The sequence below is a fragment of the Lissotriton helveticus genome, chromosome 5_1 (genome assembly GCF_964261635.1).
Source record: "Lissotriton helveticus chromosome 5_1, aLisHel1.1, whole genome shotgun sequence".
In the NCBI taxonomy this organism is placed as follows: domain Eukaryota; kingdom Metazoa; phylum Chordata; class Amphibia; order Caudata; family Salamandridae; genus Lissotriton; species Lissotriton helveticus.
In genome coordinates, this window is record NC_136065.1 from 363,369,397 (window position 1) to 363,657,754 (window position 288,358).

The 288,358-nt window shown below is 46.0% G+C and overlaps 1 protein-coding gene across 1 annotated transcript; it reads right to left on the reverse strand.

Annotated features, from left to right (window-relative positions):
* Positions 1 to 21,175: 21,175 nt before the first annotated feature.
* HTR6 (5-hydroxytryptamine receptor 6) lies at positions 21,176 to 197,452 on the reverse strand. The gene is made up of 4 exons (XM_078642489.1): positions 196,430 to 197,452; positions 133,672 to 133,703; positions 36,782 to 36,896; positions 21,176 to 23,925 (listed from the first exon to the last, which is right to left on the reverse strand). The coding sequence occupies exons 1-4, from the start codon at positions 197,162 to 197,164 to the stop codon at positions 23,500 to 23,502; spliced, it is 1,308 nt and encodes a 435-aa protein (XP_078498615.1). The 5' UTR covers positions 197,165 to 197,452; the 3' UTR covers positions 21,176 to 23,499.
* Between the last annotated feature and the right edge of the window lie 90,906 nt (positions 197,453 to 288,358).

Below are 288,358 nucleotides of genomic sequence, written 5' to 3' on the forward strand. Positions count from 1 at the left end.
TTCTGTCTGTTCGCTTCTAAATCAGCCCCTTAGACAGTTACTGCTGGGCTCCACGGCTGAGAGTATCACCGCATGCATTTCCACGTCAGGGTGGCAGACATTCCTTCATCCTGAGAAATTTACTGCATGACTTTGAATCGGCATTAAACTTAAAACCGGTTTCTTTGATTCAAATGTGTCTGAGGTCCTTCTTCACTTTTCACCACTCAAATTCATTGCATTGCTTTATTTTACCAGGTTCTCCAAGATGTGGGAGGTCTCCCCATGGGCCTCCATGAATGCATTTACCTTCTCTCCTCACATGGCGTTGCAGTGGGCTGTTCTCTTCTGCCCTCTGCTGACAGAGCATGCGGTAATGAAGCGGTAGCTAGGTGGCCCTGTGACCTGCCACCCATGGCATTCTGAGGCATCTTGCTCGCCAGCAGGGCTCAAGGACCTAGAATGCAGTCTCTGCCAAGAGGTGTAGGCAGCTGCCAGATCGGGGAATAGGGTGGAGAGGCCTCTCACTGTCAAGTTGCCGGGTATCAGCTGACTACCAGGGAGTGCCACGGCTATCTTCCTCGTCCTCTGCCAGGGCACACATGCTCCAGCGTGCACCATCAGTGCAGCTGCGGGCAATCATTGGGCAGTCGGGCTCATAGCACGTGGTGAATAGCCACCAGTCTCATCGCCAGTGTCATGTCCACAGCCTGATGGACACAGGTCAGCACGCGCTGTGAGTGAATAATAGACACAAGCAGAGTATGTAGTATTTAGCAATGGCGACCACTCGCTCACACAGACGTTTTATGGCATGAGCAAAATGGGCTCTGGCCGAGGGCCCAGCATTTCAGGGGACCCCTGATAGAGCCAATCCTGTTCTACAGAGTTTCTCGCTGATGGCCTTGAATAATTCTTAAACTGAGTGTTTTAGATACCGTTTTCCTTATTTTTAGGTCTCGCCTAGCTAACGCGTAAGCAATGCTCTGCGAGATATTTAGTATGGGGCTTCTGAAAGTGCTGATGGGTAGTGACACCTAGGGTTCTGAAAGTGCGCCCAAAGGCTGCAGGCGGATCAGGTACAGTGCATGTGCGCAGGGCGCGCGCACCATTTGTCAGCCTGCGTGATCACTTTCGAGGCCGCTTTGATGTTCTCATTGAGCCGCGCGGCCATTGAGAACATCAAAGCGGCCGCGAAAGTGATCAGACACACCCTGTACTGCTTCCTTCCCAAGTGTTGCTTCCCACTACTCGCCTAAAAAAAATTACAAAAAAAACACTGTAGTATCTTTATTCTTTACCAATATACCTAAATTTCAGTCACTCCTTCACCGCACCAGCAGTCTACGGCAAATACATTCAAAACACTTCTAGTTTTTTTGTGTGCCGGATGCGGCATGTGACCGGCGCTTGTCTCCCAGTTTTCTCCGCTTCAAGCTCCGTTGCAGTATGTTGTTTGTTCCCCGGCGAGGCATTGTCTGTAACCAGAGTTTGTTTATTTTATTTTTAAATTGGCTACAAACACACTTTTATTGTCCTGAAGAAGAATTTGTCATTTCTTTTACCTGCTCCGCTTTGAGCTCCGTTTTGGTATGTTGTTTGTTACCCAGCGAGGCATTGCCTGTAACCAGAGTTTTAAATGCATTGCAAATACAATTTTTTTACTGTGCTTTAAATAAATACATAAAAGTTAAGCAAAATGCATTCAAAACCTGCACACAAATTGTATTATTAAAAGAAAATAAACCATGTTTAAAACGCTTCGGGGAGAGTGTGCGCTTTAGAAAAAAAAACAAATAGGTTTCTAAGCACACATATGCTTCCCGAAGCATTTGAACAAAGCTTTGTTTTCTAGTGATAATATAGAGTGTGTGTATGTTTAAAATGTTATTTCATTTAATTATTGAAATAAGCATTATGTTTGACTTTTTTTCTGTATTTATCTTAAGCTCGATAACATGCTACTCGCATTGCCTTGCCTCATGCCCACCTGTGCCTCTCCCTGCCCCACACATGCTTATAATGGTCGCCTTTGCCTCTTATGTTGACACTGCCTATAGCATCCGCTCTCTGGCTATGCCACCATGTGTGTGCCCTCTCCCAGCTCCCACAGCCGCATGCCCACTGTTCTCACTGCTTGCACCCCTCAGTGTGCACAAGCTCTGGAATGCCCACGTGCCCATTGCCCCTAACATCTGTGTCCCTTTGTTTGTCATTTCCCTCTGCTCCCCCTGCTTGCACCAGTGGTTGCGCCCCATGACCTCTCTGTGTGCAGCTCTACCCATACCACAGTCCGTTTCTGACTGAACCTCCCAATGCCAACGCTCTGCCCGAACCTCTCACTGTTCCCTTTCTGCCTGTTCCTCTCACAGTCTCCGTTCTGCCCGTGCCTCTCGCTGTCCCATTTCTGCCTCAACCTCTCATTGCCCCCTGCTCTGCCCAAATCTCACACTGCCACTTTTCTGCCTGAACCTGTCCCTTCCCCTTTCTGCTTGAACCTTTCACTGTCCCCGCTCTGCCCGAATCTCTCACTGTCCTATTTCTGCTCGAACTTCTCATTGCCCCAGTTCTGCTCGAATCTCACACTGTCCTCTTTCTGCCTGAACTCGTCACTTTCCCCTTTCTGTTTGAACCTCTCATTGTCCCCACTGTCCCCTAACCTGTCACTGTCCTATTTCTGCCCAAACCTCTGATTGCCCCCGTTCTGCCCGAACCTATCACTGACCCTTGTCTGCCTGAACCTGGCACTCCCCACTTCCGGCCTGAACTTCTTCCTGTCTCTGCTCTGCCCTAACCTGTTACTGTCCTGTTACATACAATTCTGCCTGCCTCATTTGTGCGCCAGTTAACTCGCATTGCCTCGCCTCCTAGTGTTTGGAATCCTCTCTTTGCCCCTCTCCCATGCCCGCCTGTGCCTTTCCCTGCTCCTCCAGGTGCTTATAATGGTCGCCTTTGCCTCTTATGTTCACACTGCCTATAGCATCCGCTCTCTGGCTATGCTGCTGTGTGTGTGCCCTCTCCCAGCTCCCACGGCTGCATGCCCACTGTTCTCACGGTTTGTACCCCTCACTGTGCACAAACTATGGAATGCCCACGTGCCCATTGCCCCTCACTGTCTGTGTCCCTCTGTTTGTCATTGCCCTCTGCTCCCCCTGCTTGCACCAGTGGTTGCGCCCCTTGACCCCACTGTGTCTTCGTTCTGCCCGTACCTCTCACTGTCCCATTTCTGCCTGAACTTCTCATTGCTCCCGATCTGCCCAAATCTCACACTGTCACTTTTCTGCCTGAACCTGTCACTTTCCCCTTTCTGTTTGAACCTCTCATTGTCCCAGCTGCCCCCCCAATACCCCAACGGTCCCAGGATAACAATTAATGAGAACTGAGTCGTATGATAAGCGTGACATGTAGAAGTAGTACAGACGTATGAATCAGACTCCCGCTACACACACATAAATTGTGTTAAATGTTGAACAATGTGTGTTTGTGCTTCGTTCGTAAGCATAGCCAAAAGGTATTGCCTTTGGGACCCTATGTGTGTTTAGAATAATTCTTGTCTGCCAGATCCCTTTGGTAGAGATACGTGTTTGAAAATAATTTTTTCAATAAGCATAATTTCACTCCATGCCATTCAATTCAACTCCACACATTCACAAAACACACCACATAATTCCACACAAAACCTCATAATTCAAATACACAACACAATTTTACAACACACCACATACCTCCAAAACACACCACAAATTTACACATCTTACCACAACTAATAATTCCAATACAACCCACATAATTTCACACCGTTCCACCAACATCCACTACACTCCAAACCAAAACAAATGGGAAAAAGACATTGTCATTTACGACAATAGCTCTAACACTCGCAAATGCGAGACCTATTGCATTGCAAATGCTTGTTTTTAATGTGGCTGATGTGTTAGAGTCTATTACAGACATTTTGCAGAGAAATGTTGTGTTTATGTGTTATGCTACATCCATAAAAACATTACCTCTCAATTGAGAAATAGAAGGGTGTCACAGAGATTATTTGCATTAATAGTAGCGAGCTGCTGCTGTGTTACAATATTGTCACTATCCCAGAATATTAGATGTAAACACATTTAGAATTTGCGCGAGTACGCATGTGCACTGTCAGTGCCCTGGCCAAAGAGGGTAAAAAGAGCTGAAATTGGATTCTAAATTCGAAGCTGTTCGGAACAGAATGCAGAAGCCCCTCAAATCCGTAAAATGTCCCTGCTCGCTCTTCTATTTATAACCTCGAGCCATGCCCGGTCCTCGGCGTGTGAACTGCAGCAATGTTTAGTAGCGGCCGTGTGGCACTCTACATTGGTGAATTGGTAAGAAATGTGAGGGTGCATATTAACTAGGTTTGTTTTTCGTTGAAGGCGGCTGGGAAGAAAGACCTGATAGCACCATGGGGTGTTGGAGCAGGCCTGGGTACCTAAGCAACTGATAGCCCAAAAACGATTAGCAGCCGAGGTAGTTGTAGTGGTTCTAGCATGGTGTCTGCCACAGAAAATATCTAAGTGCATTAAAAAGTCTCTAAAAGATGCGGATAAGGGACACCTGGGCAAGTAATTAGCGCAGCAGCGCCCGAGGTGTGCGGAAAGGCCATATCATGCGGCAGCTGAGTCTGTGCTTCCTATTAGTAGGACAGGGTCAGGTATCAGGGCAGTCGGGATGACATAATGCTTGTACCTATGGCACAAGTCCTAAAAAACAAGAAGTTCAGGGATTAACCAAGCCAGGCAGTATGCAATTGACATCACAGCGCATGACCTCACAGCGCGACATCACAACGCTGCATCACAGGAAGTGGCATCATACAACCCAGGACCTCACAGGAAGTGACACCACAAGGAGTGACATCAGGTCTTAACACCTCACAAATATGTTTTGCAGGTCTATCATTAGTACATTTGAGTGCATTACAAGATTTATCAAGTTTGCGTCAGGGTTGTGTCAAAAAAGTGATATGGGCCTCGATTTACACATTTTTTTTTGTAAAAACTCTGCCACAAAGAAATTGACAACAAGAAGTAATGTGGCAGTAAATATATTCTGTTTAATTTGTTGCAAAGTCTGCATTTTTAAATGCCATATGGGGTTAAGGCACCTGCTGAAGAGATCTTTGTGTGTCCAGTAAATCCCAAGGAACAATAATAATGGTAAGATAACTCTGGATGCTAATGCATCTGCTTGAGAGAGCTGGGTTTTCTCTAGTCCCAGTTTTGAATCAAAGTAGCGCAGAGGGTAAATGTGTCTCCTGCAAAGCACATCATCTAACATGCAGATGACATATTTTTATTTTATGTAGCTAGGTAAATGGATTACTGTTTTTAACATAGAGATACTTGTGTTCCTTGCAGTTCATACATTTGAATCCTTCTAATATAGCACAGTGAACTATGAAGGACATGTGACTCCTACGCCTTGTAAGCCTCACTGTCTTATATAACACATCATGTGCATTGATTTACAAATGTAGACGATTTATTGTCAATGTAGAATGTGCATGTGTGATATAAAGCGCTCTGACACCCTGCAATGGGATGATTAGTGCCTATAAAAAATAAAATAATGGTATTTAAGATGCTATCTGTGTAAATACTGGGACAGACCAGCACATTTGACATTCTTACAATGCATGCATAGCTCTTATATACAGGGATTAAACAAAGTGAAAAGCATGTCTCTCTTAAATATTTGTGAAGAGGTAACAAATTGTGTGCAGTTGTTTCCCCTCCCTTGTATCTAGGTGTGACACTCAGATTGCTCTCAACTAGGATAGTGGACCAAAAGGAGGCCTGATGGCTGCTTGAATTTGGCCTTTCTTATGGGCCCAGCTGGAGTCTGAAATATGATAACACCCTCACCGCCTGCACGTTGCTGCTCTGTAACAAAGCCGGCAAGATGCCGGTATGCTGATGAATGTCCTGGCGCCTAAAAATTACACCAGGTCAGGTTCAGCATATTTCAGTGAGGCCCACTTCTTGCAGGGTGGACAGCGTCCACCCTGTGAAAATAGTGGGTGGACGCCGTATACCAGTGTGTACCCCCAACTTGTGAGCTGCTGGTGCCTGTGGCAAACCGGGAGCATTCGGGAGCAGCAGTGAAAGCCCGTCCATGAGCTGCACCTGTGCACGGTGGCCAGCAGGTGTTGACTTTGTATCAGAGGTCAGGCACAACCTGAGGGCAAGGAAGGGGTGACCAGGTTGGAGCAGTGGTAGTACATGCCTGGAGGAAGATAGGGTACAGAGCTTAGCCAAAGGGTCCAGGTGTGATTTGAGTGTGAGACGGGAGGGCACTAAGCAAGATTGTGTTCCCAGTGAAGGCGATAAGGACAGAAGGAGGGGCATACATTTCCCTGCTGAATAGGGTTTGGTAGTGGGTATACAGGGCCTGGTAAGTTGGTGTGGTAGGGTTGGGAATTAAGTAGCTGGGACTGGGTCCTCTGGTGTGGCAGGAGTAATTGCAATCAGTAACATGGAGGTGGAGGACTGGTGCACCCAGGAGAGTCCAGTGTGGCTTGGCAACCTTGGTATGGTTCAGTATGGTTATTCTGAAGATGGCACATCAGGCACCAGTCAAAGTAGGTCTAGAGCGGCCATTCCAATGACGAAGGTGTGGCAGAAGCGTAGTGCACTTCATTTGGATGAAGTTGAAAACACAGAGGTGCCCAATATTGGTGGTTTGAGATGTGTGAAGAGCAGGAGTAAGCAGCATGGGGTACATGTCAGATTATGATGAGACGGAGTGTGATGACATTGAAGGAGAGATTGTGGAAATAAGAGATGATGATGTGAATAAACTTGAAAATTAGGAATGGCAATGGTGGAATGGGAATTTATGACCGCAAAGCAGAGTCTGTTCTTGCAGGCGCTATGTATATATAACAGACTCTCAGTGCCAAGATCATGATGTCTTTCCACACCGGCTATTTTGTATCCGGCAATACCAGAAAGGAATTTTTAATTAAAAAACTTTGACATTTGCAACACCTGTGTCATGGGCATTTGAAAAAGGCAGTTAAGCCGAAACATGTAATTGCGGTCTGATTAAAATTTGAAGCTCCACGAGCCCGTGTGTGCTGAGGAATTTTCCTGCAGGGAATGATCATGGATTGGTATATTTACGTGCAGCCATTAGTGCAGAGAGCACCCTTTCTTAAGAAGTTTGGCGGCAGCAGTGGGACATAAGGGGGTTTCTCCTAAGTTTTTGGAAGCGGCCAAGCGGCTGCAGCCCACAGTAATGGCCTGCCAACACGAGTTGGAATATGACTGCATAGAAAGGCAATGGTTACTAAAGCTGTGCTTTCAGGTACAACACCTGAAGGGGCAAAAGCCTGCAAGAACAGACTCGGAGGGCCAAGATCATGATGTCTTTCCACGCCGGCTATTTTGTAACCGGCAAATATGTGTGTATATATATATATTGGCTGGAATGATGGCTGCATTTTGTTTTACCTACCTGATTGATGGTTTGCCAGCAAGCTGCCAATAAAGAAATTGTTGCTGATATTTGGTGTCCGTATGGCTCAATCCAACTGTGGGTCTGCGATGTTTGGATTTGGTACGGCCTTCCCGGGTCGTGGAACGAGCCTGTCGCTTGCAAGAGCGGTTCCGTGGCGGTGCCACAGAGCGCTGCAGATCGCGGAACGGACCTGAACCGACACCTTTGCAGGATGGTGCCGGCTCACAGCTGATTTGGTGGCAACAAAGCAAGGCAAAGACTTCTACAGGAGGGTTGCCTCAGAGTTATGACATTTGGGCTCCGGTGAAAGCACCCACTGTGGTTTGAGCGGCGCGGACTACAGCTCCCACAATGCCAGTTGGGCCACGCCTATTGGGGCCGGAGTATGTTTTAATCCAAGTGCCGTAGGAACGCTTCCCGTCAGCCCTTCACAAAAGCCACTGATGAAGGGATACAACTCCTGAAAAGCGTTTGGCTGGAATGATGGCTGCATTTTGTTTTACCTACCTGATTGATGGTTTGCCAGCAAGCTGCCAATAAAGAAATTGTTGCTGATATTTGGTGTCCGTATGGCTCATTCCAACTGTGGGCCTGCGATGTTTGGATTTGGTACGGCCTTCCCGGGTCGTGGAACGAGCCTGTCGCTTGCAAGAGCGGTTCCGTGGCGGTGCCACAGAGCGCTGCGGATCGCGGAACGGACCTGAACCGACACCTTTGCAGGATGGTGCCGGCTCACAGCTGATTTGGTGGCAACAAAGCAAGGCAAAGACTTCTACAGGAGGGCTGCCGCAGAGTTATGACATTTGGGCTCCGGTGAAAGCACCCACTGTGGTTGGAGCGGCGCTGACTCCAGCTCCCACAATGCCAGTTGGGCCACGCCTTTTGGGGCTGGAGTATGTTTTAATCCAAGTGCCGTAAGAACGCTTCCCGTCAGCCCTTCACAAAAGCCACTGATGAAGGGATACAACTCTTGAAACGCGTTTGGCTGGAATGATGGCTGCATTTTGTTTTACCTACCTGAATGATGGTTTGCCAGCAAGCTGCCAATAAAGAAATTGTTGCTGATATTTGGTGTCCATATGGCTCAATCCAACTGTGATGTTTGGATATATATATATACATATATACGTACATACAAAATGGCAACTCCTGTTCGAGAAACCAAAAGGACACAGCGGGGATTCAACAGGAAGATCGGTTTATTGATGGATAATGCGGCATAATGCATTTCGACATTCCGTCTTCATCAGATGCCTTTCAATTTTGGAATGAGGTAACACCTTTACTTAAACCTACTTGACTCCTCCCATATCATTGAAGTACAACTGGCCCCAATTGAGAACTTATAGTCTCTTTTCCGTAGTCCGATGTGGGGGACTCCCACTCCCAGAAGTCATCAGGTTGGTAACTGTCTTCTGTGGGGCTCTTTAACATCTTTATACTGTTCATGCCTTTTTTGAGATGGGTATTGTTTACTCAATTAAATCCGTTACGATGGTAGATCGGTCCTCCTTGGGTCCCCAAACGCTCTGCCTTCAATGCTGCCCCCAGCAGGGTCACGGAACAGCAGCTCAGTGTCCTTGTTCCCCCGTCAGATCCGGGTTGCTTCCGGGCAAAAATCACTTGCTGGGATGGTTCGTGAGGCAGTCCGAGGTTCACACCAACTCCATTGGGAAAAACACAATTTTGACAGAAATCCCTCGGACCCTTCAGAGCGGGTCTTTTCGCACGTTACTGGCTTACGTGCTAAAGATACACAAAACGGCAACTCCTGTTCGAGAAACCAAAATGACACAGCGGGATTCAACAGGAAGATCGTTTTATTGATGGACAATGCAGCATAATGCATTTCGACATTCCATCTTCATCAGATGCCTTTCAATGTCGGAATGATTAACACCTTTACTTAAACCTACTTGACTCCTCCTATATCATTGGAGTACAACTGGCCCCAATTGAGAACCTATAGTCTCTTTTCCGTAGTCCGATGTGGGGGACTACCACTCCCAGAAGTCATCAGGCTGGTAACTGTCTGCTGTGGGGCTCTTTAAGATCTTTATACTGTTCGTGCCTTTTTCGAGGTGGGTGGTGTTTACTCAATTAAATCCGTTACGTGTGTGTGTGTGTGTGTGTGTCGCACACACACACACAAACACTTTTGGAGATTATAGCAGCCGTACCCGAGTACTTCACAGTTCTTTCAAAGACCATTGATATGGTAACGAGGCTTTGTTTATTTTTTCACCCCTTCATCTCCACATGGCAAAAGGAGACAAATCCTTTCAAGGACAACGGTCATCTTTGCCTACCTTTCTGCTGTGTGGATATTTCTTTTTCTATGCAGTGCAGGAGAAAAGAAGTTTGTTTATTCCTATTCACCTTTTCTGACCCTGCAGCTGCAGAAGTGCTTTTTTCGATGTCAATGGCACATCGTAAACGCTACGTTTTTCAACATTGCTACTTACATCAAAACAAGAAAAGGACTAGCGCTAACAAACTAACGTGGGCACCATTTTGTAACAGGATGATCCCTCTTTGTGAATGCATAAAACAATTCGCTAGTGAATTATTTCACTGTGCCATACTGGTCTCTGTATAAGAAGGTTTGCAATCATGTTTGCGCATTATTTCATAAGAGTCAAAATACATTTCATCATGATCACCCCTTCTTTTAGCACGTAAATACAATTGCTAAAGAGTGCTTTCGCTTGTATATCGATTGTACAGTATACCTTTTATGGTACATTAGATTTCATTAAGCCGTGGATCCCTGAAGACATTAAAAACAATTCAAAGCTTTTATATTATATTTTTTTGTCATCATTCATCTTGCATCGTGAGATATTAACCTATTTCATAATTCTTATCAATATTCAAAAAGCATTTTAACTTCTCTTAAATCCACTATTTTCAGTTACTATTTGAACCTGTTCTAGCAATTGGGCTCGCAACTTTCCCTATCCCCTGACCAATACCACCAGTTCAGATCTAGTTCCTCAGCCTATGTGCACAGATAATTCCTCTCCACTAATTAAACTACGTGGAAATTTAGTGAAATTTAGTGAAACTGTAGCTGATTACGATCACTTTGATGTTTCTCTGCAAAGTGCCGTGCCACAGGATAAGCTTGGTCAATTTTATCAATGGCCCTCAAGTGTTTCAATATTCTGATTCTTAGTTGGTGGACCATACTGCCTATATAACGTGGCCCACAGGGGCATACCAGGCAGTAAACTGCATAGGGCGTACTGCATGTGATAAATTTGGTGATTTTCTTTGTTTTCTCTATGTCTGGAATTGTGTATGATAGGACTCTCCTACTGTTGGTAAACGCTTTGCATTTACTGCAAGGATAGAAGCCCATCATTTGTTTTAGAGTGCTCACTCTTTGTGGTATTTTCTCTAAGGGACTTCTTACTAGTATATCACGAAGTGACCTAGCTTTCTTAAAACTCACTAACGGGAAAGGAGGAATATCATCAGATATGGTGCTATCTGTTTTTAGAATATGCCAATTCTTTTTTAGCATGTTTTTCAGATGATTGGCTTCCGCAGAGTAGGGGGTTACCATCCGGAATTTACCCTTCTCTACTGCAGATTTCTCTTTACTGATTAGCAATTGTGTGGAGGAGTGTGGCTCAATGGTTAGAGCGGCAGACCCTGATGCAGAGTTCTGGCCAGGGACCAGGGTTCGATTCCCGCCTCGGCGGTGTCTCGGGCTCAATTTCCTCAGACCTGTTCATTCTCGCCTCGGTGCCTATTCTAATCACGGGCCCCACGCTGCAACTCTGGGCAATAGCTTGCTTAGCCTCCACACCGGCCCCAACAGCGCTAAGGATGCCTGGCTTCACCCTGGGGGTGCCCAGGAGTGGACACTTCACAGGGAAAGGCAGGAGGGGTTCCACAGCGGTATGAGTATCAGCGCCAGGAAACCGCATAGGCGACACCGCAAGGTGACCGTCTGGTGACAGTGCGCTCTATAAGTACCATGACATTTACATTTACATTTACATTGGTTTCTCGGGATGCCTCTCACTCTCTGTAATGTGGCATTGAGTGCTGTGGGATTGTATCCCCTCTCAGTGAACCAGTGAGCAGCCGCTTGGAAATCTCCTTCCTCAGTGCTGTTTCTCTTCAGCCTAAGTAGTTCGCCATAAGGTATACTTTGAACAAGTTTAGGGGGGTGACTGCTAGTGGCAAATAGTATCGAATTACCCGCGTTGGATTTGTGGTACAGAGCTGTCTGAATTTTCCCTTCTTCCACATATATTCTCAGGTCCAGGTAGTCCACTGCCACCGGACTTACTATGCCTGAAAATCTCAAATTTACTTTGTTGTAGTTAAGGAAATCGATATATACAAGAGCCGAATCTGCTGTTCCCTGTCACACAATAAACAGGTCATCAATATATCGATACCACTCTATTACCCGGCCACTTGCGGTTTCGCCTTGGTAGGTTCTGGGCACCTGCTTCTCCCACCAGCCAACGAACAAGTTCGCTTAGCTGGGGGCAAAGCAGGTGCCCATCGCCGTGCCAGACAACTGTTTGTAATGATGTTCTTCAAACAGAAAAATGTTGTTTCTCAAACAGAAGTCCATAAATTCTATTAACATTTTGTTGTGCTCTGAGTACCGCAGTTGACGTTTTTCTAGATAGAACTTTGCTGCTTCCACCCCATCCTCACGGCTTATGCAGGTATAAAGACTGGTGATGTCTAAGACCATTAATTGGTACGTGGGATCCCATTCCACATGCATGATTCTATTCAGAAAATCTTTCGTATCCTTGACATACGAATCTAACTGTGCCACAAATGGAAATAAATAGTGATCAATAAACATAGATATATGTTCAGCCAGTCCATTTAGAGACAAAACAATGGGTCTACCAGGGGGATGTAGATTGTCCTTATGCAATTTTGGAATGTGTAGAAGGTAGGGATTAAGGGATTTGAACTGCGCAGAAACAAATGTTCTTCCGGTCCCAACATCTTCTTGTTGTACCATTTACTGATTAGGTCATCATAAGCTTTGATGCTACTTTGATACACATTACCCATTGTCTTTTAGTAGCAGTTTGTATCTGTTAATTGACGTAGTGCCTCTTTGCAATACTGATCCCTAGTTTGTAATACCACATTCCCCCCTTAGTCTGAGGGCTTTATAATGATGGATTGATCCTGTATTAAATCCTGTAATGCCTGTTATTCCATAATTGACAAATTTCTGGGAGACATTTTCTTTTTGTTCTTAAATCTGAATTTTAAAAGATCATTTATCATGGCTTCAGAAAAAACGTCTATGGCATCCAATGGCACTTGAGAATTGAATAACGATTTAGGCTTTAAAGGACTCTCCTCTCGTTTTTGCTCAATGCCCATGTTTGTAGCTCTTTCTGCCATATCTCCATTTGATGTCGGTGTTTCTCCAATTTCCAATCTAAGATTTTCCAAAAGTTCTAATGCAGGTAAGTCTTTTCCTGTTAGTGCTTCAGTGGCTGTCAACCTTGATGTTATCCCTCTAGAACCTCTCATGTTTGATCTGATTTTAAAATATTTATGAAGTTTTAATTTCCGCACAAAACTGAATAAGTCAATTTTGTTTTGCGTGTACTCCAAATGGTTGCTGGGACAGAATGTTAGTCCTAGACTGAGTACTTTCTCTTCAAGATCTGTGAGTGATTTATCAGTCAGGTTGACCACCGTAAGTTTTGACGTTTCTACTGCCTTTTCGTAGTTTTCTTGTGATTCACCCATCCTTGTGCCTTGCTTTTTCCTCTTCCTGCTGCCACCGGCTCTTCGTGTTTTTCTACACCTCCTTCCGGTGGCTTGTTCTTGGCTCCCCGTAGCCAGGATTGGCGAATGATTCGGAATTCGTCGTGAAAAGGGGTTAGAGTACTCCTCCCTTCCACTGATCTTCCCACTTCTTCATCACTGGACTCATTCTCTGTGACGTCAGATTCTGAACTGGTGGTATTGGTCAGGGGATAGGGAAAGTTGCGAGCCCAATTGCTAGAGCAGTTTCAATTAGTAACTGAAAATAGTGGATTTAAGAGAAGTTAAAATGTTTTTTAAATATTGATAAGAATTATGAAATAGGTTAATATCTCACGATGCAAGATGAATGATGACAAAAAAAATAATATAAAAGCTTTGAATTGTTTTTAATGTCTTCAAGGAATGGACATCAGCCGATCCACGGCTTAATGAAATCTAATGTACCATAAAAGGTATACTGTACAATCGATATATGAGCGAAAGCAATCATTAGCAATTGTATTTACGTGCTAAAAGAAGGGGTGAGCATAATGAAATGTATTTTGACGCTTATGAAATAATGCGCAAACATGATTGCAAACCTTCTTTTACAGATACCAGTATGGCACAGTGAAATAATTCACTAGCGAATTGTTTTATGTATTCACATAGAGGGATCAACCTGTTACAAAATGGTGCCCACGTTAGTTCGTTAGCGCTAGTCCTTTTCTTGTTTTCCATTGACATCGAAAAAGGCACTTCCGCCGAAACGCGTCTGTTGCTGGTCACTGAATAAAACTTTGTGAGCACCAGCCCCAGAAGTGCGATATCTTCTTTCGGAGTTCAAGAAGTGGAGCGAGGTATTTTTTGGGGAGTCCACATATATATATATATATATATATATATGAAGAAAGGCAATGGCGGTTAGAGCTGGAGCGCTCTTCAGCGGGTGCGTGGGACCAACCACAGGTCCAATAATCTTTTTCTCCCAAAGTTAAACGCCGCACTCAGGAACTGTAAATAACTGATTTATTAAGCAAACTCCACAGCAAGTCTGTCACACCGACGCGTTTCGGGCACACGCCCTTTCTCACAGTAGGTGGCACTACTTTTTCTCTGTTTATCAAGGCTTTGCAATTCAAACCCGTCCCATGGATTTCTGGGATTTGTAGTTTGTGTATATCCATATCATCAAATGACACCTTTTGTGACAGTAATTAATCATAATTTTGTAATAGCATTACAAGACACGTTTTTGTGATGCAACTGCACTTCGTTATGCATATTATCTGCTTTAAATTACAGGTATAGTACCAATTTAATCAACATTTTGTAACACATTAGTGCAGTTGTATTTCGGCCGATTTACCAAACATTGTTGTATACAATTCTATATATTGTGTTCGAATTTTCAAAATGCCCACTTATCCGGACACAAAAACTGAAATGTTTTTAGAATGGGGCGAAAACAATATGCAATGTAGCAAAAACATGATGCGGATTCTAATCAAATTTGCTGACAAAGATCTGGAAGAAATACACGATATAATAATAGAATTGGAAAGCAAAATCTCTTTGAAAGACAAAAAAGAAACAGAAAAAATGCGAAAGGATATGGAGGAACGCCTCGAAAAATACGAGGATGAAGTACAACAAAGAAAACATAGGAAGTTTCAAAAGGATGAAGCTGATTATAAACATGGACGCATTTTGACATTTGCAAAACGCTTTGATGCCCTGAAATCGAACGTCGCAACGAAAACGTATCATTCAATAAGTGGATCCGGTAGTGAATCCGATGTGAGTGGTGGCGAAGGGTCCACAACCACGGGATACAAACATCAAACAAACTTATCTTTTTTAGAGGAAATGCGCCTAGTGAACCTCGATCAAAATTTGTCAAGAACACAAGGCCAAGCGAGGGGAAGAGGCAGAGGCAGAGGCAGCGCATTTGGAAAAAATGTTACAAAGTCTTCAAAAGCCACCGAAGAACCAGGAGATCAAAAAACAACCGCAGCAGCCACAAGGAGACAATATCCGCTGAGGAACAGAAACAAGAATCAATAGAAAAGGAAAACCTAATAATAAATTTGTCAAACCACATATTAACACCAGTGAAAACCAAAGTTCTAAATAAAGGATTACGTTTTTGTCCACAAAAGCACTTTAATCACACGGCCACGAAAATTGACATTTATAAGTTTGTACGAAAAATCAAATTGGCAAAAATCTTTGCCAACAAAGATGAAAGAGAAGGACAACCAACAGAGGAAGGAGGAGAACCAACAACCACCACAGGCGAACAGACATCGGAACTAACAATTGAGTTAATACCGCACCTGAAAGTATTATATGATCTTGCCAATGAATATGAAAATAACGAAGTCTCAGAAATGACAATGCTACAGGAACTGGGATTGGACACTAAATTACATCAAAAAAGTAACGTACGATCAAAATCGAAATACTGTCCACAACTGTATCCAGGGAATAAAATAAACTTATTCTCAGAAGCCGTGATGACAGAACTGGAAAAATTGGAAAAACAGCGAAACAGAAGATCGGAAAACATCACAATAAAAGAAAACAGAGCCATACAAGCATTGGCAAAGAACAGTGAAATAATAATAAAGCCCGCGGATAAGGGCGGCAATATTGTTATTCAAAATACTCAAGACTATGTGAAAGAAGCGCATCGACAACTAGATGATGAGACTAAGTACAAGAAATGAACATGCAATCCAATAAATACAATGCAAAAAGATTTGAAATACATGTTGGACGAATGGCACAAACAAAAACTATTGGACCCTGAGGAACTAAAATACCTTTGGAAGGAAAATCCAACCATGCCAACAATTTACTTCTTGCCGAAGGTGCACAAGACCCTTATTGACCCACCAGGCAGACCAATAGTATCCTCATGTGATTCCATCTACGAAAACATCTCATCCTATGTCGATCAATATTTAGCTTCAATGGTGAAAAATTTAGCCTCATATGTACAAGACACTGGGGATTTTTTACGAATACTATCTGACATCACTTGGGAATCCTGCCTTCCTATTGGTCACAATAGATGTTGTATCCTTATACACATCAATTGAACATACAATAGGATTAAAAGCCTGTGCCTACTTTCTCAAACAAATGAACATATCACAATTGGAACACTCAGCCATGCTGCTGACCCTGATCAATACTTGCTTAAACAATAATGTCTTCCTCTTTAATCATAACATTTACCAACAACTATGCGGATGCGCAATGGGCGTCTCCTTCTCCCCAAACTATGCGAACCTTACTATGGGTTGCTGGGAGAAGGAGATAGCATGGGGACAGGACAATCATGAAGAACTAGAAAAAATAATGCCCTGGTCGAGATGTATTGACGACCTCTTTCTCATATGGAACGGGACAAAGAAAGAATTCATGCAATACTTCTCCAAACTAAACAACAATGAAGCAGGATTATCATTCACATGCAACACAAGCAAAAGTAGGATTGACTATTTGGACATCACAGTGTATATTGAGAATGACCAAATTAACACCACACTTTATAGGAAAAGTACGGCAACCAACAGTATCCTACATGCTGAAAGTTTCCATCCGAAATCAGTAATAAAGTATGTACCGTTCGGAGAATTTATAAGAATGAAAAGAAATTGTTCTAAAGAGGAAGAAGCGAATGTACAAATTGCCAAATGTGCATCTAGGCTAGAAGCAAGAGGATACAGAAAAAGAGATTTAAACAAAAATATGGAAAACATTAAGCAAAAAGCAAGATCAGAAATCTTAATGCAACAACCAAAAGTGGCAAAGAACATGCATGAAACACCAAGATTGATTCTAAACTATAGCAAAGAGGCACACAAAATACGAGGATGTATACAAAAATATTGGCCATTATTACATCAAGACGCTGATTTAAAGAAAATCTTAGGAAATGAGCCAAAATTATCGTTCAGAAAAGTACCTTCCTTGAAGGACATGCTCGTGAGAAGCCACTTTGAAAATCCAAGCAAAAAATCTACTAACTAGCTTGAAGAGCAGCAAAATGGATTCAATGAGTGTGGACGTTGCAAGGCGTGCAAAATTGGTAAAAATATAAAATCTTTCAGGGATCCAGAGGGACGACTAATTAAATCAAAACAAAAATAACTTGCACTACCCAATTTGTAGTGTACATAACTCAATGTGACTGTGCACAAATGTACATTGGAAGCACAATCTGTGCCCTGAAGAAGAGAATGCTTGAGCATATAAGAGCTGTAAAGAATAGAGACATGACATATGCTACAGCTAAACATATGCTCGAATGCCAAGGTGGGAATTGGGAGAAAATGTGCTTTTTTGGAATAGATAACATCGAACAAAATGAAAGACTGGGTGATCGAAAACTAAAATTACGCCAAATGGAATCAAAGTACATAATTCGCATGAAAACCAAGATCCCGAGAGGGATGAACCTTGATGAGGAACTCTTTGTACATTTGTAACAAGAACTTGAAATTAGACGCAGTATCAAAATCAATTATGTGACTGTCAGTAACACGCAAAAAATGTTTAACATCCTGTAAAATATAGTAATGAGTAAATGGTTTAGCATAGATAGGAGGACCGCCACGTGTAAAGATATTGCTGAGAATTGTAGGTACTATACCCAAATAGAACACAATATATAGAATTGTATACAACAATGTTTGGTAAATCGGCTGAAATACAACTGCACTAATGTGTTAACATTTTTTGGTTAAATAGGTACTATACCTGTAATTTAAAGCAGACAATATGCATAACGAAGTGCAGTTGCATCACAAAAACGTGTCTTGTAATGCTATTACAAAATTATGATTTATTACTGTCACAAAAGGTGTCATTTGATGATATGGATATACACAAACTACAAATCCCAGAAATCCATGGGACGGGTTTGAATTGCAAAGCCTTGATAAACAGAGAAAAAGTAGTGCCACCTACCGTTAGAAAGGGCGTGTGCCCGAAACGCGTCGGTGTGACAGACTTGCTGTGGAGTTTGCTTAATAAATCAGTTATTTACAGTTCCTGAGTGCGGCGTTTAACTTTGGGAGAAAAAAAAATATATATATATATTTTTTTTTCAAGGTACCTAATTGTGGAGTTAAGAATAGTAATTCTATACTTCCCTCTGTGAGCATATTTTTCGATATTTTGTGCCTTGATATTATTTGCCATCTTGCCGATGTACACATCAGAAGCAATAGGCTGCCCAAATGTACTAGTGGTGTACCGCTAGCGTGGGTCCGCATTGTTAAGAGGACGAACATCAGTGAAAGAGTACAACCAGATGTTTGGTGCTGCCCATGTATCTCATTTTACAACATGTGACACAGCAGTGTATTAGCGCAACTCTCCCCACAACTTCCTGTTTGTAGTTATGGAGGCACCAGTAGAATGACAGGCACTATGGCCGGAATCCATGTACACCTCCTCGTAATTTCCCATTACATTAAGCCTGAGCTGCACTCTTGGACCGAGATTGGTGATAACAAAAAGGCTGTTCCGAAAATCCTGCCATTCAGCCACAGCACTGTGGCTGGCCCCAACCATCCTCCCAGCAGCATAAGCTACTACTCAAAATCCCTCCCTTTTGAAATTAAGGGCTATTAGGTAATTTCATACATTAAGGGACACCATCATTGTAGCCCCAGATTTCCATCTAACAACCCAGTGCATGCAGGGTGTTGAAGCTCTGATTCACTCAAATCTAACCATTCACACGAAAGATATATAATGGTTTCCAGAATTAAACAATGGACTGGCACATGGCATTCTGGAGGACATGGAGCCTGCTGGTAACTTTATATGAAATAAATTGCCTACAAAATGGGCTATATTGAAATCAGGTAACTTCTCAACCTGCTAGTGCCTCGGAAATGCTGAGAGGGCAAGAGTCTGTTACATGTCAGGCAGTGGCGGCCGGCATGCACTGAGGATGCTGAGGCGGGTGGGACAAAAAGAAAAGTAAAATATAAATATAAGTAAAAAAATAATTACACTTACCTTCCTGGTGCAACGTCCTCCTCGCTTGGGCCTTCCCCAGGTAGGCAGGCTCCAACGCGGGACCCAGGAAACTGCAGTAACCAATCCTGGCACTGCTCTCATGCAGCATGAAAGAAGTGCCAGGAATGGAGGGAGCTGCCTCCTTCGGTGCTCCTGAAGACACTGGAGCCCTATTCTGTCTGTAACCCAGCTACCTTAGAGAGCTGTGTTAGAGGGGTGTAAAATGTGCATGTCTGGCTGCCCAGCTTACTTCATGCAATCCCTCACTTCTATTTGGAGGAGTGCAAGGATTTGGGGTTTCAAATCCTGCTCGGAATTCCTTTCAACGAGGTCATGCTCTGAGGAAAAGACTAAGGGCCATATGTATCAAGGCCAAATGGGTTCGCAAACGCCGTTTGCGAACCCATTTTCGCAAATTGGTATGTATCAAACAATTTGGGTGCAAAATAAGGAATCACAAAATTTGCCATTCCTTATTTTGCAATTGCATTTGAGGAATCGCAAATTTTGCGATTCCCTAAATGCAATGTATCAAGGAAAAAAAATCCAAAATGCCCTTAAGGAATCGCAAATTACCACCAACTTCTAGTTAGTGGTAAGTTGCGAATTCTTTTAAAAAAGCATTTTTTTGAAAATCCAATGGTGCCATGTGACGCTCATACATGCCCTTAGGGCATGTATGTGCGCCATATGTGCACACATGTCATTTTCAGGGGTGCAGCAGGGTGTTCTTGAGACACCCCTGCACCCTTGAAATTATTCTCAATTTGCGATTAACAAATTGCGAATCGCAAATTGAGAATAATTTCCTATTCATTCCTATGGGCCTCCTGGCCCATAGAAATGAATGGGAAATTATTCCTTAATTGCGATCTAATCGCAATTAAAGAAATTTTAAGGAATCGCTAACAAATAGCGAATTTCTTCATACATACCATTTAGCGATTTCTAAATAGCGATTCCTTAAAAATCGCTATTTAGGAATCGCAAAAGGGTATGTTGATACATATGGCCCTAGGACCCAGGAGCAAGCAGTCTTTCCAAGTTTACAGTATGAACATTGGACGAATTACAAGCGGCAAACATGTGAAATTCAAGTTGAAAAATGTTGCACATATGGAGGTGGAGTAGATTATGTACAACTCACAAAGAACAAAGAAAATCATGGCCAGCCATGGTAAAGCTAGAGACCAAGTAAGGTCTCAGCTCTGCAATGCTGAATAAATGTTGGCCTTGATCTTCTTTTCTTTTCTGGTGAACTATGGGTTATTCATTTTCCTGCATGCCACTCCACCTCAATCTACCACCAGTTTGTCCCAGAACCTTTACACAAACCATAGACGATTAGTAACATGTATGCCGACCAACGTTTTTGTTTTGGGACATTTATTTTACATGTGCACAAGGACTAGGGGATGCGGGGACCTGAAAGAAAGGCCAGATTGAGCATGGGTTTGTGCAGTCAGCAATAATTGCAGCTCTGATACAATCATGTTTTGAAGATACAAGTAACATTGCTTTTTTGCCACTTGTGCACCCTGCTTTTCAAGGCAACTAGGCGATTCTATGGTCATTTGCCAACCTTTATCAAACTGGCAACCTCACATGCTCTCTTCTGTTCACTTGGTAATGCGGCAACCTACAGTTGTCTTAATGTAGCGCTTGTTCTGTTTGGTTGCAGAATTCAGAAGAGGAGGAGAAGCTGCTTTTCATACCCTTTCTCTATGCTACACCCCTCCCCCCACTTTTGGTCAGACATGAAGAGTGTCTGTCAGGCTGAACAAAGATCAGCCTGACAGACACTCTTTATGTTCAGGGCAGGCAGCCAGGTACTATACATGGTTTAAAAATGCAGGGTGTCCGGCTGCCTGAGCTGTACTTTGCCGGGCTGAAGATGTCACAGCCAGGTGGTCATGACCTCCTCTCCTCAGCCCAGAAAAGCTCAGCAAGGTCCTCCCACTCTTGATGGGGGGGAGCATTACTGATAGACTTGGACCTCTGCACTTCAGTTATAAGTCCTGATGTGCCCGGGCTGAGTGTCAATCCGTGACACCTCGTCAGAGTGGGGCGGGATCTACAACTCTCACTGACCCCATCCCACTCTGTGATGAGTACGGGGCACAGCCAATGAGAGTAGACTGCAGTCCCAACCCTCCAGGAACCTCACAGGCTTCCCTGCAGCCATACGAGAACCCCACTGCAGCCAGTACGTTTTGTTTTGTTTTTTTTGTTTAGTGTGTGCGTGTGTGCATGTCGGTATGTATGAATGTATGTGTATTTGTGAATGCATGCTGTGTGTGGGTGTGTGTGCTTTTGAATGGTGGGTGTATGTGTGCACGCTTGTGAATGCATGGGTGTGAGTGAGAGTGTAGGTAGATGGATGAGAGGATGTTTGTGCGTGTGTTGCCCGCCCCCCTCCTGTGCAGATTATCAGGCACCACTGAGCCTGTGAAAGTTTCCCCAGTGCCACTATTGCTTCCTAACATTCTATATCCAGCACAATCCCATTGGCTGAGGTGCTGCGGAAACAGAAATGGTTCAGTCCATTTGTGTTCAGAGAAGCTTAGGCCCATGATTGAAAGCTTTCCAATGCCAAAAGTGGTTTAATCCATTTGTGTCCCAGGTTAGGAGTTTTAACTGAGACGACCCTGAGCCAGATATAATCCCACCCATTCCTAGTCCAGCTAAGGCGATTCACAAGAGGTGCCCGTGCCGGAAACTGTTCCATCCATTTACATTTTGTTCTGCCAAGGCTTCTTGTGGCAGGTGCTCGTCCATTGCTGAAAGTGGCTCCGGCCACTTGAAATCTATGCAGCCTTGATTGTCTGTGGGAGGTGCTATAGTGTCAGAAATAGTTGAGTCCTTTTGTGATTAGAATGGATTTGGCATGTTATGGGAGACGCTACAATGTGGGACGCGCCACAGTCCAAATATTGCCACAGCCCTACATAATTCAGTATTGACCGTGTAACAGAAATATGTTCCAGTGTCAGAAATAATTCAGCCTTTCCAGGTTCTGCTTTCCAAGACCTTGGAGGTATGTACTGTGTAATTACTGATTGTAGAAAGCTCATGTGAACACCACTACAAATTTTGAGCCAGTCTTGTTAGCAAAGGCATCATGATCACATATGTAATTATTTATAAACCTACATCGCAGTGCATAATGAAGGACCTCAGTCGTCAAGAAGCTTCAGAGTAAAGGTCTGATCCATGAATGTTACCCCCCGCCCAGTCCACAGGAGAGGGGTAAAAAAATACAAGAAAGTGTTCCATCCATGGATGGTATACTCAACCAAGTCCACAAAGAGGGGTTTGCATTATCGGAAATGGTCTAGTCTAGGGAGGGCAGGCCCAATTCGGTACACAAAAAGGCATTCACATTACCAGGAATGGGGCAGGCCATGGAGGGCAGCTACAATAAAGTCTACAAAAAGAGGTTTGCATTATCAGGAATTGTTCATTCTAGGAAGGGCAAACCTAACCTAGAATCCAAAAAAGGAGTTTGCGTTCCTAGGAATGGTACAGTCGAGGGAAGGTAGACCCACCCAGTCTACAAAAAAAGGGGTTCACATTACCGGGAATAGTTCAGTCTAGGGAAGACAGACCCAAACCACCAGTACTCAAAAAGGGTTTTACATTACTAGGAATTATTTAGTTTATGGCAGGCAGAAAAAAAAAATTGTACACAAAAAAAGGTGTTCATCTTAGCAGCAGTGGTTCATTTTGGGGAAGGTAGACACAACCACGTCCACAAAAAAAGGGTTCAAATTACCAGGAACGGTTCAGCCCACAGAGGGCAGACCGAACTCTGTACACAAAAAAGTTTCCTTTATCAGTAATAGGTCAGTCTAAGGAGGGGAGATCCTACTACACAGGAAGGGGGTTCACATTACAATCAATGGTTCAGTCAATGGAGGCCAGGCCTAACTCAAACCACAAAAATGGGTTCACAATTACCAGGAATGTTTCAGTTCCTGGTGGGTTTAGCCAGTACAGACCCAAAGACGATATTGGTTTCACATCACCAGGAATGGTCCAATCTACAGAGTGGAGCCACTGTCCCAAAGAGGGGAGTCTGTGTTACCCGCTTGGCTCAGTCCATGTGTGGTAAACCCCCGGGACATTACTAGGAATGATTTGATCCGTGCCTGAAACGCATTTAGAAGATTTCTTCTATAGCAAGCAGACTCAGTCCATATATTCTGATAGTTCCTGCTTGCTGTGTCAGTCCATAGGCGTGTTCAGATGGTGCACCTGCAGCTCCTGGTCAGTGTGCTCCAAGTCGAATAAGTTTACTGAATCAGCGCCCGTGACGGGGAGGATGTCCAGTCCGTGGTCTTTGCCGTGTGCTAGCAGCAGATGCTCGTTGGCCTGAGTGACTGAGTCCATGGAGTCCATATCCCCTCTCAGGGTGAGCACATTCTTGAGGGACAGTCCAAGCCGGTGAGCGCTGTTGGAGTTCCGCATTGATAGGGAGATGGCGCTGGCTCTGTGCTCCCAGGAGCGGCGGCAGCAGGGCAGGTACTTGGCCATGGCCCGCTTAAAATCGCGCATGAACAGTGGATAGATGATGGGATTCATGGTGCTATTGAAGTATCCCAGCCATGTGAAGACATCAAAGAGGCTGTCTGGGACACAGTTACACACAGCCTGTAGAAAAGACAAAGAGACAAGCAGCAGTGAGAGGAGTAAGCACATGGTCTGCAGCCAGTCATACAGTCACAAACCCATAGCTTCCTATGCCTTGTTTATATACCTTTAAAAAACCCTTTGACATCATACTGGCTTTCAAGGTGAAGTGTTGGTGCACGTGTGCATACACTGTGACATTACAGTAGATCACCTGGTTGTTTACAATAGTATTGAAACAATATTCAACACAGAGCCACACTATAGTACATATACATGACTGCCGAGTTGCCCTACATTGATGATTAAGGACCTGTGCAAGAATATTTGGATAAGCATTGGCTATTTGAACAATGGGGGAGGGGAGCATGCTCCCACTTGCCTTCACCTGTTCTCCAAATTGATATTTACCACTTGCTGTGCCAACATTGGGTGGCAAACAAAAGATTAATTAGGAGTGTGAACACTATTGAAGACTGCATCTACCAGAATGCACTGAGAAGCCTGGTGCTGATCGGGAGGCAGTGTGCTGCCTCCATCACAGTTTAAAGAACAATTGACTTACATAAATGATTTCCAATGAGGTTCATTGTATGCAAATTTATTGTATGAGGGTACCCCGGTAATCTGGCCCTTCAGGGCTATAGCGAATGCTTCTCCACTATGCACTATGATTTTTACACAGACTAATACATACATGGAACCACATTTAATATGCTTCACAACAAACAGGTACCAGCTCTATCATGGGGAAATGGGGATAGGATGCAACACCTCAATGCCACAGAGGGTAAAACACGTGTGCCTGGTGCTAGATGCACACGGCTCATAACTACACGTCTGGGAAGCCTGCAGGAGTATAGTAGATTACCAACTTTTCTGGTTGAACAGCTAGAGAAATACCCTGGAGAGTATCCAAGACTAATTTCTTTAGAAAAAGAAGTGGCCGCCCTTGGTGCATTAAAGAAAGACCTATTCTGATTGTGTTCCAGGAGGCTTGACTCCCAAATGGCTCATCCCTCCCCTAGAACTTGCTCAGGACTCTGGGATCCTGGAAGAGTCCCGTGGCCATATGTAACAAGAAGTGGCAGAGTGAGGCTTTAGCCGTCATGGCTTAACACCTCACTCCGCCACTTCAGAAAAGCATGGCTGCATCATATTTACAAGAACATGGTACAGCCTTGCGTTTCCCCCTGCGTTGGCGCTACACTTAGCAGCCTAGCGCTAACTCAGGCACCCTTGCACCATAGTGCAAGGGTGTCTGCGTGCAGGGGAAGATTGCTTATGTGCTGGAAGGTGTCCCTTCACTGCCATCACTCTCTGCAAACATTCAGCTGAGTCTGTGACTGTCGGATGTTCTCCAGTGTCATGGCCATGTCCAGTGTCATGGCCATGGGGCATACACATTGCATGATCATTTGTACAAAGTTCTTGACCCATTCGTCTGCAACCCATACCCTTACTTTGCGGACTTATGGTTGTTGGGATAGGAAATCCGACATGTCGTGGGCCCCTGGGCGATACACCACATCAAAGTTTTACATCTGCAACTGAACCGTCCATCATTCTATCCTCGGTGGCAGAAGTCGTGAGGTATACATGAACAGTGGGATCAGCGGTTTGTGATCAGTAATGATTTTGAACAGCCTTTCACAGAGGTAAAGGTGGAAGTGGCGATGACCCAATTGGCTTGCCAGTGCTTCCCTCTTTATGTGGCTGCGGTTACCGGTCTCCATGAGGGGTGCAGTCGACAGGGCTAGCATCACCCAACAGCAATGTGCAGCGATGAGGGTCCTACTACGCCATGCTAGCATCCTTTAACAAAATGTTCTTCACCCTCAGGAACGCCATGTCAGCTTTGGCATCCCATTCGTACACCGTGTCAGCTTAAATGAGGGGCCTCAAGCGTTCTAGAATGGTGGCCAGGTTTGGTATAAATTGACCACAGTAAGTGGGCATGGCTAGAAAACTCTGAACCACTGACACATTCTGTGGCCCTCGCACTTTCTGAATTGCTTCAGGTTTCTTTGGGTCAACCTGAAGGCCTTGTTTTGAAAAGATGTAGCCGAAGACTGTGATCAGCAAGGCGTGTGTGGGAGTATATCAGTGATAATGAGGACTTCTGCCAGCCCAATTAGCTTCTCACGGATCGTATTCTGGAAGACCTTGGAGGCAGAGGAAATGGCAAAATGCTGTTGTTTGTATCTCCTTAACCCAAGATGCATGGAAAAAGTTGTGATATATCAGCACGGTTTATCTAGCTGCAGTTGGTGGAAGCCAGTATTGAGGTCCATTTTTGAGAACCACTGGACATCATTTCAGTCCGTAATAATGTCATCCATTGTCGGCATGAGATGATGCTCTCACTGAATCACGATATTCAGAAGACGCATGTACGGACAGAGGTGGAAGGCTCTGGTCTGTCTCGTTATAGGCACCACCACTAACAGGGATACCCATGCGGGCAGCCTATAACTTTATCAATCATGTCTAGCTGTTTAAGTTTGCATAGTTCTTCTACCAAGGGACACAGATGGAAAAGGACTACTGGTGTGCGGCCTGGTCAATGTGCAGCTGGACCTGTATACCCTGCAGGCAACCAAGACCCGGGAACAACTCTGCAAAATTCTTAAGAACTGCCTCTGCGTCGTGGACATGGCAGTAAAAGAATGCCATCTGTAAGTCTTTGCCAGTGCACAATCTGATAAGAGTGCCTGTTCCTTCCTTTGTGATGTGGAACTGGGCTCTTTCTCTGGGCTTGCAGTTCATCACTAACATGCCTGACTCCTGCTAAGTCCAATTGGCTCTGACTACCGTAAACAAAGACCTTGGCCTTTGTAGTTTTCATTGGGGACTGAGGCTGTAGGTCCTCAAACTGCTGTGTATCCATGACATTCACAGATGCCCCCATGTTGATCAGGGCCAGCAATCATCAGAGTGCACACGGGGACCAGTCTCTTCTTGGTGTGTACCAGTTGTGCAACAAAGATCGGGAATTGAGCTGTTTTTGTCACTGTCTGGTGCACCTGCACTATTTAGTTGGATCACTCTGCCATCATCCTAGGTGCCGTCCTCCAGCATTAGGTATTTCAGAGATGAGCACGGGTGCTGTTAGCCCTGGGGCCTTTGTCCCTTGTCCTCACTTCTGCAGATGTGGGCAAAGGGATCTGGCTTCCCTCACAGAGCGCTGGTCTTGCCTTTCGCTGGGCAGGAGTCCGCTTGGTGAAGTTCAAGGCCACAGTTCCTTTACTTCAAATGGGCAGGCGTGAGTTGCACTGGTACTAGTGGGTGCACTGCTTGTCTGTAGACTGCATCCACCCTCTCCTTCTCTACCCGGACAAGGCCCATCTCACCTTCTCCAGTTGAGCTCGAGCCAATAGAGTCGGTCTGCTGTTCGGAGTTTGTGAGAGCATGCCAGTTTGAGGACGGGTTCTAGCGTCGTATTGGACTGATGGAGGAACTGATTTCCTAACGTGGATGAGCAGCAACCTTGTGCGATCTGGGCTGTAACCTCCTTGGCCTGTTCATCATCCACACACGTGCTGGTGAGGGTCTGTAGGCGGTGAGCAAAGAGTCAATGTATTCAACCTTGCGTTGTCATGCTTTGCACAGTTTTAATCTCTCACAATTGAGGTTTAGCCTTCCAAATATGCTTTGTAGGCTGCTACTGCTGCATCAAAGTTGTGGTCATCCCATCTCCCCAGCAATGTCTTAAAAAGCTGGTAAATGTCCACATCCCCAAGTGCAGGAGGAGCAACCACTTGACTGTACCATCAGTCTTGCATGTGGTGCAAAATAAATTGTTCACCCAACCAATCCACATGCGCCAACTCTGAGATGCAGACACTGGGTCCACAAGGGTGCTGAAAGGGGTAGTGCCATCAGTAAGGCTTGGCCCTAGGTCCTGTGGGTGGCAGAGGCACAGAAGCAGGCTGCTGTGGTGGTTTGTCTGCCATGCTGATGGTATACCACCTGCAGTTGACACTGAGGGCACGCAGGAGGGGCCCCATTTGAATCGACTGGCTCATTGTTTACTCTGTATAGTAGATGAGAAAGAGGGCTACATACCCCCCACAGTGTCACAGCCCCCACCAGGGGGGCAGCAGCAAGGCCAAATTAGCGATAGCACAGGGCAGTCTTCATCAACAGGCCTGCTGCTCTGCAACTGGTCGCAATTTCCCATGTGGCCACCAAATGGAGCTGCTGCCACACAAGTGCTGGTGCAGGCCACGTGCATGGCAGTGTGTCACAGCCAGACAGTAGCAGGGCAGAGATACATCAATCACCCCCCAGATAAGGAGCACAGTCCACTGTGGCAGTCCTCGTGTTCTGATTGTACTCCCAGGAGGCACCGGTGAGGCCTGCCAGAAGCCGGGAGAGGGAGGAACAGGTGAGGCCACAGCTGGAAGGCAAACAGGGCGCTTGCACTGGATAGCATTCCGGGCAGCACTTGCCAGCATCCAGGGTTCAGGCAGGGGAGGTCTGACGGCAGGAGCTCAGCTTGAGATGGAAGGAACCTCGTCACCAGTGTAGAGGTGCACACACAAAGAGATACAGGCCAAGCACAGCAGGGGCTAAAGACACACACTCATACAGTATTGCTCGACTTGGAGGGGCCTCTTGTGGTTCACGTCCCCTTTACTTATCTCCTTCAGAGGAGCCCGGCCCGGGCTCATGCAGCTCGGCTACTGTAGCACCTTCCCCAGCCCTGGAGCATACAAGCAGAATACACCACACATGGGAACTGAGGTTGAACATGTCTATTCTTTAACCTTCATTTCTACTCTACCCATTATGTCATACTTTCCAAACCACACCCTTACACCTCCCCCGCATATCACATTGTTCCTGTTCAGAGTCTGCCCAGAACCACTAGGGTCCTATTGCGCATAGCATCAATATGCGACATCTCCCCCTTAGTTAAATAAGAAGTGGCAGGCATCCCTTAAATCCTATTTCCTCAATTAGTCTGAGAGGAGCTAGCACTTTTCTGCTGGCTCGGGTGATCCCTGGTGATCGAGATCCACCCTCATCATGCAATAGAGGCACCGGCTCAGGCTTGGGAGCCGGACCTGAAGTTGTGGTTGCTTCCAAAGTAGTTTTAGGAGCTAGTGAGGGTCGAGGTAGATGTTTAACGTGTGATGTGTCCCAAGTGATGGACTTCCCGGGATTATGTGCTGTCACCATATGTCCTTTGCACAACACCACCCATAAAGGATCAGTGGTGAATGGCGTGTCAGTCTTTAATTTCTGTCTCTGTTTTACCAGTACCCAGTCTCATTTGTCAAAGACTGTTTCCTGTGCGTGTTGGCGCTGATCAGCATATACTTTCATTTTACTCTTACAAGTAGGGTCGGTGTCAAAAAGTTTGTCATTCTTTACTGACCAATCAGATGTCCATTGAGGTAGTTTTGTTCTGATGGTTCTCCCAAACAGCAAGGTAGCCGTGCTCTCGCCCGTTGTGGAATAGGGAGTTGATCGATAGGCCTGGAGAGCCTGGCACAGAGCTTGGTTTAAGTCGATTTTTTCAATGGACGTTCATTAAATTATCCTCTTGAGGGTGCCCATAAATATTTCAACTACCCTATTGACAGTTGGCCAGAGGGGTGTACTATTTTGTTGTGTGACTTTGAGTTGTACAAGGAACTCTTTAAACGGTTTAGTGTTGAAGGGCGACCATTATCGAACTTTGGTGTTTCGGAGATACCTCATGTTGCAAATATGTCATCAAGCCTTTCTATGACTTTACCATGAGTTTTCGATGACTTTGTTTCCACCCAAGGGAAACGTGAATATTCATCTATGACTACCATTAGATGCTATCCATTTCCTAATGGTCCGAAGAAGTCAACGGCAATTCTTTCCCACGCATGGGCAGGAAGGTCAGACATTGTTGCTGGGTGCTGAGTCACCTTGGGGGGACAGGCTGTTGCAGATGTAGCATCTTTTCAGTTCCTTTTCTACTCTCCCATCTAGTCGAGAGAACCACACTCTGTCTCTTAGTGTTCTTTTGGTGACTAAAATTCCACGACCTGCTGCCTCAGACTCTCTGGTATGATGATCCTCCAGCCTTTCAGTATTATGCCTTCTTGTGTGACTTCTTACACATCCTGTAATTTTTTTACTTTTGGAAGTCAGTATCATCAGCCAGAGGCTGTGCGCTCCATTTCCATGCATGTGTCTCAAGTTCTTTGACAATAGTCATTTCTTTTTCTGTTTTAGTGGCAGTAATGTTTTGATCCACACACAGAGCCGCTGGTGTACTGAACCTCACAATAAAGTTGAGCCATTCTTCAGCCTTCCTGGATGTCAAGTTAGGACGAAGTATCTGTGGTTGTGAAAGTAATACGCTGGGTTCTGATCCTTCCCAGGTTTGTGCACAATCTCATAGCCATACTCTTGCAGCCTCAAACCCCACCTCTTAATGCAAGGGGTCATCTTACCCTTCGGGTTTCCAAAAATAGTGAGCAACATCTAGTGGTCTGTGATGAAAGTGAATCATTTTCCATAGAGTAATACATCACAATGTTTGCAGGCCCACATCACAACCAGACTTTCCTTCTCAGGCTGATACAGCATGTTCTGTTTCAGACAGGCTTCAACTGGCATAGGTCATAATATGTCTCTGAGCACTCACAGGTGGCCACTGTGTTGAGCAAGGATGGACTCTAGCCTCACCGTACTTGCATCTACCATAACTTTGGTGTGTAGCCTGGTGTCGAAGTAGGCCATTTCAGCTGCATTCTCAACTGCGTGCTTTATTTCTTTGAAACTTTGATCGTACTCAGGAGACCATTGAAAAGAAACATTCCGCTTTGTCAAGTCTCTCAATAGGTCATTTGCTAAAGCAAAATTATGAATGTAATGTGAACAATAACTGGCCATGCCTAGAAAGGATCGCAGCATGGTAATACCTCGGGCAGGGCAAATGGATGCCAGTGCTTGCACCTTGTCTGGATCTGAAGTCATTACCCCATCAGAAAATATGTGCCCAAAAAACTTAAGTTTGGGTTTGTGGGATTCACATTTCGCTCATTAAAAGTAAGGCCTTCATCATCAAGTAACCGGCATACATGAGTAAAGGCTTTGTCCTGTTCTCTGTGAGTGCTTCCAAAAACTAGTATGACATCATTGTATTTGAAAGCATGTGTAACTGGTTGGATTACTCTGCGAATGACATCCTGAAATATCTCAGCAGATGAAGATACTCCAAAGCTCAGTCTCTTATATCTGACCAAACCAACAAGAGTGGAAAAAGTGGTAATACATCTGCAGTTCTCTTCTAGCTAAAGTTGGTGATACCCTTTGTTTAGGTCAAGACGGGAAAGACTTTACCTCCATTCAGTTGTATGAATATGTCCACTATAAGTGGACCAGGGTGTCTCTCCCTCTCAATGCCTTCGTTTGACTGGCGCATAACAACACAAATGCATACCGCTCCACTAATCTCTTTTTTTGGTACTGCTACAGGCTAAACCCATGGCATGAGGCCTGTAGAACGTTCAGTGATGTAAGGTTTCAAAGTGTTGCCAACTCTTTCTCAAAAACGTCTTGCAAATGAAAAACGACTCTACAGAGTCGCTGGGCAACAGGAAGAACATCTTTGTTGATATGAAGCTGATTTTTTTTTCTTGAGTTTTCCCAAGCCATGAAACAATGATGGCAATTGCCTCATAAAATTAGCCTGAGCACAGATGTTATAGTTGAGGGATTTTAACCCCATGTCAGCCGCTGTGGCAAAACTGAGTTAGCATGCACTAGACCAGGTTCCTTGTTGAACATGACTGGTGGCTCGTACTGATGTCGTTTTGAGCTGCACTGCCGCTGTGAACGAATCTTGGCTTTGCAACAATTTAGAAGCTGCTCAGGTTTATACCTTTGTGTCTGAAGGAGTGAGGCGTGACCCAGTCCAGAAGCTGTTGAAATTTTCCACTGGCATGATATTAATTGACGCCCCACTGTCGATGATAAAGATTACGGGGTGACCGTGTATCTTCAATGTAATTCTGGGGCAGTGTCTGAATGAAGTTCAGCGCTTGGTTTGGTGAGCTTTTACTAGTCTTCAGTCTTCTTCACAAACAGCTAATTCCACGTGTGCACGTCTTCTTTTGGTGGACATCAGCAGCAAGCACCAATCCTCCTTACTAGTACTTGATGGTGACATTGAAGAATCGAACTTGATGAAGATTTACTTTGCTTGGTCTCTACTTGGTGCAGTTAATGTTACTTTTTGGTTTTGTGGGTGTGTTGAGAGTGTTTCTGGCTTGCTCAGGCATCCATCTTTTCTTTCTATTTTGATGCATTTGACTTTTCTTTAGCTTGACACAGTAATGAAATGATTCTCTTTCGTACAACCTTTACAGATTTGTGCTAGGGTTGGACATTTGCCTTCATGGGGAAATGATAATCCATATCTGAAGCATAGTTTTGTTTCCTTCGAGAACGCTGACTTGCATGCATTCATTTTGTGCTTGTGCTTACTTTTCACGGTCAACGCTGATTTATTGCGGACTGTCCCTGCTTCCATGTCAGCAGCATGTCGTACTGCTTGTTCCTCTGCTCTCGCAGCCATCAGCAGTTTTTTTAGGCTGAGTGTCTCTCTCAACATGCGTCTTCTAAGGAATCTGATAGGCAGCAATTGATGGCTCTGAAGCGCATGGCTGGTTCATCAATAAAGTCAAAGAATGTGCAATTTTTAATAAGTGTGTCAAGTCTCTCAACATACTCGTCCGTTGTTTCACCACTCTTTTGTCACACCTTGTTGAAACATACCTTGTTGAAAACATACCTTTCATAGTCAACATTCACCATTGTATTAAACTTGGCTTCTAGTTCTTCTTTAATTTTTTGGTTCAATGTTGCAGCAGTCTGTGAAACTTTCTTTAGCACTTCTTTCACTCCATCACCTGAAAGGTTTTTGAAATATTTGATGATTTTCTTGTCATCCTACACCTCAAGCACATATATAAATTAATCAAATGTTTCAATCCACGCAGTCCACCTAGCACCTATGTTTTGTATCTTGGCTATGTCGAATGGTGGTGGTGGCTTTAAGAACACTGTTGTATTATATTTTGCACTCCCTTCTGCCGCCATTGTGTTAGCATGTGACTTTCAACTTATCATGGCGCAGGGTGACTCACACAACTTCTACAAGCATCAACCATGTTCAAGAGCATGTGTCCAGTACACTCCAACCACTTATGAATCTGAGTATACTTTCTTTGTTTTCTGTTTATTCTATCTTATTAGCGTTATAGTCACTTTTCATACATGGTCTGAATAGTTGCCATGGCCTGTGATGATGCTCCAGCGAATTATCAGTCGTTAAGCTTCTCAGCCGTACATCGCACATTCTATCAACTCCATTTCTCTAGACGCATATGCATGCAACACCATGCAAAGTTCCTGACGTTTCTGTAATGTTGGCATGTTCAGAGCAATGCGCTCTTTCAGGTCACTCCCTAGTCGCTCTATGTTCGGGGCACAGTCAAATTTCTCTGCCAACAACCTCGACGGCGGTATTGGCCGGCGTTTTGAACAAGCTTCTCTGTAAGGCCTCCGATTGCTTCTTGGCCATGTATGGGCTGGAGCGGGGCTTTGACTTCACATATGCTGGTCGCAGACTGTTTTGTATCGATACTGGCACACGCGGCATGCACAAGCAGTTTGCCATACTGTTGTAAACTCTCAGGGAGAGCATTCTTGTTTCCCACAGGCAAGTATCTCCTACTCGTCGCAAGGTTTTTCATCTTTCCCAGACCTGGAGCATGCATGCAGATTACGCCACCCACGGGAGCTGAGGTTGAACATGTCTTTATTATCCTACCTTTATTCATACTCTACCCATTACATCATACTTCCCACACCACACATAACACCTCCCCCGCATATCATGTAGTCAGGGCCGGACTGGCTACTGGGCGTTTTGGAATGCTGCTGAGCTGGGGGCTGATTTCACTGCGGCGGGGGCTGATTTCGTTCATAGAGACCTGGGTGTACTTAGAAATAATTAAAGCAAAACGAATTTCGTTCAGTACATGCAGGTCCCCATCAACGAAATCAGCCCCTAGCTCAGCAGCATTAAAAAACGCCTGGTAGCCAGTCCGGCCCTGCATATAGTTCCTGTTTAGAGTCCGCCCAGAACCACCAGGGTCCCAGTGCGCATAGCATCAACATGCTACAGCTCCGAAGCCAAGGTCTCTATGCTATAATTTAGTACCTTTATCACTGTGCTCTATCAATTTAATTTAATGGCTGGTTATTGCATCATTGTGAGGCACACTAGTGAACACCTGAGGGTCAAGATTAATTAATATCTGTATGACATTTACTTTTAGTATAGATAACAATATATGGAATAATATTTTTCACATCCACTGTATTTACGTGTTGCTGACAAATGTATCGGTTTGTTTCTTATAATTATGATCTATTCTGCGATGACAAAAAATTATTTTGGGTGTATAACATAACAAAAACGAGCTTCTGGAATGCTCATTTTGTTTTGTCCCGAAGTTGGCCCTGTGGCAATACTGAAACTGTGGTGATAGATAATTCTTACAGCTTACAATTTGTCAGTTAATATAAACGTAGGACACTACGGTAGCCAGAATATGTGAACTTGATTGCTGGTTCTTGGGTGTCTGGGATACGCGTGTGATGGACCGATGGAATTTCACTGGGTTTCCACATTGTGCAGGGCAGCTTGTGTATTCGTTTACATTGCTTTTGAACTGTGCACTGTATTTTGCCGTGCTCAGTGTTTGATTGCCTAATGTCTTTAACTTATATTTAAACAGGAATAATGTATTATAATTTAAACTTTAGTACAAAATCAATGTTGAAAGCAGGTAATTTCATCTGCATGCTCTATTCCTTTATGGATTTACAATAAATACTATTTTTAGGACAAGCATAAAATTGTGGCGTTTCTTTGATGTGTTTAAATCGCACTTTATCTATTTTCAGAGGTGGGTGTTATTAAATGCCAAACCAAGTAAGGTACCAAAAATGCAGCTTAAAATAACCATAAAAGATAATAGCTTGCTTACATCTACCGTTTACCGTCTGAATTTTTTGTTAATTGCTTTTATTTGTTAATTGTTTTTGTGCAGGAAGGTTCACCGTCCTGCACAAAAACAATCCTTAGAGGCATGTTCCTCTTTCTAAGTATTCTGCAGAATGCTTAGAAACTTAGAAAGAGGAAACAGCGAGGAGAAACTAAGGGGCATATTACCAAGGGCCTTATCGCCGCTTTAGCGGAAATTTTACCCGCTAAAGCGGCGATAATTTTATCGCCCTTTTACCTAGCTGTCACTAACACCAGTTAGCGACTGCTAGTAGGAGATAGCGATCATCTTGGGGCCCACTTTGCATGTCAGCGATATTAATCGCTAATGACATGCAAAGTGGGCGTGCCAAGATGTTAGCGACTGGAAACAGTCGCTAACATCGCTATCTCCTATTACCTACTTTTGGAAATAATCGCGCTAAGCGCGAATATCTCCCAAAGCTAACTCCTGCCCAGAGCAGTTCTTAGCCATGTTATCCAATGGTAGGTGGATAACATGGCTAAGAGCAATTGCTCGGTAATGCATGAATATCGCTGACTTTACAGCGATAGTCATACATTTCTTCCGATTTTTATCGCTTAGGAGATAAACCTTGATAATTGCAAGGTTTCTAAGCGATAAAAATAGGCGAAGCACGGCGATAAAATGATTGCCTCTAACCAAGCTTAGCGATAATTATCGCTTATTCTTGGTAATATGCCCCTAAGATATTTCTCCTTGTTGCATCTCTGGTGGGAAGGCGTTCAATTCTGACGTATTCCCAGGTCTACCAGTGTTGGTAAATTTGGAAATGTTTCAGATTACATGGCTGGATGTGTGGGAACACCCACGCTCCACCCATGCAACGCCCACACCACGTAGAGTAATGCAAGGCAACAGAGGCGCAACTAGAGTCAAATTTCGGGGAGGGGGGGCTAAAAAAAATATCGGGGGGGGGCTGAATCTTTAGGCAATCGGCAGAGTCGAGCTGCAGGGGCTCTTAGAAGGGGTGAAACAACAACAAAGCCCCATTAACATGCACAAGGTCTTTTAAAGACCTGTGAAGTGCTCGGGTGCAGCTGTGATCAGGCCCGGGAAGTGTCTCATCCGGGCTGCCATACACGACAGGGGGGCTGAAGCCCTTTGAGGCCAATGGGTGTTGCGCGCCTGCAAGGCAGCGACTTGTACTGCTTGAGTTACTCCACATTTATCAAGCCATGAAGGGCCATGCAAGGTGGCCCTGCTAGGCTTGTTAAATCTCATCTAGGTTTTGCGTTACACTTGCTTTACCTTGCATGGCTCAAGGAGGATGCAAAATTTTGATGAATTTGGCCCTCTATCTTAGTTGTACTTTAGCAAACGGCTGAAGTCACTCCTCTTACAGGATGGAAAGGAGAACGGATCACCTCCAAACTTGGTGGGGACATAGAGGAAGGGGTTTGGGGAAGCAAACCCAGTGGAGAAAAAAGAAAAGAAAAAAAATGTTAACCTGCACATCAGGTTTTATTTCCCAAATGGGGTATTTTACATTAAGGACCAATATGCTTTGGGGAAAAGTGAACCATGGGAACATGCCACGTGACTTTCCCAAAAGTAAGCCAGGAAACCTGTGCCTGCTGCCGTTTTCTAGGCGCATTACAGAGATTGTTTCTGAACTGCAAACAGTAGTAAATCTGCAGCTGTTAGTAGGAGTACAACAAAGAGTGCAGATTATGATACACTCCTTCCCTACCTCACCATTACCTTGAGTTATGAGGTGCTCTAGTTGTGTTTAACTCTTCTGTCTCGTTATACTTTGTCACATACCTTCTTTGAGCACTCACCTGAGCTACATTGGCTATGAAGAAAGGGAGCCAGGCGACGAAGAACATGCCCAGTAGAATGCCCAGGGTTAGGCTGGCTTTCAGAGCCTTCTTGCTGTGCTTGGATACATATCTCCTGTTCTCGCTGACTCCTGTGTTCTGGACTCGAAGAACCTGGCAAAAAGAATAACCGCATTACAAACTTTTATAGAAGTAGGTAGCAGGAGTTCGAACTAAGGAGACGTGAACTTTAAATCTGGAGATTGACAGCGCTGTGCCTCTAATAGATCTGTTGACCCCCTTCCCCCTAGACCAGTCTCCATCTTTAGTGTAGAGTGCATCTCATGGCAAGAAAGATATCTTCAGTGAACATATCCCTACGTATAGAGAATATACCATAGCTCAAAATACTCCTGCAATGCCATGGATTTCTTAAATAACTTAAAAGAAAGGAAAGAAGATGCACATTGGTTCAGATAACCCCCACCTTTCTTTGTCTGGTCCTTAGGCGTCACTAACGGAACTATCTGTTGATAACGGCAGATCTTGCTTTGAACATCATGGGGCCTTATCACAAACTGCATTTTCTAGTATGTTTAGTAGTACTACGATACTTCTAAAAAACGTGCTACAAAAATACTATTCACAAACTTACATACAAACCTTTTTTTCCTCCTCTATCCTTCTGCTATCATTCCAAATCCAAATAACTGACTAACCTATCCACCACTTAAAATGTACTTGCATGTTTCACTATACTAATTCAACACTAATCCTCTATGGGTCCCGGAGTAGCGTGCTGCCCGCCGAAAAAGCACTTCGACGCCTCGTCACAGGTATTAAGCCTTATATAAATGCAATTACAATACAATATAATACTAAATGGGAGGGGTTATGGCAGGGTTAGGGAGGGATTTGGGAAGGGATGTGCACCCACCCACAAAGGAGTTAGCCCATTCCTATTAACAAATGGCACTTCTAAAGTTAATACAGTAAAAAAAGGACTCAAAACATTTGGAAATGTACTCTAGCTCAGAACAGTAGTACGTCTGGCCCCAAACATGGTCATCCACTGATCCTGCAACACCCTCCCCATGAAATAATGGAGGTAGGGCTTAATATAAAATCCCTTAGGAAATAAAGTTAAAAGAAATTAAATTATTTAAAATTGTTACTAATATAAATACTTTTAATTTAATATTTAAAAATTATCTCAAAATAAAACATTTTTATTTTATTTTATCATATTTTAATAACCTTTTATGGATTTGAAAATGAATGTAACATATGTGTGTGGTGTCCTGATGTTCTATGGGTAAACAATCAGTGTGGGCAGCACGAGACCAGTTGTGGAGGAGAGTGGGAGCCCCAGATTTGTGATTGCCTTGGTCGATCACTTTCTTAAATGGTCTAAAGTGGAATTTGTCACTTGAACAGATTCTGGGACCATGGTAAATTTTCTAGATGTCAAGGCCTGCTAAGGAAAAAGAATACTGTTAATGGGCCTCAATTTAAATCAGACTGTGTGCAAATATATTCAAACGGGAAGAGGACAGAGCATGTTTTTACATCTGAGTACCCATCCTGGCGATAACGGTGAAGCTGAGAGGTTCAACGGTGCAATTAAACGTTCTTTGTAATTGGCGAGAGGCTGGAACAGAGACTGGATTTCAGGAACATAAAATGGCATGGGCGTATTGCACTACCCCTACGGTAGTACCCAAAATGTTCAAAGAACGTATTCCCATGTGTCCCCAAAGCACTTTCTGTAACATGGCCATATCTCCAGATTAAAATAATCTCCTTCAGTCCCATCTGAACTGAACCAAGTGCTGTATAAACTCTCTGCTCCCCTAGACTCCATAGATCAGCCACTCACCGGATCATTCTTCTAATATATAGGAACTCTATCTTCGGGCCGGTCTTCATCATATCCTATTATCTCCTCATCTTCAAACCTCTGCCCATTGCCTTTATCATGGACCATTTCCTTCACTTGGGATATCAGGACACCCTCATGTCTAAGTGATGCAAACTCTGTACACATACTCTCCAGGACACACACTACTTTTGCCATCTCACATATCAATTAAGATATTCCCACTCGCCACTAATTAATCTGCAACATTCTTATTCGATTTGGCTCCTCACTTCTCCTCTTCACTCCTTATCATTTACTTCCTTCCCTCAACACAACCTATTTATTTATTTATTTATTTTGTGTATGTTTACATATAACATATTGTAGTGGCCATATTTTTCCTAAGCAGTATTTTTTATGAAATATTTCAAGAGTATATTTTGGGTCATTCTTGAGTTTCCTATAACTGCAAATGTAACTTTAGCTACCATGAATGTACAGGACCTGACATATCAGAAATGGGAGGGTGTCACAGAGATTATTTTCAGTAATATTAGTGAGCTGCTGCTGTGTTACAATATAGAAAACACATCACTATCCCTGAATATTAGATGTAATAACATTTAGAATTTGGACCTGTGTGCCTGTGCACTGTAAGTGACCTGGTCAACGAGGGCTTGAAAGAGCTAAAGTTGGATTATTAATTCAAAGCTGTTCTGAAGAGGGGCCCCCAAAATACATATGGCCCAGGGCCACCAAAATCCTTAAGTATCCCTGCCAACAGGGCCCCCTTGTGCCTCTGCGCCATGTGAATGCGCACAGGTGGGCACAGCATGTGCCCCCCTGTGTTCATGTATACTAGTACCTGCACGGCATGGACTGCAGCAGTCCATGAAGTGAAGGTATTGATTTGAACATTCCCACTGTGGTGCCTATTTCATAGGCACTTCCCTGCGAACATGGGTTTGGAGGTGCGGGAGTGGGGCAGTCCCGTTTCCGTAAAGCCAAACTCATAATAAGGCTCTTGGAGTTTTGCAAATGCAGGCTATTAGCCAAAAAGTGGTGGCTGTCCATTCAGCCTTGTTTAGAATATATAGGGGCATATTTTCAATAAACTGGCGGAGTGCGGAGTTACTCCAAAGTTGGTAACGCCCCATTCTGACAGTTTTAAAATGCAGGGATGTGTGTATTTACATAAATACTGTGCTCCCTTGCATTTTCCCTAGCGCTGGCGCCTATTGCCAGCACAGGCACCCTAGCACTATTTTGCTAGGGTGCCTGTGCTGCAGGGGCAATTGTTTATGTGCAGGAAGGGATACCTACCTGCACATAAACGATCTTTACAGGCGATTTGCTCTATCCATGCAGCACACATGGAAAGAGCAATATACGGTGAGAAATAAAACATTTATCCTCGTAGCGCCTGTTTAAGACCTGGTCTTATTTTTTGCTCTGCCCCATATTTTATAAATATGGGGCAGCGTAAAAAATGAATGGGTGTTGCGGCAGAACGCCCACTGCAATTCCTATTGCGCGCCCCTTTCATGCTAAGTGCTGTGTGAATACGGGCCTTTTTTACAAGGCGGCAGTGAGCCACATTAAGTGGCTTAACGCTGCCTTGTATATAAGGCAAAGGAGTTAACGCCACTAGAACATCGCAAAAAGTGATGTTCTGGTGGCGCTAACACCTTGTGAATATGCCCCATAGTGTCTATCGCCATGTGAAACCTTTTAAAGGTAACTTGGTTTTTACTTCTCTTCAATCCCTATATATATGGGCCCTGATTCAAAAACTGCTCTTTGCAGTGCGTTTTGTAGTGCTACCAGGGCTTTAAGTGGGCCGGGTCTCACCGGGTCGGAGCACCGGCAGTTTTTTTAAGGAGGCCTCGAAACGGGTCTCTATCGGGCTCTGTTTTGTGCCCTGACACAGGAGGTCCGTGTTTTTCGAGCGTTATATGGGAAGGGAAATCCTTTAAAGAGTCCTTTTCTCTCTGGATTTCTCTTTTCTTTTCGGAACTAATGAGCAGCAACATTGTTGTGGTGTTACCAGGGCTTTATGTGGAAGCTTTTTCAATATTATATACAAGTCACAGTTGCTGCTTATTTATCCTATGCGGCTAACAACCATTGACAAAGCCAATAGTCCTGACTTGCTGTAAGTATGATGTTACTTGTATCATATATCTGGATGCAATGACAGAAAAGAGCAAAATACCAGTCGGGCGGCACACTATGCTAAGCACAAACTTTTAGCTTACGTGTTTTAAGCCACGCCCCAATTACATTGACCACGCCCCCTTGAGAGACCCCCCAGTTTTTCCATCCCACTTAAAGCCCTGAGTGCTACAAAACATACTACAAAATGTAAGTTTTATCTATACATATGTGTGTGATGTTCTCCACCCTGACTATGGAGTCTGAGCACACATCAGTATAAGTTTTAGAAGTAACTGTGGGAGGGGCACAAGGGTGTGGATGGGAGAGAAGGGCAGACTCACTCATAAAGGGAATGGGATTAGGGAGGGTGAATTGGGGTTTAAGGAGGTTCTGGGAGGGGGTACGGGAGGAACTTCACCCACCAACATAGGAGTAATCCAATAGCTTTAGTCTGTGAGTGGAGGCATGTAATTTACACTTTTTTTAGCTAACTTTTTTGTAAGTGACAACATGTTCCCCTTTCACAATGAACACATCTATGTACAAAGTAATTTCCTTAACTTCCAAGGATTAGTATGGCAATGTGTGTTTTTGAGACCCCAAAAATATTTTCACTTGTAGTCAATTTTCTTTTTTTGTGCAGATTGATGAGGGCCAGAGAGCTTGGCAAACCTTTATGTGCACAAATTTGAACAGGACCACGTACTCACGCCCACCAATCCGTATTACAGCTCGTTAAGTCTTTGGAAACGATACATTGACGATATTTTGGTGGTGTGGAGGGGAACGGAAGAAAATCTTGTTAAGTTCCATGAGTGGTTGAATGATAGAAACGATCATTTACGATTCACAGTGGAATCCAGCAAACATCATTTAGCTTTTGTAGATCTACTCATTTCAATCACCCCTGAAGGTCTACAATCAGAACTCTATCGCAAGCCCATGGCTCGTAATTCTTTATTAAGCTATGATAGCTGTCATCCTAAGGCCCTGAGGGATAACTTGCCCTACGGGCAGTTTTTAAGACTACAACGGAATTGCTCTACTAAAGAAACCTTTCAAAGACATGCAGCAACCTTGGAGAAACATCTCGTGGCTAGAAGGTATCCTAAACATCTGGTACGTCGGTCCAAGAAGAGAGCTTCTAATAACAACAGAGAAGGACTGTTGGAGCCAGCGGCCCCTAAAGAGAAGCAGAATCGCATCACATGCGTCAACACGTTCTGCACACGCTCAAATAACATACAAAAAATCGTGAGGAAACATTGGTCAATCCTTAATACGGGTAATGACAATTTGCCATTACCGTTGTTCGCTTTTAAGCGGGGTGAAAACCTTAAAGATCAGTTAGTACCCACAAGACCTAAAACCAATCTTCCCCGGACTGTAGGCACCCTGTGGGACTTGTTATTATTATTATTATTAGGGACATTTTTAAAGCGCTGCGTTACGCACACCGGCGTGTCCACGCGCTAAAAAGTGGGAGAGGCAGCGTGCAGGGAACACAACAACTGAGCAGACAGTTATTTGGTATACAGGAATGTTTTTAGTTTCGCTCGGAACCTCGTTTCCTCCGGTTCCAGGCGCAGGTCCGCTGGTAGTTTATTCCAATTATTTGCCGCTAGGCATCTAAAGGACCTACCTCCCATGCGGGCTCTCTTAACTCTGGGGATCCTTAGAAGACCGCCCCCTGCGGATCTGAGTGCTCGTGCAGGTTGATACACTTCAATCAGTTTATTCAGCGGGTCGGGTGCCCTACCATTCAAAATTCGGTGACAGGTGCAGAGGGCTTTGTATTCCACTCTTCTCCTCACAGGGAGCCAGTGTAACTTCTGGAGGGCCGCCTTAGAAGGCGCCCTTCTGGGCAGCCTGAGAATCAGACGTGCTGCCGCATTCTGCAGCACTTGCAGGCGTGCCATGCTTTTTTCTGGAGCCCCCAGGTACAACAGGTTCCCGTAGTCCGACCTAGCTGTCACCAGGGCATGAACCAGGGTTTGACGGGCACCGATCGGGAGTAAGTCCAGGACTTTTCTCAGTTTCTTCAAAATCCCGAAACAAACTCCAACCACCCGGTTGATCTGGGGGCCAAAAGTCAGGCCCGCATCAAACCAAACCCCCAGATTTCGTGCTTCTTGGCAAGGGGTTGGGGTTGGTCCTAGACAGGGTGGCCACCATGCCGACGACCAAGCGGACTGGGCTCTCCCCACCACCAGCACCTCTGTCTTGCTGCCATTAAGCTTCAAGCAGTTGATAGCCATCCACTCGGCAAGCTCTTTCATGCACGACCGGAAGCCATCGGCAGCAAGACAGGGCGTGTGCGATAGGGAGATCACCAGCTGCGTATCGTCGGCGTACGAAACCAATTGGAGACCATGGCTCTCCACAATCGAGGCAACAGGCGCGACATACATATTAAAGAGGGTCGGGCTCAATGACGAGCCCTGGGGCACGCCTTGGCCCAGGGGAACCCCCTTGGAATAGCAGTCTCCTTGCCTTACTCGGAAGCTTCTCCCCTTGAGGAAGTCCTGGATCCATCTCAGCGCGGTGCCAGAAATGCCACCTCTGTTCAGACACTGTAGCAAGATGTTATGTGCTACAGTGTCGAACGCCGCGCTGAGGTCCAACAGGATCAGAGCCATAGTTTGGCCTGCATCCACACCCTCTCTCAGATGTTCCATGGCCATAAGGAGGGCGGACTCAGTAGAGTGGCGTGGCCTAAAGCCAAACTGCGTCGCGTGGAGCAATCCCGTCTCTTCCACATGCTTCATAATTTGGGTATTAACCACCTTTTCCGCCACTTTGGACAGAAAAGGCAGGAGTGAGATGGGCCTCAGATTTTCTAATACCTCAAATCCTATGTGGGGTTTCTTCCGGAGCGGGCGCACCACCGCCTGTTTCCACCCCTCAGGCAACTTTCCCAATCCAAAGGAGGTGTCCAGGACATGCCTCATATAAGGCTCCAGTACTTCCAGGCTGTCCGCCAAGCGTTTGGGAGACACCGGGTCCCACGGGGACCCTGATTTAACAGAGCGACACACCGCTACTAGATCCTCAGAAGAGGGGGTGCGGAAGTTTGTAAGGTGCTGCCTCAAAGTCAACCCCTGTCGGCGGATTCGGGAAAGTCGAGTAGATCTTCTCGACTTTAGTAGAGAAATATTCGGCAATACGGTCACACGACTCCGTTGAGCAACTCTCCGGATCTGTAGATGCATTTACAGAAGTCAGAGACTTGTAGATACCGAATAGTTCTTTAGCTGAGTTTTCCGCCCCCAAGATTTGTCCTGCATAGTAGGCTGCCTTAGACTTTTTAATCAGCCTATGATGAAGGCGCCTTTTTTCCAAGAACAGTTCCCTAGCCTGATTGTCATAAGACACCCTCCAGACTCTTTCAGCTCGCCTACATTCCGCCTTTGTTTACCTCAGCTCGCCACTAAACCATGGGGCTGAGCGTTCTTTCCGGGCACATGCGGAGGTGCGGCAGAGTGGGGCTGTCTGGTCAAGCGCTTCAGTAATGCGCTGATTAAGGTTAGAGACCGCCGTTTCTATGTCTTCGCCACCAGGCTGGCCCTCCCTACTTAAGGCTAGATTAAAATCCTCCACCGAGAATGTAGCCCACTTCCTTCTAAGATAATTAGGGGGTGCCTGACTGAATTTGGTGGTTTTTAGGTTTTGCTGGAGGGCGGAGCTCTTAGCTCCGCCTCCAGAGAAATCTCTTGATTTCCAGTAAGGAAAATGGAATACGCCCCCCTGTCCCATTGGCTAGCTCCATAAATGGAGGCTAGCCATTGGAACAGAGATCTGTCCGTCATTCACGGACCAGATTCGTGGGCGTTCCCTCGATTTTTTCCCTGGGCGGAGTTACGTTGTTTCCCGTTCCCTCCCCTTTCACTGAAAGTGATTTCAGATGCGATGTACATTCCCGCCCCCTCCGTGTGCCTTTCCGCCCCCCCTCGCTGTCCTGTGCACGTTTCCCGCCGTCCGTGTCCTCTCCCGCCCCCTCCCGCCGTCCGTGTCCTCTCCCGCCCCCCTCCCGCCGTTCGTGTCCTCTCCCGCCCCCCTCCCGCCGTTCGTGTCCTCTCCCGCCCCCCTCCCGCCGTCCGTGTCCTCTCCCGCCCCCTCCCGCCGTCCGTGTCCTCTCCCGCCCCCTCCCGCCGTCCGTGTCCCCCCCCCCGCCAACGCCAGCAACCACCCTTCCCACAAGGCTGTCTGGTGCGGTCTGGCAAGAGAAAACACACAGTGGCGCTTTAGCTGTGGGATAGTGGGGGCCTTTAAGTCCTTCTTTAGTTGCGGCGCCTCCTCCCTGTCTCGTTGAGCGCGTCATTTCCTGACAGTTCATCTCTACGGCTACTGGTGAAGATGGCGGCGCTGGGCTACTGGTGAAGATGGCGGCGCTGTGCGAACCTGCTCGGCTGGAGAGAGGTAAACACTGTCCCCGTTGACTCTATTGTCTAGTTCCTTGAGACGTTGCTCTTTTTGGGGAAACCTCTCTTTTTTACTTCGAATTCAGAGTGTCATGAGTGAAGCTGCTTTCCTGAGGGACAGGATGACCAGTACGTGTTTAGATTTCAGATCCCTGCAATGCCCCACGCTGTGCAGGCGACTGTCAGGTTACTTGGCTAGGAGCACAGGGCCAACGTGTGGCCACTGTTAAAGATGCAGGATATTCATTCTGTGTGCGGCATGGCCCTGGCTGGCAGCTGTGCTGTACTCTGGTGGATGCGAAGCCATGTTGCCCGTGACGATCCTGAACTGTGTTTGTGGGGCATGATCAGTGTTTAGATAGGCAGGTTGGAGCAGGATGAAGCACGGACATGTTGTCCTGAGACGATGAGCGGCGGATTTTGGATTGAAATGTTGGTGCAATGGGAGTGTCCTAAACACTGTTCTTTAATTTGTTGCAGGGTGTGCTGCACTTGTAGTATGGGCCAGTGCTTTAAATAAGCCGGTACTGTCCGGACCGCAGTGCCGGCATTTTTTTTATTTTCAGAGAGAATATCGGCACTTCTCAGAAACAAGTAGGTACTCTGATATGGAGTACCTGCACTTCTATTTTCCCATTTGAAGCACTGAGCACGGCGTCAGGTTGCGGGAACATAAATACTTTACAGTTGATATGGCTTACGGTTTGTGCGACACTCTTCATACTGCCACTGGAGTTTGTGAGGTTGGGATACAGCCGTGTTGTCCTTAAACCATGAGTTGGAGGAGCTGTCCACTGTTGGTTTGCGTTTAGGGCTTGACGCCTATTTGTGAGGTTGATTTGAAGGCATTCGTGCTTTTGCTGTGGTTTGTGGGTTTGGGATGGATGTGGTTGTGATATACAACCTGGTGCTTCAGTTCTTCCGCCCGAGCGTGTTACAGCGTTAGAGGAGGCCAAAGACCCGATTCTGTGGGACTGGACGTGCTCTGACAGGCCTATGGATCCTATGGAATGTGGGACTGGGTACTGCTGCAGCCCTTTACGTGGGTCTCGGTGCTGCAACGTGTTTTTGCATTATTTGGTATGCGGCTCTTCCTGCCTCTCGTGCCTTCAGGCTACATTTTGATCCTTCCAGACTCGAGCTGATAATCCAGAGCTGCTCACCAAAGAGCTTGTCCTGGAGAGGGGTTAATTCCTGCGCTGGGCAGCTGGCGAGGGTCCGGCTCCCACACTGCAGACTTCGCTCTGCCTTTCTTGGCTGGGGAAGCTGGTCGCCTCTGCGGCCCTCCGTGCTGCTGTCAGCAGAGCCAGTGGAAGGTAAGACCTCTGTGCTGGATCCCCTGTTGTACTGGGTTCTCTGCTAGCATCAGTCCAGACAGGTGGTGCAGGGCACCATCTCTTCTAGTCCTAGCACATGTAATGGCAGGGTCCCTACTGTGTCAGTGTCCTGGGCAGGTGATATAGCAGCTGGCAGGCATTGCAGACCCCCTGCTTTGTGACCCATGGCTGAATACTGCATAACATGTTGTGCTCCTGTCTACAGGCAGTCATTTGTCCTGCCCCCTGGTCCACACGCGGTATTATACAGTGTTCGCTGTACTCTGTCCAGTGGCAGGTATCATGCAGTTTCCCTTGTCCTCCGTTTCATGGACAGGAATCGCAGAACCCTAATGTGCTTGGGTCCATGGGCTAATATTAAAGGGTCTAATCTCACCGAACCACAAGCATGTCTTACTGTCCGCTGATCCAGGGCAGGGTTACAGGGCACCTGGAGTGCTGTCACCCGTTGCAGGTATTATAACCGGCACCTGCTCATCGGTACATAGGTGGGTGTTAATGAGCCTTGCTGTGCCTCAATCCATGGGAAAACACTGGCGAGGCCCAGCTTTGCTACAGCTGACCCGTGGTTGCTTGTGTTCCCATACAGAGGGGTTGTTCAGATTGGAGCAGAACGAAGGCCGGTTTGCTTAGACCTAATCCCTATCAAGAGTGTCACAATAAGCAACAAGCATTTACAATGCAACGGTTTCGCCTTTGGAAAAGTTTGAGCTATTGGCATTGTAAATGACAACATTTGTATTTATGTGTTGGTTTTGAAAACAGATAAATAAATGGCATTGTCATTTACATTGCAAATAGCTTTAACATTTCCAAAGGCGAAACCGTTGCATTGTAAATGCTTGTTAAGCTATGTATGGAGAAAGCTACCAAAGAGTGGTCTGTCCAAGGGAAAGGCTCTATTCCTGACACCTCCACACCTCCCCAGTTCGCATAAACCGGGTCCAAGAGGTGTCCCTGTCGGTGCGTGGGGCCTGAGAGCTTCAATTCCAATTGAAGAGCTAACATATCCCGACAGAAATCCTTGACCCCTATAGCCTCTGGGCAGTTTAAATGCAAGTTCAGGTCTCCCAATAGGAGGAATTTATCTCTACGTAGGGTAGCCTCCATAAGATTTTCTAGCAGGCTCTCCCTGAACTTTGTACACGCCCCTGGTGGTCGATATACCAGACATCCCTTGATCGACGTGCCCCCGTTGATTTGAATCGTCAAAACTCCCGCCTCACTCTCCGCAATCAGCATACGCTCTAGGCAACAGCCCAGTGTTTTCCTGAAAATCACAGCAATCCCCCCTCCCACCCCCTCTGGCCTATCCTGCCTCACCCACGAGTAGTTCTCCGGCGTGGCCTCAATAATGTCCGAGTCGGAAAACTGGTCTAGCCATGTTTCCGTAAGAAACAGTAGGTCGAACTTTTTATCTGAAATCAGCTCAAAGACATCCAGTCTATGTTTACGTAGTGACCTTACATTAAGGAGACCGCAGGAAAGTACTTGCTCCTCAGTATCCCGCAACAGGGTGGTATAACGGAAACCACAATGAGGACATTCCCTCTCGTCACTCGACATGCCATGCATGCACAGAGATGCCGTGTGAGGACGGAAGCCAATAAGTTGATCCCTAGCCCAACAGATCTTACGACCAGGGATTGTCGCCCTAGCCCGCGACCGGCCGCGGACGGGCGCAGACGGGCTCGACTTTGGCGACACTTCGGCACGCCTTCGTCGCGCCCGCTGCGCTCGTCCGCTGGCTTCCGGATTGACATCCTCCTTTTGAAGCCCTCAGCCCGTCTGCCTCACAGCAACTAGACCGCTAACCGGTCACTCGCAGGCGGAAGCGGAAGTGACTGTCTCTCACCTCCACGCCCTCCGCTCAACGGTGCTAGCCACCCTGTCGGACCGAGGCGTGGAGGAGGGACGACAAGACAATCACCCCACTGCTTCCGGTGAGTCGGGGAATCCGGGGGGAATTGACAAAGCCTCAGCCTCAGCCCACTAAGGACTTGACTCCAGCGGAAACACCGCTAAAAAGTGCAGCCGCTACTTAAACAAAAAGCAATTTTAAAATATACAGTGCAGCACAGTCCGTAATAAAAACACTGCGTGGCCACAGTTAAAACACAGTATCTGCGCTAAAAGCAGCTGTGGGCCCTGCCACTGCTCACTCACCGCCACTCGTCCCGTGTCTCTGGATCCCTTTTGAAGCCCTCAGCCCGTCTGCCTCACAGCAACTAGACCGCTAACCGGTCACTCGCAGGCGGAAGCGGAAGTGACTGTCTCTCACCTCCACGCCCTCCGCTCAACGGTGCTAGCCACCCTGTCGGACCGAGGCGTGGAGGAGGGACGACAAGACAATCACCCCACTGCTTCCGGTGAGTCGGGGAATCCGGGGGGAATTGACAAAGCCTCAGCCTCAGCCCACTAAGGACTTGACTCCAGCGGAAACACCGCTAAAAAGTGCAGCCGCTACTTAAACAAAAAGCAATTTTAAAATATACAGTGCAGCACAGTCCGTAATAAAAACACTGCGTGGCCGCAGGAGGCAGTGTCTGTTCTCGGCGCATGCGCAGTTGTTCATCCGAGGCCCTCTTTTAACCCGACCCCAGCAGGGCCCACAGCACCCACAAGAAACCCCAGAGCGTTATTGCTGCAGATGGAGTGAAGCCAGGAAGTAAGCACATTACTAAGGTCAATTAAGTAATGGTCACCAGCTTGGAAGCTCTGTTAAATCTTCAGTATTTGTCGTTGATCTCCATGTGTGGCTGGTTTGGGTCTGCCCCTGCATCGTTCCCGATAACTCGCACAGATGGATTTTGAATAGCCCTAGTCCTGAAGAGGCCAGAATTGATTGGCTGAAACGCGTCGACTGTAAAGAGACAACAGATATATATAAAACACTTTTGATTAATTTAAATAATTTGTTGAGGAACCAAAAAATCATTTGGTTGAAATAAGTTTTACCTATTTGTTTTCCTCACATTATTCTGTTTGATCTCGATAGGAATGTCCGGTCTACTCTTTCATTGTGACATCCTAGTTTGGAAATGAAGGGCTTCTTTTGTATATATGTAAAAATTATTTGTATATACAAATGTGTTTGAATTGAAAACAAAAAATTTTTTAAAAAATCTCTTTACTTTGATAAAATAGAAAATAAAAAAATCAATCAGTAATAGTCCAAGGCGTATTGTGGTTCATGACGAGACAGGAGATTGTAAAAGGTATACATACATTAAGTGTGGCCATAGTGATATAAACACTTAATAAGGAATATTTGATTATTATTCCTTATTTCAATTGAAAATTTATACCGAGAACCAAGGTACCATTTTCATATTTACACAGTTAAAACACAGTATCTGCGCTAAAAGCAGCTGTGAGCCCTGCCACTGCTCACTCACCGCCACTCGTCCCGTGTCTCTGGATCCCTTTTGAAGCCCTCAGCCCGTCTGCCTCACAGCAACTAGACCGCTAACCGGTCACTCGCAGGCGGAAGCGGAAGTGACTGTCTCTCACCTCCACGCCCTCCGCTCAACGGTGCTAGCCACCCTGTCGGACCGAGGCGTGGAGGAGGGACGACAAGACAATCACCCCACTGCTTCCGGTGAGTCGGGGAATCCGGGGGGAATTGACAAAGCCTCAGCCTCAGCCCACTAAGGACTTGACTCCAGCGGAAACACCGCTAAAAAGTGCAGCCGCTACTTAAACAAAAAGCAATTTTAAAATATACAGTGCAGCACAGTCCGTAATAAAAACACTGCGTGGCCACAGTTAAAACACAGTATCCGCGCTAAAAGCAGCTGTGAGCCCTGCCACTGCTCACTCACCGCCAGCCAGCTATAGAGGGACATCATCCATGTGGAAACTGTGCTGCGTGTCCACAAACTTCCAAGTCCACTATCTGAAGGGTCTCCCGTTTATTTAGATGATGTCAATAAAGTTTTGTTGAATACATATGACAAGCATTAGAAATTACCATCCTAAGTTTTTGAAGGGTTACATTTATCAGACTAACTATGTCAGGACTCATGTGCCAAATATCTAGCACATAAGAGCATTCCTCAGTATTTCGTGATATTCACGGATGACAAAAATGCAACACAACTACAAATCCCATGATTCTTTGAGCTTAGCCACGTTTTTGCCGACAGTGACGTCACCATTCGGCGCCACTACACAGGATTTAACGTGGAGCTTGCAGCCGACACGGTACCTCCCCGAGACGGCCCAGAGGGACGCCCGGAGTACCGACGGCCAGGTAAGCAAGCTCCCAAGACGGGTTACATTGCGCTATACTGTATAGGCGTATTTTCATTACTTGAGCTTTGATTGAGCACGGAGTACTCTTGAGGTCCCGATACCACTCCAGAAGCTAAAGCGGCAACCATGCATAGTCTTTAACTAACTGATAGGGGATGCAGCCATGAGTTACAGTTTTCGAAATAGCTCAATTTTAGCGAGTAACACGGTCTTTTCACTACTAATAAGAATGGTGCTCGGCTATCTTCAGTCTGACTGCAGGGGCACAAACGAATAGTGACACTAGAGGAAGTCAATCTAAAACTGCCTTCTTTGAAACTTCATACCATCGGAACAGTCATGTACCAATAAGAGCGTTTAGCCATATCATTGCTGTCCAGTGATCTGGGGTACATGATGTCATTATCTTTATATCATTATCTTGCGGTGACTTTTGATGAATCAAGGATGATAAACTTGAGGATTGCCAAGTTTAGGTGCTCAGACAGTGAGTGTATATGTCTAGTCTGTGACTTTAAGTGTAATTGTCTAACTCTCTTTCGTATATATGTCTCCACTAGAACGGTGCTCCATTTACCTGCGCCATAGCCAGGTGAGGTGGAGCTGTTCTCTCCTACCAACTTGGTAAGTGAGAAGTTATTACTTTAACGTCATAACAATGGTTGACAATGAGCACCTCGGGTGAAACATGTAATTAAGTTACAGTCACCACCACTTTTGTTTTGAAACTGACAAAGAGGCTATATCTCAAACCTTACTGATTATGTGTTTGTATCTCGTTTTGTTTTCTGTTTTGTCTTTTTTTCATGTATCTGACTCTGCACATCCTGCACTTCCGGATGACACCACATCAGTAAGGAGAATGGAAACCTAGGAAATGCCCAGGTGATATCCATTTTATTTCTTTTTTTCACCTTTTAAGCAGTAGCAATCTTTCTGGTCCTGAAGAATGCATCGGACACCAATGTGGGTCCACTTAAATGCAGAAACATGTTGACCTCATACTCGATATAGTAGATATCTGTTGAAACTACTAGACCACCGCACTGATTTTATTAGTTTGGAAGCATAGAGGTACTAATTAAACATATTTTCCTCTCTCCTCTCCAATTTTAGCTTTGCACTTATTATACATTTTTTCACTTGCACTATTCTGTTTACGCACTGCTGTACAGTTACGTCCACTTGCTCTTACATTTTATATTTATTGGCGTACCCATTATTTCAATTAAAATGAATATTTGAGTGGGTATGAGCACTTACCCTTCCAGGTGGGAAGGAGCCCAGATGATGACATGGGCGGTATCGGTCATAAAATGATCGGTATATTTTTCCATGCGGAAAGTGTCCAGCTGATCCAATGTCACTATTCTCCTATAGTCAGTTATATGTTTAGCTAACAGAATACACTTTTTTGACCCACAGCTACTTTGTGTTGGTATGAAGTATAATAATTGGGGATTGTAGCTGTGACAGGTCACTAAACATCCCAATGGACCCTCCCTTTCACTGTATTGTTTATGGCCCGAGAGCTTCGTCAACAATAAAGATTGCTAAACGCATCACAAACCAAAACAAGCATTGACACCAGGCGCGCAACACCCATTGGACTCACCGGGCTTCAGCCCCCCCACCCCCGTCGTGTGTGGCAGCCCGGGATGAGACAGATCCCAGGCACACACACAGCCGCACCTGAACGTTTCACAGGTCCTTAAAAGACCATTTGAATGTTAATTAGGCCTTGCTGTTGTTTCACCCCTTGTTGGAGGCCCTGCAGCTCCACTCTGCCTACTGATTAAAGGTTCAGCCCCCCCGAAATTTTTTCTTAGCCCCCCCCCTCCCCCGAAATTTGGCTCTAGTAGTTGCGCCTCTGATTGACACAAACGTAAATGGTTGGTAAACACGGTCAGACCTATTGACTTTGCCAGTGCTTGTTGTATACCATGTATCTCCTGATAGTCCGGGCAAGGCTGGCTTCCGGCCCTCTCAAAACACCACCATTTTAAGTATAATAAAGCGGGAGCTATCAGTATTCTAAGGGAGATCCCTTGGTGACGATCAATACTCAAATTGATTTTAGCTAAATAAATACTTACAAGTTAATTTGCTGAGGAGATTGATGCCCACAGAAGCGTGAAGAAATGACCCTCGCAAACCGGCCCCATTTGTTACTTCTTTTGTGTGGAAAAAGGGACCTAAATCTATGTAATGGAACATTTGCGAGCTGCACTGCTGAGAATATCGGATATCTTTATGCACGACAGCTGGGGAAGGCAGATAATGAGAGGGCGAGATGTCGATGCAGACTGTACGTGCCCAGCCACAGTGGGAGAGAACACAAGCGGGAGCAGCTACTTCCGGGAGGCGCGCGGCCTAGCCCTCGTGCTGCGAGTCCCGTATATGACGGCCTAGTAGTGCAGGTGGCCCCTCTCATACATGCCAACATTTTGAAACTACCAAAGAGGAAGATTTTTTTTAAAGAAACCGGGGTACTTCATTTACGTACATTAAAGCAAAAAAAGGCTTTTTTTTGGCAGGGGCCTGCTAAAACCGATCTTTTTTTGGCTTGGAAAATCCGGGGTCTAGTGCCTGAATCGGGTGTACCGTACGGCAGGTATGTCCTGCAGGTGTCAGAACAGGGAACAGGAAATGCTCTCCTTCTGCAATTAAAGGCCCCCTTGCTGAGGACCACGGAGTGATGATTGGGTGCCAGTGGATGCAGGTTGGTGGGGGGGGGGGGGGGGGGGGGGGGAGGCGTGGTCGGGATTGGTATTTACTTTTCAACATCTAGGTTTGACCAACAAGAGAGTGAAAGGCAGAAACGGGAGGACTAGAACGAAAAACGCGGCAAAGGGTAGAAAGCAGAAACGAAAAGGAAATTGCAAAACCGAGAGAAAGGTACAAGAAGTGCGTGTTGGGTGATGGAAGGAAAGGGACCGAGGCAGCTGTGGCATTCGGCAGCGTCTGCGACGGACTCCTAAGAACAGCTGTAGGACCTTGCATATATGTTTTTTTAACAACTTAAACAATGGGGCCACATGTTCTGATGGCCACAGGTCCGATGGGCCTGTAAGCCTTATGAGAATCAGAATGTTAGGAGGAGCAGCAGCCCTTTAAGTGCCGAGACAGCTGAGGGGTGCTGCTTGGGAGACTTAAAGGAGCCTCCTTGCAGTCACTGAAGTGCATATATATATGTGTATGTTGAATCCCTCTTCAAGTATGCTTTTGAAACTCCTCATGAATAGCGATGTTGGCTAAGGCTCTGCCTTCACAGGTGTGTCATGGACAACGCTATGGATTGTATGGAGGGCCCCGTGATGATCCTTGAACTGGTTACGATGAAGAGCACAGCGAGGAGCCATGCCCCTTCCAGATATTTTTGAAGGCCCCTTGATCACCAAAGATGCCAGGAAGGCAGCCAGGAAACCATAACTGCTCCAGGAAGGGGTGCATACACGAATGCTTGCACTGGAGCTTCTTCCAGGATCTTCTGAGGCCCCATTACTCTCGATAGGTAATAATGGGTTATACCTTAGGCGTGTGCGAAATTAGCATAATTTCCTTTCACGTAATTATGTAAACTTGTGGAAAAAGTAGGCAATATCGTGTAAAATTAAGCAAAATGAAAATCCGGCAATGACCGCTAAATTTTAGAGTAAAATGCCTTCTTGCATCAATTTTCTGCTCAATGGTGAATTTCACGATATACAAATAGTGCTACAAACAACATCCACTCCCTTTCTATTTATTCACAATGTTCTTATGCACCAGCGATAGGATTTGACTGAACAGACTTGAAATCATACAATGTAGCGTAAAGGTGTACATTTGGAACTTCACCTACCAAGTTTAATTTGAAATGCCAGAAATTATGCGCGATTACGTTGGGGTAATGAAAATTTGCCTGATGTATTCTTCCAGGAGTTGCGGAGGCGCCCTCATTCAGAGTCTTACAGGCTGTGCGTACGCTGAGATCCACTTTTATTGAGGTCTTAGTCTTAGTATTAGATAAGCAGCGTCACCATGTGGTAGACTGTCATAAGTGCGGTGTTGACTAATAAGTGCCGGTACCGAGCACCAGAAACCAATGAATTGCCGGTACTGAGCCCCGGAAACCACAGGCTCAAATTAAGCACTGATTATATTGCGCTGTCAGCTGCCCCAGTGCGCCACACCTGTAGGAGTGAATGGCGTGCAGTATTGTTTCTCAATCTGAATGCAACATATTTTAAAAAAATAATCTTCACTTTAGAGTGTCTCCTTTCTAGAAAGACAGTATCTAATACACCCAAAATACTGAATATCATTTGAAGGATCTACTTTTAACTTCATTGGACACAGATTTTAAAGAGTTACTTCCAAGAACATGTACATCCACATCTGTTTCTCTTGGAAATGTCATGTTTTTGTTTTCTTAAACAGTTTTTTAAAAGTCTTCCATCCGCACTATACCCAGCGCAAATGCCTTGATTTTCATCCTGCAGCATCCATCCACCAAGATATCATCACCTGCCAGCCAGCTGGTGATTACATGGCGGTGGCTGATATAGCACCGTATCTTGCCACTGCCACCAGTCAAACCCCAATAATGTATGAATTGGGGTTCAGTCTTCACCACATGCATTTTTACATAGCCTGACAGGACAAAAGGATGCTGCTGGGATCAGAGCTCTTTTGTTGCGTACAGTTCTTAGGTACCCCAGGAAACCTAATCCTAGCAATTACCAGGGTGCCATTTGATACCTGGGTAAGCTAGAGGATTTCACCCAAAAATGCCTTTGATGTGTTGCAGTGCCTGGAAATTGGGGAATCCTGGGCACTTGCCGGTGCCAAGAGGTTTATTCTTCGTGTTGTTTTTGCCGGATGCAGCAAGCATTGGCAGAGCCAAAAGGTCTTGGCCATGCCTGAACTATTGACCTTGTCAATGTGAATGTCTTTTTGTCATTTTGTCTAGCAGCATATCTGCAATTCAGCATGGCTGAAAGTCACTGAATGCCCAGAATCACAGGATGTTGAGCTGAGTCTCTTCGCCCCCAATGTTGACTTTATTGTCCTGCCCCTCCTAACACAAACATGCCCTATGATGTGGCCTGCGCTGACTTCATCATACCCAGGGCTTTAAGTGGGATGAAAAACCTGGGGGGGTCTCTCAAAGGGGCATGGCCAGTGTAATTAGGGGTGTGGCTTTAAAATACTTACACATAAAACCTGTGTTTAGCATAGTGTGAGGGACAACTTGTATTTTGCTGTTTCTGTCATTGCATCCAGATATGTGATACAACAAGTAACATCATACCTACAGCAAGTAAAGATTATTGGCTTTGTCAATGGTTATTAGTTGCATAAGATAAATAAGCTGCAACTATAGCTTGTTACATATAATATTGAAAAAGCTTCCAATTAAAGCCCTGGTGACCGTACCATAATGTTGCTGCTCTTGCGTTTGAGAAAGAGAAGGAGAATCCAGAAAGTAAATGACTCTTTAAAGGATTTCCCTTCCCCCACATCGGCCACCTGGCATGATGTCATGTCGTAACTTCTCCACTAGTGAGCAGTGTAGGCAGCGGACATCGATGTGCTTGCCGTTTCGAAACGGGTCTCTATCGGGCTGTTTTGCGCCCTGGCACTTTTTTCCGGACTGCAGTGACAGCAAACTGCTGTCACTGCAGTCCGGAAAAAAAACAGACCGCGTCTGCCAGGGCTCAAAACAAAGCCAGATAGAGACCCGTTTCGAGGCCCCCTTTAAAAAACTGCCGGTGCTCAGACCCCTTGAGACCCGGCCCACTTACCCTGATCATACCCCTTTTTAGGTCAAGCAATTTATTGCTCGAAACCTATTACATGTGACCAAACTCTCTTGAACAAGCCGGATTTCCTACAATGCATGATGTGTACTGGAGCGTAAAATCTTCACCAGGTGCGCGCTTGGCCTCACTAACACCCCATATGACTGCTCCCCCTCCCCCGCCCCCACGCCTCGCAACAGACTCCCCCGCCACTCGCCATATGCTCGTTCCCTCCCACTGGCAGCCTGCGGCCACTGATCACAGTAAAGGCTTTGATCTATCTCACACCCCTCACTCACTCCCTCCTCCCAGTTGCTCCTACTGACCATGTAAAGGGGACGACACTGGAACAATGGCTGCCTCACCAGGAATGGCCTTCTGTCGACCCCTTCTTACATCGTCCAGACATGGCTGAGGCAGCTTCTTCCTGCAGTTTGTTCTTTGGGGGAGGGTATTCCTGGGTGTGGCAGAGCTGGATGCAGTGTAGGTCCATGCACACCACAACTTCGCCTTGCTTTGTTGTATTTTTGCATTGTTTTTTTGTTGTAGTAACTTTTTATTATGATAAAACAGCAAAAAACAAACAAGGCAATATAACAATAGTGCAATCAATAGGCGTGTGCTCAAGGAGGACGGGAGATACACGATAACATAAGACAGAATTTATCGATTACAGGTAAGGGGGCCGGAGGTGAGAGCTGTGTATCAACAATAGAGTACACCACATCATAGCAGGAATGCCGGGTCAGGGCGATTGTGGAGGACTTGAGATCTCTGTAAGTGGGGGCGTACATATATCTCCCCGGTACGAGTTCCACTGGTTCCAAATCTTCCCCCATTTTCTGGGTCTACCTCTCGCCACATACACCGTTTTCTCTCTAAACATGCACCAGTTCATATTCTCTTTCCAGGCAGTCACAGTGGGGGGCCTCTGGGACCCCCATAATTGTGCAATATCTCGTTTGGCTATCATATTGGCAAGAGTCACCCATCGAAGCTGCGACACATCATAATGATTCGGTCCCCATACATTCAATAGACATTGTCGAGCTTCTGGCATCATCACAATACCCGTTACTTCACGCATCACATCATGTATACGGTTCCAAAAACGCACCACCTCAGGGCATTCCCAAATTATATGAAGAAAGGTGCCGAGGAGACCACAACCACGCCTACATAAGCCATCTGCGGAATAACCCATTTGGATTAGGCGGGGGCCGGTGACATAGACTCGATGGAGGATCTTGAGCTGGACCAGGTGGAGGCGGGCTGGAATCGCAACCTCCCTACGAGAGGAGATCGCAGATTGACAGTCCTCATCATCTAATTCAATACCATCAGCAATCCACGTGTCCCTAAGGCGGTCAAGCAGGCTCGTCCGGTCATTGATCATCTTCTTGTAAAATAAAGAAATGGTGCTGTCCGGGACATGACCATCCTATATACGATCTTCGAGGGGGGAGGATTCCGGAACGTCACTACCCACAGGAAGAACCGAATTCAAGGCGTGACGTACTTGAACATAACGAAAGAATTCCCTATCACTCAGCTGATATTCCACTTGTAATTCCGAAAAGGTCTTTACCCTGCCCTTAACCCAGAGATCACGCACTTTACTAATACCGATCGTATCCCATTTGTCAAACCCCTTCGTCTTCCGCAGACAACCCAATTTTGCGGAGGCATAAAGCGGAGTTGCACGGGTTAATCTATCTCTCCAGCCCATAGCCGCAGTCGCGCTATGCCACACTCGCACGGCTATAGCGGTGGGACCTGAGAGTTGCAAACAGGAGGATCTCGAATAAAGCGCCCTGTTATAGTCACCACCCGGTAGTAGCCACCTATCCATTTCAAACGCCGGATTCAACACAGGACCATACATCCCATGGTTGATGGCAGCAAGTTGGGAAGCCCAATAATATCGCCTAATATCCGGAAGTGCTATGCCGCCATCATACCAGGGAAGCGTCAATTTTAGAAGAGCGATGCGCGAATGTCCACCCCATAGCAATTGCCTCTGCAAGGATTCTACCTCTCGGAAATATTTTGACGGAATCACATCAAAACTGTTCTGGAGTGCATATAGAAACCGCGGTAGCGGAGACAGCGGTAGTTTACGCCAGCTCACTACATCCAAACGCAAACATTGGAGTGGAGGGAGCAGATTACGTTCATAGCGGACCGCAGGGTCCAAGGAGATAAACACACCCAAATATTTAAAACCGGACTGCGTCACCTGGATGGGACATCCCCGCGGTAAAAGGGGGATACCACCCGCGAGCACATAAATATGGGATTTTGACCAGTTGATAACAAGGCCTGAGTTCTTCCGGAAGGAGTTAAGCACGTCGAACAACACATTAAGCGATTTTTGGGGAGACGTGAGGTACAATAAAATATCATCCGCGTACAATGAAATACGATCTTCAAAGTCCGGGGTCCAATATATACCCCTCATCGAGGGTTCCCACCGCAGCCAAGCAGCAAGGGTCTCCAACGCAAGAGCAAAAAGAAGCGGGGATAAAGGACAACCCTGCCGCGTGCCCCTCCCAAGAGCAAAGGGCACAGAGACCCGACCATTCACAACTACCTGCGCCAGTGGCGTCTCGTACAGGAGTTTCACCCAGCTAATAAAGCCAGCGCCAAAACCGAACTTGGCAAGTGTGGCCCAAAGATACGGCCATTCGATCATGTCGAAGGCCATCGTGGCATCCAAGGACGCCAAGATGGCCGGTTCCCTCAATGACGCTGCCCTCGCGAGAACACCATGCAAGCGCCGCAAATTCAATGCCCTGCTACGATGTGGGATAAAGCCCGACTGGTCCGGATGAATCAGATCACTGATCACCGTAATCAGGCGGTTAGCGAGCAACTTGGCAAGAATCTTAGGCTCTGCATTCAGGAGCGAGATAGGTCTGTAAGATGCGCAACGATCCCGTGGCTTGCCTTCCTTGTGGATCACCACAGTGGTCGCAAGACGCTGATCCCGAGGGGGGGAGCCAGTTTCTCGCGCAGCCAAAAACATATCTCGGAGATATGGCGCTAGCGTGTCGGGGCGTAGTTTATATAGTTCGATAGGAAGGCTATTGTGACCCAAAGCTTTTCCGGAGCGAATAGAGCGCACCGCAAGAGCCACCTCATCCACCGAGGGTGCGGCATCCAAACAGTCCCAATCAGACTCTGACAAACAAGGCAATGTGATATCCCTAAGTAACAACAGAGAATCCTCTTCGGGGCCTGTCGGACACCGAGGTATAAACCTCTCGGAAATAATCAGCAAAACATTCAACAATGTCAACAGGGTCTGTACCACACACTCCATCTGATTTCTCAATCACAGGAATCACACGGCTCGCTCTCTCCTTTCTGTCTAACCAGGCAATCAATTTTCCTGCCTTATCGCCCACATCATATAGTCGTCCCTGCTGTTCCCTACTCATCATCTTGGCAGCATCAGTAACTAAATTTTTATATTCTAATTGCTTAAGACTGAGGATATGCAGTGCGTTTCGAGTAACATTTCGCTCCAGTGCACTCTCTAACTCAGTAATTTCTGTCTTGAGACGGACAACTGTCTCGTTCCTACATTTCTTAGCACACCCAATCAAAGACAATGCCTGTCCCCAGATAACAGTCTTAAAGGCTTCCCACAATGAAACAGGCGAGGTCACAGATCCCACATTTTCAGCAAAATACAAATCTAATGATTTAATCAATTCAGTACGGGTTTTGGGGTAAAGAATATACCAAGGGTTAATCGGGGCCACCCTCCCTTCAGCGCCCATGTTCAGGTTAAGATGAAACCAAAGAGGGGAGTGGTCCGATACACCCCGAGCTAGGTGCCTAATCTCCCCAATCGAAGAGGACTGGGCCGCCGGCACCAGGATATAGTCTAACCTAGAAAGACTACCATGTGCACCCTAATGGAAAGTAAACTGTGTCTGCTCTGAATGCATAAGCCGCCAGCAGTCCACGAGCCCCAATGTCTCCAAAAATTCACACAACCAGGATTGCGCAGCTGTAAGGTCTCTGGGTGGATAGCGATCCGCTCTGCCAGAGACAACTGAATTAAAATCACCACCCAGTATCAAAACACCCTCCGGGAGACCCAAAACAACCCGCCCCAGGTCTGCAAATGTTGTGGATTGTAAGCCAGGAGGAACGTACACTGATACTAATGAAACGGTTCTCCCCTCCCACCTACCTACAAGTGCAACATATCTACCCCTAGTGTCATGGACCACGTCGTCAACCTTGAGGGGGAGTGAGGTCTTAAGCAATATACCCACCCCTCTAGAACTAGAAGTAAATCCAGAATGAGCAACAAGACGATAACCCCGCCTGTTAAGAGCGTGGCAAGTATTCCCGATCAAATGCGTCTCCTGTAGCAGTACAACATCAGGCGAGAGGCGCCGCAGGAGCTGCATAACCACCCCCCTCTTAATCCAATCTCCCAACCCATTCACATTCCAACACAGTAGCTTCAACCCCCTACCCCCATCCAAGCCCACGATGAACTCCCATCTCAGAACGAGCACCACACCAATGTCCGAAGTCATAACAGTTCGTTGCCTTGAAGAAAAGAAAAAGTAAACGTAAACAACCCCCAAACACGTCCCCCCTCCCCCAGCAATACCCAACCCAACTTCCCCCACCCTGCACCCCTGCACAGACTCAAAAGCCACCCCAATTTGCAGTGTGCCTGTCGCCCTAGCAAAAAACAACTAATCTACACAAAGAAACCCCAGAGGAGGAAAGGGTCCCTCTGTCCCCGCCGCCCCCAGGATACACATAGAACGATCAAAGAAGTCAGTGAGCCGCAGCTGTCCATAGTGGAAAGTGTTCAGGACTCAGGCACCATTGTCACTCTTGATCCATCAGGCCCCCCTCAGCGCCACCAGTTTGATCTCGGCCAGTACGACGAGCAGGCAACGTGTCCAACCAGTCACTCGCTTCCTCAGGCCGGGCAAAAAAGAATGTCCGATTATCATATTCCACACGCAGCCGGGCCGGGAACATCGCATATTTCAACTCCATGTCTCTGAGTCGCCGTTTCACCCCTTGAAATCCCATTCGTTGCTTCTGAACAGACTGAGAAAAGTCCGGATAAAATTTCACCGCGGCGTTTTCGAACTGCGTAGGACCACTTGTTCGTGCAGCCTGCAAGATGGCGTCTCGGTCCCTGAAGTTAAAGATTCTTGCGATGATCGGACGGGGGGGAAAACCGGGTTTCGCCTGTCCCTTCGGCACCCTGTGTGAGCGCTCAACCGCGAAGAATTTGCTCAGGCCCTTGTGTGCGAGATGATTGAGGATAAGGTCTTCGACACGAAGATCAGTGGAGAGTGAACTAGAGTTCTCCGGGACCCCAATAATACGCACGTTGTTGCGTCGTGCATGGCCCTCAAAATCCTCCTAGCGACGAGCAAAGAAGTCATTATCAGTTCTCAGGTTGCGTACTTCTGTTTGCAAGTCGGACATATTCGTCGTGAGGCTGGATGTCTTTAGATCGAGAGACTTAACCTTCTCGTTTGACTTAGCCAGATCCGTTCTGATTAGATTGACATCAATGGCCACGATGTCCAGTTTCAGGGCCAGGGCTTCATATTGTTGGCCGATCGAAGTCTTGATGCCAGCAATGGCGCCCATGACGTCCTGTAGCGTTAAGTCCGCCGACATAGCAGTGTCGTCGATCGCCTCATCCCGGATCTTAGGTGCACCACCGGGGGATCCTTTAGGAAGTGTGTAACGGTCCATGACATTCGTCTGGGCTGAGCCTCCTCGGAAGGTGGTCTTGACTTTCCGTTTGTCACTCTCGGGTTTGCCCGTCATGGCGAGCCGAGTGCCCCGAAGGGAAGCTTGAGACCTGGTCCAAATGGTTCCGTAGTGTTCACCCACCAGAACCCCAAAGACAGAGACGATTCAATAGGAGCCACAGCCGCGCTTTAGCTAGCGCCAAGCCCAATGAACTGGCATGGGAGCCAGCCGCGATCAGCGCTCACCCCAATGAGGGGATACGCTAGGCAGGAGAAACGAAACCGAAAGTGGAGAGGGGCTGCGGGCTGAACCCCGTTAGCCGTTGTTGTTGAATTACTGTCCGGGTATAGCCATATTTTTGCATTGTTAATGTTCACATTTGTTCGCAATTCGCCATGTGCCTTTCGTTTCTGTCTCACTCTCTCCTACCCCTTCACTGTCTTGGCCTCTCCACTCTTCCTCAGTTTCCGCCTCACTCTCTCCTGCCCCTTCACTGTCTTGACCTCTCCACTCTTCCTCAGTTTCCACCTCACTCTCTCCTGCCCCTTCACTGTCTTGGCCTCTCCACTCTTCCTCTATTTCTGTCTCACTCTCTCCTGCCCCTTCACTGTCTTGGCATCTCCACTCTTCCTCTATTTCTGTCTCACTCTCTCCTGCCCCTTCACTCTCTTGGACTCTCCACTCTTCCTCTATTTCTGTCTCACTTTCTCCTGCCCCTTCACTGTCTTGGCCTCTCCACTCTTCCTCTATTTCTGTCTCACTCTCTCCTGCCCCTTCCCTGTCTTGGCCTCTCCACTCTTCCTCAGTTTCCGCCTCACTCTCTCCTGCCCCTTCACTGTCTTGGCCTCTCCACTCTTCCTCTATTTCTGTCTCACTCGCTCCTGTCCCTTCACTGTCTTGGACTCTCCACTCTTTATCTATTTCTGTCTCACTCTCTCCTGTCCGTGCCCTGTCTTGGCCTCTCCACTCTTCCTCTGTTTCCGTCTCACTCTCTCCTGCCCCTTCACTGTCTTGGCCTCTCCACTCTTCCTCAGTTTCCGTCTCACTCTCTCCTGCCCCTTCACTGTCTTGACCTCTTCACTCTTCCTCTATTTCTGTGTCACTCTCTCCTGCCCCTACCCTGTCTTAGCCTCTCCACTCTTCCTCTGTTTCCGTCTCACTCTCTCCTGCCCCTTCACTGTCTTGGCCTCTCCACTCTTCCTCTATTTCTGTTTCACTCTCTCCTGCCCCTTCACTGTCTTGGCCTCTCCACTCTTCCTCAGTTTCCGCCTCACTCTCTCCTACCCCATCACTGTCTTGGCCTCTCCACTCTTCCTCAGTTTCCGCCTCACTCTCTCCTGCCCCTTCACTGTCTTGGCCTCTCCACTCTTCCTCAGTTTCTGTCTCACTCTCTCCTGCCCCTTCCCTGTCTTGGCCTCTCCACTCTTCCTCTTTTTCCGTCTCACTCTCTCCTGCCCCTTCACTGTCTTGGCCTCTCCACTCTTCCTCAGTTTCCGTCTCACTCTCTCCTGCCCCTTCACTGTCTTGGCCTCTCCACTCTTCCTCTATTTCTGTCTCACTCTCTCCTGCCCCTTCACTGTCTTGGCCTCTCCACTCTTCCTCTATTTCTGTCTCACTCTCTCCTGCCCCTTCCATGTCTTGGCCTCTCCACTCTTTCTCTGTTTCCGTCTCACTCTCTCCTGCCCCATCACTGTCTTGGCCTCTCCACTCTTCCTCTATTTCTGTTTCACTCTCTCCTGCCCCTTCACCGTCTTGGCCTCTCCGCTCTTCCTCAGTTTCCGCCTCACTCTCTCCTGCCCCTTCACTGTCTTGGCCTCTCCACTCTTCCTCAGTTTCCGCCTCACTCTCTCCTGCCCCTTCACTGTCTTGGCCTCTCCACTCTTCCTCAGTTTTCTCCTCACTCTCTCCTGCTCCTTCACTGTCTTGGCCTCTCCACGCTTCCTCTATTTCTGTCTCACTCTCTCCCGCCCCTTCACTGTGTTGACCTCTCCACTCTTCCTCTATTTCTGTCTTACTCTCTCCTGCCCCTTCCCTGTCTTGTTTCAGTGACTTTCAACCATGCTGAACAGCATATGTGCTGCTAGACAATATCGTGAAAAGAAATTCTATGTCAGGACCGGAGGCTTCAGATTATGCTTTTCTCTCTTCGCTGTTTATTCAATAGTAACCGCATAGCAGCCAGAAAAGCAATAAACATGGAAAAAATATCACAGTATACCCAACATCGGGTAATAAGAACATCAGAAACCGAAAAACTTTCCAGGGACTACATATCCCATCAGTCCATGTTCATAGTCCTTCCATAGTGTCCACAATCCTTAAGGTAGGGCATCCATCCTGTGCACTCTTCCTCTTTCTTCGCTGCTTCGCAGCCAGTTAAGTGCTTTTTCCTACGCTCTCACTCGTTTATGCATGTGGGGGTGTTCTGGGGTCTAAGCACTGTGTATTGGTAAATTGGTTTGTGGGCTCTTTGGGGATACGTTTTCTCTTTCAGAGCCCTTCATTTTTCTTGTCGCGGGGACGTTTCGCCCCTGACGCGACGGTCCCCGACTAGCTGCGGTTTGTCTCCTCGCCGCCAGAGGGCGCCGTTGGGTCTCGTTCTCCTCGGCGCGGTCTCTCGTCAGAAGGGGACCGCGCTGAGGAGAGGAGCCACGCCAGAGCCTTCGTCTGCCGCCCCACCTTGATGCCCAGTTGGGTTGTATTGTCCCCTCTCTTATTTACGCCCTTGAAGGGTCTGTATTAGCGGGTTACCGCAATTGACGCCTTCGGGCCGTATTCCAGCACTTTCAGCGGTGGGCCCGCTTTCCAGCGTATTCTTCACCCAAGCGCGCAGGGGGGCTTCCCTGGTTCCCCAGTGCCAAAAGCTTTGCTAGCTTTCGGTTAACCCATATTCCCTGGTCTATAGTGCCAGCCGTGACCTCTGGCCTTCCCCCACCCTGCAGAGGAGAGACGAACATGGCGGAGGGGTATTATGTAGAGAAGTAGGAGACCCATCAGTATTTGGGAGAAGAGGAATTTTATGATGCAGTAGATCAATCCATCTATAGGTGTGTGCAGGAGATTGTGGGGCCTATGGAGGATAGACTCTCGGCCCTGATAGTTGAGGAGTGCGCGAAGTTAGCTACTGCGCCACTCGGTTCCCCTGCTGGCTCCCCGAACACTTCGGGGAGTAACCCGCCGGCACCCAAGAAGGCCTGCAGGGAAGGTGGCTCGGGGGGTGCGCCGGGGGTGGATAAGGATGCCTTTGAACGCCTTCGGGATGCGTTTCTGGCTAAGGCGACTGATCCGGCCCTGGCGCCGACCTCGGCCCCGGACCCTTCAGTGCACACAGGCACAGCCCCTTCCTCGCCGGGAGGGCTCTCCCCTGCGGACACTGACGACGACGACGAATCGGTGCGGTCCTGGCGCCCGTCCGGTACCGTGGCCGAGTTGCCTCAGGATGCCTCAGGTATGCTCGACCCGGACGATATCATCCATCCGAGGTTGGCAGCCTGGGCGCCGGGTGACAAGGTCGCGAAGTTCGTGGCGGGGCGCCTCTGCAAACCGTTGGAGAAGGAGGCGCGTAGTTGCCTGAGGGGAGTGTGCCCTCGACCTACGTTGGAGGGAAAGGTGGCCATGACTCCAGAGCTGGATGGGAAAATGGCCACCTTTATGGCGAAATTTGTAAAAGATCCCCGCAAAGGCATCGACCGTTCTTGGCGGTCGTGCCAAGATAAACTGTTGGATACCATAGGTCCCCTGACCAAGATCCTGGACATGGCAGAGGAAGCCAAGACGTCGGGCTCTACGATAGCCCCGGACGTGTTATCTAACTGGGCTCAGAGGGCGATTATTTTCTTGGGCAATGCCAACTGCGCACTGTCTACGGAACGCAGGCGCTCGCTGCTCATTAAGTTAGATCCCAAGTTGGGGGATCTGGCCTCGTCGGAGGCGGGAGCGGTGGCGCAGGGCGGCTTGTTTGGCTACTCGTTCATAAAAGAACTAGGTAAGTTTGTTTCCACATTCTCCTCTCTGGACAAGGCCCAGTCCACTATCAAAGCAATGTTTCTCCAGGGGGGCCGGTCGTGGTAGGGGCCTCACGACCGGCCGTGGCGGTCAGACACAGCCCAATAAGGGTCACGGCTCCGGCAGAGGCCAGTACAACTCCTCAGCCAACTATAACAACTTTTACCCCACCAGAGGTCAACGCTTTCGTGGGAGAGGAAACTTCAGGAACGACGCACGAAACAGTAGTTCCCACGGTGAGTGTAATACCTGCAGATCAAGTGTTGATTGGGGGGCGGCTAGCCTGTTTCCCGAAGGCCTGGGCAGCCATCACTGGGGACGCGTGCGTCCTTCAGACTGTGCGGGGTTTTCGTATAGACTTTTACGATCAACCCCGCCAGCGGAACGCCCCTCGCCCGATCCTCTTCTCCAGGGAAGATGCCCAGTTAATCGACGAAGAGGTCTCGGAGTTGTTGCGCAAAGGGGCCATTTGCCGATCGGCACGACACCCCGCCGGCTTCCTAAGCAATCTCTTCCTAGTGGAAAAGACGGATGGCGGCAAGAGACCCGTAATAAACCTCCGGGAGTTCAATGGTTGGTTGGTTTACAATCACTTCAAGATGGAGGGTATTCACCTCCTGAGGGACGTGCTCTTGGCAAACGACTGGATGGTCCGCCTGGACCTCAAGGATGCGTATCTGGTAGTTCCCATTCATCCGCCTCACCGGCGGTTCCTACAGTTTCTCTGGCGGGACCAGGTTTTCGAGTTCACGGCCCTTCTGTTCAGGCTTTCCTCGGCTCCTTGGTGTTTCACCAAACTCCTGCGCCCGGCAGTGGAAGTTCTTCGGAGTCGAGGCGTTCGGATGATTGTCTATCTGGACGACATCCTCTTGATGGCCCAATGTCCCAACACGTTGGTGCTCCACCTCAACCAGACAATTTCTTTACTGCAAGGTTTGGGTTTCATCGTCAACCAGGCCAAGTCCGTCTTCGTTCCGTCCCAGAGGATGGTGTTCTTGGGTTTCGTTGTGGACTCCGTGCAGGCGTCTCTGAGCCTTCCTTCTCGGAAGATGGCCAAGATCCGGCACGTGCTCCGACAAACGATTGCCAAGTCTCACACGTCCCTGCGCCAGGTGGCCAGGGTAGTAGGGCTTCTATCGTCCTCAATTCAGACGATTTTTCCAGGGCCGCTTCATTACCGGGCCCTTCAGCGTCTCAAAGCGTTTCACCTCCGGACGGGCCTAACTTACGAGCAGTTGGTGCCTCTGTCGGAGGAAGTAAAAGGAGAGATGTCCTGGTGGCTTTCCCATATGGAGGCGTGGAACGGCAGAGCGATTTTTGGGTCTGTCCCGGACTTGATAATAGAGTCGGATGCCAGCAGGACTGGCTGGGGCGCCCGCTGCGGAGATTTCTCCACAGGCGGCGGTTGGTCGTTGGAGGAACAACAGCTCCATATCAACTGCTTAGAGCTTCTGGCAGGCTCTTTCGCGGTCCGTTGTTGGACCAAGGACTCGGCGAAGTCCTGCGTGCTTCTGAGGATGGACAACATTTCAGCGGTCCGTTATGTCAATCACCTGGGCGGTCCTCGATCGCGAGCATTGGCTAGGGAGAGACTTTTGGGACTATTGCCTAGCGCACCAGGTCTCGGTGACGGCGGAATACCTGCCGGGCCAAGCGAATCAGGTGGCGGATTGGCACTCGAGTTACCTGCGGGATTCGAGTCTCTGGAAGTTGGACGCGCGGGTGTTTCACTGGCTAGAGACCATGTGGGGCCCGTTCTCGGTGGATCTGTTTGCGTCCCGCCTCGATTTCCAATTACCGAGGGTTTTCAGTTGGAGGCCGGATCCCCTGGCGGAGGCCACCGATGCATTCCTCCAGGACTGGAGTCAGGAGAGGCCTTACGCTTTCCCTCCTTTTTCGATGGTACTGAGTTCGGCGGCCCATCTTCGCCGCCAGAAGGCAGATGTGGTGATGGTGACGCCCTGGTGGAGGTCGCAAGTCTGGTTTCCAGTTCTTCTGGAACTTTCTTGGGATTCTCCAATCCTACTCCCCCAGTTTCATCGCCTGCTTCTCAATCCGGACGGGGAGCCTCACCATCTCATCATGCAAGATTCTCTCCGCCTCATGGCGTGGCGGCTTTCAGGAGACGTTGGTCGCTCCCGGGACTTTCGGGCTCAGCTGAGTCTTTCTTGTCTAAGGCATGGGCCGACAGTACCACAAAGAGGTACCGCTCGGCATGGTCCAGATGGGTACGTTGGTGTCTTCGACGGGACTTGGATCCCTTGGTCGCGGGCGTCGTTCCCATCCTAAATTTCCTGGCAGAATTGGCAGCAGAGGGCCTGGCTTATAGGACCATTAACGCAATGCGTTCGGCGATCTCGGCAGCGCACGAACCATTGGATGGGGCCCCTGTAGGGGAGCACCCCTTGGTTTGTAGGCTTCTCCGGGGTGTACGTCTTTCTTTACCCCCGGAACCGAGATATTCCGTCTTGTGGGACGTGAATGTGGTTCTGAACCTTTTTCTTTCCTGGCAGCACAACAAATACCTTTCCCTGAAAGAGTTGTCGGCTAAATTGGCTATGCTCTTATGTTTGGTGTCCTGTCGTAGAGTTTCGGATGTGCGTGCCTTGGATATTTCTGCACGGATGTTTTCCCTGGAGGGGGTTACCTTTACTGTTGGGCGCCGCACGAAGTCCGCTACAAGGTCCATCTCGTACCCGGCCTTCGTGGACGCCCCTAAGCTTTGTGTTGTGCAGTGTTTGAAAACTTACGAAGACGTTACAGTTGAGTTCGGGCAACTCTTGATTGCACTAAGAAAACCGCACAAGGCGGTATCTTCCCCCACCATCGCCCGTTGGGTGCGGTGGGTGCTCCAAGAAGCTGGCATTGATACTAAACAATTTGGAGCTCATTCGGCTAGAGGTGCCATAGCCTCGAAAGCTTTCTCCTTGGGAGCGCGTTTGGAAGACCTGATGCGTGCGGCGGATTGGTCATCAGATTCCACCTTTAAACGGTTTTACTTTAAACCAGTGGTGGATATCGCAAGTTTGGTGGTTAATCAGCTTTGAACAAGCATAATCTGAAGCCTCCGGTCCTGACATAGAATCGAAATTTGCCTAGCTTAGTAACGGTAAGTTTCAATTCTATTAAGGACACGGAGGCGAGGATTATCCCACCCGTACTTTCCTGCGGAGATCCCTCTCCGTATTGGTGTAAGCAATTGGTTTTCCGATTAAATGTGATCATTGACACTGATTCTTGACGTAGAGTGTTCTTAAGGATTGGTCTTATTTTTTTATGGCGGAATGGCAACGCTCACGCTGTTGTATGTTTTCCTGCTAGGTAATGATGGCGCAAAGCAAGACCGTTGATGATGTGGCGTGTCTCGCGCGAAGAAAGAGGAAGAGAGCACAAGATGGATGCCCTACCTTAAGGATTGTGGACACTATGGAAGGACTATGAACATGGACTGATGGGATATGTAGTCCCTGGAAAGTTTTTCGGTTTCTGATGTTCTTATTACCCGATGTTGGGTATACTGTGATATTTTTTCCATGTTTATTGCTTTTCTGGCTGCTATGCGGTTTTTATTGAATAAACAGCGAAGAGAGAAAAGCATAATCCTCGCCTCCGTGTCCTTAATAGAATTGAAACTTACCGTTACTAAGCTAGGCAAATTTCGATTCTCATTGACAAGGCCAATAGCTTGGGCATTGATAAGATCTATTGGCTTTGAGAAAGCTTGTTCGGAGTTGATGGGGTTTTGCTGAACAAATGTAGAAGTGATAGTGAGAAACAGTTGAGGAGCTTTGAAGTGAAGCAAGGATGTGGCCTAACACCAGAGCTGCTGACAGGGGAACTGGAGAACCAGGTTCGCATCTTGAGGTCAGCTGAACAGTTTGTGATTTTGGGCAAATCACTTAGACTTCCCCCTGCATACAACAATGAATGTGTCATTGTGGAATGTAACTGGTGAGCACTTAAAGCACTCCAATACCATCGGCTTGTGTTCGCACTATGGCATTCAGAGGACGGAGCAAGTGCTCAAATTCCATCAGATCATGCAAATAAAATAAAATAAACAACTTTAACAACTTTTAAAGAAATGTATTTGCTTATGTACATGTGTATGCATTTTAGTGGTATGTGTGTAAGTGCACTAGAGAGACAGCCTGAAAGCACTCCTATGGCGAGCTTGAAAACAAAGAAAAAATACCTGCGCAAACCGGGACCACTATAAGGAGACGTGTACTTGGTCCATGCCCTATGGGAGGGCCAAACACAAGAGGAGGGCATGACGCCCACATGCCATGACAAATGACAATGACGCCCATATGCCATGACAAATGCTGAACTTTATCAATGGTAGGAGATGGGTGGCCTGAAAGCCCACAGACAAAACTTAACACGTCTCTTTGAGACAGTGCATGTGTTGTCTAGCCTAGCAGTGCATGCTCGGTCTATCCAAGACCTAAAAACATTGCACAAGCGAAACCCACTGGCTTTGCCAATGCTTGTTGTGTTTATAAATAGGGAGGTTAAATGATTTATCTGTACTCACAAAATGTGCAACTGAGGCAGAGGCGAGGGAGGTGATACGATGCCCCTTCCAGAGAGGATAAGGCGTAAGGGTCAAAGCAGCTGACTGGAGCTAGAAAACCGGGTCTGAGTTTCGGCATCGACGTAACATTCTTGATTTTGGGCGAGTCACACCGTGCCAACAAAAATGAATGTGTCCTTGTGTAAAGTAACTGATGCTAATGTAAAGTGATCTAATACCTTTGGGTGGTGTTGGCGGTATGGAAAACTACACCAAAAGAGTAACTGGTGCAAATGTAAAGAGCTCCAATACCTACGGATGGTGTTGACACCATATAAAAATGCCCATAAAGATTAACTGGTGCTCAAATAAAGCACTCCAATACCTTTCAGTGGTGTTGGCACTACATAAAGCTGCACAAAAAAATGAAAAACAGAGTCGGTGGAGGAGGAGATCGGGGCAACAAAGCTCACTGGGGGCAGGCAGCAACGAGAGGGTGGGGATGGGCAACCAACAGCAAATGCGAGCAGCCAAGGGGAGATTAATTGATTTGCCCATAACACTAAATGTTGAACTGAGGCCAAGGCTAGGGAAATGATAGACGTCCTCTTGGAAGAGGATGTGGCATAAGGGCCAGAGTTGTCGACTAAGGAACTGGCAAACTGGGTTTAAGTTTCGGCGTCCGCTTAACATCCTTGATTCTGGGCAAATCATCTTGCAGTGCCTACAAAAATGAATATGTCCTTGTGTAAAGTAACTGGTGCTATTGTAAAGCGCTCCAATACCTTTGGGTAGTGTTTGCACTATATTAAACTGCACAAACAAATATGAAAAGAAGAGTCTGTGGACGAGGGGATTTGTGCAACGGAGTTCAGCGGGGCAAGCAGCTACAGGCAGGAGGTGGACAGGCAACCAACAGCAAATGCGGGCTGCCACGGGGAGATTTCATGATTTGGCCATAATCACAATGTGGAACTGAGGGCGAGGATAGGGAGAGGATGTGGAGTCCTCTCGGGAGAGGATGTGGCGTAAGGGCCTTAGCTGCTGACTAAGGTACTGGGAAACCGGTGGGGGGGAATATTTACAGGAAAACGGAGCAGCGCTGCACGCAATTTAGCAGTGCTGCACTGCGTCATTTAAAAAATGCAGGGATGTGCCATTTTACTGGAATACAGGGCACCCCTGTGTTTTCCCTTGCGTTAAAAAAACTGCCTAGCGCCAACACAGACTACCATACGCCATCAGGCAAGGGTGCCTGCATTGCAGGGACGATTCTTTGCAAAGCAGGGGTGTCTTTGTTGCAGGGATGATTGTTTATGTGCAGGAAGGAACACCTTCCTGCTCATAAACAATCTTTAAGGTGATTTGCTCCTTCTATGTGTGCTGCCAAATGCAGCTCACATAGATAGATCAAAAACAACGAGGAATAAAAGTATTTCTCACCTGATATTCAGCGGCATTAGTTTTTGGCGCTGCCTAAAAATGTACAAATCCTTGTAAATTTGGGGAAGCGTCAAAAAGCAATGGGTACTGAGGTGGAACGCCCACAGCAACACCCGTGCAGGTCCAAGGGATAGCAAGCTTTAGGCTTTTATATCTATAAATGGGTGGATTTTTTCAATCGCTCTGGCACTGACTCATGCTAGGCCATCGGTTGACCCTTTAGGTCCCATGGACCCCTAGGGAAGCTTTTATTTTAGAGTTAGGTCCTGGCATATGATGTACTCTTGATATGTCTTTGACTGCAGTCCTACAGAGATGTTCAAACTTTTCCGATATCGGAATGTCACAAGTGACAAAAACTAATAGAGAAAACGTTTTCCCTTTCAAACTACAAAAAGAGTGGTGTGCTCCCAAAAAGGCAAGCGGGTCAAGGGGCCCATCAAGATACTCAGACTAGCAACACAATCTAGCACTCTGCTGGTAGAGGGACAGGATCAACCTCAGGCATCCCACACTGTCCTAGAGAGCTAAGGACACGGGTCAGAAAAAACATAGGTTAAGCTAGAGACCCACAATGTTGGGGGAAGTCAGGTGAATGTTCACCAGAGACTTTTGTCCCAACACCCATCCTTCAGACTCTACTGAACAACATAGTGAGAGCTCTTTCAAGCCCGTAAGCTCTTAAAGAATAAACAGATTTGATGCCTTTGACAGCCCACTGTGACGATGAAGAAAAAAGAGGAGTAAAGCAACCATGAAGATGGCTGCTATACTTTACAGAAAAAATATAAACATAAATAAATAATTTTATGTTAGTGGTGCTAAAGTGTGCCATGTTGCCATCAGTGTGGTCGCTGACAGAGTACTGATAGTATGAGGGTGTGGTTAGTGTTATCATGGGGAATATGTAGGAGGGAGGACTTGTCTTCATAAAAGACATATCACACAGATATGTCCTGCATTCTTAGTAAATATATTTTTGTAAGTGTTATTTACAAAAGAAAGTTTGAGCCATTGCAACAATTAGGTAAAGTACAGACAATGGCTTTCAAGCACAGGACTCTGAAGATCTTTCTAATTTCTATTCTGATTGCCTGACTAAAGGGCAACCCCACCCAGCAGCCACAGTGCCACCACCTACACTTAATATAAAGGTATCATTTGTCTGCTTAGGAGGAAAAAGCCTTAAAGGGCAGGAAAAAGCTCCAAAGCTGCATTGGCATTTCAATTAATCAATCAATCAATACGTTTATTTCAACAAGAAACATTAAACACAAATACAAAGCGTAAAAAAAAGATGACAATGAAGCTAATTAAGTATATCGAAGTAGCATGCTACTTGCCAAAAGGCGCTTCAACACCTCATCAGTGGTAGCATGTGCTATATTAATGCAAACATTTTCCTCTCATAGCCTTTCACTTTCCTTCTTAATGGAAATAACAGGCTAACATATCCACCTCTCAAATCACTTCTATATTTCACTATACATATTCACCACTAATCTTTTATGGGTTCCAGAGTAGCGTGCTACTTGCTGAAAAAGTGCTTTGATGCCTCATCAGGGGTAGTAGTCGGCTATATAGGTGTGGCGCCACGGCCAGGGAGACTGACTCCGGAAGCTGGGGATCACGGTTCGATCCCTGGCACCGGCGGCAGATTAGTCCAGCACCATGTGACTCTGGGCAATAGCTTGCTTAATCTTCCCGACGGCCCCCAGCGCCTAGAGACCCTAACGGGCGATTGTGCGCTTTACAAATGTGGATTATTATTATATAAATGCATTTACAATACATACAATATAGTTTATAAATACAGATAAAAAGTTGTTTTTTTAAAACACTAGTTTATTGTGTACAATACAAAAGAAAGCATAAAAGCCAGGGGACAACCTCACATATGTATTGAAAAATAAAAAGAAACCTTCTGGAGGCACATATCAACACTTTGCACTGCTACAAAGTGATGCAAAACATGCAAAATTATGATAAAGTGGTTGCTTTCCAGTGCAGAACATTTTTGTGCTGAAAAGCAGACCTTGAGTAATGCATATAGCGCTTTGCACTGCTTTGCGCTACTTTTCATCAAGAGGGCATTCCATGGGTGGTACATGGGCAGTGCTCTGCTACCAACCATGGCTTTTGACTCAAACCTCTTACGTATTTAAAGTGGTAAAATAGGGATTTGCACCAAATAATAACACATCTTTGAGGCAGGCGCTAACAAGGAGAAATGTTTTGCTACTACTAACTGTTCTCACATCGCATGTTTGTTGCACTGTAAATTACATATCCATTGAGTGAATAGTTATAGCGGTATTCTAAACATAGCGCCTCATTTACAAGAAAGTGCTGCAGTACCGCACTGCAAGCCCTTTGGCTGCACCACGCTGCGGCATTTTTAAAGCATAGGGATGCGTCATATATACAAGGATATGACGGATCCCTTTGCTCTCCCCTGCGCTGGTGAACAATTTCCTGCGCTGGTGCACAATTTCCTGCCATGCCTGAAGCAGGCACCCCTGCACCATGGTGCAAGGACGCCTGCATCACTGGGATGATTGTGTATGTGACGGAAGGTGTCCATTCCTGCACATAAACAATCTGAAGTGGAGTTTTTCATCTCCTATGTGTGCTGCATTAGCACACATAGAACTTGCACAACGTAATTTTTTTAATGATTGTTTATGTGAAGGAAGGGACACCTTCCTGTATATAGCCACCAGAGGTGATTTCCTCGTTCTGTGTGTGCTGCAGGATGCAGCACGCATAGAAAGAGGAAATAAACAAGGAGAAACTTGTTGCTCCCCTACGCCTCTCCTGGGGAGGCGTAGCATTCAGAAGCATTTCCAGGTTTATGATTTCTCGTAAATCTGGCAATGTATCAGGTTCCATGGGTGTTACGTGGGAACACCCATAGCAACCCCCATGGAACTTCCCTTTCACACAAAGGGTTGCGTTTAAAGGAACTGTTTTTACAAGGACAGGAAAAGCCGCTCAAGGTGGCTTTTCCTGTCCTTGTAAATATGGGGCAGCTAAATGGGCCGCTGGTGCGTCACAAATAGTGACGCACACGCACCGGCGGCGCTGGGGGCTTGTAAATAAGCCCCATAATACTTTGTACCATAAGTGTACACTTCCAGTGGATGTATGACATTACAACGCATGCTTTTACCACGCATTCCTTTACAACGCGGTTTTTACAACGCATGCCTTTACAACGCATAGTGCTTTGGGGCACTGGATAGTGAATAATTTAATTTACTATTCCAACTCTAGTCCCCGTGGATAGTAGGGAAGGTGTTGGATAGTAAATTAAACCTATTCCCTATCCCAGAGTGCCCCCCAGCGCAATGCGTTCTAATGGTTTGCATTGTAAAAGTTGCGTCGTAAAGGCACTGCGTGGTAAAAGTTGCGTTGTAAAGGATGTTTCCCACTTCCAGTACAAAACATATGCTAGACAACATGCACATGCCTTTGTACTAATGTGTGTCGCAAGGCAGCCTGTTTGTATGTTAGCATCAGGGACTAGAGCAACAGTGCCATATCTTATCAGAATTAGCTTTTGGAAGCTGTATCCCTCAGCGTACGCAGTGCTGCACCTTTAGTTGCTACGCTGCATGGAGGTATTTCTTTAATAAATGTACCTCCTAGTTTTCAAGGGTCAGCAGCACCTAGAGCCCTAATCCCAACACTTCCTCAATTGCACTGAAGCAACAAGAAATTTTGAGATCTCAGAGCAGGTAAAAGGGTTAGATAATGTTAATAAATAAAGAAAAGTTGGTCTGCAAACACAAATGTCTTCTTTTGTCTGTACTGTGTGCACGAACGTACATTGAGGAACAGTATACAAAATACAAAACCTGCGCATACTCCGCTTGACTGAAATCACTCCCAAAGTCCCATCGATGGATACTACCTAGATATCCAGTGCCACAGTTTCCTTTGTAGAGGGTTGTTGGGAAGGAATTGTTTTGTTATTAAGTAATGTCGATGACAATATATCTATCTCATCACGAGCACTGCAACCCTCCTGTGCTGCTATACCCTATATTCAAATTTGAATAAAGAGATTTGAACCATGAAAATTACGAGAGATAAAACAAAAGCACCTACATAATTGTTTGAGAATTCTGGGTACGATTTAAAGTTTGGCAGAACAGAGTAAAGTCAACCAGGGTGGTGGAGGACTTTATGTTCACGAACCCGCCTTTACGCTGCCCCATGATTTAGAGTTCACCCCCGGGCCTTCTCTGGGTTTGTTGGCACTTCTGTCAGATGGTTCACACAAAGCCATCTAAAAGTTTGGGGGTCATGGCATATTTTTGTAAGTTTTTACTGTTCCAAAAACAAACTCCCTAACTGGGAGTTTGTTCTTGGAAGAGTAAATATTAATGGCCCTCAAACCTTGAGACTTTTCTAACTTGTGGTGATGATCATTTACTTTTTTTACTTTCCCTTATGGCCAGGATATCTCTAAGGTGCGGAACATTACAAAAAGCCATCTTACCACCCATTCTAAATAGGGCAGGCAGACAGATGGCTTATCCCAACAGTCCATACTACCTCGATGGAGAAAATCTTACTCCATTGGTGGAAACTTATGGTCTGCAGGACTCAAAATTGGGTAGATGGACCAAGAGTTTAACCATAACAGTACTCTACTGCCATTACAACAAAATACTTTCGGACAAACTCTAAATTGGGCTTCTTGTCACATGATCACAAAGGAGCTTGTGACACCTGCTCTCTTGTTCAAGGGAAACTGAGCCAGCCAGCTAGCATATCAATTTTTAAATGAGTTAATAAAAACCTGTTCGTAGGAGCGACCTGCCAAGTCCAGGTACGATATTGGAATTGCTCAACTGAAGATAATAGATGATACAAAAGTTGACAATGAAAAAACCAAAACCATCCAGAAGTCAGGGTTAAGAAAACGCCCTGCATAAGCTCTTCCAGACGAGGAATCCAACAATAATAATGCTGCTAAAATCTGAAAAATCAAGGTTAAATATGCATCCTACTTGGAGCAAAACTAGCTTATATAGGTAATAGACCGAAAATTACATCACAGGAAAAGAGGGTGACTCCATCTTGGATTGGGAATTTCTGTCAACAAACACTGGGAAGGCGACAATTTTAGATAGGAAGAAATGTTAAAGTTAGTAATGCTCACTGCTTCAACATATGACAATTTCCAGAACAGGCCGGCATGGAAAGAAAAAATATATTATTAACATCCTTTCTCTTCTCTATGCTCCCGCTGTTTTCCTAGCCCACCACTCAACATGGCACGCGGACTAATCCTGTGGTTCACTGCGGGCACACAAACGCCACAGACTGCTCGGGAGAACAAAAGAGGACACCTCACTGTGCACAGAGAGCAACGATCCAAATGCAAGGTCTTTCCTTCCTTCAAAGCAGGGCAAGTGAGCACATCACCAGTTCTGCTAAGTCTGGGCCCCAAATGTAACAACAAGCACTTTAAGGATGAACTTGACCATCTAATGAGTAAGTCATATACGTAATTATAAAATATGAATAAGTATATATTTGGAAAATGCAACTCCAACCCCCAATCCTGTCACACAAGACGGAATCCAAAAAAGAGATATAAAAATAAATAAAAAAGGGTTAAGAAAATTAGGGAAAATACAGAGTTGAACTAATAGAGCAGGTGAAGAGGCAATACGTAGCCATAAGATCATTCAAAACAACTACATACAAATACATTATAGAACAGCAGTGATTGTTGCACCGGGGTGATCTCAAGAGCCTGGTTTTAGTGCTTTCCTGAAGGGCAGGTATTCCTGGATGAAGTTGATGAGCATCCGAAGGAAGGATTATGTAAGGACCATGCCGAGAAGGTAGGGTGAGGTGGCAATGAGCATCTAAAAGAAGTAAGAACATACTGATGAGGAAAATGCAAAATATAGTAAGTAATAAGTATCAGGAGGAAGTTCCAGAGTTTGAGACTCCTCCTAGAAATGTTTTGTTGCGAAAGTGTGGGCAAGTGAGACATGCAAAGGCGGATCCTAGGGGCAGACTAGATTTGTTTTGTATAAATTGTAGTCCCTTTCCATGGGGGGTGCTTGTTATGCAGAGTGAAGACGATGCCTGTTTGAAAGACTAGCAGCTTCGAAAATAAAATTAAGAAACTTGGGGCCCATTCGGCAAGCTTTTTGCCTCTAGTCTGCACAAAAATAATTACTGCTTGTAAAATAAATTCGCAAAAAACAGATTGGATGTATACAATGAATTGTGCATGTGCAATTTGTTGACCTAGCAAGCGGTATGAAAAGCGCTATTTAAATGCCATTACAATCCGCACAGGTTTAGCGTGAGGGAGGACCAGGGGTGTGGCAAGGTGGAAAGAGCTCAGCGCATTCCTCTGTCTCACAGGAATGTACTTTCCTGCACCTCTCTTTCCCCTGCACTATTTATTTTATTTATTTATTTACGGATTTATATCGCGCTGGAATCAACTCCCGCAGGAGTATCTCTGCGCCCAACAAACGCCAGAAGCATAGTCAAAGCAGTCAATAAGGAAGTGAATTAATTCTGAAACAGAAACGTTTTAAGCTTTTTCCTGAAACTAAAATGTTCTGGACGGGAGGAGCTACGCTAGGAATCAAGATGGCCGCGTAAGCTCCCGGCTCCGCCGACCTCCGCCAGCAGCTCGAATATCCTGTCTCTAATCCTGAACTCACGCCAGATCTCCGTGTTCATGAAGTTTTTCTGCGTCTAATGGTACAATCCCGAGTTTTCTACCTCATCAATTGACGATGATACGCCGTGTTTCTACTCTCGGCCTAACAACGTGTGGAAGCCGGGGCCTCGATTTCTAGCCTATCCGGGTCGGAAGTGATCAACATCGGCCGTGAGACCTGGACTGAGCCCGGTCTCCCAAAGTGTGCCGTGAAATTGTTGATTTTTAGTACGATCCTGTGAGCGGTCTATACCGAGAACACACCAACGTGCCGCACCGGCTGCCTTGGTCGGGGTCCAGAGCCCGGAGACCTTGCTACCCTCTCGGGGTCGACGGGCCGGGCCCTCACTGACGGCGAAGGTGTGTTCTGCTATACGAGGGGCGCCCACTGTTTTACATCGGATTTGCGTAGCCTCTTACCCCGGAGTAGCCGGCCTCCGGGGTTCAAGTCCTGCTCTGTCGCCTATTGAGAGGGGATGGAGCGGACTGACGGCACGCCATTGCTGCAGGCCGTCATGGCCGCCATTGGGGCGCTCCATTCGCATACCATCGCTGTGTTCCGGACACTGATCGTGAAAGTGGACGGTATCCTGGGACCAGAGGACGTTTCTTTTTTGAGTTTCCAGCCAGCTGTGGTACCGGCGGTGCACTGTACGTCTGAGATCGAGGTCCCCGTGTTGATCCTGGATTTAATGAGCCTTGGCGGTCCCTAATTAACAACAAGCCAGCCCGTGAATATTGCCAGCGTCTCCTGTTCGATTCTGCTGCCGCCTACTGCATCTATAGTCGGCCTTCTTTGTGGTAACAAGTTCCTCTGTGACTGTTGGAGATACTTCCTGTTTTCGGACACTTTTCCTGGTTTGATTGGTGGACATTGTGAATTTTTATCCTCTTTTTAATCCTGCTGCACTGACATGAACTTTTATGAACGCTTTGCCTTTTCCATCAAGATGGCGGCTCGAGTGAAAAAGACTCTTATGAAAGACCGTACTGGCCAGGGCTGAACTTGATCGATGGGGTTTGCTTCAATAACTTCATGTAATGCCGGGGTTGTGCCTATAATGTGACGGAAGTTGGGTGGTAATTGACTATACTCCCCCCGACTAGTTTGAATATTTTGCAGCATACTAGTTTTACTACGTTTCAGGGTGGTCGCTACTGGCGGGGGGCACGGGAGACCGGGAGTGTGTTTGCTTTCTCCTCCTCCACTTTTTCTCTTTTTCCCTTCTTTTAGGGTAGTTCTCGGGCGACAGGCACACTGCTAGTGGGGTTAGGCCATAGCCATTGCAGGGGTGCAGGGTGGGGGGGTTAGGGGAGGGGTTTTTATTTTGCCTTTGTTTTGTTCTATGGCCCTTTTGTCTTTCCTTTTTCCTTTCACGAGAGGTGGGCTGTTTATTCTCCAATGATCCTTTATTGTCCGGGTGTCTACACTGTCTTTAATTATCCTGTATCATTGAGGGCGGGGCCTAGCGGGTGGGATTGTTTTGGATCGTTTACTAGATTGTTTATTTTTCCTTCCCTGATATGCGTAATGGCGATTTGCCGTATGTTTCTCAAGATGGTTCTTTGTATGTATAATCCCCCGCCTGTCCCTGCTCGGCATTTTATTGTTTGACACCCAATATCTGTACTGCCTACTCTTGTCTTACTGTTAAAATAAAAAAAATATTAAAAAAAAAATAAAATGTTCTGGACATTGCCTTGTTCTGGACTAATCTTCCCTTGATACAGGACGTACCCAATGGAGGTGCAATACGAGCAGGGATGAAACAGATGGAAGCCCACTTCGTAGATCTCAGTGCACAATCACTCAATCAGAGCCTTGATGTATGTTTATCTGGTTTATTTTCTACCTGTAAATTATGGTTAGGAATTATATTGTTTTTAGTTACACTTGAGTTTTTCAGTGTCTGGCATCTGGATAATGTTACTTATCATCCGTACAGGACACTTGCATATCCTGGATGACTAAAAGTTTACACACTGTGCTACTGACATCACATTATGGTTTTATCAGGACTTAAAGTAGTTACTATAACTTAAGACGCATGGATTAAGGGTGCCACCATGTAACTCAATATGTGTATTATAGCCATTCAATAAGAATGGGGCGAAGCATATTGCATTTGCTAATTCTTGTTCTAATTTTCTGCTAGTATATGTCCTTCAAGTGCTGCTGTTGCAATCGTAATTTGAAAGTTCATTTTATACTCCATTTTTAAAACAATTTGTATTTGTATTTTATCTTTATTAAACAAATATTAACTATTTTGTAAAGTGGGTGTGGTCTTATGTGTATTTGCGTTTATGGTAAAATTCTGTACATCCATGACTTGAAGACACTTCTTCTATACAGTACTGAGACTCGAAACACAAATTCATCAATGTACTTCAACCTAGAAATATAGATCTCACTTATTTTCAAACTCTCGGGCCCAACACTGAAAACTACTGTTGGCCTTCAGTTCTGACCTGCACCCCTATTGAAGACCCTAGATCAACCCTATACTCATATCTTTCTTTCACTCATGGGTATCATTTTTCTACTCATCTCTTTCTTCCACTTGCCTGCATTTTTCTTCTATTTGTCAGTATCTTTCTTCTACTCATGGATATCATTATTCTACTTGTTTGAATCTTTTTTCACTCATAGGGATCATTTTTCTACATGTGAGAATCGCACTTCTACTCATGAGCATGTTTTTTCCACTTCTGGGTATCATTTGGATACTTGTGGAAATCTTTCTTCCACCTGTGTGGGTCTTTCTCACACTCTTCTGTATCTTTCTTCTAAGCATAACTATCTTTCTTGATCTCCTGGCTATCATCCCACGACTTGTGAATATTTTGTATATCCTAGGTAACATTCTACTAGTGAGAATCTTTTTTTCACTCATGGTTAATCTTCTATTTCTGAAAATCTTTTTTCCACATGTTGGTATCATTATTCTAACTGTGCCTTTCTCCCACTTGCCCGCATTATTCTTCAGATGTATCTCTTCTACGCAAAGACATCTTTCTTCTAGTTATGAGTATCTTTCTTTGACTCACAGGTATCATTCTCTGAACCGCATCTTTCTCCACTTATGGGTATTGATGGAGCAAGGTGGAGAAACAAATTTTTGTGTACCCCTCGTAAAGTCGCTTCCTCATAACTGTAATCTTTATCAATTGTGTGAGTTTTGAAAATTAACCAACATAGTATAGAATGCACACACAAATACACGTGGGAATACTAATCTGCTTGCATGGAAAACTATAACTGACTAATTTAGTAATATTGTCATGTAGTTTATTAATGCAAAGCTTTAATTTAATCAAAAGCGGCATAAGTGTGCCTTCTGTTTGTATATCTTGTGGCAAAGGCATGGAGGTAGGTGAGTATATCACGCATACATGTTGCTTATTTGCTAGGTAACAACTAACAGGGAAATCTTTAGTATGCGGGGAGGTAAACAGAAGGGCTATATTTCAATAATAAACATTTATTTGTGTTTGTTTCTATGATTGTTCCCATTCTGGCTCGTGAGGCCTACCAAAACATGGAGGCTTTCGATTACTGTGACAGTGAAAGATAATGCGGACGCACGGTTAAAGCCGAGATTGAATGTGAGCTGCTTGTGCCTGAGCAAAGAGGTTCAAGGACAACATGCCCCGAAAGTACAGATGACTGCCAACAAATATGGACGTCTCTATTGTATAACATGGGAATAAAGTTTGATAGTGCAATTTGAGGACGTGACTGTGCCGGATGCTAATAAAGACAAAAGACCCTTTAATTTCTGCTGATGCTGCACAAGCCGAATATTAGAATGATGAGGTGATGCTCATCTACCCTCAAATTGTCAAATCAGAACTTGAGTATGTGCTGATAGTTACTTTTGTAGATAGATAAAGTTAGTAAAAAAGGTACAAAAAGCCTTGATTTTCCTTAAGAAAAAACTCTCTTCCGATTTCCTCCTGAGATGCTGTTGGTATGCTGATTTTCCTGAGATGTAAGAATTCTTGAATAAATGTTTTATTTCTTGAGTGCGAACTGAGCTTTAGATGAGGTTATTAGTTAGGGAATTTAGGAGAAAATTAATTTAGGGAACTATCTGTCTTTTGCTAATATTTGTGTTCTGAAATCTAAATAATAATGTCTAATTCTGAATCTCTGAAATAAATTAATATAACTGTTTGAGATAAAACCTTTCTTCTTTAAAGTTATTTTTGAATAAAGAATTAAAATAAAGCTAATAAACCATTAGATATGCTGAACTTAGCATTTAATAAAAATTAGATAAATGGAGAATTAAGCTGGTCTTGTATTTTCCTACGCCTAATTTTTACTAGCAGATTCATCGAGTATAACGGTGGTGTGTCTGAATAAAATGTCTTGTTGATAAAATCATGGTTCAACATATTAAGACTGCAGGTGTAAATAATATAAATATTTAGTTCTAATTTAGACACTCCGCTATGATACAGCAGCTCTCCTTTGAATCTCACCGATCCATGAGGTAGGATGAAAGTGTTTTGTGAGTAACTCACAGTGTTATGGGCCCCACTGATAAGTAGATGTATGTTTTGGTACTTCAGGGAAAGGTGACATGGTTTTAGAAAATATTTCCGGAGTAGCGCTGCATCAGTTATTAGCTTGGTAGCAGAGCATTGGTTGCTATAGAATTAGCTAGGATTATGTATAAAGCGTTATATAAGGGTTTTGATGTACAGAATTGAGACTAACATCTGTTGAGTTCATATTATGTTATATGTAGTCCTGAAAGGCTTCCGGGGATTGCGTGAAGCTAGTCACTCTGTCTGCAGGCAGAGGAAGTGTGGCAAGTGAAGTCGCACATCGCATAGTCTGTTTCAAACGTAGTATAGTCGTATACTACAGTGGTATTTGCGCATATCACGAGTTTAAGGACTTTACGTGTGAAAGGATAAATGCATAGCAAGGATAGTCTATAAAATCCTAGCTTTCAAGTACAGGGATCATTGTGTATTCTGATTTAAAACTTACTGCTGGGAGAGTAATAGAGCTTAACCCGAGCTTGAGAGAAGGGTAAAGTAGAGGAAGTGGTGCTACTTTATCGGCAAGTGTAAAATTCTGTGGTAGAGAAGAGGTAAGCGCTGTCTACTGGAAATACAGAATACTTGTACGACTGAAAATTCCATCACTTTATTTAGTGAAACAGACGAATGGAGTTGTTTTGTGTAAGTTACTAACCGAATTAGTTGTATATCTTGTAAATACGACTTCTCGATAAATCTTGTAAAGGAGGGGTCAGTCGGCGCTGCAGATGCCGGAGCGCTGGTGACGTCAAAAGTGTCGCGCAGGGATTGGTCCTTGTGACCAAGACAGAGTAAGGGCTGATTGGTACATCACGAAAAGCAGCAAAATTATTGGTTAAGCACTAAGGAGACGTATCTTGTTCTAAATGGTACGCTAGTGTAAACCGCGCTGTGATAGGTTGGTGTTACGGAACAGCAACAGATGAGTATGCAATCTTTTGAAAGACAGGGAGTTTACAGAAAAATTGATTACTATTACGAAAAGGAAAAGAAGAAACCTTCATGGTTTAAGAAATTGAAAAATGTGTTTGTAAAGGATAAGGCGATAGTAACAAAAGAGGGAAAATTACTTCCTCCGCCGAAAACGCCTGCTTCCTATATGTTTTCAAAATATGGTTACCATACATGTGTTTGGCTAGAGAATTGGGCAAGGTATACCAGGAATAATGGTGCGTTCGCTTTCCCAGAAGTCGGATCATTTAATATGTTAGTTTTGCGAAACTTGAGAGAGAGTATGATGAAGCTTGAGCCAAGACCTAGACCGACACAATTTGAAGCTTTAGTTGAATGGGAAGATAAGATGCATGAAATGGAACGAGAAATGTCGGAAAAACATATCAGACCAAGAGGTAGATTGCGTGGATTATGCGGACAGACACATGAGAGTAGGATGCGCAGATGGAGAAATGCTGACATGTGTGATGGAATGTATCCAGTCAGATTAGTGGACAAATATGAAGGGCGGAAATATACAGAAAAGAGGAAAAATGTGGAAACAGGGAAAGAAGGTTATGGTGATAGTGAATCAGAGGATGCTGTACTGGAAGAAATACTGAATAGGTGACCGCCACCATATCAACCGGGTTCTTTATGGACCACACCTAATGCTCCACCAGTAGAAGATAGAATTAATGAAACCCCAAGACAATTTTCACATTTTAGAGATATACCAGAAAGAGTAAAAATGAGATATAATCCAAATGCCTCAATAACAGAAACAAGACTTACCGGTACTCCCAAACAAAATAATGAAAGAGGAAGTGTAAATAGAGTAGAAAAACGTGTTGAGGAACAAACAAGTACTGCTGAATATATACGATCTACAAATGAATTGACAGAAAAGATACAAGAGCTTACGAAAAGCATAGAAGCAGTAACAGTCCCAGTAACGGTAGGACCTGTAATTCCAGTGTTCGAAAATCAAAGAATAAAAGAGCCAAGTTTGACAATCCCTTTACAGCAAAGTTTGCAAAAGGTGAAAGAAAATATTTATCCAGATTTGTCAGAAATTAGACAAGCAAATATTGTAAATCCGTCTGACTTAACTTTCAATCAGAGTTTACCTTATAAGTATGCAACCGGAGCGGAATCTGACTTTGCTACACCTGAAAAGAGCATAGAGAAGATAGATTTAACACAGACTCCTGTAGGACCATCGGAACAAGAATTAAGTGAATGGCTTAAAACTTTGAAATTAAAAGAACATGAACCTAAAGTATTAGATGTGGCAAGATTAAAAATCGATATGGAAGAATTAATTATTGGAACAATTGGAACAGACAGATTAAAAACGTACCAAGATGATGAACTCATGTTTATGTGCAAGAGTATAACATGGAAAGCGAGGTCTGTACATGATCAATTAGAAGGATTAGCGAATTAATTTGAAGTAGACTTCGCAAAGAGTAAAACATTGCAGAAATCCTACAGAATAGACTTTTCAGAAAAGGATATTGAAAATATGAATACTGCAGGAAGGTTAACCCAGATTAAAGAATTGATTATGCTACTAAGGAGATGGGGAGATGTGAATAAGTGGAGAATAAAATGGGCAAAGAAGAAAGAAGAGGCCAGTGATAAATCGACATTAGCATTCCCTGTGAGAGAAATGGAAACCGTTGTAAATGAATTCTCTATGAGAGAAATACCTGGAGGAGGTTATGTACATGTTCCTTGGAGTAGACAGGAAATATTATCTTTTACAAATAATTTCCCAAGATTGAGAGGGACACATACCTAACCGTGGAAGAAAGGAGGTTTGCTGGAAGCGCCCTTACCCGTGACCTTTTGGCGGTGTTTATCCGAGGAAGGGAGAAGCAATCTGCACCTTGCCGCACCCGCTCCGCGGGTGCCGCTGCGTCATCGAGGGCCAGTGGAGTGTATCTTTGGGGTCCAGCCTGTGGGAAGGGCTGCGTGTGTGCCGACCAGAACGCCGCCGGGACTCCAACTCCCAGGAGCCCCTGCGGGACACTGCACACCTGGTCCGCGTTCTGGCCTGAGCCCCGCCCCTGACCACCGCACTGCTGATAACGGCGGAAAAACCAGAGACTATTGGGACACGTACCTAACCGTGGAAGAAAGGAGGTTTGCTGGAAGCGCCCTTACCCGTGACCTTTTGGCGGTGTTTATCCGAGGAAGGGAGAAGCAATATGCACCTTGCCGCACCCGCTCCGCGGGTGCCGCTGCGTCATTGAGGGCCAGTGGAGTGTATCTTTGGGGTCCAGCCTGAGGGAAGGGCTGCGTGTGTGCCGACCAGAACGCCGCCGGGACTCCAACTCCCAGGAGCCCCTGCGGGACACTGCACACCTGGTCCACGTTCTGGCCTGAGCCCCGCCCCTGATCACCGCGGCACTGCTTATAACGGATTGCTATACCCGCCTAGCGGGAGTAGGCGGGAGCAGGCCGGGTGAAGCCTGGGCAAAGGGCGGGCCCTCTGTGGCCCTCAGAGGACAGAAGAGGCTGGGCTGGGCCGCACCTCTTGGCGGTGTATTCACATCAGAAGTAAGTCGTGTGAAACTTGGTCTCATTGCTACCTATTCCAATGTCTACCATTGCGCGTAGTTCCCCCTCTGCCATCGTCTCTGACAAAACAGGGGGCTTGGTGAATGGCACCTTAGACAATTACTTCTCTAAAGCCACCCTTGAGGGATCCAAAGACCTTTCATTAGCCGAGCGCCGGGCTGACCGACGCCGTTCTATTGAGCGAATTAAGAATAGGGCACTGTCTGAACCTACGCCTGATTCTACAGCATACAATGAATCGAGTATTGATACCATGGACGTTATATTAACGGGGGACAGTGTGCCACTATTGTTAAGGGAGTGCTTAGCACCCTCTATTGGCCCCACACAAACTGACTCAGCTATTACTTCTCCTGATCCCTCTGTCACTACTAATGGATCCAAGATTATAATATCACCTACAGTTAGGCCAGGGAAGATAGTAAGAGGGAAAATATTGAGGCCATTACCACACAAAAACCACGGTCCGCCACCTACCAAAAAGAGACGTCACAGATTGGATCCAACCAAACCAAAACTGAGCCATTCTGAGTTTGGGAGGAAGGCTAATCCTACTTGCACTGAAGTCACAGGAACCTTAGTCGCGCAGGAAGCTGCAGAATCAATGTTAAAACTTTCAGCTCCTCCATTATCTACTCTTCATTTGGTCTCTGAGCATAATACTGGACTTGCTCCAAATGTAAAAAACTCCTCACCTATTCCTTCTAGCAATTTACTAGATAACATAGAACTTATTGTGAGGAGTTACACGCTGGCCATAGTTGAAAGATTAAAAGGAGTGGAGTTAAGACTGGAAAGAATAGAGGCAGACCTGGCCATACATAGTATCGCCTCTAGGACCACAGGAACGAAAGGTCCAATAATAGCAACAATCCCCAGCCAAGCATCAACATCGACGCATATTCCTTCATCTGACGTCGTTGCGGCAACACGTACTACTACCACCCCTTGTGACAACCTGAAAACAGTTATACCAGCTGCAACTAAAAACAAGCCCATAAGTACTTCATCTGCACCTAAACATCACCCTAATCCAAAACAAATTCAGGCTAAAACACCAGTACCAGTATCAGCTGCCACCCTGAACCGTATTCCGCATACTGTGGTTGATAAAAATCTGGCTAGGGAATTGGGTAACTCTTTGAATGGGCAGCCAAGAATGGAGGCGGATGAAGCAAGATATACAAGTGGAGTCCAAGGCAGGAGACTACCTACAGATCTCCCGCCAGAAGCCGTACCTTATGTGGTGGTACTCACTGGGGTACCTGTATTAGCAGGAAACAAGCGGGAAGGTTTTTTTCAACTTAAGAATAAGATCATGCACTGGCTAACTTCACATCGACCAAAGGCCAGTAATATAAATGGTGAAATAATACATGTTCGACGTTTGCCCTGGTTAGGCGGAAGACCCAAGGACATAGGGGGTGACGTGGTTGTGGTAAACTTTAGAGACAAAAACGCAGTACAATGCATTCTGTCCTGGCCTCATGGCAATGAGATTAACTGTATCATACCGCGACCTCTAACCTACTTTTATCCAAGATCAATAGTACTTCCACACCAACTGGCAACTAGTAAAGCTCTCTTTGACAATTATTTTTTCAATATGGAGCAAGCTAGAAATCCTGTTCATATGTACCAACCAGCTCCAACCACTGTTATATCTGGATGGAACACCGTACCCCCGAGACATATCATAAGCGAACACAGGGGAATGGCTCACTCATTACCATTCACGCCGCTGGAATTATCAAATAGGTTTGGTGTATTCAGTGGTCTGGAGGAATGTGATTGAAGTTTATTGAACAGGGGAGGAGGGGGCGGATGTGTAATCAACTGTAACACTGACGAAGACAAGGAGGTAGAAGGAAGTAGTTCTCTGATGGCAGAAAATACCGATGTTGCAATTGGGGTCGGTGCCAACAGCAGACCGTCTTCTTTTATACGAGTAGGCAATCGTGGGTCAAACGCTACATTAGCTACATTACTTTCATGGAATGTAGCGGGGGTACGTGCAAAAATATGTGATCCTGATTGGAATACTTATGTGAACACTTTTGATATTTGTATGCTACAGGAGACATGGGCCACTGACCCGGTCCACAGAGTGGGATATAAAACATACCAAATTGAGGCTGTGCCCTCAAGTAGAGGTCGAGCCTCAGGAGGCCTACTCATATGGATCAGTGTATCTATCAATATCGGTATAAAAATGTTAAACACCAATTTTTTAGATATCCTTGGATTGGAATTAACAACTGAGGACAAAAGGGTAATTAACCTCATAAATGTGTATAATAGTCCTCATCCATCCTACAAGGTGTCACCAGGTATTGAAAAATTGGAGACTTTTATGGACACCTTAGAGCCAGCCGCAAGTGTAATCCTATGCGGGGACCTGAATTGTAATTATGAACCTATTACGGGTATGGCCAACCTGTTTGAAGACGAGGACATGGCCAATAAGATACCTCTCCTGACTGAAAACGGAACTGTAGCTGGGACTACATTAGCCCTTCAGATCACTAGGCTATTAACTATCCACGGCCTAAGGGCCTGTAATGGGCGTATGCCATCTGACAGCCCAAAAGTTCCTACTTTCAAGAGGCGAGATTACAAAAGTAATTTAGACTATGTTATCATTTCTTTTGACATGTGGCCATATACAATTGACTTAAAGGTCAAAGAAAGATTTAACAGCGACCACAACCCTCTGGAAACCAGCTTTCTTAAAAGTTTACTAAAGGGGATAGGTAATATAGAGGAAGGTGTTACACAAGTTCAATTGCCTATACAAGATAACATCATAGTCAGCAATAATCGAAGGGCTGTTAAGTGGGCATATGTATTGGAAAAAGAGGACCTCTTATCCAATATTTATCATACTTTTGTAAACACATTTGAATCTTATTGCCCATTAAGATGTGAACCTGGGGAATTCATTAACTTACATAGGCTCCTCTTTAGTCAACTGGTAGACCTTTTAACAAAAAGACCAAAAAAAGGGACTGGTACAGTAAATGCAAAACCAGCAGGGAAACCCTGGTATAATAAGAAATGCCGTGCTGCGAAAACAGCCTTGATCGAGGCAGTTAAAAGGAAAAGTCCAGAGGAAGTCAAAGATAAAAGGAAAGTATATAATAGTCTATTGGTAAAAGCAAAATCCTCTTGGGACGAGGAACTATGGTCCAGCATGCTACAAGCAGCCAAAACTAAGGACCAGAGGCATTTTGGGGAATTAGTGGCCAAGGGGAATAAACGTGAGAAGGGCTCCAGAGAGGTCTTCTTGGACGAAACCACATGGGTAAAACATTTTACAACGTTGTATGCAGCTAAAATTACTGACGTTACTTCACTGGGAGAATTGCCTCTAATGCAGCCAGTGAATATATGCCCATTGGTAGTCTTCGATCTACATGAAACGGAAAAAGCACTTGCTTCAATTAAACAAGGGAAGGCACCTGGTCTTGATAAGGTCCCAGGTGACCTGTATTTGCATAACACTGATGTTTGGGCCCCTTATTTAAATCATTTATTCAATGCTATTGCGGCTGGTGACCAAATCCCAAATACCTGGGAAGGAGCAGAAATTATCACTATTTTTAAAAAGGGGGATAGAGGCGATCCAGCAAACTACCGCCCTATCAGTCTTTTATATATAACACAAAAGATATATGCCAGGCATATTTTAAATCGTATAAATACGTGGTTAGACGAAGAACATGTTTTATCGAAATATCAGGCGGGGTTTAGGGAAAAAACTGGGACAATAGACCAGGTATTAAGACTATGCTGCCTGTATTGGAAATATGTTATTATCCGCAGAGGCCATCTGTATGTGACCTTTGTGGATCTACGAGCAGCGTTTGACCTGATACCCCGTGACCTACTTTGGAAATCCTTGGAAAGTCAGGGACTCCCTGGGGAACTCCTAAAACTGGTGATGGGCCTACACCAGGAAAACTATGCTAAGGTCAGGTGGGGCCCAAATGGGGAACTTACAGACCCAATTCCAATCAAAAGAGGAGTCCGCCAGGGATGCGTACTGGCCCCAACACTTTTTTCCCTATTTGTTAATGATATTGCGGACTATATGGAGAATTGTGATAACGATTCGCCTCGTTTGGGAGGGGAACGTGTACCGTCCCTCCTTTTTGCGGACGACACGATCCTTATATCACAAACGCCACGGGGCCTTCAGATTTTACTAGATAGGTTCCAGCAATATTGTACTTCAAAAGGGTTAGAAATTAATATTAAAAAAACCAAATACATGGCACTAAACCCGCACAAAAGTTTTTAAAAAAATCTAACGTTGAATGGTCATAAACTCGACTACGAGCAGAGCTTCACATATTTAGGGGTACTTTTAGATTCGTCAATGGGATGGAGACCACAGCTAGAAAAATCAAGAATAGTGTTTAAACAAAACTGTCTTCCAATATCTAAAAGATATGCTAAATGTGTGAACAAGGCAGTGACCCCAGCAATAGAGATTTTTAAGTATAAGGTTCAATCTGCTGTTCTGTACGGGGCTGAATTATGGGGACCAGTATGTAGGGATACCTTTGGAATACTGGAGAACAAGTTTATTAGGGGTTTACTAAAAGTTCCCACCAATACTCCATTGGTACCACTATTTTTAGATCTAAATATTAAGCATACTGATCATCGTGCCATGTTGAGACCACTATTATTATGGGTTAGACTATGGACAACCCCTGAATTGACTGATTACAAAAATGGGTTGAAAGAGGTACTGGACCTAGATAGTGGTAACCAAATTTATTGGTTTAAACACGTAAGAGGTTGGTTATCCAAACTAGGTTTAGCCCATTTCTGGAGTGAGCCGGAGTCTTTAACTACGGCCGCCAAGAAAATTGTTAAACTGTCATTCTGGTCTTATGTGAGCTATGATTCAGTGTATGTTAAAACGCATGGTCCTCTGACAGAAAAATTTTTAATGGTCAAAAACGTGGCTTGTTTTGAATCATTTCTTGACGAGGTTGAGCCACCACTGGCCAAAATCCTGTACATAAAATATAGATACGGAACACTGAGAACTAAGCTAACTGAGAAAAGCTGGGGGAAGATTAACAGCGATTACTGCACTTTATGTTCAAATAATATGAGGGAAGACATTTTACATATACTGTTTTTTTGTCCAAGCTATGGTAAAGCCAGGAAAAAATGGATAGCGCCCTTGTGTCGCATCATTGGCTTTAGATCCCACAATGAAGCAGGTAGAATTTTAAAAATGGATACCAGCCAATTAATTGTGTTTGGAATTAGCAGATTTCTTCTGGCTGTATATTTTTCTAGGGTAAAACTGTCCCTCCCATTTTAAAATCGTATACTATGTGTATTTGATCAAACCCACGGATTACGTTTTTTTCTTGCTAATTTTAAACTTTATGTCTTGGCCGTTATAAACCTTATTTAATGCTTTTTTAAATTTTGTAAATAAGCATTTTAAATTATTTATTAATTCTGTGATAATCTCAAACTGCAATAGACTGTCCTAAAGTGATGACGCGTAGCATTGATTATATGTTTTTGTATAATGTTTTTTATTATGTATTATTGTATATCTTTTATGTTGCAAAGCAACGAAATAAAGATTTTTTTAATTGAATTGAGAGAAAAACCAGTGGAATGGTATCAACAGGTAGATCAATGTGTGAAAGTTTCAAAAGTACTATGGGTTGATCTGGATGGATTATTTGACAAAGTTGTACCAGCAGATTTGTGGACTGAGTGCAAAATAACTGTAAATTGGCTAGGAGATGAATACCCTTGTGATAAAGTGACAGGTGCCCCGTCACCTAAAGTTATGTGAAAGTACGAACAAGTGATAGTGTTTTTGAAGAATAAAATTCCACCAAAGAAACAGATTGGGTTAAAATAGACAGAACTATACAGGAATCGATGGAATCTGTACATGCATTTTATGAAAGACTGTTGTTGGTGTTTAAACAATACAGTGGATATGAGGAATTGAGTGAAAATGACATGAGCCATTTTGTATATCGATTTGTATATGGTTTAAGACGAGAGATTGGAGATATGATCAAGCATAGTTTAATAGGTTGGCAATCGAGGACAGTGGATGAGGTATTGAGGCAAGCCTAGTACTGTAGTGATGAAATTGAAGCTAAACAAAAGAAGTTAAAGGAATAAGCTATATGGGCACAAGTGAAGGTAGCAGAACACCAAGTAGCACAATTGGAGAACACAAATACAGATAGTCAAGGAAAATTTAAAGGAAATTTTAACAACAAAATTGGTAGGAAGAGTTTAAGAAAAAGTTCCCTTGTCATAATTGCGGCAGAATAGGGCATTGGACAAAAGAGTGTAAGTATCCACCAAGAGTTAATCCCGAAAATACATAATTAATCCACAGGTGCAGCATGAGGTAATTCAGCAGCAACCGCAACAGCAGCAGATAGTTACTCAGCAAAGTCAGGTGCCACAACCGCCACTTCCACACAGTGTAAATCTGCAGAGATACAGTGCAGAGACAGGATTCAGCGGAGACCAGGTAAACCGATCGCCCAGAGTGAATGTGAGTCCCCAGTATTGGTTACAAGAGGAAGGTGGGAGTGAGTCGGATGAAAGTTTCTGACGGTGCCTGAGAGAGGGAGAAGAGTGTGTGCTTGGAGCCGCTCTTGAGGTAGATCAGTCTGGTCCATTTGTGAACGGAAAGGTGAATGATGTAGAAATAACTTTCCTAGTGGACACTGGTGCTACCCGCTCTACTGTTAGATCAGTGGAAGTCCAAATCGTCCTCTCTCGGGAGAAAGCATCCAAGTTGTAGGTATAGCCAATAGACAGATTAAAACCTCCTTAACACAACCAGTTGAAGTGGAAATTGGAAATTTCAAAGACATGCATCGATTTGTGGTGTGTGATAGTAGCCCCGTAAATCTGTTAGGACGAGGCATTTTGGGGCCGATTCCGATTCAGGAAAAACCACTTCGAATAGCCGTACGGAGCGTTTTTCTCATACGAATCGTACCCTGCAACCTCCCCGTACGTATGATAAAGTACGATTCGTACCAGGAGCAGGACTCCATACGAATCATACAAAGATCGTACGACTCTAATCTCTGCACAATTCTCCCTCGGAAGCCGCTGTGCGTGACATCCGTACGGTTCGATGCAGGTTTTCCCGACCTAGCAAGTACGATTTGTGTCGGGTACGCACCGTACAACGCTTTTTTTACGGGAGCCCAAAACGTCCAGAGAAGCAGAGTACGCCTCGAAACAGATACGGAACGGCCCCCCGGGTACGGTGCGTACACCCCATGTCTGTAGGGGTACGGTGCGTACCCCTGTGATCATGGGGTGTACGCACCGTACCCCAAGATCGCAGGGTGTACGGTGCATACACCCTGCGATCATGGGGTACAGTGTGTATACCCCATGATCGCAGGGGTACGCACCGTACCCCTGCGATCATGGTATGTACGTACCGTGCGGTGTGTATGTGATTGTCCGAACGAATAGCCCTTACCTGACGTGGACCGTACGAATCGCGTCCTCATACCCCGGTCCGGATTGTACTCATCGGGTCGTAAGGCATGTTTACGAATCGTACGGTTCACTGTGAGGGTCCATGTCGTACGGTTTCAGCCTTGCAATTCGCACGGTTTGCGACGATTCAGGTGGATTGACGAGATACGGATCAGACTACGCGATTCGGACGGACGTGTACGATTCGTACGGAGAGGGCTCCGGATACGATTCAGACGGACGCTTTTTTTCCCGAATCTGAATTGGACCCTTTGTGTAAATTGAACTGTGCCATATACTGTTCACCAGATGGCATAGAATTGCAAACCCCAAGTGAAGATAGCTTGTATAAAATGACCATGCTCATGATTGAGACAGAACAAAATAAGTTGTTTCCTGTGTTTGATCGAGAAAAGATACCCCCATGAATTGAAAGAGGTAGTGAAAGAGAAGGTGTGGGATTTCACAGGAGAAGATAATGGATTAATGAAAGACGTAGATCCTGTAAAAGTCTCTATAAAAGAAGGTGTGAGTTATCCGAACATTCCCCAATACAAAATGACAGCAGAGATAATTGAAGGAATAACCCAGATAATGGGATTGAAAAAGTCAAATGGAACATTTAGGATTGTGCAGGACCTAGAGAAAGGTTAATAAAATAGTTGTCCCATGTTGTCCAATTGTACCAAATCCAGCAGTGATTTTATATCAAATTCCCCATGATGCAGAATGGTACAATGTGATCGATCTGTGTAATGCTTTCTTTACTGTTCCATTGCATCCAGAAAGCCAGCCAATATTTGCATTCCGGTTCGGAGATGGTATTTTGGCATGGTGCCGAATTCCTCAAGGGTATACTGAAAGTCCATCTATCTTTAATCAGTTGCTAAAAAAATCACTAGAAAGTTTGAATATGCCTGGAAAGTGTGTATTGGTCCAGTACATTGACGATCTCCTAGTGGCATCAAAGACAAAAGATGCATGTGTAACAGATACCGTTGCATTGTTGAATCATTTGGCAGAGGAGGTACATAAAGTGTCTCCATCAAAATTACAATTTTGTCAGAAAGAAGTGCAGTACTTAGGTCATAAGATTGCAAAAGGAATTAGACGAGTCACTGCATAAAGAATCAAAATGATACAAGGAATGCAGCCACCAAAAACTCAAAGACAAGTAAGAATGTTCCTGGGAATGGTAGGTTACTGTAGACAGTGGATTAGTGGATTTTCACTGATAGCTAAACCCTTACAGAGATTAACCAGAGCAGATATTAGAGACCCTATAGTACTGACCAAAACTGAGATGGAAGCATTTGAACAGGTAAAAACGAGCTTATGTGAAGCACCAGCTTTAGGGATGCCTGACTATGAAAAAGAGTTCGAACTGTACTGCAGTGAACGAAAAGGATGTGCATTGTCAGTACTAATTCAGAGACATGGAAAACTGAGAAAGCCAATTTCTCAGCTGTTTTGGACCCAGATGCAAAGGCGTTACCAGGTTGTCAAAAAGCAGTAGCAGCTACAAGTGTAAGTCTCGAACAGAGTGAAGGAATAGTGATGGGATTTCCTGTGAGGGTGTATGTACCTCATTCTGTGGAGATTCTCCTCACTAGGACAAAAACACAGTATCTTACCAACAATAGGATGACGAAGTATGAGAAAGTAATTCTGGGAGCAGAAAATGTGACAATCTCTAGATGTGTAAATATCAATCCTTCTACGCTGTTACCTGATACCATGGAAACTGAAGTAAGAAATGAGGTTCATCACAAATGCCTAGATGTTCTTGAATATTGTACCAAACCAAGACCAGACATCAGAGATGAGCCATTGCTGCATCTGACTATGTAATGTTTGTTGATGGTTTGTGTCTGAGAATAAATGAAGGTGTTCTGAGTGCTGCATACACGGTCTGCACAGTAGCAGATGTACTGGAAGCATCTTGTCTGAAAGGAATTCGTTCTGCTCAAATAGCAGAATTGATTGCTTTGATTCGAGCATGTGAACTGGGAAAGGAAATTAATGTTACCATAGTGACTGATAGTCAGTATGGATTTGGGGTTGTCCATGACTACGGACAACTGTGGTCCCAAAGAGGTTATTCTGCAGGATCCTCCTTACGTAATGCTGAATTCGTAAGAATGTTGATTGATGCAATTCAATTGCCTGATAAGATTGCAGTAGTGAAATGCGCAACTCATAAAAAGAGATGACTGCATAACTCGAGGTAACAGGTATGTAGATTCCATTGCAAAATATTGTGCCAAAAATCTTTCATCCATAAATCGGGACAGAAAAGAAGAACACGTTTCAAGTCCTTTAATACTAACCACAGTAGTTGAGACTTGGTAGGAAGTGAGGCAAATGCAGGAAGAAGCTGATGAGGAAGAGAAAAACATCTGGTTAAAGGCAGGATGTAGGCAAAGAGAAGAAGATGACATTTGGGTTTACAAAGATGAAAGACCAGTAATGCCCGATAGCATAATCATAAACATGACCCGAATGTATCATGGTCAAGCTCATGTTGGAAGAGATGCCATGCTTTGTCTATTTAGACAGACGTGGTACAATCCAAAGTTTAGGATGATTGCTGAAAGCCTGTGCCAGAAATGTATGGTGTGTCAGCAATTTAATCCAAACAGGAAAACTATTGTGAATCTAGGAACCATAGGACGGGAGTGTGGTCCATCTACAAGAATGCAGTTGGATTTTATAGAACTTCCACCTTGTAATAGGCTTAGTTATGCTTCGGTGATCATTTGTCTGTTCTCTCGATGGGTGGAGGCTTTCCCCACGAGGAGGAATGATGGACTTACTGTTGCAAAGTTGCTTTTACGTGAAATTATCCCTAGGTATGGATTTCCAGTAACCATCGAAACTGATCGTGGATCGCATTTCAAAAATGAACTTATGCAAATGATCTGTGAAGCCCTGGACATTCGTCAGAAATTGCATTGTGCTTACAGACCTGAGGCTTCAGGGGTAGTTGAACAAGTGAATAGAACAATTAAAAACAGGATTGCAAAAATGTGTTTGGCAACAGGTCTGAAGTGGCCAGACGCCTTACCACTTGTTTTGATGACCTTAAGGAGTATCCCTGACAGAAAGACTGGATTGAGTCCACATGAGATTTAATGGGCAGAGTGATGAGACAAGCATTTGTACCAGTTGATAAACTGTTAGCTATTAATGATGACATCATACTGGATTACTGCAAAAACCTGTCTGACGTGGTGACTTCTGTGTTCCATCAGGTGGGAACTGAATCAAACACGAAAGAGAAAAATCCAGCTCATGATCTAGTTCCTGGAGACTGGGATCCGATAAAGATACATTGCAGAAGAAACTGTTTGGTGCGTCACTGGCAGAGACCGAGACAGGTCATATTGGTCAGCACCACTGCAGTTAAATGTGCCGGAGCAAAGAGATGGGTGCATGCAAGTCACACCATTTGTGTGCCTGAACCTGAAAATCCAAACGAGGAAGGTGAAAGCACAACTGATTCTGATTCTGAAGGTGAACCAGAGAGAAATCCAGATACTGAAGCTCGACAAGAACGTCGACATCTGATGCTAGCTCTGCATCTGAAGGAGAAGGAGAAATTGTCGAAATACCAAATTCTGAAGATCAATCTGAAATTCGAGATTTGGTAGAGACCGACACCAGTAAAGACACTGAGCAATGTTGAAACAAGACTGGTGATCAAGAGAATACTGAAGAACAGTCTGAAAGCTCTGAAAGCAGGAACCAAAATCCTGACGCTGGAAAAGAGGAAGTAACTCACAATAAAGATGAGATTCCAAGTACCAGCTATGGAGACGTTCCTAACAGAGTAAAAGAATTGTCAAAAGAGAAAACTGACTTTGAAAAAGAAAAAGACATCATAAAGTTTGTCGCAAATGAAACTGTCGAAGAGACTGAAAGTGAAACTGACGTTAGTACAGATGAAACTCCATTGAGAAAGAGTTCAAGAAAAAGAGCTTGGAGAGTGGAACATAACACCACGGAGCCTAAGACAAAAAGAGTTTGTAAAGGAGATAATTGGCCTAAAGTAAATGATGGGCTGAGATTTAAACTGGTTAACAAAGTAAGTAAGCCAGAAGATCAAGTAAGTGAAATAACCAGTCAAAAGGAGTCGTTGGGGAAAAGAATAGAAGTTGTTCAAAGGCCAAAAAGAGTGACCAAATCAGAAATACAAGTTGCCTGAATGGTCGTACATTGTTTTGCCTCAGATTGAAGAGGTAAACAGTAGCCAAGAAGAACTTATGCTGCCCAAAGGCAATTGGGAAAAGTGAGTAAAGGACTGAATCACAGAGAAAAGTGATAATTGATCAAAGGTATAAAGTAAAGACAAAACCTGAAGTCCTGATATAAGGAGGACATTGTAAGTGAAAGGTGAAAGCCTATTGGTGACAAAGGTGAAAGAATTGTAAAGCAGATCGCTGTGTAAAAAAAAATGGCTAACAATGATCATAAAACGAAATGATCTATCTTTAGAAAATGGTGTAGAATGTGTTTGATATGTACAGGACTATTAATATTGATATGGATAATTTTAGCTATTGTCATTCCTTTTCAGGAGAACAGTGAAGTTGAAACATAATGTGAGTTCAAATAAAGAAAATGTCGAATCAAAGTCTAACAAACAGCATGTATATAGGCCAGAATTGCATCAAGATAGGTCAATTAGTCATTACACCAAAAATACATTTTCAAGATTGTTGTCTGAATATGTTAAGACCATGGATGCTAGTGACTGTTATGTCTGTGTGAAATTACCTGCATCTGTTTCAGAAAGGGTGACGTATCACCATCTTCCACTTACATATGGTGTCACGTGTAGTGTAATTGAAAGTCTGTTTTATCAAACAGGAAAACTAGAGTATTATTATTCAAATTCAGATGATGTATTTGCAAAGTTAAAAGTCATTAATGCAATGAATAAAGTAAAGCCTGCTAGAGTAATGGGGGAATTCTTTTTGGAAATGGATGAATTGAGCCACGAGTATGCCTTCAAAAATAATTTGACATGTAAAATGAGAGTTGAGGAGAAAGCATTTTTAGATATGGTTGAAGAGAGAAGAATTGCTTATAAACGTAGTGTAAAAGTAAAACATGAGAAATCCAAATATTGGACATTTGAAGATGAAAACCTTGATGATAGAAATGTGGATGTGGCCATAAATATAGACACTACATTGTTAGGGAAATTCTGTATTAGAAGAGACAACACTGTGTATGACAATTATTTTGTGGGAGCGAGTCAATGTAAAGACACCTATAGAATCATAGGGGGTTGGGGATTCAAAGGTAGAAAAGATCCAGTTTTCCCTGGTATATACTTCATATGTGGGAACAAAGCTTATTATAGATTACCGGACCACTGGTACGGGACATGTTACGTGGGTTTGGTCTTTCCTAAAATCTTTCATGTAGATAGAGGTACAAATGGAATACATGAGATAGGTAAAACTTTAAGTCGTAGAAAAAGAGAGAGTGTAATTGAAATAATAGATGATATTTTTGGAGTACTGATACCAGCAGTGGGAATATCTTTTAATGCAAACTGAATTCGAAGATTATCAATGATAGTAGATTGTTTGTCAACAGACACAGCAGGTGGATTCTTAATGGTAAATACTGAAATGGTTGCTATGAGACCTATGGTGATGCAAAATCGTCTTGCTCTTGATATAATATTGGGAAAAGAAGGAGGAGTTTGTGGAATTTTGAAGGTACAGCACTGTTGTACCTAAATTCCAGACAAAAGTCAAAATATTGAAAAGTACATTACAAACATTACAGAGTTGAATAAGGAAATTGAACCACTGGAGTTTGATGGTGTTCTTGAACGACTCGGTAGAAGTTTTTCAGCAGTTAAACATTGCTTTCAAGAAATAGGTAGCTCAATTATAGGTAAGATACTAATTCCAGTAACCGTAATAGTATTAGTGTTTTTGATGATAAGATTATGTAGCATATATAGAAAAAGAAGGAATGCTAGAAAGTTAATAAAGAAAGCAATTCAAGAAAAACAAGAAAGAGAAAGAGAAAACTATGAAATAGTAATGAAAGAATTTCGAGAAAGGGTTTTTGAAGAAACTAGAGAAGAAGACAGTAGAGTATAAACCATACTAACCTGAAGAACCTGAAACAGGTTTGGATAAAATGTTAAAAATTTTGGGAGATATTTGGTGATAAGATCACCAAAGGAGGGAGTTGATGGAGCGAGGTGGAGAAACACATTTTTGTGTACCCCTCGTTAGGTCATTTCCTCATAACTGTAACCTTTATGAATTGTGTGAGTTTTGAAAACTAACCAAAATAGTATAGAATGCATACACAAATACATGTGGGAATACTAATCTGCTTGCATGGAAAACTATAACTGACTAATTTAGTAATGTTGTCATGTTGTTTATTAATGCAAAGCTATAATTTAATCAAAAGCGGCATAAATGTGCTTTCTGTTTGTGTATCTTGTGGCAAAGGCATGGAGGTCGGTGAGTATATCACGCATACATGTTGCTTATTTGCTAGGTAACAACTAACAGGGAAATCCTTAGTATGGGGGGAGGTAAACAGAAGGGCTATATTTCAATAATTAACATTTATTTGTGTTTGTTTCTATGATAGTTCCCATTCTGGCTCGTGAGGCCTACATGCCCTGAAAGTACAGATGACTGCCAACAAATATGGACGTCTCTATTGTATAACGTGGGAATAAAGTTTGATATTGCAATTTGAGGACGTGACTGTGCCGGACGCTAATAAAGACAAAAGACCCTTTAATTTCTGCTGATGCTGCACAAGCCGAATATTAGAAAAATGAGGAGATGCTCATCCACCCTCAAATTGTCAAATCAGAACTTGAGATTGTGCTGATAGTTACTTTTGTAGATAGATAAAGTTAGTGAAAAAGGTATAAAAAATCTTGATTTTCCTTAAGAAAAAACTCTCTTCCGATTTCCTCCTGAGATGCTGTTGGTATGCTGATTTTCCTGAGATGTAAGAATTCTTGAATAAATGTTTTATTTCTTGAGTGCGAACTGAGCTTTTAGATGAGGTTATTAGTTAGGGAAGTTAGGAGAAAATGAATTTAGGGAACTATATGTCTTTTGCTAATATTTGTGGTCTGAAATCTAAATAATAATGTCTATTTCTGAATCTCTGAAATAAATTAATATAACTGTTTGAGATAAAACTTTTCTTCTTTAAAGTTATTTTTGAATAAAGAATTAAAATAAAGCTAATAAACCTTTAGACATGCTAAACTTCGCATTTAATAAAAATTAGATAAATGGAGAATTAAGCTGGTCTTGTATTTTCCCACGCCTAATTTTTACTAGCAGATTCATCGAGTATAACAGTGGTGTGTCTGAATAAAATGTCTTGTTGATAAAATCATGGTAAAACTTATTAAAACTGCAGGTGTAAATAATATAAATATTTAATTCTAATTTAGACACTCCGCTATGATACTCTCCTTTGAATCTCACCGATCCATGAGATAGGATGCAAGTGTTTTGTGAGTAACTCATAGTGTTATGGGCCCCACTGATCAGTAGATGTATGTTTTGGTACTTCAGGGAAAGGTGACATAGTTTAAGAAAATATTTCCGGAGTAGCGCTGCATCAGTATCATTCTTCAAATAGTGCCTTTCTTCCACTCATGGGGATCATTCTTCTTCTCATGAGAATATTTCTTCCATTCATGGATATCATTCATTCAAACTGTATATTTTCTCAGCTTTTCCGTATCATTCTTCTAACCTTATATTCTTCCACTAGTGGTTTTCATTCTTCTACATGTATCACAAAGATGTCTTTCTTCTAATCATGAGTATCTTTCTTACACTCCTAGTATAATGATTCTGCTTGTGAGTATCTTTCTTCCACTCTTGGGTATCATTCTTGTACTGGTGAATATTGCCCTTTGATGAGTCATTGTCATTCTTCAAACCATATCTTACTTTCACTTGTGATTATCATTCTTCTACTCATGAATATCTTCCTTCTACTCATAGGTATCCATACCTGCAAACTCACAAGATGCCACCGTATGTCACACGATTCGACTCGTATCGTAAATCTAGCGGCATTGATATTACCCAGCAATCCTCTACTGCACAGCATCGCGCTTGTTTGTGGGAGGTGTGTCTCGTGGAGTAAGGCTATATCAATGTTTTGCCTGTTCAGGTAGCTCAGCACCTTCCGGAGTTTACGGTGGTCATTAAGCCCCCATGCGTACCATGACAGTGCGCGGAGGGAGTCTATCTGCTTCGGAGCGTTGTTCTCACTAGGTGTTGTCATCCTGAGTGTCTATGCCCCTGTATATCTCCTGGCCTGTGGTACGTGTATGCAGTGTGTATAGCATGTGAAAAGCAACAGGAATTTGCAAACAACCAATACAATCTAACAACTACCCGTCCCTTCCCACCCCCCATCCACAGCAGACCTCCCCCAACTTGGTCGCGCAACTGCCCCAAGTACCCCCGCTCAACCCCACTTTCCCTCCCCCTCTCAACCATTAAAATTCTAGTGTGTTTCACTCATTGGCGGAGGTCGCACAATGCATCGGTGGTAGAATGCAAAGACTCATTAGGTCCGTCTCACGTATGTCGCCATTATTAGATACAGCATTTTTGACTAAACAGTCTATATCTATTGTTTCCAGTACTGGACAACTTATGCTTTCCCTCCTCCCCAGTGTATGTCCGAGGTCCAGTTATCCATCACTGGAGCATTTAGTCCAACTGTGTCTCGAGCCCCGCGCTAGTCGCAGAGACCCGTTCTGACCGCGTGCTGTAACCAGTGTAAGAATGTCCCAGACAAATCACTAATATAATTTGACGTTAGTTATACAATACTGCAATCATCCGACGGCAGACCCTCCCCCCTCAAGATCACCCAAGGTCTCAGCATACAATTCCTATCAGTTATACTCATCGTTTAGCGGGTGTCCAACTGTGTCAATCCTGGTCATCCATTGAGCCGCCAGCCGCTTCGCCGAGCAGAAGTCGCTCCGGGCTTCCGCTTTGCAATGATCAGACACGGCGGAGCTCCCGGGGGAGGACGTGGGCCCAAGAGCCGATGCGCTCTCTCCACCACGAACATGTTGGAAAAGACACCCTCCCCCAGAAGAGTGACCAATAGCTTCTCAATTAATTTTTCCATGTTACCAGTGGATGTCGTCTCCGGCAGGCCAGTGATTCTTACTTCACAATATGTTACTTCCCCTTGTCCGTATCATTCTTCTAACCCTATGTTGTTTTTAGGTCTCGCCTGTCGATGCGCATGCGCATCGAGCAAGCGAGACTATAGGGGCTCATCCACACTTTATCTAACTTGCAAGGAATCGTGGCGATTCCTTGCAGTGCCCGTGACTTTTAAGGTCAATGCGCATGCGCATTAAGCTTATGCGCATGCGCATTGACCTTAAAAGTCACGGGCGCGTGCATGTCCGTCTTTGTTTACCCGCTCCGCCCCCTCCCGCCGTGTCGCCTTGCCTACTCTCTTCCACAGCCTCCCCCAGCTCCGCCCCCTCACTACTTGATTGCACGGCCGCTAGGCCGTGCCTCCCCTACTCTCCTCCCCCCTCCTCCTCTCCTCCCCTGCCTGCCTGCCGCTAGCCTTGTTGATGCTTGTTAAACGCTGCCTTCCTGCTTGGCGTCTGGCTGACGGCGCTCGTCACGTTCCTTCTGATTGTGGTACAGCAGGGGCTGTGTAGGAGGCGAGCGGGACTGACAGCTTTCTCGCTTCTGAAGAGTAGCACGTAGATCCCACCCTGCAAGGTTGTCATCTGCTGTCCAGGACTCTCTTTAATTGTTGCTTTTTTTCCTGATGGGACTTGGCCCGAGGTAGATGTGGGTCTGGATGGGAATCGCAAGGCGATCTAGCGCTGCCTTGGGGCTCACTGCGCCCAGCGTTCTTGGTCTCTTGTTCAGTCTCCCTGATCGACTGGATCTTTTTCTTCAGCTTCTACGGCCATATCATGGCAGAATCCGTTCCCTTGACTGCTCTTCTTTCCAATCCCCCGTCGACACTCGTCGTCTCACTCTGAAGCTGTATATTCTGTCTCTGTTCCCACATCTGATCACGACCTCCGGGCAGTCATCCTTTGTTGCTGGCTCGCTTTTCTAGCGCTGCTGCTCTGCATGCTTCTTTGCGCATCCGTTCACCCTCAGTTTCAGCGTTTGCCTTTCCCTGTGATTGAGCGCATCCTCCGGTCCATTCCCAGCACAGGTCATTCTCCATCTTACACTCGCACAATAGGCCTCCCTCGCTTCTGCCAGTGCACGCCGGTCTCCCTGCCCTCTCACTGCGCGCATCTCGCATTTCTGTCTGTGTGCTACTTTACCAGCGCAGTTTCCCTCTGCCCTGTGCTTCCCAGTCAGTGGCGCTTCTCAATGCCTGTGGTGTGTGCTTCCCTGTCAGTGGCGCTCCTCCCTGCCTGTGGTGTGTGCTTTCCTGTCAGTGGCGCTTTTCCCTGTCCTGTGCGCTTCCCTGTCAGTGCCACTTTTCGATTCCCCATTGCATGCACTGCATGGTCAGTACCGCTTTTCCCTGCCCTATCAATAACGCTTCTCCCTGCCTTGTGGTGTGCGCTAATCTGTCAGTTCCCTTTTCTCCCGCCCTGTAGTGTGCGCTGCCCATTCTCCCTGCCCTGTGTTGTGCGCTGTCCTGTCGGGATCCCTGCTCCCTGCCCTGTGTGTTGCCCTGTCGGTGCCCCTTCTTCCTGCCCTGTGGTGTGTGTACTGCCATGTTTGGGGTATTTGTTTCTGACCTATGGGGTGCATTGCCCTTCCGTAAGTCCCCCTTCTCCTTGTTTCTGCTGGAAGTGTGTGCTTCAAACTATTAGACCTGGCTGCGGTAATCACATTTTGCAAGCAGACACTTGTTAAAGTGGCAGCTTTCCTGCCATACCAACCTTTCGTAGTTACATTGTAGGGAGGCTGTGATGCATGAAATGAAAAGCAAGTCAGAAAAGACATTACTCAATTCCAATATAAATAATTGTATTTACTACTGAGCGAAGGTGGTCTAGGGGCGCCAAAGGTCGCAAGAAGCTATCGGGCATCCTGCAATCGGCCCATGATAGAGCGGGGCAGAATGGAGTCCGATAGCATTGGTGTATAGATCAAACATTATTAGGTACGCAAATAAAAAGATGGCTATGCAAAAAATGCCGCAGCTGGGACTTATCCGGTGACTGGGACCACTCCTACACATGGGAAGATCTGTACGCAGAATGGGAAATGATAGTGTCTCTGGTTGTAGAATTGTGTTTTTGATGAGTGATGAAACCATTCTAAAAGCTGGAGTTTCTCACTCCCAGAAGGAGAACAATATTGATATCAGATGAGTCTCTGGTTCCTCTGCTTGCATGCTACTTTCGCGGCTCCTTTGATGTGCGTCCATTTGCCACCAGCCACTTAGCCACTTAGCCAATTTGTGTGCAGGCGCCGCCTCTGCTGGCGCGCGCCGCCTCTGCTGCCAGGCTTCAGCACACCAGGCTGCACACCCCTCACCCCCCAGTCACTTCATCCGCGCCCACTTCACACGCGCTCTGCAGGTCATAAACAGGACCATCTGCTCCACTCCCAGCACTGCATGACCATCTTCAAAGCAAGCTTGTAACACGAGCTGCCATCAGACGTTCCAAGACACACTTTTAATGCTTCTGAGGTCGATAACATGAGCCCCGTTGCATTGACACACACTGCCCTCACACACACAAGTTACTGTCACACACACACACCCTCAACCCCTCACCCTCACTCACCCTCACCCTCACTCACCCTCAACACCTCACCCTCACTCACCCTCAACCCCTCACCCTCAACCCCTCACTCACCCTCACTCTCACTCATCCTCACTCACCCTCAACCCCTCACCCTCACTCACCCTCAACCCCTCACCCTCACTCACCCTCAACCCCTCACCCTCAACCCCTCACCCTCAACCCCTCACCCTCACTCACCCTCGACCCCTCCCCCTCGACCCCTCACCCTCAACCCCTCACCCTCCCTCACTCACCCTCACCCCCTCACCCTCACTCACCCTCACTCACCCTCACCCTCACTCACCCTCAACCCCTCACCCTCACCCTCACTCACCCTCAACCCCTCACCCTCAACCCCTCAACCCCTCACCCTCAACCCCTCACCCTCACCCTCACTCACCCTCACCCTCACTCACCCTCACCCTCAACCCCTCACCCTCACTCACCCTCAACCCCTCACCCTCAACCCCTCTCCCTCACTCACCATCAACCACTCACCCTCAACCCCTCACCCTCACTCACCCTCACCCTCAGTCACCCTCACCCACCCTCACTCACCCTCACTCACCCTCAACCCCCCACCCTCACTCACCCTCACTCACCCTCACCCTCACTCACCTTAAACCCCTCACCCTCACTCACCCTCACCCTCACTCACCCTCACTCACCTTAAACCCCTCACCCTCACTCACCCTCAACCCCTCACTCATCCTCACTCACCCTCAACCCCTCACCCTCACTCACCCTCACCCACCCTCAACCCCTCACCCTCACTCACCCTCAAACCCTCACCCTCACTCACCCTCACTCACCCTCAACTCCTCACCCTCACTCACCCTCACTCACCCTCACCCACCCTCAACACCTCATCCTCACTCACCCTCACCCTCACTCCCCCTCAACCACTCACACTCACTCACCCTCACTCACCCTCAACCCCTCACCCTCAATCCCTCACCCTCACCCTCACTCACCCTCACTCACCCTCAACCCCTCACCCTCAACCCCTCACTCATCCTCACTCACCCTCAACCCCTCACCCTCACTCACCCTCAACCCCTCACCCCCTCACCCTCACCCTCACCCCCTCACCCCCTCACCCTCCACCCTCACTCACCCTCAACCCCTCACCCTCACTCTCCCTCACCCTCACTCACCCTCAACACCTCACTCACCCTCAACACCTCACCCTCAACCTCAACCCCTCACCCTCACTCACCCTCACTCACCCTCACCCTCACTCACCCTCACCCTCCCTCACCCTCACTCACCCTCACCCTCACTCACCCTCACCCTCCCTCACCCTCACTCACCCTCAACCCCTCACCCTCACTCACCCTCAACCCCTCACCCTCACTCACCCTCACTCACCCTCAACCCCTCACCCTCACTCACCCTCAACCCCTCACCCTCACTCACCCTCACTCACCCTCAACCCCTCACCCTCACTCACCCTCACTCACCCTCAACCCCTCACCCTCACTCACCCTCACCCTCACTCACCCTCAACCACTCACCCTCAACCACTCACCCTCAACCACTCACCCTCAACCACTCACCCTCAACCACTCACCCTCACTCACCCTCACTCACCCTCACCCACCCTTACCCACCCTCACCCTCACCCTCCCTCACCCTCACCCTCACTCACCCTCACCCTCACTCACCCTCACCCTCACTCACCCTCACTCACCCTCACCCTCCCTCACCCTCACTCACCCTCAACTCCTCACCCTCACTCACACTCAACCCCTCACCCTCACTCACCCTCACTCACCCTCAACCCCTCACCCTCACTCACCCCTCAACCCCTCACCCTCACACAGTGCAATAGGTCTCAGACCATTTCAGTTACAGCTTTAAGAAATGTTTATGGCTTTTTTTATTTGTAATTCTTTAGCATTGGCTACAGGAAACAAAAATGCTAAACATTTACAAAAAAAACCCATAAACAATTCTAAAAGCACTAACTCTAATGGTGCGAGACCTATTGCATTTCCAATGCTTGTTTAGGTTGAGCCTGGCCAGCTAATGCGCTGCCGTGAGGTATGCAGTAGTGGAGGTTAGCTTTGAAGCCCCACCCACTCTCCGCCCATATTTTTTATTGGATTGTGTCATTGTTCTTCTTAAACGCTGGCTTCTGAATCATTATGAGGCTTGTTAGTCACTCCTTGGTACCGCCTTGTCACCATTTGTTACTGCTCATAAGGACTGGATCTTTTACTGGTGTTGTTACATGGTCTGCAATATAAGTTGGTGACACTATTTTCCTTAATGCTTTTCCCCAATTCCACCCACAACATCGCAACACGCTGTGCCCTTACTACTGTATTTATTTAAATGACTACGTAGTCTGCTTTAACTATAGCGGTTGCACTTATTCAATTATTTTATTTACGGTGTGGTCCGCTTTCAGTTTAGCGGCCGCGCCTATTTAAATAATTATTTTACAGGCGGCCGCTTACACGTTAGCGGCTGCGCTGATTTATTTTATTAATTAATAGCGCAGGCCGCTTTCACTTCAGCTGCTGCATGGAACTCTTCTAAATGATTTTATTTTTCCTTTTTTGAAGGCGCACCATATGCGCTTTCAGTTTCATATTGTTCATGCCCTTTGTTTAGACGCTGCTCACTGTTACCTGATTTCCCAGTGAGCAGCATCTACAGAAATGGGCACGACCAACCTTAAAGTGCTCTTGCATTTGCGAGAGTTTGAGATATTGGCATTAAAAATAACAATGCCCTTTATATATGTGTTGGGTTTAAAACACATAAATAAAAGGCATTGTCATTTACAATGCCAATCACTTAAACTCTCACAAAAAGCAAGACCTATTGCATTGAAAATGCTTATTTTTTTATTTTTTATTTGTGGGCATCCTTCTTCTATATGGATCATTCTTCCCTGCAAGGGTTGTTCTCTTGACCTCCTGAGTGTCTTTCGTCCACTCACTGGTACCTATCTTCTATTCCAAAAAAATAAACGTCCATTTGTAAATATTGCACTTTCCTCCACTCGCTGAAACTGGCTTCTCGTTCAATCTTGATCTATAATAAATTACGTTTATTGAATGAGAGCCCGCTTCGCAGACACCGCAGAGTTTACTTACAGATCTGTAAATTACACTCACCTCACATAAATAACTACCCACAGTAACAGGGAAATGCCAGGCACCTGGGGGTTTGACATTTAGAAAACGTGACTTGTTCGATCTGCAGCCGAGTTCACTCAACGAGCCGAAGCTGTTGTCCCTTTTCTAATTACAGCCATTATTGGACTGGAGTCCGAGCTTGTTAGCATCCGTAACTGAGACAAATGCACATCTGGAATCAAATCCCCTGAGGTCACCCAGGTGCGCGTGCGGGATAGAGAGGAGGGAGAGGAGAGCCTGGAGTGACCGATGGGTAGAGATTAGAAAAAGACGCTGAAGCGCAACTCTGTAGAAAGAGCCGGAAGTGACGAACTGCGTCTAGAAAGGGCTGGAGGAAGTGCCTAAAGTACCCAACAACGGGGGAAAAGCCTGTCGGTAAGGGCGTGGAGGCGAGTGAAGGCCAAGGGGCAAACTGCAAGAAAAGTCTGGAAGGAATTGTAAGAGGAGTATGTAACAATGTTCTGAAACAATGTCCTGTCTCACGTAAAGAACTCTGATACCTCCGGGTCTAGACAGCGCTATATAAATCTTTTCAAATAAATAAATAAAGGAGGCAACCCAAAGAGGAACACAGGAGTGGTGGTGGAGCGGAAGTGGAAGGAAAGGTGCAACGGTGTGGAGGAAGGGACATTTTAAGGGTTTTGGTGGCCCCCTGTTCATACAGATTTTAATTTATAATCCAATTTCAGCTCTTTCATGCTCTCCTTGGGAAAGTCATAGACAGTGCACATAAGGCACACTGGTCCAAATTGTAAATGTGTTTACATGTGATATTCAGGGATAGTGGTGTGTGTTTTCAATATTATAACACAGCGGCACCTCAATAATTTGGCAAATAATCTAGATTACACCCTCCCTTTTCTGATATGTGAGGTCCTGTTTTGATCTAAAAGAACCTTTTAATGGATTTTGGATGAAACATAAACACAGCATTTCTCTGCAAAATGTCTATAATAGACTCTGACACATCATTCCCATTACAAATAAATTAAATGAAAACGGCATTTAAAACAATCTGTTTAAGAATTACTCAAGGTCATTGGGGTAATACTCTCCAGAACAGAGCTGTCCCCCTGAAAGGCTGGGGTCCTGGGCCAGAGCCCACTTTGCCCATGCCTTAAAACCTCTCTGTGTGGAGGCAATGCAAGGGTGAAGAGCAGAGAGCAAACCTGGGGGGAAATGTACTGGAGACTGAAAGGAAGAAAGCTGCAGAGCGAACTGTACCCAAGGATTGTGAGAAGTCCAAGTAATGAGGGTCGAACTGACAGGGACTGAGATGTGTGAGAGGATAGGGGGCGCATAGAAAAAGAGGGAGAAAGGAGAGAAAGCCAGGAGGGAAGACCCGAATGAAGAGGGTGGAAAGAGAGAGTCGAGGACACAGCTGTATACAATGAAATGTATAATAGACAAGACAACACAACAAATAACAAAAAAAACAAATATATATAGTCAATATTCATATAAATATACAACTAATATAAAAATATTTACCTAACAGCCACAAATCAGCCAATATATAGATAGCATTTTTGTTATGTCATGTTATGCAGATTCATAAGGAAGCGCACTATCAGCAGGAAGAGTAGCCTGGCACTGAGCAGGTGTCAGTGTAGCTACACCTAAGGCCTAGTGACACTACTCAAAAATCAAGATCTTCAGCTTCTTGTGGAATTCAAGAACTGAGGACGAGGCTCTTATGTGTAGTGGGAGGTCAGTGTCTGAAAAGTTTGTGAAAGCAGATGTGATTGTTGAGGTGTGCTGGACCAGTGTAAGGTTTTTAAAGTGTGGGTAAGGAGTTTGAATTGTGTCTTTTTGTGATTGGGGTAGCCAGTGGAGCTTCTTCAAGTGTGGTGTGTGTGAGTGCAGCGTGGGAGGTTAACAGTGATTCTGGCTGCCTTTTGGAGAGTTTTTTGTTGATTCCAACATAGAGGGTATTCCTGTAGTCCGGCTTGCTTGTGATCAGTTTGTGCATGACTGTTTTCCTGGTGCTGATTGAGATCCATTTTGAAATCTTCCACAGCATCTTCATGGTATAGAAGCATCAGGCGGTGACGGCATTGACTTGGCTGTCATTTAGAGTTTGCTGTTGATGAAGATCCAGTGGTTCTTCCTGTGGTTGGTTGGGTTGAGTAGGTACTAGCTCTGTTGGCCACCAGGTGGAGTCCCACAGTGATGTGCTCCTCCAAAACATCACAATTTCGTTCTTGCCAGTGTTTCAGCTTTAGGCAGTTGATCTTCAACTAGTGGGCGATTTCGGTCATGCAGGCATAAACTTTATCTGGGTATACTTGGTGTCTTGTCTGTGAGGTTGAGAATGAGTTTAAATTGTGCCAGCGTAGAAAATGGCATTGATGCTATGAGAGCAGATAATGAAGTCTGGATGGATTGTGTAAGCACTGGAGAGGGTCAGGTTTAGGTCACGGGCGCTTAAGAAGTATAGTGCCAGGCTGACTGACTGGATCCCTCCAGTCAGGAAGAAGCAGATGCATCTGAGTGCATGTCTTTAGATTCCAGTTGCATGTAGGCATTGGATGAGGATGGGATGGGAAACTGGGTCAAATGCTGTGAAGAGGTCCTGGAGAGTGAGGGGAAACGTGTCTCCTCTGTCCAGAGTCATGTGGATGTCATCCGTGGCAGTGGTGAGGGCAGTTTTCCTGATGTGGATAGAGCTGAACCAGATTAAGTGGTGTTGAGGAGTTGGTGGTCATTGAGGTTTTTGGTGAGGTGTCTGTTGATGATTTTCTCTAATACCTTGGCATGGAATGATAGCAGGTAAATCGAATTTTAGTTGGCGAGCATTGAAGGGTCTGCAGATGGTTTCTTCAGCAATGGGAGGACAGTTGTTTGTTTCTAAGCATCTGGGAAGGTCGCTGAAGAGGTGGATACATTGAGAGAGTGTAAACATTGTGTGGATAGGATGCAGTCTTCTGGAGTAGACATGGTGGGGGTCAGGTGTCTGATGGGAACTCTGAGTGGATGGACTTCATGTTGGAGGTGTTTTTTTTTCTGGTGTGATGGCGGGCCACGTGACTAGAATTGGTTATTTTGATAAGATTGGGAGGCATTTGATGAGTTCTGTTGGGTGCGCTTTCGGGTTTAAGTTGCTGTAAATGGCTGTGATTTTGTTGCAGAAGATTTGAGAGAGATTGTTGCAGAGATCCTGCGAAGGGAGTGATCAAGTTTGAGGACGCTAGTGGTGAGGTAAAATCTTTCACAAAGGAGAAGATTTATTTGCTTCTATTGATGCTGGTATTGATGCAGCCCAACAGAGCAGCATGTTTGGTGGTCTGGAGCATTTGGTGATGGCATCCTAGAGTGGATTTGAACGTGCTCCTGTCTGGATTGTCCAGGATCATTTTCCATTTGCGCCAGTTGTTTTCTGTGGCATTTATTTTTTCTGAGTTCCTCCATGCAACAAATTGCCTGGAGTCTGGATCTTGTTGTATTGTTGTGTTGGAGGGGGGTCATGGAGTCTGCACAGGAGGTGACCCAATTGCTGAAATTCTTGATGGCTTTGGGGAGGCTGTTGCTGTCTTCGGGTCGGTGGGTATTGAGAGTGGTGTTACAGTCCTTGCCAGTGATGCTGTTCAAGTTTCGTCTGGCTAGTCTGGCTGTGGTGCATGTGTATTAGACCAGGACAGGGATGCTGAACATAATGAGCCTGTGGTCTATCCTGGGGACTGGTGTGGGCTTGTGTGGTATCTTGGTGATGTCGCAGCTGGAATCTGGAACACGGGATGTCCCGGATTCCAGTGGTGACAGTTTAGACCCAGGCTTTTTACATATGAGCAACTTGATAATCTCTCTCAAATAAAACAATATATTCATCAATATATTCTGGAGGACCTTACTTTATTTCACTGGCGACGATTGGAGAAAGCGGAGCGTCAAAGCCTGGAGTCCTGCACAGTGCAGATCGTGGAATCCATTCTTCTGAAACATAATTTTGACCTGAGGGGTAAATCGGAGTGTAGCTACTGTTTCCTGAACACTCCTCGTGAAAACCCCGCGTTCAGGCATAAAACGGTGAGAGACTTTGGCAATTTTGCTGCTTTTTCCCAATATCGGCGTTTTCTGTATTCAATGCGCATGCGCGAAGACGCATGACGTCATCACGCTATTACGCGGTGGCCATTTTGTATTGGGAAGTAAGAATTCCTCTATATTAAAACGTGGCGGCCATTTTGAATTGGGAAAAACGTCACACAACGTCGCGGCCATTTTGGAGAAAAAAAAAGAATAAAAAAAATACAGGAATCAGCGCGACGATCAGCATTTATGAAGGAAAATTGTTAAAACTTTGGCAAACTGTTCCTTTTTACACAAATATCAGTTTATATTGAGTAAACTTTACATAAACATATCAAATTGTTTCTTTTTCATGCAACTAAAAGAATTTTAGGATTTTTTGTTACTACTTTGAATTTTAAAGGCAAAACAATTACTTCTAAAGTCTATGTGTCGAAGGATGGTTCATGTCTTTTAGGTTGGCCTCAACAAAGAGAGTTGATGATTAAGTTGGATCCTAATCATCCAGACCAAGTGTTAGGGTATTCTGATCTAATTTTACATATAGAGAGTGATCCAGCTGCAGAATGGGAAAAAAGATTTCCTAGTGTATTTTCGTCATCTAAACTGGATCTACTAAAACATTTTGTACATAAAATCATTCTCAAGCAAAATGTAATTCCCAAAGTTCATAAAGTGAGGAATGTCCCTTTACATCTTAGAGAAGCAGTTAAGTTTGAACTTCAAAGACTATGTGACTTAGATATCATAGAGGAGATAGAATCTTCAGAATGGCTATCTCCAGTGGTAGTCGCTCACAAGCCCAATGGCAAAGTTAGGTTATGTGTCGATCTAAGAGATCTGAACAACTGTGTGTGGGTTGATAGACATCCATTACCCAACATTAATGAGATGTTTACTAAATTAAAAGGTGCATCCATTTTTTCGACCCTTGACTTATCTAATGCCTATCATCAGATTGCATTGCATCAAGAAAGTAAACATCTCACTTCTTTTATTACGTCTGAAGGTGCTTTTAGATATAAAAGGATGCCCTTCGGCTTAATATCTGCATCATCTGTTTTTCAAAGAGTCATGCACAATTTATTCAAAGATATTAAAAATGTGCTATATTTTCAAGATGATATCTTAATTTTTGCTGCTAATACATCTGAGCACACAGATATTTTACACAAGGTTCTTTGTATTTTACAAGACAATGGTTTAACACTTACCAAAGAGAAATGTACATTTGGGGTTTCATCAGTTGATTATTTGGGTCATTCGATTGACAAAAATGGCATTTCTCCGAAGCAAAATTTGATTAGGGCCATTGAATCTGCTCCTGATCCTGAGAACAAGGATCAGCTTAGATCCTTTTTAGGACTTGCAGAATATTATGTAAAATGTGTTCCTTTGTTTTCTGACAAGACAGTTCATATGAGAAATCTCATGAAAAAAAACTCATCATTTTTGTGGGATGATAACTGTATAAAAGAATTTGGTGAACTGAAAAAGTGTATTTCTGCTGCTCCTGCATTAGCTACGTTTAACACTGCGTATAGTTCAATAATTGTATCAGATGCTAGTAATGTAGGCATTGGGGCGGTGTTGATGCAAGATCAAAAAGGTCATTTGGTTAACATTGGTTTTGCATCCAGACCATTAAAGGGAGCAGAATTTAAATACTTCACATTGGAGAAGGAAACACTTGCATGCTGGTGGGGAATTGAATATTTCCGAAAATATGTGTATGGTACCATTTTCAAGGTAAGATCGGACCGTCGCCCTCTGGTTGATCTATTCACGACAAAGGGGTGTGGTAAAGCTACATCTAGGATTGCACGATGGCAATATAAATGGCAAGATTTTCATTTTAAAATTGAATATCTTCCGGGGATAAAAAATATTTTGGCAGATTGTTTATCAAGATTACCAGTCCCTGATGACAATGTGGTTGAAGAAGATGACGATTTGGATAATGTGATTTCAATATGTGAGGTGTCTAAAGGTTGTATTCAGGAAAAAGAATGGAGATTGTCTTGTGATAATGATTCAATCTTGAAGAAAGTGACTGAATATGTAAAATCATCTTGGCCTAGGAAGGCTGAGTTGACAGAAGATATTCTTCCTTTCTTTCGGGTTGTACATGAATTATCTCTGAAAAATGAACTTTTGGTTAGGGGGTTATAATTAATAGTACCATGTAATTTGCAACAGGACATTTAAGATATGGCTCCTGAAGGGCATCCAGGAATGACAAGTATGAAAAGGAAAATCAGGAGTGAATTTTGGTGGCCAGCCATGGATAAAGCTATAGAACGTAAAGTTAGAGATTGCATGGAGTGTTGTCTAAGTGATAAGTCCCAGAAAACTATTACTCATGAGCATCTACCAGTGTCAAGGCCTTTTCGTGCATGGCAATCCATTTCATTGGATATTGCAGGTCCTTTGTGTTTAAACAAGAACTCAGTCTATGCCATCATTCTTGTTGATCAGATGTCTCAGTGGCCTGAGGTAAAAATTGTATCTAACGTGACTTGTAAGGTAGTTATACAATTTTTAAACGAAATTTTTGAGAAAGAAGGTTTTCCTGAATCCATCACTAGTGATAATGGGGTACAATTTGTTTCTTTGGAAATGAAAGAATTTTTACAGCGTCATGGGATTATTCACAAACGTGCATCGGTTTACTACCCACAAAGTAATGGTGTTGTTGAAAGGTTGATTAGGGTATTTAAAGAAGGTTTACAATTGGCAATGTCTCATGGGAAGGATTGTAAACAAACTTTGAGTGAAATATTGTGGTGCTACAGAAATACTCCTAGAGGTATGAATGATCTAACTCCTTTTGAAAAAATGAGAGGTAGGAAATGTACATCCAACATGTATCAATCTTGGATGAAAGACCTGTTTCTTGAAGAAAAGGATAAGAGGGGTAGAGTTGTTCAAAGTGAAAATGTGAAAAACTCTCTTATTAATGTCAATGACTGGGTTAGAGTAAAAAAAGGTAGGTTTGTTAAATCCGGTGAATCTAAATTTTCAAATCCTTTGAAAGTTCTTCGAGTTGGGCGCCAGGGTGTGGAATTATCTCCAAAATTGTCAAAATTCCACAATGGTATTGGCCTGTTGATAAATCTGATGATTCTGTTTCTCACAAGTTTTCCAGATCTGTCAATAACAGTAGGAATTGGAGAAAGTTCACCAATACATGTGTTGGTTCTTCATCCGATCAACTTGTGCAAAGATATCGCCAACGTCCTGCATGGTACAAGGATTATTATGTGGATTATTGATCACCGTCTGTTTATTATTGATGTTGTGTAATTTCTTTTCCTGCACATTTCATGTTTTTTTTTTTTAGGTTATACTGTTCTCTTATTTTGTTAACATTGTTAAATTACTACGAAGGGGGATGTGTGGTATCTTGGTGATGTCGCAGCTGGAATCTGGAACACGGGATGTCCCGGATTCCAGTGGTGACAGTTTAGACCCAGGCTTTTTACATATGAGCAACTTGATAATCTCTCTCAAATAAAACAATATATTCATCAATATATTCTGGAGGACCTTACTTTATTTCACTTGTCCAATCAGAACGTGTCAAAGTTGGTGAAAATATGGTCCAGCAGGTGTCTGGCAGTGTGGGTAGGGCTCTTTACTCATTGGCTGAGGCCCTGCCTTCTAAGGACTTCGATGATTAGTGTTTTTGAGTTGGGAGTCAGCTTGGTCTACCAGGTGGAAGTTCAGGCCCAGAGTAAGAGGTAATTACTAGCATTGATGATGAGTGATGTGACAAAGTCTGTGATGGTGTTGGTGAAGCTGGTGAGTGATCTCAGCAGTCTGTAGATATGAGTGCAGCTTATTGGGAAGATAGTTGTGGAGTCAAGCTAGAATAACAAACGTTCCATGATGGAGTGCGACATGTTCATGGATAGGTTGCAGCTGATTGTGTTCTTGTGGGTAATGGGGATTCTTGTTCAGTGGCTTGTAGTGTCTGTCTTGCCAGGCAATCTTGTAGCCAGGGCGTGGCAATGTCAGGTGCAGATGCAGGGTTCAACCAGGTTTCCATGAGGAAAAATTGGCCAGGGGCATTGTCATGCATCAGGTCCCAGATCTCTTTGGAGTATTTGGTAAGTGAGTGGGTGTCGAAGAGTATGTATGCAAGTATGGAGTGTTGAGTGGGTGGTTGAAGGACTATGTGAGTGTGAGGGAGTGGGGTGCTGGGTGCTGTTGGCCCGGTGAGTGTTGGGTGTGGGTAAATTGCATTGTAACCAACCTACCACTAACTAAGATAAAAACACAGTGCCAGACATACAAAGTTTTTTCAGCTCGCAAGCAGCCTGATTCGCAGAATCGTAACGTTTACGCCCTGAAGAAGGCATTATTTAAATGTAAAAAGCCCTATTTGCAATTTGGTAAGCTATTACCGAATTGCAAATTGGGTTTGCTAGTCGCTATTAGGAAGGGATGTGCCTAGGGCATCTATTCCTAATAACGAGTCACAGGGGCATTTATGAATGGTTTGCGACGGGAATGCAGTCACAAAACATTCATATTTTAGCGAATCTGTGAAGGAGATGGTAACCCATTCACAAACAGAAAGGGGTCCTAAATGGACCCCTTCCCCTTTGTGAATGTGGGTGCCAACATTTTTTAAGGGCAGGCAGTGGTCCCACTGACCACTGCCTACTCAGTGGAGAAGTGTGGCTCAAATGGTAAGAGCGGCAGACCCTGATGCAGAGGTCTGGCCCGGGACCAGGGTTCAATACCCGCCTTGGCGGGTCTTGGGCTCAATTTCCTCGGACCTGATAATTCTCGCCTCGGTGCCTATTCTAATCATGGGTCCCACTCTGCGACTCTGGGCAATAGCTTGCTTAATCTCCACAACGGCCCCAAAAGCGCTGGGATGCCTGGTTTCACCCTGGGGGTGCCCAGGAGTGGACACTCACAGGGAAAACGAGGAAGGGTTCCTAAGCGGTATACGGACAGCGCCGGGACACTACCTCAGGGAAGTAGCTGTGCGCTCTATAAATACCGGTACATTTACTCTTAAACAAGCATTTTCAATGCAATCGGTCTCTCTTTTGCGAGCGTTTAAGCAATTGGAATTGTAGATGACAATGCCTTTTATTTATGTGTTTAACACCTAAAACATATATAAAAGGCCTTGTTACTTTTAATGCCAATAGCTCAAACTCTCGCAAATGCGAGAGCACTTTAATGTTGGACGCGCCCAGGGTTTTAAGTGGGCTGGGTCTCACCAGTGCTGAGCAGCGGCAGTTTTTTAAAAGGGGCCTCGAAACGGGTCCCTATCGGGCTCTATATTGTGCCCTGGCACAGGCGGTCAGTTTTCTTCTGGTCTGCAGTGACAGCAGGCACATCGATGTGTGCGTGCTCACACTGCTCACTTCTCACTAGTGGAGAAGTTACGACATGACGTCATGTCAGGTAAGCATTGTAGGGGAAGAGGAATCCTTTAAAGAGAGTCATTTTCTCTCTGGATGTCCCTTCTCTTTTTGAAACTCAGGAGCAGCAACATTGTGGTGGTGTCACCAGGGCTTTAAGTGGAAGCTTTTTAAATATTATATACAAGCCATAGTTGCTGCTTATTTATCTTATGCAACTAACAACCATTGACAAAGCCAATAGACCTGAATTCTTGTAGGCATGATGTTACTTGTTCTATCATATATCTAGATGCAATGACAGAAACAGCAAAATAACAAGTCGGACGGCACACTATGCTAAGCACAGATTTTTAGCTTGTGTTTTTTTAAGCCACGCCCTTAATTACATTGGCCATGCCCATTTGAGAGATCCCTGAGTTTTTTCATCCCACTTAAAGCCCTAGCCGCGCCCATTTCTTTAGACACTGCTCACTGTATTCAGGTTACAGTGAGCCGCGGCTAAACAAAGGGGCACAGACAATATTTAAGTGAAAGCATATACGGTGCGCTTTCACACAAAGCAAAAATAAAATCATTTAGACACGTTCCGTGCGGCCACTGAAGTGAAGGCAGCCATCCCTATTAATTATTAAAATAAATAAGCGGGCCACTAGTGTCAAAGCGGCTGCCTGTAAAATAAATAATTAAATAAGTGTGGCCGCTATACTTAAAGCGGACCGGATAGTAATATAAAATAAATACAGTAGTAAGCGAGCGGCTGCTGCTATGTCGGGGGTAGAATAGGGGAAGTGCATTAAGGAAAATAGTGCTCACCAACTTATATTGAAGACCATGTAACAACACCAGTAAAAGGTCCAGTCCTTATGGACAGTAACAAATGCAGACAAGGCAGTACCAAGGAGGGACTAACAAGCCTCATAATGAATCGGAAGCCAGCCTTTATGAAAGACAATGACACAAGTCAATTACAAATATGGGCAGAGTTTGGGCGGGGCTTCAAAGCCATACTCCACTACTGCATGCCTTGCAGCAGCGCATGCGCTGGCCAGGCTCGACCTAAAAATGAAAAGGAAACTTTTAATTTTCTGTTTTAAATGCATCCCGTTTTCTTTAAAAGAAAACAGACTGCATTTGAAATAGCATTACTTCATTATTTCGTAATTTCTAAGCTTTTTAGCACGGTCGGCATTAGTTGTACTTCATTAGTACCAGTTTAATATCCAAATCTATACTAATATAATAAAGAGAGAGCCCAAACCTTTGAGGCGGGTAATCTCAGGAACCACAGCACCAATCACAACACCCAATACAGCGTTGGAAAGGGCAGTTGCAGCAGAAGGACATAGGCTATGTAGACGCCCACCATATACATTTAAAAGGTAAAAGAACGTGCCAGCAAAGTAGCCCCTTGTGGGCGTGTCTGCATTGTGCTGTGGGCATGTGCTGTGGGCGTGACAAACGCTGGGGCGTGTGGTACGTTCCGCCGTTCATGCCATGTCTCATATCGTGTGCTGGGGGCGTGGGCATGTCCGGGGCGCGGGATTACGGAAAAAGCGAGCGTTGTGCCCAATATTTCATTGTTTTTTCTTCCCAGGTTCTGTACATTCCAGCTCCGGGTGTTCACTCTGCTCCCTTTAAATACCCCTGCACCCCATAATCATAACCCATCCTTACTCCTTAAATACCCCAACACCCTTAAACACCAACCCATCTTAACCCTATAAATATACCCTGTACCCCAAAACCCAAACCTATCCCTAAACCCTAAAAATACCCCTGTACCCCAAAACCCAAACCTAGCCCTGAACCCTATAAATACCCCTGTACCTCAAAACCCAAACCTACCCCTGAACCCTAAAAATACCCCTGTACCCCAAAACCCAAACCTAGCCCTGTACCCTAAAAATACCCCTGTACCCCAAAACCCAAACCTAGCCCTGAACCCTTAAAATACCCCTATACCCCAAAACCCAAGCCTACCACTGAACCCTAAAAATACCCCTGTACCCCAAAACCCAAACCTAGCCCTGAACCATAAAAATAACCCTGTACCCCAAAACCCAAACCTACCCCTGAACCCTAAAATACCCCTGTACCCCAAAACTCAAACCTAGCCCTAATCCCTAAAAATACCCCTGTACCCCAAAACCCAAACTTAGCCCTGAACCCTTAAAATACCCCTGTACCCCAAAACCCAAACCTACCCTTGAACCCTAAAAATACCCCTATACCCCAAAACCCAAACCTAGCCCTGAACCCTAAAAATACCCCTGTACCCCAAAACCCATACCTATCCCTAAACCCTAAAACTACCCCTTTAACCCATAACCCAAAACTATATCTGAACCCTTAAAATACCCAAACACCCCAAAACATATACCTCAGTACCCTAAAACATATACCCCTATACCCATACTTACCTTATCCAAACATTAAGAAAAATTTGTTGTAAATGTATGCGTGGTAAAAGCATATAAAATTTAATGCCATGCGTTATAATGGCATTGCGGAGTCATGGTACTTTCGTAATGGTATGCGGAAAAAAAGTTGCAGAATAATGGGTGTTTACCCTCCCCCGGTAAGTACATTGGTGGCACGGCGGCCCACATCTCCAGCAACATACTCATATTTTTTCACCACCGATTTGAAAAATGCACAGGTCTCTCTCATTGGTGGCCAGCACCGACATACACTTTTAGACAACACCTCCCGCCACAAGTTCTAGAATTGCGAACTTTAGCGCTGGGGAGCAGGGCCGGCTTTAGGCATGTGCAAGCTGTGCACCTGCGCAGGGCCACCATACCCCAGGGGCCACCACGCCAATATATATCCTTAATATAATAATCCTCTGAGGATGGATACATATTTGCGTGGTGGCCCCTGGCAGGGATTTGGCGGCCTCCGGTTCTGTTCCACTTCTAAACACCCTGACCCCCTCCCCTCTTTACTGGCCTGCGCGCTCCGCCCCGCCCGGACCCCCTCTTCCGGGCCCCCTACCTAGGCTCCCTGCCCAGGGCCACCATGAGCCTAGAGCCGGCCCTGTGGGGAGCTACGTTTGAATCTCGGCATCAGCTCAACATCCTGTGATTCCAGACAAATCGCTTTGTCTCCCCGTGCCTACCACAAATGAATGTGTTCTTCTGTAATGTAAATTGTGCTCATGCCAAGTTGTCGAGTTCGTGCTATATAATATTGCAAGGAAAAATAAAGTAGGGAAACTCGAGTTCACACACTACTGAATGCGCACTCTTAAGTGCATCAGCAGTGCACTGTGAATCGGAGCATTTCACAGGCCTGTCAAAGATAAGAAATGCTATCAAAACGAAATCCTACAAAACAATATGCTACTGGCCGGCAGCAATTCATACCCGGACAACGTCTGGACGGGCTGCTATATATCAATAAAGGACAGAAAGGTGACCAATCAACCTTTGTAGGGCCTTCCACTGTGCGTCAACACCTGTCGCTACGTTCTCACTAACTTTTAAATTGTTTGGGCTGGAAACTCTTTTTGTTGTTAAAATCTGCAGATTCTGCGGCAGATGATGGATCATGTGGCAAATGCGGTGAATCTCTAAATTATGCGCAAATCACAGCGGCCGCACAATCGCATTATTCCGGTGGCCCTGATCATGTCATTCAGCTTTTTGATGTTCTTGATTCCATTAAATCATCAGCCACAACATCCTCCTTAATTACCCTAGGTCAGCAATGTATATAGGAAGGTGGTTGTTGACCAGCGATGATGGTTCTCGCTCTTCTTAGCACAGTACACCCACCAGGCATACTGACAACATTCTTTCAATAAATTACCTGTGGGATGCTTCAAGGATGGTCATGTCACTGATCCTTCTCAACATAAAAGTCACCAGTGGCATAAATCTTGAGTGCCTAAAATGTAAGCAATCACATTTTTGGCAGCTTCCCATGTCCAACGTAGGCTGACAGCCATATCGTCTTCAGAATACAGGCGAGAACTGGGCCCTTCCAGGAAGTTGTGGCTTGCCTGATACATACACATAAGTGAATACACAAAACGGGCTGTACCTAATTGCATCAAAGTCAGAGATTTTTACTTGGGTGTGGGTGGTCACCATACCACAGAAGAAGACCATAATATGACAAGTATGGCTGCCTTAAGCCAGAGCCACAGCTACATCTTCACAGATGGCAGGTTTAATCCCTTTGTCAGTCCTTCTGTGACATTGAATGCTGTTTTGGAGCATTGCCTGAGGGTACTGAAGAGTTGGGCAAATGGCTTAGCACTCCCAAATAAACATAATCTCACCCTCTGTCTCCCATTCCTACAGGACCCATATGTGAGTTAATTTATGACAGAGGAAAGTGAAGTTTTAGGCATTGTGCGTTTTCCTAGCTCTGTGTTAACTGAAAGGGCTAGGACAACATATAGACTGGACCCATAAGAAACAAAGTGACTGCTTGAAAGACAATAGGTTGTTTAAGCTATGTTCCCAGCTTTCCTAGCAATCTAGTACTTGACCCATGGAAAAACTGGGTATGCTGATCATCTCCAGTTATATGTTCTCTGGCCTAAATAACAGCCGATTCAACACTTTGCGAAGTCAACTGTAGTTGCATGTACAGGTGCACAAAGGTCGAGTATTGAATGCAGTAGGGGAGATAATAATTTTCCCACTTGAATTTAAAACCATAACATTCTTACAAACACCTAAGTTTACACCAGGCTGCAGGCATTTAAAATCACAAGTGTGATGCAGGCAAAAGTCCCTAAATTGGTAACTTCTATAAGGAAAATACTAGAGAGTTCATGTTGGAAATGGCCCTTTCTAGGGTGCTTTCCCTCGACTTTTTGCTTTTCTCCTTCTCAGTTTTACACTGATCTGGATGCTAGCCTTAGATCTTTGAGCGCATTTGACACTGCAATTCAGTGCCAAAGCATTGTGTTTGTCATATACATGATTGGCTGATTTGAGTTGAGTCACTTGTCAAGGGGTAAGCCATATAGCCAGGGCAAATATCTTGAATGCTCCTCCGTGGGCACTGGTTGTGCATCCACTGAGGTAGCTTATCAATTGGGCCACAGGCTTGCCCTGGTGGGGCCTGTGTGCACAGGTTACTGTTACTCGGCTTGGCATTTAAAAGCTATGTGCCTAGGTTTTGCATGTCTCTTGCTATATTGGAGTTCTCCCTGGGGACAGGGTGTGGTGTTGGGAAGAGATAGGACATGTGCGTGTGTGCGTCACATGCAAGGGTGGTGAATGGCACAGGCGGTGTGTATGGTACGACAGGGCCTGCTTCTCACATTTGATTAGCATGGGGGAATGTAGGGAAAGGATATTGAACACTATTTTCTATAGGCAGAATAGTAGCAGTATCATGTTTGATATCAATGAGTTTATAATGGCAAATCCTCTCCGGTAGTGCGAGTGGATCCGACATTATGTGTATGGAAATGCCACTTTTGGGAAAGTGGCCATTGCGATGCTCATGGCTCTGTGTGCCTGTTGGCCTGTTTCCAATTCACATCTGGGGGCTAGAGGGTCAGCTACATCTATGGATTACTGATAGAAGGCCATAAACTAAGGGCTCAAGGGAAACTAGTAAACTCTAACTCTAAGGGGCTTTTCTTTATTGGTCACATGGAGGTGTAATTGGCACCTGCATTCCAAGGGGCAGGGTCTTGGCCCCACTAAATACAGTGATCTAACCCCAGGGTAGGAGAGCAGACAGGGCAGAATTTAGCGAGGGCCTGTGCATTTCAAAGATGGCCTCTTTAATTGATTGCATCTTCATTGTGGGTATAACTACTGGGGCTCTGGCCTCAGCAGTTAGATATGCTTTTGGATTTGAAACCATACTACACTGGTTCGATGCTGGGACATCGACACAAGGGATCCTTAGGGCAGTAGGGACTGCAACTGGAGAATCTATAGACTTGTGGTGGCCTGGGGCTTGTCATGCTCCAGGAAGGGGACTATCACTTGGTGGAATTTGTTTGACATTGCTGGCCTGCAGAGAAGTGCCAACTGTTGTGGCCCGGGCCTGAAGTACTCTATGAGGGCCAGTTAGCTGGTCCCCGTCCACAAGATCCCAGGGACACAAAGGATCTCACTGTTTCCATGAGATAGTAAGGACTCCACTGCATATTCCAGAAAAGGGTGGAAGTGGTCGTTGTTTAGGACAATGACCATCCTGACGTACACCGTCATTACACTGTGCAAAGGAGTGTGTTCGTAAAGATCAGCAGCCACCTGAGATACCGAGACGTGAGGAGTTTGAGGAATGAAGGGGAAGCCTGCAGAGTCCAAGGGACCAGTGCTCGCTTCGAAGGGATATGTGTTAGCTTGAGCTTCAGAGCATGCAGTGTCAGAGGGGTGTTGGGGTAAACTGAGCCAGGAGCTGAGACTGTCTCCGACCTCCAGATCAGGAGGATGACAGTGCCTAACATTGCAGCCTCTGTCCAAGGTCATTGATTTCCTCTCCTTGGACCCACGCTACAAGGTACTTTGCTGTGGAACATAGTGACGAAGCCCAAGGGGTTTCATGTGCCTTGTGGGCAACTGCAGCTGACTGTTGTGGACTATGGCAGTTTACGCCTCCACCTGAAGGGAAACATTGCTCCAGACTTGGAAGTGTGCCAGTTTCCTGGGTCACAACCTTTTGTCTATGGGGGGATCGTGATCCCGCACTCGTGGAGGTGCCGTTGGGTGCCTGGATGTCTAATTTGGATGGACGAAACTAAATAACTGTTTCTTTCCTTGTTAAGCTGTTACAACTGTCTAGCAAACGAGGAGCCAGTAGGGGCAACGTGTATCATTGGCTGGTGTCGTTGAATTACTGAAGGGCTGGGTCACAAGGTGTAGTCAAAGACTAGTGAGTTTTTGACCTTTCTGCAAATGGTAAAGTTCGATAATTGCGTAGAATTCTGAAGTGTATATACAATGTGCATCTATTTTTTATTTCAATTGGGAAGTTTGACAATTGCATATAAATATGAAGTGTAAATACAATGTGCATCTTGTTTTGATTTCAGTGTGGGTGTAATACAAAGACAAGTGTTTTATACATATGCTGTGAAGTCTTTTTGTGGTGTACACAGTGTGTTTCAAAGGTGGTGTTGTGCCAATACTTTACACTTGGGCCCTGAGGAGAAGCCTGACTGCTTGGTGCCAAGATACCTAAGGGTGAGCACAGGTTATCAGACACGTGTATAGTACTTATCCTATCTAGAGCAGTGGATTCTGACTGGCTGAAATTAGTCCCTGCCAGTCGGAAACCGCTGGGTCTAACAGTTCACATGTGCCGCAAATATGTAATTTAAAATGATAAAAGTCATTGGAAACAAAACATTTTGATTATTTGACATTTTGTCCATGCTTTAACATTCGGAATTTCAACTGCCTAAACCTAGCAGCAGTATTTGCAAAAGTTTTCACATTGAAATGAAAATAACATATTGATAAACCATTGTAACTTTTCTAACAGAATCGCCCATGAGGCATGCCGTGGCCAACTGTCTGGCTTTAGAAGCCTAGCTGCAACAAAAAGGATGCTGCCTTGAGTTAAGGACGCTTGCTGTCTTTACCCACACATATCCATGGAAGGGCACAATAGTAATTTTCTTTAAGTAAAGAGGTCCCTCCTCATACAAGCGAAGCTGCTCACTGTATGCGGTGGGGAACAGATGGGACCAGTACCATCAGTAAGCTGACGAGAGGTAATAACCTCAAAACACGTGTCCAGGGATGGCCAACGCGAAAGTGATTTTTGCTCAAGACTGTGGCAGAGGCGCACCCGCTGATGCTTACTTCATGGACCACAATGATTTGGGGCAACACGCTGATAGGACAAGCAGTGTGCGACCAATTGGACTTACTTTTATATTCAAGCTCCCTTGAGCAGGTGGGGCTGACGAGCCCGGGTTACGCACCTGCGTGCCACGAGTGGTACCGAACCTGAGAATATTCTTTGGCAGCCGACGCAGCACCCCAACATATATGCCTATTCCCTGCTGACGAGAGGTAACAACCTCGAAACACGTGTCCAGGGATGGCCAACGCGATAGTGATTTTTGCTCAAATCTCTGGCAGAGGCGCACCCGCTGATGCTTACTTCATGGACCACAATGCTTTGGGGCAACACGCTGATAGGACAAGCAGTGTGCGACCAATTGAACTTACCATCAGTAAGCATGTTTGTCTTGTCGAAGAAGGTTCTGGAGACAGAGGAGCTAGCACTGATTTGGAGAGAATACCAGTTGCAACTGGACATTTTGCCTTTATTCAGCAGTGAGACTTTTTTATTGTGTCTGGGGAGTAAAAATGCCATGTGAATCCAGGTTGTTTGAGCTGCCACAGAGAAAACTTTCTCTCCTAGACAAGTTCTCTTGGGCCACTTATCTCCTTTAGTGCCCCAGAACCAAATGCTCCACTGCCTCCTAATGGCCATGTTTGAGAACCAAAACCAACACATTCCTAGTGTGATGTTGTTCTTTTACCCTTTTTATGTATCTCTTAGGCAGCGCATGTGCTGTCTCTTTGAGACATGCTGTATCTACTCTATGGGATTCAATCACGCCCATCCATTTCCATTGGATTTTTTTTTGTGTGCCATTCTGAAATGCTGGCTTTTCAGTGGTGCATTGGTTGTATTTGTCCCGCCTTTGCGGGCATGGTTCACTCCCATGGCTACTTCCCCTATTACATGTTGGTGTTCACTTCTGTCTATTTCAGTTACTGTGGGCTGACTTTTTTTAAATCTCATCTGGTCATTTTGCAATGTTCTGAAATGCTTGCTTTCTGTGATGTGAGCCGTCGCCCAACCCCTTCCCTATTTCAGCTTGACCCGTCCCCCACTGACTGTTCAGAAATGCTTGTTTCCATGTTGCGAGCCGTCACCCAATCGACAGGTTTGTAGTTTGACCCATCCCCACCCGGCATGTTGGTCATCGCAACATGTTCACACAATGGGAGTTTAGAAAGTATTGCCGTACTGATAATACGCAGCTACTTGTTTTTAAACATGGGTTTGCACTTGCGAATGATAGGGCACTTATTTAAAAATTAAATGCTTACTTTCCTGTGTTGCATGCTGCCACTAAAACCCCTCCTGATTCGCAGCTTGACCTATCCCCCACCCACATCACTGCTTGTTGTGTGCCTATAACTATGTAGCACACTCAGCCAATGGCAGCGCTTTGCGCTCTGTCCACCATGGGCTGCGCAAGGCGCACAGACGGTTTAAGGCTAGTCTGTCCTTGATGTCGACAGTACTCTGGGCTCCTAGCGCTGAGCCCAGTGTAGATGGTGAGGATCCTCCTCTACCTGTAGACTTCGATAGCATGTGAGTGACAATTCGGGTGCCTCCTTAGTGAAGCTTCCAGATCCACACATTTCACTGCTACTGATATTTTTCAACTCCAGTTTTTTTAGTGGTGCTGTCCTTTTCCATGCATTGCAAAGTCTTTGTGCCCTTTGCCACAACTCCACCCTCTGTTTAGACAATGCCTGTTAACTTCACTTTCTTCCTAAATCTCTTCCTGTCCCATTATGCATCCTCATGGACTGTGCCCCTTACTGTGCCGTTTGCTGCTTAAGCCACTGCTCACTCCTTGGGGGGCCCAGTGCCCCCTTTCAAACTGTGATCATTCACCCTCTTCATCGATCCACTGTAGCATCTGTTGACTTTATACACTCCCTTCCCCATGCCTTTCACATCTCCCGCTGCCTTTACTGCACTCATCATCCCCTGCAGTGCTTGTCCTCCCCATGCATTGCCAGGATTTCGGATTTCACCATCACCCTATACCACAACAGCACCAACTGTAGCGGAGAGTTAAACAAAATGGTGTCTAGTTTAAGGTTAGATGCAGTCATCGAGCCTTATTGTTTTTAAAGCCGTTTCAATAATTGAAACTGACCCGGCTAAGACAATGAGCAGCACACAGTTGTCTATGTTTCCAAGGGTCTTCAGAAGTATGGCACTGTCTCAAACCACCTTTACATTATGAAGTCCATGTTTAGCATAACAATGACAATTATTTGCATGTTGTAGGTACACATGTCATGATGGTGCCCACCGAGGACTAATAATGAACATACCTGGACGATTATGGATATCTTTGGCATCAGAGAGCCTTCACTATGGCTCTGTGGCAAAATGCTTATTCTCAGTAAATTGGTGGCATTCCCTGGCGTAATGCTACCATCCCTTGCATAATTCTCACTTTCCTATGGGCATCCCAGTGGATTCTGAACCGTTGGACTTCAACAGACCGTGCAACCAGCTCATACACTGGACACTGGTCACATTAAAAAAACATCACCAAAGTGACAAAAAGAATAACATTTGTTTGCCAGGTTTAGGGTGATTAATTCATCCTTTGGGAGATGATCCACGTGTCCAGTAAAGGGTTCATTTCGTTTCATAGCAGGTGCAATAAAAATTCATAAACGTTCGACCACCATTAACTAAATTAAATTATTTTAAGGTACGCAACAAACCCATCTTTTATCTTTATAGTGTAACAAACAGAACTTCCCATTAAAGTGTATCATTGTATTAGTGGGATTTGGTTTACTGTGTTGTATTGATTTCGCAAGGATAGATAATTTTGGCTGTGCTTCATCATGGTGCATCACATTGGACTTGGTGAACACCTACTTTTGGATAACTTTAGCCACAGGCCCCCATGTTAATGAAATGATAGCACCTGGCGCTTAACATCTGTTTGAGGTCCTGTCTCGGGCTACCAAAGTGACTTCTGGTTTTCACTCCTGTTCATGATTTAAAATGTAATATTTTATTCTCCTTATTATGGTCTGGCTTGACAGCTGACCTGTTGCCAAACAATTATATGGCAATCACTAGAGAGGGGCTTAGGCTCTGCCCACATGTTGAGAGTCAGGAGTACATGTTTGATTGGGCAGATGCTCTGTGCTTCCACAAAAAAGCGCTCGCTCTCCATACAGCTTTAAACTGATCAGACTGTACCAAGTACAATACAGTTAAATACTGAATGGGATATGTAATCATACTGTTCTTAGTGAATAAAGTGTGTGGGATGAGTTATCCCCCTTTAAAACTAGCACTAACAGAAGCATTAGGTTTGGCATTTTTATAATATCCCACACACTGTCATGTCAAACAGAGGCAGCAACACATATGCTTGCAAAAGTGATTGTATACAACAAGAAGCTTGGAGCCCGCCCATTGCTTACCATACATTAGCTTTATTGTCACTCTTACTTCCTGCCTCCTAATTGGGCAGCTCTTGTCAGCTTCACTTCCTCTTCTTTCCTCTCAAGCATGTACCGTGTAATAATTGCGTCATCTTGATTAGGGCCCTTCCGCTGCTGGCCTTGTGATCAAGGTACTATTTTTCTTTTTTTCTTCTTCCAGTAGGTAATAATCAAGTAACATGCATCACGTCACTCCTGTCATTAATCAATATACGTTTCTTTTCATTGCATCAGGGACTGGTGCAGTTAGTGAAGGCATTATTTGAGTAACATTATTCTTATTCATCATTTAAATTCCTTTACGTTGCACTCTTGCCCTATCTTGGCATGAATTGCATTTCCAGTGTACATTAAATAGCATGGAAGACCAGCCATAGGTGTGTGGCCATTCACCAGTGGCACGTGAAGTAACAGCAGATTTTGTAGCACCCAGGTTAATGGAAAAATACTAATATAGTCCCAAAGACAAGAGATATTGACTATGCCAATGCTTGTTTCCAGAGCTGACCCGTACCAATACGCATTCCATTTAGCTTATGATATCACTTTTGATCATTATGTCACATACCCCTCAGTTGTGAGACATTTTGTTTATTATATTCTTATCTTTTAACCAACCTGATTTTAAGGATTTACATCAATGATTTTCTTCACTGTATTGCTTTCCAGATGTTACATATCTACTACACGTATTTCCCTGAGGGAAGCCTTGCTTCTTGAACCGTTAAATATCAATGGGGTGACACTGTGTTCCTCAGAGCCTTGGTATCATATAGTGTCTAAACCAGAGGTCTTCAATCTGTGGGGCACGACACCCCGGGGACCGTGGCATCCTGAAAAGGGGCGCACATCCCCAGACACCACTTCTGCCTGGAAACTAAAATGTTTGGTTTTGGAAAAAGGCACCCAACAATCGTCCCAGGACGGTAAATTCCATTCCTTAAAATGCTTCAGCTGAAGTTTGATTCATTGAGTCTCCTGTGATGTGAAAGGAAGAAGCAGGGCAGACAGATAAACATTACTTCCATGCAAATGTGTGCTATGAGTTAATCTTCACATGTAAAGGATGCTTGGGGGACGGTTCTGGCTTTAAGTGCTCAAATCACTCCAAGCATTGTGATGGCAAATATTTGATTTTTTTGAGTAGTAGTGCAAAGAGTTAACAACTTGGCTGTGAGGTGAGTGCTTTTAATCATAAGTGTACTTACACAGCACTTAGTACCCCTGTGGGGGGTTTGAAGGGGCAGTGTAAATCAAATTGCATTACTGGCAGTCTGGTATTCCCAAAATCTACACTTTGGAAGCACAACTTTATTGTAAAACTATTTGCAAATTTTTTAGCAGTCTAACTTATACTGTGTGAATGAAAGTATAAAATAATGACTTACACATTTATAGTGCTTTTTGTCACAGACTGTGACCGCATAGCACTAAAAATCCACAAATCACTATTCTCTGCTCACCAACCAAATGTAATTCTGTGGCTCTCTGGTTCCACACTACTCATGCCTGCCAAGGTGTACCCAGGTCATGATATCTGAATAACAATTAGAAGTTTAAGAATGCAAAAAAGAAGAAATTCAGAACTGATGTCTAACAATAGACCACACAAGACCTCTGTGAAAGTTTGAAAACACCTACTTACTATATGGAATAAAATACTCCCATCTGTACATTAAAAGCATATTGCAAGCCACCTTAGAGCTTCATGATCAAATGCCTCATGCCAAAACACTTTACAGTGCATTAAATAATAGAGGTTTCATAACGTACTGCAGTCCATTACCCACTGAGCAACAACATTTTTTAATTTATGTTTTATATGTAGCTACCTGATGGTGAAAGACCTAAACAACAAACAAAATATTTTGGGGCTTATTTATGAGAGGCTTGCACCGCCGGAGCATCACTTTTTTTTTAAGCTCCAGCAGCACAAGCGTCTCAATCCTATCTATGTGATGAGGCAAAGTCACCCTGCATAGCTTTGTATGGCCTCATAGATATGGAGTAATAAAAAGCAGTCTACACAACTAATAAAGAGATGCTCAGTCAAATCTAGAAGGAACTGGAAACACAAAGCAGCCCAAGTTGCTGCACCATGGGCATTGCAGTGGGTGTTCCCACGCAACACCCATGGATTTTGACGCTGCCCCAGATTTCCAAAATGACATGGGGCAGCACCAAAACCATACGCTCCTCCACAGCTGATGTAACAAGGAGACATTTTTTATTTTCTCCACGTTTTTCCTGTTTCCATGTGTGCTGCATTCTGTAGCTCACATAGAAAGAGGAAAACACCTCTCGGGGTAGCTTTTGTGCAGGAAGTTGCCCCTTTAGTTATTACATATTAATTTCCATAAGTCATACATTAAGGTGCTCCATAGGTGATAAGTAAAGAAAAGTGCTTGTGCAGTGCATCAAGGAATATAATGCTCAAACATGTGTACAAGAACAGTTTAAATCTTCAGTGAGCCTGTCCAACGTATTCATATCTGTATTTTTTCACTGGTGGGCTAAATTCATCACTTCCTAATTTGCCCAGATCCTGGAATTGATTGGTACAGACTGAGTTCAAAACTGTCGACGTTTTGACCCTCTTTGGAAGCATGGGCTTTCTCCCCATCATAGTGGGTCTTCATCAGGACTGAATATGGAACAACCTGGAATCGGGGAAGGGTTGTATCTGGCCTTTTGTTTAAAAAAAAAATCCCGTCAGTAATTGGGCAGTTCCTCACAAAGTCAGAACAGACGTCGCAAAATGCTCATCAAGCATGTCCCCTTATAGCTTCAGATTGTGTGACAATATATCACATTGCATCCCAATGCATATAACTTGCTCAAAAAGAACTATTGCCGCTCAATGTGATCCTGTAAAAGAAGGCGCGGTGCGTCCATTGGGGGCGTGGGGGCGTAGCCCCCTCGCCCGCCCGCAGCTCCCTCGGTGGTTTACAGTTCAAAGTAAATACGCAGACGCCAAGGCAGGCGGGACTCAGGAGAACTGACATTCGTTCCAATCATCATGTCAGTCAGCATGACATCACATCGCCCATCCCCTTCAGAGTCTGAAGGGGGTGGGCGGGGTGGCGTCATGTTGACTGACATGATGATGTCATGTCACCAGGGCAAGCAACACAAGTGTGCATGAGTGGGGACGGAGGGTGAATTTTTTACCCGTGCCCACTCATGCGCACTTGTGTTTGCACTTTTTGCGCATGCCCATTAGGAGCCCCTTGGGCTCCTAATGGGCGTGCTCCGGGCGAAGAGAAACCTGTGCCCAAGCACCAGGATTGGCTGCGAGGGGCTGCCAGTCCCCATACGTGCGTGATGTGAAGCGCCAAGGGGTCGGTGAGCAGGGATGGCGCGGACCGGTCCAGCTATAAGGTAAGTTTCTTTTACTTTTTAAAATTAAATTAAATTACTTCATATTATTTCATTCCCCGGAACCCGATCCCCCGCGTGAACCCCCCCCCACTCCCTCCCCGCGAGCCGTGACTTGGTGCTTTGGTATAGAGGTCGTGGCTGTGCTGAGTTAATCTTTCACATTTTAGTGTGTGCACCGTTTACTGTATGTGGGGATCTATATTACATTTTGCCGCATTCGGCTTTTAATTCATTGGTGAGATTTTTTTTTAAAAAACACTACTGATGTGAGTTGAGTATTTACAGTAACGATTAAGGCGCTATTACCTTTTAGCACACGTTGAAATATTCGTGCAAATATTCGTGCAAAAACAATATCGTTTGGCATCTAACACAATGTTAAAGGCCGTATGTTACTTTTTTTGCACAAATACGTAATTGTGTCTTATATTATAATAACACCTCATCCGCAGCTATAAAAACACATTTTCATTTTTTCTTTCAATGAAGTTGTCCTGCAGACAAGCAAAAATGCAATGCTTCAAACGTAATGTAAATCTCCCCATAATCCGAGCTCTGATCGCGTTTTATATAGAAAATACTGGTATTGTTGGCCTGAAGTGGGCTGTGACAAGAAGTGCATGTTTTGGACTACACATAGCGTGAGTGGAAGCACCTTAAAGCGCGGTGAGTTTTATTTTTCGGGGTGTCCAGATTTACAAGAATGACGTACACTGCAGGACTATATGACACAACCCAGCAAAATAAAAAATACAAAGTTTGAAACTAGACGAATAGTGTCTGTGATTCTTGGCTATCTTTTGAGAGACATTTATCTTTTCGTGTGACGTATCACTCCTTTGAGGTTGTGAAGTTATTCCGAGCTCTATCGTTGGAGTAATAAATCTAAAAGGTGAGCATTTCCTGTTTAGCTGGCACTTCTGCTGCGCGTGCATTCGTTCAGGGGTGATGTCCAAGTCAGAGTTCTGCTCAATTTAGGAAGGACTTTAAAGGGAAACTTCATTTTACATGTTTTAAGGTCTACTTCTTATTGCTACTTCTAATTACTTTATTCCAACTTGACTTCATGTGTTAGGTCATTTAAATGTACTATTATTATTTTAATTTGTCGAATTTGCTTGAAAATGCACAATTTTACCACTCTTTTTTTCAAACCCCCCCATAGGTTGTTAGGGTTCGCGCGCTACGCTCGCTCACCTCAGTGCAGTACGCCAATAATTTTACGGCTCACCACTTTTAAATGTCACCAGCCGCCTCTGTGTAAAAGGATGTCATGTGAGTTCAGATTGTTTGAGCTGCGATAGAGAAAACTTCTCTCCTACACAAGTTCTCTTTGGGCCACTTTCTTCCTTCAGTGCCACAGAACCAAATGCACCACTGCCTCCTTGTGGCCGATTTTGAGAACCAAATCCAGCACATTCCTAGTGTGATGTTCTTTTACCCCTATTCAGAGCTTACCCTAACCATCAAGCATTCCGTTTTCTTTATGGTATAACTTTTCCTCATTATGTCACATTTCCCCCATTTTTGCACATTTCGTTTGTGACACTCTTATCTTGAAGCTAACAAGATTTTTTTTGTCAAACATCTGTTTATTGAAAGTTTTTTTTAAAGTGTTGTACAGTCCGTCACAAGGCCACACATAATATCCCGCCATCACCCCCACCCCACTGCTAAAGTGTACATAGTTTCTTAAAATGCGGGAAATCTGGACTACACGTGCCTCTGCAGACCTCTGTTGTGCCAACATTACATTATCTGAACTCTGAAAAATAAAAACTTTAAAAAAAAAACATTATTTGCCATGCTCCTTCCCCTGAGTGGACAAATTTAGGAATTTACCACTAGACACCAGGGTTTATCATTAGTAAAAAAATTAAAAAATCTGCTGGGGAAACCCCATTATATTTCGGGCGTAACTCCACCCCTAAAGGCCATTCAGGATTCATCCCAAATAAGCCCTCGCCACAGAAAGCGCACCAAAGACCAGGGATTGACTAAAAAAAAACAAAAAAACAAGTAGAATGCGATGGGGGCAGACCATACTGGTATTGGGCCATACCTCCACCACTGAAGGCCCAACAATCCACCTGAGGGGCATTTTGGAGGATTTACTCCATGTCGACCCTCTCCAAGAGAGGAGGCAGAATGTACAGAAGACACTTCTCAGTGTTTTGGGTTCCCAGTGTAAATCTACAGTAAGCCCACTGTCACCGATTACTATTGTGTGTGTGTGTGTGTGTGTGTGTGTATATATATATATAAATTACCCTTAATAAATATTCGAACATAGCTAAACAGATTGTATTTAACGTTCCGTTTCTTTGCCAAACTTATTTGTAGCTTGAGTATATTTTATTTGGGAGCACGACTGCATTTATGCCATTTGATTTCTCTTAATTAGCAATAATACCACGCCTAAACTGGTGTTAAGGAGTAATCAATAAATTACATTTAAAAATAAATTAGCAATAAAATGTTACACACAACTCTAAAGAGCTAATTGCCAGTGGAGTTTGTTTGTTTCTGAGCGTTATAAAAAATTGGCGATACAGAGCGATAAAGGTTTGCTAGTTGATCACTTTCTTCTTAGTTTTTGACAGTGTTATGCACATGCTCCTCACAAATTGTGCTTTGTGGCGTCACATATACTACACTACCTATAAAACAAAGTGTATGGACCTACTCTCAGCCGATCTGTGCTTTCCGTTGCTTCCCACCTTCACCCATGTTCCTCCCACTTAAGCCTGTACACGAATTCCAGGCAATTTTCCAAATCTCTGAGATTTTAGACTTATGTTTTTATGATGATTAGGGCAATAAAGTGTTTGTAAGGTAATATTGGTTTTTTTATTCATACAGTGTTTTGCAATGATTTTGAGTAATTGTGCAATAAAATCTATCTATCTATCTATCTATCTATCTATCTATCTATCTATCTATCTATGCAAAGGAAAACAACTCCTTTGGCCAATGCCTGGCCTCAGCCTTGACCTCCACCATTGAAAAAGAACCAATCAGGCTCCCTGGCTTATTCTCTGAAAAGAGCCAATGTTTCCATGGCAGACCATAGCAACCTCTTCAATCCCATCTGTACATTGTCTGAGGGCCTCTCGAAGTTCTTAATGGAGAGCAAATCACACGAGGCATGAAGTGTAAGCGTTTCTAGACAGAAGTGTATATCATTTGAATATTTTATATCAAAGTATAGGTAGATAATATTTTAGATGTCTTAAGTACTGGAAACATATAAGGTAACTGGAATCTAACTTCACAATCTTACATCTATGACGCAAATTTAGATATGATCTCACTTTTCAAAAGTTACATGTTAATGATATTGTTACATGTCTGTAACAGGGGAGCATTCTGCAGCGCAACTTAAAATTACATGCAGTATAAAACCACAGGGCTTTAGCTTTAGAAGTGAGTGTCTTATGCAGTACCCTGTGTACCTCCCTCCAGAATGTGTGGTGGTGCGTTCTGGACCATGCTTCGTGACAAAAATCCATTGGTGTTACCTGGCATCTAGGGCATCCTGATGTTCTTGCCGAGTATTTATTTATTTATTTATTTTAGGATTTTGTAAAGCGCGTAGTAACCCGTAAGCATCCCAGCGCTAAGATCAGGACAATCAGGAGGGTAACAAAAGGAGAGAAGAAAGGGATGGAGATCAAGGGAACAGGTGGGTTTTCAGAAGTTTTCTGAACCGGAGGTATTCTGGTTCCATCCTAAGCTTACGGGGGAGGGCATTCCACAGGCGGGCCGCGTTGACAGAAAAGCGCCGTCCGCCAGTGCGCGCTTTCTTCACTCTGGGAATAATGATAAGGTGTTCATGGTCAGAGCGAAGAGATCTTGTGGCTTTGTAGGGCCTAATTAATTTTTTAAGGATGGGGGGGCCTTTATCCTGCAGAAGTTTGTGGAACAGACAAAGGGCCTTAAACTTAACTCGTTCTCTCACTGGGAGCCAGTAAAGAAGCTTCAGGGTGGTTTGGCCGAGGATCTGGCCGGAGTGTTAGTAAGAATCCGGGCCGCAGCGTTCTGGATCCTTTGCAGTTTGTTTAAGGTAGCGTCGGGGGCACCCAGAAAGATGGCATTGCCGTAGTCCAGCTTTGAAAGAATGAGGCCTTGGATGAGCAATTTCTGGGAGATGGAAGGGAGCAGGGGCAGAATTTTCCTGATAGATTTAAGGTGCCCGAAGCAGACCCCAGCGATTTTTTTGGCGTGGGTCTTAAAGGACAGGTCTTTTTCTAGCCAGATTCCCAGGCTCTTGATCTCTGTCTTGGGGGCTGGCGGTTCGCCCAAACAAGGGGGCCAGATGTTAGGGGGGAGGGAGGGCCTCTTTTGGCCAAGGAGTAGGATATCTGTTTTTGATCCGTTGAGTTTCAACGACGAACTGTTCATCCAACCCTGAATTTCGGAGAGGCAGCTATGAAGGTTTGCAGGTTCCTGGTTGGGATGAGATAGAGACACCACTAATTGGGTGTCATCCGCGTAGTTGATAATTTTCACACCAAACGGGATGACCACCTCCTCCAATGGGGACATGTAGACATTAAATAATGTCGGGCTTAATGAAGAGCCCTGGGGCACTCCACATTGGAGGAGGGTTGTGGGGGAGCGGGTGTCGTTCTCCCAGACCTGGAAGGAGCGGCGGTCTAGGAATGATGTGAGCCAGGCCAGGGCAGTGCTCTCCACACCAATGTTTTTTAGCCGCTGGATTAGGACCCGATGGTTAACAGTGTCAAAGGCCGCGCTGAGGTCCAGGAGGATCACTGCCACTGATCCTCCTGCATCCAAAAGGATTCTGGCCTCCTCCACTGCCGCGAGCAGGGCGATGTCCGTGCCCTGACCAGGACGGAATCCGGTTTGCGAGCTTCTGAGCAATTTGTTGGACTCCAGAAACTGCGAGAGCTTTATGTTTACTAGCTTTTCACTGATTTTGCTTATTCCAGGGAGGAGGGAGATTGGCCTATAATTGGCCATGTCAAGGGGGTCTAATGAAGGTTTTTGAAGGAGCGCCTTGACAACGGCCTTTTTCCAGCTAGGGGGGACTATTCCCTGGAGCAGTGAGGAGTTGATGAGGTTGGTTAAAGGAGGGGCGATCATCGGGGCCACTTTTTTTAGGATGCGTAAGGGCACCGGGTCACTAGGGGAGCCGCTTTTGATTGTAGCTAGCGTGGTTAAAACCTCTTCAATAGTTACCGGGCCGAAGGAATTTAATTGGGGGGTGGTAGGATTCGAATTAGTGCAGTCTTCCTCCATATGACTGAGGTCGACAGGAGGTAGGGAGGTGAGAATTTTCTGGATTTTCTCGTCAAAGAATGTAGCCAATTTGAGACATTTCTCTTCGGAGGTGGAGGGGTCTGAACGTTTCTCTGGTTGCGGGTCTGGGATTTTAAGTAATTCTTTTAAGATGATGAAAGTTTCCCTGGCAGAGCAGGAGGAATTTTTTATCCTTTCGTCAAAGTATGTGCTTTTGGTACTGCGTAGGGCGAGTTTGTAGTTTTTTAAGGAGGTGTGGAAGACGGCTTTTTTCCCTGTGGATTTATCCTTCCTCCATGAGCGCTCTGTTTTTTTGCACTCCTTACGTAAGAGATTAAGCTCAGGAGTGTACCAGGGAGCAGGGTTCACTCTTTTGACTCGTTTTAAGGAGGTAATATTGGGAAGGAGATCGTCGAGTGAGTGCGTGAGCCAAGAGTTGAACTGGATGTCTGCAGTGACTGGGTCATCGAGTGAGCCTGAGTGTGGCGGCCCAATCGTCTGGCGAGAGTTTATGCCAGCGTCGATCAGTGACCAAGGTTTTTACTGGTAGGGTGGGTGGAACAAAGAGATGCCAGTGAAAAGGTATCAGGAAATGGTCTGTCCAGGGTAGGGGGAGGGGGGTATGGGTTTTGAGATCAGAGATATTGGTGAAAATAGGGTCCAAAAGGTGGCCCTTGTCATGGGTGGGCTCTAAGTTCACTAAACGGATGCCAAAAGACGTGAGATCCAGGAGAAGTTTGGAAGCCGTTATGTCCCTGGGGTCTAATAGGTGGAGGTTCAGGTCTCCCAGGATTAAAAAGTTGGGGGTGATAGTTGCCATCTGGATGATTGTGTCAACGAGAGCACTTGAGAATTTAGCTGGGGCTCCCGGCGGGCGGTAAATCAGTAGACCTGAGAGGGAGGATACAGGGGATATCTGTATGGCAAAGTGGCAGCTTTCGCAGTCGTCAATCTTACCATCGTTGGTTCTGCAGGAGAATTGCTCTTTGTAGATTATTGCCAGTCCGCCTCCTCTGCCAAGGGGTCTATTCTGTGATTGGATTTGGTAGCCAGGTGGTAGAGCATTGACAATGTCAGCGTCATTGGTGTGAGCCAAGTTTCCGTGAGGAACAGAAAGTCGATGGCTCGCTCTTGTACCAGAAGGTTGATTTCGTGGCAATGTTTGGGAAGGGACCTGCAGTTAAGGAGGCCGAGCTGTAGGCCGAGGCATTCTACGATGGCAGGGGCCGAATTACAGAGGTCACAGTTAGTCTATTAGTAAATGGTTTCTCTCCTGTATAGATATAGTTACACTTAGAGTTTTTCGAGGGATTAAGTGCAAGGAGCCTGTCCCTGGTGTAAGTGGTTCGACCAGCGGGAGAGTAGGGCATAGTGACTGGGCCTAAGGCCGTCTGGGCCCGGACGGGCCCAGACGGGCTTGCCTTAGGGGCGCCTTCGGCGCGCTGATGGCGCGCCTGCTGCGCCCGTCCGCTGCGCGTACGTGGAAAGCACATGTTTTTATGGGGGAGTTCGGGGCATGGCCTCGTGTCAGTGGGCGTGACCCAAAGTCAGGCTCGCTGATGGCGGCAAAAGCGGAGTACCTGTCCCGTGGCAGCGTTTAGCTCGGCTGCGCAGGGATCAGGGAATGGAAACAAGAGCCCCTAAATCAAGGTAAGAGTGGGCTGTTAAAATATAACACAAGTCACAACAATTTTAAAAATCGGCTTTTTGTAGACCAAACAAAGTTCCCGGCTGTGCCTCAGGAGTATCAAGATCTAAGTGCGAGCTCGTAGTCAGCTGCGTTATGTAGGCGGGGGGGGGGGGGGGGGGGGGGCGTGGCCTCGTATCAGGGGGCGTGGCCTCGTGTCAGTGGGCGTGGCCCAAAGTCAGGCTCGCTGATGGCGGCAAAAGCGGAATACCTGTCCTGTGGCAGCGTTTAGCTCGGCTGCGCAGGGATCAGGGAATGGAAACAAGAGCCCCTAAATCAAGGTAAGAGTGGGCTGTTAAAATATGACACAAGTCACAACAATTTTAAAAATCGGCTTTTTGTAGACCAAACAAAGCTCCCGGCTGTGCCTCAGGAGTATCAAGATCTAAGTGCGAGCTCGTAGTCAGCTGCGTTAGGTAGGCGGGGGGGGGGTGGGGGGGGCGTGGCCTCGTATCAGGGGGCGTGGCCTCGTGTCAGTGGGCGTGGCCCAAAGTCAGGCTCGCTGATGGCGGCAAAAGCGGAATACCTGTCCCATGGCAGCGTTTAGCTCGGCTGCGCAGGGATCAGGGAATGGAAACAAGAGCCCCTAAATCAAGGTAAGAGTGGGCTGTTAAAATATAACACAAGTCACAACAATTTTAAAAATCGGCTTTTTGTAGACCAAACAAAGCTCCTTACGCTCTGTGTAAACGAGATGGTGTCAAGTATGCTTGGCAAAGGAAATAGAAGTGCACAAGTTTAAAATGGGCATTACTAGCTACTTTGCGCGCCTGTGCCCTACGCCATTCGCCATCCGTTAACAGAGACACTAATTCCCGATCCCAGGCTGCCCATTTTAGAGCAACATTTGTGGGTCTATCAGATTTTAGGGCTGCATTTAGTCTGGATATGATACCAGGGATGTCATCATTATCAACAACGTATTTATAGGCAGTCACTAATTAGACCCAGGGTCATGCAATGGCTTTTATTTTGGTAGCCCTCATCTTGCCTCTCTAAGAAGCATTCATCCCTCTGTTGCCAACCAACACAGCACCTCTTACTTCCAGTTCTCTAGTGTAGGGGCATACCCACCTTCCATCTTATGGTTTAGGCCCTTAGGCAATTAGCAGGGCAATGTCGACGAACTTAGTGACAACCTTATTCTTCTTGGGTCATTGGCTTATCCTCAGCAGATAGCCCACCAAGTCAGTTTCCCCTACTGTTTAGCCGACTGTGTCTATCAATTCCTGCCAATAGTGTTGTATGGCTGGGCATTTCCACATTATGTTCTGGAGATGCGCAGTGTCATTTCCACGCCTAGAGTAGGCGAAGGGTGGCACTGGGCCTATTTAGCTAATTTTGCAGGGAGTGAGGTTTGGTCTGTTTGAGATTTTAAACTGGATATATCGAAAGCGAGCATTATGTGATACCTTCTGTGTTTACTTCAAGGCTTTCTGAGATTCTTTGTCATCGAAGGCACAACACACTCCTAACTTCCATTTATTCCTGATCGTTTGCAAGGGGACACCCAAGTATTCGTGCATAAATGTGTAAAGCCAGAATACAACTCTTCTTCCCTGCCCTATTGTGTACAATGTCTGTACCATTTCATGTATAGCGGGTTCGGTGATGCCTATATCCCATAATTGTTTAAGAGCATGATGAAATAATCTTCTATTTAGAAGAAAATGCCCTCCTGGGATGCTCTATTCCACTTTCAACGTTTGAAAGTCAATTATAGTACAATTGTGGGATAACTTCCCTATAGTATATATCCCTAGAGCATCTTACTGATATATGTCTCTGAGGTTGAGTTTCCCTAAAGTAGTGGGAGTCCCTCCCAGAATATTAATGTTAATGAGTCTTATAAAGCACACAAATACCCGCAGGTGTCTTGGTTCTGGTTAAAGTGATGAAGAAATACAGATGTCTATAGAATTAACCAGTGCTAAAAAGTCAGGTTTTTAGCTGCTTCCTAAAAATCAGCAGGTATGGGGCATTTTTGATCACAGATGGTAAGGCATTCCAGGCCTTTGCCGTTCCCAGAAAAGAACTCCTGCCCGCCCAAGTGGACAGTTGGAAACTGGGAACAGCAGTAAGTTTATCCGAAGCTGAAAACAATGTTCTGACAGGTTTGTACCACTTAAAACTATGCTGTAGATAGGTCAGGCATGATCCATGAAGTGCTTTGTAAGTGATACAGAGAGCCCTGAAAGTGCATCTCTGTCTGATAGGAAGCCAGTGTAAATTCTTAATGGCTAAGGAAACGGACTGATATTATGGTATTTTTAACAGAAGTCTGGCTGCTGAATTTTGCAAGATTTGCAGCTTGTTAAGAGTATACTGAGGGGCTGTAGGAAATAGACCGTTGCAGTAATCCAATTTGGAGGTAACAAGTGATAAGATTAAGATTTTTTGCAGGTGAGATGGAATAAAGTGGGGGATCTTTTTCAACATCCCTAACGTATAGAACGTCGAGGGGGAGAGGGCATTAACATGGTTATTGTAGGTCAGTTCAGTTTATGATCAATCAAGACTCCCAGGTTCCGAGCTGTGGTGGTGGGAGAGAGCAGATTACCCAAATCTGCTGGCCAACATAAAGGTGTCCAGAAGTGGGACTGTGCTCTGCATTCAGTTTAAGACAGTTCCTACTCATCAAAGTGGAGACTGCTTGCATGCAGTCGTGGAATCTGTTGCTGACTCCTTGATCTGTCGTGGTCAGAGATACAACAATCTGAGTTTCGTCTGCGTAAGATGTTAAAGAAAAGCCGAAACTCTTAATGAGGTTAGCAAGGGGTGAAATATAAACATTGACTAGAGTCGGGTTGAGTGAAACTACACAAGGAAAGGAGAATGACTGAGATGTATACTTTCCAGGTTTGACGGATTGTTCTCTTTTGGTGAGAAAATATTTTAAAAGGGTCCATGCAGTACCGATGACATTGATTTCCGATAGCCGGTTCAGCAGCAGTCTATGGTCTACCGTACCGAAGGCAGCCGGGATATCAAGCAGTATCAGTGCTGCACCTTTATTTTGATCGAGTGACTGCCTGATCTCTTCGGTCACTTTGATCAAGGCTGTTTCAGTGCTGAATCTGCTATGGAAACCAAACTGCATGGCATCCAGATGAATATTAGACTCATTATGATCCTTGAGTAGAACATTCGTAATTTTTCCACAACGTTAGATAGGAAAGGGCGGCAGGATATGGGACGGTAGCTGCTAGAGTTTTTTTGGTCCAGGTTAGCTTTTTTCAGAATCGGTAGGCTGGATGCTTTCTTCCAAATGAAGGGAAATTGGTCTGCCCAGAACATATCCGAGAAAATGGCCAAAAGTGGGGAATCAATGGATTCCACTGCTGAACTAGCTATTTTAGGTAGGCATGGATCATAAGGCGAGCCAGATGAGGGTCTCTCACAAGATTGATAACCTATTCCAGAGTAGATGGAGTGAAGCTACTAAAACTGGGACCATTACCAGGTGTAAAGGTGGAGTCCGTAAAAGTAGCTGAATTAAGAGTTGAAAGAGAGAAGAGATTTTAGACTCCTACCTTTACCAGGAAAACGTCTGCTAGATTGTTACAGAAGGGTTGAGAGTGAAGACTTGAAGCATCAGATGCCACTGTGGTGAGTTTTTTTACTATCATAGAAAGCTCTTCTGATGAGTTTTCTGCTTCCTTAATTTTTTGGGTAAAATAAAACGATTTTTTTTAAGAATAAGAGCTTTATAGGATGCTAAGCAGAGCTTATAATTGGTTTTCTCCATCTCATCATAGTTATGCATCCAGATCTTATCTTGCCTGCGGCATTTTTGTTTTTGTGCTTCCAGTTCTTCTGAGAACCAAGTAGCGGGTATGGTCCTTCGTTTAGGTTTGCTTATTTTAGGCGGTACAAGCAGCTGAGTGGCTTTATCAAGCCATTTTGTATATTGAGTGGCCACAGTATAGGTATTAGTAGAGAGCGCAGGAGAAGAATTATTGAGTTCTTCCAACAGTTTATCAGGCTGTAGGGAATTCCAAGCCCTGGAGATATATGCGCTTGAGTAAGTAAGGGGCGTAAGGCTGTACCAGTTTTGTATACATGATACTTCCCTGCAAACATCACAGAACCATCCTAAACAGTAGTGGGCAGCCTCCCCTGTGTTAAATTTGGAGCATTAACAGGCCTGTAGCACTCCCTCACAGATATGTGACTTTGCAGTTTCTATTTCATCCAGCTATATCCATTAAGATATGTCAGTGCTCCCCCATCCTCAATATGGGGCTGCTTTGTGGGGCCAGACTGGTAATTATGTGCACCAGCATTTTCCCAGAAGGCTGCAGGCGAGGAGCCTGCTTTCAGAACTGGATAGGCTACCATGATCCAACCATGTTCACTTGACCTGGTCACAACCTCTTGCACATTGTAGCTGGTTTGAACATTTTTACCAAGGGCTGATTTACCAGACATGCCCACATCTGACATCTGGAAAGACCAGAGATGGTTGACAGGCTTCTTGATAATGTCACCTCAGGCTCTCCCCTGGACCCCTGTCCTCTTAAGGTGCTTAAAACCTGCCAGGAAGCTGTCATTCCCCAACTTATGGAGGTCATGAACCGTGCGATCTCTGAGGGAGTCTTTCCCTCCGTGTGGAAGACAGCGATTGTGAAGCCTTTGTTAAAGAAACCGTCTCTGGATCTGGGCGAGTTGAAACATTTTCAACCCATTTCCCTATTGCCTGCCCCCGCTAAGATGCTGGAGGCTTATTTAAACCACCACCTCAGTACCTATTTAAAGGACCACCATCTTCTTGACAGATCCCAACATGGCTTCAGGAGACATCATAGTACGGAGACTGCCCTCACGGCAGTCCTTAATAACATCCGCATCCAGGTTGACTCTGGCCATACTACTCTCCTGATCCTGCTGAATCTTACCGTGGCCTTCGACACCCTGTCTCCCCATATTCTGGTTTCCAGACTGGGAGAGGTAGGTGTTGAGGGTCCGGCTTTGAGTCTCCTTGCCTCCTTCCTCTGTGAAAGGGAACAGAGGGTGAAGATGGGCCAGTTCCTCTCTGCCCCCAAACCCTTGCATTGTGGGGTCCCTCGGGGCTCTTCTTTAAGCCCCACGCTTTTTAACATTTATGTGGCCCCCCTTGCAAGTGTGGTGAGATCTTTTGGGCTGGAGGTATTGTCCTATGTGGATGACACCCAAATTATGGTTTCCATCACACATACGGCAAGGGACTGTGCCCTTAACTTCAGGAATTGTATGTAGGCTGTCTCCCAATGGATGGTGGAGAATTTCCAGAAGTTGAATGGAGAGAATACCAAGGTACTGATCTTTGGGAAGGATCAGGAAATATGGTCCAGCCAGTGGTGGCCTTCTGTGCTCGGGGAGTGCCCTCGCCTGGCCATCCATGGGAAAAATTTGGGTGTGCTAGTGGACACTGCCCTTTCTTTAGATCTTCAGGTAAACAGGACCGTCTCCACCTGTTTCGGTATCATTAGGACTCTCAAGAAGATCTCCCACTATCTCTCCCCCGATGCACGCAAGCAGGCCACTATGGCATTAGTGTCTTCAAGACTGGACTACTGCAATGTACTTTACATGGGCATCAACAAGAGCCTTATCCATCGGCTCCAGATGGCACAAAACGCGGCAGCAAGACTAGTACTGAATCTCCCGAGATACAGTTCAGCCAAGGCCGCGCTTTGGAGCCTTCACTGGCTTCCGATGGACCGCAGGATTACTTTCAGGAAGAGGTGTGGCGCCGCGGCCAGGGCGACTGACTCCGGAATCTGGGGATCACGGTTCGATCCCCGGCACCGGCGGCAGATTAGCCCAGCACCATGTGACTCTGGGCAATAGCTTGCTTAATCTTCCCGACGGCCCCCAGCGCCTAGAGACCCTTACGGGTGATTGTGCACTTTACAAATGTGGATTATTATTTCAAAATCCTGTGTCTGACCCACGAAGCCTTTTATTATGCGGCGCGGAAAACATCAAGTCGCTTGTCCAACATTATGCCCCTAGTAGACCTCTTCGATCTGCTTATAAAAACCTTCTCGTGGTCCCTAGGTTCCAGAACGCCAGATGGGGTGGCAGTGCCTTTTCCACGGTTGCGCCCAAACTGTGGAATTCTCTCCCTCTAGAGATCTCCGGCCAGGCCTCTCTTCTGTTATTTTGCAAGGCCTTAAAAACCTGGCTTTTTCCTTGACACCCTTTCTCAAGCTCTATTTTTCCCTGTGTCCCGTTTTTCCCGCACCAGCGCCTTGATGCCCTTGGGCTAAGTCTGCGCTTTATAAGACCACAAATAATAAAGTGGGAGTGTTTGAAAAAAAATCGGGGGAATGTATTTTCCTCATTGACATATATTGAAGCAAAGGCAATTTTAGGCAGGAGACAGCTAAAATAAAGCCATTTTTGGCTTAAAAGATCAGGAGTCTCTCGCCTGAATCGGGTCTGTTGGCATGCATGATTTTGATTTTTGCCTTTGTTGAATGCAGGTTAAACCATCATGCATTCATTGTCCTCACGACCGTAGCCCCGGTTTTGCTGGCTATGAGCTCAACAGAAAGCATCTGCAGCTTTGTGTCCTTGTCAGATGGACCAATGCCCGTTCTGGCTGGTGTGCTGTAATATTAATAAAATGCAGAGATGCTCCTGGATGTTCTGAAATTAAAACCGGAAAAAGGCCCTTGAAGAAGCTCTTAATCATGTGACCTCTAAGAAATGTGCCCCTGGACTTTAGTGTGCTCCCACATCCTCAGGCTTCATTATTGCTTCCTGTGAATAGAATTGAGCCATTGGGGAGTAGTGTTGGAACATGGCATTCCATCCTGCTCTGAACGGAGCCCATTGCCCTGCAGCCCACCGGGAAAATGCCAGAGAGCCAGAATGGCCAGTCCGGCCTTGCTTTCAGGAAGGCTCCAGTTGTAGTGAGATTGGTGACCTTATAAAACTGCACCAATCTGTATTCCACACATCCTCTCATGTTGTCCTCAGGAACCGTGTAGCACAGATCGATGTACGGGCTACTGGAATGATGCCATTCTGGAATGGATTTACAACACTTGTCACATAGTCCACCATCTGTTTCATATTATGCAGATTTCAGCAACAAAAACATTTTTTCTAGCTCAAATGGTTCAAAAGTTACTAAAAAGCACCACACGCGTTGCAACTAATTAGCAAAACCTCTGCGAAGATTAACTGGCAATGTTTCAGTTACTAATTACTGTATTCAGGTGTAAACTGGTTCTAACAAAGTGCAGCTTCTGTCCAGACAGTATTAATGTGTGTTAAAATGACGAAATTCTGAAACAATGCTGACAAGAAAGTGCTGCAATATGCCACATGCATTCTTGCTGCATAATTTAGTCAACAGTGCCGCATAACTTGGCCCTGATTTTCTCCCTAGTTACAGATCATTCGCCAAATATGCAGCCATTATACAAACAAGTAAACAACCAACACACATACACATATAAAATATCATATATCAGAACATACATTCACTGTACACCTACGTGTACAAGCAACAAAGAATATAGTATAAATAAATCCAAATGTAGGACATAAAAGCAAACTTGAAGAAATAAACATCCCTATAAATGCATATCCACTTAAGCAAGGAAGAAAAATTACCCCCTGCTATTAGCTGTTAGGATAGTAAATCAGATGTACAAAGAGCGCAGAGGACCTGTGTGTTGGAGGGGGGGGGCGGAGAGAGGGTAGGAAGGAGGGAGGGGGAGAGAGAGAGAGAGGGAGAGAGAGAGAGAGAGAGAGAGACTGTTTGCCAAAGGGAACAATATTCATGTTGTTTTTTTCTGAGGGTCACACAAAGGTCCTTAATTCTTAATTTGCACAAAAGAAGACGCAGCAAATAGCTCTAGAAATCCATCCATCCGCACACACCGCCTCCCCACCACCGCACTCCATCCGCAGTGACGCAAGCCTGACAGAAATGCTTCCAGTTTTCTAAAAATACCATGCTGAGCTGAAGGAAATGAGTAACGCTAAGAAAGCCTTGATGAGTGTATTTTGCGTAGGCATCTCAGCCACCTGTCTGCAGGAACAATGTAAACATCTGCTAGTGGTGTTCGAAAGAGGCCTCCTGTGACCTACATAGGCTCATGCATTCATTTATTTATTTTTGCACTTTTATATCATATCCCTTGCGCCATGCAAGGGGGACACAAGGGCAACGCAAAACCTAAATGAGATTTCAAGCCACGCAAGGCCACCTTGCATGCCCTGATGGCTTGATAAATCTAGAATAATACAAAACATCTCAAATCTCTGCCTTGCGGTTACTCTGCGGCAGGGGGGCGTAGCATCTGTGGAGCGTGGGTGTTTCCACGTATCCACCAATGGATTCTAACAAACTCTCAGATTTACCAACATAGGTAGACCTGGGAATGCGTCAGAATTGTACACTTCCTCACCAGACGTGCAATGATGAGAAATATCTATATTTCTCAGTTGTTTCCTCTTTCTAAGTCTACAGCACACTTAGAAAGAGGAACATTCCTCTGAGGATTGTTTTTATGCAGGAGGGTGTTCCTTACTGTACAAAAACAATCCTGCCTGCAAGGTAGGCACACTCGCAACATGACGCCAGGGTACCTGTGTTGACGCTAGGACCAGATTCAAAGAGTTTGTGTGGGACATGCTGAAGACAAGTCATCAACTGTCACCAGCACACAGACTTACTCTTCAATACAAAGATTTCAATACCTCTACACCCCTATGATGCATTAGGAGCTGATGTGTTTTACACTTAGACCCATTAGCTAGACCCATGCTGTACAAAATTAGGTAGACAAGTGATTTAGTACTTACCCACCACCATGTAAACTATAAAATAAACCTGCAAACTCATTGTTGATGTCATCAATGATGTCATTTGAGATGTCATCAGTGATGTCACAAATTATGTCATAGAACATGTCATGAGTGAAGTCATATGTGAGGTCATAAGCAGTGCATGGCGGAGAGCAAGTTATTGTTAGCGCTGCTAACTGTAACTGGTGAATTTCTGTTTTCTTTAGTTCAAAACGTTAATGTTATCACTGACATATTCACCTAACTATAATGTTACTTTAACCTGTTTTCTTTCAGTAAATTTCTCCGGTTTAAAAAAAAACCGTAAAGTAATACTTAATTCCCAAAGGTAAATGCAACATCCCACCGCGTACGACCAAAGTCCTTGCTGTGCTAGGCTTTTGGCTATACACAGTAGAGGCTTGGTCATTGGGCCTGGCCCTGAGCACACCATCCTTCAGGGCTGTTTTTTTTTGTCAAAGGGGAGGGTGCTGCATGGCCCTCCTCCCGATTTTTGCACATTTCAGGGGTAGCTCACCAGGACCCCTGATGGTTCAGTGAGGGGGACAGCGCACCCCCCACCCGATATTAACAGTTTTCAGCCCGGGAGTGGGCTCCCCGGGACCTTTGGAGGCTCGGGAGGAGGGGAGTCATGCAGCTCCCCCCCACTACATGAAGTCATCCCCTAGAGGAGGGCTTCCAGGGCATTAGAAATTTAAATGTGCCCCGGACGCCATATATATTTTTCTTTTTCAATCCTGCGAAAGTCCTGCGTGATTGCAGCATTTTTTGGCATTTTTTATTACTTTCTTTTTTTTCATTTTTGATCCTGGGAGGGTCCCTCTAGGTTCCCCCATGGGCCATAGAGGGTCTTCTAAGTATTCCTACCCTGCCCCATATATCTTTATGTTTTTTACAACTTCAGGACAGGGAACTATGTCGAGTGGAAGAATAACTTTTGTTTCTGTATTTAAGCCATCCATTTGACCCATAGTAGTATTTGATGTTGTGTTGGAAAAAGTTGAAAAAATGGCATCCACTTTATCATAAAAGAAATTAGCCAGTTTATCAAATAATTCCTGGCTAGGTGTGATTGTAGGTGCTACTGGGTGGGCCAGGCTGGTTACAGTATTGAATAGTTCCTTCGACGAGTTTTTTGCAGCGTTATTTTTTGCTAGAGAAAAATAATGTTTTGGTATTGAGAAGCATCTGTTAATATTGGTCAATGCCAAGTTTATATACCTCCTTGTCTTTATCCTTATAACCCTTCCTCCAGTTTCTTTCCAGGTGCTTACAGATCAATTTTTGATCCCTGAGCTCCTGGGAATACCAGGGGGCGGAAGGTCGTAGTCTACTACGATAACAGATTTTTTTAGGAGCTAAATTATTCCGTGCTGCTTTCAGCCACCTTGGATAATGGTTAGAGTATTGCAGAGGACGTCCTGTAGTTCCTCAGCTACTACCTTGTTCCATGCTCTTTTCACCAGTTGTTTATTTGCTGGTTTCAAGGTGTATCGAACAGGGATAGTAAGTTGAAATAGCACTGCCTTGTGGTCAGACCAGAGTAAGGGAAGGAGACTAGTGACTTGCAACTGTGGATTATCAGAGAAGATGCCATCCAATGTGTGACCTGCCTGGTGAGTGGCCCCGATCACAAGTTGCTCTAAGTTGTCCACTCTTCACCAAATCCAGCAACTTGGCCGTATCTGGGTCTGAAACTGCATCCAGATGGAAATTAAAATCACCCAAAACCGTCTAAGAGTTGGAGATTACCCCATTTTCCAAACATCTGCCTGCCTGACCAATGAAACGGCCTCTGGGGCCCGGTGGCCTATAGATGAGAACAGCTCTAAATGTATAGTAATGGGAAAGACGAAAAGAGAAATCCAGTTCCTCACACCCCTCATCCCCTACCTGGTTAAATGCAGCAGTTAGAGAGTCATGATAGATGACCGCTAGGCCACCCCCTCTTCCAGAATGCCTGTTCAGCATGTAACATACGTAATTGGGAGGCGTGGCCTTCATTAAGTCTGGACCTGATGCATTATCTGTCGATGATTCTGTAATAATAGCAATCTTTATGTTCTCATCCTCTATGAGTAAAGCACAGTTTAAGCTGTGTTTAGTCAAGGACCTTGCATTCAGGAGAGCGCATTTCCATTTGGTAGCAATTATATCCTTCTCTAAACTTGTCAGGAGATTTTTTGAGGTGTCTACAGTTTGAAATAGCGATTCTGGTAATGTAATCCCACAACCTGGGCAAACCGTGTGAGACCTCCAAAGTTGGAAATTAGGGTGAATACAAAGGCATTGATGGACATTAGTATTGGTGTTAAAGCTTTTAAAAAACTTACTCTCATAGTGAAACTTTGAACTTTTACCTAAGATGCACCGAGCAGGGGGGTTGGCACTGAGCGCGGAACCAGCGTGAACAGGCACAGACGGGCTTGCCTTTGGCTCGCCTTCGGTGCGCCATCGGCCCGCCCACTGCGCGCACGCGCTGGTCTTTTCCTCTTGTGTCTCCTGAATTCCATTCTGGTGATGTCATGGCTTTGTCCTGGCCTCTTGAGATGATGTTTGTGTTGGTCAGATAGGAAGGCATAGGTATTGATACTTACTGCCTTGTCGATGACGCAACAGGTCTTGAAGATGAAGCAGGTCTGTTGGAGGAGACAACTGGCTTCTGGTGAATTTTTATTCTGTGGTTGGTCAAGACTGATTGGTGCAACCCCATGTATGGGTTGAAGCTCGAGGAAAAGAGAATGGGCCCTTGGTGCCCTCTGCACATCACGGACATTTGCTGGGCTCTGGAGGTGTTTTGGACACGTTGAATCCGATGAGGGAGAAAGGAAGTGAACCAGTGTTGTGTCATTAAATCCCATATGCAATTGAAGGATGTTTATATGGGCAGGAAGACTAATGGTGTCATTGGCATCTAACAAACCAATGAAGGACAATAGGCAAGGGTCACGGTTGTCTGTGGTGAAAAGGCAGGGGCGTATCTTCAGGGGGGCTGTTTATGGTGTTACACCCACTAATAAATGCTTTTTGTGATAAATAGTTGGATACAGGTGCTTTCAGTCGAGTACGGTGAAGTGTCTATCGGATTTCACCAGGAATATTTACACACACACACACAAATCCGCACAGCTCTCTCCCTGACTGTCTGGAAAGAATTTCAAATTTTTGGTTATTTCTCAAAATAATGTGCTTTCTCTCACTTAGTACCCTTACCAATCCGCATTCATTTCCCTTTCTGCTGCCCCTTAAGCCACTCTTGGGCGCCCTTCTTGTATAATGCATTTTAACATTATGTGCCAGTGTGATTGTTGGGAAATCTGAAGCTCACCCCCACCCCCAAATCTCACGAACCAGCTACGCCCCTCTGAAAAGGGTTCCAACCACAATGTAAACTGTATTGTCACTGTGGTACTGCATGTCCTGGAAAGTGATTGTTTGTCCTGTAGAAGGGAGTTGGCAGGTCTTTTTTTCTTGTACTTGGATGGTGGCTGCTTCGACTGATAGGCTGGCAGTTGCCAATGGCATCTGTGTCAATGTTAGTTTTTGCAATTGGTGGAGGGTCTCTCCAGTTTTGAACGATTTGGGGACCTGCCTTGTGATTGTGGTGGATGAGTCTATTGGCTTCTCCGGAACTTTTATGCTCATGGCTAATCATGTCGAAGATGTCCTCTTCAAATGTGAGGGCTTCGAAGATGTCAATGAGACCTGTAAGCATTGGCATTTTGAAGGTATTCCATTTTTCTATGTTGCATTGTAGAAAGATTTTTTTTTTTTGGGAGCTTTATATAGCATGAACTTTACCCGAAGATATCAGAGCGCTTTACATGAGCACCAATTGCTTTACAGACAGACACATGTATTTTTGTTAGGCACAGGGAGATGAAGTAATTTACCCAGAATCTCAGAATGTTGAGTGTCCCTGCCGAGAATCGAACCTGGTTCCCCACCTTCGAGGTCAGCGCTCTAGCCTTCAGATTACAGGTCTGAGATTCACTGTGTTCCACTCACTAAGTGATACCCTAGAGCATTTTGAGGTGACAGCATGGAGAAAAATTGAATGCAAGAATACCACCTCCAAATTGGGCAAACAGCCACCTATAGTGCCCCCTAGGAAATGACCAGGGTTATGGCGCAGACAAAGAAAGCTGGATAAACCATTCCGATACTTGATAGGGATATATTTACAAGGTGACAGCAATACCAGAATGTCACTTTTAGAGATGTTCTGGTGGCGCTATGCCCATCTCCATATTTACAAAGCGGCTTTAAGCCACTTTTTGTGGCTTAACGCTGCTTTGGAAATAGTGCCCCTTTACACACATCACTTAGCATGAAAGGGGCGTGCAATGGGTGTTGCTGTGGGTGTTCCACTGCAACACCCATTGCTTTTTGATGCTACCCCAGACATACGAGGATCTGTAAATCTGAAGCAGCGCCAAAAACTAACACCGTGCAAGCGCAGGTGTTAGAATAGCGAAATGAGGAGAAATACTTTTCATTCTCCTCGTTTTTACTTTATCTATGTGTGTGTTGCATTCTGCAGCACACATAGAAAGAGCAAAACGCCCTGAATGATTGTTTATGCGCAGGAAGGTGTCACTTCCTGCACATAAATAATCATTAAGTAATGTCAATTTGCTACATCTATGTGTGCTGCAGAATGCAGCACACATAGATGTAACAAATCGCCATTATGGATTGGGGTCCCTTCCTGCACATAAACAATCATTCCCTGCAACAATGGCACCCTTGCACTATGTTGCAAGGGCGCCTGCATTGGCGCTAGGCAGCTAATTTAAGTGCCGGAGCTAAGCAAAACACAGGGGTGCACCGTATTGTAAATATGGTGCATCCCTGCGTTTTGGAAATGTCAGAGCGTGGCGATGCCAAATTTGGCACAGCTCCTTACTCCAACGTTTTGTTGTAAATATGCTTCAAGGAGTGGCCGCCAGTTCTCATGTGGCAGGGCTTGGTCTCCTCTAAGAGGACAGATTTCGAAGAGCACTGGGTGCTGATGGGTAGCTAATGCTTCAATTTAGGGCACAGAAATGCAAGGTTAATCCCATGAAGCGCTATAATGGTGATTTATGAGACATTGACAATGTGACACTGAAATAATGAAGAGATCCTGAAGGTAGTATAGGAACTCAGATAAAAAAGATAAAAAATTGGTTTCGCAACCTACTGACCTGCTTCGACTTCACCCAACTACATTGCTAAGTGTACTTTATTTGAATATTTTTGATTGTTATCGTGTCTCTCGCTAGTGAATATGTGTATATGATGCTGCCTTAAAGTTCCAATGTCTTATTATTTTATCTTTGTTATGCTTTATCATAACCATGTTATGACCATTTTGGTTTTGCTCATAAAAGAACGCTCGCAGATAAAAGTGATAAAGAATTGACATTGACATGGAGAGGAGAGGTCCGACAATGCTTCTATCTGCTTCTTGAAAGTGTGAAAATGCAAGATTTCCAAGAACTGCTTCACACTTGCAGTTGAGCCTGCTCCTAAGGACTCTAGCTGTGTATAATGGAACTTAGACCCATCTTGGGCCTGCTAGCTGACTCATCTGAGTAGAACCACCCTCTCTCTACGGTTCAGGTTCCAACATTTAGAGAACTCCTTTCCGCTCAACCAAACCGCCCACCTATTATCAACCGGCCAAAGGTCTTCGATGTGGACACAAGGAAACACTGTGGGACTGTACAGAGAACCTGAAATAAAGAGGCATACGTAGCAATTCCACCCTACCGCGTCTAAGATGCGTATTGAAGTGTGCAGCGAATGATCTCAGCAGGCGAACAATTTGCAAGCACCTACACGAGCCCCCACTGGAAGGCGGAGAGGAAAACACAACATTGTATCTCCTGTTGGAGAGGAAAGATCAGGGCCGGACTGGGAACCAAAACAGGCCCTGGCAAAGAGCTCGGCCAGCCCCCCTGGGAGCGGCCGAGCTATTTGCTAGGGCCGGTTTCGGCTGATTTTGTTACAGGGGTCGTGCTGCAAAAACGGCTCTGTAACAAAAACGGCCCCAGGGGCCCAAAATCGGCCCCCACCCTAGCGGCCCACCGGGTAAACTCCCGGTGCCCGCTGGGGCCAGTCCGGCCCTGGGAAAGATGATGCAATCGAGCACACTTAGGCCACGCAAGGGGACGCAACGGCAACGCAAAACCTACATGAGATTTCCCAAGCCACGTAAGGCCACCTTGCATGGCCCTATGTGGCTTGATAAATCTAAAGTAACGCATGGCTGAGAAAATCGCTGTCTTGCATTACTCAGCAGCAGAGAGGTGTGTAATGGGCGGAGCGTGGGTGTTCCCACGCATCCACCAATGCATTCTGACACGTTTCAAGATTTCAGCAAATCAAAATGGAGAGAGAGGACTAGGTAAGCTAGTCCGGATCCCCTGGTTATATGTAGAAATATCAAGAAAGGACTAGCTTAGTTGTGTTAACGAGACTCAGAAGGTACGTCTGTAGGCAAACCATTCGGTTTGGTCATGAAGCCCTCACCCACCAACCTAGTTGGTGGCATGCTTCATCATCGGGCCCACCACAGTGACACCGAATGTGTCCCGGGTGTGCTGCGACTCCAGATTACTGAGGAGCTGGTATGCTTACTGAGTGTGCAGTGAATAGTGGGTATGAACGTGATGTTTAAAAGCTATGCAGGTGGTCCCAGTTCCCGAGGGTATAAGGATAATTTTAATTCCTGGGCCCCTACTAGCAGATAAAAAGGCTTGCGGACGATGTGGAGTGTATTATGAGCTCCTACGTCCTATGTGGTCTACATGTTTCAGCCAGGCCTTTTGTTAAAACTGGCTTTCCTCAGGACCAATGAGTATGTGTGGGTGAAAAATAAACTATATTAAGTGGTTTAGTGTGTGGTAAAAAAGTGTCGCACTCGCTAAGGTGCTGTACGTGTTAGAGGGGGATTCCCTCTGCTTTACTGTACATAAAACACAGAGACACAAACAGACATACAAGGGAGAACCAATGAGAATGGTATTTTGGTAACACAACATAGTGCCGACTTCTAAGGTGCGTGAACGACCTAGAGCGGCAGTTTGAACGTGGCCATGACGGTTTTCATGGCTGATGTGATTTATAGCGGGAATTTTTACAGCGTAGTGGCGGTGGTGGGCTACACAGCGATACGAGCATAGCGTGAGGTACAGGTAAGTATAATACATAATTCCTCACACTTGCTACTTGCTGTTAAAGCCTCCTGGGTCACCTGGCAGGGAGAGAAGACCCTAGGCATTGTAAAAAGGCATAGGTTAGGACTGAACCTGTGGAAGAAAAATGCTGCTTACCCAGAGCGTCGCGGTGAATCAGCATGGTTACTCACGGTATTTCCGATCAAAGTGCTCCTGCGACCTATCGTCCTGCTCCGGTGTCCCGAGTGAGGCTTCAGAGCTCGGACGCGGGCTTTAAATAGCTCGTTTCATTCGCTGCACCTGGAGCTGAGAGAGGAGGGTGTGGTCGCGCAGACCCTTGCCGCGCATGTGTGGTAGACCAGTGCTGGTAGTTACGCGCATGCGCGGGGTGCAGACACAGTCTTGGTGCGCTTGCGCATTGCGTGCTGTGGCGGTTCAGTAGACAGCGCTGGAGTAGGCCAAAGGGTTGGGCCAAGTGGGCAGTAGGTGAAAATAAAATTCGATTGCAACTAAGAAATTTACAGATTAAAAATAGCTAACTACAGACATGGGACAGACCACGAGTCAGAGAGGATACAGGGATAGAGCAACGGGCTGGTTAATTTGACAGCGCATTCCACGGAATGGAATCGTTAAGCCCCTGTGTATGGGTGGAAAGGCGGTATATCCAGCGCTGTTCTTTGGTGAGAAGTGTTTTCTCGTTGCAGTCTGATACTGCAAATTGTTCAATCACTGTCCATGTAAAGTCGTTTGGGGTATGGTTTTGGGTGAGAAAGTGTTGTGTCAGTTTACTGATATTTTTACCACAGCGCATGGTACTTCTGTGTTCAGTCATCCTGGTTCTGACTTTCCGGGTGGTCATGCCAATGTATCTCAAGCCACACCGGCATGTGATGAGGTATACAAGATTGGATGAGTTACAGTTGGTAAACTGCCGTTGTGTCCAGGTTTTGCCGTTTTCCAGGGACAGTGTCTTTGAAGGGGTGGTGAGATGACAGACACTGCAGTTGTAGCACGGTTGGTGACCTGTTTTCTCAGGTAGGCCCCATGCGTTAAAGATCGTGTTACCTGCCGGTCGTGGGTTTTTCCTAGGTCTTGTGGATACCAATTGGTCTTTCAGGTTCTTGGCTCTTTTGTAGGCGAACCGTGGTGGATCCCACTTTCTGGTACCTGAATTGATGATCCTCCAATTTTTTCGGATTATGTTGGATACCTGGTTGGAGGCTGTATTGTAGGTGGTGACGCACGTCACGATGGGCGTTTCTGGTGGTTTGACGAAGGTTTCTAGGAGTGCTTCTCTGTTCTGATTGCGTGCTCTTTTGCACGTTTTGGAGATGATTCTGGATGGGTAGCCTCGGTCTTCAAGCTTGTGGACTAGGGCTTTTGACTGGGATTTGAAATCCTGGATGTTACTGCAGTTCCGCCGTATGCGCAGGAATTGACCAAATGGTAAATTCTCCCTGAGCGGTCTGGGGTGGAAGCTGTCAAATCGCAGTAATGAATTCCGTGATGTAGGTTTATAGTGTGTGGTTGTAGTCAAGCCCCTCTGATCGGCTCTGATGTTGAGATCAAGGAAGGCGAGTTCGGTGGAGCTGCTGGTGCAGGTGAACTTGAGGAAGGGGTCACGACTGTTGATCCATGTTAAGAAGTCCTTCAGTGTGTCCTCATTGCCTTCCCAGACGATGAAAATGTCGTCGATGTAGCGACGCCAGATTGCGATATTCGCTGAGTAGGGGTTTGTGGGGGCATCGATGTGCGTCTGTTCGAAATGATGGACGTACAGCCCCGCCACACTAGGGGCAAAAACACTCCCCATAGAGGTTCCGTTAGTCTGGAGGAAGAACGTGCCCTCATATTCGAAGTAGTTTTCCTTCAATGCGAGGGAAGCACAATCCAGGATGAAATGACGCGGAGTGCGATTTTGCCAGTCAATCTCCATCAGGACATCATGGAGTACCTTTAGGGTGGCGTCCTGAGGTAGACTTGTATACAAGCTCTCTATGTCTAATCCGACAAGGAGTTGTTTGTCTGGGTCGAAGCTGACATCTTTGATGATGTTAAGGAGGTGTTTTGTATCCTGGATATAGGATGGAGTTTTTTGAACCAGCGGGTTTAGATAGAAGTCGCAGAACCGCGATAGAGGTTCTAGAAGGGATTGGATGCCTGACACTATAGGTCTGCCAGGTGGCGGAGTGACCCCTTTGTGCACTTTGGGCATTGTATAAAAATAGGGTACTCTGGCATTTTGTGTGCAGAGGTAGTCAGCCTCCTGTTTGGAAATGTAGTCTGCGTCAGAAGCCTCTTTCACAAGTTCATTGATTCTCTTCTGTAAATCTTTAGTGGGGTCTTTTTGTAGTTTTTTGTAATTGCGTGTGTCGCTTAAGAGTCTGCGGAATTCAGTGTCATAGTCGCTCTTGTTCATGATCACTATCCCTCCCCCTTTATCCGCAGGTTTTATGATGCGGGTGGGGTCATTTTGTAGGCGCTTGACGATCTCCCTGTCCTGGTGGGAGAGGTTGTTAAATGTATTTTGAGGTTGTAATTTCTCTATCTCAGAGTATACTGCAATCTCGAAGGTGGTGATCTCCACTGGTATGCTGGCTGGTGGGGGGGTGAAGTTGGACTTTAGTCTCAGACCAGTTTCATTGATGTTCTCTGTGTCATCGCTGGGTTTCTCCTTGTTTTCGAAAAAAGCTTTCAGCTTCAGTTTCCTGAAAAACTCGGCCAATTCGACATGGAGTTTAAAGGTATCCAATCTAGTGGTGGGGACGAAAGACAGTCCTTTGTTGAGGACGGCGGTTTCTTCATTTGTCAGTGGCATATCAGAAAGGTTAAACACCAAGGGGCTGTTGTTTAGCGGTGTGGTTATTTGCTGGGTCCTGCTTGTTCCCTGGATTTGTTCCGTGTGTTGGCACTCACTGGGTCTTCTTCTGTTGCCCACTGTACCGGTTGAGGTGCCCACTGTACTTGTTGAGGGGGATTCCTTCTCTTGCCGCGAGGTCTGCGGCCTTGGCCTAAAAAAGGATATCTTTGGTTTTGGTTGTTTTGGTAGTGCGGCATCTGTCCAGGGGGGTACAGTGGTGGATATCCAAAGTATGGGGGTGGCATAGGTCCAAAGGGTGGTGGCCCAAAGTTTTGAAGTTGCGGGGGACCTTGCCAGGGTTGTTGCCATTGTTGACCTCTGCGACCTCTCCCTCTGGCTTTGTAGGAGCCGTTGCTGGAACCACTAGATATGGAGCTGCTGTCTCCTGAGCTGTCTGTGCCCTGGCCTTTTGTGGGCGCAGTGTATCCATCATCAGCATAGGGATAGGTTTTCGAGTAGCTGAAGTTTTTAAGGTCTTTTTCAAATTTCTTGATCTTGGTTTGGGTCAGGTACTCTTTATATTCATTCATTTCACGATTTTGATCATCCAGCTTGACTACAACCACACACTATAAACCTACATCACGGAATTCATTACTGCGATTTGACAGCTTCCACCCCAGACCGCTCAGGGAGAATTTACCATTCGGTCAATTCCTGCGCATACGGCGGAACTGCAGTAACATCCAGGATTTCAAATCCCAGTCAAAAGCCCTAGTCCACAAGCTTGAAGACCGAGGCTACCCATCCAGAATCATCTCCAAAACGTGCAAAAGAGCACGCAATCAGAACAGAGAAGCACTCCTAGAAACCTTCGTCAAACCACCAGAAACGCCCATCGTGACGTGCGTCACCACCTACAATACAGCCTCCAACCAGGTATCCAACATAATCCAAAAAAATTGGAGGATCATCAATTCAGGTACCAGAAAGTGGGATCCACCACGGTTCGCCTACAAAAGAGCCAAGAACCTGAAAGACCAATTGGTATCCACAAGACCTAGGAAAAACCCACGACCGGCAGGTAACACGATCTTTAACGCATGGGGCCTACCTGAGAAAACAGGCCACCAACCGTGCTACAACTGCAGTGTCTGTCATCTCACCACCCCTTCAAAGACACTGTCCCTGGAAAACGGCAAAACCTGGACACAACGGCAGTTTACCAACTGTAACTCATCCAATCTTGTATACCTCATCACATGCCGGTGTGGCTTGAGATACATTGGCATGACCACCCGAAAAGTCAGAACCAGGATGACTGAACACAGAAGTACCATGCGCTGTGGTAAAAATATCAGTAAACTGACACAACACTTTCTCACCCAAAACCATACCCCAAACGACTTTACATGGACAGTGATTGAACAATTTGCAGTATCAGACTGCAACGAGAAAACACTTCTCACCAAAGAACAGCGCTGGATATACCGCCTTTCCACCCATACACAGGGGCTTAACGATTCCATTCCGTGGAATGCGCTGTCAAATTAACCAGCCCGTTGCTCTATCCCTGTATCCTCTCTGACTCGTGGTCTGTCCCATGTCTGTAGTTAGCTATTTTTAATCTGTAAATTTCTTAGTTGCAATCGAATTTTAATTTCACCTATTGCCCACTTGGCCCAACCCTTTGGCCTACTCCAGCGCTGTCTACTGAACCGCCACAGCACGCAATGCGCAAGCGCACCAAGACTGTGTCTGCACCCCGCGCATGCGCGTAACTACCAGCACTGGTCTACCACACATGCGCGGCACGGGTCTGCGCGACCACACCCTCCTCTCTCAGCTCCAGGTGCAGCGAATGAAACGAGCTATTTAAAGCCCGCGTCCGAGCTCTGAAGCCTCACTCGGGACACCGGAGCAGGACGATAGGTCGCAGGAGCACTTTGATCGGAAATACCGTGAGTAACCATGCTGATTCACCGCGACGCTCTGGGTAAGCAGCATTTTTCTTCCACAGGTTCAGTCCTAACCTATGCCTTTTTACAATGCCTATGGTCTTCTCTCCCTGCCAGGTGACCCAGGAGGCTTTAACAGCAAGTAGCAAGTGTGAGGAATTATGTATTATACTTACCTGTACCTCACGCTATGCTCGTATCGCTGTGTAGCCCACCACCGCCACTACGCTGTAAAAATTCCCGCTATAAATCACATCAGCCATGAAAACCGTCATGGCCACGTTCAAACTGCCGCTCTAGGTCGTTCACGCACCTTAGAAGTCGGCACTATGTTGTGTTACCAAAATACCATTCTCATTGGTTCTCCCTTGTATGTCTGTTTGTGTCTCTGTGTTTTATGTACAGTAAAGCAGAGGGAATCCCCCTCTAACACGTACAGCACCTTAGCGAGTGCGACACTTTTTTACCACACACTAAACCACTTAATATAGTTTATTTTTCACCCACACATACTCATTGGTCCTGAGGAAAGCCAGTTTTAACAAAAGGCCTGGCTGAAACATGTAGACCACATAGGACGTAGGAGCTCATAATACACTCCACATCGTCCGCAAGCCTTTTTATCTGCTAGTAGGGGCCCAGGAATTAAAATTATCCTTATACCCTCGGGAACTGGGACCACCTGCATAGCTTTTAAACATCACGTTCATACCCACTATTCACTGCACACTCAGTAAGCATACCAGTTCCTCAGTAATCTGGAGTCGCAGCACACCCGGGACACATTCGGTGTCACTGTGGTGGGCCCGATGATGCAGCATGCCACCAACTAGGTTGGTGGGTGAGGGCTTCATGACCAAACCGAATGGTTTGCCTACAGACGTACCTTCTGAGTCTCGTTAACACAACTAAGCTAGTCCTTTCTTGATATTTCTACGTTTCAAGATTTACCAACACTGGTAGGCCTGGGAATGCGCCTGAATTGTACGCCTCCCCATCAGAGGGACAATGAGGAGAAATATCTTTATTTCTCCTCGTTGTTTCCTCTTTTTAAGTGTGCATTATGCAGCACACGTAGAAAGAGCAAAATGCTTCTTAGTATTGATTTTGTGTGGTAAGTTGTCCCTTCCGGCACAAAAACAATTCTGCCAACAACACAGGCACATGGTGCAAGGGTTCCTGCATTGGCGCTAGTCAGTAGTTTGTGCACCAGCACAGCCAGGGAGCTGGAATGTGCTGTTTAATGTTACATTTTGCACATTCCTGACCTTTCCCTTTCACGCACAGCAGCAAAGTGGCTTACCGCATTACACTGCGAGAAATATTGATAAATATGGGCCTGATAGTCGAGTCGGGTGTTTGTAGGAGCAGCTGATATGACTGATGTGTCCTGCTTGGGAGCAGCAGTACGAGAGCGTACAAGCGTTCTGGAAAAGCCAGCTAGCTGGCTTAGCCTTTTGTTCCTAACAGCAAGAACCTTGCAGCACTGACACTGACAAGCCCAGTATAGGTAGCAATATGTAGAAGAGCCTCTGGAACCCAGAGTCGTTAGTTCCAGCATTAGCAGTAAGTGGATGATGTACTGTGGTCACCATTGGTAGGGCTACCAACCACATGGGGCAAAATTAAGGCTTGAGGGCCTATCCTAATTCACTGGCCTGAAAGGACATGTTATGTTATGTTATTGAAGGTGCATTTATACTGCACTTGCTATCCCTGATGAGGCACTGAATTGCTTTTATAAGACGCTACACTACTCCGGGAAACCTGGGATTAGTAGTTAGTCCATTGTTTAATTGTTCAAATTGAAAACAATTTCATGCATTAGTCTAGAATTATTTTGGATGAAATTAGTTGGTTTAAGTCTTGTGCTCTCGTGATGACCATGTCATGCACTGCATGATAGAAGTTAATTTTTAATTGGTTAGGTTTATTAAATGGTAGTTAGTGTTATGTAGCAGTGATTGATTCATTAATTATTAGCATCATTGAAGTTAGAAAGTAATGACTGGTAATAGATTTGTACATTCCTGCTTATCATTTGTGAGGTGTGCAGATGGATTAGAAAGGAATTTCTGAGATCACTATGTGAAGATGAAGATGCATCTGGGCCTTGAGGCAGATGCTGCAACAGTTGATTAAAAGGACCAGAGCAGGCAAAGAGAGGTTGAAACTTTAAAGACAGAAGCCATGCTCATTCCATGCCCATAGTCTATAAGCAGGGTAGTCGGGGTGGAGATCTCCCTATGGTAAAGTATAAGGGACATTTTAAAATAGTTTATTAAACCTTGTAATAAATTAGTAAAATATTGTTATGCTAAATATTATTGTTAATTAATTGTATCTATGTATTTTAAACATAGAATAAAAGAAAAAAGTGCTACAGCGTAAGTAACCTATTTTGAATTTAATTTAAATATATTAAATTCAATTACAGTTTTTTCTGAATTTAAATTAAGAAATACATTTTCACAGGAAGTATTTTTTTATTTTGCATGAATAATTATTAAAAGTGATGTATGGAATTATTGTTGTTTATTTATTTATTGCTACGTTAATTTATAAATTAAAAAAGTTTGTCACATAGTTTATAATTAAATAATACATGTTTTACTTTTAAATACATTTTACATATTGAGATATTTTATATGTATTTACATCTTAATCTATTTTCAATACTTTAATTTAACTTCACATTATTTCCTATACGGCTTACATCTAGTCCATTATTTCATTATTTTCTATCAGAGGATGTTGCAGTACCAGGAGTTGGCCATATGTGGTGCTAGACTGACTTCTGATTTTTTTTCCGTAGTAACTTATCCTCGTATGTTCGGCTCCAGCTCCTTTTTCAGTGCATGAAGACTAGTAAGTCTAAACTTTTGAGTAACTTTACACTTATATTTTATGAACAGCCAGAAGTTGTAAAGTTATCAAAAGTGTAAGAGTACAGTTACACATGTAAATTACTCACAAGTGTAACCTACCTCTGTGAATAGTCCCTGTTGTATTTATTTTTACTCACTAAGCATACATTTATCAGCATACAACAGAGGTGAACCTTGTTGCTTTTCTGGAAGGGATGCGTTGTATACAAATTATTATCGTTTTTGTTCTCCATCAATTTGGCTTTATTGTTGAACAGAACATCAGCATCTGTATTACAATGTGAAAAGGTCGGTGGGGTGGTTAAGCAGTGGGTGTTGATATCCTATCTTTCATGGCAGTCCCTCTCCTGCTCAGTCATGGTTAATAGAGATTACTTGGAGCCTTTGTTGGAGGGTGAAGATGATTGGGTCTGTGTTTGTCCAATTGGAATTGGTGGATGATTGTGTTTCGGTGATGTGTTGCTTCCTCACCTCCACATCCTCTGTGAGATCCTCAAATGGCTCCCCATCAAAACAAGAAGAACCATCATTCAAGACCTAGTCACCAGCTATCTGCACTACGGCAACTCACTCTACGTAGGAATCACAGCTCACGTCCTGAGAAGCCTGCAGACCATACAGAATTCTGCTGCCAGATTTATTCTCAACCTCTCCAGACTGGCCCATATAACGATCTAACTTCAGCGCTTTGAATTCCACAATTGATGAGAGCCTTGTATGGGAGGGATTGTGCTGTGAAGTGGTGTGTTGAATGTTTGAGGTATTTGAAGCAGGATTCGAAGGCACGCGTCTGGTAATGCAGGCTGGATGTGTGTTGAGAAGAGATGTTGCATAGCTGAAATAGGTGTGAGTATTTTGTTTATAAAAGACAGAGGGGCATATTAGCAAGGGCCATATCGCCGCTTTAGCAGCACGTTTTGCCGCGAAATCTGCGATATTTTTATCGCCCTATTAGCAAGCTGACGCTAACAGCAGTTAACGACAGCGTTTAGGCGATAGCGACTGGTTTGGGGCCCGCTTTGCATGTCAGCGATATTTATCGCTAATGACATGCAAAGTAGGTGTGCCCAAACTATTAGCGACTTAAAGCAGTCACTAACACAGCTATCGCCTATTAGCAAGGCAGGCATAGTGATAAACAAAATCGCGCTAAGCACGATTATCGCTATAATCTAACTCCTGCTAAAAACATGACTTGCCTGTTTATCCAATGGGAGGTGGATCTTCAGGTTAAGTCCCCATTGGCATGAATGTGTGAATATTGCTGGATTTCCGGCGATATTCACGCATTTCGTCACTATTGCTGGATATTTTAGCACAATGGAGAAAAACTTCGCTAATAGCAGGTTTTCTCCGCTAACATATCCAGCTAAGCGCATTTAGCGATAAATATCTCTATTTCTTGCTAATATGCCCCAGGGTTAGTTGTTCAGTGCTTGTGTGATGGTGCTAAGGTAGGGCAAAAAGTCTGATCTTGTTGGTTCAGTGGTTGTTTCAGACTAGCTGAAGGTTATGGAGGTGGAAGGGTTTTTCTAGATACTGTTATTGCGGGTTGATATGTTTGAGGGTTTAGAGGTGATTGTTGGAACTGTAAAAAAATAAGCAATAGTATTAGAGTTAGGCATAGTTATAGGGCCTGTGTGAAGCAGAGAGTGATACAGGGTTCAAGAGAAGGTAGTCTAGTGTTGGTGAGTAAGAGATATGTGGGGGATGATATTTGATGAAGGAGTTAGTATACCAAAGTGGAAAATGAGCTGATGTGCAAAGAGGGTGGGGGTAGCCCAGGGCAGAGTTAGCACGTTGAGGAAGAGGATGTAGAGGGAAGAATGTGGTGATAAATTTGTAATAGGGAGGTGTGATTGGGGTGAGAGAGAGTGTGGAGGCATAGCAGGTGCAGAATAAAGACTCTACAAAGGGCAGAGCATAGAGATTAGAGATGGAGGGAGGCCAAACTACAAAAGAGAGGTGAAGGAACAGTGAGATTTAGTGGGCTGGACAAATCAAGATTGTTAGTTGTGGTTGGAGAGAGGGAGGAGAGTGTGTGGGAGTATTTTGGACAGCAGGAGAGTGTAAGGTGAAAGATGTGGAGAGGAGCGGCTCGTAGTTGTGCAGGCATGTTTGCTGCCTGTTGAGGATGCGGATAGATCGAGAATGGTTTATTACAAAAAAGGCAACCAAGCTGCGAGCCCAGGAGTGTAGCACCCCCCCCCCCTTGTTCCAGATTTAGTAATTCTTGAAATGAGGGATGTGCACCCACTATAGGCACTAGCTGCCCGAGGGTGCTGCCGTATGGCCACATTGTAATAAAAACACAATATTGGTGCTGCAAACTGTCGATATTCATGTAAAGAAGTCCAGATCAAGATTTTATGTATTCCATATATTTTTTATTTTGCTTGTATACAATGGGAGAAACGCCAGACGTTACAGCAAACAGCCGTTTCATTCACAGCATGTGCATTTCTTCAGGGCATTTGAATTGCATGTAATTTGTCAATATCTTGATTCCACTTTTCACCATGAGAGAAATTCCTTATCATGTGTGGACGAGATCCCTGCCAAATTAGTAACCCGAGAGCCAATATGGTTCTGGCCAGTCTGCCCTTGTTGTTGACACCTTGATACATGTCCCAAAAACTACACACCCGCCGTCACTCACTATACCTCAGTTTCGGCATAAGAGGCTGTTTGCTGTTACATATGTGGTTTCTCCCTTTTTTATGCAAGCAAAATAACGAAGATATGGAGTATATCAAATCTTGATCTGGACGTCTTTACTTGAATGTTGACTGGTGGACCACTATTTGTGTGTTTTAGATCGAGAATGATTGTTGGCACAGTGTGTATCTGGGAGGGGAGGGAGGCTTCTACCAGGAGCAACTTTCCTGCCTTGTAATGGAGGGGAGTCATACCCAGCGGAACTATCCCGTGCTATAATGGGGGTGGGGAACCAAACAGCAATTGCCCCACCTTGTGAAGAAGGAACTAAAACCAACAGTAGCTATTCCAAACTGTAATGGGTATTCAGATGGGACATCTCTAATGAGGATGGGTCAATCAATCAATCAATCATTGCATTTCTAAAGCGTGCTACATACCCGTGAGGGTCTCAAGGCGCCGGGGGGTGGGGGGGCTGCTACCGATCGAAGAGCCAGGTCTTGAGAAGTCTTCTGAAGGCCAGCAGGTCCTGAGTCTGTCATAGGCTGGTAGGGAGAGTGTTCCAGGTCTTGGCAGCGAGGTAGGAGAAGGATCTGCCGCCGGCGGTGGATTTCCGGATAGGAGGAACTGTGGCGAGGGCGAGGTTGGCTGAGCAGAGGCTTCGGGTGGGGGTGTGGAAGCTGAGTCGGTTGTTGAGGTATGTGGGTCCGGTGTTGTGTAGTGCTTTTTGTGCGTGGATGAGGAGTTTGAAGGTGATCCTCTTGTTGACGGGGAGCAGGTGCAGGCCTCTCAGGTGGGGTGTGATGTGGCTGCGTCGGGGGATGTCAAGGATCAGTCGTGCCGAGGCGTTCTGGATTCGTTGTAGTCGTCTCAGGAGCTTGGTTGTTGTTCCTGAGTAGAGGGCGTTCCTGTAGTCGAGTCTGCTGGTGATGAGGGCCTGGGTGACGTTTTTTCTTGTGTCGGGGGGGGGGGGGATCCATTTGAAGATCCTGCGGAGCATACGGAGAGTGTTGAAGCAGGACGCGGAGATGGCGTGGACTTGCCTTGTCATGGATAGGGTGGAGTCGAGGATGACCCCCAGGTTGCGTGCGTGGTCTGTGGCTTCGGGGGCTGTGCCTAGCGCTGTAGGCCACCAAGAGTCGTCCCAGGCCGATGGGGTGGGTCCAAGAATGAGGACCTCCGTCTTGTCTGAATTCAGCTTCAGTCTGATGTCCTTCATCCAGTCGACTACGGCCTTCATTCCTCTGTGAAGGTTGGATTTGGCTGTGTGGGGGTCTTCGGTGAGGGATATGATCAGCTGGGTGTCGGCGTAGGAGATGATGTTGAGGTTATGTTGTCGTGCGACGTGGGCGAGCGATGCCATGTAGATATTAAACAGCATTGGGCTGAGGGAGGATCCCTGTGGGACGCCGCAGATGATCTCGGTGGTTTTTGAGCGGAAGGGTGGGAGGCAAACGCTCTGGGTTCTACCGGAGAGGTAGGATGTGGTCCAGGCCAGGGCCTTCTCTTGGATTCCGGCGTCATGGAGGCGTGCTGATAGGGTGCGGTGGCAGACTGTGTCAAAGGCTGCTGATAGGTCCGGAAGGATGAGGGCGGCTGTTTCTCCTTTGTCCATCAGGATCCTGATGTTGTCAGTGGCGGCGATGAGGGCGGTCTCGGTGCTGTGGTTGCTGCTAAAGCCGGATTGAGAAGGGTCAGGATGTTGTTGTCTTCGAGGTAGCGGGTTAGGTGTTTGTTGGCAATCTTCCCTGTCACTTTTGCTGGGAACGGGAGCAGGGAGATGGACCGGAAGTTCTTGAGGTCCTTGGGGTCCGCCTTGGGCTTCTTCAGAAGGGCGTTGATCTCGGCGTGCTCCCAGCCTTCCGGGAAGGTTGCTGTCTCGAAGGAGCTGTTGATTGTTTTCCGGAGGTGGGGCGCGATGGTTGTGCTGGCTTTGTTGAAGACGTGGTGGGGGCAGGGGTCAGATGGGGATCCGGAGTGGATGGAGTTCATGGTTTTGATGGTGTCTTCGTGGCTGACGTAGGACCAGGCGGTCAGGCCGCAGGTGCGGGTGGGGGTCGCAGGGATGGTGGACTCAGTGGTGGATGCAGGGGTGTCGGAGTTGAAGCTGTCGTGGATGTCGGAGATCTTGCGGTGAAAGAAGGTGGCCAGGAAATCGCACAGGTCCTGTGATGGTGGGATGTCATTGGTGTTGGAGCTGGGGTTGGAGAGTTCTTTTACGATGCTGAAGAGCTCTTTGGTGTTGTGTGCGTTGTTGTCTAAGCGGTCCTTGAAGGCGGTCCTCTTGGCGGTTCCGATGAGTTGGTGGTGTCTGCGGGTGGCGCTCTTGTGGGCTGTATGGTTGTCTGGTGTTCGGTCATGGAGCCATTTCTTCTCCAGCTTTCGACAGGTGCGTTTGGAGATCCGGAGGTCTTCAGTGAACCAGGCGGCTTTCTTGTTGGTGTGGTTGGTTGTGGTGGTCTTGAGAGGGGCGAGGGTGTTGGCGCAGTCGTTGATCCACTGTTTGAGATTCGTTGCGGCGGTGTCTGGGTCGGTGGGGTCGGCGGGTGGACTCAGGGCGAGGATGGTTGTCAGTTGGTCCTTGGTGACCTTGCCCCAGCAGCGGTGTGGCAGCTGTTGGGTGCGGTGGTGTGTTGTGGTGTGTTGTGGGTTTCTCGAAGGTGAAATGGACGCATCTGTGGTCGGTCCAGTGGGGCTCGGTGGTGTGGTTGAATGAGACGTGGGGGCTTGTGGAGAAGATGGGGTCCAGCGTGTGTCCATCGGCGTGGGTGGGTGTTGTCATGAGCTGTTTGAGTCCGAGATTGGCGAGGTTGTTGGTCAGGGCGGTGGAGTTGGCGTCGTTGTTGTTCCCGAGGTGGAAGTTCAGGTCCCCGAGGAGGATGTAGTCCGTGGAGGCGAGGGCGTGGGTGCTGACGAGGTCTGCGATGGTGTCGCTGAACTGTGGTCGGGGTCCGGTTGGTCTGTAGACGAGTGTTCCTCTGAGGGTGGTGTTGGGGTCGGTGTGGATCTGGAAGTGCATATGCTCGGCGGTGGTGAGGATGTCGTCGGTGTTGGTCGAGACTCTGATGGAGTCCTTGTGGATGATGGCGATTCCCCCTCCCACTCCATTGGTGCGGTCTCTGCGGGAGATCTTGTAGCCCTGTGGTATGGCTATGGCGATGTCTGGTGCTGAGGTGACGTTCAGCCAGGTCTCCGTCAGGAAGGCGACGTCGGGGGCGGTGGAGTCTAGGAGGTCCCAGAGTTCGATGGCGTGCTTGCGAGCGGAGCGGGTGTTGAGGAGGATGCAGCGAAGGTGGTTGGGGTCTCTGGATGGTGGTTTGGCTGGATGCTTTTGAATCTGCAGTTCCGGCAGACGAAGGGTCCTTGGGTGCGCTTCGGGGTGGCCCGGTAGCAGGGGTGGTCTCGTCCGGTGTTGATTGCGTGGAGGGTGCTGGAGTCGTAGTGTAGTCTGGCAAAGCGGGGGGCGCGGGGTCCAGGGGTCCTGGCGCTGGGCTCGGTCCAGGCGTGGACGGGCGCAGACGGGCTTGCCTTTGGTGCGCCGTCGGCGCGCTGCGCGCGTCCTCTGCGCTTCCGCGCGGCGACCTCCATAAGAGGCCAAGTGGGAGGGAGGGGCAGCTAGGAGGCGGGAGCGGGGCGGCCAATGGGCAAGGGGACAGACACAGAAGGCAAAAGGGGGCGGGGCCACAGGGGAGCAGTGGCGGGAAGCGGGGGGCACAGAGCGCAGTGGCACAAGAAGGAGTGCCTAAGTAAAAGCAGGAATGCCAAAGACAAATTACAAATAGACAATTGGAAAAAAGAAACAAGATTAGCAGTTAAATCAGACAGTCACCAATCAGTCACCAGGGGCGGCGAACCCTCGGCAGCTGTGGGGGAGAGGCACGGGCACTCGGGAGGAGCCGTGCGGCGTGGGGAGCGACCCGAGGTCAGGTCACACTCACTGCCGAGTGCGACCTCCATAAGAGGCCAAGTGGGAGGGAGGGGCAGCTGGGAGGCGGGAGCGGGGCGGCCAATGGGCGAGGGGACGGACACAGAAGGCAAAAGGGGGCGGGCCGCAGGGGAGCAGCGGCGGAAAGCGGGGGGGCGGGTTGGGCACAGAGGGCAGTGGCGCAAGAAGGAGCGCCTAAGTAAAAGCAGGAATGCCAAAGACAAATTACAAATACACAATTGGAAAAAAAGAAACAAGATTAGCAGTTAAATCAGACAGTCACCAAACAGTCACCAGGGGCGGCGAACCCTTGGCAGCAGCGGGGTAGAGGCACGGGCACTCGGGAGGAGCGTGCGGTGTGGGGAGCGACCCGAGGTCAGGTCTACCCAAGAGCAACCAACCCGACCCATAATGGAGGACTATACTCAGCACGGGCCATCCCACTGTGTTGTATGGAGACATGTTTACCTGTTGGAGATGAGATTTTGGCCAGAGTTTCTGGTTCAAGGCATTTCTAGACCACAACAGATCCAATCAGGTGCAAACAGGGAAGACTCTACAAGAAGATTCTCTTTACCTCAATATCTCAACTGGATCCCTTAAGAGGGGGTTTTAAGTAGGCGCAGTTAGGTGGAAAGGTCCCAATGGGATCCTCATGACATTGTTAGGGCTGAGAACCAATCACAACAATAACTGGTCTGTCAAATTGATGGACAGGTGGTAGGGTGGAAAGAGCAGTGTCTATGAACACACTGGGCCTTATTAAGAGTGGGTCAGTTAATTCCAAACCATGCGTAAACCCATGTTTACGCATTAATGGGAATTACGAGGTAAAACATATTTACCGTATCCGATAATTATCGAATGCGTTAAATATCTCAAGCTTCGCTAAATTTTGGCAGGTCATACAAGGGAAATATGTACGGTATTTACAATACCATGCAGATTGTGATGTGTTAAACACCAAAACCCTTATTTTATTCTTTTCAATCCCCATAAACTTGTAATAGGCACTATTTATTGAACCCTATAAATAGCACACCCCATGGTACCTTTATGTATCAGGTAAACTAAATTGCACCTACACTCTTAATCAGGGCCACTGTCTCTGGATTCGAGCTGATGAAAATTACATGCAAACACCAAAATCCAGTCTGCTATTTATCTGGCTAAATATAACTGTTTTACAGTAGCAATTAAATCTCATACTCCAATCAGGCACTGCTCCTTAACATATTTATCAGTTTTCTAATGTAACACATGAAATTACGTGAGAAGCAACAGCTGAGGTAAGAACTGCATAGACTGTGCAGTTCATGCCACTGCACAAATACCTCAAACCATGCATTCCGAGAGCTTTGCTGAAAGGACCATGTTATGTTATTATGATATGTTATGTTATTTTTGTTTGTGAAGATTGGACGTTCGTTAGGAAAGCCCACTAGTTGCTGTAGGAAAAAAACCAAAAGAAACCAGAGGTAGAAATGTATCTTTTACTAATTCAAGGTTTTATGGCCCATCAAACCTTCAGCAGACATTGGTGCACAACCATTTCAGAACAACACACACATTTCAGAAATGAAATCTAAACAGTAGCTGTATTGCCAGTGGCTAGACAAATTGCAATCATTCTTCTCATCACCGTTTGTGTGTTTGACATACCGTCTTAAGTGCAAAGGGTATGCCCAGATAGGGGTCCGGAGCACACTGTGCCACTGGAACCAACCTACACTGGAATGATGAGCCCCAGTCAGGGCAAAACCAGTCTTGGGTTGCTGTTTTCTGGTTCAGGGAGGACCAAGCCTGGCAGTTCAGTCTGGGCTGTTCCTATTGGAGTAGGGTCAAGACATATTTGCATATGGCAGGATCCAAACTGCAGTGGCATGGTGGGAAAAAGAATGATGGATTGGAATACTACTCTGAGTGATTGCCAGTGGTTAGAAAAATTGCAAGTGTAGGAAAGTGCCCCTTTCTTATGGTCACCCCCCCCCACCTTTTGCCCAAACACCGATGGTTATGACTCTGAAAGTGCACTGGGCCCTGCTAACTAGGCTCCAATGTCAGTGCTCTCTCCCTAAAACTGATACATGTGAATTGGTAACACCAATTGGCAAGGACTTTAACCCCCTTATAAGTACCTGGTAATTGGTACCCAGGGCTTGGGAGTCAAAGTGGTCACCAGGGCCTGAAACACTGTTTGTGCCATCCTGAGTGACCCAAGTAAACAGATGACAGCAGTCCTGCCACTGCAGACTGCAGTGCCAGTGCAAACTACTTGAACTCAACTTTGCTTTCACCATATGTGACAAGGTCAAAGTACTATTTTTAATATATGCCAGTCACCCCTACGTAAGGCCTCCTGAGCCCAGGGGACAAACCGCATTATATTAAAGGTGAGTACATATAAATGAAAATGAAAACACCCCAGCACACAAAATAATGTCACAAAAATGATCTAAATAGTGCAGAACATGAGCACAAATTACAACACGTAAAGTAAGTTCTTGTTCTTTTTATTTTTAATTCTTGAGTCTTCAAAACAGCCCTTCAAAATAGCTGACACGTGTTTTGACGCTTTACGGGGAAAATCGTCCCGCGACTTTATCAAGGCTGCACAGAAACAAATAAAAGGGCAATGTATCCTAAGATACATCCACAGATGTACATAATGTATCTACATTTTCACTAGCTGAAAAGCGAAATGGAAAATTGGTGAGTCTGTAAAAGACAGCACAAAGTGTAAGATCCTAGAAGATCTCTTGGTAATGTCCTGTTTAGAATGGATATAAAAATATATCCCACATGCCAAAGTATAAATGGAGAGAAAACATGAGTCACATGTGAAGAAAAGGAAATGGAGCTCAATTTGAAATAAATAAGTAAAATAGAGGCTAGTCTGGGAAAAGTGGTCACAAAGCGCAAATATACATATTTTTTTAGGTCGAGCTAGAGTTGCGCATGCGTAGCATGCGGTCTAGCTCGACTACTATTGTTTTCAGTTTCCTGGGAATCTGAGACAGCGTTCGGCCACGCGCCTCTGCTGTCTCAGATTTGTCCTCGTGAGCGCGCCTTTGCTGCTGGCTGCTTGCTGTGTGCGCGCTGTTTACAAAACAGTGTGGGTCAGAAAGTGGCATCATTCTAGGCAGACAGACACTCGCGTACACCCCCCCCAGACCAGTCATCGGGCTCTTTTAACACACACACACGCATACATACGCATACATACACACGCATACACACACGAGCACACACAAAGACACACGCGCGCACACATCCCCCTCACACTCCACTCACCAGGTTCTTCTTGCGTGTCCCTCGGCAGCCAGCGGGTCATTCTCGTTCACAGGCGGGGCCGCGGGGCTCTCCACGAGCACGGGAGCCCCGCTAGCTAAGACGGAAATCTTCCGGCGGGCACAGGAGCGCCTGCTTCCTGTATTTGTCCGGCCCCGCCCCCGTCCCAACAAAGGTTGCCTGGCTTCCTGTTGAAGCCGGGCTGCGGCGGTGAGTTTGCTTGTTTTTATTGTTAGCGCTTTTTGCTGCTTGTTTTTTATCGTGAATAAACGAGGTTTGAACTTGTGTCTTTAAAGGCAGCACTCAGCTCCTAAATCTATAATGTGAACCGCTCGGTAGCTTTAACATATTTTATAACTGTAAACAACATAGTGTTTAAGGAGCGGTCACACGGAGATTCACTGGTCTGAAAGCGGTCAATAAGAGGTACCTTGCTGATTAAAATCGAAGCGTTAGAAAATCCGGCACGTCGTAGTGGGTGCGCGGTTGGCGTTACCTGTCTGTGGCCACGTTACTTCGTGCGTTTGAGACTGTCTCCTTTCTCGCCGGGACATCATGTTTCCAGTTTCTTACTCTTGCTTGACAGCCCAGTGGTTTATGGGGCTTGTAGTACGAGTTTGCTTGTATTGGCACTGTTAGACTTACAGACAAGAGCTTTCGTAGCTCCACGCGCTAGAGTATATTGTGTTTCTTTGCATTCTGGGCTTTGTAGTTGTCATTTTAGAAAAACCACCGACTGAATGAGGCACTCCGACAAGTTTACGAGCTCAGTGCTGTCGACGAGGGGAGGGAGCTATTATATTATTTATATAACGCGTTATACCACGTTTTTGGAGGTCGAAGGGCAAGACAAAGAGACATATTTCAAGACAAATGTTGATGCGTTTGTATTTGCCAGTTGACTTAGAGGCGGAGGGACGACTTCTTTCGGAGGCAGAAGTATACAAAAGGGGAAAAAATACTGTTTTGTTTTTAGCCCAACCCAGGTTTCTTCCGTGTGTCTTCAGCGGTGACTCTGTACTGGCCTGTTGTTCTAGCAAGGAGTGACACGGTGATGATGTCATCAGCACGAGATGTCCTCCAGTCGCACCCACACCAGTCCCAGGTACATACCACATTGCATGCCTCTGATTCACTTGCATGGACTCTCAAGGACACCTGCCCATGTTAATAACTGGAGACTTAGCTCAGTGGGTGGAGCACCTACTGTTGAGGCATGTGTTAATGCTGCTTATTGCAGGCTTGACTCTGACTGTCATGCTTCTGAGGTGGATCCAATAAATATGCTGACAACATTTACTTTGTTACATTTACCATCGCGCTATTGCGTCATTCAAGAGGCAAGCATCAATGTCATTCAGAGTGGTTCTTATTCACACACAGCAGGGGTATACCCTGAAGGCGTCACTTCTACAAAGAAACGTGGCTCTGGACAGTTTTGTCATGAGACATGTTAAACAAATTGTTGTTATTGTAGGGGAGGGGAGCTGGGGTAACATTCTGGTCAAAACTGCCTGCGCCCAGTCCCACAACTGCACCCACTAGCTTGAGAGACCGTCTTCTCTCTTTTGGGTTGCCAAGGGAGGGGTGGGGGAGCCCTCTCCGCGTGTGGCGCAGAGAGTTACCGCCCCCACCGCCGCCTACACGACGGTGCTTTATGAGGTGTTAAAGACACTAGTAGGTGGCGGCACCAACCTCCCCACCCAAACTCGAATTAGTCCCTGTAGCTGCTGGGTGTCTGCCCCCAGCCCCCGCTTGTGCCCTCCCAGAGCCAAGTTGATGCCTTCTTCCGAAAACAGGTCATAGATAGAAAGAGCAAGGAGCCTGCCTGACATGTTCACTAGTGTTTAAATGAACTCAGCCCTGGTATTACAGAACACCGCAACACATGATTGGTCTACCGCCAGGATCTCGCCATACTTCCAAGGCTTTGGCCACGAGGCGCTCTAAAGTGATTGTTGCCTTTTTTTACAAAGGAGTCCCGTGACAGTTTTCTGTGCTGCTGCAATGCAGACTGGGTGCGGGTGTTACTTTTTGGCATCTTTATTATCAGGGATGGGCCTCCATGTTTCGTTTTGGCATCTTTATTACCCGGAATCGGCCTCCGTGTTTCGTTTTGGCATTTCTATCGGGCTCTGTTTTGTGCCCTGGCATAGGTGGATTGCAGTGTCAGCAGGCACATCGCTGTGCGCTGCTCACACTGCTCACTTCTTACTAGTGGAGAAGTTATTGCATGACGTCATGCCGGGTGAGCGTTGTAAGGGAAGGGAAATCCTTTCAAGTCATTTTCTATCTGGATTTCCCTTCTCTTTTAGAAACTCAGGAGCACCTGTGTCACCAGGGCTGTAAGTAGAAGCTTTTCAATATTATAAGCAAGCCATAGTTGCTGCTTATTTATCTTATGAAACTAACAGCCATTGACAAAGCCAATAGTCCTTTCTTGTTGCAGGTATGATGTTACTTGTATCATATATGTGTATGCAGTGACAGAAACAGCAAAATACAAGTCGGGCGGAACACTATGCTAAGCACAGATTTTTAGCTTATGTGTTTTTAAGCCACATCCGTAATTAAATTGGCCACGCCTCTTTGAGAGACCCCCCATTTTTTTCATCCCACTTAAAGCCCTGATTACTTGTTAAAAATGCGAGCGAAGGGCTGTGGCTGGCTGAACGGTGTGGGTAAGCAGAGACTGTACCCGAGGGGTTCGGCTGTGCCAAGTTTTCAGCCAATCAAACGCGGAAGCACTAGGAGCACGTGGAGACCCCAGAGCTTTAAACGCACTTTGAAAAGTCTGGATTGCCATTTACCACATCCATTATTAAACCAGCAAGGGTGTTATTAAATAAAAACATTTGATTGACATGTTTAGGTACATTAATCTGGATATGTTTTTATATATATTTGTTTATTTTTTTTTAACTCTCACGTGAAACCTGCACTAGATGGGGCTGCGTTTCCCACCCCACCAGTTAACACTGCTAACGGTTTTCATATTATGCAATAGCCACCCGAGGGTGACAGTTCGGTGTAATGTGTTTGCACCTCTAAATAAAGTTGGGTGTAAGAAACGCTTCCTGGACTTTAACGAAGTATGCAGGTACGTTGTGCCATCACAGATTGTTTTCCAAGGACTCCAAAAAAAGCAACCATTTACAATGCAATAGGTCTCGCATTTACGCAAGTTTAAGCTATTGGCATTGTAAATGACAATGCCTTTTATTTATGTTTAAAAAAATAAAAATAATGGGCATTGCCGTTTACAATGCCATTAGCTTAAACTCACGTAAATGCGAGACCTATTGCATTGCAAATGCTTGTTTCATATATCTATCTTTTTTGTGAGGACGTGAGTAGTGGGGGAAAGTGGGGGGTGTAGTGACCCTAGTGAACCCAAATAGTATTAGCAGCAGAGCTTTTATAAATACCTATGATCCTTGCTTATGGTTCTCGGTAAAACAACAAGAGATAAGAGCCTAGAGTAAGTAACTACTTCTCATCAATAACAAAATAACTACTGTAAAGATTATACAAATAATAGTCATCACCTACTTAAATTGTGGTGATACTTCCAACCCACAAGGGGTTCTGTTTCTTGCGACGTCCACTAAGGTTGTGCGTCTACCCAAATGGTCCCAGTGTCCTGCACAATCTCTGAATCTAAAGCCAAATAATACCAGAAATAGTCTCAGAGGTAAGTTTCATATATGAAGCCAGGCATCCTGCGTCATGCTTATGACACAACTCCAGCAATGTGTGAGTTTTGCGCCGACAGTTACGTCAGGACTCCCGATGCATCTGTCATTCTGTGCAACACGGAGCGTCGTACAGTAAATTCGGCGCATCTATGGTGTCACAAGGAGGGCTCAGTGAAAAGTGTTGCATCACTGTTGTACCACAGCAATGCAACACTTTTCATAAATGAGGCCCATAGAAAGAGGAAAAAAACCTCTTGTGATTGTTTTTATGCAGGAAGGTTTCTATTCCTGCACAAAAGTAATCCCCCGCAAAGCAGACACCTTTGCACCATGTTGCAAAGGTGCCTGCGTTGGTGCATGGCAGCCCATTGTCCATCATCGCAGGGGAAAAGGACAGGAATGTGTCATATCTAAAAGATACGGCGCATTCCAACCCTTTTCTTTTGCCATAGGGCAGCACCGCAGGAAGGCCTGCAGCACTGTCCTACAGCAAAAACTCAAAATAAGGCTCTGTGAGCTTCATTTATAAAAAGTGTTGCATTGCTGCGGTAAAACAGCGATGCAACACTTTTTACTGCGCCCTCCTTGTAACACCATGGATGCGCCGTATTTACTGTGTTCCTGATGCATCTGTCATTCCTTGCAACATGGAACGCCGTACAGTAAATATGGCACATCCATGGTGTTGCAAGGAGGGCTTACAGGGGTTTACAAAGTGCTGCATCTGCCTAGATGCATCATTTTGTAAATATGGCACACCATGGCGCATTGTTTACACCGCCCTTGCGTCACGAAAAGTGACGCAACGGCACCTGAAAAGTGTTGCAAGGGGCTCATAAATAAGTTCCTGTATGTTTATCTGACTATTCCAGTTGTCCCTGGGTTGTATATTGTTCGGAGAGGTTACATCCTGCTGCAACCAGTGAATTCAGGAGTAAAAAAGATGTCCAGGGTGTGCCACCAAACCTCCTTTGTACATGTGTAGTAGTGGGAGCAGTAGTGCTTACATAGGGTTTCTTGGAACCCAATAACCCAGTAAAGCCCTTAAGTATTCATCAGTATGACGACATACCCTCCACCACCCGCGACACACTCACACTCCACACCAGGCATGCGTGTGACCTCAGGTACATTGGCAAAGGGGGCTACGGTAGATATCGCTAGGAAACACAAACCTACAAATAAACGTCATCAGCATATTTATTATATTGAGTTAACCTTATTTGTTTACAAAACAATGTAATGTAACATGAACTGAATGTGCTTCACTGCCCTCCCGGATCATTGTTCTCGCGCTCACAGGTTCATATTTCAATCATTTCCACCCATTCCTCATTTCTCCCAGATCTCCTTGCCCATCTCCACTCTATTTCCGTCTCATTTCCTCCTCACATAAACAACATCCGGGTGAGGCTCAGCTTTTCTTGTCAGGCCCCCTCATCAGTACCTGCCAGCTGCTGCCACCGTGAGAGGCTGCTTTCAGGCAGTGAGTAGGGGGGATAATAGGACCGGCATTGAATTTGGGATCAGAGTAGGGCTAAATTAATACAGACTCATTCATGTGTAGAATTTGTTTAATTCTAGCACGTCCTTTCACGCATTTGTAATTCTCCATCCCAATTTTTTTGTTAAGTCATTTTTATTGGTTTTGAAAGGTACAGGATAGCATGGGAAGTGACATCATGCTGATGTCATATGTTTGACAAGGCTTAATCTCCTTTTTCACTCTCAGACCACTTCTCCCAATCCCTCCCCCATCTCTACTTTCTCTCATCGCTTTACACCTACTCTCTCTACTATTCTCTCACTCTCTCTCTCTCCCTCCCTCTCTTTCTCTCTCTCTCTCTCTCCTTTCCTCTCTTTCCCTCGCACTGACAGCACGAGGCTCAGGGTGCACCCACCCTTGCTTACCTGTGCAGGTTGCTGGGTGCTACAAGCCTGTTAGTCAGTCAAGGGTTGCTGTACCACCAGCGGGGCCTGCCCCATGACAGCCAATGAGTAGGGTTTCTGTTGGATGTGCGTTCATTCTAGCGTTAGGGGTAGAGATTGTTGTCAATCTTAATTTATGTTTAGAGTCCAGGTTAAGGTTAGTCATGGTTAAAGATAAGATTCAGGTATGGGTGGCCCTAGAGCAGCAGCCAGCTGGTGGCACCCCAGCCTAACCATGCAATTGTGGGCCCCCATGTTTTATTATTTGTTTCTCCTCAAATTTGGTGATTGCCTAGTGGACCTTGAGGGTGAGATCAGCACTGGGTTCAGGGTAGGTTTTTCTTTATTTTTCACCTCTCTTTATCCCTCTCTCTTTTTTCTCTCGTTCTTTCCTTCTCACCTCTCTCTAGCTCTCTCTTTCTCTCTCTCTCGTTCGTTCTTTTTCTCTCTATATTGTAAAAAAACAACTAAAAGTCAACACTGGGAAAACAAAAATGATCACATTTAAGACAAAAAGAAAAGTGTGTTCCGCGTAAATGGGTCAACCCTAGAAAAGGTATAATCCTTTTAATATCTGGTAATAGAATAAGTAGAAATTTAAATTGGGAATTATTCAAAATACACTCAACAAAGCGGAGGGTTCAGCACATGCCTTTGTAAGAATGGTCAGGAAGCATGGCCAATGTTTCTCCAATCATATTATTAAAGTCTTCTCAGCAAAAGTAGGAAGTCAAATTGCCTACGGTTCCGAACTTTACGGTATGCATAAAAGTGTCAATCTTGTAGGCCGTTTTGAGAGGAAACTCTGGAAAACAACCCTTATGCTATTTTAGTATCAGCCATAGGTTACACTTCTACATAAAAAAATGCCAGATGGCCTCCAAAAAATACGGTTTAAAAAGGTTAGAGTCATGTGAAAATAATTTGGTGGGCTGGGCTTTGGAAGAGCAATTCAAACTGAGGATCAAAAACCTATTTGCAAACCTCTGGCTTAAAGAAACTAATAGGGATATTTATGAGCCCCTTGTTGCTCTTGCACCACCATGCAACGTGGTGCAAGAGCAACGCAACTCAAAAACTGGAGATATGACGTCACACAAGGCCACCTTGTGTGGCCCTGAGTGGTTTCATAAATCTCAAGCAAAGCAACGCAGCGCAAATCACTGCGTTGCCTTACTCTGCGTCAGGGAGGCGTTCCATGGGTGTTCCCATGCAACATCCATGGATTTTGATGCATTCCCAAATTTACTGGAAGCCGTAGACCTGGGAATGCACCAAAAACCTACGCCTCCCGAGGTGAGGCATAATGAGGAAAAATATGTTTATTGCTCCTCGTTTTTTCCTCTTTCTATGAAAGCTGCATTTTGCAGCACACATAGAATGGGGGAAAGGCCTCAGCGGAATGTTTTTGTGCAGGAATGTATTCCTTCCTGCACAAAAACAATCCACCTTCCAACGCAGTCACCCTTGTACCATGGGGCAGGTGTGGCTGTGTTGGTGCTAGGCCGACAAAATGGCTCCAGCGCAAGGGAAAAGGCAGGAATGCACTGTAACCTTTTAAATACGACAAAATCCTGCCCTTTCTCTGTCACACAGTGCAGCCCTGATTAATCTTCAAAACTCCACAATTGCCAAACAATTTACACATCTGGAAAAAGAACAAAAACTGAAAGCATTAGATAATCTTTCCTATACTAACCATATAGGTTTGTTTAATCCGTCATCAAGTGCCAGTTGCGGCCAGCATGCCTTGCGGTTGGGGTAGGTGGGCATAGGGGGGATCGTGGGTGGGAGGGGTCACGTAGGAGGGAGCATAATATATATTTTTTTTAATAACTTACGTCCCTGCTCCTGCTCTCCTGTCTCCGACTCCAGGAACAGGTAGCAGGCAGCCAGGCTCCCTCTCCTAGGCCAATCACAACAATGCAATGCAGAGCTGTGATTGGTCTGAGTGCTGTGACATGGTGCTCAGCCAGGGGCTGGAGGGGTGGGCATGTTCCCCATGCAGACTGTAATGCAGCCTGCATGGAGAAGGGGAAAGTGCACATGATTCGTTTGGGCGGCCCGAGAGGGCCAACCAAACAGTCATTGCGCACTTAGGAGAGGGCAAACCACTCCTCCCCAGCCCTTCTCCGTTAGCAGAGAAGTCCTGCCCCGCCCGCAAAGGAAACATAAAATGGTAATGACTGAAAGTTATTACCATTTTATGTTTTTGCTTCTCGCACTGCGAGAAAGCAGTGGGGCAACGCTCCTCCGCCATAGCAGGGGAGCTGCCACTGTCAGGTGCACAGCAGTATGTAAGAGAAAAGAGTCTTTTTGCAATGGCAAGAGGAGGCTGCCTGTTGTTAAAGAAAAACCTGAACAGGAGAAATACTGCTAATTACATCTGCTGTGCCATTGAAGCCTCGAAACACCTTTTATTAGACTGCCCCCTGTACAGTGCCATGAACTAAGCTGCTCAACCAAGAACATTAATTGAGGTGAGTGAGCACATTTTCTTCCTTTCAAGTGATATGTCTAGGAAAGCAACTGTTGGACCTGGGCCTCTTGGCAGGGTCATCCCTAAACTTTTTGCCTTCCTCCAATACTCTCTCTGACCTGTTTTTGTTGGTTTAATGACTCTGGGCACTTTGCCACTGCTGACCAGTGCTAAAGTGCATATGCTCTCCCTGTTGTAAAGTGTACATGTGATTGATGTCTATGATTGGTTCATTGGATTTACTGTTAGTCCCTAGTAAAGTGCACCAGGAGTGCCAGGGCTTGTGAATGCCAATACTGCTAGTGGGCCTGCAGCGCTGGTTGCGCCACCCACAGAAGCAGCCTTAAAATGTGTCTAGGGTCTGCCATTGCAGAACCTGCGTGCAGTCTGGTACTGTCATGCTAGCTGGGCAAGTGCACACACTTGCCAGCCCCTGAACCTTCCCTTAACTTCATATTAGTCACCCCTATGGTAGGCCTGAGGGCAGGGTGCATTGTAGTGTAAGGTAGAACATGCCCTGATGTGTGTGGCATGTTCTAATAGTGAATTACTACCAAAGTCGTTTTTCACTATTGTAAGGCTACCTGTTCCCTTCTAGGCCAGATGGGCTGCTGGAATTATTACACTCTATAATCCCAGCAGGCTCAGGGAACATGGTAGAAATTCATGTTTAGTATGCCTGAACTCAGAATAATAAAATACTTCTTTTAGTAAAATTTATTTTAATATCCTGTGTTTGCAAATGCTACTTTTAGAAAGTTAGCATTTGCTTGCCTAACCATTTCAGCCCGCCTCTGCTTGGATGTGGATCTGACTGTCTGGTGTGTGTGAGTGACAGGGCTGGGAGTTGACAGGTAGTGAATAGCCAGATGACACCTTAGTGGGTGGTGGGAGTTTCCCCTGAATGATGCATCAGGCTGTGCTCTGCCTCCACAATGCTGGCTCCGCCCTCCTGGGGAGCGACTGATGACTCAGCCTGCACTTGGCCCAGGAAGGACCGAAGCTTGTCAACAAAGTGCTCAGGCCACTCCTGCCCTCACAATGCCGGCTCCGCCCCCCTGGGGAGCGGCTGATGTGCCTGCACTCACACTGAATACAGAAGCCAGAAGTACCCACAACAAGTACTCAGAGACTGGAGCAGTTATGCAGAGGCCCCCCTGGCTTGCTAGAACAAAAGAAACTGGGTATAAAAGAAGGAGCCCTGCTCCTTGTAAATTAGATCCAGTTTGCGCAAAGAAGAAGCTCTGCCTGAAGAGAAGGACCCTGGAAGCTGCATGGAGAAGTACTGACTCTGACCCCAAGAGACTGGCCTGTGGTGGGTGCCTTGCTGCTGAAGGAGAGCAGGAGAAGAAAGACGGAAAGACTTTGCTTTTATTCAACTTGTGCCAAACTCTGCTGAAAGATCTCCAAGGGCTTGCTGCTGAACTTGCCCCCTGACCAGCGCCCCAGGAACAGTGGGCGCTACCCCCGTCTGGAAGAGGAACAGCTGCTGTGTATTGTCGACTCTGCATCACCGCCCTAAAGGACCTGTGCTAACCCCTGTCCTGCCAAGCACCGTAATTTCCTGCCGTCGCCGTGACTGCCTCCCCGACCGGAAGAGACAACGCAAAGCAGAGGACCTGTCCGGTCCGATCACCACCTTCTGCTGCCCCCGCGCTGTGGAAAGTGAAGAGGAGACGGACTTCAGTACGTGTGCCCATCGGGAGGAAAGAGCCCTGCAGAGACCCTCGCAATCCGCTGCACCCCTCTCCAGGCGAACCCAAGACGCAGCCCCTGCCTGTAAGCCTGTGTCCCCTGAACACCGCCAACCTCGAGGTTAGTGCTCCTGTGGTCTCCGTGCCACGTCACCCTCCTGGAAGGCACCACAACAGGGACGTCTGCCTGGCATCGGCCGCACCGAAGCTGAAAAGGACACGAAGGTATTGTGTGCTAAGCAAGCAGCATATTAGCCCGCGCTGTGTGCTCCCAATTGTATGCCCTGCCTTGCTCTGCCCCCCCAGGAGAGGCCGCACCGCACTGTGAAGGGTGCCTTGCCTCCCGGAGATCCTCCGCTGTCAGAAGGGACCCCTCTGCACTGACAAGTCCTGAAAGAAAGCATTCCTGAAGGTGCCTTGGCCCCAGAGGCTCCTCTCACCCCTCCCTGCTCCTCACTGCAGCTGAGAGCCCCCACCTCTGGAAAAGGCCCGGGGCTCCTCTCATCGCCTGCTTGCTGCTCTGCTCCGCAGCTCAGCCCCCACCTCTGGAAAAGGCCCAGGGTTTCTTCGAGGCCCTCTCTGGTGTCCATTCCAAGCCTACCGCGAGATGCGTGAGAGTTGGTAGGGGCCGAGTCAGTTTCACCCTTGAAGGCAGGAGAGGCGCTGCAAGGCGCTCCGAAGGCCGAGGAGGGTCCCAAAGCCCCAGAACAGAGAGAGGCTTTCTCTTTGAAAGGAAAGAACACTGAAAGAACTGTTTGGGAATAACACTAAACAAAGATTGCTTATTACTGAGAAAGAACTGTGGCAACTTAACCTAAAGAGTAACTGGAACCTGCATTTGAAATAACCAAGACTGTATTTACAAGCCTGCTTGAAATTTATATAAAGAGAATATATTTTTACAAATACAGTTTGGTGTCATTGTGTGGTGGGTTGGTTGTGACGGTGTAATATTGCAAATGTTTAACCTTACATGCCCCAGAGATTAGCCTAAGACTGCTTAAGCCACACTACCTAGAGGGTAAGCAGAGGTTGTCTTGAAGGTAACCCTCAGCCCTGACGAGGAAGAGAGAGGCCCTGATTGTCGCCAGTGTTGCACTGCGCCAACCAGAGACTCCCCCTTCCTACATTGGACGCAGCGGTGAGGATAGCGAATTTACATTTGCAGTGTTCATGCCTTAACTATTGACCATTGCACAGTGATGACAGTCCAGTAACTAAGCCACAGACTTTGTTTTTTTTGGATTTATGATTTGCGAGAAGAGATCTCCATGTGTTTTTGAAGTCATGCCTGTGTCAGTGAAAATGGAAAAGGCAGCATCCATTTCTTCTATTGACTGTGATTGGGAGAAACTAGAAAACTACACTGGGAAACAGCTCAGGAGCTTCTGCAAAAATTTGAACATTTCTATGACCGGACTCTCCAGATGGGAGCAGTTCCAAAAGGCGCTGAGGGCCTGGGTCAAGGCAAGGAATGCCCCTGGAAAGGATTTTGAATTTGAGGATGCAGAACAGCAGCTGGAGGGACCCCTGACTCCAGAGTGTAGGGGTGCAACCTCCCCATTGGGTAGCAGTGTTTCTGGCCGAGGTCTGTCGCCAGAGGAGCTGGCGGACAGACAGGCAACCCGAGATCATGAATTGAAGTTGGCAGAGCTGGAAATAAATGGGCAACTGGAGCTAGAATCTAGGAGGTTAGCCCTGGAAGTAATGAAAATGGAGCTTGCGCATGACTTAAGAATGAGGAAACTTGACATGGAGCTCGAGGGGCTTGAGGCCAGGAGGGCTTCAGCCCAGCAAAAAGAAATGTGTGTAGCTCAGAGATTGAGCTTTGCTGAGTTGGAGGTGGAGTCCAGCTCAGATGGTGGCAGCAACATTCAGGTATCTAGTGCAGACAGCATAGCGCGCGCACCTAGAGATATGGCACCTGACTTGGAGGGGGTTAACATACACCAGGAGGTTCAAGGGCATGAGGTAGCTCCAGTAGTGCGCAGCGTCCCTGAAGGGAATAGGGTAGCTGGCGTAGGAGTTCATGGTCCTAGTGGTGGGAGGGATTCCCCCATGGTTGAGGTCCTGGTGGGTGAGTGTAAGGACCGCCCAGAAGAGTGTGGGTTGTGTGACAGAGACAGTTCGCTACTGTCTGGCCAGTCTCAGAAGAATGGTGTGGAGTATGTGTGTGAGGCGCTGGATGGTGAGGTGAAGGATAATTTGGTTAACCCTACTAGGGGGCTGTGTAATCCAATTGTGGGAGAGCATACTTTAAGTCCCAGTTTTCCAGAGCTATGCCAACACCTGTTTGAGAGTGAGTTCTCTGGCCCCAGGGAGCTCACATTGGAGGCAGACCTTGTGGTGGATTCCCGAGGGTCTGGAGAGGCATTGGGGTGTGATCCTGTGGGGAGTGTCTCAGGTATCTTCCAACCCAGAGTGGTGGAAGTGGCGCAGAGTAGCCCAGCTAGGTCCTGTAGTAGTGAGATGGGTGTAGGGCCTCACGTCCTGTCCTTAAGGGGAAGGAGTGAGAATGGGTTTTGTCCCGGTAGTGCCCAACCTCAGTCTCAGAGCCTGGATGGTTCTTTAAGGGAACACCAGGTGGGGAGCCTAGGCTGTCCGGATGAGTCACCCGCTGAGGGGGATCCCCCAGTGGCTAGAGAACGTGGAGGCTCTGTAAACAGGGCTCCAGTAGTTCTGGTGACTGGCAGTACCACTCCAGTTGGGAGGGTGCAGAAGTCCAGAAAGAGGGGCGAGAGGGGGAAAGAGTCCCCAGTGGAAGAACCAGTGGGTCAGGGGCCAGCCAGCAGGGCTGCGTCCCCAGTGAATGACCAGGGGGACACCACTTCTGTCCTGGGGGATCTTCCCGCACTGTCAGAGGGACAGGGGTTGGGAGATCCACGCCGGGCAGGCTGTTGCACGACACATGAGCTATGTGCCACCCTCAGGGGGGGCAGGCGTGCTCCCCGGAAAGTCCTGGTGCGCCAGGCAAGTGTTCAACTGCAGGGTTGGGTCCCTGAGTTGAGAAGCCAGGGTCAGGTGTTGTCTGACCTGGAGGGCAGGGCCACTGTAATCAGTGTCCTGGCCCATGTCACTTCTAGGGGTACCACTCCAGTTGGGAGTGGGCAGTACTGTGGAAGGGGGTGCAGAGGGAGGGAGTCCTCGCCTCTGACCCCGGTGCAGTTTGAGGGTTTAGACCCTAGGTTTAAGGGCCAGGTGCAGGGTGTCCCCCCTGACCTGGTGCCCCAGTTGCAGGATAGCACCCCTGAACTGGTGGGCGAATTGTGCAGGTCACCTGCCACAGGTGCCCTGACAATTCTGGAAGGGGGTACCACTCCAGGTGGGAGGGTACAGAGCCCCCAGGAGGAGGACCGGGTGTGGGAGAGGCCACCCCAGTCTTTAGTACAGCCGTCAGGTACAGACCTGAGGCTGGTGGGTCAGTGCCAGGATGGCATACCTGACCTGACAGGAGGGAGAGTGGACCAAGGGTGCCAAGCACCTGGGGCTAATGCCCCCCACTCTTTAAGGCCACAGAGGTTTGAGAGCCCTGAGAGGCGTACGGCTTGGGTCTCATTCCTGACTACTGTCAGTGGCCACTGTGACATTTTTCTGTCAGCCTGTTGGGACACACCTGTGAGCGAATTAAGGTTCAAGGCTGCACAGGTGGTGTCCACAGGTGTAGAGAAGGGTTTCCCATGGATTGGCTTGGTGGACCCTGAGAGTATGAACAGAGGATTTGAAGGAGGTGCAGATTGGCGTAGAACTGGAATGTGCCCCTGCTGTTGCGGGCCAGGTCCAGGTTCTATCGCCCAAAGCAGGGAAGCCCATCACAGTGGTGATTGGTCTACCCTGCGTTTTGGCTGGAAGGGGGTTGTGTTGGACCTGGGCCTCTTGGCAGGGTCATCCCTAAACTTTTTGCCTTCCTCCAATACTCTCTCTGACCTGTTTTTGTTGGTTTAATGACTCTGGGCACTTTGCCACTGCTGACCAGTGCTAAAGTGCATATGCTCTCCCTGTTGTAAAGTGTACATGTGATTGATGTCCATGATTGGTTCATTGGATTTACTGTTAGTCCCTAGTAAAGTGCACCAGGAGTGCCAGGGCTTGTGAATGCCAATACTGCTAGTGGGCCTGCAGCGCTGGTTGCGCCACCCACAGAAGCAGCCTTAAAATGTGTCTAGGGTCTGCCATTGCAGAACCTGCGTGCAGTCTGGTACTGTCATGCTAGCTGGGCAAGTGCACACACTTGCCAGCCCCTGAACCTTCCCTTAACTTCATATTAGTCACCCCTATGGTAGGCCTGAGGGCAGGGTGCATTGTAGTGTAAGGTAGAACATGCCCTGATGTGTGTGGCATGTTCTAATAGTGAATTACTACCAAAGTCGTTTTTCACTATTGTAAGGCTACCTGTTCCCTTCTAGGCCAGATGGGCTGCTGGAATTATTACACTCTATAATCCCAGCAGGCTCAGGGAACATGGTAGAAATTCATGTTTAGTATGCCTGAACTCAGAATAATAAAATACTTCTTTTAGTAAAATTTATTTTAATATCCTGTGTTTGCAAATGCTACTTTTAGAAAGTTAGCATTTGCTTGCCTAACCATTTCAGCCCGCCTCTGCTTGGATGTGGATCTGACTGTCTGGTGTGTGTGAGTGACAGGGCTGGGAGTTGACAGGTAGTGAATAGCCAGATGACACCTTAGTGGGTGGTGGGAGTTTCCCCTGAATGATGCATCAGGCTGTGCTCTGCCTCCACAATGCTGGCTCCGCCCTCCTGGGGAGCGACTGATGACTCAGCCTGCACTTGGCCCAGGAAGGACCGAAGCTTGTCAACAAAGTGCTCAGGCCACTCCTGCCCTCACAATGCCGGCTCCGCCCCCCTGGGGAGCGGCTGATGTGCCTGCACTCACACTGAATACAGAAGCCAGAAGTACCCACAACAAGTACTCAGAGACTGGAGCAGTTATGCAGAGGCCCCCCTGGCTTGCTAGAACAAAAGAAACTGGGTATAAAAGAAGGAGCCCTGCTCCTTGTAAATTAGATCCAGTTTGCGCAAAGAAGAATCTCTGCCTGAAGAGAAGGACCCTGGAAGCTGCATGGAGAAGTACTGACTCTGACCCCAAGAGACTGGCCTGTGGTGGGTGCCTTGCTGCTGAAGGAGAGCAGGAGAAGAAAGACGGAAAGACTTTGCTTTTATTCAACTTGTGCCAAACTCTGCTGAAAGATCTCCAAGGGCTTGCTGCTGAACTTGCCCCCTGACCAGCGCCCCAGGAACAGTGGGCGCTACCCCCGTCTGGAAGAGGAACAGCTGCTGTGTATTGTCGACTCTGCATCACCGCCCTAAAGGACCTGTGCTAACCCCTGTCCTGCCAAGCACCGTAATTTCCTGCCGTCGCAGCTCGCACCGCAAAGGTCAGCCTGTCTGACCCCAGCCCCGTGACTGCCTCCCCGACCGGAAGTGCCAACGCAAAGCAGAGGACCTGTCCGGTCCGATCACCACCTTCTGCTGCCCCCGCGCTGTGGAAAGTGAAGAGGAGACGGACTTCAGTACGTGTGCCCATCGGGAGGAAAGAGCCCTGCAGAGACCCTCGCAATCCGCTGCACCCCTCTCCAGGCGAACCCAAGACGCAGCCCCTGCCTGTAAGCCTGTGTCCCCTGAACACCGCCAACCTCGAGGTTAGTGCTCCTGTGGTCTCCGTGCCACGTCACCCTCCTGGAAGGCACCACAACAGGGACGTCTGCCTGGCATCGGCCGCACCGAAGCTGAAAAGGACACGAAGGTATTGTGTGCTAAGCAAGCAGCATATTAGCCCGCGCTGTGTGCTCCCAATTGTATGCCCTGCCTTGCTCTGCCCCCCCAGGAGAGGCCGCACCGCACTGTGAAGGGTGCCTTGTCCGCTGTCAGAAGGGACCCCTCTGCACTGACAAGTCCTGAAAGAAAGCATTCCTGAAGGTGCCTTGGCCCCAGAGGCTCCTCTCACCCCTCCCTGCTCTGCTCCGCAGCTCAGCCCCCACCTCTGGAAAAGGCCCAGGGTTTCTTCGAGGCCCTCTCTGGTGTCCATTCCAAGCCTACCGCGAGATGCGTGAGAGTTGGTAGGGGCCGAGTCAGTTTCACCCTTGAAGGCAGGAGAGGCGCTGCAAGGCGCTCCGAAGGCCGAGGAGGGTCCCAAAGCCCCAGAACAGAGAGAGGCTTTCTCTTTGAAAGGAAAGAACACTGAAAGAACTGTTTGGGAATAACACTAAACAAAGATTGCTTATTACTGAGAAAGAACTGTGGCAACTTAACCTAAAGAGTAACTGGAACCTGCATTTGAAATAACCAAGACTGTATTTACAAGCCTGCTTGAAATTTATATAAAGAGAATATATTTTTACAAATACAGTTTGGTGTCATTGTGTGGTGGGTTGGTTGTGACGGTGTAATATTGCAAATGTTTAACCTTACATGCCCCAGAGATTAGCCTAAGACTGCTTAAGCCACACTACCTAGAGGGTAAGCAGAGGTTGTCTTGAAGGTAACCCTCAGCCCTGACGAGGAAGAGAGAGGCCCTGATTGTCGCCAGTGTTGCACTGCGCCAACCAGAGACTCCCCCTTCCTACAGCAACATAATGAACTTGAAGATTTTTAAGAAGAAATTGGTAACAGAGAACAAAACTGTTTCAGAAGGGGGTGTGTGCTGGCCCTGCTCTATGCTTTTAAAGCAATATAGTTAGGGACAGGGCTTTTTCTGTCTTTAGTCATGATTTTAAATGTTTTTTTCTAAATTGGATAGTATATATAGTGTTACTCTATGACTTATGTAAATATGTATTCTCTTGGTGTGAAAGGCAGCCATGCTTTGCATGTGCAAAACACACAAGATGATGGACGGAATGTTGCACAATGGCAAAGCATTCACCCCCAGTCACAGATCTGGGTTTAATCCATCGTTATTTTGCTCACCAAGCCACCCCAGTTCAGACATATGCAAATCAGTCTTGACCCTGTGCCTCATGGGAACAGTCCAGCCCGAACTGCCAAGCCATGTCTTCCCTGGACCGGAATCAAGCATCCTGGGACCTGTTTCTGGCTATCAGCCGTCTTCAGCCAGGATAGCTTGACTCCAGTGGCTTAGTGAGCACGGGGCCCACGTCCGAGCATACCCTTCCCACATAGGGTGAACAGCAAAACACACAAGATGATGGACGGAATGTTGCACAATGTCAAAGCATTCACCCCCAGTCACAGATCTGGGTTTAATCCATTGTTATTTTGCTCACCAAGCCACCCCAGTTCAGACATGGCTTTGGATGTGGGCTGAAAAACTGCTGATAAAATTCAATTAAAAGTTCTTTCTTTCTCGCCTATTTATAACTCTCTCTCTCTTTCCGTCTCTCCTTCCCTCTGTCTCTTGTTCTCTCGCCCCTACCCATTTCCCTCCGCAAGGATTGTCAGAGGATTTTTGTGTGTCTCCAAGTACCCCATCTTCTTACAACCACTCCTGTAAAACCCCCCTTCCCTTCTCACTTATTCTTCAGCTTTGCCCCAAACATTTAAAAAAGCTACCTTTTAGGGGTTTATACAGAAAGAAGTTTAATTTTCTTTACAATATGTAGCAAACTACCCGTTTCATTTTATGAGGTGACTGTTGTCATGTTTTTGTACTACTCCCCACATATACTCATTGGTTTTATTCTTTTACATAGTTTACTACACCATGTGGGGTTTATTTTTGCCACACTACCCTCTTACATGACACTATCCACTGCAGGTTTATGGACCCCTGCTGATAAACTGAGAGGCTGGCTACAAGAACAATTTTAATGTATTTGTATAACCGTCAGTGACATCTCCTTTCATCATGGTCTAGTCCAGAGATACTCAAAGTTTGACCCATGCGCCGCATGCAGCTCTCCTGGCCTTTAATTGCGCCCCCCTGGTGAACAGCTGCACTGGGCTGATGTTAACTTGACAGAGCAGGAACATTCAGAAAGCTGTGAAACAAACGGGCATACTTTATTTACACGTTAACTAAAGTAACTGTAAATAAGAAAGTACATTTTCCTAGACAACTTATCTTTAGGAACACCTTTAGTTTTAAAGACATCTTGCATTAAACATGTAAAAACATGATGAACTCTCTGCAAACTTCAAAAAAGTGTATTTTAATAACATGCATGAGCATTTTACCTTAATAGATCAGATTATATGACAGCATTGAGAGGCATTTGTTAGCAGTGATCATTTTCAACATGATCTTGGAAGCATTCATGCCGCCCCCATTCTGAAAACAATGCCATTAGTGACCAAGAGGCAAGTCATTTGCCGGGTGAATCTTGTATGTAGCCTTGGTTGTTATATAATTGGAACAACACTATAGTTTATTAAATAAAACACAAGAGAAGGTTTTTTATAGCACCCCTCCTGAACTCATATTTCTTAAGGAGCTCTCATACGTGGTAACAAAGAAATAGGAGGCAAAGTGAAATGAACCAATTGGCTAGGATCACCCACTTTCATCAAGTGGGGAGCCAGGACTGATGCCAGGTTTTCTGGTTTCACATTTTGTAATTCATCCACCAGAAAAGTAGCTCTTTCCCGCTCATGTTTCACATTAGAAATTAATGCTTTGACTTTAATTCTTGGTGCATGAGAATAGAGTGTTGGTGGCAGACAGATGTCACGTGAAGGCTTGGTTTGTCCTCCACACCATGCATCTGCTTTCATCACCCCAACCCTCGCATTGCTGGCATCGGTGCAGCCCTGTGGCATGCCTCAGACAGTACTTTATGGCCCCCGGGGAAATGTTTGCAAGAACCCATGGTCTAGTCCATTTCACCTGCTGCAGAAGCCTTTACATGTGCTAAAACCCTGTCTGCATCACTGTCAGCTTGGTAGAAAAAGGGGTCGTTATGAGGGAGACAGACCCCACCTCCTGAGGTCCTCACTTAGGGCCATATGTATCAAGGAACGATTTTGAGATTCTGTAATAGCGATTTTTAAGAAATCGCTATTTCAGAATCGCAAAATGGTATGTATCAAGAAAAATGCATTTTTTTGCGATTTCCTGATATTCCTTAATTGCGAATTCGCAAATTGCGAATTCGAAATTAAGGAATACTTTCCCATTCATTTCTATGGGCCTCCTGGCCCATAGGAATGAAGGGGAAATTTACGAATCGCAATTTTCTAATTGGAAATTGTGAATATTTTCAAGGGTGCAGGGGTGTCTCAAGAACACCCTGCTGCACCCCTGAAAATGACATGTGTGCGCATATGGCGCACATACATGCCCTAAGGGCATGTATGAGCGTCACATGGCACCTTTTGATTTTTAAAAAACTGCTTTTTTAAAAGAATTCGCAACTTACCACCAACTAGAAGTTGGTGGTAATTTGCGATTCCTTAATGGTATTTTGGAATGTTTTTTTCCTTGATACATTGCATTTAAGGAAATGCAAAATTTGCAATTCCTTAAATGCAATCGCAAAATAAGGAATGGCAAATTTAGCGATTCCTTATTTTGCACCATAATTTATTTCATACATACCATTTAGTGAAAATGGGTTCGCAAACGCCGGAATTCTGCTAATTTCGGCGTTTGCGAACCCATTTTGCCTTGATACATATGGCCCTTAGTCCTATATTGAGTAAACTGACAGTGTATGGATTTCCAGTAATTTGGTGCATTACAGAACAGAGGGACAGAGACACAGGGAGGAGTGACCAGCCTAAGGCCAGTTTTCCCTTCCCAAAAGGGATTGTGGTAACTCATATCCAAGGCTTTGGGTTTCATTTAGAGTATGGGGCCAGGAATTCTGTCACAAACGTGCAGCTATCCTGCCTGCTGTATTACAAGTGCATTATATCCAATGTATCCAGTATCCCGTCTGCCAAACTCTAAATCAGGTCCTTTGTCTCTTTTGTTAACTCCCCAGAGGGGCAATTATTCTTTAGTTTGATTGGCCCCTCTCCTGTTCTTCGTCTGCCGCCCATATATATACATACGTGTTGGAAGCCCCAAACTATACCTACCCCCCCCTCTCAATAGAAAACATGTTTAGCAGCTAGGCTGGCCACTGGCTCGAGAAAGTTTGATCACAGCTACCCAAACCTGATCACTTGGAAATGGCTTCCAATGGAGTCAAGAAAAGTCTGTGAACGTGCCTGCATTGTCTGTCATGAAGTGCCCACCCGGCTACTCCTGAAATAACTGACCCAGAAACTGACAAGCCCAGGGGACCAGCATCAACTTCACAGCGCATATAACCTACTTCTCAGCATTCCTCAAAGAAACCTAAATAAAATATCTGAGGGGGAAAAAGCCATTCTGCAAACATCAGGACAGTCTCTTCCTTAGACACCACCGAAAAGGAATTGAAAAGTGTGTTGCTCCAGAGCTGCTTCTCACAACATAGGGTTCATTCATGTGCCCCTTACAAGCGAGCTTAGGGATTCTTCGCTATTGATAAGACAAGTTACCCAGTTAATATCATAAATATCAGTCTTATTGTTTATACATTGTTTATTCACCTGTATGTTATGTATAGCACCGCTATTTAGTTCTATGTATATACTTGATGGTATACAATTAGTTTATCTGTACCATAAACGTCCCTAAGCTATGCAGGGCTTAATGCTTCGTTTGTAAGAGAATATATATATATTATTTTTTTACCCAAAAATCCAAAGTTTTTTTAGAAGCTGCCAAGTATCCCAAGGCTGCATGGTCTTGAGTTCACCTTAAGTTTCATTCTCCAGAACCCTTCACTGCCTTTTTCTTTATGTCCCTCTTATGGGTTCTCTTTCATTCCTCTTGCCCTCTCTCTCACTCTTTTCTTATTGTTTTCTTTCTCCTTCTCTCTCCTTTTCTGCCTTGGTCTCGCTTGCCCTGGGGAAAAGACTGAAATTAAAAATAAGTCCCAGTCCCAAAAAATGAGCGTTGGTTCCCACAACCTGCAACCACTGGCACAAAATAAGCACTGTTGTAGCAGTCCCCCTGGAAACTTACAACATCTGATTTTCTATGCAGTAACTTTCTTCTTGAGTGTCTTTATGTATTTTTGATGCAGCAATCATTCATGGACCCTGAAACCTATAAACATAGTCGATGTACAGTGCTGTGACACCACTGGCTCTGGCCCACACTATTTAAAACTGCTAATAAGAAAATTCAAGTCAGCGTTGTTGTTAAATTAAGTTGGAAGGTTGGTGCGAACTTATTGATAATTGTCAGATCTTTAGGGTTATGGCGGTTAGCTTTCATTTTAGATCAACTCATTTAAAATTAATTTAATTCAGTAACTGACAATAATTTAACTATGGAAAAACATTTAAATATATTTTTATGGATTCATTGTTGGAGATTGTGTTGCATATATTTTAATCTAATGTAAAATACGTTCATTCATTTCAATATAATATATAGGGGCATATTTACAAGCTTCTTTGCATCGCTCCTGCACCACTCAAAGTGGGCTTCTGAGAAATATTTTGGCACCAACACTTATTATTTTACAAATTAAGTCCTGCCCACCTGCCTCTATCCTTTAGTTCTCCCTCTACTCTCATTCATTCTTTGTTGCTCTCTCTCTGGCACTTGCTCTCTCTCCTTTCCCACTTTCACTCTCTCTCCTCTCATTTGATCCTTTCTCTTTTCTCCCTGTCTTTTCTGACCACAGGTGTGGCGCAGCGGCCAGGGCATTTGAGTCCGGAGCGCAGGGCTCATGGTTTGATCCCCAGCGCTGGAGGCAGATCAGCTCAGCACCATGTGACTCTGGGCAATAGCTCACTTAATCTCCCCAACGGCCCCCAGCTCCTCGAGACCCTTATGGATGATTAGTTAGCGCTTTACAAATACCTGGTTATTACATCCACCTAGGCGCAGATGCCATCTTCCCCTGCCGGTGCCCTACCTGTTGCTGTCCATGTCTACGGTCAGTGCTGAAACTTGCACCTCCTACTTGCAAGTGCCCTCAGTTTTACAGTCAGGGTTACATTTAGGATTATATACAGAGTCAAGAAGTGGTTGTCTGTTACCCGCGTGCCCTCTTCCCCACTGCTGACCATGTCTATGGTTATAGTTAACACCTTCATCTTGGGGCGGCAGGGTAAGACTTAGAATTGTGTTTGATCTTGGCATTGAAGTTGGATCACAAATGGGATTTGGGCTAGGTTTACATTTGGGATCATTGTTACAAGTGGTGTTCGGGTTAGGAGAGCTATGGTTATAATTAGGAGTATCTTAAGCTTAACAATTTGGATTGAATGTAGGGTTTTGGTTTGTGTCGGGACTGTGAGCTAAATGCAGGATTTGAATGAATGTAAGTACAGTCATATATCTTCAGGATGGACTCCTCCTTGCCACTGTTGACCATGTTTGTAGATATTTTTGTCACACGACCTGCATCCTGGGGGCCAGGACAGTTACGGTAGGGTTTGGTGTTGCGGTCAAGTTAAGAGTCACAAATAGAATTTGGGTCATGTTTACGATTAGGACCAAGGTAACTATTAGGATTAGATTTAGGAGCTACTATTAGTATGGGTGTTACCATTAGGGTTGGCGAGAGGATTTGGTTAGTTTTGAGATTATGAAAAAATACAATGATATAAGTCAATATAAGGCACATTGGTATATCTCGAGGATCACTTTCCTTCTTACCTGTCCAGGCTCTTCGCCGTTGGTGGCCATGTTGGCGGTCAGTGCTGCCACCTGTATCGCTTGCTTCCTGGCGGCTAGCAGAATGCGGCAGTAGGTGAAGGAGATGGCCACAGATGGCAGGAAGAAAGTCAAACATGAGGCCACCAAGGCATATGGCAGGCTTACCAGAAGGCGGCACTGGTCCTGCCCCCGAAGCAACGTGCTATTGGCAGGTCGGACGTCAAACTCCAGCTCATGCCAGTCCATGGTGATGGGCAGGAAGGAGGCCAGGGCGGCCAAGCTCCAGGCAGCCAGGATGAGGCCTAGAGCACGGCAAGAGCTCATCCGTAGCTTGTACTGCAGGGGGCACAAGATGAGCAGGTAGCGGTCCAGGCTGATGGCGCACAAGTTGAGGATGGAGGCGCTACAACACATGACATCGAAAGAGTGCCAGATGGAGCAGAAGGGCTGCTTCAGCATCCAGCGGCCGCACAGCTGGTTCAGCATGGCGGGCGGCATCACCACCAGCCCCACCAGCAGGTCGGCGGCAAAGAGTGACACAAGGAAGAAGTTGGACGTGTTCCTGAGGGAGCGCTGAGTGAGGATGAGCAGAATAAGGAGCGAGTTGCCTGCCGTGGTGAGGACAATGATGAAGCAGAGGAAGGCCGCCAGCCAGCGGCTGCCACCAAGGGCGGCCCTGTCTTCCGCCCCAGCACTGCTGTTCCGCCCCAGTTGTTGTTCCATTTGAGGCTATAGACTATGTGTGGGTAAAAACAAACCTTAGGAGTGGCCTTGGAGCTGTGGGCAGAGAGGTGGGCAGATGTCCTGACACTTGCGGGCACTCTCAGCCAACAATACACCTGCCTGGATTCTCCCTTCAGTGACTCTGCACTGCCTATCTCTCACTTTGCTGTCTTTCTTATCCACAACTTTTCTCGACGTTGCCCCAGGGTCTCTTTTATCGCCCCTCTCCCTTTATCAGCCTCTTGTTCATTCTAGCTCCCCCCCTCTCAATCGCTTTCACTCCCTCCAATTTCACCCTACATCCTCTTTAATCTCTCCTCTGCATTTGTCCTCTCTTTCTCTGCCCCTTCTGTCTCCCTCCTGTTTGCTTATGTCCCGTTTTACCGCCTCCTCTTTCTTTCTTCTTCTTCTTCCCTTCTCGTTCTCCCTTTTTCTTGCACTCTCTCCCACTTTTTTTTCAGCTCGTTTTCCCTCCCTCTCGGTCCGTTGTGCCCTCGTACTATCTTTCTACCCATTCTTGCCTTCTCTTTCCTCGTTATAACATATCTACCCACCTCCCCCCCCCCGTGTTTGACCCTTCTGTAACCCCTGGTTCAACCTTCTTTCTCCCCTCCGTAGCCTTTTATTTCCCTTTTTCTTCTCACACTTTTCCCTTGCCTGTCCTTTTCTTCTTCACTCTGTCTTCCCCCTCTATCCATCCACGTTGTCCCCGCTTTATTTAATATCTACCATTCCCCTTTTCTCGCCTTTCACTTTTTCCTTTATCTTAGACCCCTCTCTCTGTTCCTGCCCCCTTCCTACGCACCCTCAGTCCCTCTCCAGTCGCTCACCCGTTCCCTCTCTCCGTCCTCGCTCTCTCGCCCCTCTCCTCCGTGAGCCGGCGTGTGCGCTCCCTGCTGCTCTCGTGGATGGCTCGACGTGCAGTCACATGTGAGTGCTCGTGGTGTCTGCCAGCCACGAGCCCGCGCTCTCCGGGAGGGGCCGCTGCACCCGCGCCCCCCTCATCCCTTCCACTCCATCTGCTACCCTCCCACTCACCCTTCTCCTCTCCAGCCTCGCTCACCGTAACACCCTCCCGCCTACCTTGTCTTGTCTCTCACAGCCCGGTAGCCTCGACCATCCTTTTCCTCTCTCTCGCTCGATTTCACACGCTCATCTGCATTTAATCTCTTCTCCGTCCTTCCCTCACCATCTCCTCACTCGTCCTTACCCCCTCCTCTTTTTCCTTCATTTATTAATCACTCACCCTTTCTCTTCTGCTTCTCTCCATAGCAATCAGCTTTTTATATTTTCTCCTTCTTTCCTCGCCCACTCTTTCCATTTTACTTGAGCTTTTCCCACCTTTTTCGCCCCTCTGACTCACACCCGACCTCCCGCCTTCTTTTCCGCCTTATTTTATCCCTTCCGTTCTCTCACCTCAAACAATTCTACCCTTCACTTCGACTTTCCCGCCTTTTCGCCCCCTCATTCCCACTCAATTTTCCGTCTCCCCCCTTCCTCTCATTTCTTTTTACCTCCCGCTTTGTCCTACCTATATTTACCCATCTCCCGCCCTACGCTTCTCCATCTTCCCGCTCACGTTGCCCCTCCAAACTTTTCTTCACACGCGCACCCTCTCGATTTTCCTGCCCTGTCTTACATGTCTCTTCTCGTCACTGGCAGCCTCGCCTTCTTTCTTCAGCCTTCCTTTTCTTCTTCTCTCCCTTTTACACGCTCCAGCTTCTCTTTTCATCTTTCACCTCCCATCTCTATCCCAAGCTCCCTCCAAACTGTCTCCCCATATTTATTTTCTCTATCCCCATTCACTCTCTTCCTTGCGGTTTCCTCATACTCGTCTCTTCTTCATATTTCTCTCCCAGCACCACCCTCGCTCTCACGCGCGCACCTTCCATTCTTCCCGCCTTTCATTCTCTCTCAATCTTTCCCTTCCACTCTTTGTCCCTCTTCCACTTTCTCGCTGTCAGGCGCTCTCTACTCCTTCAACCCAGATGCAACGCCTCTAACACCTCCCTAGACAGAGGTCGCCGTCGCATCTCCATGCCCAGTAGTATGTAGCCACGGAAAAAAATGTTAAAACCAACAAAACTTTTTGGTGTTTTTTGGCTCACACTTATTACCCTACTGTAGAATCTCTACAGAGGACAGAATCTTTTCTGTCCTCTGCCAAGAGCAGATTTGGGTTACTGGGCCCAGAATGGACCAATCCGAGCCTTTTAGTATGGATGCCCTTGGCCTTTACCCTACTAAGGAACCCAGAGAGTATTTTACTCTCAGGCTACGAAGTCAAAGAACCCAAGGCTTATTCTGGAACGTGTTGTGGGGCAGGATTCGGAACTCAATATATACAGTAAAAAGATTTTGAGGAGCAAAAACCGTGACAGGTCAGACATGAAAGGAGGACACAAGCTTTTAGTCTCACTTTTATATCTGTTCTGTCCCATATTTTTTGTGTAGCATTGCAAATGTGTGCCTATAGAGGTGTTTTTGTGTGTGAGTGCGTCTATATATACTGGCGGTCGCCAGTAGGTAGTTATAGTTAGGACCTAATATCCATAGGAAATCCGCAACATTCTATTGCCAATAACTTTGGCGTCGGTTGATGAATCTTCTTGAAATTTTCCAAACTTTTGGCCAGCTCAGTTCTGCTCCTTCCCTGAAAGTTTGGGGGTGACTGGTGAAGCAGGGGCCGAGAAAAAAGGGGGTCCCAAAACGTGTTTTCCGCATGCAATTTCCCATAGGACCTTTAGCCACGGCTACAGCCCGAACGGCTGTACGGAATTACACCAAATTTGGCAGAGAGGTAGTCCTCAGTTCCGACATGTGCCTTTTGCTTAAATGGTGTTAACCCCTTGCACGCTGATGACGAGCTGGGCTCGTCATCAGGTAGCCTCCTCGCACGCTGATGACGAGCCCAGCTCGTCACGTAAAGTGCGCTTTTGAAAATTTCTGCGTGCGAGCGGAATTCCGCCCGCACGCATGCGGTTAATCTGTTCAGTAGTTCCTGAGAAAATAATGGTTAAAGTCATTTATATATCTATGGGCGCGGTGGATTCGCGGATTGTGCGGGGATTGTCATCGTACGATAAGCGCACAGTTCCGATCACGCTCTCAATGCTAATTGGCTGTCAAGCGGTTGTAAACATTCGAAACCAGGAACTGTTGGCAGCCATTTTGTGCCTCGGTAGAAGTGAGGGTGAAGAAGTCTGTGAAATATGTGCGCAAACCTCGAAAAGGGGGGCAGGGTAGACACACCCTGACCCCCTAGGCCTGCTCAAGGGGTCGCACAAGGACCTCTAGGGCAAAAAAAGATATATATTTTTTAAATAAAAAAATTGCGGGATGCGTGTAGGAACAGCGCATTTCGATGATGAAAGGAGAAAAAAATGAAGCGCAGGCTCCCGCGGTTTAAAGGTTATTAGTCGCCGGGGCGGCCACATCACGGGGGCATTTTAAAAAAAATAGTGTGTGGGGTTCCAATCTTACACACACCGTTCCGGGGACCGCCACCCTACGGGGCTCTAAGTTCTTTTTTTTTTAAACATATTTTTTATTAGCAAGTAATTCCACAGTACATCTTTAAAAGCAGTATACCATGTAAGCATCTCATGACATTGTCGAACATATCTCTGTTGATCCCATCTACACAGTCATTGCATGTTTACACTTGGAAAGTGCTAAAGCCGGCCTGAAGCAGTCATCTGCATACATCTTGTTACATGCTATAGAGTAAATAGGACCCTCCGTTGATACAGCTAGCATACATGCCCTTGACAGGAGACAACTTGGTATTTGACACCTCTTCTCAGTCTATACCATGGAATGTATGTAAATACCTCGCATAGTAATACCACGCATGTCATTACAACGCGGGTATTACTACGCAATGTCAATGACATCGCATACCATTACCACGAGGATGCCTTTACCACGCATGCCATTTCAACGGTAAACAACCGTTACAACGCAACTTTTACAACGGACTACTTTTACAACGCAACTTTTACAACGCAGGATCCATTACAACGAACTACCATTACAACGCATTTTTTTACAACGCAATATCTTTACAACGCATACCATTACAACGTAAGTATTGGTAAGTATATAATTATAGTAAAAATGTTTTATTGTTGGGTTTTTGGATAAAGGGGTATTTTTAGGGTTCAGGGCTAGGTTTGGGTTTTTGGGTAAAGGGGTATTTTTAGGGTTCAGGGCTAGGTTTGGGTTTTTGGGTAAAGGGGTATTTTTAGGGTTCAGGGCCAGGTTTGGGTTTTTGGGTAAAGGGGTATTTTTAGGGTTCAGGGCCAGGTTTGGGTTTTTGGGGAAAGGGGTATTTGTAGGGTTCAGGGCTAGGTTTGGGTTTTTGGGTAAAGGGGTATTTTTAGGGTTCAGGGCTAGGTTTGGGTTTTTGGGTAAAGGGGTATTTTTAGGGTTCAGGGCTAGGTTTGGGTTTTTGGGTAAAGGGGTATTTTTAGGGTTCAGGGCTAGGTTTGGGTTTTTGGGTAAAGGGGTATTTTTAGGGTTCAGGGCCAGGTTTGGGTTTTTGGGTAAAGGGTTATTTTTAGGGTTCAGGGCTAGGTTTGGGTTTTTGGGTAAAGGGGTATTTTTAGGGTTCAGGGCTAGGTTTGGGTTTTTGGGTAAAGGGGTATTTTTAGGGTTCAGGGCCAGGTTTGGGTTTTTGGGTAAAGGGGTATTTTTAGGGTTCAGGGCTAGGTTTGGGTTTTGGGGTAAAGGGGTATTTTTAGGGTTCAGGGCTAGGTTTGGGTTTTGGGGTACAGGGGTACAGGGTAAAAATAAATTAAAAATAATATTAAATTAAAATAAATTAAATTAATTTTAATTAATTACATTAAAAAAAATATTATCTACTTACCAATACTTACGTTGTAATGGTATGCGTTGTAAAGGTATTGCGTTGTAAAAAAATGCGTTGTAATGGTAGTTCGTTGTAATGGTTCCTGCGTTTTAAAAATTGCGTGGTAAAGGTAGGCGTTGTAAATGTATGCGTGGTAACGTCATACATCCCATTTCCACATTAAGGCATGTGTGGTAAAGTCATACATGTGGTAAAAGTATGCAAGGTAAGTGACATCCCTACCCCTACACCTACACAACACACTACTCCCACCCCTACACTACCCCAACCCAAAACCGCTACCACACTACACTACCCACACTACTCCCACTCCTACACTACCCTAAACCACTACTACACTACCCACGCTACTCCCACCCCTACACTACCCTAAACCCTAAAACACTACTACGGTACTCACACTACTCCCACCCCTACACTACCCTAAACCCTAAAACACTACTACGCTACCCACACTACTCTCACCCCTACACTACGTTACACCCTGAAACACTGCTACGCTACCTACACTACTTTCACCCCTACACTACCCTAAAACACTACTACGCTACCCACACTACTCTGACCCCTACACTACCCTAAACCCTAAAACACTACTACGCTACCCACACTACTCCCACTCCTACACTACCCTAAACCCTGAACCACTACTACGCTACCCACACTACTCTCACCCCTACACTACCCTAAACCCTAAAGCACTACTACGCTACCCACACTACTCCCACCCGACACTACCCTAAACCCTAAAACACTACTACGCTACCCACACTACTCTCACCCCTACACTACCCTAAACCCTAAAACACCACTACGCTACCCACATTACTCTCACCCCTACACTACCCTAAACCCTAAAACAATACTATGCTACCCACACTACTCTCACCCCTACACTACCCTAAACCCTAAAACGCTACTACGCTACCCACACTACTCCCACCCCTACACTACCCTAAACCCTAAAACACTACACTACACAAACACTACTACTCTACCTTAAACCCTGAACACTACACTACACAAACACTACTACACTACAACCTAAATCACTACACTACATAAACACTACAACACTACCCTAAACACTAATACACTACACTAAACACTACACTACCCTAAAACCTAAATCACTACACTACATAAACACTACACTACCCTCCCTAAGACACTACACTAAACAAACACGACAACACCACAACACACACTAAAACGTTTTTTTTAAAAACACACACAACACAAACATAACCACACTACTTTTAAACGACCCTAAACCCTACAAAAGTAAACCCCACCCCATGCACAAACCCCCTTACCTCTCTCCTCTCCAGCGTCGCCGTCGGATCCTGCTTCCTCCTTCCTGCTTGCTGCACGTTGTTGTGAGGAAACAGCCTACGTTTCCTCACAACGACATGGATAGCCGTCATTACACATTACAACGCATGCATTGAAAAAGCGCATGCGATGTAATGGTATACGTGGTTTTACCATGCGTTGTAACATCGCATGCGTTGTAATGCATGCGATGTAAAAGCAATGCGTGGTAAAACCCGCGTTGTAATGGCTGTTCCCCATACCATGTCTATACATCACATAACGTGTGAGTCATTTTCTTTTAACTAAAACTCCCACAACAATAACCACAGTCCCCACCCACACCCTCCCCCCTCAGGCTCGGCGACTAATAATTGCATAATCAAGTATCTAGTCCATCATCGCTAGGTTCCCTTTTGGTTCGTGTAAACATCAAGCCACTGGTCCATAGTGACACTCCTGTCCATGCCCCGAGACCCTAGGACCCACATGCCTCTGCCCTGCACCGGTTACCACACATTCCGTGTTACGCATCAAATTCCATTATGTCTAGTGCCCCCAACTCCTCCAGTAATTGGTACCACTCCAGTGATATAGGCGTCTTGCGCAACCCTCGCTGCTCTTCCCTGTGCAGCTCTGCTCCCTCCGCTCTGCCCCACCTCAAAAACTCATCATGCCAGGCCTTCAGCGATGGTACCCTGCTAGCTTTCCAATGCATTGTTAGGTTTGGCTTAGCTAAGATGAGTGCCAGGCTGTTAAACTTTGTGACCGGACTACCTTTCTTCCCTTTAGGGCCCAACCCTAATAGACAGTACACTGGGCTATCATTGTCCCTCACCGGCGCTATGTAAGTTAGTATCGTGCTTATTGCCCCCCAATAACGCCGTAGCCGTGGGCAATTCCTCAACATGTGCATCAAATCCGCCGCCTGTGCATGGCAGCGCGGGCACATATCCAAGTGGTCTTAGAACATACGACTCAGTTTGTATGGCGTCAGATATGCCCTATGCAGAAGCATAAGTTGGATAAACTCACATTTTGGGTTCCTTGACACCTTCCTAGGGTATTCCATCAACACATCCCACTCCTTATCGCTAAAAGCTCGTCCTACGTCCATTTCCCACTTTTCCCGTAAAAACCAGAGGGGCACTGCTGCCACCGCCCTTATGCCTCTGTACAACCACCTGGCGAGGTGTCCATCAGATGCTGCATCGTGACCAGCGCATGTGTGGCCGGTTCCACCCCCTCTGGTGCCCATGTAGCGCGGATTTAGTGGAAAAGGCTTGCATGTAACAAAAACAGTGTGTCTGGCGCTCCATGCTCTCTCACAAACCCATCATGCGGCATTTTAGTACCCTCATTAAAGAAATCCCCCACTGTGGTCACTCCCACTTCTTCCCATGCTCCAATTTGCCGCTTAGTAATTCTGCCCATCTGTGTTGGGATCCCCAAAAGAGGTATAGTGGGGGCATATGGGACCACTTCTTTAGTGTAACAAAGGGAATGTCTCCAGTAAAGCAACGCAATTCTCAGAAGGTGTGGTGCTGACGATAGTATCCTACTATTAGGCAACAGAAGTGAGTGTAGTTCACCCCTTTGCCATTCTGAGCATGTCATGCCTATTTCCTGCAGATTGCGACCCGCCAGCCAGTACGCCAGCCACTGCAGTTGGCTCGCATAACAGTAGGCTTTCTGATCGGGGACTCCCAGTCCTCCCTGTTTAGTATCTAAATACAACTTAGCAAGTCCTATGCGCCCTCTGCCCTTACCCCATATTAACTCGATTAGCAGGGTGCAGAGCGCTGCGAACGTCCTTAACGGTACCAGTACAGGTAGGTTGGTGAAAAAAAACAACATCCTGGGGAGCACCACCATCTTAGTAATTGCCACCCTCCCCGCCACAGAAATAGGCAGTGTGACCCAGAACTTAATTTGAGACCGCAGTGAATTAATAGCTCTCCCCAAGTTACCCTCCAGAAGATCTTCCGCTGTCCTATATATATTGATCCCAAGATATTTGAATGTGACCGGCGCTATCTGAAACGTTCAATCTCCGAATACTAGTGCACCTGTACATACTGCATCCTTAAAGTAATAGGCATACGATTTATTTTCATTGATAGACAGTCCAGACAGTTTTTGAAACATGGCGAATATCGAGGGCACAGGTTCACAGCTAGCATCCAGGTCCCTAAGGTATAGTATTATATCATCTGCATATGCAGATACAGTATGTGTGACAGGGCCCTGCTCAATTCCTCTACACCTGGCATTCATACGCAGTTCAGTAACAGGGGTTCCAGTGCCAGAATAAACAGTAAAGGCGACAGTGGACATCCCTGTCTAGTGCCCTTTGCTACTACATATTGCTCTGAGACATGTCTATCCGTTCTAGCCCGTGCGGTGGGGGTTGTGTATAACAGTGACACCCATTTGATGTATTCCGCAGGGATCCCATATCTGGACAAGGCATAGAACATATAGCCCCATTGTATAGATTTGAAGGCCTGGCGTAAGTCCAAGGTAATACAACCTGCTGTGATGTTCCGTTGGGGATATGAGCCATCACCTGATGTAGCCTCCTGATATTGAGTGCCGTGCTCCTACCTGGGACAAACCCACATTGGTCTCCATGCACTAGTTGCGGTACATATTGATTAATCCTATCCGCCAGTATTCTACTAAGTATCTTATAATCGACATTCAGTAATGAAAGTGGTCTATAAGCCGCTATGTCGCTGCTATCCCTCCCGGGCTTCATCAGTGAGACCATCATGGCTTGCAGTGTGGTAATCGGCAGGGTGCCTGCTTCTAGGGACGAGTGATATAGCCTTTGCAAGTGGGGTACCAGTAAGTCAGCACACACAGCATAAAATTCCACTGGCAGTCCATCGCCGCCAGGTGACTTATTGCGGGGTAAGCTACGTATCGCTCTTTTGATTTCTATGGCGGTTATCGGTGTTGGAGGTCCTCTTTGTGCGCCTGCAGCAGTTGAGGCAGGTGCAATCCACCAAAAAAGGCCTCCAGCTCTGCCTCGTCTACATCGACCGGCCTGGCGTACAGTGTTTCATAATATTCCCTAAAGGCTCCGTTTATGTCCAGTTGTGTGTTTACTATGGCACCACGCATATCTCTAACCTCCAGTATCGGAACAACTGGAGGAGCATCCTTCACTATTCTAGCCAGCAATGGTCCCGCTCTGTCCGCCACTGTATGCTGTTTCTGTGCATGTAATCTACTATCTATCAGCCTTAGGTCCTCTAACAATTCTGCATATTGGATATTAACTTCCCGTAATCGTACCTTATGTGCATCATCCAGTGCGGCCTTCTGCTCCAACCTCCCCATCTCATTCTCTATATCAGTGAGCTGTTGCACTATAGTAGTTCTCAGTCCCACCCTTGTACTGATCGCAACTCCCCTCATTACCGTTTTGCATGCATCCCATTCAATCTGCCTGGAGGAAGCCGTGCCAGCATTTTCTGAAAAGTAATTGTCTATGGCATTGGATAGTGCCGTCCTGAAGACGGAGTCTTCTAGGAGCTGTGGTTTCAACCTCCATGTTGGCACCAGGGTCGGGACCATACCCCAATGCAGTGTAATCTCCACTGGGCAGTGATCCAACAATGTCTTCCCTAAATGAGTGGAGTCCTTGCCCGTACCCATCAACATGGCCGTGCAGAATATCCTATCAATGCGAATATGTAATTTGTGCACTGAGGAGTAAAATGTGCATTCCCTGACTCCGCTGTGTTGCTCTCTCCACGTATCTACTATGCCCCACCCGCTAGCCCAGGTCCTCAGCACCGTCGCAGTTTACCTACTATGCGTGTTGTGTAGTGGTGGGTGTGACCTGTCCATGTCGATGTCTAGCACCGCATTGAAATCACCCCCTATCACCCATGGATACCCACCCAGTCCAAATTGTGGTGCGGGTCACGCACACCTCTTATGTATCAGTCTGTATGGTTGTGGTGTGCTTCAAGAATATCACCCCCTGACTGAGAGGTGTAGTCATCAAATGTGGTCAGTGGTACCTAGGATAAGTACCAACTCCTCGAGCACAACCTTCAGCGAAAAAATTCACAATTTGTTCCAAAACTGTATGAATTACGTGTCCATGTTTAATTCACATGTATTAGTTCATGTCCATAATCCAATCTTTATCAATTGTATCATATATGCAATCCACTTATAGTGTTTCAGTGTTTAAACATTTTCCCTCCCGATGCATTTCGGACCTCAGTCCTTCGTCAGGGGATTCCTACAAGGCAAAGACATAGTCTAAACATTTCACCCCGAGGTTCAAGAAATCAAAAATAGCTCTGTAATTAATGCGCTTGAAAAGTAAAGAAACCGTGAACTACAGTGTTCAACCAATATTCAATCATTGTCCAATTCTCGTAGTATTCATGCATTATCTTAATATTACCGCTGTGTTTGCTCAAAATGAGTGATAAAATCAACACAAGATAAGTAAAGTCCAGATCACTTCTGTAACACCCAGTGTTCGGTAAACAGTGCTCGTATTACATACATACATCAATCATCGTGTGCTCTGTGCCTAAACGTTCTTAGCAAAGTTCCTACATCGAAACACTCAAAAATAATAAAGCCAAACTTACAGAAAAGTGGTGCCTGTGAGAGCCCGCGTCCCACTCGTGTGCTATCTGGCGTTTGCCGGCTGTGTTTGAACCTAACCACAGACATAAATGAGGGGTGCTCAGGTGCGTGTAAGCCTAAACTGTTGTAGCGGCCATCTTGTAGTGGTGAAGAATGATTAACCACATCTATACAAAGCAATCCAAGTAGTGCATCAATGTCTATCTATGTGCATGAATAAACCTAAGAGGATGAACAAACAACATATATACAGGCTGTAGCAATGGTAAATTCAAATAAACATCAAAATGAAAAATAATAATAAGCGCTAATATTCAACATAGCGGTGACATTCAACATATAGTACAGACACATATAAGTGTCCATCATGGTCCATTACAGGTAACATGTAAACTCCATCCGATCATTGAGACCGGATGGCTTCATGGATTGAAGAAACTTAATCCAATGATTCTCACGTTGCAGTAAAAAGTCATTATTGTCTCTGCCTTCCCGTTTTTTCACCACTTCCACAGCAGCGAACCTCAATTGACTGATGTTGTGTCGGTTTTCTTTGAAATGTACAGCAAGGTTGGATTTCAAGTTCACTGTTCTTATATTACTTTTGTGTTCATTTATCCTCACTTTAAGTTTCCTTGACGTCTTGCCAGTATAAACCAAGCCGCACGGGCATTTAATAATGTAGATCACATTCTCAGTGTCACATGTGGCGTTCAGTTTGAGTCTGATATTGGTACCCTTCAGGGGGTGTTTCAGTGTAGAACCTTTGATCATGTTATTGCAGTTTTTGCAATTCAAGCACGGCTGATTTCCTTTGTAAGTGATTTGCTCATGTTGGCTAGGATGTGTAATGATCTCTTTCAAATTTCTACCCCTTTTGTAGGCGAATAATGGCTGTTGATTGAAAATGCCGTTGAAATCTTGTTCTCCACTAATGATCGGCCAATGCCGCAAGATTGAAGTCTTGTATGCCTGAGAGGCTTCAGAAAATTTAGATACTATTACTGGTCTTTTGGTATCTCCTTTGGCTTTTGTTGTTAGTGTGTCCTGTCTAGTGAGACTATCACAACGCTCCTTAGCTTTCATTAGGATACTCTCTGGGTATCCTCTGCGTTCAAAACGTTCTAACATTTGTTGTGCTTGTAACTCATATTCAGATTCGTTGGATACGATTCTTTTCACCCGAAGAAGCTGTGAGAAGGGCAAGTGATTCTTTAATGGTCTTTGGTGGTATGATTTATAATGTAAGATATTGTTTTTGTCCGTTTCCTTTCTATACAGATTGGTTTCCAGATGGTCCCCAACCCGTGTCACTCTGACATCAAGAAATGTGATCGTTGACTGGTTCACTTCATGCGTGAACTGGATGCGGTCGTTGATGGTGTTCAAATTTGTTAAAGCTGATGATAACGAGTCTTGATCTCCATGCCACAGGACGAAGATGTCTGGGTATCCTCTGCGTTCAAAACGTTCTAACATTTGTTGTGCTTGTAACTCATATTCAGATTCGTTGGATACGATTCTTTTCACCCGAAGAAGCTGTGAGAAGGGGATGGAAGCAGTAGAGAATATTTTGCTACATTCAGATTTGGCTGAAGATTTTCAAATTTTCATCATGCAGCTGATGCACTTCACGTTATATCAAAGTTATTTTTCTTGGGGTGACCAACTGTACGCACAATTGTCTGGGACATCCATGGGCAACTGTGCGGCACCTGTGTACGCTAATGCATTCATGCAATATTTTGAAAACAATCATATCTTGAACCAGACCCAGTGGATACGACATGCCATTATGTTTCTGAGATATATAGACGACATCTTCGTCCTGTGGCATGGAGATCAAGACTCGTTATCATCAGCTTTAACAAATTTGAACACCATCAACGACCGCATCCAGTTCACGCATGAAGTGAACCAGTCAACGATCACATTTCTTGATGTCAGAGTGACACGGGTTGGGGACCATCTGGAAACCAATCTGTATAGAAAGGAAACGGACAAAAACAATATCTTACATTATAAATCATACCACCAAAGACCATTAAAGAATCACTTGCCCTTCTCACAGCTTCTTCGGGTGAAAAGAATCGTATCCAACGAATCTGAATATGAGTTACAAGCACAACAAATGTTAGAACGTTTTGAATGCAGAGGATACCCAGAGAGTATCCTAATGAAAGCTAAGGAGCGTTGTGATAGTCTCACTAGACAGGACACACTAACAACAAAAGCCAAAGGAGATACCAAAAGACCAGTAATAGTATCTAAATTTTCTGAAGCCTCTCAGGCATACAAGACTTCAATCTTGCGGCATTGGCCGATCATTAGTGGAGAACAAGATTTCAACGGCATTTTCAATCAACAGCCATTATTCGCCTACAAAAGGGGTAGAAATTTGAAAGAGATCATTACACATCCTAGCCAACATGAGCAAATCACTTACAAAGGAAATCAGCCGTGCTTGAATTGCAAAAACTGCAATAACATGATCAAAGGTTCTACACTGAAACACCCCCTGAAGGGTACCAATATCAGACTCAAACTGAACGCCACATGTGACACTGAGAATGTGATCTACATTATTAAATGCCCGTGCGGCTTGGTTTATACTGGCAAGACGTCAAGGAAACTTAAAGTGAGGATAAATGAACACAAAAGTAATATAAGAACAGTGAACTTGAAATCCAACCTTGCTGTACATTTCAAAGAAAACCGACACAACATCAGTCAATTGAGGTTCGCTGCTGTGGAAGTGGTGAAAAAACGGGAAGGCAGAGACAATAATGACTTTTTACTGCAACGTGAGAATCATTGGATTAAGTTTCTTCAATCCATGAAGCCATCCGGTCTCAATGATCGGATGGAGTTTACATGTTACCTGTAATGGACCATGATGGACACTTATATGTGTCTGTACTATATGTTGAATGTCACCGCTATGTTGAATATTAGCGCTTATTATTATTTTTCATTTTGATGTTTATTTGAATTTACCATTGCTACAGCCTGTATATATGTTGTTTGTTCATCCTCTTAGGTTTATTCATGCACATAGATAGACATTGATGCACTACTTGGATTGCTTTGTATAGATGTGGTTAATCATTCTTCACCACTACAAGATGGCCGCTACAACAGTTTAGGCTTACACGCACCTGAGCACCCCTCATTTATGTCTGTGGTTAGGTTCAAACACAGCCGGCAAACGCCAGATAGCACACGAGTGGGACGCGGGCTCTCACAGGCACCACTTTTCTGTAAGTTTGGCTTTATTATTTTTGAGTGTTTCGATGTAGGAACTTTGCTAAGAACGTTTAGGCACAGAGCACACGATGATTGATGTATGTATGTAATACGAGCACTGTTTACCGAACACTGGGTGTTACAGAAGTGATCTGGACTTTACTTATCTTGTGTTGATTTTATCACTCATTTTGAGCAAACACAGCGGTAATATTAAGATAATGCATGAATACTACGAGAATTGGACAATGATTGAATATTGGTTGAACACTGTAGTTCACGGTTTCTTTACTTTTCAAGCGCATTAATTACAGAGCTATTTTTGATTTCTTGAACCTCGGGGTGAAATGTTTAGACTATGTCTTTGCCTTGTAGGAATCCCCTGACGAAGGACTGAGGTCCGAAATGCATCGGGAGGGAAAATGTTTAAACACTGAAACACTATAAGTGGATTGCATATATGATACAATTGATAAAGATTGGATTATGGACATGAACTAATACATGTGAATTAAACATGGACACGTAATTCATACAGTTTTGGAACAAATTGTGAATTTTTTCGCTGAAGGTTGTGCTCGAGGAGTTGGTACTTATCCTAGGTACCACTGACCACATTTGATACCCACCCAGTCCGCCAGCAGTGTATTCAGACTCTTCCAAAACTTTTCTTCACCCACATTAGGCGTATAGACACTGCCCAGTACAATATGCTCCCCATCAAGCAGCCCATGCAACAACACATGTCTTCCTTCCTTATCAACCTTCTGCTCCAGTAATTTAAAGGGTGTACCACTTCTCAGCCATATCGCAGCCCCCCTTGCGAAGGCTGAATACGACGTAAAAAACAATTGACCCCTCCATTTTTTGTTCAGCTTCAGTGCTTCTGCCTGGTTCAATTGAGTCTCCTGTATAAACGCCACGCTCACCTTCCTCCTATTCAGTTGTGCGAATAGCCTATGCCTTTTCTGGATGGAGCCCATGCCCCGAACATTCCAGGAGTGAAATCTATACATGTCAGAGTGTGCCATTATCCTTTATACAAAGGGACCACTCATGGTTATATGGACCTTTAAGTCTGTACATCCTCATGTTTTGATTCATTGCCGAGCCCCCTAACACAGTAACATTTCCCAATGCTCGGATCCCCCCTCTAACAACAGGGGATCAAACCAAAAAGAACCATAGAACCAAAAAACTACTAAGCACACACCACAGAGCAGTTGCTATGGGGGAGGAAGCAACCACCATCGCACTATTCAACATTTCCCTGCACTTATAGTGCACATTCGATGCCCCAGTACAAACCCTTTGCACACAAGTCTATGAATGTTTAGAGCAGGCCACCACCCTATTTCAACAGCACAGTAATGCACTGGGCCACCCCTTATATACGATACCACTTCTGCCCGGGTCCCAGCATCTGTTCAAAAAGTGTTCGCTGTCTGCGCAGTCACCATCGGGAACAATGTTAGGCTAGTGTTTGATTCTGAGTGGGCCGAAGCACCCTCCGACGGTCTAGCAGAAATCATCCATGTCCTGTCATCATGCCCAGCCAGCGCAGCCGCCGTCAGCAAAGCGTCCCTCTGGCTACTTGTAATTTGTTCCGCAGACGGTGATAGGCCTGTGGCTGTCTCTCTATGTTCCAGTACCTCAGGAGTCAACGTCGCAGCTCGTCGCTGTGCAGAATTCCCGGAGCCATCACTCCTCATAGAGGCCTGCGTGGCCGGGGGGGAGAAAGTGGTTTCAAGCCAGTCTGCTGCTTCCTCCGGGGTTTCGAAGAAGAGTGACTTTTGCCCATAGAGTACTTTCAATCGGGCCGGGAAGAGCAAAGCATATTTCATGTCGTGTGCCCTGAGCTTTTTCTTGATCTCCAGGAAGGCGGCCTTCGTCTGTTGGACCACCAGTGTAAAGTCCGGATATAAGGAGACCGTTTTATTCTCAAATTTGATTGGCGCGGGGGCGTGGCTAGCAGCCGAGCATGGCGGCAGCCTAGAGGACGAGCTCCGTAGTTAGAGCGGCCTCTCCATAAATCCGTGCACTCATCCGAATGATTTCAGGTCTCTATCGGGGGGACCCGACGCCCAGGACCGGGTGGTAACGGTGGCAGTAACTCCGGCTGCAATCGGATGCCGGGCGGTGGAGTTAGCACTCGGCGCTCCTGAGGCCTGCACGACGACCAGGATCCGGGGTCTGCCGTCTCCGAGGAGCCCGACAGGAAGTATCGGTAGCCTGGGCGAGTCTGGCCGGAAGTGCTCAACCATCGGGAAGCGGAGCCGCTGCACTCGGAAAAACAGCCGACGAAGTGAGCCGGCACAGTTTTAAAGAGCGGACTCAGTAGCGGTGGAAAAGCGGAGGTGAGAGCTCCGTGAAGACTAGCCGGACTGCGGGCTGCGGGACTCGGACGATAGAGCCGCCATAAAGAACGAGCCGCCATTTTCAGGAGCCGCGACCAGCCTATGGGGTGAGCAGAACCTCCCTGCATTATTGGATGGTAGCGCGATCAAATTAAAGAGAGGGCGCAGCGGGCAAGAAAAACATCACAGACTTGAAAGAGGGCCCCCGGAACCGGCTCCAGCCGCAAACAGGGTCCCGTGATCTCTCCGGCACCGCAGCACATAAGCGTGTAGAGGGGCGCCGGGTGCTCGCTGCCCGACCGGACTCGCAAGCTCTGAGCTGAGCTAACCCACTTAGACATCGTGGGTGCTTGACGACACCGGCGCTCTGGGGGAAATCAAGCCGGCAGCTGAGAGGTGGTGAAAAGAGCCCCAGTGGCCCGTCGCACAGTGGGATCCGCAGGGGTCGCAGCACATCGGCCGGCGAACATCCCCGAGCAGAGAATGGAGCAGTGACGACTGCCTGAGAGACGCACATAGTACTAAAACAAGGTAACGAGCAGCAAAGCCTCCATGAGCAACCCCGGGGACTAGTAAAAGCTGACACTCAGCCTGGATGCTGAGATCTATCCTGACCCTTGAGTGCGCTGACAAGGGAGATGCATGCGGTGGCCTGCTTGGTTGCGTCATATTTCTTAAGCGACTGAGAAGGTGTGTGGGCACCTGGGAGATGGCGGATCGGTGTGAACGGTGACACACGCCAGCCTCAACTCGGACGTCGAAGAGGGCCACGAGACAAACACGCCAAAGTGGACGCCAAGATGGCGTGAAAGGGTTCCAAAGGTGGTACGACGCAAGCCCGCCTTGAGAAATATGCCTATAAAAAGGGCACATCCTCCCCACTGGAAGGGAGACCACCCAGCGGAAAATCAGCGGACGGAACAGGAGGGAAAAAGGCGACACTGGATGATGTTATGCGAACATTGACACAGGTACAGACTACAGTGGGCTCGATTTCTACAGAGATCACCCTAATAAGAGCAGACTTCCATAAAATGTCGGAGAAGGTGAGCTCGCTGGAGGTAGTCACAAAGTCATTGGTGGAAGATGTGTCAGAGCTGCAGACGGCAATGGAACGAGTAACAGCCGAGAATAAAGTGTTGAAAGAAAAGATAGATGACCAAAAAGGGCGCTCCAGAAGAAACAACATAAGGATCCTGGGGGTTCCAGAATCTGAAGGTACTGGAGCGACAGATCTATTCATAGAAAACCTGATCAAAACGAAACTACAACCTAAAGGCCTGTCCACCTTCTTCTCGGTTGAGAGGGCACACAGAGTACCGGGTGGCCGGCCAAAACAGGGAGCAGCTCCATGGCCCATCCTGGCACGACTGTTTAACTTTCATGACAGGGACGCCATCCTGCAGGCAGCGAGGAAGTCCCCTCCTGTTAAAATACAAAATTCGACACTGGCCTTTTTTCCGGACTATACGGCGCAGGTCGCCTGGCGCAGACGAACATTCTTGGATGTTAAAAGAGAGTTGAGGACGCGAGAAATTCCATACTCAATGGTTTTCCCGGCCAGGCTGCGAGTAGTAGCAGATAACAAGACTTCGTTTTTCGACACACCTGAAATGGCCCAGGACTAGATGGAGGGATGGAGACCGGTCACTCAGCCCCGCCGATCGAACAGGACACATGGAGATCGGCACGCAGGGGGTCGTACGGGCTCCCAGACTTCGGGACACGAGGAAGAGCATTCACCAATGAGAGAAAGGGTAGAAGAAGACCCTGAGACGGGGCAGTGACCACCCGGTGGGTAAAGAACAATTGTTGACCATGCTAACTGCCTAAGGGACTGCCATTGGACACTGGGTCGAGGGCCTCCAAAGAGGGTAAGAGAGGCCGCCGACTGTGGGGTGTTCCTCACCTCAACGAGCAAGTATTTTGTATGAGGGATGGGTTAAGCACACTGCTAAGTTGGGGGGGCGGGCGGTTAGAAGTCCGTGTAGCAAGAGGGCAGGGAGGGGGGGAGTTCAGGGAGGGGTAGTTATTGACGTTCACACCTCAGAGCAAGGGGTATTGTTTATTGACAAGTTGACTCAAAGTAGAAAGGTACGACGCAAGGTCACTGATGTCACGAAGACTGAACTACAGAAGCGACCACATGGGTACTCACCTACAGCGCACATGGGTGCCTCACTCCAAGATAAGCATGGCACAATACATACAGGCTGACACCCCGCATGGAGGTCCTCGAATGACACCAGTGACACCACTACAGTTCATGTCCTGGAATGTACGGGGTCTGGGGGATAAGATCAAGCGGGGACTAGTTATGCAGGGCATTAGGAGAGCGAATCCGGCCTTGGTTCTTCTCCAAGAGACACACTTGGTGGGTTATCATATGATAGTACACTCTGAGTTCACCTCTGGATCACGAGGGACGGGCATTCTGTTGCGAAAATCGTCCCCGTTTATACTTCAGACTACCAAAACGGACGACCAGGGCCGCTTCGCGGCTGCGCATGGACAATGGGAGGGCAAACCACTGACAATCTGTATCTGTTTACATTCCACCAGAGTTACATGCCATCGCGTTTCCTGACCTGGGGAAGTTCCTCCTGGAACTCCCAGAGGGCAATCTGGTTATAGGGGGAGACTTTAATGCGGTTGCACATAACACACAGGATAGATTCCCGGTTCGAACACAAACTCCTGGTCCCTCCCGATTCAGTGATTTTCTAGAGGCGCAAGGGCTGGTGGACATATGGCGAAGCTTGCACCCCAATGAGCTATAATACACTTATTATGCTGCTACGCATAATAGTTTGTCTCGCATCGACTATTTCCTCACTTTGGGCGACGGCTTCCTCACCATAGACGAAATGCAGATTAAACCTAGGGGAATATCAGATCACTCGCCACTAACTCTAACTTTATCATGTCCGGAAAGGGCCCACAAAAGACTGTATCAGATACGCCCGGGATATCTTGCGATACCGGCTATAAGAAAGGAGCTGAAGAAGGCGACTCAGTACTATTTTACAGAAAACGCGGCCTCGGTAGAGTCCCCTACGATTCTATGGGAAGCCTACAAAACAGTTCTGAGGGGGCAAGCCATATCGACCATAGCGGGGTACAAAAGCACTCAAAGGAGGGAATTCTCAGAGCTAGAGTCAGACCTTACTGAGGCAAACAAAGCACACATGGCGGACCCGACAACGGACACGCTACACTCACTTCAACTTTGTCAACAACTGCACGATGATCACCTAAAACGACGGGCAATAGAAAACATAGCGGCAACCACACATAAAATATATGACGTTGGGGATAAGGCAAGTAAACTTTTGTCTTGGTTGGAAAAGAGAAAGGGAGGTAGTAGGAGTATACTACAGCTGAAGGATGCAGACAGGATAGTGCAAACGCGCCCAGCGGCAATAATTGAGACACTAGCGGACCACTTTCAGGAGGTGTATACCCCTGAAGTTGAGGTAACGGAAGAGATAGCGATAGCGGCACTCTGTGATGTACCAACGCTGACTCTGTCGCAGGACGCAGTAGATGAGCTTGACACGGATTTTACGATGGAGGAGGTGCAAATGGCCATCAATGCGATACACTCCGGGAAGGCGACGGGCCCTAATGGAATTCCTATTGAATGGTATAAGGCAATGTCAGAGACACTAAGCCCGCCCCTACTGGCCATGTACATGGAGAGCCTTGACCGGGAGATTCTACCTCTCGATCAGCGACAGGCAACCATCATGGCGATCCCGAAGCCGGGCAAGCCACCTAATGAATGCGGGTCGTATCGCCCGATATCGCTCCTCAACGCGGAGGCCAAAATTTGGGCGAAACTGCTGGCCACCAGGTTAATGACACACCTCACACAACTGATTCACCCAGACCAATCGGGCTTTATGCCACACAGGAGTACAGCGATGAACCTCCGTAGAGTACATGGAGCGGTGGCGCGAGCACCACTACTGACAGAACCGGCGGCCATTCTATCCTTAGATGCCAGGATGGCATTCGATATGATGGAATGGCGATATCTCTTCGCAGTACTGGCCCATATGGGCTTCGGTCCTAAGTTCATCTCCTGGATACGGCTCTTATACAATAGTCCGGTGGCACGAGTGACGGCTAACGGTCACATCTCCCGCGAGATACCACTGAATAGAGGGACAAGGCAGGGATGCCCGCTCTCACCTTTGCTGTTTGCAATAGTCTTGGAGTCTCTGGCCACAGTCCTTAGAACCACCCCATTACTCAGGGGGATCAGATGGGGGGACAACTGGGAAGATAGAGTCTCCCTTTATGCTGATGATATGTTGATCTATCTGACGGACCCAGAGAAGGGTATCCCAGAACTCCTGGCGCTGTGTGAAAAGCACGGACAGGCGTCTGGATATAAGATCAACTGGACGAAATCAGTGATTTATGAGCTGAGAGGTCCCTCTCCAATTCTTCCCAGTGACTGCCCACTAGAAATAGCGGACACCTCATTCAAATACTTGGGGATACACGTAACACGCAACGCTGCAGATTTCTATGAGCGGAATCTATTGCCACCGCTAAACAGATTGAGGAGTGATGTTGGACACTGGAAGACCCTTCCTCTGACGCTGCTAGGGAGGGCAGCACTGTACAAAATGATGGCACTGCCACAGTTCTTGTACGTGCTGGAGAATGCTTCGAGTTTGGTGCCACCACGCTATCTACAGAGGGTGACGGCAGTGGTGACTAGCTTGCTATGGGGCGATCGCCCAGCTCGAATAGCGCATTTGAAACTCAATAGAAGCTGGTACGATGGTGGGATAGCCCTACCTAATATACAATTATATTATTGGGCGGCACAACTTAAAGTTCTCAACCAATGATTACATGCTCCGCAGGGTGACCTAGCGGACAGAGCACAGCTGGGCACACACAGTCTACTGGCGCCGCTATACCACAAGGGGTTGGCGGAGAAACTAAGGGGTTCAACCAAACACACAGTGACACTATGGCACAGAGCGCAGGCGAGGCTTAAATGGGGGAGAGTCTAACACCTTTGTGGGACACTAAGGTGCTGGCTCATTTGCGGCACACCAAAGGATTCACTCAATGGGACAATATAGGAATTTCCACAGTGGAGGACATGTGGTCAAAAGACGGGGTGGTCCCGTTCTCGCACCTTCAGCAACACTATAACCTGGGTCCCAACGAAACATACCGATATGTTCAAATTAGGCACGCACTAATGGCAGTGATACCAGCAGGAACCAAGGTCCCAGAGTCCTCTCCACTGGAGGACCGCCTGCTCACTGATTATATGCAGACTAGCGCCACCTCCCTCACATACCGTAAACTGTTGAATAACCTGCCAGACCCCTTGGATAAGTTGCGGGAGAAATGGGTGAGCGAATTGGGAGACATGGATGAGACGGGATGGAACGCTGCACTGGCGTCCCTGAGAGAAGCGGGCATTTCAGCAAGGTTTCGACTAGTGCAACTTAAGATCCTGCACCGGATATACTTCACGAGAACCACACTACATAAACTACACAGGGCGGAACACCCGTATTGTCTAAGGGGCTGTGGAGGGGAAGGCACATTTTTACATACACTCTGGGAGTGCTCAATTGTCGCAAACTATTGGCGACAAGTGTTGCGCACCATCTCTCAAACACTAGAAGCAACATTGGTACCCGACCCCCCTATATGCTTGCTAAATGTATGGGGCCCTACTGAACTGACATGTCAGGGTCAATTGTGGGCCATTGTGGGTTTCATGGTCGACAAACGAGATATAGCACAGAAGTGGGGGGCGGTGGAAACTCCGACTTTGGCCCAGTGGTGCAGGAATATGGACGCACTTATGGTGACTGAAAGGGCGGTATACGAAATGAGAGCTAACCCGCGCAAATGGAATAAGGTGTGGTTACCCTGGAATAGTTACCGGGGAGACCTATGTGACCCTCTGTCAGAAGACGACATAGAAAGCTCAGAAGATGAGGAGGAAGAGGGGTGAGAAACAGTAATCAAGATTCCATACCGGTTTGAGGCCGGGAAGTTGGCAGCCAATACAACAACCAGACAGGTATACGGGGGGACACTCAGAGTAGGGATGAGGACTGTATGCGCCCAGACTGGCCGCAAGTAGAAAATTCACGCAACTAGGTGCGATACTGTATGATGTCTACAACACTACTGAGTCAAAAGTTGAGTTATGTTTGGAAAAATATAAAAGTAAGAGAAAATATGATTTTTGTGGTAAAGGATGATGTGGTTTTTATTGCCATCATGGTTTAATTTGCTGCCGGACCGAAGGTTGTCGGCTGAATAGCTGTGTAACACCATCTACTGACAGTATTTACGAACAGCAGCCAGCCTCAGGGTTGTAGGCATAATGCTGTGTTTTGTTGGCAATTATAAATAAAACTCTTATGAACGAAAAAAAAAAATATGTGATCGGTGCGTTTTCTCACACTGCTCTTAATATTGTGTCCCGGTCTTTATAATTCAAAATACTGGCAATGATCGGCCTCGGGGGTGCGCCCGGCGGGGGTGGGGGGGTCTAGCTGGTACCCTATGCGCCCTCTCCACACTGTACATTACTGACAGCCCCTCCTTCGCCACTTGGTCTTTTAACCAGCTCTCCACAAACTGCGTGGGGCTATGCCCCTCACTTCTCTCCGGTATTCCAAGGATAAGTACGTTGTTCCTACGGGATCTCCCTTCCGCGTCGTCCACCCTCTCTTGAAGCCCCTTTAGCTGGCGCCGCATCTGCTCCAGTTGAGTAGCCTGCTCTTTTTGCTGTGAGACCAGGTCGTCAATGGCAATTTTATTGCATTTCACTTTTTCGGCTAGGTTTTTGTGATCTGCCTTCAGCAAGTTGAGATTGGCAGAGAGAAATCCCATTTGCGTCTCCATTGCCACTCTCGAGTCCCGTATTTCCTTCAGTATGAGGTCTAGTTTGTCCATTGGCTCTGAGTCTGCTGTGGGGGGGATCACATCTACTTCTGACTCCTGTGTACTGCTGCTCGCCATCCTCGTGTTCATGTTGCAGCCTGTGCCTCCTGCTGCTTTGCTCTATAGCGCCCCATGTCTGCAGGCATCAGCCCCGCATCTGGGCCCCGCAGTGGACTAACACCCAAGCAAGGGTAATCCCCTGCGCCCTCGTCACCAGAATGGGAGGGGAGAGGGCAGCAACGCCATCTCCAGTTGGCCTCTATCAGGCGCGGTGCACAGCCAGGCTCCAGTGTCTCCTCCACAACTCTGCTATGCGCCTCTCCCAGCCGCGTATTCACCAACTAGGGCTCCATCCTCACAAACTCCCATACAGGGGCCCCAATCCCTGACGGTACAACTCCGGAGGCCTCTCTTTGTGTGTGGCACTCTAGACAGCCCGGAATCCAGCCTCGGGGGCGTAGGAATCACAGCCCATACAAAGGTTTACCCCCACAGCGCAACTCTAAGCCTCTGCATATCAGCTGTCAGTCGGTCCCTGACCACAGCCCCCGAATATCTTTTCCTTACCTCCCAACTATGTGGTGGGGCTGTGCTCGTTCCACACAACGGCAGCGTCCAAAGAAGAAAGTAGGGGGGCCGGCGTCGCCCACAATCCATGCCGTTCTATTACTTCCATGTGCCGTGGTATTAATCACTACTCCCTCTAAGTGTCACGACTCCAGTCTAGCTCTGCTCCCGATTCGTGGCATTGTTTCCTCACCCGCCGGCGCCATCTTGGGTTTACATCCTCCGCGCACGCAGCTTCAGCTTCAGCCAGTGGAACAGGTATCGCGCCAGCTTAACAGCTGCGCCGCTGTATTCTCCCGCCGGGGGTTTTGACTGGTGACAAGTGTCAGGCAGAACAGGGATCCCAATGTGCCCGGTGCAGCCTTTCTGCATCTCACGTCCGTCCCCGCTTCCCTGCCCCTGCCCCGTCACTCCTCAAGGCCGCCGCTCCCCCGCAGCAGTCCGTCCCGATGATTAAGGGAGAAAGGTGTCACCAGTCAGTCGCAAAGTCGGCCACTCTACTCCTTCGACCCTCCGATACCCGCCTCCAGCACGTACCAGTCCAGGCAGGCCCGCTCCATCAGGATATTTAGTGCCAGTGTCAGGGTTTGCACGGAGCTTCCCTAGCTCGCGTCCGCCATGCTCGGCGATTAACCACGCCCCCCCCCTCTGGGACTCTAAGTTAATGACTGGGTGGGAGCAAACAGCAGTGTCCTGTGGGTGGGACACTGCATAAGCTGGCCCTGGGGCGTGGCGGTCTCCAGGGCTCACAAGGGCACCAGGCGGAGTGCCACGCAGTCTGCCTCATACAATAAACAAATTTCCAGGGTTGATGGTTCCCAGGGTTTGAGGGGGTCGTTGAGGCCCACACAATTCTAATTTTGCAGGGGGGGCCTTGGACGCGAAAGTGGCGCAAGGGGGTTATGAATCTGGTACACAGTGTTCTGTTTTACTTTGCTTTCCTCTCTGTCATGTAGAGGATCCTGGGTAAATATAACAGTTTCTGTACAGCCAGTACCTTTCAACCCTACCCCCAAACAGCTTTGTGCCTGTTACCATAGTAACAGTTCATGGAACACTAAAGTGAGCACAGAGGTTAGAAGTTCAGCACACTATGTTGGTAATGGAAAAAAGTTACTGTGCTGGAGTTTTTAAACGTTTCCATAGGAACCGTTAGTCGTAGGTATAAACTCTGGTAAAGAGTTAGCCACAGAAATATACTTCAAATTATAAATATAATTTCTATTGGGGATCACTCCCTCACCCCCCTCTCGCGAATAAAAAAAGACGTATATACTTTTAAAAAAAACTTTTATTAAAACAATAAATAACTGGGAACGTAGCTTAAAGATAATACAATAAATAACTAAAAACATAACTTTAGCAAAATATAATGAATAAAATGTTATATGGACTCCAAAAGAAGTACGGTAGGTAATCTGCAAAACAAAAAAGAAAATTAGTGTTTAAAATTAGATCGATGTGACTAAGGGCCAGATGTAGGTAAATACAATTTACCGATTCCTAAATACCGAATTTTACCGATTCCTAAATACCGAATTTTACCGATTCGGTATTTAAGAATCGGTAAATAGTATGTAGGTAAAAAATAGGTAATTTTTACCGATTCGGTAATATTCGTTATTACCGATTCGGTATTTACTGAATCGGTAATAAGGAATACCTTCCCATTCATTCCTATGGGCCTGGAGGCCCATAGGAATGAATGGGAAGCCATTCACTATTACCGATTCGGTAAATACCGAATCGGTAATAGGGGAGCATATTCAAGGGTGGCAGGGTGTCACATTGACACCCTGTTGCACCCCTGAATCATGCATGTGTGCACATGTGGCGCACATACATGCCCTAAGGGCATGTATGTCTGCCACATGGCACTTTTAAAAAAGCACAAAATTGCTTTTTTAAAGGTATTCAATATTTACCACCAACTTGTAGTTGGTGGTAAATAACGAATCCTTAAATCAAAAATGCACTCACTTGAGTGATCCCTACATAGGATTGAAGGATTTGGTAATTTACCGATTTGGAATTTTAAGGATTCGGTCATTTACCGATTCCTTAAATTACCGAATTGGTAAATTACCGAATCCTTAAATCCAGCAACCTACATTAGAAAAAGCTAAATACCGGGCGGTAATGGGAAATTTACCGATTTTCGGCCGTTACTGACCGGTATTAAGCTACCTACATATGGCCCTAAATGAGGTGAACATTACAAGTCAAATTAACACTGGAAGATATTTTCTTATGTTAACGTGTGCAGTGTGCCTGATACATTTCACTTGTCTTATAGGTTTGCGTTCAAGCGGTGTCTGTATGGAAGTGCCTACTGTGTCAGATTTACATTACAGATCAACAGGTCTTTAAAATGATTCAGACATGAGACAGAATTAGGTGAGAGAACAAGTTATTATACTGGATAATATTGTTTAGGACTTATTTACAAGACTCATTTTTGTGGTACTTTTCTCATGTTGAAAGTGACGCAAAAATGGCGCAAGGGGCTTGTAAATAAGGTCTTATATTTCTAATGCATTTAATCGGAGGCATTGTATATCTAGGCTGCTCTTCTTACCTTATGTAAACACTGTGACCAACAGAGTTCAGAACTTGAACTCAGCTTTGGCTGTACACCGCAGAGTGGACAGCAGCATCCATAACTTTAAAAGAGAACCAGAAACAATGTGAGAAACAGAGAGAAAAAGACATTAAAACTGTGAGAGAGAGAAAGTTATAGATGGAGCAGTTAATAGTGGAGAAAATACTCGTAGCTCACCTTTTGCCTTCGTTGTGTGTTCAAGCACGTGCTGGTTTATACTGCACCCTGCAGTTAAGTAAGCTGAAATATAGTATATAGAGTTAGTCTTAGTATAGTACATACAAAAGTGGCGCAAGGGGCTTGTAGATTTGACTCAAAGAATGTTGTAATCTATCTATTGTCACTGCTCAGAGGTAATTGTACATTTGTACGCAGTGAAGCTGCTGTACCCTACCCACTCTCTCCTTTCACAGATGACTTGTCGTTGTTTCGGAAACAAGCTTTTTTGCTCACCTTGTGCCATTGGCGTGATTCAAAAAGGGTGCACCACGTGTCGTAGCAGCCTTCTCAAACGTTGTTACGATGGCCACACATCATCGCAGAATCCTTGAACATTAAGTTTTAGAGGTGTTGGTGGGGAACGCCAATTTGTGAAACACAACCTGTAAGATGAAAAGGAAGTTAATATTGTGTGTAATTTTTTTATCAAAGGAGAGAGGAAGTGAGAGTGACTGCAAAGAATATTCGCAGCTCAACTTTCTGTCACCAGTGTGTTTTTCACCACGTGCTGGGACATAATGCACCCTGAAGCTCTACATCTAAAAGATAGTAAAAGAAAGATGTTATGATTGGTAATTGTTACTAACTTAGGGGCCGATTAGGATGGAGGATTTTCCGCCTCCTCCGGGCCGGCGGAAGCCACCTCCGGCCCGGAGGAGGCGGAAAATCCTCTGCGGAGTCACCAAAGACCCACCGCCGCATTACGATGGCTGGTGGGTCTTGGTTTCTGTCCGCTGCTTTTCCGCCACGGTCGGATAACAACTGCGGCGGAAAAGCTCTCATTTGGCTGGCAGTGTCTATCAGACACCGCCAGCCAAATTAGGAAGCATTAGTAAACATGCTTTTCCGCGGCGGTTTTTCCGCCGTGGAAAAGCATGTGTACTTTTGATTTTGGGGGCCCGTTGCGGGCCCCCAGGGTGTAGGCGGGTAGGGGGTGCACATGGGGGGTACCTATGGAACCCCCCAGTATTTACATGCACAAAGCGGCAGGCACCGCGCGGTGCCTGCCGCTTTGTGCATGTAAATGTTACACATGCACTTTTAACATTGTGGCGGGTGCTGCTTGAAGCAGCACCCGCCGCAATGTTAAATATCCAGGATGTGACCGCCAGGGTGGCGGTCACATCCTAATTTGCACGGAGGGACCGCCGCAGCCCATGCGGACGGTCCCTCCACCTCTGGGATGGCGGACGGACGCAAGTCCGTCCGCCATCCTAATCGGCCCCTTAATGTGGAGTTGAATAACATTGCCCTTTCACACACGTTTCTTCTCATATTTAAAATAACTATTTGTATAGTTTATACTTTTTATAAAATTGGAAGTACCCTTTCCCAATTAGTGTTTAGTTCGAAACAGGTGCCAGCTTTTTAGTGGCGGATTACTTTTACGTTATCCGTTAACATTTGTGAATCTTTTTGGCTGCATACAGTACAGAAAGTTTAAAAAGACTTTAAATGTAAAAAAGATGAACATTAGCGCATCATAACAGCAATGGTAAAAATTGTAAAGTTAATTTGCAATATTTTTTACTTGTTTTCAGAGTTTTACCCATCGAGTACATAAGACAGTCACAACTGTTCAAAACAATTTGTAATGGCAAGATAACAAACATAATTTTAAATTCACAAACATAATGAAAATATCTAACTATACTATGTTCAAAATTTAAGCTGTACCTTTTTATAAAAAACATTCAAAGCCAAAACAAAGTACCAAGTAATCCGAAGTTTATGACACCACTAGGGTATTATACTTTTTCTTTCATGAAATGTTAAAGTCTAACCTGATAACTCTATTAGGTCCATTACAATTCTTGGCTGATAGCATATGGAGAGCAGTCAGTGGATCTGTTGTGTCGAGCTGTTGACCACTACCTGGGATAGTGCATGGGCAGGACTAAACAGCTTGTGGAGACTATTATATCCCATGTTTGACACATCTGTATAATGAGCTAGAACAGGGGGAAAATCAAGTTTAACGTTAATAAAAAAATATGGAGTGTGTGCTAAAATACAACATTGGCCAATCGATTACATGTGCAGTGCATGGGGAGGAAGCAGCACGTGGTGCACTACTTAAATAATGAAAGGTGGCAGATTTAACTGATTAGCTCAGAAACAACGGCTATCAAGGCAAGTTATTCGACATACAAGAGCTGGAAACCGTGCTAAAATAAGCTATTGTCGAACGCATTACTTTTGGAATGCATGGGGCACATAACGCAGTACTTACACGAGAAAAACGAAATCGCATTAACTCGAATAGCACGTAGCACACTGCTGCGGGAGCGGCCACGTGGTGGTTGGCAAATTAAAGAAACGCAGCAGGATTAAGTGTTTTGCATAGAAACAAAGGTTACAAAGTCAACTTTAACGATATAAAAAAGCAGGAAAGAGTGCTTAAAAACAGAATTGCCAAATCGAACAAAAATTTGCATTTACGCGGTACTTAAAGATCGTTCAGATTAATTAACTTAATTGCCCTTAAAAAAAGTGCTCACCTAGGAAGAAGTGGATACGAACACTATCAATGGCTGTGAATGCGGAATAGGAAAAGTTTGAGAAGGTTGAAAGGTTATAAATGCTATGCAGAACGATGATTGGTTGAGCATGATGTCACTGGGTGTGAGAGCTGTGATTGGGCATGTTGTAATTGAGCATGCGCAAATAAAATGAAATACGTTAGGGGTACACGGCCAGATGGTGAGACGTACTGTGCGCATGTCCAACATTAACACGCATGCGCTACCACAAACACGCATGCGGAAAGTGAAGGCTACGCCTAGGGGGTAGACACGCAGATGGGGTTCGGATATAATATCTAATTGTCAAATTTTAAAATACAATAATATTCCTTAAAAATCACTACTGTAACCAAAACGCTTTTACTCAACTGTTTACAGAAGATGTCCCAGGACGTCGCGTAATACGTACATCTCGCATATGCGGCAGGAGTCGCGAGAAAGTCGCACAGCAACCGCGTTGGAAAAGTTGTACCCGTCGCACACCCTACACGGATCCTAGACAGCGACCCTAAAATAAAAATTTTTAAAATAAAAATAATTAAATAATATTAATAAAAATAATATTAATTTAAGTACATTATAAAGAATATAAAATAATACAAAGAATACATTTTTATTTTAAAAAATTAATAAAAAAAGATGTGAAATGTAATAAAAAATAACATTTCTAAAAATAAAAAGATTAAAAAAATATTCAAAAAAACAATAAATATATTCAAAAATGATCATTTAAAAAACCTTTGAAATTCACTGAAAAAACCATAGGTTTCACACCTGTTATAGTTAGGAATTAGCATTTAAAAAACCTTTGAAATGCACTGAAAAAAAACATAGGTTTCAGACCTGTTATAGTTAAGAATTAACATTCAAAAAAACCAAAGAAATCCAATGAAAAAACCATAGGTTTCAAAGGTGTTATAGTTCGCTAGACATTTCACTCATATAAAACCATTGAAATTCCCCTGTTATAGTTAGTTGTACTAACTATAACTCGCGCGCCCGCAATCCACTGCTGATGATGTCACATATTACATCATTCATGACATGGTCAGTGACATCACTGATGATATCACTGATGACATCTCAAATGACATCACTGATGACATCACTGATGACATCATCCATGTGACAAACAGATACACCTCATCATACAGCAGCACAAACTTTCAACACTCATTATAAAATATGAAGTACCATATTTAAAACCATTGACACAGCAATACAAGTTTCTAAAAACCCACTCAGTGATTCCTACATGTTCACATAGATCTGAACACTTACGGTTAGATTCACTCATACATGCTTACAAAGATTAATAGAACACTATTAAATATACTTATACACCTACATCAACATTACACACCAGCACACATTCTATTCACTTATGCAGACATCCTACTCACTTATGCAAACAATTGATCATACTTATATTTACTAAGCTACACACTTATACAAACACTACTTTATTTATTCATATAGATAGTAACACATACTTAGTGTGTTATACAATCAATATTAAAAGTATACAGTTATCCATACGTCACTTATACAATCACTGAGTGGTATGAATACTTATTTATATGCAAAAACTGTCACATACACTGCTTTTTATATTTCTAGTTTGTTGGACATGTATCATTAAGAAATATATTTACTCATCACCACACCACACATGAGGTACGACGTTCCGATTCAAACAAGCAGCCAAACTACCCTGAGTCTCCCTTCCTACTAAAGGTTGTTATAAGGACTAAAAATTAAACACAGGTGCATCCGACCTACTTAAGGAAGATTAAAAACTCACCTCATGGACTACAAGTACCATCATGCTTGATGGTGAACATAATGATCCACACCCACTAAGGGCGGTATTTCCCGATTTAATAAATAATGAATGATGGAAATAGAGTCGAGGTTACCGGTTGCTTCTGTGACTGTCCCCTTGATGAAGAGGCGGAGTGGCCTCGAAACGCATCGGGAATCATGCTAATTACTGGAGAAAGGGCGTGGAAGCTGTAAGAGGTGCATAAGCTGGATTGCGTGGGATGCCGTGAGTGACCGTCTAAAGCGCAAGAGCTTTTTGGTGATGAAGATTTGACATGGTTGCCCTTGGCCGTGAGAAGGAGCACCGCTCTGTTCACAGGTACAACACTGTGAAGCAGAGATGCCTGAGTGAAGATCTGCTCTTTGCCTTGAGGTATGACGTTCCAATTCAAACAAGGAGCCAAACTACCCCGAGTCTCCCTTCCTACTAAAGGTTGTTATAAGGACTAAAAATTAAACACAGGATCATCCGACCTACTTAAGGAAGATTAAAAACTCACCTCATGGACTGCATGTCCTGTCATGCTCAATGGTGAACATAATGAGCAACGCCCACTAAGGGCAGTATTTCCCGATTTAATAAATAATGAATGATGGAAATAGAGGCGAGGTTACCGGTTGTGTCTGTGAATGTCCCCTTGATGAAGAGGCGGAGTGGCCTCAAAACGCATCAGGAATCATGCTAATTACTGGAGAAAGGGCGTGGAAGCTGTAAGAGGCGCATAAGCTGGATTGCGTGGGATGCCGTGAGTGACCATCGAAAGCGCAAGAGCTTTTTGGTGATGAATATATACATCGCAAGTTGGCTCTGGTGCTCATTGGTGTGGGCGGCTGCGGCTGCTCCTGTGATGTTCTCCGAGGTATATGATCGTCCAGAGCCCACCTTCATAGACGGAGGAGAAGAGAAGCGATGCTGAGGCCATTCTGCCTCACACCGGGCCTGATGCACTGACATTGGGGCCCTCGCCTAATTGACTCTCGAAAAGAAGGTTGGTGCGGTGAGGGGACTCGAGGGGTACTTTTGCTCAGTTGGACACATCAGGATATTGGCCGTGTCCATCTCCTTGACTCGCCGGTCCCAGCATCACCCAGCACCGGAATAGTGCATTCTGGGACTTGCAGTCCGTTACTACACGATGGGCAGCAGTAAGGGTGGTGTTTCCATTTGGAGGGGGTGATATGGTTCCAACCAATCAGCAAAGAGCGGGACATACTTCCTTGGCAATTGAGCACGCCTCCTGCTATACTTACCGGACACTGAAGAAGGCTCAACAGCCGAAATGCATTTGCCTGCCATGTGTATCTTTTAGAAATAAAGTGGCCTCCTTGATGTTCCCCCGCTGTGGCTTCCACTCTTTTCTCGTAAAGGAGGTGCTCGTGGATATTTCAGCGTGTTGGCCAGTGACACGCTTTTGGAAGCCCCCGCATCGCAAGTTGGCTCTGGTGATCATTGGTGTGGGCGGCTGCCGCTGCTCCTGCGGTGTTCTCGAGGTATCGGATCGTCCAGAGCCCACCTTCATACTCTGGGGAGTAGAGAAGCGATGCTGAGGCCATTCTGCCTCACACCGGGCCCGATGCACTGACATTGGGGCCCTCGCCTAATTGACTCTCAGAAAGAAGGTTGGTGCGGTGAGGGGACTCAAGGGGGTACTTTTCTCAGTTGGACACATCAGGATATTGGCCGAGTCCATCTCTTTGACTCGCCGACCCCAGCATCACCCAGCACCAGAATAGTGCATTCTGGGAATTGCAGTCCATTACTACACAATGGGCAGCAGTAAGGGTGGTGTTTCCATTTGGAGGGGGTGTGATATGGTTCCAACCAACCAGCAAAGAGCGGAACATACTTCCTTGGGGATTGAGCACGCCTCCTTCTATACTTACCGGGCACTGAAGAAGGCTCAACAGCCGAAATGCATTTGCCTGCCCTGTGCATCTTTTTGAAATAAAGTGGCCTCCTTGATGTTCCCCCGATGTGGCTTCCACTCTTTTCTCGTAAAGGAGGTGCTCGTGGATATTTCAGCCTGTTGGCCAGAGACACGCTTTTGGAAGCCCCCGCATCGCAAGTTGGCTCTGGTGCTCATTGGTGTGGGCGGCTGCTCCTGTGGTGTTCTCTGAGGTATCGGATCGTCCAGAGCCCACCTTCATACTCCGGGAAGAAGAGAAGCGATGCTGAGGCCAATCTGCCTCACACCGGGCCTGATGCACTGACATTGGGGCCTTCGCCTAATTGACTCTCGGAAAGAAGGTTGGTGCGGTGAGGGGACTCGAGGGGGTACTTTTACTCAGTTGGACACATCAGGATATTGGCCGTGTCCATCTCCTTGACTCGCCGGCCCCAGCACCGCCCAGCACCGGAATAGTGACCACTGCGCCTCCTGGCCTGGTCACCCCCACGCTCCTGTGCCTGCCTGCTCAGCCCCAGCCACCGAGGGCCGCCGAGCATTCCAGCCTCCAGCCACCCGAGGGCCGCCGAGCCCACCAGCCTCCCGCCACCCGAGGCCCGCCGAGGCCGCGCCAGATTTTCCCGCCACCCCAGCCACCCGAGGCCCGCCGAGGCCGCGCCAGATTTTCCCGCGGCCCCGCCCCCCCGCCCCCCCGCCAGCCGATTGGCTCCCGCTCCCGCCCTCCCGCAGACCCTCCCGACTGGCTCCCTTTTTAAGGAGAGCCCGACCAGAGCCAGGGAGTGACCACTGCGCCTCCTGGCCTGGTCACCCCCACGCTCCTGTGCCTGCCTGCTCAGCCCCAGCCACCGAGGGCCGCCGAGCACTCCAGCCTCCAGCCACCCGAGGGCCGCCGAGCCCACCAGCCTCCCGCCACCCGAGGCCCGCCGAGGCCGCGCCAGATTTTCCCGCCACCCCAGCCACCCGAGGCCCGCCGAGGCCGCGCCAGATTTTCCCGCCGCCCTAGCCTGCGGCCCCGCCCCCCCGCCAGCCGATTGGCTCCCGCTCCCGCCCTCCCGCAGACCCTCCCGACCGGCTCCCTTTTTATGACGCCCCCAGAGCGACCGCGCAGCGGACGCGCGCAGCGGGAGCACCGACTGAGCGCCGAAGGTGCGCCAAAGGTAAGCCCGTCTGCGCCCGTCCGCGCCTGGACCGCGCCCAGGCCCAAGACCCCTGGCCCCCGCCGGACATACGACGCCGCCACCCTCAACGCACTCAACACCGGCCGAATCCCGGGATGCTACCGAGCCACCCCGAGACGAACCCACGGACCCTTCAGCTGCCACGCCTGCAAGTTCACCTGCATCCGGACCTGCCCCGCACCAGCGCCCGCCAAGCCGAACACCAGCAGCAACCACCTCAAGTGCATCCTACTCAACACCCGCTCCGTCCACAGACACGCCATCGAACTCTGGAACCTCCTCGACACCACAGCTCCTGACGTCGCCTTCCTCACGGAAACCTGGATGAACGACTCCTCAGCGCCCGACATCGCCATCCCAGAGGGCTACAAGATCACCCGAAGAGACCGCGGCAACCAGACTGGAGGAGGCATCGCCATCATCTAAGGAGACACCATCCGCATCGCGACCAACACCGACGACACCCTGACAACTGCCGAACACCTGCACTTCCAGATCCACACGGACCCCAAAACCACCCTCAGAGGCACCCTCATCTACCGACCCCCGGGACCACGCACACAATTCAGCGAAGACATCGCCGACTTCATCAGCCCGCACGCCCTCCCCTCCGCTGACTTCATCCTCCTGGGGGACATCAACTTCCACCTGGAGAACAACAACGACCGCAACACCACCACCCTGCTTGACAACCTCGCCATCCTCGGACTCAAGCAGCTGGTGACCACCCCCACCCACCTCGCCAGACACACACTCGACGCTGTCTTCTCTTCCAGCAAGGACATCGTCTTCAGCCACGCCACCGGACTCCACTGGACGGACCACAGCTGCGTCCACTTCACCTTCAGAAGATCCACGATCCACCACCACCAGCAACAAGTTGCTCGAAGAAACTGGAACAAGATCACAGCAAACCAGCTCGCCACTTCCTTGAGCCAACACCCTCCCGCCAGCTCAGCGAACCCTAGCCAGGCTGCCGACAACCTCACGAAGTGGATCAGCAACTGCGCAGACGACCTCGCCCCACTGAGGACCCCGCCTAGCAGACCCGGCAGCAAGAAGGCCCCATGGTTCACTGACGAACTCAAGAGCTCCAAGAAGAACTGCCGAGCCCTCGAGAAAGCCTGGAGAAGGGAGCCAACACCGGACAACATGACCACCCTCAAGCTCGCCACCCGGAAGCACCATCAACTGATCCACGCCACCAAGAAATCAGCATTCAAGGACCGGCTGGACAACAACGCACACAACTGCAAGGAACTCTTCAACATCGTGAAAGAGCTCTCCAACCCCAACGCCGGAATCAACGACATCACCCCGTCGCAAGACCTCTGCAACTCTCTCGCCTCCTACTTCCACAACAAGATCGCTGACATACACAACAGCTTCAGCCCACAAACAACGCTCCCCACGACCGCACCAACGCCCCCCACCACCACCCTCAGCGCCTGGACCCAGATCAACACAGAAGACACCATCTGCACGATGAACTCTATCCACTCCGGATCTCCGACAGACCCCTGCCCTCACCACGTCTTCAACAAGGCCGACGCTGTCATCGCACCCCACCTGCGGGACATCATCAACACCTCCTTCGACACCGCCACCTTCCCTGAGAGCTGGAAGCACGCCGAAATCAGCGCTCTACTAAAGAAACCAACAGCGGACCCCACCGAACTCAAGAATTACCGCCCCATCTCGCTCCTCCCGTTTCCAGCCAAAGTCATCGAGAAGACCGTCAACAAGCAGCTGGCCGCCTTCCTCGAGACGAATGGATCCCTCGACCCCTCACAGTCTGGCTTCCGAGCCAACCACAGCACCGAGACCGCCCTCATCGCTGCCACCGATGACATCCGAGCCCTGCTGGACAACGGCGAAACAGCAGCCCTCATCCTCCTAGACCTCTCCGCGGCGTTCGACACTGTTTGCCACTGCACCCTAGTGCAGCGCCTCAGCAACATCAGAATCCAGGAAAAGGCTCTGGAGTGGATCATCTCCTTCCTCGCTGGAAGGACACAGAGAGTACGCCTGCCACCGTTCAGATCTGCAGCCACGGAAGTCATCTGCGGCGTTCCTCAGGGCTCCTCGCTCAGCCCCACCCTCTTCAACGTCTACATGAGCCCCCTTGCGGCCATCGCACGCCAACACAACCTCAACATCATCTCCTACGCCGACGACACCCAGCTGATCCTCTCCCTGACCAACGACCCCGCCGCCGCCAGAACCAACCTCCACGAAGGGATGAAAGACGTAGCCGAGTGGATGACGACCAGCCGCCTGAAACTGAACTCAGACAAGACGGAAGTCCTCATCCTAGGCTCCTCGCCCTCCGCCTGGGACGACTCCTGGTGGCCCCCCGCCCTGGGCACCGCACCCAAACCGACAGACCACGCACGCAACCTGGGCTTCATCCTGGACTCCTCCCTCTCCATGACCAGACAAGTCAACGCCGTCTCCGCGTCCTGTTTCAACATCCTGCGCATGCTACGGAAGATCTTCCGGTGGATCCCCACCGAGACCAGGAAGACGGTCACCCAGGCCCTCGTCACCAGCCGACTGGACTACGGCAACGCCCTCTACGCCGGAACCACCGCCAAGCTCCAGAAGAGACTCCAGCGGATCCAGAACGCCTCAGCCAGACTCATCCTCGACATCCGCCGACGCAGCCACATCTCCGGACATCTGAGAGACCTGCACTGGCTCCCCGTCAACAAGAGAATCACCTTCCGTCTCCTCACCCACGCACACAAAGCCTTACACGACCATGGCCCGAGCTACCTCAACAACCGCCTCAACTTCTACGCTCCCAAACGCCACCTCCGATCGACCAACCACGCCCTCGCTGCCGTCCCCCGCATCCGAAGAGCGACAACAGGAGGAAGGTCCTTCTCCTACCTGGCCGCCAAGACCTGGAACACCCTCCCGACCGACCTTCACCTGACCCAAAACCACCTCTCCTTCAGGAAGAAGCTCAAGACCTGGCTGTTCGAGCAGTAGCGGCACCACCCCCCCCCCCAAGTGCCTTGAGACCCTCCGGGTGAGTAGTGCGCTCTATAAATGCCTTGATTGATTGATTGATTGAATAGTGCATTCTGGGACTTGCAATCCGTTACTACACAATAAGCAGCAGTAAGGGCGGTGTTTCCATTTGGAGGGGGTGTGATATGGTTCCAACCAATCAGCAAAGAGTGAGACATACTTCCTTGGGGATTGAGCACACCTCCTGCTATACTTACCGGGCACTGAAGAAGGCACAACAGCCGAAATGCATTTTCCTGCCATGTGTATCTTTTTGAAATAAAGTGGCCTCCTTGATGTTCCCCCACTGTGGCTTCCACTCTTTTCTCGTAAAGGAGGTGCTTGTGGATATATATATATATATATACATATATGTGTATATATATATATATATATATATATATATTACCTACTGGCGATAGCCAGTAGGTATATATAGTTAGGATTTTTTCCCTATGGGATTTTTGAAAATTCTATGTCGAATAACTTTGGCGTTTGAGGACAGAATTGGCTGAAATTTTCAGGAAAATGGAACATTTTGTTTCTGAGCAGCCCCTGAAAATTTGGGTGGGTTTCGTCAAGGGGGGGCCGAGAAAAAAGGGGGGTCCCAAAACGTGCTTCTCCCATGCAATTTTCCATAGGGCGGTTGGCCTCACTTTTAGCCCGAACGGCTGAATGGATTTACACCAAACTTGGCAAAATTGTAGGGACTGGTAGCCCGATGTGCCTTTGCTATGTCTCAAGATATAGGCTCCAGTGGTTTTTACGAAAATTAACTTTGAAAAACATATATTGGGCTACATTGGGCTATATATATGTTGGAGCCCAAATGTAGCCCAATAAAAAAAAACAAATGTTGCCCAAATATCAGCCAGATGTAGCCCAACTATAGCCCAATGACAGAATGTCCCAGAGTGTTCTAAAGAACAACTAGAGTGCTAACAGTCCTACTTATTACAAAGGTATGGCACACCTGAAGCCATCTTGATTGGAATAAAGTGGTAACTCTTAAAACATTTAATTTAAAAAGGAACAAAATGAGGGGGTTCATTTTGCCATAGAAAGTATGATTAGCGAATATATGACGAAATCCCGCATATCATCAGTCCGCAAAAAAAACGTCCTGCATGTACTATTAGGCCGCAAATTAAAATAACGAAAACTTTTAGAACTAATATGCCTTTAGCATACACTAAACAACTAAACTACCCTAAACCCTAAAACACTACTCCCAGCATGACCCTACACTACACAAACAGTACAACACTACCCTAAACCCTAAAACACTACCCCCAGCATGACCCTACACTACACAAACACTACAACACTACCCTAAACCCTAAAACACTACCCCCAGCATGACCCTACACTACGCAAACACTACAACACTACCCAAAACCCTAAAACACTACACCCCAGCATGACCCTACACTACGCAAACACTACAACACTACCCTAAACCCTAAAACACTACCCCCAGCATGACCCTACACTACACAAACACTACAACACAACCCTAAACCCTAAAACACTACCCCCAGCATGACCCTACACTACACAAACACTACAACACTACCCTAAACCCTAAAACACTACCCCCAGCATGACCCTACACTACACAAACACTACAACACAACCCTAAACCCTAAAACACTACACCCCAGCATGACCCTACACTACGCAAACACTACAACACTACCCTAAACCCTAAAACACTACCCCCAGCATGACCCTACACTACGCAAACACTACAACACTACGCAAAACCCTAAAACACTACACCCCAGCATGACCCTACACTACGCAAACCCTACAACACTACCCTAAACCCTAACACACTACCCCCAGCATGACCCTACACTACACAAACACTACAACACTACCCTAAACTCTAAAACACTACCCCCAGCATGACCCTACACTACGCAAACACTACAACACTACCCTAAACCCTAAAACACTACCCCCAGCATGACCCTACACTACGCAAACACTACAACACTACCCAAAACCCTAAAACACTACACCCCAGCATGACCCTACACTACACAAACACTACAACACTACCCTAAACCCTAAAACACTACCCCCAGCATGACCCTACACTACGCAAACATTACAACACTACCCTAAACCCTAAAACACTACCCCCAGCATGACCCTACACTACGCAAACACTACAACACTACCCAAAACCCTAAAACTCTACACCCCAGCATGACCCTACACTACGCAAACACTACAACACTACCCTAAACCCTAAAACACTACCCCCAGCATGACCCTACACTACGCAAACACTACAACACTACCCTAAACCCTAAAACACTACCCCCAGCATGACCCTACACTACGCAAACACTACAACACTACCCTAAACCCTAAAACACTACCGCCAGCATGACCCTACACTACGCAAACACTACAACACTACCCAAAACCCTAAAACACTACACCCCAGCATGACCCTACACTACGCAAACACTACAACACTACCCTAAACCCTAAAACACTACCCCCAGCATGACCCTACACTACGCAAACACTACAACACTACCCTAAACCCTAAAACACTACCCCCAGCATGACCCTACACTACGCAAACACTACAACACTACCCTAAACCCTAAAACACAACCCCCAGCATGACCCTACACTACGCGAACACTACAACACTACCCTAAACCCTAAAACACTACCCCCAGCATGACCCTACACTACGCGAACACTACAACACTACCCTAAACCCTAAAACACTACACCCCAGCATGACCCTACACTACGCGAACACTACAACACTACCCTAAACCCTAAAACACTACACCCCAGCATGACCCTACACTACGCAAACACTACAACACTACCCTAAACCCTAAAACACTACCCCCAGCATGACCCTACACTACGCAAACACTACAACACTACCCTAAACCCTAAAACACTACCCCCAGCATGACCCTACACTACGCAAACACTACAACACTACCCTAAACCCTAAAACACTACCCCCAGCATGACCCTACACTACGCAAACACTACAACACTACCCTAAACCCTAAAACACTACCCCCAGCATGACCCTACACTACGCAAACACTACAACACTACCCTAAACCCTAAAACACAACCCCCAGCATGACCCTACACTACGCAAACACTACAACACTACCCTAAACCCTAAAACACTACACCCCAGCATGACCCTACACTACGCAAACACTACAACACTACCCTAAACCCTAAAACACTACCCCCAGCATGACCCTACACTACGCAAACACTACAACACTACCCTACACCCTAAAACACTACCCCCAGCATGACCCTACACTACGCAAACACTACAACACTACCCTACACCCTAAAACACTACCCCCAGCATGACCCTACACTACGCAAACACTACAACACTACCCTAAACCCTAAAACACTACACCCCAGCATGACCCTACACTACGCAAACACTACAACACTACCCTAAACCCTAAAACACTACCCCCAGCATGACCCTACACTACTCAAACACTACAACACTACCCTAAACCCTAAAACACTACCCCCAGCATGACCCTACACTACGCAAACACTACAACACTACCCTAAACCCTAAAACACTACACCCCAGCATGACCCTACACTACGCAAACACTACAACACTACCCTAAACCCTAAAACACTACCCCCAGCATGACCCTACACTACGCAAACACTACAACACTACCCTAAACCCTAAAACACTACCCCCAGCATGACCCTACACTACGCAAACACTACAACACTACCCTAAACCCTAAAACACTACCCCCCAGCATGACCCTACACTACGCAAACACTACAACACTACCCTAAACCCTAAAACACTACCCCCAGCATGACCCTACACTACGCAAACACTACAACACTACCCAAAACCCTAAATCACTACCCCCAGCATGACCCTACACTACGCAAACACTACAACACTACCCTACAACCTAAAACACTATCCCCAGCATGACCCTACACTACGCAAACACTACAACACTACCCTAAACCCTAAAACACTAGCCCCAGCATGACCCTGCACTACGCAAACACTACAACACAACCCTAAACCCTAAAACACTACCCCCAGCATGACCCTACACTAAACAACCACCACAACTCTACACTACACTAACACAACACTACACTACACAACACTACACTACACAATCACTAACCTACGAAAAAATTAACACAAACCCACTTACCTCTCTCGTCATCGTGGTTTTCACAACGCAAATGCATTTACCATACATGCCTTTAAAACGTAATTCTTTGTAAAGGCATGCGCGATAAATGCACATGCGTTTTGAAAAAATGCGGGATAATGGTATGCGAGGTCAATGAACTTGCGGGATAATGGTATGCGGACTGAAAGTCTGCGGGATAAAAAATGCGGGAAAATGGCTGCAAACCATGATTAGCAGCAGACTTCCCTGGTGAGCACTAGCTTTACTACAGTGATCTAATGAGCAACTAGAGTGCTAACATTCAGAATTTATGGCAAATGTGTGACACATCTGAATGCCTTCTTGATAGAACCAAAGTAAACAAGCATTGAAAATGCAATAGATCTCGCCCTCGTTTAAGTTAAAGCCATTCTGTTTGTAATGAGGTGGCTTTTTAGCTTTGCTTTTATTAGTGTTTTTAAAACTTTCATGTAAATAACATGCATATGTATGCATATATGTATATGTATGCATGCATTTATATTTATATAGATATGCAGATTATATATGTTTATATATGTATATTGCCTACTGGCGATAGCCAGTGGGTATATACAGTTAGGATTTTTTCTCTATGGGATTTCTGACAATTCTATGTCGAATAACTTTGGCGTTTGTGGACAGAATTGGCTGAAATTTTCAGGAAAATGGAACATTTTGTTTCTGAGCAGCCCCTGAAAATTTGGGGGGGTTTCGTCAAGGGGGGGCCGAGAAAAAAGGGGGGTCCCAAAACGTGCTTTTCCCATGCAATTTTCCATAGGGTGGTTGGCCTCACTTTTAGCCCGAACGGCTGAATGGATTTACACCAAACTTGGCAAAATTGTAGGGACTGGTAGCCCGATGTGCCTTTGCTATGTCTCAAGATATAGGCTCCAGTGGTTTTTACGAAAATTAACTTTGAAAAACATATATTGGGCTACATTGGGCTATATATATGTTGGAGCCCAAATGTAGCCCAATGTAGCCCAATGTAGCCCAATGTAGCCCAAAGATGGCCACCAGAGACAAAAAAAAACAAATGTAGCCCAAATATCAGCCAGATGTAGCCCAACTATAGCCCAATGACAGAATGTCCCAGAGTGTTCTAAAGAACAACTAGAGTGCTAACAGTCCTACTTATTACAAAGGTATGGCATACCTGAAGCCATCTTGATTGGAATAAAGTGGTAACTCTTAAAACATTTAATTTAAAAAGGAACAAAATGAGGGGGTTCATTTTGCCATAGAAAGTATGATTAGCGAATATATGACGAAATCCCGCATACCATCAGTCCGCAAAAAAAATCCTGCATGTACTATTAGGCCGCAAATTAAAATAACGAAAACTTTTAGAACGAATATGCCTTTAGCATACACTAAACAACTAAACTACCCTAAACCCTAAAACACTACTCCCAGCATGACCCTACACTACACAAACAGTACAACACTACCCTAAACCCTAAAACACTACCCCCAGCATGACCCTACACTACACAAACACTACAACACTACCCTAAACCCTAAAACACTACCCCCAGCATGACCCTACACTACGCAAACACTACAACACTACCCAAAACCCTAAAACACTACACCCCAGCATGACCCTACACTACGCAAACACTACAACACTACCCTAAACCCTAAAACACTACCCCCAGCATGACCCTACACTACACAAACACTACAACACAACCCTAAACCCTAAAACACTACCCCCAGCATGACCCTACACTACACAAACACTACAACACTACCCTAAACCCTAAAACACTACCCCCAGCATGACCCTACACTACACAAACACTACAACACAACCCTAAACCCTAAAACACTACACCCCAGCATGACCCTACACTACGCAAACACTACAACACTACCCTAAACCCTAAAACACTACCCCCAGCATGACCCTACACTACGCAAACACTACAACACTACGCAAAACCCTAAAACACTACACCCCAGCATGACCCTACACTACGCAAACCCTACAACACTACCCTAAACCCTAAAACACTACCCCCAGCATGACCCTACACTACACAAACACTACAACACTACCCTAAACCCTAAAACACTACCCCCAGCATGACCCTACACTACGCAAACACTACAACACTACCCTAAACCCTAAAACACTACCCCCAGCATGACCCTACACTACGCAAACACTACAACACTACCCAAAACCCTAAAACACTACACCCCAGCATGGCCCTACACTACACAAACACTACAACACTACCCTAAACCCTAAAACACTACCCCCAGCATGACCCTACACTACGCAAACATTACAACACTACCCTAAACCCTAAAACACTACCCCCAGCATGACCCTACACTACGCAAACACTACAACACTACCCAAAACCCTAAAACTCTACACCCCAGCATGACCCTACACTACGCAAACACTACAACACTACCCTAAACCCTAAAACACTACCCCCAGCATGACCCTACACTACGCAAACACTACAACACTACCCTAAACCCTAAAACACTACCCCCAGCATGACCCTACACTACGCAAACACTACAACACTACCCTAAACCCTAAAACACTACCCCCAGCATGACCCTACACTACGCAAACACTACAACACTACCCAAAACCCTAAAACACTACACCCCAGCATGACCCTACACTACGCAAACACTATAACACTACCCTAAACCCTAAAACACTACCCCCAGCATGACCCTACACTACGCAAACACTACAACACTACCCTAAACCCTAAAACACTACCCCCAGCATGACCCTACACTACGCAAACACTACAACACTACCCTAAACCCTAAAACACAACCCCCAGCATGACCCTACACTACGCAAACACTACAACACTACCCTAAACCCTAAAACACTACCCCCAGCATGACCCTACACTACGCAAACACTACAACACTACCCTAAACCCTAAAACACTACACCCAGTATGACCCTACACTACGCAAACACTACAACACTACCCTAAACCCTAAAACACTACACCCCAGCATGACCCTACACTACGCAAACACTACAACACTACCCTAAACCCTAAAACACTACCCCCAGCATGACCCTACACTACGCAAACACTACAACACTACCCTAAACCCTAAAACACTACACCCAGCATGACCCTACACTACGCAAACACTACAACACTACCCTAAACCCTAAAACACTACCCCCCAGCATGACCCTACACTACGCAAACACTACCCTAAACCCTAAAACACTACCCCCAGCATGACCCTACACTACGCAAACACTACAACACTACCCAAAACCCTAAATCACTACCCCCAGCATGACCCTACACTACGCAAACACTACAACACTACCCTACACCCTAAAACACTACCCCCAGCATGACCCTACACTACGCAAACACTACAACACTACCCTAAACCCTAAAACACTAGCCCCAGCATGACCCTACACTACGCAAACACTACAACACAACCCTAAACCCTAAAACACTACCCCCAGCATGACCCTACACTAAACAACCACCACAACTCTACACTACACTAACACAACACTACACTACACAACACTACACTACACAATCACTAACCCACAAAAAAATTAACACAAACCCACTTACCTCTCTCGTCATCGTGGTTTTCACAACGCAAATGCATTTACCATACATGCCTTTAAAACGTAATTCTTTGTAAAGGCATGCGCGATAAATGCACATGCGTTTTGAAAAAATGCGGGATAATGGTATGCGAGGTCAATGAACTTGCGGGATAATGGTATGCGGACTGAAAGTCTGCGGGATAAAAAATGCGGGAAAATGGCTGCAAACCATGATTAGCAGCAGACTTCCCTGGTGAGCACTAGCTTTACTACAGTGATCTAATGAGCAACTAGAGTGCTAACATTCAGAATTTATGGCAAATGTGTGACACATCTGATTGCCTTCTTGATAGAACCAAAGTAAACAAGCATTGAAAATGCAATAGATCTCGCCCTCGTTTAAGTTAAAGCCATTCTGTTTGTAATGAGGTGGCTTTTTAGCTTTGCTTTTATTAGTGTTTTTAAAACTTTCATGTAAATAACATGCATATGTATGCATATATGTATATGTATGCATGCATTTATATTTATATAGATATGCAGATTATATATGTTTATATATGTATATTACCTACTGGCGATAGCCAGTGGGTATATATAGTTAGGATTTTTTCTCTATGGGATTTCTGAAAATTCTATGCCTAATAACTTTGGCGTTTGTGGACGGAATTGGCTGAAATTTTCAGGAAAATGGCACATTTTGTTTTTGAGCAGCCCCTGAAAATTTGGGGGGGTTTCGTCAAGGGGGAGCCGAGAAAAAAGGGGGGTCCCAAAACGTGTTTTTCACATTCATTTTTCCATAGGGCGGTTGGACTCACTTTTAGCTCGAACGGCTGAATAGATTTACATGAAACTTGGCAAAATTGTAGATATGGTTTGCCCGACGTGCCTTTGCTATGTCTCAATGTATGTGCTCCAGTGGATTTTGAGAAATTAACGTTTAAAAAAATATATATATCTGTGACAGCGCTCCGGTTAGCGCCCCGGTTCGCGTACCTGACGCGTAACGGAACTTCGCGAAGCGAAGCTGATTGGCTCTCCGGTGTCTGTCAACATTCTAAACAGTCCGGAGCAGCCGCCATCTTGTCTCTCGGTAGGATCGAGAGACAAGATGTGGTGAAAAACAAAAGGGGAAATGAAGGAAAGGGGGCAAGGTAGACCCCTCCTGACCCCCTAGGATTGATGAGGGGGATATTAAAGTGCCCCGCGATTTTTCGCCGTAGAAGCGCGTCCCGGTACGCGAACCGGGAAGCTCACCGGGCAGCTAACCGGGCAGCTAACCGGCAGCGTAGCTGTCAACATTGTAAACAGTCCGGAGCGGCCGCCATCTTGTCTCTCGGTAGGTTCGAGAGACAAAATGTGGTGAAAAAAGAAGGGGGAAATGAAGGAAAGGGGGCAAGGTAAACCCCTCCTGACCCCCTAGGATTGATGAGGGGGATATTAAAGTCCCCCGCGATTTTTCGCGGTAGAGGCGCTTCCCGGTACGCGAACCGGGCAGCTAACCGGCAGCGTAACGGGAGTCCGCCATCTTGTGTTTTTGGAGCGTCCGGTTCGCGTACCGGGTAGCGTCCCGGTAAGCGTAACAAGGGGAAGAAAACCAAGAGAAACAGTAAAAAAAAATGAAGGGAATAGATTTCCAGCAAACTTGGCAAAATTGTAGGGACTGTTTGTTTGATGTGCCTTTGCAAGGCCTCAAGATATGTGCACGTGTGGATTTTGTCTAATTAAGGTTAAAAAAAATATATATATCTGTAAGCGTGCTCCGGCACGATTACGTTACGGGTTTTGTTTGCGCTGCAGAGCCGATACGTCACGGTTATGCGACGCGTCATGAGGCGTCTCACGTGGCTACGTGATACGTCACGTAATAAAGAATATATTTTACAGCTATAGATATTAGCTTTTAAAAAACCAATGAAATTCACTGAAAAAACCATAGGTTATAGACCATATATAGTTAGGAATTTGCATTTACAAAACCTTGAAAATTCACTGAAAAACCCATAGGTTAGAGACCATATATAGTTAGCTGGACATTTTATTGACATAAAACCAATGAAATTCCATATATAGTTAGTTGCACTAACTATATATCGCGCACCCGCAATCCACTGCTGATGATGTCACATATTACATCATTCATGACATGGTCAGTGACATCACTGATGACATCACTGATGACATCTCAAATGACATCACTGATGACATCACTGATGACATCTCAAATGACATCACTGATGGCATCATGACACACCAATACCAGTTACTACATACGCACTCACTGATTCCTACGTCTACACACACATTCACTCATTCACCCATACAATCACTCATACATACAGTCACTCATTATTACAACACTATCATATGCACTCATACACCTATGCAGACACTCACACACTGCCACTCATCCATGGAGTTACTCACACACCTAGTCAGTCCTGTAAAGAATCAATCACACTTCCATTTCCTCATCTATACAGTTAAACACAGAACACCATACTTCAGTGACATCACTGATGACATCACTGATGACATCTCAAATGACATCACTGATGACATCTCAAATGACATCACTGATGACATCATGACACACCAATACCAGTTACTACATACGCACTCACTGATTCCTACGTCTACACACACATTCACTCATTCACCCATACAATCACTCATACATACAGTCACTCATTATTACAACACTATCATATGCACTCATACACCTAGTCAGTCCTGTGAAGAATCAATCACACTTCGATTTCCTCATCTATACAGTTAAACACAGAACACCATACTTTTTCACACATATACTAACACATACTTACTCTCTTATACAATCACTGATACAAGTACACATTGATATGCACAGAGTCACACACCTCCCAGCCAGCCACACACACACTCAGTCTTCCATACATCCACTCATTCTTCAATATGTAAAACATATTTAAACTTTACAAAAACACACAGACACTAGATGATGTCATCAGTGATGTCATTTGAGATGTCATCAGTGATGTCATCAGTGATGTCATTTGAGATGTCATCAGTGATGTCATCAGTGATGTCACTGACCATGTCATGAATGATGTAATATGTGACATCATCAGCAGTGGATTGCGGGTGCGCGATATATAGTTAGTGCAACTAACTATATATGGAATTTCATTGGTTTTATGTCAATAAAATGTCCAGCTAACTATATATGGTCTCTAACCTATGGGTTTTTCAGTGAATTTTCAAGGTTTTGTAAATGCAAATTCCTAACTATATATGGTCTATAACCTATGGTTTTTTCAGTGAATATATATATATATATATATATATCAACTCCACTCCTTCAAAGAACGAGTAAGGCCACAGCTGAGGAACGGATTTGGAAGCGCTTTATTGAGCTGCACAAACAACGGAGAGTTCAATCTCATCCTATGGCGGATGCATTTCGGCGTTCTTAGCCTCTTCAGCGCCAGGTGCATGTGCTTGAATGAATGGGTGTGAGTAAGGAAGATATGTCCTGCCTTCTCACCCACAGACCGCTGCTCCTCCCACTTTGATGACCTCACACAGCATACACCTCTTGTAGTCCGCTTGATGTTCGGCGCCTACAAGGTCCAGCATGCCACAGCAATGCATAGGTAGGTATCGCAGGAGTAAAGTGGAAGGGAAACAATTTCTGCATATTCTGTGTGACCAAAAGTACATGTGTGCAGCTGCGCTTCCTCCAGTCCCCATACCGCTTTAACCGCCGCAGCTCAGGAATCCTTTCTGGCGGGGGCAAGTCTGGAAATCCGACTGGCCCGACGTGATGCACCATGTCATCCTCACCGTCGTACTTCTTTCTTTACTGCGTGGTGGACTCTGTAGGTTCCGGTACCCCGGAGGAAATCCAAACTGCGAGCAGTGTTCCAGTATTCACAGAGTCATCTTAACAAAGCGGGAGCCTTAGAAGCGCATCACTGGAAACTGCGCTATAAACCAACTCCACTCCTTCAAAGAACGAGTAAGGCCACAGCTGAGGAACGGATTTGGAAGCGCTTTATTGAGCTGCACAAACAACGGAGAGTTCAATCTCGGTTGCCAGTAGGTAGTTATAGTTAGTTAGGACCTATTTACCATAGGAAAATGATTTTTCGAATTGCAATATCTTTGAGGCCGTTTGACAAATCTTCGCAAATTTTTCAAAACTAATGGTTCACTCAGGTCAGCTCCTGTCTTGAAAGTTTGGGGGCAATTCGTCAAGCAGGGCATGGGAAAATGGGGGTCCCAAAACGTGTTTTTCTCCATGTTAATTTCCATAGTAATTTTGAAACAGACTACAGCTCGAACTGCTGAATGGAATTACACCAAATTTGGTAAAAATGTAGGTCTTGGTCTAGAAAGCGTGCTTTTTTAAAATTAGGTAAATCAGTTTAGCAGTTGCTGAGAAATTAAGAAAATAAAAATGTATATATCTGAGCACTGAGGAGGAGTCGCAACTCCTCCCAAGCACAAACTTCATTCTAATTGGCTGCCAATACAGAAAGCGTTGGCAGCCATCTTGTGACTTGGTAACCGAGTAACAAGAAAAAGGTTAAAAAAAAGTAAAAAACAAGAAAAGGGAGCAAAGTAACAACACCCTGAGGACCTAGGCCTGCCCAGGGAGTTCCACAAGGACCCCCACGCCCCAAAAAAGCATTTTTGAAAAAATTATTTAGGCCGAATTCGCGCTGGATGCGCAAATCCGACCGAAATTATTTAAAAAAACGAAGTGCGGTCTCCCGCTCTTTGTTTGTTAAAAAGCCCCCAGGTGGGCCAGGTCCCGGGGGCAATTCTAACTTATAGTGTGGGGGCCCTTGGGGGCCCACACAGCCCCAGGGACCGCCACCTCCCTGGGGCTTTATTAAAATTGGGTGGGGAGCCTTACGGCCCCCACAAGCCCCAGGGACCGCCACCTCCACGGGGCTATAACTAATAATTAGTGTGGGGGGACTCGAGCCGCCCCCCCCACACTGCCCCGGGGACCGCCACCTCCCCGGTACATCAAATATGTAAATACGGGGATCCATTGTGGACACCCGGCCGCGGGGACCACCACCTCCCTGGAGATATTTGCATGTTGGAGGAGGCCCCCTCGTGGAACCCTTTATGGTCCTGTGGACCGCCACCCCCCTGGGCTGGCTCCTGCAATGTTCTGGGGTGTCCACCCCTGGGACATTGATGTTTGCTATGGCACGGTGGGAGCACGGCAACTCACCGGAGGCCCTGCCCCCTCCCTGCATGACTCTGCAAACACGCCCCCTGGCACGTTCTAAGTTGGGGAATTAAGTCCCCTTGAATACTGCGGTCCCTGGGGGCCAACTAGCCCACCTGATACCTCCAGAAAGCACCACACAGCTGGATTGCAGAGAGGTGGTCTGAAGCCATGCCCCTTTTTAAATCACTCTGCAAACACGCCTTTTGGCACACTGCTGGTGGGGCGATGAGGTCCACTTGTGTGGCACTTACTAAAGGAACCTGGTGGGCTAGTTGGCCCCAAGGTACCCTTAGGAATGAAGGGGACTTAATACCCTAACGTAGAATGTGCCAGGAGGCGCATTTGCAGAGTGGTGGGGAAAGGGGGTGTGGTCTTTGTCCACCTCTCACCAATCCCACTGTGTGGGGCTTACTGGAGGTAAGAGATAGGCTAATTGACCCATAAAGGACCCCTAGCAGGGAAGGGGACTTCAATCCCCATCCAAGAGCGCGCCAGGGAGTGCGTTAGCAGAGTGGTGGGCAAAGGGGGTGTGGTCTGATATGAGAATTTAGCAATCCTGCTGTGGGGGACTTACTGGAGGTAATAGGAGGGGTAGTTGGCCCCCAAGGATGTCCTTGGGGGCCAACTACATCTTTTGTTACCTCCAGTAAGTCCCACACAGTGGGATTGCTAAGACGTCTTCAGAGACCATACCCCCCTTTCTCCACCACTCTGCAAACACACCTCCTGGCAGACTGCAGGATAGGGATGAAGTCCAATTTACTCCTGAGGAACTTTGGGGGCCAAGAAGCCCTCCTGGTACCTCCTGTAAGTCCTAACCAGCGGAATTCCTGAGCACTGGGCGGAGGCCCAGCACCCTTTCTCCAACACTCTGCAAACGCGAATACTAGTTAAAGAAGTGTTTGCATTGTAATAGGTTTCTCATTTCCGATAATTAGAGCTATTGGCGTTGTAAATACAAGAGTTTTTTTATTAATGTTTTTTGGAGTGGAGTGGGTGTACGTTGTGTGTAGAGGAATTTTGTGGTATGTTGTGCAGTGAAATTATGTGGATAGAAAGTATGTGGTATTTAGTGTATAGGAATTATGTAGAGTGGGATTATGTGTTATGGAGAGTAAGCATGTGGTATGGTAGTCTGTGTTGTGGAATGGTAACCTCAGGTTTAGTCTTCCTCATTTCCATGGAAGTACAACTTTGAACTCAGTGAGACAAAAAAAGAAGGACTCACTGAGGAGCACTTGTGGACCTAGTCAGAGGTATGAGCCGGGCCACTGGAATGATGTGACTTTTTGGCTGTACCAACTTTCGCACAATTATACATTTTCTGCATTAGCCACATAATTTATCATCTGCACCCTAATCTGCAGATTTGAACAAAAAAAGCCTTCTTTCTAGCTCAAACAGCTAAAACATTACCAAAAATGTAGCAACAAGTGTTACAGCGTGGTGGAAGGCCCTTTGCAAACCTAGAATGGTCATCTGTTACTTATTGCTAAATGTAGGAGTTAAATTGGTACTAATGGTGTGCAAGCCACTCGTGCTTCCCTCTGCGCCTCTCTTGCCTCTTTCTGCATTTCTGTTGCTTATTTCTGCACGTTTCTTTCTTTTTCTGCACTTCTCTTGCCTCATTCTCAAATCTCTTCTACATTCTGCACCACTCTTCCCTCTTTCTGCATGTCCGTTGCCTCTTTCTGTACCTCATTTGCTTCTTTCTGTACCCCTCTTTCATCTTTCTGCACCCTTTTTGCCTCTTTCTGCACCTCTGTTCCTTCTTTCTGCACTTCTTTTGTTTCTTTCTGCACCCCTCCTGCCTATCTCTCCAACCCTCTTCCCTCTTTTGGCACTTCTGTTGCTCCTTTCTGCATTATATTGCTTCTTTCAGCACCTCACTTGCCTCTTTCTGCACATCTATTCCCTCTTTCTGCAGTTCTCTTGCTTCTTTCTGCACCCTTTTGCCTGTTTCTGCACCCCTCTTCCCTCTTTGTGAAACTCTCTTGTCTCTTTCTACACCTCTCTTCCCCATTTCTGCACCACTCTTGCTTCTTTCTGTACCTCTGTTCCTTCTTTCTTTACCTGCTGTCTTGTCTCTTTCTGCACCCTTTGTGCCTCTTTCAGCACCTCTGTTGCTTCTTTCTGCAGTTCTCTTCCTCTTTCTGCACAACTCCTGTCTCTTTCTGTACCCCTCTTGCCTCTTTGTGCACCTTTCCTATCCCTTTCTGCACCCCTCTTGCCCTTTTTCTACCTCTGTTGGTTCTTTCTGCACCTCTCTTGCTTCTTTCTGCACCTCTCTTGCCTCCTTCTGCACCTCTATTGCTTCTTTCTGCACTTCTCTTGCCTCTTTCTGCAACCCGTTGCTTCATTCTGTACTTTCCATGCTTTTTTCTGCACCTGTCTTGCTTCTTTCTGCACCCCTGTTGTCTCTTCCTGTACTTGTCTCCCACCTTTCTGTACCTTTCTTGCCTGTTTCTGCATCTCACCAGCCCCTTTCTGCACTTTTCTTACTTCTTTCTATCTATCTCTGTTGCTTCTTTCAGCAATTCTCTTGCCTCTTTCTGAAGTTCTCTTGCCTGTCTCTGCACCCTTCTTGCCTCTTTCTGCACCCATATTCCCTCTTTGTGCAACTCTCTAGCCTCTTTCAATACCTCTTTTCCCTCTTTCTGCACCACTCTGGCCTCTTTGTGTACCTCTTTTGCTTCTTTCTGCACTTCTCTTGCCTCTTTCTGCACCTCTCTTGCTTCTTTCTGTACATCTATTCCTTCTTTCTGCACTCCTCGTGCCTCCTTCTGCACCTGTTGCTTCTTTCTGCACTTCTCTCTTTTCTTTCTGCACCCCGCTGGCCTCTTTGTGCATCTTTGAGGCTTCTTTCTGCACTTCTACTGACTCTTTCTGCACCTGCCTTGTTTCTTTCTGCAGCTGACTTGCCTCTTTCAGCACCTCTGTTGCTTTTTCTGCAGACCTCTTGCCGCTTTCTGCACCTCACTTGCCTGTTTCAGCACCTCTGTTGCTTCTTTCTGCAGATCTCTCGCCTCTTTCTGTACCCCTCTTTTTTCTTTCTGCACCTCTCTTGCCTCTTTCTGCACCCCTGTTCCCTCTTTCTACACCTCTTGTGCCTTTTTCTGTACCTCTGTTGGATCTTTCTGTACTTCTTTTCCTTCTTTCTGCACCTCTTGCTTCTTTCTGCACATCACTTGCCTCTTTCAGCACCTCTGTTGCTTTTTCCTGCAGATCTCTTGCCTCTTTCTGCACCCCTATTTTCTCTATCTGCTCCTCTCTTGCCTCTTTCTGTACCCCTGTTTCCTCTTTCTGTACCTTTCCTGCCTGTTCCTGCTCCTCTCTTGCCTCTTTCTGTACCTCTATTGCCTCTTTCTGCACCTCTGTTGCTCCTTTCTGCACTTCTATAGCCTCCTTCTGCCACTCTCCTGCTTCCTTTTGTACATCACTTTCAGCACCTCTGTTGCTTTTTTCTACAGACCTCTTGCCCCTTTCTGCACCCCACTTGCCTCTTTCAGCACCTCTGTTGCTTTTTTCTGCAGATCTCTTGCCTGTTTCTGCATACCTGTTCCCTCTTTATGCACCTTTCCTGCCTGTTTCTGCACTTCTATTGCCTCTTTCTGCAGCTCTGTTGCAACTTTTTAGCACTTCTCTTGCTCTTTCTGTACCCTTCATGCCACATTTTTAACACCTCTGTTACTTCATTCTGCACTTCTCTTCCTTCTTTCTGCACCCTGTCTGCCTCTTCCTGTACCTCTCTTGCCTCTTCCTGTACCTCTCTTGCCTCTTTGTGTACCCCTCCTATCTTTTTCTGCACCCTCTTGCCTCTTTTTGCACCTCTGTTGGTTCTTTCTGCACTGCTCTTGCTTCTTTCTGTACCTTACTTGCCTCTTTCTACACGTCTCCTGCTTCCTTCTATACATCTGTTGCTTCTTTCAGCAATTCTCTTGCCTCTTTGTGCACTTCTCTTCCTTCTTTCTGTACCCCTCCTGCCTCTTTCTGTACTTCTCTTGCCTCTCTGTGTACCTCCCCTACCTCTTTCTGCACCCCTCTTTCCTCTTGTTGCACCTCTGTTGGCTCTTTTGGTACTACTCTTGCTTTTTTCTATACCTCACTTGCCTCTTTTTGCACTTCTCTTGGCTCTTTCTAAACCTCTGTTGCTTCTTTCGGCAATTCTCTTGCCTCTTTCTGTACTTCTCTAGCTTGTTTCTGCACCTCTTTTGTGTCTTGTACCTCTGTTGCCTCTTTCTGCACTTCACTTGCTTCTCTCTGCACCTATCTTGCCTCTTTCAGCACCTCTGTTGCTTCTTTCTGCACCTCTCCTGCCTCTTTCTGCACCCCTCTTCCCTCTTTGTGCAACTCTCTTGCCTCTTTCTACACCTCTCTTCCCTCTTTCTGCACCACTCTTGCCTCTTTTTGTACCTCTGTTGCTGCTTTCTGCACTTCTCTTTCTGCACCATTCGTGCCTCTGTCAGCACCTCTTTTGTTTCTATCTGCACTTCCCTTCCTTCTTTCTGCACTCCGCGTGCCTCCTTGCGTACCTCTGTTGCTTCTTTCTACACCTCTGTTGCTTCTATCAGCAATTCTCTTGCCTCTTTCTGCACTTTTTCTGCGTGATTCTGCACCCCCTTGTCTCTTTCTGCACCCATATTCCCTCTTTGTGCAACTCTCTAGTCTCTTTCTACACCTCTATTCTTCTCTTCCCTATTTATTCACCACTTTTGCCTCTTTCTGTACCTCTGTTGCCTCTTTCTCCACTTCTCTTGCTCTTTCTGTACCCTTCACTCCTCTTTCACCACCTCTGTTACTTCTTTTTTCACTTTTATTCCTTCTTTCTGCACCCCTCCTGCCTCTTTCTGCAACTCTCTTGACTCTTTGGGCACCCCTATGACCTCTTTCTGTACCCTCTTGCTTCTTTTTGCATCTCTGTTGGTTTTTTCGGCACTTCTCTTGCTTCTTTCTATACCTCTGTTACTTCTTTCAGCATTTTCTTTGCCTCTTTTTGTTCTTCTCTTCCTTCTTTCTGCACCCCTCCTGTCTCTTTCTGTACCTCCCATGCCTCTTTGTGTACCACTCCTACCTCTTTCTGCACCCCTTTTGCTTCTTTTTGCACCTCTGTTGGTGCTTTCTGCATTTCTCTTGCTTCTTTTTGCACCTCACTTGCCTCTTTCTGGACCCTTTGCGTCTCTTTCAGCACCTTTGTTGCTTCTTTCTGCACTTCTCTTGGTTCTTTCTGCACTGCTCTTGCCTCTCTCTGCATCTCTCTTGCCCTTATGAGCACCTCTTTTGCTTATATCTGCATTTCTCTCTCCTCGTTCTGCAGCCCTCTTGCCTCTTTGTGCACCTCTGATTCTTCTTCTGCACTTCTATTGACTCTTTCTGCACCTGCCTGGCTTCTTTCTGCAGCTGACTTGCCTCTTTCAGCACCTCTGTTGCTTTTTTCTGCAGACCTCTCTCCTCTTTCTGCACCTCTGTTGCTTTTTTCTGCAGATCTCTTGCCTCTTTCTGCATCCCTATTTTCTCTTTCTGCATATCTCTTGCCTCTTTTTGCACCCCTGCTCCCTCCTCCTGTACATTTCTTACCTGTTTCTGCACCTCTCTTGCCTCTTTCTGTACCTCTGTTGCCTCTTTCTGGACCTTTCTTGCCTCTTCCTGCACCCCTTTTGCTTCTTTCTGCACCTCTGTTGCTCCTTTCTGTACTTGTATTGCCTCCCTGCAACTCTATTGCTTCTTTCTACACCTCACTTGCCTTTTTCAGCACCTCTGTTGCTTTTTTCTGCAGATCTCTTGCCCCTTTCTGCACCTCACTTGCCTCTTACGGCACCTCTTTTGCCATTTTCTGCAGATCTCTTGACTCTTTCTGCATCCCTGTTCCCTCTTTTTGCACCTTTCCTGCCTGTTTCTGCACTTTGCTTGCCTCTTTCTGTACCTCTGTTGCCTCTTTCTGCACTTCATTTGCTTCTCTCTGCACCTATCTTGCCTCTTTCAGCACCTCTGTTGCTTCTTTCTGCACCTCTCCTGCCTCTTTCTGTACCCCTCTTCCCTCTTTGTGCAACTCTCTTGCCTCTTTCTACACCTCTCTTCCCTCTTTCTGCACCACTCTTGCCTCTTTTTGTACCTCTGTTGCTTCTTTCTGCACTTCTCTTTCGGCACCATTCGTGCCTCTGTCAGCACCTCTTTTGTTTCTATCTGCACTTCCCTTCCTTCTTTCTGCACTCCGCGTGCCTCCTTGCGTACCTCTGTTGCTTCTTTCTACACCTCTGTTGCTTCTATCAGCAATTCTCTTGCCTCTTTCTGCACTTTTTCTGCGTGATTCTGCACCCCTTGTCTCTTTCTGCACCCATATTCCCTCTTTGTGCAACTCTCTAGTCTCTTTCTACACCTCTCTTCTCTTCCCTATTTATTCACCACTTTTGCCTCTTTCTGTACCTCTGTTGCCTCTTTCTCCACTTCTCTTGCTCTTTCTGTACCCTTCACTCCTCTTTCACCACCTCTGTTACTTCTTTTTTCACTTTTATTCCTTCTTTCTGCACCCCTCCTGCCTCTTTCTGCAACTCTCTTGACTCTTTGTGCACCCCTATGACCTCTTTCTGTACCCTCTTGCTTCTTTTTGCATCTCTGTTGGTTTTTTCGGCACTTCTCTTGCTTCTTTCTATACCTCTGTTACTTCTTTCAGCATTTTCTTTGCCTCTTTTTGTTCTTCTCTTCTTTCTTTCTGCACCCCTCCTGTCTCTTTCTGTACCTCCCATACCTCTTTGTGTACCACTCCTACCTCTTTCTGCACCCCTTTTGCTTCTTTTTGCACCTCTGTTGGTGCTTTCTGCATTTTTCGTGCTTCTTTTTGCACTTCACTTGCCTCTTTCTGGACCCTTTGCGCCTCTTTCAGCACCTTTGTTGCTTCTTTCTGCACTTCTCTTGGTTCTTTCTGCACTGCTCTTGCCTCTCTCTGCATCTCTCTTGCCTTTATGAGCACCTCTTTTGCTTATATCTGCATTTCTCTCTCCTCGTTCTGCAGCCCTCTTGCCTCTTTGTGCACCTCTGATTCTTCTTCTGCACTTCTATTGACTCTTTCTGCACCTGCCTGGCTTCTTTCTGCAGCTGACTTGCCTCTTTCAGCACCTCTGTTGCTTTTTTCTGCAGATCTCTTGCCTCTTTCTGCATCCCTATTTTCTCTTTCTGCATATCTCTTGCCTCTTGTTGCACCCCTGCTCCCTCCTCCTGTACATTTCTCACCTGTTTCTGCACCTCTCTTGCCTCTTTCTGTACCTCTGTTGCCTCTTTCTGTACCTTTCTTGCCTCTTCCTGCACCCCTTTTGCTTCTTTCTGCACCTCTGTTGCTCCTTTCTGTACTTGTATTGCCTCCCTGCAACTCTCTTGCTTCTTTCTACACCTCACTTGCCTTTTTCAGCACCTCTGTTGCTTTTTTCTGCAGATCTCTTGCCCCTTTCTGCACCTCACTTGCCTCTTACGGCACCTCTTTTGCCATTTTCTGCAGATCTCTTGACTCTTTCTGCATCCCTGTCCCCTCTTTTTGTACCTTTCCTGCCTGTTTCTGCACTTTGCTTGCCTCTTTCTGTACCTCTGTTGCCTCTTTCTGCACTTCTCTTGCTCTTTCTGCACCCTTTACGCCTCTTTCTGTACCTCTGTTTCTTCTTTCTGCACTTCTCTTCCTTCTTTCTGTACCCCTCCTGCCTCTTTATGTACTTCTCTTACCTCTTTGTGCATCCCTCCTACCGTTTTCTGCACCCTCTTGCCTCTTTCCGCATTGCTCTTGCGTCTTTCTGCACCTTACGTGCCTCCTTTCTACACTTCTCGTGCTTCCTTCTACACCTCTGTTGCTTCTTTCAGCAATTCTCTTGCCTCTTTCTCCTCTTCTCTTCCTTCTTTCTGCATACCTCCTTCCTCTTTCTCTATCTCTCTTGCCTCTTTTTGTACCTCTCCTACCTCTTTCTGCACCCCTCTTTCCTCTTTTTGCACCCCTGTTGGTTCTTTCTACACTGCTCTTGCTTCTTTCTGCACATCCCTTGCCTCTTTTTGCACTTTTCTTGGTTCTTTCTAAACCTCTGTTGCTTCTTTCAGCTATTCTCTTGCCTCTTTCTGAACTTCTCTTTCTTGTTTTTCCACCTCTCTTGCGTCTTTCTGCACCTCTGTTGCCTCTTTCTGCACTTTACTTGCTTCTTTCTGCACCTCTCTTGCCTCTTTCGGCACCTTTGTTGCTTCTTTCTGCACCCCTCCTGCCTCTTTCTGCACCCTTCTTCCCTCTTTGTGCAACTCTCTTGCCTCTTTCTACACCTCTCTTCCCTCTTTCTGCACCACTCCTGCCTCTTTCTGTACCTCTATTGCTTCTTTCTGCACTTCTCTGGCCTCTTTCGGCACCCTTTGTGCCCTTTTCAGCAGTTCTGTGGCTTCTTTCTGCACTTCACTTCCTTCTTTCTGCATTCCTTTTGCCACCTTCCGCACCTCTGTTGCTTCTTTCTACACCTCTGTTGCTTCTTTCAGCAATTCTCTTGCCTCCTTCTGCACTTCTCTTGCATGTTTCTGCACCCCTCTTGCCTCTTTCTGTACCTGTCTTCCCTCTTTGTGCAACTCTACAGCCTCTTTCTATACCTCTCTTCCCTCTTTATGCACCACTCTTCCCTCTTTTTGTACCTCAGTTGCTTCTTTCTGCACTTCTCTTGCCTCTTTCTGCATCCTTCGTGCCTATTTCAGCACCTCTTCTGCTTCTTTCTGCACTTCTCTTCCTTCTTTTTGCAATCCTCATGCCTCCTTCTGCACCTCTGTTGCTTCTTTCTGCATCCCTCTTGCCTCTATGAACACCTCTTTTGCTTCTATCTGCACTTCTCTCTCCACTTTCTGCACCTCTCTTGTTTCTTTCTGTAGCTGACGTACCTCTTTCAGCACCTTTGTTGCTTTTCTCTGCAGATCTCTTGCCTCTTTCTGCACCTCACTTGCCTGTTTCAGCACCCCTCTTTCTGTACATCTGTTGCCTCTTTCTGCAGTTTTCTTGCTCTTTCTGTACCCTTTGCGCCTCTTTTAGCACCTCGATTACTTGTTTCTGCACTTCACTTGCCTCTTTCAGCACCTGTTGCTTTTTCTGCTGATCTCTTGCCTCTTTCTGCACCCCTATTTTCTTTTTCTGTGCCTGTTGCCTCTTTCTGCACCTCTGTTCCCTCTTTCTGTACCTTTCCTGCCTCTTTCTGCACTCCTCTTGCCTCTTTCTGTACCCTTGTTGCCTCTTTCTGCACTTTTCTTGCTTCTTTCTGCACATCTATTGCCTCTCTCCTCTGTTTGCACATCTGTTGGTTCTTTCTGCACTGCTCTTGCTTCTTTCAGCTATTCTCTTGCCTCTTTCTGCACTTCTCTTGCTTGTTTCTCCACCTCTCTTGCGTCTTTCTGTACCTCTCTTGCCTCTTTCGGCACCTTTGTTGCTTCTTTCTGCACCCCTCCTGCCTCTTTCTGCACCCTTCTTCCCTCTTTGTGCAACTCTCTTGCCTCTTTCTACACCTCTCTTCCCTCATTCTGCACCTCTTTCTTCTTTATGCACCTCACTTGTCTCTTTCAGCACCTCTGTTGCATTTTTTTATGCACCTCACTTGCCTCTTTCAGTACCTCTGTTGTTTTTTTCTGCAGATCTCTTGCTTATTTCTGCATCCCTCTTTTATCTTTCTGCACCCCTTTTTTTCTTTATGTACCTCTCTTGCCTCTATCTGCACTCTTGCTCTCTCTTTCTGTATCTTTCCTGCCTGTTTCTGCACCTTTCTTGTCTCTTTCTGTACCTCTCATGCTTCTTTTTGCACTTCTATTGCTCTTTTTGCACCCTTCGCGCCTCTTTCAGCACCTCTGTTACTTCTTTCTGCACTTCTCTTCCTCCTTTCTGCACCCCTCCTGCCTCTTTCAGGGACGTTATAGTTAGAAATTAGTATTTAAAAAACCTTAGAAATTCACTCAAAAAAGCACAGGTTTCAGGGATGTTATAATTAGCTGAACATTTCACTCGCACAAAACCAGAGAAATTCGGTTGTTATAGTTAGTTGAGCTAACTTTAACTTGCGTCCCGCACAGCACTGCTGATGATGTCACATATTACATCATTCATGGCATGGTCAGTGACATCACTGATGACATCACTGATGACATCTCAAATGGCATCACTGATGACATCATTGATGACATCATCCATGTGATAATCTGATGCACCTCCTCATACCCTAATATAACCTTTAATACACCCACTCTAAAATACAGACTACCATTTCCAAAACAATAGACAGACCAATACCATTTACTACATACCCACTCACTGATTCCTACATCTACACACACACATTCACTCATTCGCCCTTACAGTCTCTCATACATGCAGTCACTCATCAATACAGAACTATCATATGCACTCATACACCTATACAGACACTCACACACCGCCACTCATTGATAGTTACTCACACACCTAGTCAGTCATGCAAAGAATCAATCACACGCCCATTTACTCACCTATTCAGTTATACACACAGCGCCTCACTTATTTATATAGATACTAACAAACACTTACTCTCTTATACAATCACTGATACAAGCACACACTCATCCATACAGCCACTCTCACAATCACTCACTCTCACATATAGCCATTGATATACTCCAACACTCACATATACTGCCTATCACATATGTAGTTACTTACACCTGTACCACTGAGACATCTATTCACTCACCAACATACCCATACACACACACTCCCACCTATACAGCCCTTCACTCATGCAGTCTTGAACCCATACACCCAGTCAATCACCCACTCACACATCTATGCACACCCTCCCCACCCACCCACACAGACACTCAGGCACCCATACAGATACTCAGACAACCAATCAATAACCCATATAGACACTCATTTAGCTACTCACCAACCCATGCAGCCGCTTACACACCAACAGACTGATACAGACATTCACACAGTTTAGTCACTAACCCATGCATTTGGTAAGACACGTTTAATCACTCACTTATACAGTCAGTCACACACCTATTAAATCATCGATTTCGACACTCATACACCCACTCATTCTTCAATACACCTTGGCATTTATATATATAAAAAATATTTAAACTTTACAGAAACACACAGTCACTGGATGATTACCAATTAGGCTAAACGCATGTGATGGATTCAGAACGCGCAGAACTCAATTGGTGTTCATGTGGAAATATCCAGTATGTTAGCCCTATGCATCACATTATTGATATGGGACAAATGGATACACTAATTAATCCCAAGTCACGAAGCTGAAGGAGAGAGGAAACATGAAATTAAATTAATCACAGGGGTCAACCTAGAAGAATGCTGCAGTGTACAAGTGGCACGTGGAGCGTGATGGCTTACCTAGTGATTGAGTCACTTCGCTGGAGCCTTTCCAAGAAGGGGAAATTAATCCTGAGCCGATAGCATTCATACTGAACCGCGAGTGCTGCAGTGCCTGCTGGGAGTAAAATAGATGTGGGAAGTAAAAACACTAGACCGAGACAGTAGGAGGGGAGGGAAATGCTGTGGTACCCGTGGGGGCAGTGTGGGAGAGAATAGGGGATCCACGTGAAACGGAGGCTTGGAAGGCACACGTGTAACTTAGCGGGGGAAAGATAGAATGAGAAAGAAATTACATTTCACAATTGCATTCTTGATAATCTGATATATGCATGTTTGTGCTGTATTCACCAGTGACAGCTGGTGGAGAACGGTGGTGCAGAGCGGGGCGAAGTGGGGGGTAGAAAATAAAAACATAAAGTAAAAATAAAGAAAACTTACCTGCTGCTCGCGTCACCAGCCGCCGCCACCTCTCCACCCCCTATCCTCCACGCAGGAAACACCCAGGCTTCCAGGCTCCCTAAGCCAATGACAATGCTGTAATGCAGCCTTGTGATTCGTTCCCCTAAGCCAATCACAACGCTGCATTGCAGCGTTGTGATTGATCTGAGCAAAATTGTTCAGTGCTCAGACGGGGGCAGGGAGCCTGTGCATTTTCCCCACCAGGCTGTATAATGCAGCCTTGTGGGGAACATGCAAAGTGCGCATGAATGTTTGGCTGATCCAAGGCGGCCGGTCAAACATTCATGCGCCCTTTCAGTGTGTTCACTACCCCTCCCCTGGCCCCAGCTATGGCCAGCCCCACCCCTACTCACACCTTGGAACAGACAAATAAAATTATAATAACGTTTTGTTAATATCATTTTTGTTTTTCTCTGCACTGCTCTTAAAGCAGTGGGGCGACGCTCCTCTGCCTTAGCGCTGGAGACGCCCCTGTTATTCGCAACAAATAGTAAATAGTAAACATAACCCACTCTGTGGCACAGGAAAAGTTTGGAAAGCAGGATCATATAAACCAGCACTATAGACAATTTATACAGGTATGTGCATATTATATCATATTTACAACCAATCATCCACACCGTCATTATTGGGTATTTTGAACAAGAATTAAAATGTCGATCTGTACATAATTAAGGAGTGGAAATGTCAGGCTGTACATAATTAATGGATTTTAGGACAAAAGTTCTACGTAAGCCAAGGGACCCAGGTTCATGGATAGATGTACAGGGAGAGAAAGAACCAGCCGGTACTTGTCATAGGAATCATGAGGGCGAGGTAAAGCCATAAGTATAGACCGCGTTGTTCCATTCATCTAAAGTGTTGAGACCCTGGTTTACCAAATTACATCATGTTATACAGCAGCATTCGCATCTGTGCAATAGCTGTAAAAGGTTGTCTCAACGTAATGGGAGGTTCAGTTGGTCTATCACTTGCCATACCATTAATCCCAAACCAAGAGTAGTTATGGCTACGAACAGCAGCGCAAATGCTAATCTTGTAAAGTAATAGTTGTAGGCACTCACCTTCTAATGGTCAACTACTCAACAACCATCAATACAATTGAACAAACAAATACATGCAACAGGAAGTTTCCCAAGAGTCCAACAATTGGGAGAGCTTGTACCCTTTTTTCTCCTCCTTTCATACAATTTTCCCTGGGCTGCAAAGGATTGTTTTCCTGTCTCAGCTCCATGCAGTCCTCCTGTTCCAGGCACCTCCATCTTCCCTCTGTTGTATTCCCTAAAAATATTAGGGTCACGTTGGTAAATTTCCTATGCACAAAAGGAAATATGCATAAAGAACAAATGATGGATGAAATGCTGAATAATGTCAACCACTCACCCCAGTACAGAAATCAGGGTCTATATCCATTGTTTGTTTTCTCACCACGCCATTCCAGTTTGGACCCAGATATATACAAATCAGACTTGACTCTGCCTCCCATGGGAACAGTCCAGCCCGAAATGCCAAGTCAGGTCTTCCCCAGACCGGAAACAAGCATCCTAGGAACGGTTGTGGGGTGTCACCCTTCATCAGCCAGGATAACTTGACTCCGGTGGCATTGTCAGCATGGGACCCACGCCTGGGCATACCGATCCCACTCAGATTGACAAATGCAAAAAGAACAAATGATGAACAGAATGCTGCACAATGTCAAACACTCAATCCCTGTACAGAGATCTGGGCCTAAATCATTTTTTTTTCACATCAAGCCATTCCTGTTTGGACGCAGCCTTATGCAAATCAGTCTTGACCCTGATCCCCATGGGAATGGTCCAACCTGAACTGCCAGGCCAGGTCCTCCCTGGATCGGAAACAAGTCTTGGTGTATCAAAGGATAGCTTGACTCCGGTGGCATTGTAAGCACAGGACGCACGTCTGGCCAGACCCATCCCACTTAGGGTGACAAATGCAAAAATGTTCAGCATTCCATCCATCATCTGTTCTTTTTGCTTTTGTCACCATAAGTGGTAAAGCTACTCTCCGACGTAGGTCCCATGCTCACCATGGCAGCGGAGTCAAGCTATCGTGGCTGATGAGCGTTGCTACCCGAACCTGGTTCTAGGATGCTTGTTTCCAGTCCAGGGAGGTCCTGGTCTGGCAGTTTGGGCTGCACTATTCCCATGTGGAGCTGGGTCAAGATTGATTTGCATATGGCTGGGTCCAAACTTGGGAGATGGGGGGGGGGCGTGGTGAATTAAAAAAAAATGGTATGTCTTAAACCCAGATCCGTGACTGGGGGTGAATGATTTGTTCAGCGATACATCTATCATCTGTTCTTCTTGCTTTGTCACCCTAAGTGAAAAGGATATGCCCAGATGTGGGTCCAGTGTTCACTATGCTTCTAGATTCAAGCTAGCCTGGCTGATGAGGGGTGATACCTAAAAGTACGTACCAGGATCTTTGTTTCCAGTCCAGAGAGGAACTGGCCTGACCCATGGGGAGCAGAGTCAAGACTGATTTGCATATGGCTGGGTCCAAACTGGGTTTGTGTGGTGAGCAAAAAAACAATGGAATAAACTCAGATATGTGACTGGGAGTGAATGTTTGATTTGTTCAGTATTCCGTCTAGCATATGTTCTTTTTGTTTTTGTTGCCCTAAGTGGGAAGGGTATGACCAGATGTGGGTCCTGTGGTAACTGCGCCACTGGAATCAAGCCAGCCTGGCTGATGAGGGGTGATACCCCAAAACCTGTCCCAGGATGCTTGTTTCCAGTCCTGGGAGAACCTGGCCTGGCAGTTCAGTCTGAACCGTTCTCATAGGTAGCAGGGTCAAGACTGATTTGCATCTGGATGGGTCCAAACTGGGGTGTCATGGTGAGCAAAAACACAATGGATTAAACCCAAATCTGTGATGGGGGTAATTGTTTCGTTTGTTCAGTATTCTGACCATCATATTTTCTTCTTCCAAAAGGAAACATGACATTTTTTGTGAAATGGAAAACGGGCAAATGTGTCTCACCCCTCCAAATTAATTGTAATCATTTGGATAAAAATGCTAGATGTCAGACAGACCTGTTCGAGAACTCTCTTCCCTGCCGCTCCCCGTATGTGTAGGAAAGTGCTCCTTTTGGCATGGTTAACCCCACTTTTTGCCTGACTCAACTTTGACTGAATGTGCACTGGGTCCCGGCTAATCAGGTTCCTAGTGCCTGTGTTCTTTCCTGAAACTGTACCTCTGTTTCCGCTATTGGCACACCTCTGGCTCACATATAAGCTCCTTGTAAAAGGTACTAGTGGTACCAAGGGCATTTTGACCAGAGAGGGTCTCTAAGGGTTGCAGCATGTATTATGCACACCCTAGGAGACCTCTCACCATAAATATGCACACTGCCACTGCAGCCTGCAGATTTTGGTGCAACTAAAAGTGAAGAATCGACCTGTCGCCCTGTGTGCCAGGCCTGTCAGCACTGCCAGAAATATAGGTAAGTCCCTCCTACAGCAGTCCTTACAGCCCTATGGCAGGGTGCACTAAACCTGTGTGCAAGGGCATAACTGCATTGGCAGTTATTCCCCTATAGTTTATGTCTATTCTTAGGCATTATACGTGCATAAAGAAGCCATACCAAGTACATGGGTTGGGAGCATGTCAGTATGAGTTCCACAGCTCCATGATGGCTTCACCAAATTCCAAGATGTTTGGTAGCAAACATCTCAGATTAATGAGCCCACACTGATACCAGTGTTAGATTCATTAATAAATGCACTCAGAGGTCACCTCAGAGGTGCCCCCTGAAAACCTACCAAATTGCTAGTGTGTAGCTGATTGGTCTGCACCAGCCTGCCACTTTCAGACTTGTTTCTAACCCCCTGAGGAGGGAGCCTTGTGCTCTTGTGGGTCAGAAACAAAGCCTGCTCTGGGTGGAGGTGCTTAACACCTATCTCGAAGCAGGAACAACATTTAAGGGGTGTGAGCCTCAAAGGCATCCTTCCCTTTGTTATGCTAGACAGGGCCTCTCCAGCTAGTGGAGGTGCCCGCCCCGCTGACCAAGCCTCACTTTTGACGGCAAGGTCAGAGGGAAAATTAGTAAACAGGAGAGGTGTGTCCCACTCTCTGCCAGAACCACCCCATGTGTCCTGAGCTGAAGTGAGACCCTCCTTTGAAAATCCTCCATATTGTTTGTGAGGATTTTAGCCAATAGGGTTACGGGTATGCCCCCTCTCCAAAGGTAGGGACATACAAAGGGTGTAGTCACCCTAAAGGTAAGTAGCCCTTTGGCTACTACCTGCCAGTACCTGTAGCACCCCTAAATTGAGTATTTAGGAGCACCCCTGAACCTTAATCCTCAGGTTCATGGTGACCTAAAGAAGAAGAAGGACTGAAGAGCCGTGCCGCAGTGAATACTCCAGACGACAACTGCCTTGGCTCCAGCCCTACTAGCCTGTCTGCAGCCCTCGAAGAAACCTGCTCTAAAAGGCGACGCCTCCCAAAGATCCAGCAACCTCCACAACCCTGGGAGGACTGCCTGCCTTCCCTAAAGACCAAGAACTCCCGCAGACAGCGACCCTGTCCAAAAAAACACCCAACAATAAGAGCTCTAGTGCCCTGCTGAACCACAAAGCCTGCCCTCCAGACCCACATCTGTACCCGATGCATCCAACCTGAGTCCAAGTGGCCCACTGGTGCTAAGAAGGTCCCCAGCTGTCCTGGTCTCGAGTCCATCCCAGAGTGACCTCTCATGGACTCAGTGACAATGCCTGCAGCCTCAATATGAAGGGTCCCCTAACAGTAATTGGCTCCAGTAAGAATCTTCCCACCTCAAAGGACAGCCCTGCACCCGCAGCCCCTTGGCCTTGAGGATCCCGATTGCAGGTGCTATAGTGCTCTTCACTTCAACATCTCAACTTTCCTCCAGAGCCACCGGCTCCCTTTGTCCAGCCTCCTGGTCCTCCTAGCCAGCAGCCTTTGTCCAAGATCTTCAATCTCCATTGCTTTGTATTGGGCGCCCAATGCTGTGTTGGCACCCTGCACCAAGTTAGCTCTGTGCCGCTAAGGATCTGTGTTTGGTGCTCCCCTATGGCCCCCCTAGTGCTGGTCCTAATCCCTGGAGATGGCCCCCCAACTCCGATTTTACCTACCGGCAAACCGGCACCACTTTGCATTCCCCCAGCCTCCTTTGACTAACATTGGGCCCAGTGACCAAATATGACCTCTGCACCCGGCCTTACCAGTGCCGATGGTGGTGCAGTCTCTATGCTTACCTGACCCTTGCCCAATGTTGGGCCTACAACCCGAAAACTGGATTTGTAAGTTGTGTACTTTCCTGTAAAATTGCATGGTTGTTTTCCTTCCATAGGTTAACATTGAACTGTTCGAAAAACGCACTGTCCACTTTTTACACTTAAAAACTGTTATTTCACAAAACGTATTTTACTGCAACTAAGTATTTTTGGTTCTAAGTAATAAACACAAAAAAAGTAATCTTTTTTACAAACAATTGGTCTTAGATTAAGTCATTGAGTGTGTGTAATCATGTCTTGCCTGAGTATGTACAACAAATGCTTAACACAGTCCTCTGATAAGCCTAACTTCTGTCTCACACTACCACAAAAGAGAGCATAAGTATTATCTAATTTAGCTTATGTAAAGCCTCTGGGGATCCACTGGACCTTACTTTGGTATAGTATATACAGAGCCAGCTTCCTACAGCTGGGCCCAAACTGGAGTGGGGTGGTGAGCAAAAATAAGAGGGATTAAACCCAGATGTGTGACTGGGGGTGAATGTTTGATTTATTCAACATTCCGGTCATCATCTTCTCTTTTCCCAAAAGGAAATATGATTTTTTTGGTGAAAAGAAAAACTGACAGGTGTGTCTCACCCTTCCCAATGAATTGTACTTATTTAAGTAGGAATGCTAGAAGTCCGAAAGACCTGGTGGAGATCTCTCTTCTGTGCCCCTCCCCGACCTCAAAATGATTATATTTAACCCCTTCCGCGCTCATGACGAGCTGAGCTCGTCATGAGTGACGACGCTCGTACGCTCATGACGAGCTGAGCTCGTCATGTAACGCGGCTTTTGAAAAAACGCAGCGCGCAACGGGAAAACCGCTAGCGTGCATGCGGTTAAGAAATATTATTTACTATTATTCTGAAATCACTTAAGAGCTAGCACAATCATTTTCAATAACTAAGAGAGCAAAAAACGTAATTAAATTGAAAATAAAACATACTTCAGGCATATTTTATAAGATATTTCTAGATAATTAGTCTAAAACCCTACCTAATTTATCAATAGTTCACTACAGCTATTAAGGATCTATAGTTGTACGGCAAATCATGTATAGGCTGCTACTTACTTACCCTATACCATTATGCCTTAGGTTGGGGAATCACCTGTCAGCATGCTTCTAGTAACCAACCCATCGGTCTTGCACCACCCTAAACACCAGTACCTTTTATAACTTTTTAATATATGATGATTCATTTACTGAGGAGGGGGCCCATGATCAGCGCCTGTATTCTTTACACAAAATAGTTAAACAATGCCTCAGTTTTAGTTTTGGGATACACAGAAAGCTGCTGCCTTTTGTATATTCTTTGGGCCTGAGGAACTAGACAACGATTAGCACATCTATAACCACTCAGAAAGTGGAAAAATCATTTCTCCAGCTCGTTATTATCAGCAACAGAAACATGTGGAATTCAAAAACACTTAATTTTAAAAGTCTGCCTTTCTACCAAACTCATATTAGTGCAGGCCTAACAACTAGTCCTTCTCATAATGCGCAAAATAGGGTTATGTTAACATACGACAAGCGCTGTGTTGTATGCAACACTGCCAACACATATATGAAGCATGCCACCCATGTTTCCTCCCTGAGGTTGGTCTCAAGGTACCTGCTCTTGGTAGGTTGCTGAACTCTACATGTTCCTTTTTTAGGTTTTGCCTAGCAAATGCGTACGAAGTACGCATGCGCTAGGAAAAACTTAATGATATCTGTGTGTGGAGTTGGGTATCCGCCCCCTCCTCCCATTGGCTAGCTCCATAAATGGAGGCTAGCCATTGGGAGAGGGCTCTGTCCGTCAATCCCGGACCAGATTCGGGGGCGTTCCCGAGAATTTTTGGCTTTTGGCGACGTCACGCTACGTCGGCCAAAAGCCCTCAGGAACGCCCCCGAATCTGGTCCGGCATTGAGCCGGCACCCGCCTTCCTGCTCTTCCATGTTGTTCCCAGACTCAAGTTTGGTCTTCTGGTGTTGCAGGAAGCGTCCAGGTTGTTCCCAGACCCAAGTTCGGTCTTGTGGTGTTGCAGCACCTGCACGAGCTCTGGGTGCCTGGGCGCTCTTCAGAAAGTCCCAGAATTGCGGTATCTGTGCCGGAGCGCAGGAGGCGGTGCCAGCGCTGCAACAACACTTTATAATTTGTGTCACCGCAGTATGAAAAGGACTGCAAAATAGACGCGGACACGGAGAAAACACCCCCTTTGGAGAGCGCGCGTGCTGCATGCGCGCTGCACAGATGGCGTTGTCTTGGGTGATCTGTGTGTAATTATGACCCGTCTGTGGGTGGTACTTGAGTACGCCTCGTTATTATCTCTTCTGACGGGCTCTGGGGGCCTTACTCCGTGTGTTATTCCCCGCTGCTGTAATAATCGGCTGTCGGCATAGGCGGTATTGTATGGTCGTAGCCTTTCTGCTGCCGAGGTTGATTTGAGTACAAAGGCCACGCATCATGAATTCCAATGAGGGATAATTGATGAGGACGCGTCACCGCCCAGTAGCCCTGAGCGGGGTCCGGTGTGCTGGAGTTCATTATCGTCGGAGTGACCTCCGTCATGCCCCCCCCTCTCCCCCCCCTTCCAGGTACGAGTGACACAGCGTCACGTGCCAGCCACAGGGAGGCTTCAGGCCTACAAACAAAGACGTGTCCGATATATTCTAATACAGCGTGAGTGCAATAATATAGTGCGGTAAACATTGGAACACTATAAGAGCAGTCATTACTGACCAGTTTCTGGCGTCGTTTCTAAAATTGCTTATTTTCTTCTTTATTGTAATCGTCTTTCAGCCTTCCACATCTCAGTGTCTACCTAGGAATAGAGGCTCAAATGCGGTCAACTGAATAGCACAAGACCACAAAGAGCTTTAAAGGCAAAATATATCTATTTTCAATGTTTGCTGTTGACTTGTACCCTAGCCGTCGAGGCCGCTCGGTCCTCCACACGTTGCCTTTGGCTTGGCGTGGTAGGCCACAACACCGCGGAGGGCTCCATTTACATTTTCACCCACTAACGGCATACACACAGGAAAGAAATGCAAACCATTGACATACGCAAAGTGAGACCCGGCCACCATATGAGCGAGAGGTGCCTTGAAGCAGATGGAACATTTGGACAAAATCCTACCGAGATGCCGTTTATTGCGTATGGCATACATTGCTTTATTGGGGCCATCCATGAACACGCTTTCTGTGTTCTTGCGTCTCGGCTGTGTTTAATATCAACTGGAGGGGCCTGTTTTAGTCCTACAGGAATTTAACGGGACGGCACTAGATTGGTTGTATGTCAGAGTATCGATAACAAAATTATCACCTGACGTAAATATTGTGTTGTAAATATTATTTGCAAAAAACATTGCTCCTTTGAGGTTAGGTTTACCAGGATGTGGCCTAACGGCTACAGCGGTCAACCTCGAAGCTGTAGAACAGAGTTCGAGTGTCGGCAGCGAGGCTCAACAGCCTGTGATTCTGAGCAAATCACTTAATCTGCCTGTGCATAACAAAATTAGTGTGTACGTGTGTAAAGCAACTGGTGATTATTTTTTTATTTATTTATGCAATTTTATATAGCGCGGACTTTCGTAGGCAATGTTCTTCACTTAAGCTATAGTTCGTGTCACGCTTGCTACGTGACTGGGAACCTGGGCGGACAAACTGGGTTCTGGAGGGGTGGGTAGGAGGGTGGTCAGAGGGGCTGGTCACGTGAGAGTGGGTGGGAGGGTGGGCTGAGGGCTTGCCACAATCCGAAGGGCCAGGGACAACAAACATGTAGGCAAGGGAGTGGCATTGAGGAACATCTGGCAGCGCGGAGGGTTGAGGCCCAGCGACTCCCAAAACAGATAAGGTTCTTGCGGGTACGATCCGGTGAGGTAAAAAGAGGAAGAGCAGGAGGAGGCGAGGCGGAGGGGCTGGCACGGTGTCATGTCAGCAGTCGTCTCTGTCTCCTAACCTTGGAATTCCCTGGAAATGGCACGACTTTCTTGCCCGAAGAAGTGTGTGTGTGGGGGGGGGGGGTGGTGCGGGGTGGGAGGTTCTTGTTTCTAAATAGAGGCCAAGGATTGAATGGTCTGGATACACTCATAACTTGGAGGCAACTAGGGCAAACCCAGCGCGCAGGAAGAGTGCGTGTACCAAGACTGAATACAAAAAAAAAAGGCGGGGGGTGGGGGTGGGGGTGTTCGTCTCTTTCCCCATCCCATAAACACCTCCAAAGCAGGATCCGCAGGACACTGGAAATGTCCGCCCCCATAGACCGTAAAGACTACGAACGTCTGTCGGGGACCTATGGGTGGTTCTTCTCGAGGCCCTGTGACTGTCTGCAAGAAGCCCCCTGTCTAATACTATTGTTAAACGATGTCCAGACGAGTTGTCAAACTTCAATGCTGCTGGTGACACCGCCGGTTTGTGTGCGCCTACACGTCTGTGTGAGCTCCTGCTCGGTGACTGCTCGTGTATGACCATGTCCATGTGTGTCTGTTGTGACTGCTCTGACTATCTTCGTTGATGGGAACAGGAAGCGTAAGGGATTTATCCCCTCCCCCCCTAGATTTTGGAGTGGAGGGGACACGCGGTAGAAGTTTAGGTCGACAGAAAAACTGCGCACTTCCACTGTTGACATCCGCATGGGATGACGGCAATGCTGCTTTCGACCTGCTGACCGGCCTAAGGCTTCAGACAGGGTCGGATTTATTCTCTGGGGCCCGAGGACAAATTCCCGAGGTCAGATGTAGGTGTTGTTTGTCAGGTCTGGGGCAGGGTCCCCATTTAGCACATTGTCATTCTCCATAGAATGCGTCTCCTTCTATCCTGGGCCAAGGGCCCAGCATGGAGGACTCTGCCCTGCTTCTGTGTAGGAGTTCACATCCTCCTGGCAAAGGGAGGTGCTGGGGGCTATTGGAGTTCCTCTTTGATAAGGTGATGCATCTTTTTCATGCAACTCACCTCAAATACAGACATACATGGCAAAGCAAACCTGCTCCATACCTGTTTGACACTTAATGGAACTGCTTTGCTTTGTCAACAAATGCCCCGAGCAACGTGTTTGTGACAGTGAGTGCAGAGTGACAGCGAGTGCAGAGTGACAGCGAGTGCAGAGTGACGGTGAGTGCAGAGTGACAGTGAGTGCGAGAGCAACAGTGAGTGCAGAGTGAGTGCGACAGTGACAGTGAGTGCGACAATGACAGTAAGTGCAGAGAGTGCGAGAGTGACAGTGAGTGCGAGTGCAGACTGAGTGCAGAGTGAGTGCGAGAGCAACAGTGAGTGCAGAGTGAGTGCGACAGTGACAGTGAGTGTGACAGTGACAGTGAGTGCAGAGAGTGCGAGAGTGACAGTGAGTGCGAGTGAGTGCGAGTGACAGTGAGTGCGAGTGAGTGCGAGTGCAGACTGAGTGCAGAGTGAGTGCGAGAGCAACAGTGAGTGCAGAGTGAGTGCGACAGTGACAGTGAGTGCAGAGAGTGCGAGAGTGACAGTGAGTGCAGAGAGTGCGAGTGAGTGCGAGTGCGAGTGAGTGCGAGTGCGAGTGAGTGCGAGTGCGAGTGAGTGCGAGTGACAGTGAGTGCGAGTGACAGTGAGTGCGAGTGACAGTGAGTGCAGAGCGACAGTGAGTGCGAGTGACAGTGAGTGCAGAGCGACAGTGAGTGCAGAGTGACAGTGAGTGCAGAGTGACAGTGAGTGCAGAGTGACAGTGAGTGCAGAGTGACAGTGAGTGCGAGTGCAGACTGAGTGCAGAGTGAGTTCAGAGTGACAGTGAGTGCAGAGTGAGAGTGACAGTGAGTGCAGAGTGAGAGTGAGTGCAGAGTGAGAGTGACAGTGAGTGCAGAGTGACGGTGAGTGCAGAGTGACGGTGAGTGCAGAGTGAGAGTGAGTGCAGAGTGAGAGTGAGTGCAGAGTGAGAGTGAGTGCAGAGTGAGTTCAGAGTGACAGTGAGTGCAGAGTGACAGTGAGTGCAGAGTGAGAGTGAGTGCAGAGTGACAGTGAGTGCAGAGTGACAGTGAGTGCAGAGTGACAGTGAGTGCGTGCATCCACCAACTCATCTATGCAAGCATTACAACAAGAGCCCTCAGCTCTCCTTCGTCTCTCCTCGCCCCCCTTCCCTGAGCCGGCAGCTCTCCTTCGTCTCTCCTCTCCCCCCTTCCCTGTGCCCTGCCCTGCTATTGTAAATGACAATGCCATTTATTTATGTTAAAAAACATAAATAAAAAAAATGTCAAGAGCAATGCCAATAGCTCTAACTTTAACAAAGGCAAAACCATTGCATTGTAAATGCTTGTTGAACTTGGCAAAAAGGGAGATGTCAGTTAATGACTACAACTCTAGAGCACAAGAGAGAGAAATGTTGCCGCCCTAATGGTTAGTTTCTGCCTCTTAAATATACCAAGTTTGCAGACTGATTGTGTATTCCACAAATTCAGCTCTGAGTCCAGCTTCAGGCCATTCAGGAATTTTGTGTATCCACCCCAGACATGTCAAGCAAAAGTCTTTGTCCACTATTGTCAGCAGGAAGGTGGGGTGGAGTTGGAAGCTCCCTTGTGAGGACAGACCCAAAACGAAAACACAAAAGGAGAGGCTCTCACAAATAACTGTCTCTCAATTTTCTGTGGATAACACTTCTGTAGGGTAGGTGTAAGGGCTAAAGGGTTTTCCGTGCACTGGTTTTTCCAACCCTCAAAATGCGACCCAGTGCTGCATGGGCTCTCCTCAACCTCCATCTTACATACCACTCCAGTGCAGGAAATCAAAACAGATTTCTGAGATTCCACAGCCGCATCCAGCACCCACATCTCAAGCACATCCTACTATGTATACACCACAAGTGTCAATACTGTAAATTCCGTGGGCAACTTCAAACTGTATTAATGACAAACAAAGTTAAATTAAATGTCAGGAGAGACACAAACCAATTTGATGAAAAAATACAAAAATTATTTCTTGATATTGAGATATTCTTTGTTCTAACATGAAATTTAACAAACCACATACACACCACATCCATCTCAGCATTCGGACTAAACAACCAAAGAATTGTATATGCATAGATGAATATAATCAACAATTTAAGAATTCATCCAGTAAAATATTCTATATATTTTCTGAAGTATTTTATATCTTCTTGACTCATATAGTTGTCTTAAACATTTTCTGTAGATGTGCCTTGTATATAGGCTTTTAGAGTACAAGTATGTATGTGTGTGATGAAGCGACTTCTGCTACCGGGTCGTTTTTACACGCGTTTCGGCATGAAAATGCCTTCTTCAGGAAAAAGCCACCTCAGATACAGGTACTGTCTGTGAATGATAAAAAGACAAAACAAATATATACCATCTCTCCTATCTTAATCTTTACAATATATAAAAGAAAGGTTTAAAACAAATTTTAAAAAAGGAAGCTTCGTATTTGAATACCTTCACCTAGGAAAAGGGTGTTCAAACAAAACAGAAAGAGAAATGTGGAAAGATGTAGATTCATACCAAAGTGTTAGGTCACCTAAACGTGTAAGTGGTGATATAGCCAACACGGTGATTCATATGCATACTTAAATGTGGCTAAAAGTGGAGAAGGTTCCCTGAGCAGTAAATACGCTCTTCTGGCTTTCCAAGGGAGTTTTAAGGAAGGTTTTTAGAGTAATTACCGGTGGATTTGGAACCTTTACAGCTCAGACAAATTTTATAGAAATATAAAACAGGCGTACACATAATGAGAGATCTGTGGTTGTTTCTAAAACGAGATATCAAGGGGGTGATTACTATAGCGGGCAGATTGCCACCGCCCGTTGGGCGGTGGGGATCCCCCCGCAAAAAGTCACAGCCCTCAACCAATTTCCCCCCCACCATATTACAATGGCGGGGGTGACCACAGCGGAAGGGAAGACCATCCGCTGTTTTTCCGCTGGTAGGCAATCTGGCCGATTGCCTACCGGGCAGAAAAGCACAGCAATATGGTGGCGGTGCCTTGCAGGCACCGCCATCCATATTACTATAATGGCAGAGATGTGCCTTTCCATGGTGGAGACTCCGCCATGGTAAGGCATGCAGTTTTTTATTTGGGGGCCTGTGGCGGGCCCTCAGGGTGTTGGGGGTGCACATAGGGGGTACCTATATTACCCCCCTGCATTTGCATACACAAGGTTTGTATGCAAATGCTCAACATGCCTTTCTGACATTGCAGAGGGTGCTGCTGAAAGCACAGCCTGCCGCAATGTCAGGAATGTGGGATGGGCCCGCCAGTATGGCGGGGGCATCCTAATGCCTAATGCGGGACGGAGCATATATAGCGGCCGATACCATTTCCCGGGCCTATGGCGGGCGGACCAAGTCCGCCCGCCATACTAATGAGCCCCTAAGTTTGTTAAGGCATATCAGGGTTATATTTACCATAAGTTTCAGGAAAATTCATGTGGGGGAAGGTGCCATATAGGTAATTTTGCGTGTTTCTTATTGATTTCTCCTTTTATTCCCCAGGTTAAAAAAAAATCATGGGTTGAAGATGTCCTGCACAGGAGTAAAAGAATAGACAACCATTATCTAGATGATATTTAAACTATACGCTGTACTAGGGTGAAATACTTTCTCTAGTAATCCATGTTATACCGATGCCAGCCCCATGATCTTTAAAGATGTACATCACCATCAATAGCATAACGTTATAGGCCAGTGAGTTGGCCCCGAGATTGTATTGAAAACAAAATTGAGGCAACTCATAAGAAAAAGTGTCTCACTGGAAACTGACAAAAGATATAATGGGGCAGAATGCTGCTATATATTGCACCTATATGCGGAAGCTAAGGCACAAAATTTAAATGTGCAAAGTGCAGTAAACAAGATGTCTCACTATATACTGACAAAAGATATAATAAAGCAGAGTACTGTTATATATTGCTACCTATATGCAACTGCTATGGCAACAACCTTGAATGTACGAGGTTCAGTGGACAAATGTCTTATTTGTACTAGAAAACGTTAAACGTAAATAAATGAAGCATTTGACATTTTTAAAGAGTTATATATAAAAAAAACTATCAGGAACCTTCAAGAACAGCTCGATATTCTTTCAGGATTATTATTTATACATTGAGGTCAACACTATTGAAAGAACGAATAAGAATGCGGTAACAAAACACATTTGCTAGGCAGTTATATATGTCCACTTTTAATTTAAATATGTTAGATGGAATCACGAGAAAGCAACGGGGAAGCATGAACCAACCCACCATTAGTGAAAAACGCTCTTTATGCTAGAAATGGACACACGTGAAAAGTGGACAATTTAACGAGTAGATATTAAACGATCCAATAGATCTTCCCTAAACAGTGAGGGGCAGATTTACAAGTCCGTTGCATCACTTTAACACTGCTTTTGCGTCACTTTTGTGATGCAACCGCAGCGTAAAAAATGCGGCAAATTTACTACGTGGCGCATCTAGGGAGGTGTGCCACGTTATAAAGCCCTGCGTGAGATTATACCTCCGTGAGGTATAATGTATGCAGGGTGGGCGTTCCCACTCAGGAAAGCCTCGTAGAAGTGACGCTGTGAAATCTACAAGATTTCACTGCGTGACTTTTAGGACGCCACTGCGTCAAAACCTTACGCCTGCTTGAAGCAGGCGTAAGGAGTGACCCAGTGTATTGGAAATAGGCCACAAAACGCATTGTTGAAGTTGCGTCGTGCTTGTGACAAAACTCCAGCAATGAGTGACTTTTCCACCAACAGATGCGTCAGAATTTCTGACGCATCCAATCCTTGCGCCATAGTGCGCCTTATTTTAAATACAGCGCATCTATGGCGGCTCAAGTTTTTTTTTTACTGAGGCGCAGGGAAACTGACGCATCTATACAGATGCGTCAGTTGCTTGTAAATCTGCCCCTGAGTCTATTTATATCTGGGATCTTAACAGATCTTAACGTCATGTGGCTATTTTCGGATACAGGTTCAACATGGATGGGGCGAAAAGGCATGTTTGTGGGGGTAGAGGTCAACAGTAAACACACCCTGGCACTGGCAGGGGACTGGAAAAAAAGGCCTTTCCTGCTAATACACTCTGTTGCTACCACCTCTGAGAGTCTTCCACAGCCTGATGAGCTGACAGTAATCATGCTCAGTGTAGGAGGGTGGGCATGGTATGTCTCAGACCACAGAATGTTATCTCAGTCCCTTACACAGCGGGTCTTCAGCACACACAGAATTGCTGTGTGCATTGATGCCAAAAATCCAGAAACCATCATAGACTTGCTAAGGAAATCATATGGTTAGGGTGTACGCTCTGCTGAGTTTTTTGCAGGAGACCATTTCAACTCCAACAGCTACCTCAAATAATATATGGATAAATTAGGATCTTATAGTGTATTGCAATTAAAGCACGCCCAGCGAGGAGCATTCAGTAAAACGTGATATAATTTAACGTGAGGATTGGGGGTTTCTGCCTTTTGACACTTCATTGACATTTCCAGCGGATGGTACATTTTAAAGTTCACCTGCAAGGCGAGTAAAAACTGGATAACATAAAAAAATGCTCATAAGATTCCCTAGGGAAAAAATAACCTTCCATGAATGTGTCTTTTGGTGTAGCATGAGTAAGGCCATGTGCACAGCAAATGACTCATCGAAATATTAATATGCGCCGAGCCTCACCCCCTGGGGATGCTTGGTTCATCACAAGCCCTGCTCCTCGCTCGTGTTTGATAGTGGGGACACGAGAGGCACACGCGTACAAATATGGAAGTACTTGGCGTAGAGGTGGTACACCCATAGGGACAACAGTACTATAACCCTCTCTTCTCCTAGAACATGGAAGTGTGGAGGACTGCAAGGACTTGATTATTATTTGGGATGGGCGACTGCTCACTGCAAGGAAAAATCACAACCCTTGTAAGAGTGAACCCTCCAAGTCACTAAATTAATCTGAGATCCACCCCCGGTAGCAATGGTACAGAGCAGACAGGCTAAACCTAGGGCAATGTGAAAAGCATTTATGCAGTAGCAAAGCAGTAATAATGTCAAAGTGCCAAAAAATAAAATCCAAAATAAAATTAGAAAATACAATACAATATAATAAACACAATTACCCCAAAATAACAAAAACACAATAAGAAAAATGAAGAAATTAGTTTTTAATGTTATAAGTAGAAAGAGTGCCAAAAGCACAAAGTGTCCATGTTATTCAATTGTCGAGGTAGATTGGGTCCTTGCCACAATTTGAGGCTTACTGAGAAGGACTGGATGCACCATTCAGGTTCTTCCTGGTCAAAGATTATACTTTCTCACTAAATCTTTTAAGTTCTGCATTCACCACAGGAGTACACTTCTGAAGCTCCCCAAGGCCTGAGGTAAGGAACTTAGAGGCTTAGGGGCAGATTTACAAGAAACTGACGCAACTGTACAGAGGCGTTAGTTTCCGTGTGCCTCCATGCGAAAGTCTTGCGCCACCATGGATGCGCCATATTTACAATATTGCCCACGGATTGGCAGATGCGTCAGAATTTCTGACGCATCGGTTGGCGCAAAAGTCACACATTGCTGGAGTCATGTCGCAAGCATGATGCAACTCTAGCAATGCACAGGGAGGCCTATTCCCAATATACTCCTTACTCCTGCTCCAAGCAGGCATAGGGTTTTGACGCAGTGGCGTCCTAGAAGTGTTGCAGTGAAATCTTGTACATTTCACTGCATTACTTCTGGGCCTGGGCGGTAAATTCCATTCTGCTCGTGGAATTTGTGGAATTTGGGTAATTTTGCGTTCCGCAACCCGCGGCTTCGTGGAATTTTTTGCTTGTTCGCGCTTTCAAAATGTGTGTTCATGAGATATTTCCCCGCAAGCACGCAAACAGAGTTCATGAACGGGAAAAAAGCATTGCGAACAGGCAGAACAAGCAATTCCGCGTGTTCACGGAACTCTGCGTTCTCGCAGATATTTGTTACTGTTTCACTGAGCTTTGCGTAGCGCGACTACACAAATTCCAACCACCCCTAATTACTTCTATGAGGCTTTCCTGCGTGAGAAAATCCACCCTGCATACATTATACCTGACACAGGTATAATGTGGCGCAGGGTTTTACAAGGTGACGCATCTCCCTAGATGCATCACGGTGTAAATGGGCTACAACATGGTGCATTGTTTATGCCACCGCTGTGTCACAAAAAGTGATGCAACGGCAGCGCAAAAGTGTTGCGAGGGGCTTGTAAATCTGCCCCATAAAGTGTGTCAGGCAGAGGCCAACAGTAGGGTCCAGATCACATCCAGTTGCCACTGGTCATCTGGGCACTTCCATGAAAAGGCCTCTTGCAGCTTGTTGTCTCCCTGCAACCACACAGATCAGGCAACTGGCCCTTAAAACCCACTTTTTCATCCTGGGTACAAGAGGGAGCAGGTCTTGTCCTTTAGGGCCCCTCTGAGGCCACAGATACAGGTCCAGTTGTCTTCTAATCTTCCGGAAGGACAGAAAGTGTTCAGAAGTGGGTGACCGGTGATGCTACATTTATGCCTGGCATGACCTAATGGGTGGAGATGATTCCCGGACACTCCCTAACCAATGAGGTAAAAGTTCCCAGGCCCTGGCCTACTTAATGCTGCAGCCGTTCCTATTTGCCTTACTTCAAACAGGACAAAAATGCAATTTGTCAGGGCAGATCTAAGATAGTGAAAAACTTTGCCAACGCTCAAATTAGGCTCCACGTGCTGGGGTGGGCGCGTGTGGGGAGCGTAGTATGGTAATCCTAGAGCCCTCCCACATCTAACACAAAAATCCAATTTAAGGTAGGCAAATGTAGCCACAACAAACCCGGAGACAGACGTCTGGTAGGTGAAAAGCAGGGTTCTTCTGCAACCAGACAGGGAATCCACAAGAATTGTCTTGGCATTCTATTCTCTCCCTTTCAGGTGTAACCCTAAGTGTTATATGTGGCTCAACAGACCTGTCAAGTGTGATTTGACACTGTAGTATCAAAAAGGATTTCCATAGCTCTCACCCTGCGTACTGTGGAATTCAGGGGAGTCAACTCTACTCATTCAGGTCAGCCTATTGTTTGCTCCTGGGAGGTACTTCACACCTATTCAAGGCTAATCGCTGGTAGGGCTATTCCTGGAAGGCTAATGCAAATTAGCCTCCAGGCACTTCAGGCAAGGAAAGGTAACATTCTAAAAGTTACTTTTCCATAATATTTATTAAACATCCAGTTCCACCATTGCAATGGATTTTGAATTACTAATAAAAATAGTAGTTTCATTATTTTTCTAGCTGGTCCCATTCCGTATATAAGTATTAGCATTTAATATTGCTTCCCAGTGTTTCTCTATGGGCCAGCCAGCTTTCCTACCATAAACATAGCTTTTGAGTGCTCATCACTATAAAGACATACTAACTTTAAATTTCTACTACTTTTAAATACAATGCACCCTGTCATGTGGGCTACAAGGCCTACCTAAGAATTACTCATTACATTTAAAAAGAAAGTTTTACACCTGTCAAAAGGGTTTGTTTTGAGAGGTTGCAGCGCATGTTTTACACTGTCACAGTCAGGCTACAGTGATCGGCCTGATGCCAAGTTTGCGCTGCTACTATAGTGGATGGCAAAATGGTTACTGCAGTCGGCTAGTGGCATTTAACTTCCAGGACCTGGGTACATTTTGTACCAGATACTAGAGACTTATAAGAAAGTTAATTATACTAATTAGAAGTATGCTAATTCAATCATGTTTAATTGGGGAGCACAGACACCTTACTTCTGGTTAGCAGGGGTAAAGCGCACTGAGTTCTAAAGTCAGCAAGATTGGGAGGAAAATCAGGAACGACCACACAGAGAAGGTGGAGTTACTACAGGGACCTAAAACAAGTGAGATAAAACTACCTAGTGGGGTGACAGACAATTTTATTTCAGTCACCAATTGTTATGATTAAAAAGAAATGATGGGAATAATTCAACCGGTGGTCAAGGCCAACATGTTTTAGCCCCTATCATGATCATATGCTAAATCTGGAGATTTTAGCAGTATCAGTGTCTCTATATAATATTTCCTAGAGCCACAATGTATAGTGTGTCTAAAGTCAATTTATAAGACAGTGATGCAAGAAATGGAAAAATGATAAACCAAGCCCTGTCCTCTCTGCAGTAAATGGAGGAAAAAAATGTTTTGATGAAATGTTTGTGAAACTGAGTGGCAAAATTTGTATTTTAAAGCACACTTAGCAGTAATGTTGGTCATGATTAAATTGGATTTACTGTATTTGTTTATTTTAATGTTTTGTATAGTGCTGGCTTGTCATATTTCAGTCACTTCATAGAGTTGGTAGGCAAGTTTACAAGGGCTTTACAGTTCACCCCAGAGACAATTTTGGGAAGATGGGTACCCCATGATGTTTTTTTATGATACATGAGACTAGAAACATTGGCAAGGAGAGGCTATATTTTACAAATAATTTTGTGGGGAAATTTTGGTGTTTTCCCCTAAAGATTGTTCCAGAAAGCAACGGTCACGTTTTCATTGAAAATACTCTTGGGCATGTATAACAGTCGACTGTTCTGACATAAATGCAACTTTACAGCCATTTGGATGTTCGCCTCAACTATGTCTTTTCAGAATATTCATGCCCAATGTTGCATATTAAAGACAACTAAATGTTGGTTGTCATTCTTATATAAACAGGCAGGTACATATACGCACAGAGGCTGCTGAAGGATCAGGGATTTGGCTTTTGAGAAACACGTAAGATATAGAAGATACGTGAATAGAGGGCACGCGGAAGTGGACTGACAGTATTTTACATTTTTCAACCTCGCCACTGGTTACAGTAAACAGATTCATACATTTCATACGTTCAGTCTTACGTATCCCTCCATTATTGAAATGCCTCACCCAACGGGTCACTCTCAACTTATTAGAGGTTAGAGCTTCCCATCTCATCCAGTTTCCTCATAGTGCTGGCTACAATAAATTTTTCTTTCCACCTTTCGTGAACGTACTGCACTTATAAGAAGTTGTTAGAAATGTGGTTGTTGGTTGACAGGGGTATGAGCCATGTCAAGTAGCAACCACATCTTAGTCAGGGTAAGACGCAGGCAAACCCTAAATTGACCTGTACTCACTCTCTGGTAGCTTGGCACAGAGCAGACAGGCTTAACTTTAGAGGCAATGTGTAAATTATTCAAACAGTCAAACAGTGAAAACACCACACAAACATATTCCACACCAGGTTAGAAAAATAGAGCTTAATTTAATAAATAAAACAAGACCAAAACACCAAAAATCCAATTAGCAGAATTGTAAGTAATAGTTTATTGGCATAGTTAATTAAAACCATTGCAATACAAGCTTTTAAAGCATGCAATTAGTAGAATTGGAGAAACTGAATGTCAAAGTTTTTTTGTAAAATAGTGCCAGAACGGGACTAAGTCACAAGTTATGGCCGACTAGAATGAAACACAGGCTGGCTAAAGAGACCCATTTAGGTCTGCTGAACAAAGTGCTGTAAATCCTGGCTGCAGAGCATTGTGTTTATCTGCGTCGAATATATGTCACGAAGCAGAGGCGATGCATCGGTTCTGAGATGCGACGAGGCTGTGGTGTGAGGTCCTGATACGTGGACGTCAAGGATCCTGTTGACGAGGCTTGCGATGGAAAGTCCGGTGTTGAGGATGCAAGGCACAGCAGAGGTGATGCATCCGGTTCTAATGTGAGATAAAGCTGCGATGCAGAGTTTTGGCATTGTCGTCGATGCTACCGTCAATGAGGGTTGCAAGGAGCTTCTACAGGGAAACGCGTCGCGCTTTTGTTGTTCGGAAGCCAAAGCATCAGTCCCAGATGTTGGAGCTTGCGGCAACTCAAGTCTTTTATGATGGGTCGAATCCACGTGGTTCCGCTCAGGGATGTGTCACTCAGCAGAGAAGATGCGTTGGTTTCGCTGGCAAGCATGTAGGCCCACTTCCAAGGGTCCAGGACTGATGTGGCAATACTTGGTAGAGTAGACTCACAGATTTCAGAGTCCAGGTGCAGGGGTTGGACATATTTTATGTCCCCAGACATCAGATCAGGAGGCCAGCCAGCTAGCTCTTAGAGTCACTCTAGGTTCTGGGGTCAAGTGATGCAGGTCCAGTTCTTCTCACCCAGGCAGGAGGGCAGCAGGTCAGCAGGGCAGCACAGCAAAGCAGATGTCCAGTAGAGCAGCAGCCCAGCAAATTGGCAGTCCTTCACCAGCACAGCAGTCCTTCTATCTGGCAGAGTACCCACAGGTCCAGAAGTGTACTGAAGTGGTGGTACCTGAAGTCCAGTAATTATACCCAGTGGTGCCTTTGAAGTTAGGGAGACTTCAAACATATGCCTTTGAAGTGCACAGAGGTCCTTCCTTCCTGCCCTGCCTGGCTTCAGACTTACTACAGGGGGATGCAGCCCTATGTGTGGGGACAGGACACAGCCTATTCAGATTTAAGTGAGGCTGGGTCTAGCTCCTCCCTCCCATCTTGCCAGGATTGCTCATCAAGTCTAGGGGTGGGCGGAATTTGCGGAATGGACTATCGTGGAGAGGCACGGAGATTGAACAAATCTCCGTGCCTCATCGCGATATTTCTGTTTCGCAGAGCCTCGCCAGGAATGCGCATGCGCAGGTTCCTGCGCATGCGCAGTTTCAAAGAAGAAGCCGGATCGGGAAGTTTGCAGTTCAATAATAAGGTAAGTTTTAATTTAGCTTTATTTCCAGCCTGTAAATATAATTATTAAGGCGGCGGGAAGGCGGGCGGGAAGCGGGAGGCCGGTGGGCGGCCAACTTCCGTTCCGCCAGGATTGTGCGGAAATTTGCACCATTTTTCCTCCTTCTTTGCGGAAGGTGGAAAGTGCAAATTATCGCACATTCCGTGGGCGGAATGGAAATGTCCACCCACCCCTAATCAAGTCACATCTAGGCTCCCATTGTGTGTGGTTGTCTAGGAGGATTACACAAAGCCCAGCTGTCACCCACCCCAGACATGAGATCAGGGACAGGCATCAGGAACAGAACAGCTCATTTATCAAGATTTTATGCAGCACAGTATAGCAAAACACCTTGCTATGCTCTGTGAAAGGAAAAAGGGCAGGAATGCACTGTATTTAACATAATGCAACCCATTCCTGTCCTTTCCTTGTGCTGGCACCCTTTTGCCTGTTGGCGCACAATGTGATGCCTAGTGCAAATGTAGGCACCCTTGCTACATGGTGCAAAGATGCCTGAATTGTAAGCAGGATTATTTTTGTTCATTAAGTGGTACGTTTCTGCATAAAAACAATACCCTGAGGCATTTTCCTCTTTCTGTGTGTGCTGCAGAATAAAGCACACATAGAAAGAGGAAGTAACAAGGAGAAATAAAGATAGTTTTTGTTGTTATGCCTCACCTGGGGAGGTGTAGCATTTTTGCACGCATTCCCAGGCTGTCCACTGTTGGTAAATCTGGGAATGCTCCAAAATCCATGGGTAGATGCAGGGGAGCACCCATGCTCCAACCATGGACACTTCCCTGGGGCAGAGTAATGCAGTGCAGCGATTTACGATGCATTGCGTTACTCTGGATTTTTCAAGGTGGCCTTGCCTGGGTTGATAAATCAAACTTAGGAGTTGCATCACTATTGCATTGCTCTGGGGAGTATTAGAAGCCATGGGCTTGGGCCCAGTGTTCGTACAGACTATAAAACACTGCTACTCGGACGCATCAGCCAAAATCCTGTTCAATGGCTCTCTGACTCCAAGTTTCTCAATCCAGAGGGGGACCAGGCAGGGCTGTCCCCTGTCCCCCCTATTATTCAACCTCTACATAGAACCCCTAGCTCAGACCATAAGACTCAATAACACCATTATCCCTTTTAAATCATCAAGCTATGAGAGCAAACTGGCACTCTATGCCGATGATGAAATAGTTTACACCAGCGAACCAGAGCGCACCATTCCACAACTGGAACACACGCTGAGGGAATTTGGTAAAGTCTCGGGGTATCTTGTAAATTCGGATAAGACCGAAATAATGTGTTGGAACACTACTTATAGAGGCGGTCGTGAAAGCAAAGAATTGAGGTATCTTGGAATCAAAATATTCAAAGATCTAAATAAAATCCTGTTGTTAAATCTGGGGAAAATAGAAAAGGATATAGATTATCTGTTTGCTAAATGGAAGAACCTCCCTTTGACCATCTATGGGAGGGTCAATTTAGTAAAAATGTCTGTGCTCCCTAAATTGACTTATATATTTAATGCCATTCCATTAACTTTCCCCAGTAAAAATATCAGCAGGATACAGGGGAAAAATAGGCAGTTTTATCTGGGGGCAGAAGAAGGCCAGAATGTCGTGTAAAAAGCTGAGGAGGAAGCTCCTCAAAGGAGGATTAGCACTCCCGGACATCAACTGGAATCTGATGGCCTTTCAATTCAAAGGTGTTAGGATGTTACTATCTTTTCCTGAACAATCGGCCTGGGGTAGGGTACTTAGGGAAATGGTCTTGGTCGAAGGTGGAGGTGGACAGGGAGGCTTTTTGTATAAATATGGCGCACCAAGGTTTTTCAAGAGAGTTCGGCTTAAGGTTTTGAAATCAGCACTATCTAACTGGTATAAAATTAGAAGTATATGGGGCATGAGGTATTTTTCTGATTTTGCCCCAATTTTTGAAACTCCCCCGGGACATCACTCTGCATGAAGGACAGCTTAGCGATACCAATCAAAAGTGCAGAGATAGTCAGATGGTCGGATTTGGTAGATTCAGAGGGCATCCTTCCCTGGGCAATTTTACAAGCTAAGATAGGCCCCCTCTTTTTAAGATTTAATTTTTTTCAATTAAAATCTTGGTACGAGTCAGAAATGGGGGACATCTCGGGTAACTGGGAATTAGAGCAGTTGCTGCAAGACCCCCGACCCAGGAAGAAGGAGATAGCTCTCTGGTACACACGAATCCAAGAAGCCGAAGAAGCCAAGATCACCTCCCCTACATCAATCTGGAATCTAGCGCCACTCGCCCCGAACATCGAGGAATTATTTGAATCATCACTGAAGATATTATATAAATATGTAAAACCTGCCTCCCTGAAGAAAAATCACTTTTTTGTGATAAATAGGCTAGATTATACCCCAGCCAAAATCTCAAAATTTGCTCCCAATCCGCCTCCAAGCTGCCCTAGATATACCCATATCAACGCCAATGACTTGCATATTTTTTTCCAATGCCCGGAATTAGAAATTTTTTGGAAAGGTGTGGGGGAAATCTTAACATCTATCTTTGAAACAGATATAGTAGTAGACTTATTCTTGGTAAGAATGATTCTATAAATGGAGTGCTAACACTGATTCAAAAAGCTCTTCTACTATACTTAATACTATTGGCAAGGAGAGAGATCTGCATTAAGTGGAAAGCCACCGCCCCCCCGGGCAGGGAAGACTGGCTAAAAGCCGTCATTAACTTGTCAAGGCTAGAGCAAGATACTGGACAGGATGGTCCACCTAACATCTGGTGGCCCCTGATAAGATGGGCACGACAAAGGCACGTGATCAATTAATAATTTAAGAACTAAAAGGCTCCTGTTACCAAAGTCCTATGATTACACCAGTCCTAAATTACGTGAGGAAGGCCATGGGACCTAGACGAAAACAGTGAGCCAAAGGGGCCCCCAGATGCAAAAGGATTAATTGGCTTGTTAAATCTGTGAAAGTCTTTGGTGAGATGAGGACAACAACAAAAACTATTGCATTGCAAGGCACAAGGGTGATACAACACTTATGTGTATATGCTGCCAAATGGCTAAAGTAAGGGCATGCCAAATTTCATAAGTGGCATTTTCAGAACTACAATTTAAAATACGACCTTGCCATATGTTTGGATTTCAAATTGTGATTCCAGAGACACCAGACTCAAAGGGCCTCATTTATGAAAAGTGATGCATCGCTGTGAGAAAACATCGATGCGTCACTTTTCATTGCGCCCTCCTTGCGACACCAATGATGCGTCATATTTACAGTATGACGTATCCAGATACATCAGTATTACTGACGCATCTGTAGGCGCGAAAATGACGCATTACTGGAATGTGTCACAAAAGTGACGCAACTCCAGCAATGGGTCATTGCACATGGGCAATTCCCATGTGAAATGTGCCTGCGTCAGTCTTACGCGCTGCCATGAGTCAGGCGTAAGTTATTGATGAATTTGCGTCCTAGAAGTGGCGCAGTGAAATCTTATAGATTTCACTGCATCACTTCTATGACCCTTTCTTGCGTCAGAACGCCCCCCCTGCCAACATTATACCTGGCGCAGGTATAATGTGGCGCAGGGGTTTACAAAGTGATGCATATACCTAGATGCGTCACTTTGTAAATATGGTGCAACAAAGCACTTTTTTACGCCACTGGTGCGTCACAAAAAGTGCCGCTCCGGCAGCGCAAAAGTGACACAAGGGCTCATAAATAGACCCCAGAGGGTTTATCTCTTCCCAATTGGGAATTACACTTATATTATAAAATGCAATAAGGTAATCTCAGTATTATCCTATTGGAGAGGTAAGCCTTGTAGTAGATCAAAAACGAATTTGAGAGTTTTTCACTACTAGGGCACGTAAAACTTAAAAGTGCATGTCCTGCCTTTTAAATACATTGCACCCTGCCCTAGGAGTTGAGAAAGAATGTACTAATGTTTAAAAGTGCAGATGATATACATAATATGAGAACATCAGGTATTTAAATTACATGTGAGGAAATTAGTTGGTAGTACCCAGGATTGAAGTGACACTCAAAAGCACAATAATCGGTGGTCTGGGAAAGAAAGGAATCAGAAAAAAAGAAGGATACAGATGGGTGAAAGAGAAGACTGTTCTAGGCGATACTGAGGTCAAGAAGTTCACTTTGAGAGATATTCATGGTGGAGGATATGTGCATGTGTCCTGGAGACATGGTGAGCTTTCCACATTTATAAATCAGTTCCAAAATTACAAGACAATCCTGACCTGTGGTACATACAAAAGTGCTGTTGGAAGATTTCAATACTTTTTTTGATATTGTGGTCCAGACGATTTATAAGCAGAATGTAAAGTTGTTGTGGCTTTGCCTGTTACTGAACCGCTGAGAGATGCTAGGACAACTGTGTCATCTCCTATTGTTATGGGCATGTACAACCAAGTGATTACCTTTTCATAATGAAGGTCCCGCAGAAATAAGTTGACGGCTCAAAATAACCAGAACTACCCAAGAGTCAAAAGAGTCTGTGCATTCTTATTATGAAAGACTTATGCAAGTTTTTAGACAGCATAGTGGCATTGAAAATACAAAAAGGGAAAATCTCAGTGGTTGTGTATCACAGTTCATTCTCTGTTTGCGCCCAGAGACTACTGCTCATATACAGCAAAATGTGATTTGTTGCCAAAGTCCCCCAATGAGATTTTGAGTAACACAAAGTATTGCAGTGAGTGATGAGTTGTAAGCGAGACAGAAGATGATTAAGGAGAAATTCATGTTGGCACAAACTAAGTTGGCACATAAAGGGTGTCAAAATGTCTCAGATGTGGTGAACTCAGGATATAGTTCTGGTCCTGGTGCTGATGCAGGAATGCAAGCAGCTCATTATAAAGGGAGTGGTCAATTGATGCAAAATGGAAACTGTGTTCCACAAGGCAGAGGTCGAGGGATGGCTTTTGGTCAGAATATAGCGATGATAATAGCCATGTTGAAAAAGACTGCCAGTTGTCATATTTGTAATGAGGTGGGGCACTGGAAACGGAAATGTAGTTTGAATTCGAACAGAATGCAAAATGATGCTCAACTTCCAAACATGACGTAATGGCAATGCAAAAGATCTCATAATGCCATTATGCTGCAAAAAAAACATGGCTAACCCAAGGTTTATTCAAATCCGAACCCGAAGGTACAGCAAATCCCTTTCATGAACCCCCAAAGTTTCTAACAGTTCCTGGTTTTCAAGATTCCCAGTGAAGTGTATTCTGATCAATCAGAATGACAGTGCCTGAGAGGAGTATTATGTGCTTGGTGCAGTTCTAGAAATAGACCATAGTGGGCCACATGTCGATGGAGAGGTGAATAGCCACTCCATATTATATTTGGTCAATACTGGAGCTACCCACTTTACTGTTAGAACGGTACATGTCCCAAAACTACACCTCTCAGGAAAAGAAATTGTAGGTATTTCCAATAAACAAATCTGTGATTTGAGTCCATCAATCTTTTTGGGCTACTATGCAAATCCAACTGTATGATTTATTGCCCACCAGTTGGTGTTGAGCTTCAGACACAAAATAAAGATGCAGATTTTCAATGGAGAACTCAAGAGTAAACTGTTGGGTTATTCCCAGTAATGACTAGGGAAGATTTACCTTCTAACTTTAGAGATTTAGTGAAAGAGGAAGTCTGAGACTTTCTTGGCAAAGACATTGGTCTAATTAGAGAGGTTGGACCTGTGAGGATAACTATACAACCAAATGTAGAGTATTCCCGAATGCCTCAATACAACCTCTCACAAAATGCTGCAAAAAATGCCCGTGATTGAATCCATGCTAGAGCAAAGAATCTTAAAATAGCTATTAGGGAGTCCCTCCAACTCATGGCTGATGGGCTTGCAGAAACTAAATAAAAAGTGGAGGATTTTCCAAGAATTTAGAAAGGTGAAACAGATAGTCATCCCATCTTGTCCTTTGGTACTGAATCCTCTTCCAATATCCTGTGACGCTGAATGGTTCTCGGTCATTGACCTGTGCCAGGCATTCTTTTGCATCCATCTACAAGAAGATAGCCAGCTCCTTTTTGCTTTTCAATTCCAAAATAAAATTCTGGCATGGTGCTGAGTAACACAGGGGTTTACAAAGAACCTATCAAATCTTTAATCAGATCCTGGAAAAAAATCTTGAAACCTTGCAGTTGCAATGCAATTCTGTCTTGGTGCAGCATATCGACGACCTGCTTGTGGCATCAACAACTCAAACACCCAAGAGACTAAGGGGGAGATTTACTAAGATTTTGTGCCGTGTTTGCATCACAAAAGTGATGCAAAATGACGCAAAATAATTTTTTCCTAATCTACTTTTTAGCGCTAAACGCGTTTATACCTGGAAATAACGTGAAAGTAATACCAAGCAGCACATAGCTCTGCTTCACTTTACTTTGCGCCATTGGGGTGTACCAAGGGTGGTGTATGGGCGTTCCCATGCAACCACCCAAGGTTTCTCACACTAAACCCAATTTACTAAATACAGTAGATTGGGTTTAGCGTTTGAAAACTGCACCCTTTCAAACTGGGGGCAAGGATGGAGAAATGCTATAATTTCTCCTTCCTTTTTCGACTTTGCATGCATGCTGCACTGCACGCATACAAAGTGGGAAAAGCTTTCCCTTGTGTCTAGGCATAATATTTTGTACTGGAAGGGTATCCTTCCTGTAAAAAACCTATGCTAGACTCACACACCCTGGCGCTATTACGCTAAGGTGGTGCGTGGCGTACGGCAGCTCTAATCAGCGCCATCGTAAGAGAAAGGGGAGGCGAGAGCCTTATCTATGAAAATATGGCACTGTCCTGCTCCTTCCCTGTCACGCAACACAGCGCAGCCTTGCGGGAGGCTGCGCTGCGCCGTGTGGAGATTGGGTAAATCGCCCCCCTGAGAATTCTAAATGTAATTGTATTTATAAACCGCTTGCTACCATTGACGAGGCGTCTAAGAACTTTTTGGCAAGTAGCACACTACACTGGCATCAAAAAAGGATTAGTGTTGAATTAGTATTGGGAAATATGAATGTGAGACTGTTAGTTGAATTGAAAAGGACAATGGAGAGATAGAAGAGGGAAGAGTCTAGAAAGTGCTTATTGGGAGATCATAGTAGTAAGAGGAGGTTTGGGATGAGTAAAAAAGAGATGGAGGTGGGGAAGAGTCTATA

Bases quoted from the DNA above. Each gene is read 5' to 3' on its own strand.
- HTR6 (XM_078642489.1), bottom strand. From the start codon at position 197,164: ATGGAACAACAACTGGGGCGGAACAGCAGTGCTGGGGCGGAAGACAGG. The intron at 133,704-196,429 runs GTGATCCTCGAG...AACTCAGCACAG, and splicing joins CTGGACAGGTAAGAAGGAAA to CCACGACCTCTATACCAAAG. The intron at 23,926-36,781 runs GTGAGTGCTCAA...TCTTTTCTACAG, and splicing joins TCATAGCCAATGTAGCTCAG to GCTGTGTGTAACTGTGTCCC.